The following is a 238,593-nucleotide window of genomic DNA, read 5'->3' on the forward strand; positions in this document are numbered from 1 at the left end:
CCGCTCTGCAGAAGTTCAGATTAATGTACTGAAAAGAAACTATTTTCAAGATCTTACCTTGAAAGCATCATAGTATGTTACATACCTTTCCCATTGATGAAGGTCTCATAGATTCATAGAATGGTTACTGCACAGGCACTAGTTATTCAAACTACCAATGCTGCTACTCTGCTCAGCGTAACTCATCCTAATCTCCTGCCTTTTCCCTGTAACTCGGTTACTCTCTTCAGATAATTATCCAATTGCCTTTTGAAATCCATGATTGAATCTCATCACACAAAGACATGAGCAACTTTGTAAGTCATCATTCCTCCACAATGGCATACCCAGCCCTGTCAGCACAGCAAAGTCCTGCTAACTAACAGCTGGAGTCTTGAGTCCAAATACAGAGAGCTGTCCACAGACTGGCCAAGAACTACCTGACATAGACATTCTCACAAAATCATACCTTACAGACGATGTCCCTGATACTAGCACCACCATCCCTGGGTATGTCCTGTCCCACCAGCAAGACAGACCTACGCAAGGTAGCAACACAATGGTGTGTATTCGAGAGGGAGTAGTCGTGGGAATACTCAAAGTTGTCTCCAGGTCCCATGACATCTCATGACACTGGGTTAAACCTGGGTGAGGATGCTTCATGCTGGTTACCACCAACCGTCTGTGTGGAGTTTGCAAATTCTCTCCTGGGTTTCCTCTGGGTGCTCCAGTTTCCTCCCACATTCCAAAGATGTGCGGGTTAGGGGGGTTGGACATATTAAATTGCCTCTAAGTGTCCCAAGATGTGTCGGTTAGGTGGATTATCCATAGTAAATGTGTGAAGTTACTAGAGAGAGAGTCGGTGCAGATCCGATGGGCCAAATGGCCTCTTCTGCACTGGAAGGATTCTGTGATTCTATGATTCAAATGCCTCCAACCTCTCAGCTGATCAATCAGTACTCCTCCATGTTGAATACCACTTGAAGGAAGCACTGAGAGTAACAAGGACACAGGACGTACTCCAGAGGGAAAATTCAATGTCCATCCCAAGAGTGCCTGAGTAGCACTGCTGTGGATAGAGGTGGCCAAGTCAAAAAAGGGCAAGACTGCTAGACTGGATCTGCGGCAGGTGGTGAGGGAACCAACAAGAGGAAACTACCTACTCCACCCTATCCTCACCAACCTACCTGTTTTAGATACACGGCACAACAAGGTCCTGCTCACTAACAGCTGGGGTCCATGATGGCATTGGGAGGAGTGACCACTGCACAGTCCTTATAGAGACTAAGTCCTGTCTTCACACTGAAGATACTATCCATCCTATTTTGTGGCACTACCTCTATGCTGAATGGGATAGATTTTGAACAGATCTAGCAACTCAGAACTGGGAATCAAGGAAACACTGTGGGCCACCAGCAGAAGCAGAATAGTAAACAACCACAATTTGTAACCTCGCAGCCTCTTCCCCACTCTACTCTTACCATCATACCTGGGGATTAATCCTGATTCATTAAAGAGGGCACACCAGGAGCAGCATCAGGCACACCTAAAAATCAGCTGTCAATCCAGTGAAGCTACAACACAGGATTATTTATGTGTCAAACAATGCAAGCAACAATAGACAGAAGAAAGTGATCCCACAACCAACGGATCAGGTCTAAACTCTGCAATCTTACCACATCCAGTCTTGAATGCTGGTGGACAATTACACTAACTGGAGGAGCTGGCTCCACAAATATCCCCATCCTTAGTGTTGGGGAAGTCCACCACACCATGCGAAAGACAGACCTGAATCATTTACAACAATCTTCAGCCAGAAGTGCCAAGTGGATGATCTATCTTGGCCTCCTCCTGTGGTCCCCAGCATTTCAGATGCTAGTCTTCAGCCAATTCCATTCACGCCGTGTGATATCAAGAAATGGCTGAAGACACTGGATACTGAAAAAGCTATGGGCACTGGCCACATTGTGGCAATAATACTAAGGACTTCTGCTCCACAACTAGCTGTACACCTGGCCAAGCTGTTTCAGTCCAACTGCAACACTGGCATCCACCTAACCATGTGTAAAATTGCCCAGGTATGTTCTGTCTACATAAAGCAGGACAAATCCAAAGCCAGCCGATTGACTTTTGATCAAGAGTAAAGTGATGGAAGGGGTCATCAACAGTGCTACCAAGCAGCACTTACTCAGCAATAACCTGCTCAGTGATGCCCAGTTTGGGTTTCTCCGGGGCACTCAGCTCCTGACCTCATTATAACATTAGTCCAAACATGCACTAAAGAGTTGAACTCAAGAGGTGAGGAGGGAGTGACTGCCCTTGACAACAAGGTAGCATTTGATCAAGTGTGTCATCAAGGAGCCCAGCAAAACTGAGGTCAGTGGGAATCGGGGACTGGGGGGGAACTCTCCATACCTATTACAAAGGGAGGTGGATGTGGTTGTTGGAGATCAATCATTTCAGTCACAGGGCATCACTCCAGGAGTTCCTCAGTGTGAAGTCTCAACCATCTTCAGCTGCTCCATCAATCAGGTCAGAAATAGGGTTGTTCACTGATGATTGATCAATGTTCAGCACCATTCTCAAACCTCAGATACAGAAGCAGTTTGTGTCCCATTAGCAGCAAGTTATGGATTGGGCTGATAAGTGGCAAGTAGCACAAGTGCCACACAAGTGCCAGGCAATGACCATCTCAACAAGAGAGAATCCAAAAATCTCCCCTTGACATTCAGTGGCATTGCCATCACTGAATCCCCCGCTATCAACATCCTGGGCATTACCATCGACCAGAAACTGAACTGCACCAGCCACTGCAGCTACCAGAGCAGCTGGGAATTTTGCAGCAAGTAACTCACCTCCTGAAGAAGCTGCTCTAGAGTCAGTTGGCACATAACCTCAGAATTTGATATTTTTTTCCCGACGGAAGAAGGTGGAAGAGAGAACGTCCGGGGTGCATGGGGTCCTTAATTATATTGGCTGTTTTGCCGAGGTAGCGGGAAGTGTAGACAGAGTCAATGGATGGGAGGCTGGTTTGTGTGATGGATTGGGCTACATTCACAATCTTCTGTAGTACCTTGCGGTCTTGGACACAGCAGGAGCCAAACCAAGCTGTGATACAACCAGAAAGAATGCTTTCTATGGTGCATCTGTAAAAGTTGGTGAGAGTCGTAGCTGACATGCCAAATTTCCTTAGTTTTCTGAGAAAGGAGAGGCATTGGTGGGTTTTTTTAACTGTAGTGTCAGCGTAGGGGGGAACCAGGACAGGTTGTTGGTGATCCGGACACCTAAAAACTTGAAGCTTTTGACCATTTCTCCAACAACAATCAAGACACTTTGTCCTGACATCCAGGACAAATCCACTTGCTTGGCTCGCCATCCATCAATTTCAAAATTCACTCCCTCCATCACCCACAAATAATGGAAAAAGTGATTACAATCTGCAAGATGCACTGCAGCAACTTACCAAGGCTCCTTTGACAGCACCTTCCAAGCCTGCGACCTCTACTATCTAGAAGGACAGGGCAGCAGATGCTTGGGAAACCACCACCCATGAGTTTTCTCCATGTCAGAAACCATCCTGACTTGGGACTCTCTCACTGTTCTTTTGCTGTCACTGGGTCTAAATCCTGGAACTCCCTTGCTAATGACACTGTGGATGTAGCTACACTACATGAACTGCAGCAACTCAAGAAGGCAGCTCACCACCATCTTCTCAAGGGCAATTAGGGATGGGCAATAAATGCTGGCCTAACCGGTAATACCTGCATGAAAGAATAAAAGGAAGACATGACTTGCCATTGCTAGCATCAGCCATGGCTCAGTAATCAGCAGTCTTGGCTGTGAGTCATGGATTCAAGACCCACTCCAAATCTAGAGCACAGAAATCAAGGCTGAAACTCGAGTGCAGCAATGTGACAGTACAGTACCATCAGAGCTGCGGTTTGGATAAGATGATAAACTGAGGCAATGTGAAAGATCCCATGGCACTATTTTGATTAAGGATAATGGAGTTTTTGCCGGTGCCCTGTCCGACATTTATCCCACATTCAACACGGCCATTATTATGCTGTTGTTTGTGGGATCATGCTGTGCACAATAAATTGCCTGCTGCATTTCCCACTTCGTAGCACTTCAAACCATTCCATAGCTGTGCGGGTTAGGCGGATTGGCCTTGCTAAATTACCCCTTATTGTCTGGGGGACTAGCAGGTAAATATGCGGGGTTACAGGGATAGGGCCCGGATGGGATTGTTGTCAATGCAAGCTCAATGGGCCAAATGGCCCCCTTCTGCACTGTAGGGATTCTATGAATCTCTCTACATGAGTCACTACAGTGCGAAAGGATGCCATTTGGTACATTGGATCTGCACCAACTCTCCAGCTGAGCATCTTACCCCATCACACCCCAACCCCCTGCTCCTTCCCATCCCTGTAAAGACACATATTTACCCAGTTTCTGAAAGACATGATGGTTAAGTGCATTGGCCATGCTAAGTTCTCCCTCGGTATACTCAACAGGCGCCAGACTGTGGTGATTAGGGGATTTTTCACAATAACTTCATTGCACTGTTAACGTAGACACTAATGTGACACTAATAAATAAGCTGTAAACTTAATCCCCCAAACTTACACATCTTGGGACCCTAAGGGGCAATTGAGTCTGGCCAATTAGCCTAACCCACACATTTTTGGACTGTGGGGCTAAACCGGAGCACCCGGAGGAAACCCACGCAGACACAGGGAGAACGTACAAACTCTGCACACAGGCAGTGACTCAAGCAGGGAATCGAACCCGGATCCCTGGCACTATGAGGCAGCAGTGCTAACCACTGTGCTACTTCATCGTCTGAATTTGGGGCACCCAATGGTGGCGCTATATAAATGCCAGCCTTTCTTCTTCGCTGTTGAGAATTTAAGTTGAGAATTTAAGTTGCGCAGTGGAATATATCGCTGAGGGGACAGACACGCTTTAAGGGGCGTGTCCCGGGTCTGGTTTGATTGACGGGTGACGCGGCGGGGCCGCAGCAGCGGGCGGAGCGGCGGCGGCGGCGGGAGAGGCGCTTTGCTGCCGGGTTAGTGCCGGCCTCAGGCCTGACTGAGTCCCCGGGAGGGAGTCCGGCCTCAGCGGGGCCTCCAAACCACCTGCTCCCGGTGTAAACCCCTTCCCCAGCGGGGCTGAACCCAGCCCAGTGTCCCCACCCCCTCCCGGCGGGGTGCCGGCCGGCTGCAGGCCTGCAATGGGGAGGGCGGCGGGGGTCAATGATGATGCACCCTGTGGCCGAATAGCCCGCCGCATCCAGGGCCTACCATCATCACCTGTGGGGTACCGTAGGGCGTCCAGTTGTGCCAACTCGCTGCCCTGTGACTCCGGCAGTCTCGATGGTGATGCACTCTGTGGCCGAATTGCCGGCAACGTCCAGGGTCTCCCATCAGTGCTGTGGGGTGCTATGATGACAATGTGTTCCCCCTCCTAGCTGCCCAACTCGCTGTCCTGTGACTCCTTCAGGTTTGCACGGGGCGGGGGAGAGAACAAAAGGCTCAATGGTGATGCACTCCACAGCCAAACAGCCCATGACATGGTGGCACAGTGGTTAGCATTGCTTGGGTCACTGTCTGGAGTTTGCATGTTCTCCCCATGTACGTGTGGGTTTTCTGCCAGGTGCTCTGGTTTCCTCAGTCCAAAATATATATGGTTTAGTGGGATTGGCCATGCTAAATTGCCCCTTGGTGTTGGAGGGCTAGCAGGGTAAATGCATGGAGTTACGGGGATAGGCTCTGGGTGGGATTGTTGTCGTGCAGACTTGATGAGCCGAATGGCCTCCTGCACTGTAGCGAGTCTATGATTCTGTGACTCCTGCAGGCTCAGTGGTGACACACTCAGTGGCCGAATAGCCAGCAAGGTACACGACCTCCCATCACTGCTATAGGTACCATGATGCTGCCAGTGCGCCCCTCCTAGCTGCCCAACTAGCAGTGGGGGACGGAGGGGGGGAACAGAAGGCTCAATGATCATGCACCCCACGGTCAAATAGCCTGTGACACCCACAGCTTCCCATCATTTCCCTGGGTACCGCAAGGTGCCCAGTGTGTTTGCCTCCCAGTGCCCTATGGCTCCTGCAGGTTTGCAAAGGGGGCGAATAATGGTGACACACTCCATGGACAAATAGCTCGTGACATTCCAAGGCCTGCCATCAACCTTATTGCGTACCATAATACCTATATCTATACCTAGTGATCCCAGGGCTTAAATGGTGCTGAGCTATTTGGCCTTTGTGTGCAGCACATTATACAGAAAAGTTTGAAAACTCTTGAGATGTTCTTGGAACAAAAACAATGAGAAACTTAATTAACTTGCATAATAACTGCCAAATTAGTGATTATAATTTTGTTAATTCTCAGGTTGCTGACTTGCATATTTTGCTTTGAAAAATACCATTGGAAATATTCCTGTTCCACAGCTGTTTTATTGCGGGTATCTTTGGGAGTTAGTGATGGTGAGGGTATTGTAATAAAGCAGGTTATTGAAGACTGTTCACTTGAGTGGCACAGTAGTTAGCACTGTTGCCTCACAGCGCCAGGGTCCCAGGTTCAATTCTGGCCTTGGGTCACTGTCTGGAGTTTGCACGTTCTCTCTGTGTCTGCATGGGTTTCCTCCGGGTGCGCCAGTTTCCTCCCACAATCCAAAGATGTGTGGGTTAGATTGATTGGCCATGTTAAATTGACCCTAGTGTCAGGGGGATTTGCAGGGTAAATATGTGGCGTTGTGGGAATAGGGCCTGGGATTGTGGTCAGTATAAACTTGATGGGCCAAATGGCCTCCATCTGTACTGTAGGGATTCTATGACAAAAATGTGCTAGAGTAGCTGACTCATGGCTGTTTGTGTATTTTTATGGAAGATTCACAGATACGGAGGTGCTATGACATCAAAAAACAAGAAACGTGTCATTCTGCCCACTCGACCCGAGCCTCCCACTATCGAACAGATCCTGGAAGATGTCAGAAATGCCAGACAGTCTGATCCAGTTTTTGCTTCATTAGCCGAGGGCTGCGAGGGTATTGTAGTTTATTGTTGAAAATTATAAATTACTTTTTTTCCTGATTGTGTATTACTTTTTAATCATCAGCCATGTTGTATTAACATGTTTCATCCAGAACTTGTGTCAACAATAAATTTTTAAAAATGAAAATTTGATTTATTTTTGTCGCCTGTGTTGTTTCTTGCGCACTTTACAGACAAAACATACAGTTCATATTCTCACTTCCACCTTCTTCCTTAGGGAAAAAGGTACAAAGTTTTGAGGTCACATACCAATCGACTCAGGTTCTTCCCCACTGCTGTCAGAGTTTTGAATGGATTTACCTTGCATTAAGTTGATATTTCTCTACATCCTAGCTATGACTGTAGAACTACATTTTGCACTGTCTTGTTTCCTTCTCTATGAACGGTATATTTTGTCTGTATAGCACAGAAGAAACAATACTTTTCATTATATGTTAATACATGTGACAATAATAAATCAAATAAAAAATAACATACATAAGGGAAAAGGATAGGGTGCAGAATATAGGGTGGGATTTCACAGCCTCACCTGCCCCAAAACCATAAAATTGCCCAAAGTCAACGGACTTTTCCATGTTCCTCCCCTCACACACTCTGATTCCCATGGTGGGTGCGGCAGTAAAATTCCAGCCATAGTGTTGCAGTTACAGATAGGGTTCAAATTACTACAAAAAGTGCAATTGTTTCTGTAAAGATGTCATTCCAGGAAGCTACACTGCTGTTATGTGTGAATATCAGCCTGAGGTAAGATTACAACCATTGTATCCTGAAATTTCCCCGCGATTACTGGGTTAACTGGATTAACCAATTAATACAGAGTTCAAAGATCCCAGGCTCAAATCCCAGATTACAATATTTAGGCTGACACGCCAGTGTAAAATTGAAGGAATGCTTCAGTTGGACGACTGAAGGAGTGCTGCACTGTCAGAGTTGCCATCTTTCGGATCAGACATTAAAGCAAGGCTCCACTTGGGTGACAGTAGAAAATCCAGTGGCACTATCTTAAAGAACAAAATGGGAATTCTGTACAGGCATCCTGGCCAATATTAATTCTAGTTGGACAGTGACCTGTGAGGCACTGCTGCATCACAGCTCCAGGGAGCTGGATTCAATTCCAGCCTTGGGTGACTGCATGGAGTCTGCATGTTCTCCCCATGTCTGCGTGGCTTTCCTCCGGGTGTTCCAGTTTCCTCTCTGAGTGGGATAAGTGGATTAGCCATGTTAAATTTCCCCTTAGTGTCCGAAGATGTGTAGTTTAGGAGGATTAGCTGGGTAAATATGTGGGAATTATGGGAATAGGGCTTGGATGCTTTTTCAGAGAGTTGGTGCAAAGTAGATGGGCCAAATGGCCGCCTCCTGCACTGTAGGGACTCTATGAATCATCAAAAATAGGGTAATTTGTTATAAATATTGTTACTTGTGAGAACTTGCTGTGTGCAAATTGGTTGTTGTGTTTACATGTATTTTAATAATGACTATATCTAAAGTACTTCTTCAGCTGTAAAGTGCTTTGGAAATTCTAAGGTTGTGACCTATATTGCATATAAATCAAAATTCTTTCGTGTCAGGAAAAATGCAGGTAGGAGCTTCCTCCCAAAATTTAAAAGATTGAAAACTCCAGTGGACTACCTGGCACAGTTAAGACTGCACTTCTTCCTGAGCTATAACTTAGCATTTGCTGAAGTGGCTGCATATTATTCATCAGTAGAGCACTGGAGAGTCTGGTCACTTGTTTTAACTTGTAGATTGTCTATTTGTTTTAGGTCTACACAGTTGACATCAAGTTGTATTTGACAATATAACTGCTTCCCCCCACATCCCCAAGTAAATCAGCAGAGTTTAGAAAGCTGTTTCTGTTGGTGTTCATTAGACATCAGCACTCAACATTCCCTCTAACATTTTTTTTGGATTGCATGGGTGATTTATTTAAGTACGCAGCCACACGCATTTCCCATTTCAGAGGGGCTGACTTGTGTGCAGCCTGGGTGGGGACTTGCGGATTGCTGCACAGCTTAGAAGGACCACCAGTTTATATAAATGCATTCATCTGTCGTAATTCACCTTCTGCCTTGTTACATTGTGCAGAAAAATTATTTCCCTTTTTAAATGTAAAACGTGAAACTGCAAATTCCCCGATAGCTTGGTGTGTGAATGCACAGACTTCTGATTTCAAGGAAAAGTAATGTAATTTCCACTTTGGTTTCTGGCCTCACCCACTTTGATTTATGAAAGTGTAACGCAAAACCCAATGATAAAAAATCTGTACATTCACACCTATGGCCGGGATGGGAGTCAACAACATTGTGCAATTAATAGGAAGGATGTTTTCTGTGGAAGTCAAGTGAATCAGGAAGATATCTCCCAAGTTGTTAAAATATAGCGTGAAATTACTTGATTTTTGTTCTTTAATGTTTAATTTAATTTATTGTCACATGTTAGTATACAGTGAAAAGTATTGTTTCTTGCGTGCTGTATGGACAAAGAATACCTTTCATAGAGAAGGAAAGGAGAGAGTGCAGAATGTAGTGTTACAGTCATACATAAGGTGTAGAGAAAGATCAACTTAATGCAAGGTAAGTCCTTTCAAAAATCAAATGGCAACAGGGAAGAAGCTGTTCTTGAGTCAGTTGGTACATGTCTTCAGACTTTTGTATCTTTTTTTCTGATGGAAAAAGGTGCTTTGGGTCCTTGATTATGCTTTTCTGAGGCAGTGGGAAATATAGACAGTGTCAATGGATGGGAGGCTGGTTTGAGTGATGGACTGGGCTGCGTTCATGACCCTTTGTAATTTCTTGCAATCTTGGATAGAGCAGGAATCATACCAAGCTGTGATACAACCAGAAAGATTGCTTTCTGTGGTGCACCTGTAAAAGTTGGTGAGTGTGTCGTAGCGGACACGCCAAATTAGCCTCCTGAGGAAGCAGCAGCATTGGTGAACTTCCTTAACTATAGCGTCAGCATGGAAGGACAAGGGCAGATTGTTGGTCCTCTGGACATCTAGAAACTTGAAGCTGTCAACCATTGCCACTTCATCCCTGTTGATGTAGACAGAGTCATGTTGTCCGCTACCCTTCCTGAATTCCTTTTATTGATGCCAATGCTTGTATGTCCCTTTTTGTAGCATGGCAGTTAGAACTGTGCACAGTCAAGTGTGTTCAAGTATGATGAGGTTAATGCATTGTGGAGCCTTAACATCATATTAGAGGTTCTAGCTATATTATCTGACATTTTAAAAGAGCCTCACCATGTTGCGACTTATTGGTGACCTTCACAGTTATTCTTGGGTCTTTCCCATATAGCTTGTGCTAATGCTTCATTAGGCTTAAATTGCACAATATTTCATTCATGTAATAGCTTTCTCAGTCTAACTTCATCTCCCCATCTAAATAATTAATCCAAATCCTCCTGCTAGTCTTTGGTTGTTTTTGATTTTTCCTGTTCTCCCCATTTTATGACCATCTGCAAATTTTTAACATTTTTAAAAACACTTTCTGAACTGTGTGGCTTACTCAGTCATTTCAGTGCAATCTTAAGACTCAACCATATTTCTGTGGGTCTGGAGTCACATGTAGGCCAGACCGTGTAAGGATGGCAGATTTTCTTCCCTAAAGCACATTAGTGAATCAGTTGGATTTTTACAACAATCTGCAATAGATCCACAGCCATTAGACTTTTAATTCTAGATTTTTATTGAACTCAAGTTTCAGCATCTGTGTGATGGGTTTAAAAATTGAATCCCCAGAGCATTACCCCAAGTCTCTGGATTACTAGTCCAGTGACAGTACCATCACACCACTGCCTAAAGGAGACTAGCTCTTGCTGCCCCAAAATTGAAACATTTATAGGGTTAATTTCTTTAGTTTGTAGATTATCCAGATTTGACTCAACTTCCTGTTCATTTCAAAGTCCTGTAGTGTGATTTTGTGGTCTTGATACAATTCACTGCTAACTAAGTAGGAAAACCACCAAAGTCGACTCTCACTTCTCTGTTAAACAGTCTTCCTACACATGACCTTTTCCATCAGAGAAAAATGTTCTTGTAATTTCAGGTCTTCCTGTAAAAAGCCACCTGTGACCAAGTGTGATCCTCCTCATCCATTTGTCAATCTAAGTTTTTCATTGTATCTTTGTGAGGAGAGAGTCAGAAAGATCAAAAAACAGGAGTGGGCCATTTGCCCCTTGAGCCTGTTCAACCGAAATCATGGCCGATGTGTCTGTTAGCTCCATATATGGAGTTAGCAGACACATATATCTACGTACGGGTCTTGGCACCGTAATCTCTTGATGCCTTTGGTTAATAAAACTATAAATCTCAGGTTTAAAATGTTAATTTGATACAGCATCAATTGCCATTTGCAGAAGGGAGATCTAAATTTGTACCACGCTTTGTGTCTTGAAGTAGTTCCTAATTTTAATCCTGAAAGATTTGGCTCTAAATTCTAGACTCCAGAACCCGTAGTAATAGTTTCTCTCCACCTACCCTGTTACCTTTAATATCTTAACTTAGTTCAAATCATCCCCTAATCTTATAAATTCCAAGGGGTACAACTCTGCTTTGAGTGACTTGAACCGTGGAGATGAGGTGTCCTTCTCGAAAAACTACTGTATACGCCACCCAAGGTCAATATATCCTTCTTGAGCTGCAGTACACAACATTGCTCACAATACTCGAGGTATGGCCAGCCAGGGCCTTAAATAGCTTCTATGTTTTCTCCTTATGGTTTTCTTAGACTCCTAGATGTAGGTAGCCTTTTGATTATTTTCTGCACTTGTTCATGACGTATTAATGCTTTATGTATCTGAATCCACAAGTCTCTTTGGATCTCCACTGCTTCTGAACTTTTACCAAGTAATTCATCTGTTCCTTTTAGGTCTAAAGTCAAAAACTTCACATTTATCCTTGTTGACAACCAGTTGCCACAATTTTGCCCATTCAATTTATGTCATTATCTCTTTGTAATTTTATGCTTTCATCAACAGTGCTTCCAAACTTGCCTATTTCTGTGTTATCAGCAAATAGAATATATTGCTTTATATCCCATCAGCTAAGTTGTTAATAAGTACAATGAATATTTCAGGACCTGACATCAGATCCTTGTGGAATATCACTAGTCGCACCCTGCTAATTAGAGTATGTTGCCATTATCTCCCTCCTCTCTGTCTCATGCCATTTGATCAATTTCCTAACCAGGTAAACAGTTGGCCTTGAATTCTGTAAACTTTAAATTCAACTAACAGCCTCTTATGTGGAACTTTTATCAAATGCCTTCTGGAAGTCCATGTAAATAGCATCCACAGATATTTTCCTGTCCACTACTTCAGTCAAGTTTATCGGCCATGACTTGTCCTTTACAAATCCATGCAGCTTCTTTCTGATCAAGAGAAAAATTTTAAGGTGCTCAGTTCATTCCATTATAGACACCAGCAATTTCCCAACAACAAAAGTGAGACTAACTGATCTGTAATTCTCTGGTTTTCCCCTGTAGCAGAGTGATGTGGACAATTTTCTGTTCTAGCCAATGGAACCACAAACTTCTGATAATCTAGCTGTGATTGGAAACCTGGTTTATGAGTAATTCCGGGTGGAAAGTCATAATCTCCCACAAGCCTTTGGAGGTCAGAATAATTGAGCAAATTTTTCTTAGGTTCAGATCACCAACAACCTGTCCTGGTTTCCCCCCGCCCCACCCCCCCTCCCCCGCCCCCATGCTGACACTTGGGGGGGTTACCAGCATGTTAGCTACAACTCTCACCAACTTTTACAGATGTACCATAAGAAAACACTCTCTCTGGTTGTATCACAGCTTGGTATGGCTCCTGCTCTGCCCAAGACCACAAGGAACTACAAAAGGTCGTGAATGTAGCCCAATCCATTACGCAAACCAGCCTCCCATCTATTGACTCTGTCTACACTTCCGGCTGCCTTAGCAAGGCAGCCAGCATAATTAAGGACCCCATGCAACCCGGGCATACGCTCTTCAACCCTCTTCCGTCGTGAAAATGATATAAAAGTCTGAGGTTCTGAGGTCACGTACCAACCGACTGAAGAACAGCTTCTTCCCTGCTGCCATTGGACTTTTGAAGGACCTACCTTGCATTAAGTTGATCTTTCTCTACACCCTAGCTGTGACTGTAACACTACATTCTGCACTCTCTCATTTCCTTCTCTATGAATGGTATGCTTTGTAAAGCACGCAAGAAAGAATATTTTTCACTGTATGCTAATACATGTGACAATAACAAATCAAATCAAAAGAAATGAGACAAATAAGTTAGATCAGTTGTTCATTTTGACCATGACAAAATAACATTTTTTTTTAAAAGTAAACATTTTTTCAGAGTTCCTGGCCCCAGTAAGAGTGGAAGTGTCACTGCCAGATGTGGAGACTCAATATCAGCAAAGCAAAGCTTACGTTGAACTGAACCAACGTTTACAAGAAGAACTTAGTGACTTGGCATTACAATCTGAGGAGTTGAAGAAAGCAGAGGAACAGCTTGATCTAAGTATTTCTGAAATTAAAGATAAGAATTTTCAAAACTCAGCAAATTCTAAAGAATAATTATACTCCAAGGTAACCTTCTCACTGATGGAAGTTACGGGAGTTGCCGGATCGATGGGACTGCGTTCAAAGTTTGAGTATGACTTTTCCCTTTGGTTTTGTGAAACAGATGAAGAGGTAGCCTTACAAATTTCGAACATGTTGGATCAGTGTGGTTACAAGGGATTTGTGGAGCACCAGGACAAAGTGCCTGGAGGACTGATTGTAAAAGAAGTAACAAATGTTATCCAGCAAAGTAAGATCACCATCATTATCTTGTCGCAAAGTTCTCTGGGCAGCACCTGGTGTCGCAGAGTCTCTGAGTGGAACTTGCGGCATTATATCGAGAAGGGAAGCAAGGTTCTCCCAGTTTGTGTTAACATAGAGCGAGAACAAATTCCACCAGTTTTAAAGCACATTTCTGAGCTTAATTACAGCTCCAAATTCTTTAATAAAAGATTGTTGGATAGCTTCAAACCAAGAAAGAAATCAGTCTGTAAACATGAGTTACGCAAGTGAATGATCATGTGGAGTAAGGTAAATAAATACTATCTGTGTCAAGTGTTACTTGTGATTTTCATCTATGATTAATAGATGACATTGTTTGAAATTTATGCTGATATCTTAAATTGCACTGCATGACTGAGTGATCAACAGGGAAAAAAAACAAAGTTACTAACAACAAGTTTGGACCTGTACTAAATGTCCTCTCAAAGCATAATTGATCTTTCCCTTAAGCAAATCTCATATTCCTTTAAATCGAAATTTATCTTTACTACCCAATTTCTAGCAGTATGATGTAGCATAACCTGGAGGCTAAAGCAATGGATCAAATAGGAAATAGAAGCAGGAGTAGGCCATTCAGCCCCTTGAGCTTGTTGCTGATATATCAACTGGATACTGTAGTCCGACATTACCACACCTACACCTCCGATGCTTGAAAAGGCACATTGATCAATAATGAGGTTTGGCCAAATATAAATGAGCAAGCATTTTATCTTGCAATAAAAACAACTTGCATTTACATGGCGCCTTTAAAGTAGACAGTGCCCCAGATGATTCACAGAGGAATAAGGAAAAATAAGTGGTCGTTATCTAAGAAGTTGGGATATTGGACAATCAAATGTTTACTTAAACAAATGGGATTTAAATAGGATGTTAAAGGAGGAGAGGAAGGAATATTCCATCCCTCCATTATTCACATTTGCCTTGTTGTAGATGGTGAAACGATGTAGAAAAGATTCACAAGGTAGTTCCATTGTTGAGGAACTTCAGTTATGTGGAGAAGTTGAACCTGTTCTCCTTGAAGAAGGGAAGGCTGTGAGGAGGTTTGATTAAGTTGCTCAAAATTATGAGGCACCTGGACGAAGTAGATGGTGGAAGAATCAAGAACACCAGGACATTGATAATAGCAACATGAGGAAGGACGTGCATTCAATCAGTAGGATCTGAAATGCAGTGCCTGAGAGTGTGGTGGAGGCAGACTTGATCATGATTTTCAAATGAGACTTGTATTATTATCTGAAGAAGAAACATCTTCAGGGAAAAGACAAGGAAGTGGCACTAAGTAGATTGATCTTGCAGAGAGCAGGCACAGATATGAGAAGCTGAATGGCCTTCCCATGCTATGATTCAATTCATTGACTTTCCAGATTGAGTATTTTGATCTGAATTCAGTATCATTCAGACATCAACAGTCTATCTTGTTCCTCTACACTGGTTGTCTATCTCGACAAACGCATTAAATATAAAACCCTCCTTTTAAATCCCCCCACTGCCTACTCTAATCTCTGCAGCCTCTGTCAGTGTTTCCTCACTTGTCTCATTAGGACCTCTGCTTCTGGCCATTCATGCTATTCCTCACACTCATCCCATCCTTGATAATTGAGCCTTCAGCCATCCGGCCTGTATTTTATCAGAATTCCCATATCTGAATACCCTCTCTTTCCCTCGCCCCCATCTTTAAAAGAAATATCAAAACCAATATTTTTGACATTGCTTTCAGTTCTGTCTTCCTGCATTGAAAAATATGATCCTGTCCTATGCTACTACTTGTCTCTTTCCCAGTCTGATCAAGTACTTCACAAAATTTATTGCATTACAAAAGTGACTAAATATGAACAAAGTTTAGATGGGGCCAAATGGTACAAGTAATTGTTCAAAGATCAGTTTTGCTTTCTTTTAATAGGAAAAAAATACACTATAATTCAACATTACGTTTTCTCAGTGTAGTGAGGCAAGAGTTACAACATGTATCAAGACTTTAGCAGGGAATGCACATTATTTACACCAATTTTCCCTTCAGTTCTCTTCAGCTTCTTTTTCTTAATGCAGAACCTTCCAGAATGATAATTTAAAAGAATTTATAATTCAGCACTGTACAAAGGTTTCTATGAAACACCAACTCTCGTACAGGCATTTGAAGGAACTGTCTATTACAGAATGTTAATGATTTCTTTCCATGATTGAAGCCACACACTATAAACGTTGCAGTAAATGGGGATATTATACACTGCTTTCATAATCTAATTGTTCCATCGACCAAATGATCAACGTTTAATTAAACCTTATTCCAAGATTTAAGATCTTACAATTTTAGTCAGAGCCTAGCTGTTTTCTTGGCAGATCTGGATGGGAAATTTAAATTATATGTTGTCCTTCAAAACATAAATGATATGTTTTAATATATTAGTTTTGGGGAAAGGAAATATCTTAGTAGGTTAGAGAAGATTTTAAACCATTAGGCATTTAAGACACTGACAGAACTAACAGCATTGAGTTAAATGACTCTAAATCAGATTTGTAAATTAACAAGAGAATAGTTTACACACACTTGAATGCAGTTAGAAATTTGAAACAAGTGATTATGATTTAAACACATTTCGATATTTTAAGCGTATTAACTGCACTTCTATAGAGTGATTGTGCATTTTAGCCAAGAGCAAGTTACCGCAAGGCTTGATGGTACAGGGATTTTCACATACTTAGGAAACAATGAAACCTCACAGTGCTCAAGTTCTTATCAACGGGAATTGCTAGCAGCAAGGTTCTCAGGGCTGCTAATGGAGAGGGTGCAGAGAAGTTATTCACTGTTCAAAAAAGATAATGCTAGTCTGATGTGGCCGGTGAAGTGGAAGAAAGTGGTGGAAATATTGGTTAGCACTGCTGCCTCATAGCACAAGGAACCCATGTTCAATTCCTGGCTTGGATCACTGTGTGGAGTTTGCACATTCTCCCTGTGTCTGCATGGGTTTCCCCCAGGTGCTCCAGTTTCCTCCCACAGTCCAAAGATGTGCAGGTTAGATGGATTGGGCATGCTAAATTACCTCTTAGTGTCTGGGGCACTAGCTAGAATAAATGCATAGATTTATGGGGATAGGACCTGGGTGAGCTTGGGGTCGGTGCAGACTCAATGGGCCAAATGGCCTCCTTCTGCAAGGTAGGATTCAATGATAATATTAACTTTGACCTTTGCGTTTTGGGTTGCCAAACAATTGAGGAAGTTGAGTCAGCAATAGCGGGGAGGAAGCATCCGCATTTCACGGACTGGTGAAATCCCAACATATCAGAGGGTAAAATGCAATAACAGATGTTATTACTGATTTAAGTATATTGAAGATGATTGATTCAAAGCTAATGAAAGGTGGGAGAGTTTGATATGGAAAATGTAGAATTGATCTAAGCTGTATGTGTCAGAGCTTATCGTAGATGTCAAGCTGCTCTCTGTCTGGAGGGGTCTAGGACTCTTCGATAATCTCTCCCTGCAACTCATGGATTCATAGAAATAGCTTGATTTTTAAGGTCTAAATCTGTGACATTTTTATGTTTGTATTTACAAGTCATTGCGCAGTCAGAGACATTAGGACCTCCCCTATGCTGCTTGTTTGTCATGTTATTGAGGAATCAATATCGGGGAGTTTGAATATTTTTTTCAGAATTTGTACATCCGCGGCAGTAATTGATATATTAATTGCAATAGATGCAATTTCAGCGAGGATTGATTCACATGATAGTGCCTTTCATCTGTTGTCCTAGCTATTATAGAAACGTAGAAGAAAGGAGCAGGCCATTCAGCCCTTTGAGCCTGCTCTGCCATTCATCACGATCATGGCTGATCGTCCAACTCAATAGCCTAATCCTGCTTTCTCCCCATAAACTTTGATCCCGTTCGCCCCAAGTGCTATATCCAGCCGCCTCTTAAATACATTCATTCAATTTCAAATTGAATTTCTATTCAGTATAGAAGCAGGTGGAGACCATTTGGCCTTCAAACCTGCTCCACCATTCATAGCGATCATGTCTGATCATCCAGCCCAACAACCTAATGCTACCTTCCCCCGTATCCTTTGATCCCTTTGCCCCGGGAGTTATATCTAACTGCTTCTTGAAAGCCTTCAATGTTTTGGTGTCAACTGCTATCCACAGACTGACCTCTCTCTGGGTGAAGAAATTTCTTCTCACCTCTGTCCTAATTGTCTACCCTCTACCTTCGGATTATGACCCCTGGTTCTGGACACCCCAAACATCGGGAACTTCTTTCTTGCATCTACCCTGTCTCGACTTGTTAGAATTTTATATGTTTCAATGAGATCCGCACCTCATTCTGCTGAACTCCAGCAAATAGAATCCTAATCAACTCAATCTCTCCTCATACATCAGTCCTGCCATCCCAAGAATCTGGTAAACCTTCTCCACACTCCTTCCAGAGCAAGAACTTCCTTCCTCAGATAAGGAGACCAAAACTGCACACTTTATTCCAGGAGTAGCCCTGTATAATTCTACCAAGACATCCCTGCTCCTGTACTCAAATCCTCTCACTATGAAGACACACATACCATTTGCCTTTTTACTGCCTGCTGCACCTGCACGCTTACCTTCACTGTCTGGTGTATGAGAACATCAAGGCCTTGTTGCAGATTATGAAGTCCATGTTACTAATTTACACTTTTAGCATAGAATTTAGCATAAGAGGAGTGCTGGTCAGAAATTTGTATGCAGGGGTCTGTGTGCAGTGAAATTTTTACACATTATTACAGTGTAGACACACCTTTGTAAGTAAATTCCTGACTCAAGCTCTCGTCATGTGAGATTTGGGCAGGGCACATTAATTTGTCAAGTCCACTGACCTAATAAAAGGTGGAAAAATGAACTTGCATTTATACTGTGGTTCCCACAGCCTCTGGTTCTCCCAGAGAACTTTACACTTTAATTACTTTGAAAATGCACTCCACGATCTTACCAACCATTCAAGCCATTGTCCCATTGCAGCGAGATTGGAAAATGTGGCGCCTAGCCAAATCTCTGTTCATTGCAGCGGGATGGGAAAATCCTACCAGTGTGAACGGTCATAACATTCCAGCTATAGTTACTGTCATTAGGTAGGGAGCACAGTAGTCAATTTGCAAATAGCAAGCTCCCATAACAAATATTAACTAGACAATCTGTTGACAGATGTTGATTGAGCGATTAATAAAGCAGCAGGGGGTACTCCTGCATTTTTAAAAACTGGTGTCATCGTGTGAAATGTTTTAAATGAGAGGACAGAAGAGGGCGCATCTGGAGACTAAGGGCATCAAGAGGTATGGTGGAGAGAGTGGTAGTATGGCGTTGAGATAGAAGAACAACCATTATCATGCTGAATGGCAGAGAAAGCTTGAGGGGCCAAATTGCCCACTATGGCTTCTACTTTCTCCATTTTAACATCACATCCAAAAGATGGCACCTCCAACAGTGCAGTGATCCCTCAGTAGTGCATTGGAGTCTCAGCCTAGATTTCGTGCTCAAGTTCCTGGAGAGTGCTACCAAATTATACATAAATGATACCTAATAAAACCCGTGGTTTACTTGCAGTTTTCCCTTGACGAATATATGTGGAAATGAGAATACAGTGCACAGTGAAACGTTTGTATGGCTGAGACAAAAAAGAGAAATTACTTAATATTATAATTATTATTGAAACATATAATATAAAACATATAAGATGATTAGAGGTTTAGATAGGGTGGACAGTGATAGCCTTTTTCCTCGGATGGAGAAAGCTAGCACGAGGGGGCATAGCTTTAAATTAAGGGGTGGTAGTTATAGGACGGATGTCAGGGGTAGGTTCTTTACCCGGAGGGTGGTGAGGGATTGGAATGCCCTGCCTGCTGCAGTTGTAAATGCGCCTAGTTTGGGGGTGTTTAAGAGATCCGTGGATAGGTTTATGGATGGAAAGGGTTTGGTTTAGGTTAGAGGGTCATTGTTTTTTAACTGGTCGGCGCAACATCGTGGGCCAAAGGGCCTGTTCTGCGCTGTACTGTTCTATGTTCTATGTTCTATATGTAAGGTTGCTGAGTAAATGTTATGCAAATAACCATAATTGTTGCATAAGTCAAGAGTTAGTGACAATCGGTCAGAGTTCCAGACTGAACTGAGTGCGTTCACTCCTGTGAATAGCTTTAATTTCCCAAATCTGTATAACTTGGGTATTCCACAGATCAAAGGTGCATGACGTGCAGATTGTAACCCTATAGTTTTTTTTCAATATATTGTTGTGTCCAATAGAGGCATGTCCTATCCATAACTTTTATAACAGGAACTGCAATCAGTTTGGAATCTTCTGGAACTAAAGTTTCTTTATTAAATGGACGCTGAAGGGCTGTAAAAGACAGACACTGGCTCGGGGGGTGGGGGTCTCACCTGACTGTCTTAGGATTCCAAAACATTGCCACACTGTTGTAGTACGAATGGGCCTTCCTGACTAAAGTAGTGTCAATGGCCATATCCTGAGACCATCCAAACTACATTCCTGACTAGAATGGGTCATTCTGAAACCAAGATAATGATTGTCTCTATACTCCCACAGTGGATGTCTGCAGACTCAAAGACTCAGGTTGCAACTAATTAACTTACGTCCAATACATATTTTAGGAGAGAGCTGTGAAGAACAACAAGATAAGGCAGCCATGTTAGTCTCCCTTTGTTAAAAAAAAAGTCTGAAAGCACTGTCAACATCCATGCCTTGAGACTGGGAGACAGTAAATAAGGTCTCCAAGCCTGTCCCTTTGCCAATCCACAATACAGAAAACTGACCATCTGATACCAAGGTTACAAATAACTAACTTAGTGATCTACAGGAATAGAATGTACTTCAGCCAAATTTGAAATTACATTAAAATAGCAAATTGCAATAAGGAAATAAGAAATTTACAAATGAATGTGGATAGGTTAGGAGAAATTAGGCAGATGATGTTTACCATGGATAAGAGTGAGATCCATTTTGGTCAGAGGAATAAAAAGACAACTTATTTAAATGGAGAGAGACTTCAAAATGCTTTGGTGCAGAGGAATCTGGGTGTCCTCATGCACAAATCGCAGGAAGTTAGTATGCAGGCGCAGCAGGTAATAAGGGAGACAAAAGGAATTTTGGCATTCATTGCTAATGGAATAGAGTATAAAAGTTGGGAAATGTTGCAACTATATAGGACATTGGTGAGACTGTAGCTGGAGTACAGCACACTGCCTTACTCGAGGAACGATGTAAATGCATTGGAGGCGATTCAGAGAAGGTTCACTAAATTGATTTCTGCAATGAAGGATTTGTCTTTCGAAGAGAGATTGAGCAGTTTAGGCCTGTACTTGCTGGAATTTAGAAGAATGACAGGTGGTCTAATTGAGGTTACATGATGATAAAGGGGATTGACAGGGTAGATATAGAGCAGATGTTTCCCATTGCTAGACATTCTAAAATGAGAGGCCATAGTTTTAAGCCAAGAGGTGGCAGATTTAAACCAGAAATTAGGAGGAATTACTTCACTCAAAGGATCGTGAATCTGTGGAATTCTCTACCGCAGAGTGCAGTGGGTGTCTGAACACTAAACAAATTTAAGAAGGAGATAGGTTGGTTTTTAATTAGTAAAAGGATGAAGGTTTATGGGGAGCAGGCAGGAAGGTGAAGATGAGGCTGAGGTGAGATCAGCCATGATCGTACTGAATGGTAGAGCCGTCTGTTAGGGCTGAATTGCTCACTCCTGTTCCTAGTTCTTATGTTAGAATCATTGAATCTCTACAGTGCAGGAGGAGGTCATTCGGCCCATCAAGTCTGCACCAACAACAATTCCACCCAGGCCCTATCCCTGTAACCCCATGTATTTACCCTGCTAATCCCCCGGACACTAAGGGACAATTTAACATGGCCAAATCAATCAAACCATCTTTCAGACTTTGGGAGGAAACCAGAGCACCCAGAGGATACCCATGCAGACATGGGGAGACTGTGCAAACTCCACACAGGCAGTGACCCGAGGCTGGAATCGAACCTGGGTGCCTGGTATTGTGCGGCAGCAGTGCTAACCACTGTGCCACCCGATGTTCTTATATCTGCAAGTGAATCATGCAACATTTTTGATCCACGACTCCAGCTATTGATCCACCGAGACAACACTTCAGGAGTGAATACGTCATCCTCGCCAGTCCTGCAACACACTTCCTTTCAAGACAAGCCAACTGTATGAATTACGAACTATTGTTTGTAACTTGTAAAAGTATATTATTGTCTCTAACTGTATTTTCCTTGTGTCTGAGTGTGAGTGGCATAGCATTAGACTTTCAGAGTGAATACCTGATTAAATAACCCTCTTTGTTTAAACCCTGAAAAGCTGGTTGCTAGTTATTCAAATTGACCATACACTCAGGGATTAGGAAACACACACACACCTTCCTTTTCAAAAACACACTGATTAAGGAAAGAAAATAGGAGTTTCAGTTCTCTCTCATTCCTGTACATAACTATTTTGATTTTTTTTATATATATATTATGTGTATGGCACATATGTGTTATATATAAACATTTTTAATCTTCCACAGGATGTGGGAATCAGTGACTTGGCCAGCACTTATTTATTACTTCTTAAAATTAAAAGGAAGTGTAAAAGAATGAGCTTCCTTAATGAGTAGATACCATCACTGACCGTACAGAACCATTCAGCCATTCAGACAGGAAAGATTCAGGTTCAATCCCTGGTGTGTACCAGATCATAGAATCATACAATGCAAAAGGAGGCCATTTGACCCATCAAGTCTGACCAACCACAATCCCACCAAGGCCCTATCCCCATTACCCATACATTTACCCTAGCTGGTTCCCCCTGACACTAAGGGCAATTTAGCATGGCCAAATCCCCTAACCCACTGGTGGGAGGAAACCCAAGCACCTGGAGGAAATCCAGGCAAACACAGGGAGAACGTACAAACTCCACACAGTGACCCGAGCCGCAAATAATCAAACTGTGCCACCGGGCTGAGCCAGCTGATCTCAGCTGTAATCTGGGAATTGGGGGTTACAATGGGTCTCGAGATCTTTGGGTTCGGGACACTTGTCGGCTGATGGATACAGCCATGGTTCTTCCTGAGTGAACTCTGTTGGAAAATGTGTCCATTTGGCAGTTGGAGTGAGAAGTTGATTGTAATGCCCTAAGTGATTGAGTAGCCGATCCTAGCCTATATGATGATTGCTTGAACGATGTTGAATGTTACCCTAACATTGACTTAGGGGAGCAGAGAAGGAGAAAAAACGCATGAGTAGTGTGAAGTGTTAAGTAACAAAATAATTATTTAGTTAATAACAAAAATGCAGCCTTTTTTAATAGCCACTTAGCATATTGTCTAGTTTTTAAAAAAGTTTTATTTATTAGTGTCATAATTAGGCTTTAATTAATACTGCAATTGCGGGCAGCACAGTGGTTAGCAATGCTGCCAGGACCTAGTTTCGATTCCCGGCTTGGGTCACTGTTTGTGTGGAGTTTGCACATTCTCCCCGTGTCTGCATGGGTTTCCTCTGCGTACTCTGGTTTCCTCCCACAGTCTGAAAGATGTGCTAGTTAGGTGCATTGACCTGAACAAGCACCAAAGTGTGACGGCTAGGGGACTTTCACAGCACCTTAATTGCAGTGTTAATGTAAACCTTACTTGTGACTAATAAATAAGCTTTAAACTTTTCAATGAAGTTACTATGAAAATCTCCTAGTTGCCACACTCCGACACCTGTGGAGAATTTAGCATGGCTAATGCATCTAACCAACACGTCTTATGGACAGTGGGAGGAAACCAGAGCACCCAGAGGAAACCCATGTAGACTGGGGGAGAACATACAAACTTCGCATAGACTGTGACCAAAGCCAAGAATCAAACCCGGATCTCTGGCGCTGTGAGGCAGCAGTGCTAATCACTGATCTTGCAATCTGCTGAAGTTGTAGAAGTTTATTTCCACTCTGAGGTTCAATTCAATCGTGACTGATCACTTATTTTCTTGCGTGACTATCCGAGCGGAGTGAATAACCATAAAATCTCCATTACAATATGACTGATGAGTACATCGTATTTGAGGTGCAAGGTGTTGAACCTGCATTGAAATTGAGAATAATAGTGCACGCTATTACTATGCTGCTGCCTAATCACTCCAGCATCACACAAACAAATCTAACAAGGGATATGTTGAATAAATTGACCAGCCAATTGATGAATCAACAGCACAAATCATCCCGATTGGAACGGGCAGGACAGAAGACATTGCAAATCGTGAAACATTTCATCTTTCAGGTGTAACGTTTAGTAATGTGTGCAGTCTCGTTAAAGCAAGGGCAAAGTAAAGGACAGACCTCTATGACTCAACCCACCCACAGTAGGACAATTATATTAGACCTTTAGGGAATATAATACAATACTATTTCTACATCAGTTCAAAGACATGAGACTCAAATTACTTTCCCTTTAGTTTGATGGTGCCTTCCTTTAAGCAATGTCCTTTCATTCTGTACGTTTCACACAGTTATCAGAAGGTTAATTGGGGTCAGTTTCAACAGAGAATATACATTTTTGCAGAGGCTCCTGTGAAAAAAATTAATTGAATGCTAACAAGTTTTGCATCTTTCTATAGGAGGGATTTGAAGATTGAAAGCAAGGAATTTAAACTTGATTCACTAAGGGTTGGAAGTTTGGTCTTTGCTCTTGAATAAGTAGGATCCGTTATTGTGGATAGACAGCGTGCATACTGCAAAGCCAAAATGAATGTTGTTATTTGTCCATTCAATCCTGGTGTTCTTACATAACCAATAATAATCCAACTTGTGCAATAAAACAGATTTTTCTACAAATCTCTAGGCACTAATAAAGTTTAAAGTTTATTTATTAGTGTTACAAGTCAGCTTACATTAACACTGCAATGAAGTTATTATGAAAATCCCCTAGTCACCACACTCTGGTGTCTGTTTGGGTGCAGTGAGGGAGAATTTAGCATGGCCAATGCACCGAACCAGCGCATCTTTTGGACTGTGGGAGGAAACCATAGTACCCAGAGGAAACCCACGTAGTCGTGGAAACATAGAAGATAGGAGCAGGAGGAAGGCAGCTGGTCTTGTGAGCCTGTTCTGCCATTTATTACCATCATGGGTGATTGTCCAACTCATTAGCCTCATCCTGCTTTCTCCCCATAACCTTTGATCCCATTCATCCCAAGTGCGATATCCAGCGCCTCGTAAATAGATTCAGTGTTTTGGCATCAACTACTTCCCATGGTAATGAATTCCACAGGCTCTTTGGGTGAAGAAGTGTCACCTCATCCCCATCCTAATTGGTCTACCCTGAATCCTCAGACTGTGACCCTTGGTTCTGGACTCCCCCACCATTGGGAACATCCTCCCTGCATTTACCCTGTCTAGTCCTGTTTTATAAGTCTCTATGAGATTTCCCCCCCCCTCATTTGCCTGAACTCCAGCAAAAACAATCCTAACCTCCTTATAAATTAGCCTCACAATTCCTGGAATTAGCCTGGTAAAACTAGTCATGGGGAGAATGTATAGGCTCTACACAATGACCCGAGCTAGGGATCAAACCTGGGTCTCTGGCACTGTGAGACAGCAGTGCTAACCACGATGCCATCACGTTTGGCTAGAGTTGGAGTGATAAGTTCACAGAGTGTTATGTGATTCTGCATGAGTTAAATGCTATGTAAGCTGTAGTTTACGAGCCAACAGTGAGGGCACTGGAAAGGTTTAGTCTTGGAACAACAAAGGCATAGATGACCATCTCAGCACCAGTGGCTAAGGAACCCTGGAAAAACTGAACGGAGATGATTATTAAGGAAAATAGATTGTAGTTTATATACTTTCTCCATAGCAATCATGAATGGGCCAGCTCAGTGCCAATGTTTAAGAATGAATTGAGCAAGTCATTGGAGATTGGACATCATGGGTCATGTCTGATTTCCCCATGGTAACCATTGATTGTGTCCAAATAGTACAAATGAATGTTCTTTCAGCAAGACAGCGCACATACTCATCCATTATCATCAGTAAAGAAAGTGGGTACTGTGCTTTATAGGGAAATAAAGTCCTTAAATTGTCTGAAAGATTAGATCCAGCTCTGTGTCTAAATGCCTACTACCACAACAGAGTTACTATGGAATGTAATATGCAATTCTTCCCCTTCACACAATCCTTGATTATAGGAAATATTTGCAAGAGGAAAATTCCTTCTGAAATATTCTTCAGGACAAGTGTAAGAGCCATTGTGACCTATTTTCTTGGAAATACATTTTCTCTGTGTATGAAAGAGTTTTGGAAGTGACAAAGATTAAGAAATACTAAGTACAGCTTGCTCCTGCCTGGATGACATTAGTATTTGCAGACACATTAACCCACTGTGTTCTTATAGAATCCTTACAGTGCAAAAAGAGGCCATCCGGCCTGGTGGGTCTCCTTGGATTACTAAAAGGGCATATCACCCGGGCCCTCCACTCTGCCCTGTTCCTACACATTTACAACAGCTAATCTACCTAACCTGCACATTTTGGAATGCAAAGGTGCAAGTGAGCATGGCCAATCCACCTAATCTGAACATCTTTCAACATTAAGGGGCAATTAAACACCCAACCTCCACATCCTTGGACTATGGGAGGAGTCTTGATTGATTCTTGCTGAATCCAGTGTCTTGCAGGAAGTAGTTTGATTTAATTAGCGGTTGCTGAGAAAGTGTTTAATGTTCTTTTTTAAATGACAAGGACTACATTTACAATTTTTCAGTTTTCAGTCAAATGAGAAGATACACTGTGTCGGTGTATTTCACTCATCCTCTTTTTCAGTTGCAGTTAAAGTAAATCCACCTTTCTTCAGATGTTGTGCAGGATAATTGGAGTGTTTTGAAATTATACCTTAAAACTTGATATCAAAAACTGCACATTGTCCCAAAACACAAAGGGATGCAAAACAGCAACAACAGTCAAATGGTTTGCCCATATAACGAAACATCTGGGAATATATTTAATTATCATAGAATCTCTACAGTGCAGAAAGAGCTATGTAGCCCATCAAGTCTGCACTGATAATCCCACCCAAGCCATAACTCCAAAGCCTCATGTATTTACTCTGGTAATATTCTTGACACGAAGGGGCAATTGAGCAAGAACAATCAACCTAACCTACACATCTTTGAAGGGCGCAGACACAGAGGAGAATATGCAAATTCCACACAGTTACCCGAGGCTGGAACTGAACCTGAGTTCCAGGCGCTGTGAGGCAGCAGCACTAACCACTGTGCCACTACCGTGCCTCCTATAATTAGTGTTCATAACTCTAGTTGGGTAGTGGTAATAGGTTACAAATAATTTCCAGTTAGGATGAGCAAAATTGTCCAGTAGTCCCAACTAATAACCTAGAGTGCTTTCTAGTATTGTACATCTGTCAATATTGGGCACAGACAAGGTTATTCTCAGCAAATAATGTCCCATAACAATAACCAGCTTACTATAAAAAATGGCCACTTGGACTAAGTAATGGAGTGAAACTGTTCCCAAGTGTCAAGAACTAGAGGACATTGGTTCAAAATAATTGGCAGAAGGAGTAAAAGTGACGTGAGGAAAATGATTTTCACCCATAGGAAGATTGGAGTCTATAATGGACTTTGTGAGAGAGTAGTGGAGGTCAGTACGATTGAGATATTCAAAAGGGAATTGGATTGCTATCTGAAAAAAGAGAATATGACAAATCAAAGGATTGGGACTAGGTAGTATGGAATTTGAGAGACTTAGTGCAGACTCAATGGGCAGAATGGCCTCCTGTTCTAACCTTTCAGTGACAAAAACAACTATTTTCATTTATACAGCACCTTAAATGTAGTAAAACTTTCCAAGGCATTTCACAGGAGCATTATCAAAAGAATTTGACTGAGACACATAAGCAGGTGAGGTGGTTTTGTGGTGCAATGGGTAGCAACCCTGCCACTGAGCCAGGAGCTCCAGGTTTGAGTCCCACTCCAGGATTTGATGGCCAAGGAAGTTGCATTTATAATGCGGTCAGACAAGTTGGGTGTCAACCTGCAAATCCTTCCAGGACGCCAATGGCTGGGGGGTAAGAGCAGGAAAGAATCCTGTCAGCCACGACTGATGTGGAGTGGTGCCCCTCAAAATATAATCTCCTGGCGACAGACTAGGGCACCATGGTAGCACAGTGGTTAGCACTGTCCAGGGACTCAGGTTCAGTTACGGCTTTGGGTGACTATCCATCTGGATTTTGCACATTCTCCCAGTGACTGCATGGGTTTCTTCCAGGTGCTCCAGTTTCTTCCCACATTCCAAAAATGTATGTGTTTGATGGATTGGCTATTCTAAATTGCCCATTAGTGTCCCAATATTTGTTAATAGATTAGCCATGGTAAATGCACGGGGTTACGAGGTTGGGGGTGGGGTTGGGGTGTGGTGGAGTGAGCCTGGGTAAGATGGTCATTCAGAGTCAGTGTATACTCAATGGGCTGAATGGTCTCCTTCTGTACCGTAGGGATTCTATGAACTGTCCCAGGAATTACTAGCTATGGAAGTAGACAGAAGTCTGGCTTAGTGCACCACAAGGTGTGAGAGAATTTGAATTGGAACAGAAAGAGGTATAATAGGGCAGGTGACCAGATCCTGATTAAAGAGGTCATCTTCAAGAAGCATCTTTAAGGAGAGAGACAATCATAGATTCATACAGCAAAGAAGGCCATTTGGCCCATCAAGTCTGCACTGACCACAATCCCACCCAGGTCCTATCCCCATAATCCAATGCATTCACCCTAGCTAACCCCCCTGACACTAAGGGGCAACTTAACATGGCCAATCCACCTGACCCTCACATTTTTGGACTGTGGGAGGAAACCCACACGGACACAGGAGAATGTGCAAACTCTGCACAGACTGTGACCCAAGCCGGGGATCGAACCCTGGACCCTGGCACTGGGAAGCATCAGTGCTAATCACTGTGCCACTGTAAACAGGTGGAGAGGTTTAGGGAGGGAATTCCAGAGCTTAGTACCTTGGCAGCTGAAGATGTCAATGGCGTGGAGCAATAAAAATAGGCATTCGCAAGAGGCCGGAATTGGAGGATTGAAGAGATTAAGGAATCAACGACGCCTTCGAGAAAGCTGGCTGGAGAGAAGAAAAAGTAATGACCAAGCCTAGGGGACAGCACGGTAGCACTGCTGCCTCATAACGCCAGGAACCCAGGTCCAATTCCTGGCTTGAGTCACTGTCTGTGTGGTGCCTGCACATTCTCCCCGTGTCTGCATGGGTTTCCTCTGGGGTGCTCCGGTTTCCTCCCACAGTCTGAAAGACGAGCTGGTTAGTCGCCACACGCCGGCACCGAACAGGAACCAGACTGTGGCGACTTGGGGGATTTCACAGTAATTTCATTGCAGTGTTAATGAAAGCCTTACTTGTGACACTAATAAACAAACTTTACTGTTGCTGCGTAAAAGGTGTTGAATTATATATTTGTGATTGAAGTTTGTTTTTTTTTAACTTAAAGCTAAAACTGGCAACCAAACTGGCACAATCTATCAGGAAGAAATGTTGGAAGTCCATTAACAATCTGAGTTGAAGTATTTTTTAATGAGACAAACATTTAAAATACATGACTGTGTTATAAATATATACACCACATTTTTCTGATATGCAAAAGTGCCGATTTGCACATTTGTCCAGTGAAACATAAAAACCTTTTGATGAGGCAGTGATAAGGTGGCATTGTGCGTTGGCCTGGGGTTTCATTAGCGCTCTCTGCCCCTTATGCCGCGTTCATTAGCCAACAACTACCTGCCTTCATTCTGTTTGCACCACAGTTAAATATATTTTCCGCCAAACTCCAGCACTCCTTGCCAAAGAAAAGAAACACATACTACTTAAACAGCACATAATTACAGACGTGTCAGTCATGCCTATATTGAATACGAGATTCTGATCTGCAAATTGAGATGTTTCTCCTTGAAGGTTAAAAATAACCAACAGTCAATACATTTAAGGAATTCAGTTCCATTGCCATGGAAACCAACCTCAGAAGCAAGACAGGCCGGGAGTTTCCATGATATGCAAAGAGGCCATGTTTTAAATGGTCTTGAAGGCTTAATTTAAGCAATAGCAGTCAAAGATCAAGCATACCTGAATATGCTGTTATTGGTTTTGACTTTTAAAAAATGTATTGTTCGACAAACCTTTGACATCCAGCCTATTTTTTTGCACCAGAAAGCAGAAATACAAGCTTCACAACTGTGGTTATTTAAACTTCTACTTGACCTCCTGTAGCAGCACAGAGACACAGCGGTTAGCACAACTGCCTCACACTGCCAGGACCTGGGTTCAGTTCCCGCTCGGGTCACTCTCTGTGCGGAGCCTGCACACTCTCCCTGTGTCTGTGTGTGGGTTTCCTCTGGGTGCTCCGGTTTCTTCCCACAGTCTGAAACATGTGCTGGTTAGGTCCACTGGCCATGCTACATTCTCCCTCAATGTAGCTGAACAGGCGACTAGGGGATTTTCACAGTAACTTCATTGCGGTTTTAATGTGAGACTACTTGTGACACTAATAAATAAATATTAAACTTATTGAGGGTGTTAAGGCCAAGTGCAATATTCAGGTGAAATAGGGTTAGGGAGCAGTGGATAATTAAACCATGTGCCACAGACATATTTCAGTGGATACTTTAAAGTCATCCTGTCCTTATATTTATATAACAAGTGAACAATTTAATTTATAATTCAATAGACATTTAGGAACAGAGAAGCAGAATAAATTTGGGTGGAAAAAAAGGAGTTTATCTGCAGTACAGGGGAAGGCAGGAGAGGGAGAATTAATGTGGTATAGCCCCACCAGTGGTAGGAGGATGTAAATACAGTGTGACAAGTTTACATAGGCAATTTCCATTATAAAAGTGGGCATATAAATGTATAATGGATAAAACTGACACACGTGTGACAAAAATGTAACAACAGGAGTACAGTTTTGTAAACAGGGAGTGCACACAGATGTAGTTAAGTATTTAACACACTACAGATAGCAGATAAGAGGAAATCTTCCTCGATTCCTAACCTTCATCTTATAAATATGTTGGACTCCACAGTGATACCTTTCAGATGGAATGTCCATCGACACTTACTGCCCATGTTCACACAGGATGAGTGATCACTTAAGCAAGGATTGATGTTGACATTATAGAATCATTGTCCAGCAGAAATCAGTGGAAAATATCAGGAGAAATAATATTGACACCAAATATCCTCTCGATCAGCACATCTTACTGTAACAGGGTCATTTCTACAGGGAGATAGCACACTTACATAACAGAATTGGCTTAATTGCTCCTTTCTTGCAAACAGCCCATCTCCCTTTCTTGTCTTATATCTTCCGCAATCCCACCCTTTTCCACAAGATTATAAAATAGCTCTTGATAAAGAAGCTCCTTTTGTTCATTTGGCACCTTTGTTCCAGAATAAGGGCCACACTGATCTTCCCAATGCGCCTCCAACTATTTCTTAAATGAATCTCCAAGCACAAGTAGCAGTCCCTTGAATTAACTTAAAGAGTTTGCTTTGTGAAATGCCTTCACTTTGTTTGTTTGGAACAATGAGGACTAAAAGTTACTCTCAAGTACAATACGGACTAAGAACACAGCCAAAGATTTCGGTTTTCAGTGACATGCTGTGAAATTAGCAACCGATCCAAGCTTATTTATAGTTCAGTATTCCAGTAAATTAAACTTGACTGGTACTCAAAGGTTTGGTCATTGTGCTAATACGCCATTCTGCCCCTTCCATTAATTTAAATTTAGTAAAAGTAAATTAATTACATTGCCCACTGATGAACATAATTAATCATTTTATGTACATGTAGCTAACATAATTTTGCTTTCCCACACCGGACACCACCAATAAACCTTTACTTTAAAGGGATAGCATCACTCTGGGTCCTGCTGTACAAACTTATACATGATCAAGATACAAGACTAAAACCTTCAAATGACCTTGTGCAAAGATTAGTATACAAACTCAATCTGGGTGTAATTTTAGCCTGACATGTATTGAGCACTTGGGATTGGGTGGAATGCTGAGTTTCCAATCTACTCGATAATCCTCTCCAATAGTAGAGATCAAAGCAGAGTAAAATCCTGCAAGGAGAGGGAGAGTGTAGGACCGATATCGTACTCAGTCTCATCACTTCCCTGATCAATTTAACCTGACTGGTTTAAATTACACTGAGTGTTTCTGTTAAAATGCTCAAGGAAGCAAAATAAAAATAATACTTGTGTAACACCTTACTATAATCTCTCAAAACAGAAAAAAACAGCAAATTTCTTTGAAGTGCAGTGATTCCTGAATGGGAAATTACAGCAGCTATTTTGCATTAAGTGAGAATGAATGTTCAGCTAACCTTTAGTTTGGTGGCATTGAAGGAGGGCCGTTTGCTCTGCTTCAAGTAGTGCCAAGTAGTGTCCTTTTAGGGAAGGAAATCTGCCATCCTTACCTGCTCTGGCCTACACATGACTTCAGAGCCACAGCTAGAAGGTTGACTCTCAACTGCCCTCTGAAATGACCGAGCAAACCTCTCAGTTGTGTCAGTGTTTCAAGAGGGCAGCTCACCCCCACCTCCTCAAGGGCAACTAGAGATGGGCAATAAATATGCAGACCAGCCAGCGACGGCCCTGTCCCACAAATGAATAAAAAAAAAATGGGGTGCCAATTGTCCCCGGATGCAGCAGACAGAGACTGCAAGCAACTGATCGACATCTCTGCTTGATAAAGAAATTATTAACAACTTCATGTGCTTATCTGTTCACAGTGTCATTTGTGGACCCAAGTCTCTTACAATCAAAGGTCATTACATTATATTACATTTTACTTTTCTGAAATAAAACATTGACTTACTTTTATTACTTACTTTTCAGTCAATATCATTCTAAAACCATAACATATCGTTGATATTTCTCAGTCACTGTTCTGTTCTGCTGTTGCGTCTCTTGTCAGAGCTTAATTATTTATCTTTGAAACATTTGGTATCATCTGTTGGATTTTTGTATGCACCAAAATGTGGAATGTGGAATCGAGACATGTTTTGGCACCAGGCATTAGCACGGAATGATTCCAGGTCAAGTTTCAGACAGATTAAATATAGAGCGCCCAATTTTAACCCAAAACTCAGCAGAGTGCTCATCAGTCTGGTATTTACAATACCCGTCCAGGTGATCCTCTTGGCCTCTTCAATGTCCCCTTTTGTGCCATTTATACTAAAATGCATGTATATACGCTGTAAAGCCCCTTCATCTGTCAGAGAAAGAGGAAACCTGTATCCCTTCTGACTGAATTGGATTAAACTCTAAATCCCAGAGGTGAAAGGACAACGCAAAGCACTCATTTTCAAGTACAGTTCACGAGTTGCCACCATGCGTTTCCTTCTAAACTCCATGGAGTTATTAAGTGCATTTTTAGATTGTAGCCATTCTAAAGGTTAAAACTTCACGTGTTTACCCCTTCTACGTTAAGTATGTGTATAATCACTGCAAAAAATAATGCAGTCAGCAGCATTGCCAGCACGATGTCTAAATGGGAAATTAATCCATATAGAACTTCTTAGAAATGTTAAAAATTATTTGTAACGTTAAACAAAGGAAAGCAAAACTTTAATTAGAACATTTTGAAATATCGATTGTGAAGATGCAACTTTCCTGAAGAAATTGAAGCAAGTTTGATTAGAAAGTGACACTCCCCGTTCCAAACATTTTTTTTAGTTTGTTTTGCTTTTGCTTGTAAGCTACCATCTAACGTAGTGTATTCCCACTTCTCAGTTGAAAATTTATATCTATTTTAATGTTTGTTGCTAGCAAAGTAGGAATGTATTATTAGCATAGCGTTTCCGCTACTCCTTCCCAACTGCCTGCCTGCTTTTGACCTTCGTTCGTATGTTGGACATTCAGAGAGTGCTGCTTTGTAAAACGATAGGCCTGCATTTGGTCTTGGTCGAGAAGATGGCACATTGTCCCCGCCTGTCCTTCCTTCCACTTACACTGCCAAGTTGTGGATACTCATCAAACACACTGGTGGGCAGGATGGAGAACATCAGAAAGTTAACCATTAACTCCAGTAACCATAGTACAGACATAATTGATTTTCATTACAAGGGCTAACTTCATTATTAATTTGTCTAAACTGAGTAACTGGCCCATGATTGTTACAGAAGGTACCGCAATAATTGTCTTCATAAATTGAGATAGTCATTGAAATGGCAATCATTATTGAACTATTAAGAATATTATTCGCTTTATAATTATTAAAAATGATTTTCCTCCACACGACCTCAACTCATCTCAGCATCTCTGATTAACCAAATGCGTTAACCTGCTACCTATTCCTCATTCAACCAATATTTGTAAATCTAACAATTGACCAATTGGAAACCAATCTGAGTTGAAACTGATCAAAGTTTGAGTGTTAGCATCGGTCACTAAGCCTTACCATTGGAACATTGTGTTCACACTTGCAGCAGTGTGTCACCATTTGTTGCAGTCAACTCATAAATATAAACAAGTGGTACACCAACATAGTTGTTAATGTCTTTGTAGGAGGTACCTCGCCTGATTATGTCTTAATTAAATGATAGTCTCATAATCAGATGGATAGAACTAAATTAGATGATGCATGCATTTTGTACCCCAATTAAGGCTGTGCTTGAGGCACATTCATGAATGAGCACATCGTTCCCGGGTTGTATCACCGCAAAGTGAAAACTGCAAAGTAACAAAGTACTTAAGCGCAAGTAGTCTACTGTTCAATTTGGCTTTCAGCTTTGCACTTTCCCCACTGTTTTTTCATTAATAATAGGTGCTCGTATCTGAGACGGTTGGAGGGATCCACTGTCTGATCTTATTGTCTTGGGGCTAGGAATATAGTTGAAAGGGGTCACTCGAGCAGCTCTGCTTGGGGAACCATGTCTACTTGAGTTGAAGTGCATGTGTCCTGGGACATTGGTATAGTTTTCAGTCTCAGCTGAAGTGGTCATATTCCTCATCAACATTAATGTGTCAACTTCCTGTTCATTGTCTGAATAGACACTGTACGGGGTCTCTGTATTTTTCCCTATCAACGATCGGCTCATGGTATTTCTGGGAATAGCCTGTGCAATGTGAGGGATTAGGTCCAAGGTTGGCGATGTACTCGAATTTATTTTTGTGATGGGGATGTCGTCAGTTTGCACAAAGGCATCACTGGTTTTAGTTTCCACGGTTCCCACTTTGTTCAAATGTTGCTCGGACTCTGATTTATTCACCAGCGCCATGGCTGAAGGTGGAAGGGAGTTGCTGAGAAAATACGGAATGTCTTCATCCTTGATTCTTCTCCACGTCCCTTTCAAGCTTGGCTGAATCTTCTTCACCGGCTGCTCTTTCTGGCTCGCAAACTTTTGGCTACTCCGAGGCTCTTCTTCACTTTTTGTCTTGTCGCTAGATTCTGACGAGGCTGACCGAATGGAGGATGGGCTCCCTGCCCTCTGCAATACATTGATGTGAGGGGAAGAGGAGTAGCGTTTGAAGTTATCATGTCGCCAGGTGGCAGTGTTCTTCACGGGGAGCCTGGAGGGACTCTCCGAGCTGGGTCTTCTCGACAGCTTCTCAATTCGGAGTCCATCCTCACCGCAGGTGGCCTTCCTTTGACTCAGGTTCAGGTTAGATGCTGGTTTAGCCACTCTAAGCTCTTGACTTTGCGAGGGGCGTGTGAAAGCCTTCTGAAAATCCGACTTGCTCCTTCTCGGTGACACAGACTGAGACAGCGAGGAGACGGATTCAGAGGAGGAAGCCTCGGACCTCTGCCTCATCAGCAGGCTTGAGGATTCTTTGATGAAAGTCAGCTGCCGCACAAAGTTGGACTTGTCAGATTCGCTGCCGCTTGACTTGGCCGATGACATTCTCACCAGGTCCAGCCTATTGGGTGGCATTACCTTCTTGGAGCCTTGGTTCTTAGTTGGTCCGTGAGGCTCGTTCCTTGGGAACGAGGGCACCTTCTTTGCTGGAGTTACCGTTTTAGTTGGTGCCTGAATATTTGGTGGATGGACTGGAGATTTGCGGGACAGTTTCCCTGACACTGGAGACTTGATACCTGGAGTGGAAGGTGTAGAACTCACCTGAGCTCTGGGTTTCTGATCAAGCTTGCTGATGTTGGTTTTTGTTGCATTTGGCGTTCCTTGCCTGGTAGGCTGCACACTCGCCGTTACGTTCTTTGGGGGTTGCCTGGATGGTGTTGAATTCCTGGATGACCCTCTCGAAGGCCCTTTCAGTATTCTCGCTGGTGGAGTCACACTTCTTTTTGGTAAAGTACTCTCGACCTTTACTGCTGTTTCTCCAGGCCTGTGCAAGCTCCTCGACCTGAATGTCTGGTTGGGGGTTTTGGGAGCCACATTACTTCTAGGCGCTGCTTTCTTTGAGGCAGGGCTGGCATTTGCGGACTTCTTCCACATGTCAGGCATGTAGATCACGGTTCTTCCTCGGAAGACCACAGGCAAGCTCACTGCCCGAGAGGGCGGCTTGGGGGCGTTGGGAACCTTCTCACCAATAGAAGATTTCCCTGCCTTATTTTCATTTGGCTTGCTCCCTTCTTTCGAAGTGGTCTCCGCGCCCTCCACGTTCCGCGTTTGCTCTTTGGGAGTCCTTTTTTTGTCCTTCCGCTCAAGGGTAAAGTGCAGCGTCGATCCAATGGACAGTCCGGACACAAAAGATAGAATCGAATCCGATTCCGAGGACGGTTCCCTGGAAAGACAGGCTGCAGCCTGGTGCAAGCTGGTGACTATTGAGTTGGCACCTTCTTGGATGGCTTTCCACTCAATGCTTTCCAGATCTGGCGAGGTTAAGTCTGACAGCGAGCTGTAAACATCTTGGTTTGTGTCCTTCCTGCGCTCCAGGTCATAAACCGCGTTGTCCCTGCCGCTGCTGCCCTGAGTGTTGCCTTTCAGATTCTGCTTTGTGGACCTCTCCGACTTTCTCTTCGAGGAAGGCCTCCTCTTCTTCGGCATCGCTGAGCTGATGCACTTCTGCAAGAGGTCATCTTCCGAATCGCAGCTCAGGGAGCTGGGGGAACTGTCCCTCCTGGCCGACAAGGATGAGTACCCGTTGGTAAACGATTTCGAAGAAGTGGAGGCCTGAGACTTCTTCCTCGATTTCACAAACGCTTTGCGAGTTTTCGCCTGAGTGTCATCCGACTCCACGTCGCTGAGTGAACTCAACGAAGAGCTAAGGGAAAAGCAGAGAGGGCTTTCGTCTGTTATCAGATTCCGTTCAGTTTTGCTCATCACCCCGGTGCTTCGGAACTTTGAGCTGGATTTTTGATGGTGGGTTGCTTCGTTTCTCCCGCTGTGGTTGACAGATTTTTCCTCATAGTCGATTTTGCCTTCGGTTTTCGGCTTGCCCGGATCTGCTGGGACACCAAGCATGTCCAAAGAGTCATAAAAGCAGTACACCGCCTCTTCGGTGGGTGTGGTGTGGCGCATGGATTGGAAAGCATAGCTCCCGTGAATATATTCGCCACAGGAAATATCCATTCTTTGCTGCCCTTCCTCTGAACTCCTGCAATCACTTTTCTTTGTCCCCAGTTCCAGCTTGTGCCTTGACGCAGCTTGGTCCTTCCTGAAACTGTTGGCAATCGACCCTGGTTGGAAAACATGAAGGTTCTGGCTTTGGCAAGACTGCGACGCGAGGGAGTTCTGATTCCTCTTCAGAACCTCTCTCTGGCTGAAATTAAATGAATGCGATTGGGCCACCGGCATGGAACTATTTACATTCAGGTTGTATTTGCTCCCTTGTTCGAGACTCCTGTCGTGCATCTTTATAGCAATGGGCACCTCCAAGTCATCAGCGTTTTGTCCTTCTGCGGGAAGCAGCTCTCTCCTCTCAATCACTTCGGCTTTACCGGTTGTTAATTTGGGCGACTCCTTATGGGGGTACTCCAAGGTCTCATCACTGAGGGAGGCTGAACTGGAGAAGTTAACTGGAGTCCCTTCCACCGAATCCGAGTAGGAGGAATCTTCTCGGAATGTGTCGTTTTTTGAGGTGCCTGGGCCAGACGGTTCTAACTGGGAGTGAGCCGGCAGTAACATGTAAACAGGCAGCTGAAGCGACTTCTTGGATTGCAGCACCTGGGTGGGCAAACCAGAAGCCGCCGTGGTTTTCACTTTTCTGAATTTGGTGGGCATGGCGGAATTGATGCATTCCTTCAGGATCTCGATGTCGTCGTCAGAGTTTTCCAGGATGCTATCCAGCTTGTCGACCTTTTCCATCCCATCGCCGTTCCGCTCCTCCCTGAGGTCCTCCCCTTGCGCACGACAGTTAAAACAGCTTTTCTCCTGAAGGAGAGGCATCAACTTTAGTTCAATATCCTTCTGTATGTACGGTTCGTGGAGAGTGAGGGCACTGAGGCTGGAGGCACACGAGAAGTTCTCATTAGGCTTCTCCAAGGTGAAATAGAGCATTGTATCAATATCTGGAGGGAGCTGAAATCGTTCTTTGAAATCATTGATGTCCATGTGTTTTTTCAGATCTCCATCCCATTGGGTATTGCCTTGATTGGCATCTTTCTCCAGTTGGTCAAGCAAGGGGGTTTTACTTCTGCTAGGGGGCATGGTTTGCCCAGGGCTGTCTGGCAAATCACTGGGGCTGATTGTCCCGCTGATCATTTCACTGCACGGGTCGCTTTGAATGGAGCTGACGATGGACGGGCTTTCAAAGCTTCCAAGTGAACTGACTGAGCTGCATCTGCTTAGGACCAACGGGGTTTCTTGCAAATAATTTTCGGATGGGCTGGAAGGACTGGAATCCATATTTCTGGAAGATGCTTTCTTCCTCAGCGAGAACTTTTCATGCTTGGGGCAAGGTATTTCGATTGGTTGAGATGAGCTGCTGAATGAGTGATCGCTGGACTTGTTCCGCATTTCGTCAGAGGAAAAGGACTCAGCAGGCTGTGGCGATCCTTTATCCACGCCAATGATTTCCAGAGAGGAGTCACTATCCACATCATTTTCGCTGCCAATTTGAACGTCCAAGGCGTTTTCAGCAGATGACAGGGATGAGAGTGAGCTGCACCTTGAGAAGCAGATTGGAGTGTCTTCCACACAGTACGTCTGTAAAGTTTCCTGGTCGTTGGACAGAGGTGTGGAAGAAGATGTGCTAGAAAGACCTTGGTTCACGCTTCTACCGCTTTGCGAATACCCGGAATGAATCCACGCCTGCTTTCTACCACCCAGGCTCTGAGGAGTCAGAGAATTTCCTGGGCTCGGGCTTTGACTGCTTCCCATTGCGACTGAAGCCACCGGGATCTTTTCATAAAAAGATGAGAATCGTTTCTTACTTACTTCGTCGGGTTTTCTTATTCCCCAACCTTCATTAAATGTAGTTGTAGATTCTCTAGAACTCAGCTGTCCATCAGAATCCTTTCGATCTAGCTGATCATTCTCCCCACTCTTTAGGTCTAAGTTGGTTGGCCTTCTCTGATACGTAGGAAGCTCATCCTTTTGATCCGTAACCGAGGATTCCTTAGCTGAAAGAATGCGACTTTTAACGTCACATTCGCCAGTGCTGTTAGCACAATCCAGGCTATCGTTTGATAAGTTGGCGTAGTCTGTTCTTGCACCCAAGATTGCGTGCGCTTTGCTACGATTTTCACGTTTGCTTGAGTGAGCAGCATCAGCAGGGTGACAGGGCGATGACGACTTTGTCCTGGGCTCGTTCAAGTCATCTAACGCACACTGCCAGTCAATGCATTGATCTTCAGAGCTCAGACTGAAACTGTCCTCTGAGGATGTGTGCATGTTAGACATATCCTCCACTATTTTGTCAATTCTAGCTACAGTTGTGGATATTTGGTTCACCAACCTCTCTGCTGCAACAGACACGTTATCAGTGGCAGGGTTGAACTTTGGAAGAGCTCCGTCAAGATCTCTTTCCGATTCTGAACATCTTCCACTGCTGCGACATCTGGACAAGCCTTGTCCTTGAAGAAAGGAAGAATTCAGGTACATGGACAGCACGCTTAAGCCACCAGTTTCTAATCCAGTTGATATATTGGGGCCCTCATCGTCGTCAAAACATCCAGAGTCTGAAGCATAATCCTTGGCCAGGCTTTCGATATGCCTGAGGGGCTTGTTGATGTTGGGATGCTTAGGACTAAGTTTTTCAATACCATCAAATGTCTCTGTTAAATGTTTAGCATCCAGTTCAGCCTCCAGAGCTTTCTGCTTCCTCATGTATAGAGAAGGCATGCAAGAGCCCGGGGATACCATTGTGGTATCTTTGTATTTGGCTGGCCGGTTGGTCAAAAGATTCCTCAGGGCCGCTGCGCTCCCCATTGCGATCATCTTGTGTTTGGAGTGAATGAGATTCCTCAACATGCTGATGGCTCCCAGGTCCCACAGGAGCTCCTGGTCCTTTGAACTGCGAGCTGAGAGATTCCATAAGGTTCCACACGCATTGCTGACAATGGTCAAACTGTGAGACTTCAGATGTTGCAACAAGGTTTGCAGGCAGTTGTAGTCACGGAGGATTTGCCTAAAAGACAAACAAGGCCATTAAGCAAAATGGGCAGTGATATTTTTATAATAAAGTAGCTAGACAAGGAAAATAATCCAAACATGAGTATATTTTTAAAATTGCCATGATAATATTTGCAAGTATTTAGATAATGGAGCAATCTTACCAAAAACATTCTAAGTGTTGAACGAGCATAAAAGCGGAAGAGAATCACTCCTGTTTTTGGGCCACTTAAAAATCGACTCTTACCTCACTTTGAGGAAAAACGAAGCAAGATCTGCTTCCTGCCAGCAGGGGGAGGGGACAGGGCCTAAGCTTGCAGAAAGCTGGCAGCTTGCAGCAGAGGATGCCATTGCGCATGTGCAGATCTCTGTTCTATGCTGCTCTTGCTGCCTCCATGATAGCGTCCCAGTCTCACTTGTAATTTTTAATAGAACATAGAACACTACAGCACAAACTGGCCCTTCGGCCCACAAGTTGCGCCGATCATATCCATTCCTAGTTCTACTTTACACAGGATTCAAATGTTACAATCAGCCTTGTGGCTGAGGCTGATCTTCCCCGATATCCAGTGCCGGTAAGATCGGGAGAGGCAAGAAACCGTGCCATCCTACCGGCTCTCCCCACTCATTGACTGGTGGGGCAAGATGGTAAGATGCACCTCAATTGTATGTGTATTCATTTAACATTTTTGATGTACAGTACTGTGTAAACAAAAGATGGGGGAGTAGTAATGTCATTGGACTATTCCAGGAGTTCAGACTAAAGATCTGGGGACATGGGTTCAAATCCCACCATCAGGCATAATGTGGCTGTCCCTATTGAAATATGAATTCCACCAATGCAGCAACAACTAACTCTTTATGCAGCCATCAGTACGTCTTTCATAACTTGAGGATTTCCGAAAGTACTTTGCAGCCAATAAAATAATTCTGAAATGGAGTCTTTGTTGTGATGTAGGAAATGCAACAATTCAACAATATGCACAGCAAGTTCCATGTATATATACATAATATATAGAAAATATATGTTATATGTAACATAGATAGTACATAATATATATACATTAGATATATATTCATAGAACCATAAAACCATAGAACATTACAGCACAGAAACAGGCCTTTTGGCCCTCCTTGGCTGGGCCAAACCATTTTTCTGCCTAATCCCACTGACCTGCACCTGGACCATATCCCTCCACACCCCTCTCTTCCACGTTCCTGTCCAAGTTTTTCTCAAATGTTAAAAGTGAGCCCACTTTCACCACTTCATCTGGCAGCTCATTCCACACTCCCACCACTCCCTGTGTGAAGAAGCTCCCCCCTAATATTCCCTTTAATCTTTTCCCCCTTCACCCTTAACCCATGTCTTCTAGTTCTTTCTCTCCCCTAGCCTCAGTGGAAAAAGCCTGCTTACATTCACTCTATCGATAGCCATCAAAATCTTATACACCTTTATCAAATCTCCCCTCATTCTTTAACGCTCCAGGGAATAAAGTCCTAACCTATTCAATCTCTCTCTGTAACTCAGCCTCTCCAGTTCCAGAAACATCCTTGTAAACCTTCTCTGCACTATTTCAACCTTATTAATATCCTTCCTGTAATTAAGTGAAATACTCTAAATTCAGCCTCACCAATGACTTATACAATTTCACCAATATATTAGAATATCTGATATGTTCCAGAAATATTAGAATGATCAGTTTTTTTGTTGTAAGATGTTGAGGACTAAATATTGGTCACGTCATCATGGAGGATTTCCCTGTGCTTTTACAGAGCCTTAGAATCATTCACCTCCACTTGAGAGGAAGAAGGAACCTCAGCTTAACACCCCATTTGAAAAAGAGCACTTCTGATGGTGTTGCGCTCCCTCAGCACTGCACAGGAACATCAGTGGACGTTTTGTACTCCAGCTCTCAGAGTTAGTCTTGAGTCACCTTTATAGTGAGAGGATGTTTTGCTGTAATTGTATATGCATTGGTGAGGCCACACCTGGAATACTGTGTACAGTTTTGGTCTCATTATCTGAGAAAAGATGTCCTTGTTACAAAGGGAGTGCAATGAAGATTTACCAAGCTAAATCCTGGGATGGCAGGTCCGTCGTATGAGGAGACACCAAGTTGATTAGGATTATATTCACTGGAATTTAGAAGAGTGAGAGGGGATCTCTAGAAACTTAGAAAATTCTAACAGGATTAGACAGGGTAGATTCAGAAAGAATGTCCCTGGTGGTGAGGGAGTCCAGAACATGGAGTCATAATTTAAGGATAAGGGGTAAACCTTTTAGGACTAAGCTGAGGAGCGATTTCTTCACCCAGATGGTGGTGAATCTGTGGCATTCACTGCCACAGAATGTAGTTGAGGCCAAAACATTGTGCGATTTCAAGAAGAAATTAGATATAGCTCTTGGGACTAAAGGGATCAAGGGATATGGGAGGAAGAGAGGATCAGGATATTGAATTTGATGATCAGACGTGATCATAATGAATGGCGGAGCAGGCTCAAAGGGCCAAATGGCCAATGCCTGGTTCTATTTCTATGTTTCTATGGCTGTCTGATTCAGAGGTGACAGGGTTACTTACATATTTAGGCAATGTTAGTAAATCAGGCACAGCAACATGTTTTTAAAATAAATCATTAACCGCTATACCTGTATTCCTCATTTGTGGCAATGAGACTGGAAACATTTCGCAGAATGCCTCCTCCGCTCTCTATGATGGCCAGCGAATTGCTCTGACACTTGTAGGTCAGAGTACCTACAAGGAAAACCAGCGCCCCTTCAACAGAACAGATGGCCACCTTGTTCTCTGTGCTGTGAGCTGACAGGTTCCAAAGGGCACTCAGTAAGCTTTTCAACGTTGACTCCTTGAGAGGAACAGGAAAATGTAAAACTCAGAACACCAATTCACGAGATCACAGGATAGCTCTGGGTGAGAGCCACCATTCAATCCTCTTTAGGCTTAGAACTTCCATGTGAAACAAAAAACTATTACAATCCACTCATTGCATCACACAATAATAAACACTTAGATAACTCTAAGCTTCTTCGCTTCTTCCTGGAATTTTATTTCACATGTTGACTGCTCTATTTGAGAGAAATTATTCTTTATTTCTGTGCACTCTTCGACAATGGTGTAGTGGTATTGTCACTGGACTAGTAACCTAGAAACCCAGGGTGATGCCCTGGGGACCTGGATTCAAATCCCATCAGGGCAGATAGTGGAACTTGAATTCAATAAAAATCTGGAATTAGAAGTCTAATGAGGACCATGAAACCACAGTCGATTGTAAAAACCCATCTGATTCACTCATGTCCTTTAGGGAAGGAAATCTCTCACCCTTACCTGATCTGGACCACGTGTGACTCCAAATCCACTGCAATATGGTTGACTCTTAATATCCTCAGGGATGGGCAATAAATGCTGGGCCAGCCAACAACGCCCACATCCCATGAATGAATAAAAAAAGACATAATAAACTATCCCAAGGTGCTTCTCAGGAGCATTATTAAGCAAAATTTGCCACTGGGCCATATAAGTTGGGTTGATTGGTCATGTTAAATTGCCCCTTGGTGTCCCAAGATGTGTCGGTTAGGGGGTAAATACACAGGCTAAGGGGATAGGGTCTGGGTGGGACGCTCTGTTCGAGAGTTGGTGCAGACTCGATGGGTCAAAACGCCTTTTTCTGCACTGTAGGGATTCTATGGTTCTATGATAGGATGATAATGGCCACAAACTTGATCAAAGTGGTAGATTCTTAGGAGCAACTTAAAGGAGGACAGTGGGGTAGAAGGGCATAGAGACTTGGTGGCGGGTGGGGAGGGGATATTCAGAATTTAGGCTGGAAAGTTGAGGCACGGCCACCAATGGTGGCCTGATTAAAATCTAACATGCTTAAGAGGCTAGAATGAGAGTGACAATATTTTTGAGGGCTGTGAGGTTGGAGGATGGAGATGGGTGGGGCGGGGGGTGTGGTTTGCTGGGTGGAGGCAGGCGGTGGTCGTGGTGGTTTGGAGAATGAGACCAGAGAGGAATTTTAAAAACAAGCATGAGTATTTTAAAACTGACATTGAGCCAGTGTAGGCCAGTGAGCACAGGAGTGAGGAGGATTGGAGCCTCGTGCAAGTGAGGGCCAGCACAGCAGAGTTTCGGATGACCTCAAGTTAATGGATTTTATACAGAGGTATGGTCAAAATGCTTGATATGAAAAAGCAGATGAATTTACAACTGCATGTCCAGGTCCAGTAAGCAGCTGAGAAGTGTAGCACAAGGAATTGTCAAGTACAGCAATCGGACAGAAATGGCCCACGTTTATGCTCCATGTAAACCTTAGAATCATAGGATTCCTACAGTACAGAAGGAAGCCATTCAGCCCATCATGGCCTGCACCAACAACAATCCCAATATCTGTAACCTCATGTGTTTACCCTGCCAGTCCCACTGACACTAAGGGGCAATTTTAGCATGACCAATCCCCTAACCTACATATCTTTGGACTGTGGGAGGAAACTGGAGCACCCGGAGGAAACCCTCACAGGTATGGCAAGAACATACACGGACAGTGACCCAAGGCAGGAATTGAACCCGGGTCCCTGGCGCTGTGAAGCCGCAGTGCTAACCACTGTGCCACCATGTCACCCCCGTGCCCACCTGCATCTGTCATTTTATTTCATCTCATCCTATCAATATTTCAGGAGAGAATGGGGGCTGAGTCATTGAGTCAGAGACACAAGGATGACAAAAAAAAGTGCATAGGACACTAAAGTAAAATTTGTTTGTGTCTATAAACTATTGAAGCAATGTTATTCTTTATGGATTGTCAATCAGTTCCATTCTTTCTGCTTCCCTCATCGTGGCTGCATTTTTCCATTACTGCTCTTCGCTAGAATCTTAGGTTAACCATGAAATGTGAGTTTGTTAATTAAGAACGCACCTTTTTAGCCTTCAGAGCACATTGCATCAATGCGCTTACACTTCTGACTTCCCGTAGAATCCTCTTGCTGTTGACATCAGCTCTCCATGAAAGATTTCTCAGAATGCTGGCAACAACCTGGAATAATACACACATGTTAAGGGCAGAACACAAGTGTGCAGACCTATCACTGACTACACTGTCAGCTGTTTGTTCCGGACTGTGGCAGATTGAGGTTCCAATTAGGCCTCAGCCTAAACTCCCAATCCAAAACCAGTCCAGTTCTCCAAATCATTCCCCTCCAGAGCAACAATGATTTCCCCACTGCCAACTACAACAGGATACACGCACACAATTACTTTATACACACATTCATACACGCTCATTTGGGCATTCATTAAATGATATGTTCCACTGTTGATAAAAGCTAAAGTAACTGTGACATTCATAATGTCGACATGAAGATTTCCTCCCACATATATATGAAAAACCCTTTCAATTAATCACAGGATTTTGAACACATCCTGAGTAGATTTGATTTATTATTGTCATATGTTGGGATACAGTGAAACGTATTGGGTGGGATTCTCCCAAAAAGATTCATGTAAAAACTGGAGATTGTTTTTCCAGCAGGATTTTCAAAATGAATCTCCCCCACTCTGTGCATCACAGAGTGCCGTAGCGTGAGTCATGCTAAAGATCTGTGGACGGGGCCTATTCCCAGTGGAGGGGGTGGCAGCATTGAGCAGGCCACTGCACACGCGCTCATCCATCAGCACCAAGATCGGTGCACGCGCTGTATCCCTACACTGCCAGCCTCCCGATTGCTGGCCAGCTCAAACTCTGGCCAGTCTCGTGACTCCACATCACTGGCCATGGGATCCCTCCACCCCCTGATTGCTGGCCTTCTGTGGACCAGCCAGACCAACCCTAGCCTGTCCTGGGCCTCCTCCAACTTCCCTTCCCACCCTCGACTACAGCCCTGACCACCCCCCGCAGGTGGACAACTCCCCCCCAACCCGACAGGCAGCCCCAGTCACTGGCCTCCCTTCCTCTGTCACCGCTGAGTGCAGAGTAGCAGCAAGACCCTCTGCCCCCACCCCCGTGATCTCCCCCCTCATAGGCTCTGCCCCCTGTAGACCCCAGCCCCTTGGCGCTGCCCAGTGCCCAGTAGGCAATACTGAGGCAGCAGTGCTAACCACTGTGCCAAATACAAATACAAGCAGCTCAAACTCCGAGCTCCCTGATTTTAGCGACCTGTAGAAATCAGGGTAGATCTGGGTCAGAGGATCACTAATACCACGGCTGATATTTGACATTATTTTATGGTATTTTACTGAAGGGGACTGCAGCTGGCGCCCTTTGAATCCAAGCTCTGCAGTTAATGGAATAGCCACAGGTTTTTCATCTTGGTTTCAAGGACAGAATGGAGATCAGTGACAGGAGAGATCGAATGATGGATCCATAGATCCAACCACTGTACGCACATCTTTGAATTCCTCGATTCTTTTTTGCCCCATTTCCATCCCCTTTGCCACTGTGAGACCAGCTCATTTGGGGCAGCACCATGGCACAGTGATTAGCATTGGTGCCTCACAGTGCCAGGGACCTGAGTTCAATTCCGGCCTTGGGTCACTCTCTGTGTGGAGTATGCACATTCTCCTCGTGTCTGTGTGGGTTTCCTCCAGATGCTCTGGTTTCCTCCCACAGTCCAAAGATGTGCAGGTTAGGTGGATTGGCCATGCTAAATTGTCCCTTACTGTCCAAGTATATGCAGATTAAGATAATTGGCCATGGCTGATGTGAGGGATTACAGGGGGTACGTAGGGTGCTCTTTTGGAAGGTCAATGCAGATTCAATGGATTGAATGGCCTCCTACTGTACTGTAGGGATTCTATGGATCCATCATTCAATCTCTCCTATCATCCACCCTGTTATGGACATCCATTTTGTCCTTGCTCCACCCAACCTTCGCTCAAAATCTACTCGATCTCTTAACTTTTCTCGGTTCTGCTAAAAGGCCTGTGACCTGAAACATTAACCCTTTCCTACTCTCAACAGATGTTGGCTGTTTCCAGTCCCTTTCTGCTTTTGGCTTCAGATTTCCAGTATCTGCAGTGTTCTGGAGCAGTTTTGTGTGAAAGTTAACGCACTCACTTTAGTTCTAAGATGGCAGCTCTGATGGGGAAGCCAAAGAATAACGTTTTTTTTAAGTTGAAAATTATTTTACATCCTGTACAAAGAGGAATTCGTTTTAGATCAATATGTAAGTTTAGGAATGTTGTAGCTTGTTACCTTGGAGTATCCCTTTAAACTTTGACAATATCAGAACAAACTGCTTCATAAGTGACCAACCTGATGTATGTCCTCACTATCAGACTCTAACTGGGCCACGATACTTTGCATGCATCCCTTTCTGGAGCACAGTGTAGCCTGCAAGAGGAAAACAAGCACAGAAAGTTTAACGAGTGAGCACACCTCATTTACCAAACCTTTTGATTCCCTCTCCTCAAGATATTTCAGACCAAGGCAAGGGTTCAACCCCTGTGATTGGCTGTTTAGTGGGACATCGTGGTCCCACTGGGAAGATGAGAAAATGGTTCATTCTGGCAACATCTTAAATCAGCCTACTTTTAAATGGGCCGGGTTTGTGACTGGACTTCAGTTTGACCCTTTGTGCTGAATTTGGCTGACCTGAGTTAAATATGAAGGTATTGTAGGTAGATCACAGGCCCAGTGCGAGGAAGTGAAGAAAAAAGCGGGGTTACGTGGATAGGGCGGGGGAGAGGACCTTGGGTAAGATGCTCTGTCAGAGAATCGGTGGAGATTCGATGGGCTGAATGGCCTCCTTCTGCACCATGGGGATTCTATGATTCTATAAAAAGATATTCATGCAGGATTCCAAAGGCTGGTGATATCCACTGGACCCCATGGAAGACTGCATTGACTGATATCTTTAAAGGTTGGAAAACTTACTGAAACTAATTTCAATTCCCATGAAAAGAACGATAATATTGAGGTTCTAGATGGAATGATATCTTAACCTGGATTAAACTTCATAAGAAAGGTTGAGGGAAGGAATAACGTAGAAAATAGAAGCAGGAGTAGGCCACTTGGCACTTCGAGTCTGCTCTGCTATTCATTCTGGAGAGTCATTCCTTTTTCTTTTTCATTAGTTGTGGGTGTCATTGTCTAAGTGAGCATTCATTTCTCATTCCTTGATTGCCATTTCATAGGGCATTTTTTTTAAAGAGTCAATCACATTGCTGTGGATCTGAAGTCACATGTAGGCCAAACCAGGCAAGGACAGCAAATTTTCTTCCCTGAAATGACAATGGTTTCCTGGTTATCATTAGACTTCTATTTAAACTCAGATTTTTTATTGAACTCAAATTTGCCTTGGTGGGATGTGAACCCAAGCCCCAGAGCATTAGCCTGGGCCTCTGGGTTACTAGTCCAGTGACAGTACCATTATGCCACCACCTCCCTGTTAAGGATAGCTATTGCCTATCACCAGTTTGAATGTTTCTTGTGATCAATAACTGTTTTGGAAAAGATTAAATAATCTACCTCTGACCTACAGGAAAATAGCACTGAGGAGCAAGAGTAGGCCATTTGGCCCCTCGGACGTGGTCCACCATTTGATAAAATAATGGTTGAGATGGTTGTGGGCTCAACACCACTTTCCAGTCTGCATGCTCCTCCCCCTCCACCAACCCCCACCACCATCATAACCCTTGACTCCGTCAAAATTCTATCTAAGTCAGTCTTGAATAGATTCAATGTCCCAGCCTGCCCTGCCTTTCGGGGAAGAGAATTTCTTATTGCAACTCTTGGGGATTAACCAGATGAAGCCTGGTGAATACTCAATCTCCTAAGCTGTTATTACTTGCTAGCAAGGAGAACAGACACAGTGAATTTCACTATGAGGTTCTGTTGATCCACACAGATAATTAGCAGTTATAGTTAATTACAACAACTGAGAAACCAGCAGCTTTCTAATCCTTTATTTGCATACATAGTCCACCAATCATAGGAAAGCTTTTTGCCCTTTCTTATCCAAAAGAAAACCGTCTCATCCTTTAGCATAATATGTCACCATATCTTGTTTTTTTAAATTTGTCATGGTAACTTGTCTTTGTTTCATCCTGTGCCAAGGCTGGGAATGCAGTGTTTATGAAACTGATACAAAGTTAGATTAGTCTCTTTCCTGAATACCTCAGATGAGGCCTTGTTTGATAATAAGTTATTTTCCCATTCTCGCTGACACAGTTGCTTTGTTGTTGTTGTAACTTAATTTCCACAGCGACCCTCCCAGGGAAAATAATTCTCCTCATCTCAGAGATAAAAGGCAGTCTTCTCATCCTGGTAGATCAGGTGTTTCAATAATGGATGAGTTGCAGAGCGGGTTAGCAGGTTATTTATTATTTAATAAACTCAAAAGATTGCTTAATGTGTCTTGACAATATGTAAACGAATGTCGTCTACTCTTCATCGACTCACTAATAAACAGATTTGAATTTTTTTATGACAATCTGACTGACCTCTACATCTGTTGGCACCAGCTTCTGATTAGCATTTTTTCTCTCACATTAATCTTGTTTTGATGTGAACATTGCAATTAGGCAAAAAATTTACTGAAAGATTGGGAATTCCCACTAGGCCAATGCTGAGTGAGTGATCACTTTGCCCGTTGTGTATTAATTCCTGGAGTTCAATAGATATTATCATTGATATACGCAAGTTATATCATTGTATTGACTTTCAGTAAGAGCGATCCTTCTACTTTCGCAGAAACAGATGGAGTACAATGAATATCCATACAGGCGAGGTTAGGCGATATGGACTGAATTTGTACTGTTTACAATACAGAAGAAACTTAGCACTTGGAGAACCACTGATCGCACGTTAATAGCGGAGATGATGGCCTAGTGGCATGTTAGTATCTCAGTGGATCTGAACTGGCAGTTATCCAATTGAATCATTCTGTCTCCTCTTTTGAGTCGATGGATTTAATTCTTCCACTTGAAAAAGCCAGATAGTGGTATAGTGAATTTAAACATTAAAAATACGGAGGAGGTTTTCACCAGGTGCTGAATTTCATTGGAATTCTTAACTTTGTGGTAGGAATGTTCCATTTGAACATCACTCAGCTAAAATGTTACTAACTAAATCTTGCTAGGGGAGGTCTAGTGGTATTATCGCGAGGCTATTAATGTAGAAACTTGGCGAATGTTCTGGGGACCCAGGTTCGAATCCTGTGGCATTTGAATTCAATAAAAACAAATTTGGAATGAAGAGTCTACTGGTGACCATGAAATCATTGTCGATTGTCAAAAAGACCTCTCTGGTTCACTAACATCCTTTAGGGAAGGAAATCTGCAGTTCTTACCTGATCTGGTCTACATGTGACTCCAGAGCCACAGCAATGTGACTCTCAACTGCCCTCAGGCAACTAGGGATGGGCAATAAATGCACTCTGGTGAATGAATAAAAAATAATAATTTGTTCGGCAGGGGTAGAGGGCATTACTTTGAAATCTGCTTTAATCCTTCCCAGAACATGGAAAGAATAGTAAATAGCAAGGAAATAGTAATAGACTTTTAAGACAGGCTGGTGCAAAGGTGCACAAATGGCAGATGAAATTCAATTCATTGAGAAGCAAGGTATAGATTTTGTAAGAAGAATAAGGAGACAGTACAAATTACTTTAAAAGTGGGTGTAAGAGAGAGGTGCTTGGGGATTTTTGTACACAAAATTTTGAAGGTGGCAAGACTGGTTAACAAGTCAGTTAATAAAAATATCAGATCCTGGGCCTTATAACGAGAGATGTATCTTAGCAAAGAGGGGATGTTATGCAAAACCCATATAAAATTCTACCTCTGCTCCAGAAGGAGGATGTATCTAATTTGGGATTTCAACGTTAGAAAAAAAATGAAGGCTTTGGAAAAGATATCAAAGTGATTTACTTAATGATGAAGGGTGGTGCGGTGGCACAATGGGTAGCACTGCAGCCTCACAGCACAAGGGACCTGGGTTCAGTTCTAGCCTTGGGTCACTGTCTGTGTGGAGTGCGCACATTCTCCCCATGTCTGCGTGGGTTTCCTCCAGGTGTTCCAATTTCCATCCACATTCCTAAGATGCGCGGGTTAGGTTGATTAGCCATGCTAAATTGCCCCTTAGTGTCAGGGGCACTAGCAGGTGGGGTTACGGGGATAGGGCTTGGATGGAATTGTCGATGGACCAAATGGTCTCCTTCTGCAGTATTGGAATAGAACGAGTTTAGACAGAGCAAATGAAGAGAAATGTTACCAACAGCTGAAGCACTGATAACCAGCGAACATAGATTTAAGATGATTGACGAAAGAACCAAAGACACAAGGGAAAAAGTCCTATAGGTGGTTGGGGGCTTGGAATGCCTGACACGGTGTTGATTACAAATTCAACTGGAGTCTTGGAAAGGAAACTGGACAAATAGCTGATGGGGAAAAAAAAGTGCATGGATAGGGGAAGAGAGCTGGGATTCATGGCACGAACTGGATGGGAAGACAATGATGCAATGGAATGTCAATGGACTGAACCTCAGGCTCTGGGAACATGGATTCAAATCCCACCATCGCCACACTAGTTGGTGCAATTTAAACTAAACTAATAAATCTGGAATCCTAAAATTGATGGTGACCATGACAACTATCATTGATTGAAAACCCATCTGATTCATTAATGCCCCTTTAGCGAAGGAAATCTGCCACCCTTATCCAGTCTGGCCTACATGTGACTCCAGAGCCACAGTGATGTGGTTGACTCTCAAATGCCCTCTGAAATGGCCTAGCAAACCACTCAGTCCAAGAGTAACTGGGGACGGGCAACAATTACTGGCTTTGTGGGCGACACCCACATCCCATGAAAGAATTTGATAAATTGCTCTTTATAAAGCAATACAGTTTGACAGCCTTTTTGGCCTCCTTCTGTGCTGCATTGTTCTATCATTGAGAGCAGGCCAATTGCCATCCTCCCCCTTCAATGAGACTGCGCACAATGTCCCATTCTTGCATCAACAGCATGACATTGGGAAGGGGATAGCCTAGGGGTATTATCGCTAGACTATTCATCCAGGAAATTCACTGAACGTTCTGGTGACCTGCGTAGATAGTAGAATTTGAATTCAATAAAAAAATCTGGAATTAAGAACTACTGATGACCATGAAACCATTGTCAATTGTCGGAAAAACCCACTTGGTTCACTAATGTCCTTTAGGGAAAGGAATCTGCCATCCTTACCCGGTCTGGCCTACATGTGACTCCAGAGCAATATGATTGACTCTCAACTGCCTTCGGGCAACTAGGGATGGGCAATAAATGCTGGCCCAGCCAGTGACGGGCCATGTCCCACAAGTGAGTTAAAAAGCAGAAGCATCATAATCGCCACAGCCGGGGTGGTGAGAATCCTCAGCAATCTTGTACTAACAACAAAGGCAAGTCTTTCTTTTTTTCTCAGTCAGTATTTTAAGGACAGGGTGTGAGACGGTATGGTTACTCACTTTATTAACCACATCCCCAAAGGTGAGGTTAGTCAGGGCCATTCCTGCATACCGACGCAGGGCGGAGTTCAGAGGATCATTGGTAGGCCCGTACATATCACAATCGACCTGAAGAAGTTCAGCAACGGCCTGCAAACCTCCTGTATTGGAAGCCGGGGGAGGGCAGAGGGAGAAAGTAACAACTATAAGACTCAGATAGAAATAAAAACAGAAGAGGCTTGAAATGCTCAACAGGTCAGGCAACAGCTATGGAGAGAGAAGCCAATAGGTCAATAGTCTTTCATCAGAGCTGGAAAAAAGTTACAGATGGAATCAGTGATACCTTGCAGAGGTGGTTGGTTCCAAACTTGCTCTAAACTTGTTTTATTTTTCCAACTAGTTATGAATGAAAATGCTTCAATACTAGAACCTGGGACCTCTGTCAGTCAGTAGAAATGAAGACACTCTATTAAGTTGAAGCTGAAATTTACATTCAGATCTCTGAATCTCAATTACACAGGCAAACCTCCTCATCAAACTCCTCTTGTGGAACCAATGTAAGTGCAGTTAGCACCACTGATAACATCTGGCCCTGGCTGGAACTCTAGATCACTGATAAAACTCCAGTGGGGATAATTTTGTTCCCGTGTCCTGCACTGTGATTTGTGTGACACAGATGAATGAGCTCCAATTAGTATGGCAATCTTAGGCTTTATCCTCAGATTCTCCAATTTTCATCTTCTGTTCTGAAGTGCTTGTCCTTTTGAAATTCTCCATAAAATCCAATCTCAAAACCAAATTCTCACCTGCAAGTTACCACCAATTAAAATGGAGAGTTGACAGGAACACCTAGAGAACAGCCAATAAAGAGTTAGGTAACAATTTTTGCAACTTGCCAAGTTCATTCATGGCGCGGCGATACTCTTCATCGAAAGACAGTTTCATGATTGCGCACATGGCCTGGCAGATCTGGGGCTCAATGGGTAGTGGCACTGCGAGGGAAAAGAAGAAAAGGACACTTAGATTCAAAATTCAGCAACATCCAGTTACAGCTTTTGTCCTGACTGTCCCCTTCACATCCTTCTCTTGGCTTCTTATGGCATATAGCTCCACAAGTTTTGAATCAGTAAGAGGATCAAGGTTTATGGGGACAAAATGGGAAAGAAGGAGTTGAGGATTACATCAGATTAGTCATGATTGGATGGCAGAGCAGACTCAATGGGTCGAATGGCCTACTTCTGCTCAAATGCCTTGTGGTTTTGTGGTCTAAGTGATATTAATCCTCCCCTAGCTCATCCAATTGGCCCAGCTATTTGAGGCTATGACCCACCACTGAAATCAGTTAGATTTATATTTGATAATGGAGGCGAGGCAAAGAGGAGAGATGCTATGATGAGGAAGACCAATAAGTACATGAGGGAGGAGGAATGTTGATAGAGTAAGATGATGTATGTTGGGAAGAGATGTGTGTGGAGTTTCAACACTGACCTTGGGCCAGTTGGGCCAAAGCTTTAAATTTTGTGTAAGATGGAATTTTCTTGCTGTTATAACCCAACGTTACATTAGAAGTTCCTTTGTCTATTAGATAAGTGGTGGGCGTGCTTACAGCTTTTACAGAGTACTCCTTCAGAAATGTTTCAACCTGATTGTGGGAAAGTTATTTTTATTTATCGCTGGGATGTGGGCAACACTGCCATGGTTGCATTTGTTGTCAATTATTTGTTGCATTAGGAAGGAGGTGGTAGGTGATTGTGGTTTACGACTGAAGAGCTTGCAAGGCCACACCAGAGGCCATGAAGAATCAACCAGGTAGTGTTGAAGGCACAAGCACATAAATAAAAGGAAGGGATTGACAGACTACGACTTTCTTCTCTTCAAAGATGAAGGCTGAGGGTTTACCTAATAGAGATCTTTAAAATAATGAAAGGTTTCAGTAGGGTGATACAGAACAGGGAGTGTTTGAAGCAAATAGTATAGATACATTTGAGGAGGCATTAGATAAGAACCTGAGGGAATAGAGAGTTACAATGGTAGATTTGGATAAAGAAAAATGGGACCCAGTTCAGATAGAGTACAAAAGCTGCGTGGATTAATTAGATTTAAATGGCACTCTACCTATGAACATGATGGCATAGTGGTTAGCACTGCTGCCTCACAACGCCGGGTACCCAGGTTCAATTCCCGGTTTAGGTTGTGTGGCGTTCGCATGTCCTCCCCATGTCTGCGTGGGTTTCTTTCAGGTGCTCTAGTTTCCTCTCACAGTGCGGATTAGGTGGATTGGCCCTGCAAAATTGCTCCTTGGTGTCAGGGGATTAGCTAGTATAATTCATGGGGTTATGGGGATTGGGCCTGGGTGGAATTGTGGTTGGTGCAGACTCGATGGGCTGAATGGCCTCCTTCTGCACTGTAGGATTCTCTGATTCTATGATCTGTGCCGTAAATCCTACATAATCCCATGTAACATATCATACGAACGGTAGAAGCGGCAGATTATTTGATGAATCAGTTTCACATTCAGTGAATCAATTAGGTTCTTAATGACAATTGTCATAGTCACGCACTGAGCTTTAACGCATTATCACTGCGGCTTAAAGTGTCTTTCTGAAATCCAATCTGGATATAGAGGTTTGCAAAGATAGTGAGCAGTTTCCTCCTCTCTTCAAATGTGAGGCCAAACACTACCTTTTTATTCAAGGACTTCTTTTAGTAATTCTTGGGAAATGGGCGTTGTAGGATGGCCAGCATTTATTGCCCATCAACAGTTATCCAAAGGCAGTTTGGCATCAACCACATTGCCATGGGTCTGGAGTTATATGTAGATAAGGCTAGGTAAGGACAGCAGATTACTTTCCCTAAAAGACAGAGTGGAGTGGAGTTGTGGATCTAACCTCTCCTCACCCAACAATAAACACACATAAAACTTCCAGTTGAAATAGATGAACATGCGGGAACCAAACCAGCCAAGGTTAGGCTAATAAAACTGACAGTTTATTTACTTACTGTTGTTGGATTCTGGACCATTGCCTTGCCTGTTAGTATCCAGCCATTCCCAGCACGTCTCGCAGTACGAGCGCACCTGCTCCAGCACATGCAGAACACGCATTTCCCGTTTGGCTTGCCCTTCGTCGGGCTGGGAGTATATGATGTTGTGGAGCGCTGCGCTGGCGCGGGCTCGGGCCTCCTTGCTGTTGCTGGAATTCCTGCTGGGTCCCGAATCCCTCTCGCTGTCGTGCAGGAGCTGAATGAGCAGAGGGAGGCAGCCAGACTTGCGCATGGCGATGCAGCTATCCTGCGAGCTGGACATGGCGAGCAATGTCTTTGACATGTCATCCTTGTCACGGGTGGCCAGCATGGAAAGCAGCCAGAACACCATCTCCACCTGCAGAGTGAAAGGAGTTATTTCCCATTTTCATTAACATTTCATTTTTGTCCCATCCCAATTTTACAAGTACCAATTCTTGCGATAACCCCTTCCATCAGCTTTTCTCCTCCCTCGTTCTGTTGAAGGCTTTCATTTAAATTAGAGTGTTGATAAACAAGGGTCAGCACTCTGCCCAAATGAAAGCAGAAAATGCTGGAAACACTCAGCAGGTCAGGCAGGAGGGAAACCTTTAGGTCAATGACACTTCATGTGCCTAATTGAATGAACACTGCAACGGTGGGCAACTGATGGTCCCTGGAGGACATGTGCAGCCCATCAGGGTTGTGAGTGTGGCCTACAAGACATTTTGTTGACTGTTGCCCATGCGCAGAGTTTCACTGGGCTCCATCCGCAGAGCTCTTTTCCTATTGCCAGGAGTGAAGTGATGCTCACCTAAAACAAGGACAAGTGAAGTGAGGTGTATGCTGATTTCACACAACATTGACTGTGTGAGCCACACACTTCCTCTGCGTCCAATCAAGTGTAAATATTTATTTCACTTTTACACTTGACATTGATGACAGTTCTATTAATATATGAGTGGTTAACCATTTTCTATAACTCGTTATGAAATATTTGGCGTGTATTATATGCATTTAATCTTATTCATGGGGTCATGGTTACTGAACAAGCTCAGTTTTAATCTTGCAGCTCACTGAGAAGGAGGACGGTCACTCACGCAGCCCATTTACTAGTCTAGGTTTCCCATCACTGGTATACAGGGATATCTAACAATAGGTCCATTAGAGTGTCAGTATGGTTTAATGTGTGTGAACTGAAGCTTTTTACTCCACATTTTATTGTTGTTTTGTTAAATTATTACAAGCACTTACCTTACTGCCCAAGTTGTTCAATCCTTGAGGTAAATTATTCATCGTGCTCTCTGCACCTTGATCATTCGATTTCCCATGGCCCTGCACACAAATGATTGACTTTTTAGAAGGAATTGTGACCGAGACATTCTTTTATGTGGATCCATTAAGTGTAATTGATTTAATTCTACTCACTTATCCTTTGGTGAGCTTTGTGCCCACCAAAGAGTAAATGTTCGTGTTACCAACATTTTGATTTAAAGTTTATCTGTTAGTCACGAGTAAGGCTCACATTAACACTGTAATGAAGTTACTGTGAAATTCCCCTAGTCGCCTGTTCAGGTCAATGCGCCCAACCAGCACATCCTCCAGACCGCGGGAGGAAACCAGAGCACCCGGAGGAAACCCACGCAGACATGGCGAGAATGTGCAAACTCCACACAGGCAGTGACCCAAGCCGGGAATTGAACCCAGGTTCCTGGCACTGTGAGGCAGCAATACTGTGCCATCGTGCCACCCACATTTGTGCCACTGGCAGTTCATTTCCTTAAATAGCCAAGTTTTCTACAGGAATTTGAATCTTTTTAACAGTATGCTGTAATTTCCACAATATCAGCGGTTTCCCTTAATTGCAGTGCAATGTGCCAAAGATTATATCGGGTGCCCGCTATGTCCATAAAGGTGACAATTGCCACCTTGCATCAGCTATTGAGTGTCAGCTTTGTCTCAGTTGGTGGTACTCCTGCCTCATGAGGTTGCTGGTTCAAGTCCCACTCCAGTGCTGGAGCACAAACATCAAGACTGACACAAATTTGAGGCGGAGCTGCGCTTATAGTTTAACAACTCATCCAAAAGATAGCAGGCATGATCTTACCACCTGTTCACACCACACTCCCACTGCAGCGAGAATGGAGAATTTAGTGACAAGCCAAATCTCCGTCCACTGCAGTGGGATGGGAAAATCCCACTGGTTTGAGCAGTCGGAAAATTCGGCCAGCATCTTTGAGTTTCTGTCTGCCTACTCGAGTGTGTAAAAGATCCTATGATATTATTTTGGAGAAGAGAAGACTGTTTATCTTTGGTATTCTGTCCAATATTTATTCTTCAATTGACAGGCGGAAAGGCAGGTTAATAGGGTGGTGAAAAAGGCACATGGCGCACTCGCCTTTATCAATCGGGGTATAGATTACCGCCGCACTTACGCAAGGATATTTTGGCCTTGGAGGGAGTGCAGAGGAGGTTTACTCGGCTGATACCGGAGTTGAGGGGGTTGAGCTATGAGGAGAGGCTGAATAAACTGGGCTTGTACTCGTTAGAGTTTAGAAGAATGAGGGGACATCTCATTGAGACGTATAAGATGATGAATGGGATGGATAGGATAGAGGTGGAGAGACTCTTCCCGCTCAAAAAAGACAGTAGGACTAGGGGGCACAGCCTCAAGATAAAAGGGGGGGCAGTTTAGAACGGAGTTGAGGAGGAACTTCTTCACTCAAAGGGTGGTGAATCTCTGGAATTCTCTGCCCGTTGAGGTGGTGGAGGCTGCCTCGCTAAATATTTTTAAGGCGCGGGTTGATGGGTTTTTGATAAGCGAGGGGATTAAGGGTTATGGTGAGAGGGCGGGAATGTGGAACTGAGACACGACAGATCAGCCATGATCTTATTGAATGGCGGGGCAGGCTTGAAGGGCTAGATGGCCGACTCCTGCTCCTATTTCTTATGTTCTTACGTTATGCTCTTATGATGGAGTTGTATAGAACTTTGGTGAGGCCACAGCTGGAGCACTGTGTGCAGTCCTGGTCACCATATTATAGGAAGGACGTGAACACGCTGGAGGGGATGGAGAGGAGATTCACCAGGGTGCTGTCTAGGATGGAACGTTTAAGTTATGAAGGGAGGTTGGATAGACTTGGATTGTTTTCTCTGGAGCAGAGAAGACTGAGGGCCGACCTGATTGGGGTGTACAATATTGAGGGGTATGGACAGGATGAATAGGGAGCAGCTGTTCCCCTTAGTTGAAGGGTCAGTTACAAAGGGACACAGCTAAAAGTGAGGGATGGGAGGTTTAGGAGGCAGTTGCAGAAAAACCTTTTTACCCAGAGGGTGGCGATGGTCTGGAATGCATTGCCTGGGAGGGGGTGGTGGAGGCGGGATGCCTCAAATCCTTTAGAAAGTATCTAGATGAGTACTTGGCATGCTATAACATTCCAGGCTATGGGCCAAGTGCTGGCAAGCGAGATTAGGTGGACAGGTCAGGGCCTTTCCACATTGGTGCAGACTCGATGGGCTGAAGGGCCTCTTCTGTACTGTGTTATTCTGTGATTCTATGACATCATTAAAACAGATGATCCGATTATTATTGAGTTCTTGTTTGTGGGAGTTTGTTTTGCGCAAATTGACTGCACATTTCCGTCATTACAACGGTGACTAAAATTCTAAAGAACTTCACTGCTTAGGACTGAAAAGCCTGCCTTCCATAAGTAAATAAATAAAAAGCCAATTATTAACAAACCAATTGCTTTGGATTAATATCCTGCCCATGTCAAAACACATTTAGTGTGGACAGTCGGATGGACAGATTATATTTTGAAAAAAACCCTCGTAAGGGTGGGTAGAAAGTGGGTGTACTATCTTTAAAGGGGGGTGCCCTTTGCACAGTGAGGAGCAGCCCCCCCAATATATTATCAGACCTTTATTCCTACCTGCCTGCTCCAGAAACACCACCATACTCCCCACCGCCCACTCTGTAAGCTGCCCAAACTTTCCCTGCCCAAGATCTGGGATTTAACTCACTCTGAGATAAGGTTCGTTCACCCTCCTCCCCCCAGCCCCCTCCACTGACAAGCTTCGCATTTTGGCTTCTGTATTGCACAGAACGCTGCAAATTCCCATTACTGACCTTGCTGAAAAAATTGGCAATGTTCGACACTTGGAATTATTTATGAGAAAATTTTGTCCACTGGCTGGAATTTTACTGCCACGCCTGCCCCAGAATTGGGGTGGGCGAGGCTCACAGAATGGCATTCTACGTTGGTCTCAGGTCGGACCTTATGAGCCTTGGGTGGGCGAGGCAGTAAAATTCTGGCAATTTAGCCTTCCTCTCGGGCCTGTTTGCAGTCCCAGCAGTGCCCGCTCTGGGCCCTTTGGGACAGCAGCAGCTGCCAGCTGATCAGGCAATCTATTTAGCATGTCCTGCCGTGCGTTACGGTGCAGGACGGGCTGGTGTGTGATAATTCAGCTCCGATGTGGATGTGCCGGCGTCGGACTGGGGTAAACACAGTAAAACCCTGGTGTTGTCAGACTTTTTACTATAATTCAGCTCCACACTGACTTTATTCCCGGGTGAGGAGGAGGAGATGGTAACTCATCCGTCTCCTAACCAGATATCACCCCCCCAGATAACTATAGCCTAAGGTTTTCTATCCCCTTGTCTTCATGGGATGCAATGAATAGTTGAGGGTTTGGCCCAGAGCCTTACAAACTCCCATTCTCCACATCTCCCAAATGGAGTACTTGCCCATTATTCCTACTCTCTGTCTTCTTCTGCTAGAGTCAATAACAGAGCAATAATTTTCTTTCAATTCCATGGGTGCTCAGCTTTAGAACATAGAACATAGAACATTACAGCACAGAACAGGCCCTTCAGCCCACGATGTTGCGCCGACCAGTTAAAAAAAAAACAACAACAACAATGACCCACTAACCTAAACCAATCCCTTTTCGTCCATAAACCTATCCACGGATCTCTTAAACGCCCCCAAACTAGGCGCATTTACAACTGCAGCAGGCAGGGCATTCCAATCCCTCACCACCCTCTGGGTAAAGAACCTACCCCTGACATCTGTCCTATAACTACCCCCCCTTAGTTTAAAGCCATGCCCCCTCGTGCTAGATTTTTCCATCAGAGGAAAAAGGCTATCACTATCCACCCTATCTAAACCTCTAATCATCTTATATGTTTCAATAAGATCCCCTCTTAGCCGCCTTCTTTCCAGCGAAAACAACCCCAAATCCCTCAGCCTCTCCTCATAGGATCTCCCCTCCATACCAGGCAACATCCTGGTAAACCTCCTCTGCACCCTCTCCAAAGCCTCCACATCCTTCCTGTAATGTGGGGACCAGAACTGCACACAATACTCCAAGTGCGGCCGCACCAGAGTTGTGTACAGTTGCAACATAACGCTACGACTCTTAAATTCAATCCCCCTACCAATAAACGCCAAGACACTGTATGCCTTCTTAACGACCCTATCTACTTGATTCCCAACTTTCAGGGATCTATGTACACATACACCTAGATCCCTCTGCTCCTCCACACTATTCAAAGTCTTCCTGTTAGCCCTATACTCAACACATCTGTTATTCCTACCAAAGTGAATTACCTCATATTTCTCTGCATTAAACTCCATCCGCCACCTCTCGGCCCAGCTCTGCAACCTAAGTCTTCCTGCAAACTATGACACCCTTCCTCACTATCTACCACACCTCCGACTTTGGTGTCATCAGCAAATTTACTGATAACAATCTCTCATGAGGGGCTTTATTACGTGCTTTCCGGAAATCCATACAAATATCATTAATGGACATTTCTATGTGCATTACTTTAATCATCTTTTCAAAAACTTCAATCAGATTCATTGAGCGCGACCTACTCTTTCCAAATCTAAGCTGCCACTGTCCGATAAGGTGAAAATTTTCCAGGTTTTTTTTGTGTTCATTTCTGGACATGGGCATCACTGGTTGGCCAGCATTTATTGCCCATCCCTCGTTGCCCCAGGGCAGTTGAGAGTCAACCACATTGCTGTGGTTCTGGAGTCACATGCAGTCCAGACCAGGTAAGGATGGCAGATTTCAATCCCTAAAGGGCATTAATGAATCAGATGGGTTTTTTCGACAATCGACAATGCTTTCGTGGACATCAGTAGATTTTTAATTCTAGATTTTTTAAATATTGGATTCAAATTCTACCGTCTGCCGTGGTGGGATTTGAACCTGGGTCACCGGAACATTAATTGAGTTTCTGGATTAGTTTCTGGATTCAGTCAGAAGCAGATAGTGAATCCTACTTTTGAGTGAAGGTTTAACAATAAACCCTACGCAGACAAGAGTAGAATTTATTCATAGAATCCCTACAGTGCAGAAGGAGGCTATTCAGCCCACCGAGTCTGTACTGACCACAATCCCACCCAGACCTTGTTCCCGTAACCCCACATATTTACTCTGCTAATCCCCCAGTACTAGGGTCAATTTAACCTGACCAATCAATCTAACCTGTATATCTTTGGACTGTGGGAAGAAACTGGAGCACCCAGAAAAAACCCACACAGACATGGGGAGAATGTGCAGACTCCACACACAGTCACTCAAGGCCAGCATTGAATCTGTGTCCCTGGCGCTGTGAGGCAGCAATGCTAACCACTGTGCCACTCATTTAAAACAATGTGTACTGACTAACTACAACCACATATCTGTGACTTAGGAGAGTGCTGTTTTAAAGTGTTCTCCCTCTGAGGGCTGTACCAGGGCTGAGTGCTGCACTAGAAGAGAGTGCTGCCTTGGTGGTAACTGTGGTTAGTTTGTAAAAGTCCTCCACAACAATGATGAAAGATGAGCTTGTTAATGGTGGAAAAGAAAAGGAAAACAGGAATGCAGGAGAGACCCAAGGTTGGAGGGTTGCAGAATTGTCGGAAGGAATTTCCATTTACTTCTAATGTTACATAGAAAGTCAGTGCAAGCGCAGGTTTAGGAATTACATAAATTGTGAAGCTTTGAGATTCAGTTTAGAAGAATGAGGGGAGATCTCATTGAGACGTATAAGATGATGAATGGGATGGATAGGATAGAGGTGGAGAGACTCTTCCCGCTCAGAAAGGACAGCAGGACTAGGGGGCACAGCCTCAAGATAAAGGGGGAGCGGTTTAGAACAGAGTTGAGGAGGAACTTCTTCACTCAAAGGGTGGTGAATCTCTGGAATTCTCTGCCTGTTGACGTGGTGGAGGCTGCCTCGCTAAATATTTTTAAGAAGCGGGTTGATGGGTTTTTGATAAGAGAGGGGATTAAGGGTTATGGGGAGAGGGCGGGAATGTGGAACTGAGCCACGACAGATCAGCCATGATCTTATTGAATGGCGGGGCAGGCTCGAAGGGCTAGATGGCCTACTCCTGCTCCTATTTCTTGTGTTCTTATGTTCTTATGTTCTTATGTTCAGACTCACCCAGAATGGTAGTTGAGCTTCAGTTAACACGTCTCAGCTGGTCATTTAAGAGAAGAATGCCAATAAGTGGAAACTTATTGTTTCTTCACAAGAATATTGTGATTTCAAGCCCCTCTTACACATCTATAGGCCATCAGTTATAAAAGAAGAGTGCTGAGGAACAAGCCTGTCCTTAGGTTAATGAATCAAGTGTTCGTCTATTGATTGAGTTCTATTCACCAGAGAGCAATGTGAACTAATGCTAGTTATAACCTACAGGCAATAACCTCTTGAAGTGTTTGCTTGACAGTACTCACACAGACCAATTTTTAAAATATATTGTCAAATTAGATATATTCTTCCATAGAGAAATTTAAGAATGAGAAAAACTGCTACTTAGGTCCAGCATATATCTCTTGACAGATAAAATATAGTCCCGTTCCTGGGATACTTGAACTGCAAGGTCCTATTGGTCTGAGAGGTTCATTCCCAGTCTCGGAGAAGCCCAAACGTTTTAAAAAGATCAAGATGAACTCTGGGACAGACAATCTAGACAATAATTCAATGTACAGATTCAGATGAAGAGCAGTTGTACACACAACTGTTTCCCTTGCTAATCATTCACTTCCACATAAACTTAATTGTTATTCAGTAGCTCACTATATTCTTTGAAATACATAAGTTAATTAATGATTATGGAAAGTGCCACTTAAACCATGAGCATTAATACATGCCCAATTTTGATTAACTCTATGCCATCAAATTTCATCCTGTGGGGACATTTTACGTGTAAAATTATTCACTGCAATTAATTATTGCCAAAGCATCACGATCTAGATTGGAACATTGGAATGTACAAGGCTAGACATGTAAAATCAGATCAGATCCGAAGGAGACTGTTCGGCCCATCAGTTCCTATGGTGGCTCTCTGCAAGAGCAATTCAGCTACTCCTACCCACATACCTTTTATCTGTATCCCTGCAAATTATCCGTTTTCCTTTTGGTTTTGAGTGAATTTGCCCCCTCCACACTCTTAGACAGTGCATTCCATGGTCTTGATCACTCTCTATGTTAAAAAGCCTTTTCTGATACCGCATTTTTTTTTTACAATCATTTTAATTGTTTTTAACTCATTCGTGGGACATGGGCGTCGCTGGCTGGCCAGCATTTATTGCCCATCCCTAGTTGCCCTTGGAGTGCAGTTGTGAGTCAACTACATCGCTGTGGCTCCGGAGTCACATGTAGGCCAGACCAGGGAAGTAAGAAGTCTCACAACAACAGGTTATGGTCCAACAGGTTTATTTGGAATCACAAGCTTTTGGAACGCTGCTCCTTCATCACGTGAGGGGAAGTAGGTTTACAAACACGGCATTTATAGGCAAATACACAATTGCAAGATAATTATAGATTGGAATGTGACGAATGGTTGGAATGCGAGTCTTTGCAGGCAATCAAGTCTCAGACCAGGTAAGATTGGCAGATTTCCTTCCCTAAAGGAGATTAGTGAAACTCTCGTTGTTCCCATCAATGGGAACAGTTACACCCTATCTAATCTGTCCAGACCTTTCGTGATTTTAAACACATCTACCTCCTCTGAATTTTCTCTTCTCCAAGGAGAATAACTCCACCTTCTCCAATCCACCCACATTAACGAAGGTTTTAAAAATTCATTTATGGGATGTGGGCTGGGCCAGCGTTCATCGCTCGTCCCTAACTTCTCTCCAATTCGGGGGCATTAAAGAGTCACTTGTAGACCAGACCAGGTAAAGATGGCAGATATCCTTCCTTTAGCTACAGTGAACCAGGTGGGTTTTTACGATAATCAACAATAGTTTATTTATTAATCACAAGTGAGGCTTACATTAACACTGCAATGAAGTTACTGTGAAATTCTCCTAGTTACCACAGTCCGGCGCCTGTTTGGGTCAATGCATCTAATCAGCATATCTTTCAGAATGTGGGAGGAAACTGGAGTACCCAAAGGAAATCCACGCAGACACGGGAAGAATGTGCAAACTCTACATACAAAGCAGTGACCCAAGCTGGGAATCGAACTTAGTCCCCTGGCGCTGTGAGGCAGCAGTGCTAACCATTGTGCCACTGTGCCTTGCTCCCTGCCTCCATGCATAAATTCCCTTTTTGGTCCCTAATTTGCCCCACTCCTCATTTAAGACCCTTTCTTTATTTATATACCAATAGAAGATGTTTGGATCCCCTTTTATATTAGCTGCCAGGTTCTTCTTATACTCTCTCTTTGCTTCTCTTCTTTTTCCCCTGCACCAAATGTTGTCAGACTGGTTGTCAATGGTGCTAATCACCTGGTATCTATCATAAATAGCTTTTTTTCTGTTTTATCTTGCTATCACCCTTGCCATTCAGAGAAAACTAGATTCGTTTGTCCTACTCTTCCCCCTTGTTGTAAGGACTTCCACAATATCCAAGCGATCTCCTCTTTCAAGGCAGACCCTTGCGCTGTCACAGTTTTCCCTTCCAATCTTTGATTCTCCAGGCTCAGAGCTGTGATGTTGGCTCACCCAAATTAATTATGTTTTCATGCTGGGATACACCTTGTTCTTTTCTATTGTTATTTCTCTTTCCAAATCTACTGGTGCAGAAGGCAGATTTTCCTTAAGTTCCCATAGCAAAGCTTTTCCTGGAACAGGTCACTAGCCTGTTCTCCATTCTTTTCTACAGTTAGCCCTAAATACTGTTCCCGATGTCACTGTCCTGACCACATGAAGCACTCTATTCCCCAGAACCAGATGGAGCAGTGCCTCCTTCCTTGTTGGACCAAAAACGCACTGATCCAAAAAATTCCCCTGAATGCATTTCATAAATTCTCCTTCCTCTCTGTCCCTTCCACAATTACATCTGAGTTTTTCAAAGAACAAAGAGCAGCACAGGAATAGGGCCTTCAGTTATCAAGCCTGTGCTGATATATGAACCTTTCTAAACTAAAGACCTTTTGCCTCTCCGGGGGTCCGTATCCCTCTATTCCCTGCCTAATCATGTATCTGTCAAGATCCCTCTTAAACATTGCTATTGTATCTGCTTCTACTGCACCCTCTGGCAGTGCATACCAGGTGCTTATCCCCTTCTGTGTAAGAAAGCTGCCTCTAACATCTCCATTAAACTTTCCCCCTTTTAATTAAGCCTATGTCCCCTAGTAATTGCCATGTCTGTTCTGGACTCCGACTATCCATTCTGTCGATGCCTCTCATAATTTTCTAAACTTCTATCAGGTCACCCCTCAGCCTCTGACATTGAAGTAAAAACAAACCAAGTTTGTCCAATCTCTCCTCATTGCTAATACCCTCCAAACCAGCCAACGTCTCGGTAAATCTCTACCCCACCTCCAAAACCTCCTAGTCATGGGGCGACCAGAATTGTACGCAGTATTCCAAATGTGGCCTAACCAGAGTTCTATACAGTTGTTAGACTTGCCAATTCTTATACTCTAACCACTACAATTCAATTAACCTCTACAGCCTGCATCACCAATTTCCAAAGTTTGAGAAATATTATGCATTGGAACATCTATTGCACCTCTCAAATAATATTTCTACCTACTGTCTAACCTTCCTAAACCATTGGAGTCATTTCAGTCTTTGTCTCAATTCTCAATAATTTAGAATTTATTCACTGCCATATTATAGATACCTATTAACACAATATTAAGATTTCAATCACTTCCACTTACTGAATCATTTACCAAATAACACCATCAGCAACTACAGCCCCACGTTATTAATGGATAGAGAATCCAACCCTATTATTTTTCTACCGTTCAGGCAAAGGGAGCACTGAAGATGAAAGTTTATTTATTAGAATCCATAGAATCCTACAGTGCAGAAGGAGGCAATTCAGCCCATCGAGTCTGCACCGATCACAATCCCACCCAGGCCCTATCTCCAGTACCCAATGCATTTACCCTAGCTAGTTCCCCTGACGCTAAGGGGCAATTTAGCATGGCCACCTAACCCGCACATCTTTGGACTGTGGGAGGAAACCAGAGCTCTCGCAGGAAACCCAGTAGAATGTGCAAACTCCACACAGACAGCAACCCAAGCCAGGAATTGAACCCGAGTCCCTGGTGCTGTGAGGCAGCAGCGCTAACCACTGTGCCACCGTGTCACGCTAGTCGCAACAGCCTTACTGCAGTGAAGTTACTGTGAAAAGCCTTGAGTCACTGTACTCCAATGCCTGTTCAGGTATACTGAGGGAGAATTTAGCATGGCCAATGCACCTACCAGCATGTCTTTTGGACTGCGGGAGGAAACCAGAGTATCGAGACACCCAAAGGAAATCCAGGCATTAGGAGAATGTGGAGACTCCGCATGGACTGTGACCCAAGCTGACAATGGAACCCAGGTCCCTGGTGCTGTGAGGCAGCAGTGCTAACCACTGTGCCACCCAGGACTAGGACTTGAAGAAAATAGCATTGCGATTACAAAGCAAAAGAAAATTAGGTATCATTCACTACATGGAACTTAGTGTAACATTATTACTTTTCTTTTCAATGACGCCTCTGTTAAATTGCTATCAACGGGCATATTTAGAATATTGGTTGGGGAGTCGGTGATGAGAAGTCAGTAATATAAAATTATAGCGATGTGCAGCTCTGTTCAGTGAGTTGATGAAGTATGAAATGTTTTGCCACAGGGTGTGATTGAAGCAGCAATCATTGAACCTTTATAAGAGAAAATTGGATAAATAATGTGTCCTGCTTCACAATAGCACTAGATTTCTCTAGAGATTTTGGTAAACATGCTTATTGCATTTACTTATTGCAATTCCTGTCTCTACTGCATTATATATTAAAAGTTATGTTATCTCAATCAAATCTTGCCTTTATTTCAAATGGATTGCAACTATGTTCTATTGTAAAAAGAGCATGTGTATAAATAAATGAGTTTTGCTTCTTGTTTTTAATTTATGGGAGATGGGCATCACTGGCAAAGCTAGAATTATTGCCCATTGAGAAGGTGGTAATTAGTTGCCCCATGGTGTAGGTACACTCAGTAACAAGTCTCACAACACCAGATTAAAGTCCAATGGGTTTATCTGGTAGCACAAGCTACTAGCTCTCGAAGCACTGCTCCTTCATCGGGTGAGTGGGAGTTCTGTTCATAAACAGGGCATATAAAGACACAAACTCAATTTACAAAATAATGGTTGAAATGCGAGACTTTACAGGTAATCAAGTCTTAAAGGTACAGACAATGTGAGTGGAGAGAGGGTTAAGCACAGGTTAAAGAGATGTGTATTGTCTCCAGCCAGGGTGTTAGTGAGATTTTGCAAGTTCAGGCAAGTCGTGGGGATTACAGATAGTGTGACATGAACCCAAGATCCCGGTTGAGGCCATCTTCATGTGTGTGGAAATTGGCTGTCAGTCTCTACTCAGCGACTCTGCACTGTTGTGTGTTGTGAAGACCGCCTTGGCGAACACTTACCCGAAGATCAGAATCCAAATACCCATGATCACTGAAGTGTTCCCCAACAGGAAGAGAACACTCTTGCCTGGTGATTGTCGAGCGGTGTTCATTCATCTGTTGTCGTAACTTCTGCAATGGTCTCCCCAGTGTACCATGTAGAGTACCATGTAGGTACACTCATGGTGCTATTTGGAAGGGAATTCCAGAATTTTAACTTGTGCCTCAGGTCCAGCCAATGGGAACTGTCAGGATATTGGTGGTGGGGAATTCAGCAATGTTAATGCCAGTGAGAGCGTAGGGAGGTGGTTAGATTCTCTCTTGACATTGATGGCTGCTACCAGATAGTTGCGAGGTACATTTGTAACTTGCTATTCGAAGGCCCAAATCTAAATGTTGTTTTCTTAGGCTTACATAATATATATGTCCAAAGACATGCAGGTTAGGTGGATTGCCCCTTCTTGTCAGGGGACTAGCTAGGGTAATTGTATGGGGTAATGGGGATAGGGCCTGGATGGGATTGTGGTCAGTGCAGACTCGATGGGCTGAATGCCTCGTTCTGCACTGTAGGATTCTACACTGCACTGAGTCAGGCTATTCAGCCCAGCCAGTCCAGCTGCTTATTGTTCAAGACTTCTCCCATCTTTCCACATCTAAATCTATGTAAACCCTTATTCCCCCCTCATAAATTGTCAAATTTCCCCCTGAATGCATCTTAAGGTATTCACTTCAACCATTCGCTGTAGTAGCACGTTCCACATAGAATCCCTACAGTGCAGAAGGAGGCCATTCGGCCCATCGAGTCTGCACTGACCACAATCCCACCCAGTCCTCATTCCCGTAACCCCACATATTTACCATACTAATCCACTGACACTGGGGTCAACTTAGCATGGCCAATCAACCTAACCCACACATCTTTGGACTGTGAGATGAAATCGGAGCACCCGGAGGAAACCCACGCAGACACGGGGTGAACATGCAAACTCCACACAGACAGTGACCCAAGCCAGGAATTGAACCCTGATTCCTGGTGTTGTGAGGCAGCAGTGCTAACCACTGTGCCACCGTGCTGCCCCACTCTTTGGCTGAAGGAATATCTTCTGAATTTCCTATTGGGTTTCTTGGTAGCTAGCATGCTACATGCAATCATGGACTGTTTCATTATTAGAGGAGTTGTGTAAAGAACTTGAATACTATCCCCACTTCTAAACATAAAGGAAGGGTATTCATGAAGCAGCTGGAAATTGCTGGCCCGGAATACTGCCCTGAGGAACTCCTGCAGCAACGTCCTGAAGCTTAGATGATTGGACTCCAACAGCCACTATCATCTTTCTGTTAGATATGACTCCAATCAGAGCAGATTCCCCTTTGTTCCCATTAACTTCAATTCTACTCAGGCCTCTTGATGCCACCCTCACTCAGCAGCTGCTTTGATGTCAAAGGCAGTCACAGTTACTCTCCTGATAGTTCAATGTTCTTCTTATGTTCAACTTCTCTTTCATTCAAGAAAATCCAATATTTTAATAATTCAAGAACAGGTACCTTAACGTTTAAGACAAATTCACCAGCCTGAGACAGAGTACAGGAAAGAGGTATAGAATCTGGTGAAATGGTGCAACAAAAATAACTTCTCCCTAAATGTCAGTAAATGGGGCAGCACGGTAGCACAGTGGTTAGCACTGTTGCTTCACAGCTCCAGGGTCCTGGGTTCGATTCCTGGCTCGGGTCACTGTCTGTGTGGAGTTTGCACATTCTCCTCGTGTCTGTGTGGGTTTCCTCCAGGTGCTCCGGTTTCCTCCCACAGTCCAAAGATGTGTGGGTTGGGTTGATTGGCCATGCTAAGAAATTGCCCCTTAGTGTTCAGGGTAGCAGAGGTTAGAGGGATTAGTGGGTAAAATATGTAGGGTTATAGGGGTACGGCCTGGGTGGGATTGTGGTCGGTGCAGACTCGATGGGCCAAAGGGCCTCTCCCTGCACTGTAGGGTTCTATAGGAAAGTGAAAGAGATAGTCATCGACTTCAGGAAGCCTAGTGGATGATATGCCCCTGTCTACATTAATGGGGATGAAGTGGAAATGAGCAAGAGCTTCAAGTTCTAGATGTCCAGATCACCAACGACCTGTCTTTGTCCCTCCACACTGACGCTACAGTTAAGAAAGCCCACTGATGCCTCTACTTTCTCAGGAGGCTAAGGAAATTCAGCATGCCCACTATGACTCTCACCAATTTTTACTGGTGCACCATAAAAACATCCTTTCCGGATATATCACAGCTTAGTATGGCTCCTGCTCTGACCAAGACCACAAGAAACAAAGGGTTGTGAATGTAGCCCAGACCATCACGCAGACCAGGCTCCCATCCATTGATTCCATCTACACTTTGGGTTGTCTTGGAAAAGCAGCCAGCGTAATCAAAGACCCATGAACCCTGGACATACTCTCTTCCACTTTCTTCTGTTGGGAAAAAGGTACAAAAGTCTGAGATTACATATCATCCAACTCAAGAACAACCTCTTCTCTGCTGTCATCAGACTTTTGAATGGACCTACCATATATTAAGTTGATCTTTCTCTATAACCTAGCTATGACGAACACTATATTCTGCATCTTCTCCTTTCCTTCTCCTCTATGTACTCCATGAATGGTATGTTTTATCTGTATAGCACAGGAAACAATACTTTTTACAGTATCCCGTATGTGACAATAATAAATCAGATCAAATCGAACAGCAGCAATTGAATGGCTACCCCTGCTTTGCAAATTCCTGACTCATGTGCTTCAGGTCTAGTCAGTTCCGACACTAGCAGCTCACTGACAAGTGTTAAAAGAGCATCTATAAATTCTCAAACTCGAACATAACATTATAGGATATAAACAACCTCTATTCACAGTCCTCAATAAATGGAGAAGCATCCTTTGTTCTGCCAGCAATGAAATCTATCCGTGACTTTGCCACAAGCCACGACTTTCATTGTATTCTTCTTGAGAGAAGATATTTTCCAATGTACCGAATCACAGGAATGGATCTCACGTCACGACAGAAGCCTCCAGTTTTACTGTTCAATCAAACGTAGAAACTAGAAGCAGAGTAGGCCATTCGGCCCTTCGTGCCTGCTCCACCGTTCATGGCTGATCGTCAAATTCAATTACTGCAATTTTACCGGTACACCCACCCCAAGGATCGGGGCGAACGAGGCTCACAGAATGGAATTCTCCAATGGCCTCAGGCGAGATTTCACAAGTGTCACCCAAGCGAGGTCACAAAATCCCAGCCAATATCCTGATACCCTCCTCCCCCCATATCCCTCAATCCCTTTAGCCCCAAGAGCTATATCTAATTTCTTCTTGAAATCACACAATGTTTATACCTGAGCCACATTTTGTGGTAGTGAATTCCACACATTCGCCACTCTCTGGGTAAAGAAATTTCTCCTCACCTCAGCCCGAAAAGCTGCCCCTTACTCTCAAACTCTGACCCTTAGTTCTGGACTTCCCCATCATTGGGAACATTCCTTCTGAATCTACCCTGTCTAATCCTGTTAGAATTTTATATGTTTCCATCAGATCCTCTCTCACTCTTCTAAACTCCAGTGGATATAACCCTAACTGACTTAGATTTTCCTTAATCTCTTAGCTTCTCCTCCAACTGGGGAAAATTATTCAGTATCAGTACAAAAACATGTGGAAATATTTTTGGGTTAAGAAGGGATGCAGTCAGGTATCAGCTACACGGTTCTATTTCATTGTGGACATTACTTTGCATTCAACAAAATAAAATCAATGTGGCTTTTTAGATGCCCATAGTTCCTCCAAATCATTAACAAGGAACAAAGACACATCACAACTCCACAAATAAAGTGGATTGTCTTCCAATAATGCATCAGGGGCAAAATTTGATTCAATATACATCAAAGCAAAACTAAATTCTCACATTAGCTAACCAAAGTGTAACACAAACAAACTCCTAATTCCAGTATATAGGCACCAACAATAGAATCCCATCAATTCCTTACATCGGAACAATGAAACACACAGCCATTGAATGATATTTTTATTTATTATTTAGATTTTTTTTAATCAATCGACCTCATTACATGGACTCATTACTCTCAAAAGGGCTGTACGTTTTTTCTAAATCAGTTTGCTTAATAAGTATAGTCTCTTGGGTTTGCATTTTGGTGTGAAAATAGCCTTAGGTTTTTCTTCAGCAATGAAAGGCATTTCTTTCTTGCCATCGTTCCCCCCTCCGGCTTCCGATCCCCCCCACCCCGTTCCCCCTCTGGTGCTGGACAAACATGGATGCAAATTGCCCAATTACTGTTTACCCAGCAGCACAGAACAGTCCACTGTTAATTATGCTGGGTTTAATTGCTGCTACCTTGTTAATGTGAGTCTTTCTCTGATCATGGGTGAAGTAGCTGTCACTTTCTGCCAGGCTGGAGGACGGTTAACATTAGAAATGTGAAGATTGAGCACGATGGCACAGTGGTTAGCATTGCTACCTCACAGCGTCAGGGACCTGGGTTCGATTCCCGACTTGGCTCACTGTCTGTGTGGAGTTTGCACGTTCTCCCCGTGTCTGCGTGGGTTTCCTCCAGACGCTCCGGTTTCTTCTCACAGTCCAAAAGATCATAGAACCTCTACAGAGCAGAGGAAGCCATTCGGCCCATCAAGTCTGCAACGATAGCAATCCCATGTAAGCCCTATCCCACATATATTTAGCCCGCTGATTCCTCAAACCTATGCATCCTGGGATTCTAAGGAGCAATTTAGTATGGCCAATCCACCCAACCCACTCATGCACGGGGAGTGTGGGACCAATGCCCACAGTTCCTCCGATATTATTAACAAGGAACAAAGACACATCACAACTCCACAAATAAAGTAGATTGCCATCCAATAGCGCGTTATATTTCCACATGTTTTTGTGCTGATGCTGAATAATTTTCCCCAATTGGAAGAGAAACTAAGAGACTAAGGAAAATCTAAGTCAGTTAGGATTATATTCATTGGAGTTTAGAAGAGTAAGAGAGAATCTGATGGAAATATATGAAATTTTAAGAGGGTTAGACAGGGTAGACTCAGAAAGAATGTTCCCAATGGTGGGAGAGAACTAGGGGTCAGAGTTTGAGGGTAAGGGCTTTTAGGGCTGAGATGAGGAGAAATTGGACTGTGGGAGGAAACTGGAGCACCCGGAGGAAACCCACACATGCACAGGGCGAACGTGCAAACTCTACACAGTGACACAAGCCGGGGATCAAACTCAGGTCCCTGGAGCGGCAAGGCAGCAGTGCTAATCATTGTGTCACTGTGCTGCCCCTAAAAATGTGCTGGTTAGGTGCATTGGCCAAGCTAAATTCTCCCTCAGTGTACCTGAACAAGCACTGTGGCGACTGGGGGATTTTCACAGTAACTTCATTGCAGTGTTAATGTAAGCCTACTTGTGACACTAATAAATAAACTTTATGAATTACCACATGGTATTGGCAATATGTTTCTCATGGCTTTTCAGAAGATCTTCAGTAATAAGGGGTTATACTCTTTTGTACAATATCTCCTTGAGCCCTACAAGGATACAAAGTGACTCTGACACACTGATATAAGCTTTAACAATATTAAACCATATTGGGGCCTGATTGGATAAGTGTGATGTAATACATTGCAATAGAAAGGAGGTCAAATATGCTCTTTGGAAATTAAATGGGCGGGATTTACTGCCTCCCATCACCACCACCACCATGCTGTTTTTCCCAGCAATGTAAGTTATATATATTCATTTTATGTTGGAAATGGGGTGCGGATAGATTAAGTGACTCCTGAGACATCACAGAGGTGGGTCACCATTGGCTATGAGTGGGATCTTCCAGTCCCGCCAATGTCCGTGGTGTTTTGCATTGCTTACCCATCCCAGCACTTGGGAACCCGCAGATGAGGGGGTCACTATTGGCAGGACTGGAAGATCCTGCTGGCAGGAGGGGCCAGGAAATCCTACCCAGTGCCTAAATGGGGTAGAGAGAGAGAGACAGAGGGATCTGAGATAGATACACAGATCAGCAAATTGCTTGCATGAGGCCAGAAACAGGGGCCATAAATATCAGATAGTCACTAACAAATCCATAAAGAATTCAAGAGAAACATCATTCCCCGGAGCAGTTAGAATGTAGAACTCACTATGACAGGGAATAGTTGAGGTGATGAACACAGATGTATTTATGGGGAAGCTGGATAAAGAAATGGGGCAGGAAGGTATTGAAGGATATTTTAGTGGGGGTTAGATAAAGTAGGGTGGAAGGGGACATGTGTGAAACACCAACACCAGCATGAAGCTGTGGGCCAAAAGGCCACTTTCAGTGCTAAAAGTACTTTGTAACTTAAAAGTGAGCCCGCATTTACCACTTTATCCAGTAGCTCATTCCACACTCGCACCACTCTCTGTGTGAAGAAGCCTCCCCCAATATTCCCTTTAAACTTTTCCCCCTTCACCCTTAACCCATGTCCTCTAGTTTTTTTTCTCCCCTAGCCTCAGTGGAAAAAGCCTGCTTGCATTCACTCTATCTAAACCCATCATAATTTTAACAAAGAACAACACAGCCTGGGAAACAGGCCCTTCGGCCTAACGAGCCCGCGCCACCATTTCAACATTGTGAATCCCCTCTTCCACCCATGACCCTTGTCTACGCCAATGGCACTCCACATTGGAAACCAGATTGAGGGGAGACTAATTTAGGGACAATTTGTTACACCAATTAGCCTAAGAGCACATCTGTGGGGTGTGGGAGGAAACCTGAGTGCCTGGAGGAAACCCACGCAGATATGGGGAGAAGGTGCAAACTCCACACAGACAGTGGCCCAAGCTGGGAATTGAATCCAGGTCCCTGGCTCTGTGAGGCAGCAGTGCTAACCACTGTACCACCAAGCCATCCTTTCAATTCCCTTCGCTCTTCAGCTCCTGGATCAACAACGAAAGTGAGCTGAATGTGTTTGTTTTTATTTGGATTACAAATGGGAACAAGATTTCTGTAGTTCCTTTTCAGTTCTGTAAATTCATCTATGCAGCTCATCGCAAATAATCCATGTGGTAGCAAGTTCCACACCATAACCACCAGCAGAGGCTGGTAAGCAACGTCATCAAGATCAACTAGGTATGAGTCTGTTCTTGTGGCTCAGAATGCAGTCTGCATCAAGTCTGAACGTTTGTTTTGACCGCAGTGCCAGTTTCGGGAAAATGCCACTGACACAATTCTTTCTCACTCACATTTCACCCCATGATCATTCTCCAAACCGCTGAATTTGCCTGTAAAACTGAAGGGTAGGTCTGCGATGCCACTGGGAAGTCCACACTTCCACCAATGGCGAGTGAACTGAGTATTTGCGTTCGAACGCGGTTTTTAAACCATAGAAGTATCTACAGCCACTTTTAAAGGAACTTGTTTGCCAAATGAATGAAATTAACATCAGTCAGGGTTAGATTTCTCCATAGGGACATTAAAGAACATCTGTGGGCACAGCTCTCAGGCAGAGTGTTCCCTTTCCCTTCAATTTCCGATTTCTGCATTTGGAATTACCGTAAGTAGATTTGTTGCATTCAAAATAACCCAGTTACACTTAATCAATGTAAACATTTTGCCTTGCAAAAGGAAAATACATGTTGTCACACGTCAAACATTGTGCTCCAATTCTGGACCTTTTCAAAGGATACCACCTTAAAAATACAGACAATTCATACTTCTACTGCCCGGCGCACAGAGTAAACACCAAACTTGAGGACACAGTCAATCAATATTAATGTGCTTGAATAAATCTAAATGTTGGCCCAATTCTGGATTTGTCCCTTCAATAGGGTCCACTTTCCACTCAGCTGATGTTGGTTGCAATTAATGCACAGGTAGTAAAATTGTTTATTTAACAACTTTTTAAATATTGTTTTACATTGTTGAAAATACACAGGCCTGAATTTTTTGCCCGTTAGGTGTGCACATTTGCACCGTTTGTATCACACAAATGCCAGGCAATGACCATCGCCAATAGGAGACACTCTAACCACTGTCTCTTGACATTCAATACCTGTATTGACTTCAATCAGGCCACTGAGGTTGACCTATTGGAGTATGAGCTCCCTGATTAAGAATCCAATTAATGGGCCAGTCAGGGAGTCTTTTCCTTGTACTTAACCGGGAGTGTCAGTTCCTCTGACACCCCCGGAGATAGACTGCTGACTGCGAGCACTCTGTGTGCTGCTGTTAGAGTTTGTAAATAAAGGGATTTTGGTGAAGGAACTTCTGCCTCCATAGACTTACTACACTACCATCACTGAATCCCCCACTATCAACATCCTTGGGGTTACCATTGACCAGAAACTCAACTGGACTCACCACATAACACAGTGGCTACAAGAGTAGGTCAGAGGCTAGAAATACTGCGCTGAGTAACTCACCTCCTGACTCCCCAAAGCCTGATCACCATCTACAAAGTACTCGTTAGGAGTGTGTTGGAATACTCCCCACTTGCCTGGATGAATACAGCTCCAACAACACTCTAGAGACTTGACACCAAGCAGCACAAAGCAGCCCTGCTTGATTGTCACCATATCTACAAACATTCACTACCTCCACCACTGACGCTCAGTAGCAGCAGTTGTGTACTATCTACAAGATGCACTGCAGCAATTCACCAAAGACAGCGCCTTCTAAACCTATGACTACTTCCATCTAGAAGGACAAGGGCAGCAGATACATGGGAAGACCACCACTTGCAAGTTCCCCTCCAAGCTATTCACCATCCTGCTTTGGAAATACATCACTGTTCCTTCACAGTCGCTGGGTCAAAATTCTGAATTCCTTCCCTAATGGTATTGTGGGTCAACCCACAGCACGTGGACTGCAGCGATTCAAGAAGACAGCTCACCACCACCTTCTCACGGGCAACTAGGGATGGGCAATAAATGTTGGCGTCACCAGCAACGCCCATGTCCCACAGATGAATTAAATAAAATTCAGCAGGCCCAAAAGTGAGCACAAATAGCACTCACGGCCAGGATTAGCCCTGGAACACGATGTCATAGAATCATTGAATTCTACAGTGCAGAAGGCGGCCATTTGGCCCATCAAGTCTGCACCTATCACAATCCCACTCAGGCCTTATCCCCATAACCCCATGCATTTACCCTAGCTAGTCTCCCTGACACTAGGGGGTAAATTAGCCTGGCCAATCCACCTAACCCGCACATTTTTGTACTGTGGGGGGAAACTGGAGCACCCAGAGGAAACTCACACAGACATGGGGCAAACATGCAAACTGCACACAGTCACCCAAAGCCAGGAATCGAACCCAGGTCCCTGGCGCTGTGAGGCAGCAGTGCCAGTATGCTGCACTGGAGCAGAAAGGCTCAGCACTGCTGCGGGGGAGAGGTGTGGGCTGGAAGAGGGCAGGTGTTGAGAAAAGGGAGGGTGTGGCTGGCATTTATATTGGTTCCTTCAAGGGGACAGCCACTGTGGAGCTGTGTCTGTGAGCTGGAGACCTGTACAAAATAATTCCTGAAGGAAACGGTGCCTGGGCAGCACATTCAAACACAAATGTCAGTCCCCCGACATCCTTATTTCATCCTGGACATTTCACCCTATCCTGGATCGAGGTTGCAGCTCAGACGTCTAAAGGCTGCCTGGCCAATCAACCCGTCCGCTAACTGTAAAAGTAGATGGGCCATGTCAAATCGCTTTCAATTGCCCCTTTTATGGGCTGAATTGCTTGCGTGATTTTCAATGAGCAGGCCTCCAATTCTTGCACGTGTCTATCGAAATATCACGCGAGCGCGCAAGGACATCGGGATGCACGCCTGGCACCTTCTCCCGTAATTTCACGAGCTTCCCAGGATCAGGAATGTGCCTGTCCAAGCAAGGCAAAATTCTAGTCATATTCTTTTCTCATCTGTTTATGCATTCTTCAGCCATAGGCCAATATTTGTAGCCGTTCACTAAGTGGATAGCTGCTTCTGAGGCCGCCATATTGGTGTGGGATTGGATAGATGTCACACTGGATAAAGACTACACGTTTCCTCCATTAATGGACCAGTTAGCATTCCAACAGCTCCGTGATTATTTTAATCACCATAGCGGGAATTGAATTCCTGTCCTCTGGATTTACTAGTCCAGGAACATAAACACCACCCCAATCCATCTGCTGCTGCAATCTCCAGTTATCCACTGCACGAGGGAATGATTTATCTATTGTTTTATTCATTCGTGGGACATGGGCATCGCTGGCTATTGCCCATCCCTAGTTGCCCTTGAGAAGATGGTGGTGAGTTGCCCTTTTGAACCCCACAGTAAGTAGTCTCACAACACCAGGTTAAAGTCCAACGGGTTTTCTGTGCACTGCTCCTTCATCGGGTGACTGACCTGATGAAGGAGCTGAGCTCCGAAAACTCGTGCTACCAAATAAACCTGTTGGACTTTAACCTGGTGTTGTGAGACCTCTTACTGTGCCCACCCCAGTCCAACACTGCCACATTATACCTCCTGAATCGCTGCAGTCCACGTGCTGTGGGTTGACCCACAATGCCGTTAGAGAGGAAATTATCTACTCAACTTAAATGATATGATTTTCTACTGGAGGGGAAAAATTGAATTTAAATTTAAATTCAGGTGAAGACGTCAGAGAGATTGCAGAAAATTGTTGAAAGAATGATTCTGTGGGTGAGCGAATTCTCCATAGGAAAGGGAAGGCTGATCTGAAAGATACGTTCAAAATCACGAGGGGTCTGCGTGGAGTAGATAGAGAAATTGTTCCCCTTGGCAGCAGAGGGCACAGGTTTAAGGCGATTGGTAAAAGAACCAAAGGCAACATGAGGAAAGATTTGTTACTCTGAGAGTGATGTTCCTGTCAGCAGCACCGGCTGGAGAATTCCAGCCCATGGTGGGTTCTCTAACTTTCTCCGTGCCCTTCCTGCTGCAAGACAAAATGGGGAACTTGGCGTTCCAGCCAAAATTCCATTCATTTTCAGCGGCATCGGAGAATCCCAGCCAGGATGAAGGTTTAAATTTAAATTCACTAGGGTGATACTGGAGATGAGGGGGTTGGACTATGAAGAGAGGCTGAATAGACTGGGTTTGTACTCGTTGGAGTTTAGAAGGATGAGGGGGGATCTTATAGAGACGTATAAAATGTTGAATGGGATGGATAGGATAGAGGTGGAGAGGTTCTTCCCGCTCAGAAAGGACAGTAGGACTAGGGGACACAGCCTCAAGATGAAGGGGGGGCGGTTTAGAACGGAGTTGAGGAGGAACTTCTTCACTCAAAGGGTGGTGAATCTCTGGAATTCTCTGCCCGTTGAAGTGGTGGAGGCTGCCTCGCTAAATATATTTAAGACACGGGTAGATAGGTTTTTGATAGGCAAGGGGATTAAGGGTTATGGGGAGAGGGCGGGAATGTGGAACTGAGACACGACAGATCAGCCATGATCTTATTGAATGGCGGGGCAGGCTCGAAGGGCTAGATGGCCTACTCCTGCTCCTATTTCTTATGTTCTTATGTTTCTGGCCTTTGAAAGCAACATGTGATTTTTGAAGAAAATAGGTGACGCTTAAAATTGGTCAGCTGGCGATGGGTGAGACTTTCAGAAACATGCCTGTGGATAATGAACACCCGAATCCTGAGCAGAACAACCAGACTGACACCAGAAGCCCCTTCATGACAGGACAGGAGAAATTTTGACTTTTGCTGCAAGAGTCTAAAGCCACATTGGGAAGGCTACCGAGGCGGCACGGTGGCACAGTGGTTAGCAGTGCGGCCTCACAGCGCCAGGGACGTGGGTTCAATTCTCAGCCTGGGTCACTGTCTATGTGGAGTTTGCACATTCTTCCCATATCTGTGTGGGTTTTTTCCGGGTGCTCCGGTTTCCTCCCACATTCTGAAAGGCGTGCTGGTTAGGAACAGGCGCCGGAGTGTGGCGACTAGGGGAATTTCACAGTAACTTCATTGCAGTGTTAATGTAAGCCTTACTTTTGACTAATGAATAAACTTTTAAAACTTTAAGGTTAACTCCCAAAGATGAGTAGGGTGGGATTATCTCAGAGTTTAAAACACAAATAATCTCTAGCAGAAACGCACCCTGGCTCGAATCCATCACTTCCAGTTTTAACAGAGACCAGACAAAGGGCAGGGCATCAATGCGCTGGCAGGAATCTATTTGCTCAATTAATTCATAAATATATAAAATATGGCAGCACAGTGGTTAGCACTGTTTCCTCACAGGGATCTGTTCGATTCCTGGCTCAGGTCACTGTCTATGTGGAGTCTGCATGTTCTCCCCATGTCTGCGTGGGTTTCCTCCGCATACTCCAGTTCCCTCCCACAGTCTGAAAGATGTGCTGGTTCGGTGCATTGGCCATGCTAAATCCTCCCTCAGTGTACCCAAACAGGCACCGGAGTGTGGCGACTAGGGGACTTTCACAGTAACTTCATTGCGGTGTTAATGTAAGCCTACTTGTGACACTAATAAATAAACTTTAAAAAAACTATTGTGTAAATATAATGGTTGGGATAAATATGGTGGTTGCACTGTCTTAGAGGGTGGAGGCAGTTTCAACTGAGGAGCTGAAGAGGGAATTGGATTGTTAGCTGAAAAGGAAGAACGAGCAGGATTATGGGGAGAAGGCAGGGAATGGCATCCGGTAATTTGCTCCAACAGAGGGCCAGCACAGACATGAGGAGCCAAATGGCCTCCTTCCTTCCTGTAACAATTCTGTAGAAAAAATTCTCCCAAACGACTGCTAAGCGTTGGCCCCAGCGAGAAAAGCGTTGAGATTCCCACCAGATGGATTGGTGTGATCCAGATCGCAATCCCCCCTCACTCAGGCCACGATTCTCCGATCTCGTTCACCCCGCCACAGCTGCTGGCAAGGATGGAGAACTTGACGCTTGGCCAAAGCTCCACTCACTGCGGAGAAGCCCAGCCATGGCTGTGGTCAGAGAACTCTGCCCTTAGTCATTTTAGTCATCACCCTACTATGCGTTTCGAAGGCCATCCCCTCTCAGGACCCCACCCTCCCCTAGCTATTTCAGGCACCCCTTTCAGGCCTGCCCCTTGGCATTGCCTGGGTGTCAAGGCACTGCCCAGCCATAACCCTGACCAACCAGGGACCGCAATGGCCTCCGAGTCACCCGGCCTGGTCATCAAGTCTAGTCTCTGTTTTTGAAGAACAGTAGAGAGTCTTGCTAGCGTCGTGTTACACCATTGGGTGGCTAAATCCCAGGAGGCGGGAGAATCCGTCTTAAAGCGGACCCTGCATATTTAAATAGTGATTTAGTTATCTGGTCAATGCCCTCTCTGGAGCGAATCCCAAAAGGGGTTCTCCTCATCGCAAATCATGGCCTCTGTTGTGAGATTCTCTGGTCCTAACGCAATTTCTCTTCTCAACATAAAGGTTTTTTGATATTCATTTGTGGGACACAGGCATCCCTGGCTGGCCAGCATTTATTGCCCATCCCTCGTTGCCCTTGAGAAGGTGGTGGTGAGCTGCCTTCTTGAATCGCTGCAGTCCATGCTCTGTGGGTTGCTGTTAGGGAAGGAATTCCAGGATTTGACCCAGCGACTGCGAAGGAACGGCTATACATTTCTAAGTCAGGACGGTGCGTGGCTTGGAGGGGAACCTGTGATTGTAATGAGGCTCCCATCTTCAAAATACTGCCATGGGATCTTTGGTATCCACCCATACAGGCAGATAGGACCTCAGTTTAATGTCACCCCTGAAATACTGCCCAGCTCTCCCTCAGCACTGCGCTGACTTGTCAACCTTGATCTTTGTTCTGGAGTGAGATTTGAATCTCAAAGCTTATGACTCGTATGTGACCATGCGGGCGGCACAGTGGTTAGCACTGATGCCTCACGTGCCAGGGACTCGGGTTCAATTCCAGCCTCAAGTTCATTGTCTGTGTGGAGTTTGCACATCCTCCCCATGTCTGCGTGGGTTTCCTCCAGGTGCTCTGGTTTCCTCCCACACTCCAAAGATGTGCAGATTAGGTTGACTGGCCATGCTAAATTGACCCTCGTGTCAGAGGGATTAGCAGAGTAAATGTGTGGGGTTACGGGAATTGAGCGTGGGTGGGATTGTGGCTGGTACAGGCTTGATGGGCCGAATGGCCTCCTTCTGTACTGTAGGAATTCTATGCTGCCAAACGACACACAAACTGGATCCATGAGGGAAGTGCTTTTAAAGCCCAGCTTGCGGACCAAGGGTTGCAGGAGTGTTTCCTCCAGGCTCGGCAAGCTACTTAACAAGCAAACCCCCACCTCCCTGACAACAGCAGCCTATCTGTTCCCCTCCCACCCCCAATCGGGTGGTGTAATGTGCCCACACGCTGATAAAAGGAGGTTCAAATAGTGCAGAGTTGGTGCTATATTGAATCATACCAATCACAAAGGTTTCAGGTTCACTTTCCAGTCTGTGATGAGACATCTAACCATGGGTTATGGCAGTTTCCCCCAGGATTGAAACAGGGGGAAAGAAGATAAGCCTGAAGTCCTTGATCACAGGAGTGGAGGTTGGGTGAGAAAGGGATTAAGTTTGTCCATGATGCTTTCATGATTAAATAGCCTACTGACACTCAGCACCACATCTCTCAAGAACAGCCCTTTGTGTAAAGTATTGAGGTGGCACGGTGGTTAGCACTGCTGCCTCACAGCGCCAGGGACTGGGGTTCAACTCTGGCGTTGGGTGACTGTCTGTGCGGAGTCTACAAGTTCTCCCCATGTCTGCATGGGTTTCTTCCAGGTGTTCCGGTTGCCTCTCACAGTCCAAAGATGTGCAGGTTAGGTGGATTGGCCATGCTAAATGGTCTCTTAGTGTCAGGGGGACTAGTTAGGGTCAATGCATAGGGTTATGAGGACAGGGCCTGAGTGGGACTGGTGTCAATGGGCCAAATGGTCTCCTCATAAACTGTAGGGATTTTATGACTCTGTGAACCTTAGCAGCCTTGGAACAGGTAAAGAAAAGAAAGCAAAGTGATTGAGAACAGTTCTCCATACAGTGACCACCTTCCCCCCCCGCACCCAGTCTCTGCCTCCTGTTCTGGGAGTTACTGTTTGCCTCGAAGACAATTCACACAGGATGGTGAGTACATCCTCATCACCAGACACACCTGTCAGTGGCAGGTTCGGGCTCTGTGTGGGTAGCAGCCTGAGGTTTATTTTCCCTCCCTCCTGTCCACAAGCAGTGCAGGGGCAAGCAGAGAAAAAATAGCTTCAATCATGAGGTAGGGAGGCAGAACAGATAGTTTTTTTTTGAAGAGGACATTTTTTTGTTTTTCAATGGCATTTAAAAATAAGACATTTAAAACGGCATTTGAAAGTGGGCATTTAAAAATGATAAAAGGTCATTTGAAAGAGGGGGGGGGAATTAAAGAAATCTGGCATTGGATCAGGTCTAGATCAATTATTGCAGAGGGCAAGTCCCTCATTATGTATGAGAATGTGTCAGGCAGGAACACTGCAAAATACACTGCTCCTTCTTCAAGACGATGTTAATGAACAAGAGCGTGCTGTAGTCGCTGGGTTTGCCAGACAATAGACTAGAGAGAGAAGGCACAGCAAGAAGGGAATGGGGAAAATGGGCAGAATTATGCAGCAAAGCTAATGTCTGCATCATGCATTCGATTTAATGAGGACAAACAGAGTTTGATCTGGCACACTGATTTGAGTCCACACACAAGCCAAGTGTGTGTGTGTGTGTGTGTGTCCGTGCTCCTCTGCTATCGAGCTTCACCACCAATCCTACTGTCAAACCGAAAAGGGAAGAACAGAAGACAGGCAGGGACAAAAAAAATGTGATTAAATGCAACATTATTAAATACTAGCGACAGAGGGACTGGCCATCCATCATTTCCTAAATCCTTTGCATTTGACAAGACCTTAGTGAAGAATAACATTATGCAGACAGTGTTTCCTCAGGGTTATGCTAATATTGCAGGGGGTGCCTAGGTTCAGAGGCAAATAATCGCAATAATGTTAATTGTTGACAAGCATGATATTTAGACGGAAGATTGACCAGAAACATGTGAGACATTCACGAGAATTGATCTGGATGAAACGTTTGTTGATGTTTAACAAAGGACTAGGGTTAAAATCAAAAGACAGACACCAAGAAAGAGGACAGCTATCGGCCCCAGCCAGCCACAGCTGATTAGTATGCTGCAGCAGCTACATGTTTGGTACACCCTAGGGGTCTGTACAATTTGAAATTCCTACCTGACTCCCCTCACGGGAGCACGGGATGGATTCCGACATCCCCTGTCCCAGTTTTCAGCACCATGTGACCCAGCTCCCGGTCCTCCGAGCTGTTGGGGCGAACATCTCCCCTTCAAAATCCGTCTGCCGACTCAAAAAAGCACACTCACCCCAGACACCAGGCTGGTCTTCCAACAATAAAGGATTTTTTTCTTTTAAAAAAAAACACAACGCACCGGGTCCTCTCAAGAATTAAAATGGCTGCGTCCTCCTCAGTCTGACTGGGGGATGAGTGGTGGGAGGGAGTGGGGCGAGTGACAGGGGGGGGGTGGCAAGTGGTAGACGCGCTGAACCCACGCGCCAACGGAACACACGACGGAGAGACCGGGTAGAACTGTCCACTGAGACCCCGATTTTGTCTGCTTCAATGCAAATCCCTCAGCTTCCACACAATTCTGGCACAACGCTGAAGATGACAGCTGAAGAGTAGAGAGGGGGAGCGAGAGAGAGAGAGAGAGAGAGAACGGCCACTGCCTGATTGCTACATCCCTGATGTCATCTCCCACACCCAATCACAAAGCAAGCAGTTAATCTTTTCACAACTACCTTTTCTTTTCACCCTAGCAACACGGGGTGGAAAAAAAACCCAAGGTCTATAAAATGTAGTGACTTCAAAGGTGCTCTTCTTCAATATTTTTAGCATCCCTTTTCGTCTGCATTTCCCAGTAGCGGTGTCTCTTTCGAGACTTTTAAGCAAATGTGCAATTTCCCACCCTGGAGTCACATCCAGCAACCGTTCTGCCATCCCGCTGGGTAAAATATTCAGTGTTTGAAATTTGCATTGAGGGGAACCAGAGCTATTTATTCTCTGGTTGAGGAACGAAGGGACATGAAACTGCTGTCAGAACAAAACATTAGATTTGGCAACAATTCTGGAGGCTTACAGATGTTGGACATTTCATTGTGTCTTGTTCTCTAAAGAAAAGCTGATTTTTTTTTTCCCCTATTGTGTTACGCCTGTGAAAAATAATCTGTTGCTGATTCATACAGTGGGTTCCTAATGGAGGAGGAGGACCAGGGAAAATAGACAGATTACTCCCATCAGTAGCAATAAATATGCTGAATTATTTCTTCCCTTGCGATTGTCCCCATTGGTTTTGGAGTTATGGTCCATGGAGAACAGTTACACAACATTATGATAACCATGTGGCCAATCTTCATCAGTCAGCTATGATGGGAAGTAGCAGCAGACTATTCGAGCATGTGGGGGCGACACGGTGGCACAGTGGTTAGCACTGCTGCCTCACAGTGCCAGGGTCCCGTGTTCGATTCCCGGCTTGAGTCACTGTATGTGTGGAGTTTGTACGTTCTCGCTGTGTTTGCACGGGCTTCCTCCGGGTGCTCCGGTTTCCTCCCGCAGTCCAACATATGCGGGTTAGGTGAATTGGCCGTGCTAAATTGTCCCTTAGTGTTAGGGGGACTAGCTAGGGTAAATGCATGGGGTTATGGGGGTACGGCCTGGGTGGGATTGTGGTCAGCACAAACCAGAGAGGCCGAATGGCCTCCTTCTTCACTGTAGGGATTCTATAATTCACAAGAGGCCTCATAGCCAATGAAAATAGTATTCTCAGACACCGACTTTCCAGGGCCCGACTGCTGTGAGAAGTCTGGAAGTGTAGTAGAGGCAGGTTCAATCGAGGCATTCAGGAGGACATTACTTGAATAGAAACAACATGGAGTGTTGCGGGTAAATAGCAACAAGTCATCATGATAATTTGGAGAGCCGCCTCGGACGCGATGGGCCGAATGGCCTCCTCCTGTGCTGTAACAATTCTGTGATTTTTCTTCTCTCTGGCAAACGAGGCCAGAGAAGCAAAACATGCGCAGAGCGAGAAATCAGTATCATAGCCCACCTGGCCTAATCCCAACCTCTGGTGACAATTCAGAGCAAATGTTCATGACATTTGATGTCCAAGAGATGCACCAAAGGTGTGCGGGTTAGGTAGATTGACCGTGCTAAATTGCCCCTTAGTGTCAGGGAACTGGAATGGTAAATATCTGAGGTTATGGGGAAAAGGTCTGGGTGGGATTGTTGTCGGTGCAGACTCGATGGGCTGAATGGCCTCCTTCTGCACTGGAGGGATTCTATGACTCTTGATCCCTTGGACCCACCAATTTCTCTGGGCACCAGTGCCAGGAGAAATGGGACATAGGCCCGTTTGGCTGGGTCTCTGATCCTCATACATTACCCTGGGAGCTCAAGGTGTGTTAAGAAGTGACTGGAAGCAAAGCTGGGATTCTCCCTGCTGTACGTGTGGCCCTGAAGTGGGACAGGAGCCTTCCTTACCTCCCCTGGAGAAATGCTGACAACTTCACATCAACGAGTCTGCAAGACTCCAAGGATGTAAGCTGAAGGAGGCAAGCTGAATAAGGCCCCCTCCCCCACCAGCACCACTCCCACCTGAAATTTAGAGGCTTCAGGGACTGCCAAAAAGATCTGATCTCATCAGCCTGATCCTCAACTGTAGAGTGCAGCAGAGAGCGAGCCTGCCGTAGGACAGGAATTATTAGATGTCCTGTGTCCAGATAGGAGCAACAGACATCCTGAGGAAAGGGAATTCTGTCCGAATCTATCCCATGATAGATATCCTGCAGCAACCCGAAATAAAGAATTGCATTTATGTAGCACCTTTCCTGGGTTTTGGACGTTGTAAGTAGTTTAAACATGTGCTCACTGCTGGAATGTACAAAGTCCAGGCCTGACAATTTGCAAAGATCAAGCTTTCTCAATACAGCAATATCATAATCATAGAACCCTTCAGTACAGAAGGAGGCCATTCAGCCCATCAAGACTGTACTGACTCTCTGACAGAGCATCTTATCCAGGTCTCGTCCCTTGCCCTATCCCCATAACCATGCATAATCACTACGGTTACACAGTAACTTCATTGCAGTGTTAATGTAAGTCTGCTTGTGACACTAAGTTTAAGTTTTTAAGTTTACTTATTTGTCACAAGTAGACTTACATTAACACTGCAATGAAGCTACTATGAAAATCCTCTGGTCACCGTACTCCAGCACCTGTTTGGGTTCACTGAGGGAGAATTTAGCATGGCCAATGGACCTAACCGACTAATAATAACCTAACATATAAACAAACTTAAACTTAACCTATCTAACCTACACAGCTTGGGACAATAAGGGGCAATTTAGCATGGCCAGTCCACCTAACCTGTACATGTTTGGACTATGGGGGGAAACTGGAGCACCCATAGGAAACCCATGCAGAAACGGGAAGAACATGCAAACTCCACGCAGTTACCCAAGGCCAGAATTGAACCTGGGTCCCTGGTGCTGTGAGGCAGCAATGATAATCACTGTGTGACCATGCTGCTCTTCAGTGACCAACTAATCTCTTTTGGGCAACAGGATTAAGGGATCAAAATCCACCAGCATACCAAGAAAAACTCTTACTCTCCTTCAAAACTGGATCTTTTACATCCAACTGAGAGGGCAGAGGGGATTTTAGTTTGCCATCTCACCTGAAAGCTTTAGAAACACCTCCAATCCCTGGTGTACCAATCCCTCAATGCTGTGTTAGATGGTCAGCCTAGATTTTGTGTTCACGCCAGATAGGGACTAGAACTCACAAGTGGTTGAATCAGAGGCACAAATGTCACTATTAAATTGCAGATGACATGTACTGGAGTGCCAGATAGGAGTTTAAAGTTTAAAAATGTATTTATTTATTAGTGTCACAAGTAGACTTACATTAACACTGCAATGAAGTTACTGTGAAATTCCCCTAGTCACCACGCTCTTGTGCCTGTTCAGGTACACTGAGGGAGAATTTAAGATGGCCAATGCACCTAACTAGCACGTCATTCGGAGGAAACCCGTACAGACATGGGGAGAATGTACAGACTCTGCACAGACAGTGACCCAAGCTAGGAATCGAACCCGGGTCCCTGGCGCTGTGAGGCAGCAGTGCTAACCATTGTGCCACCATGACAATAGGACCATCCAACTCAGCAGAGATCAGGGCTGGAACTTGAGATCTTTATGATCTATAGCATACACTTCAATCCACTAAACTCGAGGAGGCTGACAAATAGCCTCTGTTAATGGAGGCCACATAGAGGTTTTGAACAGGAAGGTGGGAAGAAACCCGGTAAATGGGTCAATATAAATATAAACCAATTGGCAAAGGGAAAAAAGCAGGAAGAAGGAGAAATTATTTCACACAGTGTGATTACGAATACAACGCCTGAAGGAGCGATGGAGTCAGATTCCATTGGAAATTTCAAAAAACAATTTGACATCTGAAGATCACAAATTGATGGCGAGAAAGATGAGGGCTGGGTCCATATTTGGGTTGGCATAGGTACAATGGGCCAAACGGCATCTCCTTCTGCTCTGATTCTTTGATTCAAAGCCAGAAAATAATCTAGAATGAATGACAACTTTGAATCCAAGTAAGTGGCCAAGCCCACAGACTAATTAAATTTTTATGATTTGGGATTTAATCTGGCATTTTGAGATCATGTTCAGCTATTTAGATTTGTCTTTTTTCTGGGAAGACTGAAACCTAATGGCCTCCCGTATGCAGAGTGTCAGTAAGTATTTTCCTAGAGCAGGAGCTCATCCTTTAGTCCCTGTTAACACTGTTCATGTAGAACCCTAGAGAACAAAGCAATTCAGGGATTGCTTAAAACCCCCAGTAGGGCTGAAGACCCCATAAACTGCTGACTCACGGCAAGTGTGACACCAAATGGACCGTAACGACACAATCAAATGCTTCACAAACTGTCTCTTTGTCTTTCCTCTGAATTGAGCTACATGCTTTTTCCTTGTTTGTTCATGGGATGTGGGATTTGTTGGCTGGACCAGCATTTATTGCCCATCCCTAATTGCCGTTGAGGTGACAGTTAACAATCACGGTGGCACAATGGTTATCTCTGCTGCCTCACAGCGGCAGGGACCCAGGTTTGATTCCCGGCTTGGGTCACTGTCTGTGTGGAGTTTGCATGTTCTCCCCATGGGTTAACTCTGGGTGCTCCGCTTTCCTCCCACAGTCCGAAAGACATGTTGATTATGTGCATTGGCCATGCTAAATTCTCAGACACCGGAATGTGGAGACTAGGGGATTTTCATAGTAACCTCATTGCAGTGTTAATGTAAACACACTTGTGACAAATAAATAAACTAAATATTGGATCTGGAGTCCCATGTAGGCCAGATCAGGGAAAGTTGGCAGATTTCCTTCCTTAAAGGGAAGGAGAAGGATACTAATGAACCAGTTGGGTTTTTATAATGACCGATAATAGTTCCACAGTCATTGTTGCATTTTTAATTCCAGATTTTTATTCAATTCAAATTTCACCATCTGCAGTGACAGGATTCAAACTTGGATGCTCAGGGCATTACCCTGAGTCTCTGGATTACGAGTCCAGGGACAGTACGACGTTGCTGCCATCTCCCCAATTTTGCAGGGACACAACTGGCGCAATGACCATTCTCCGATTCTGTGAAGGTATCACAAGTTGGGCATTAGCAGTACTGAGTCACGTCTGGGTTCAAGCCAATTATCCAAACATTCAACACAAAATTGCTTTTAAAAAACACAGACGCGGGGTGAACTAATTTGTTCCAAGATTCCATAGGCCTACATTTTTTGTGGACATGTGGCTAAGGAACAATACTCAGTCACTGTTTTACCATTTACCACTCTGACAGCTGCCCACAGGCTTTTCATGGATTTTTTTAAGTGCAACTCCCTGTTACGGGGGGGTCAGGAGGAGGTCACTTACGCCTGCTCCGCCATTCACCGAGATTGTGGGCTGATCTGTATCCTAACTCCACCCACCTGCCTTGGCTCCAGGTTTCTTGGTACTTCTGGATACCAATAACCTATTAGGGATGGGCGACTAATGTTGGATTTAATGTGTTCCCCCACCAGCACCCCCTGGCTGGTGGATGAGTGTTAAATCCAGTTCAGGATGTTGTGAGCGAGAGTCTGATTGTGAGAATGGTTCACCGGACACCAGCATTTTCTGTCCATCCCTAACTGCCCCTGAGAAGATAAATACAACTGAATGGTTTGTCAGGCTGTTTTGGAGGACAGTCAAGAGTCAACCACATTACTGTAGTGCTGGAGTCACATATAGGACCTCCCTAAAGTAAGGGGAGGCAATGGCCTAGAGCTATTTTCGCTCGACTGAAACTTAAATAATGTTCTGGGGACCAAGTTCGAATCATAGGATTATCTGGAATATCTCGAATGAAGAACCTACTGATGGCCATGAAACCATTGTCAATTGTCATAAAAACCCAACTGGTTCACCAATGTCCTTTAGGGAAATTAATCTGCCATTCTTACCTGGTCTGGCCTACACGTGACTCCAGAGCCACAGCAATGTGGTTGACTCTCAACTGCCGTCTGAACAATAGCAACTCGGGATGGGCAATAAATGCTGGCCAGCCACTGACGCTCATGTCTCACAAATAAATTTTAAAAAGGTGGGTTTTCACAACACTCCAATAATTTCATGGTTATATTGATACCAGAAGTTCTGTTCCAGATTTTATTCAATCAATTGAATTAAAATTATCTCACTGCCCATGATGGGATTTGAATTCATGTCACTGATATAGTTCAGGGCTTCTGGGAGGCACAGTGGCACATGGTTAGCACTGCTACCTCACAGTGCCAGGGACCTGGGTTCAATATCCAGCTTGGGTAACTGTCTGTGCAGAGTTTGCATGTTCTCCCCATATCTGCGTGGATTTCCTCTGGGTTCTCCAGCTTCCATCCACAGTCTGCAAAGATTTGCTGGTTAGTTCGATACATTGGCCAGGCTAAATTCTTTCTCAGTGTACCCAAGCAGGTTCCGGAGTGTGGCAATTAGGGGATTTTCACAGGTAACTTCATTGCATTGTTAACGTAAGCTGGCTTGTGACATTAATAAACTTTGCGTGTTCTCCTCATGTCTGTGTGGGTTTCCTCCGGGTGCTCCGGTTTCCTCCCACAGTCCAAAGATGTGTGAGTTGGTTTGACTGGCCATGCTAAAATTGCCCCGTAGTGTACTAGGATGTTTAGTTTGGAGGGATTAGTGGGTAAAATATGTAGGGATATGCAGGTGGGGCCTGGATGGGATGGTGGTCAGTGCAGACTCGATGGGCCGAAGGGCCTCTTTCTGCACTGTAGGGTTCTATGGTCTAAACTTTAATTAATCTCAGACCAATCAAGTGACTGTAACATAGTCCCAGTACCACAAACCCAGTACCATAACCACTATAACACCCAGTTGAGATATACAGAGTTGAGCAATGCTATGTGAATTAGTTGTGTGTAGTACAGTTCCAAATGGGAATACACACAGACCTTATTTACCAATGCAGATATTTAATGGACCAATCAGTAGCTGATAATCCACATGTAGCAATCACATCTGTGTACATATTCAAAGCCAATAAAATCATTTCATTTAAATACTAAATTTCTCTGTTTGTCTCTGACCTGTTGTTTGTGTTTTTTTTTAATCTTTGTTAGTCACACTTAAACAAGGACAAGTTATTTCTGTAGTGGTGGAATAGGATGCCACAGCTACTTCAGGAAGTGGGCTGGCTGTAAAGACTCTTCAAGTTGTGATCACGCTTCTTTGAAAAATAAACTAATCACTCCCATTCATAGTTTCAATATGCAAATGACTCAGAGGCAATTTCTGTTTAATTTGAGGTGGCATGGTGGTTAGCATTGCTGCCTCACAGCGCCAGGGACCTGTGTTTGATTCCTGGCTTGGGTCACTGTCTGTGTAGAGTTTGCACATTCTCCCTGTGTCTGCATGGGTTTCCTCCCAGAGTCCAAAGACATGCTGGTTAAGTGCATTGGCCATGCTAAATTCTCCCTCAGTGTACCCAAATAGGCGTCAGATTGTGGTAATAAGGGGATTTTCACAGTAACTTCATTGCAGTGTGAATGTAAGGCTACTTGTGACTAATAAATACATTTTAATCTGGACAAATGTGAAGTATTACATTTTGGAAGATCTAATAAAGATTGGAACTATACAGTAAATGGCAGAAACCTTTAGAGTATTGATAGGCAAAGGGATCTGCGTGTACAGATATACAGGTCACTGAAAGTGGCAATGCAGATGGAGAAGATAGTCAAGAAGGCATACGGCATGCTTGCCTTCATCGGCTGGGACACTGAGTTTAAAAATTGACAAGTCATGTTGCAGCTTTATAGAACCTTAGTTAGACCACATTTGGAATATAGTATTCAATTCTGGTCGCCACACTACCAGAAGGGTATGAAGGCTTTGGAGAGAGTACAGAAAAGATTTACCAGGATGTTGCCTGGCATGGAGGGCATTAACAATGAGGAGAGATCGGAGAAACTTTGTTCTCCAACCTCTGGAGAACTGATAAAAGTCTACAAGATTATGAGGAGCATGGACAGAGTGGATAGTCAGAAGCTTTTTCCCAGGGTGGAAGAGTCAATTACTAGAGGGCACAGGTTTAAGATGCGAGGGGCAGGGTTTAAAGGAGATGTAGGAGGCAAGATTTTTATACAGAAGGCGGTGGGTACCCGGAACTCGCTGTCGGGGCGGTGGTGGAAGCAGATATGGTAGTGAGTTTTAAGGGGCATCTGGATAAATACATGAATAAGATGGAATAGAGGGATACGGTCCCCGGAAGGGTGGGGGGTTTTTTAGTTCATTTGGACAGCATGGTCAGTGCTGGCTTACAGGGCCTGCTCCTGTGCTGTAATTTTCTTTATTCTTTACTTTATCCCATCGCATTTTCTGTACATTAGCCCCCGGCATCTCATCTTTATGCATCATTCCCAAATACAAATGGCAGACTGGAGACAAATTTATAGAATCATAGAATCCCTACAGTGCAGAAGGAGGCCATTTGGCCCATTGAGTCTGCACCAACCACAATCCCACCCAGGCCCTATTCCTGTAACCCCACACATTTACCCTGCCAATCCCCCTGACACGAGGGTCAATTTAGCATGGCCAATCCACTTGACCCACACATCGCATTCCCGGAATTTTGGGCATCCCTTGATTCCCTTAACCTCATGACTGGCAACCATACCTACAGCTGTCACAGCCCCAACTTCCAGGATTTCCCCCCTAAAGCTCTCCACCTCTATTTAACTCACTCCTTAGAACGGCACTTCCCTAAACTGTGTGTTATGGCCCCCATTGGGAGTCAAAGAAACAGCTGACGAGGTGGTGACCTCCCCCTCCTCTGAGACTGCCGCTTGATTTGATTTGATTCATTATTATGCTGGCTGCTTTTCCGAAGCAGCGGGAAGTGTAGACAATGTCAATGGATGGGAGGTTGGTTTGAGTGAATGGCTGGGCTTTGTTCACAACCCTTTGTCATTTCTTGCAGTCTTGGACAGAGCAGGAGCCATACCGAGCTATGACACAACCAGAAAGAATGCTCCCTATGGTGCATCTGCAAAGGTTGGTGAGAGTCATAGCTGACATGCCAGATTTCCTTAGGCTCCTGAGAAAGTAGAGGTGTTGTTGGGCTTTCTTAACTATAGTGTCAGCATGGGGGGGAACCAGGATAGATTGTTGGTGGTGAAATCTCCCAGACCTGCTGCATCAGCAGGTTTTTGATTTGATTTGATTTGATTTATTATTGTCACATGTATTAATATACAGTTTCTTGCGCGCTATACAAAGCATACCATTTATAGAGGAGGAAATGAGACAGTGTAGAATGTAGTCATAGTTAGGGTGTAGAGAAAGATCAACTTAACGCACCTAAAAGCTTGAAGCTCTTGACCATTTCTACTTTGTCCCTCCCCTTTCTAAGTTTATTTTGCATCGATAACAAAGAGTCACTTCGGAAATATAATGAATGTGCATTTGACACCAGGAACTTCTATCAAGTCTCCAAAGATGCTGATGCAAGAACAATGACCTTAAATGTTGGCTAAATTCTCCAATCTCGTTCGCCCCATTACCACTACCAGTGAGAATGGAGAATTGGGTGCTTAGCCAAAACTCCATTCTTTTTTAAGGTTTATTTATTAGTCATAAGTAAGGCTTACATTAATACTGCAATGAAGTTACTGTGAAATTCTCCTGGTTGCAACACTCCAGCACCTGTTTGGGTCAATGCACCTAACCAGTACGTCTTTCAGGCTGTGGGAGGAAAGCGGAGAACCCAGAGGAAACCCACAGAGACATGGAGAGAGTGCAAATTCCCACACAGACAGTGATCCAAGCCAGGAATCAAACCCAGGTTCGAAGCAGCAGTGCTAACCATGGTGCTACCATGTGGCCTCTTCACGGGACTGGAGAATCCCCACCAGGGGTGAGGTCAGAGAATTCCAGCCATTAACTCTGCTCTCTTTGGAGGTACTGCCTGACCTGCTGAATATTTCCAGCATTTTCCTATTTTTGTTTCAGTTCTCCGAAGGTGAGACTCACAGTGAGTCAGAGGATCAGTCGCTGTAACAATTTCAGGGTGTTATTCCATGCAATGCCCAATTAATTATAGGGAGGAATTTGGCAACGAGTTCATACAAGATCTCCCTGGAAGGACGGGGTAACAATTTTTGACTGATTTTTGTATATGAAATAGAACAATTTGGTGGGATCCCCACCACTGGCTGATGGTGGAATCTCCCAGACCTGCTGCATCAGCAGGTTTTTGATTTGATTTGATTTATTACAGTCACATGTATTAACAGTGAAAAGTAATTTTTTTTGCGCTCTATACGGACAGAACATACCATTCATAGAGAAGGAAAGGAGAGGGTGCAGAATATAGCGTTACAGTCAAAGCTAGGATGTAGAGAATGATCAACTTAACATGAGGTAGGTCCAATCAAAAGTCTGATGGCAGCAGGAAGAAGCTGTTCCTGAGTCGGTTGGTACATGTCCTCAGACTTTTGTATCTTTTTCCTTCGGAAGAAGGTGGAAGAGAGAATGTCCGGGACGTGTGGGGTCCTTGATTGTGCTGGCTGTTTTTCCGAGGCAGTGAGAAGTGTAGACAGAGTCAATGGATGGGAGGCTGGTTTACGTGATGGATTGGGCTACATTCATGACCTTTTGTAGCTTCTTGCGATCTTGGGCAGAGCAGGAACAGGATTTCTGTTGTTTACACCCTCTGTTGCAGGGGGGAACCCACAGTCAGGAGTTCACCATTGTTGTGACCAGAAAATCTTGTTGGCGGGATTAGCTGGAAAATCCCACCCATAAAGCTCACATAAGTTCATACTGAGGCTGGGAAACTATGCTGATGAGAAGTCTGTTGATACGTAAGCCTTGATTTTAAAATTCTCATCCTTATTTTGAAATCCTTCCATGGATTCAGCACCCCCTCCAAATCCATGTCCTACAACTTTCTGAGATCTCAGTGCATCATTCCAATTCTGGTCTCTTGAGCATCGTTAATTTAACTGCTCCACCATTGATAGCTGTGCCTTCATGGGTGGCACAGTGGTTAGTACTGCTGCCTCACAGCTCCAGGACCTGGATTCAGGGATTTTCGGTTTTGGAATGAACATGGCCAGAAAATCCTACCCATCGAGTTTTACAGAAAGAGGCCCTTCGGCCCACTGAATCTGTGCTGGCCATTAAGCACCTTTCTACTCAAATCTCCTTTTTCAGCACTTGGTCCATAGCCTTTCATGCAATGACATTTCAAGTGCTCATGTAAATACCTCTTAAACATTTAGTTGATTTGTCCTTGTGTAACATAATCAGGTAGTTACAAATTTGGTTGTCATTTGTGACTTGCAATGTTTTTGAACAGTGATTTGTTATTGTGTTATGGATGTGAAATACATCACAAATTTGCATTAGACAGTGTGAAAAATAGCAGGCAAGAAATGCACATGTTATCAAAACTTTTCTAAACTACTGCATGAGAATAGAGTGCTGATTGCAGTGTCCTGCATTATGTTTCATGCAGTATAAATTGTAGTCTCCCTGTTACAGTTTGCTAATTTCTTGCAAGCTATTCTGATGAGTGCAAGGCAAAAAACTTCAGCCTGTCTCTTTTTTCAGCAACACTCAAGTTTTGTACCATTGACCAACTAAGTGCACGTGCAGAAATATCTATGTTCCTGGTAGAAATAGGGCAGTAAATGCAATTGTAAAAACACTTTGCAGCATTGAAAATTATCCAACACAAACTCAGTCATATGTGTCACAGGGAACAAATATAATATACTTCAAATCCCATCTTATCGAACTCTTCATCACGTATCATTTAAAAGTAACAACGCAACTAAAGATATGATGCCATTTGGTGGGAAAATGTTTTTACAACTCTCACAAAGTATAATCTGATGAATAATGCATTCAGTGAGTTGAATATTGCAATCCAGTCTCCAGGTTCAGCCCCTGAGATGTAAACCAAATCCAGCTTTGTACCCAAGGTCAGGTAGACTTTTGATTGAAATAAACAGCCTTGCTTTTTATGGGTATCTTCTAGTTTCTAGTTATTACTTCATAACCGGCTTTACAAAAATATGGCAATGTCTTTGAATCTGACCTCTGCCTCTGCTTGACGTCCCTTCTGCTGGAGCTGAAGAATTTCCTTTTCAATCTGTTGGATCCGGTTCATTCGCGCCTGTCAGGAAAAGAAGTAACATAAAGCAATGGGTTTTTCTTCAAAGTGCCAAGTGTTCGACTAGAAAATTTGAGCTCCAATTTCTAGCCCATCCTGTGTTATTTGGTCTTAGCTGGGGTAACAATATGATTTATTAGTCTCAACTGCGGAGGGAAGTAATAACCAGAGTTCATGTTCTTAGTTGTTATGGTGATCCAAGTGTCTGAATATCCAATCACCACAAAACTGCACTGATAAGTGCTAGCCCCACAATAAAATCATCAACGGTAGAGTAGCTATTCAAATAGAGTGGCTCCAGGAGCAGGTCAGAGGCTAGGAATTCTGTGGCAGGTAACTCACCTCCTGGCTCCCCAAAGCCTGTCCACCATCTAAAAGGCACAAGTCAGGAATATAATGGAATCCTCTCCACTCGCCAGCTCCAATAACGCTCAAGTCAACACCATCTTGAAAAGAACATGACCAATTTTCGGGGAGTTTGTGAAGGGCCTTACTGGGGGGAGGTGTGCTGGGCAGGGTGGGGGATATAAGGGAAGGCTTTGACTTTCCTTGTGGAAAGGACATTAGAACGGACATTATTTTCCTGAAGGACCTCTTTATCCTTCTGACCATCTGCCAATTTGCTTCAGCCATTCATGAATAATGACTTATACGCAAATGGTGGCCAGTGTTAGTAATTGGATAACTGAAGTTGCCCTTAACAAGCTAAATTAATCATAAATAGCACCTTGGTAGGACAGAACTTGAACATAGCTGAAGATTTTCATCTTGCATGCATAGAATCATAGAATCCCTACAGTACAGAAGGAGGCCATTCAGCCTATTGAGTCTGTACTGACCACAATCCCACCCAGTCCCCATCACACTCTTACCTTGCCAATCCTCTTGACACTTGGGTCAATTTAGCATTGCCAATCCATCTAACCTGCACATCTTTGGACTGTGGGAGGAAGCCAGAGCACCTGGAGGAAACCCACGCAGATATGGGGAGAATGTGCAAACTCCATACAGACAGTGACCCAAGGCCGGAATTGAACCCAGGTTCCTGGCGCTGTGAGGCAGCAGTGCTAACCACCGTGCCATTGTGCTGCCCAATCATCGTCATCAGAATTATGGCTCAGAATTGTCATCAAGTCAATTCAGAAGAATACCAAATTATGAAGCCAACAACAATTTATACTGCGTGAGCAGAGAGGTGTTCTGAGAGCTGAGTGGTATTTGCTGTAATAGGATGCTGCCATTAAGTCAAAGATATTTACGTGTGTCGCCCAAAGTATGAATAATGTAGTATAAGAATTTCAGTGCCAGTGTGATGCTAGTTGAATAGGTTGTACGCTCTGAAGACCGCTGGATCTTTTCAGTCTGTTCCTTTGGCTGTTTGTAACAAAGTGACTGTACCCAACCAGTAAAACTCAAAACAAAGTTTCCAACATTAGATCCATTCTATGATTGGATAATATTTGTTAAACAATCCTGGATGTGCTAAGAATTGTGCTGACAACCAAGTTAAGATTATCAGTCAGGCCTCACAGTGTGATGCACTTATGTATGTTAGGAGCTACATATATTAACACACAGAGCCAGTCCCTTGCCAACAGGAAGAACATGTATGTGCCTTACTCAATTAAACAAAGTAGGTGGCAGTTATTCCCTAGCTCATGTCTTGACCAGAGTCAACCTGCCTGGTTTGAATGTAAACAAAGCTTGGCAGTTAACTGTCATTTATAAGTAAACTGGTGCACTCTCCATGCCAACATCTCTACAAATCATCATTCTCTTCTCATGTAGTATGAATTGTTCCACCTTTCATAATTTGGTATTCTTGCAAAGCTTCGACAATGTGTGTCTTTTTTCAAGAATACTAAATGAAATATCCAAGTTTTTTCTGGGGGGGGCATGTTTGAAGTTATAATCATTGAAGAAGGCTGAGGAATCAGTTGTCATATTCTGGATCTGAACAGCATAGGGTGGCACAGTAGCACAGTGGTTACCACAGTTCCAGGGACCTGGGTTCAATTCTAGCCTTAGGTGATTGTCTGTACAGAGTTTGCACTTTCTTCCCGTGTCTTTGTGGGTTTGCTCCGGGTGCTCCGGTTTCCTCCCACAGTCCAAAGATACGCGGATTAAGTTGATAGGCCATGCTAAATTGCCCCTTAGTGTCAGGGGGACTAGCAGGGTAAATATGTGCGGCTATGGGGATGTGGCTTTGGTGGGATTTTGTGCAGCCAGAACTGATGGACCTCCTTCTGCACTGTATGGATTCTATGACTCTATGAGATGCACCAAAGCTTTAGGAATCTGTAAAATACAATGAGGAGTTTCATGCAGGTGGACATTACAAGAGTTTATAAATGATTCGTTCCTGAAGACTGATCCACCTTATGCGGGATGGCTCCTGTGTGAAACGGAGAACCAATGGATACTGACCGTTCCATCTATTTGAATAATGGATGGGATTTCCTACATTGATGGCCCGTGACTTCCCAGCCAACAAATCCTGAGAGCTCTGCTCCTCACCAGGAACGCTGGATTAGGGACTACCTTTAGTTTCCAATGTCATATTGGCAGACATGGAAACATAGCTCAGTTTTTTATTCATTCATGGAACATGGACATTGTGGTTGGGCAGTATTTACTGCCCATCCCTAATTGTCCCTTGAACTGAGTGACCTGCTAGGCCATTTTAGAGGGCAGTTGAGAGTCAGCCACTCTCTGGTGTGGTTCTGGAGTGACACATAAACCAGGCACCAAGAAAGGATGGCAGATTTCCTTCCCTAAAGATCATTAGTGAACCAGATTGGCTTTTACGACAATCAAAAATAGTTTTATGGTAATCAGTAGATTCTTCATTCCAGGTATTTTTATTGAATTCAAATTACACCATCTGCTATCTCAGGATTTGAACCCAGATCCCGCGACATTAACTGAGTTTCTAGATTAATAATCTCATAATACCACTAGGCCAAAGGCTCCCCTAGCAAGGATTAGTTAGTAACATTTTAGCTGAGTAATGTTCAAATGGAACTTTCCTATCACAAAGTTAAGAATTCCAATGAAATTCAGCACCTGGTGAAAACTTCCTTCTTTGTATTTTTAATGTTTAGATTCGCTATACTGTTATCCGGCTTTTTCAAGTGGAAGAACTAAGTCCATCGACTCAGAAGAGGAAACAGAGTGATTCAATTGGATAACTGCCAGTTCAGATACACAGTGATATTAACATGGAACTAAAGCTCTATCATTGCACACTCGAGAAATTACCCTGACTAGACTTTTATATAAGCTGAATCCCCGGCTGTCTGCTTCGCTCACACTCTTGACTGATGCAGCGGCTCCATTAGATATTTTAATTGTACTACAGTTACACTATAGTAATCCAGGGACCCATGGTAATGCTCTGGGGACCCAGGTTCGAATCCCACTACAGCAGATGATGGAATCTGAATTCAATGAAAAAAGCTGGAATTAAAAGTCTACTAATGACCATGAAACTATTGTCAATTGTCATAAAAAATCCATCTGGTTCACTGATGTCCTTTAGGGAAGGAAGGAGGTGTGGCCAAATTCCCCTCCAATTCGATTTTCAAGTTTGCTGACAACATCACCGTAGCGGATCGGATCTCAAACAATGATGAGACACAGTACAGGTATCAGATAGAAAATCTGGTGAACTGATGTGGCAACAACGATCTCTCACTCAATGTCAACAAACGAAGGAGATTGTCATTGACTTCAGGAAGTGTAAAGGAGAACATGCCCCTGTCTGGGGACAAAGTAGAAAGGATTGAGAGCTTCAAGGTTTTATGTGTCCGGATCACCAACAACCTGTCCTGGTCCCCCCATGCCGACACTGTAGTTAAAAAAGCCCACTCACTTCTACTTTCTCAGAAGAAAAAGGAAATTTGGCATATCAGCACCAACTGTTGCAGATGCACCACAGAAAGCATTCTTTCTGGTTGTATCACAGCTTGGTATGGGCTCCTGCTCTGCCCAAGACTGCAAGAAACTACAAAAGGTTGTGAATGTAGACCAATCCATTGCGTAAACCATCCATTGACTCTGGCTACACTTTCGATGCGTCGGCAAAGCAGCCAGCATAATCGAAGCCCCCACATATCTTAGACGTTCTCTCGTCCATCTTCTTCCGTCAAGAAAAAGATACAAAAGTCTGAGGTCACATACCAACTGATTCAAGAACGGCTTCTTCCCTGCTGCTATCAGACTTTTGAATGGACTTACCTTGCATTAGGTTGATCTTTCTCTACACCCTAGCTATGACTGTAACACTACACTCTGCACTCTCTCATTTCCTTCTCTTGTTTTGTCTGTATAGCGCGAAAAAAATAATACTTTTCACCGTATATTAATATGTGATATTAATAAACCAAATCAAATCTGCCGTCCTTATCAAGTCTGGCCTATATGTGACTCCAGTTCCACAGCAATGTGGTTGACTCTTAACTGCCCTCGGGGATGGGCAATAAATGTTGGCCCAGCCAGTGGCGTGCCACATCCCATGAAAGAATAAAAAAACCATTGACGAGAATTTTCTCATTTTTTTCCAGAGTGCCAGCTTGGGCTGGAAAAGCTGAGTGTAGCCCACAGGCTGTGCTGCTGACCTTCCCTGCTATCTTTTTGGACACTGAAAAGAGAAGTGGTGGATCCCACGACATTCAGGATTTACTACATTTTCACTCACAAGTTCTTTTTCCCAACTATTTAGTATAAAGCTCTCTCTACTGCCCTAGTTGGATACCTCACCAGAACACTCATTCCAGCACAGATCAGGTGAAATCCATCGCAATGGAATAGCTGTCCGTTTCCCTAGGACAGCTGCCAGTGTCCATGAATCAAACCTGTTTCTCCCACAAAAATCTCTGAAACCATGTGTCCATCTCTCTAACCCTATTTGCCCTGCAAAAAATTGCTCAGATAACAATCCAAAGTTTATTACCTTTGAGGTACTGCTTTTTAATTTAGCCTCCAGATGCTCATAATCCCTAAACAGAACACATTTCCTTTTTTTTTATTTATTCATATGTGGGACATGGGCATCGCTGGCTGGCCAGCATTTATTGCCCATCCCTAGTTGCCTCTGATCTGAATAGATGCTAGGCCATTTCAAAAAGCAGTTGAGAGTCAACCATGTTGCTGTGGCTCTGGAGTAACATGTAGGCCAGACAAGGTAAGGACAGCAGATTTCCTTCCCTAAAGGATGTTAGTGAACCAGGTGGGTTTTTCCAGCAATTGACAATGATTTCATGGTCATTAGTAGATACTTAATTCCAGATATTTTTTTATTGAATACAAATTTTACCATTTGCCATGGGGGGACTTGAACTCAGGTCATCAGCTGAGTTTTTGGATTAATAGTCTAGCGATAATACCACTAGGCCATCACCTCCCCCCATCTATTTACGTGGATGATACCAACATGGACCATGACAACTGGATCCTCCCCCTCCCACTTCAAATTCCTCTCCAACCCCGACCAAGCAGATGTTCCGAACTCTGCTGGACAGGCAACACAGCCATCTGGACTCACCCGCTCAACTGCAGAGGATGATGCGTATCCCTCAACTATCCTGCCCTTACTATCAATACATTCCTATTTATCCCCCCCACCCTCGGTGAGTGGCTTCCTGTATCATGGTGACATGGTCAGTTCACTTATCTACCCAGCAGCACCTGCTTTCATCCCCGCAAGGAGCAAGAATTTTGAACACATTGGACATTTGTGATGGCCGAGGCTCCTTCACATCCATCTCGAAGGATAAGGGCAGCAGGTACATGGGGACGCCACCACCTGCAAGTTCCCCTCCACGCCACTCACTGCCCTGACCTGGAAATCTATCGCCATTCAGTCACAGTCACTGGGTTAAAATCCTGGAATTCCCTCCCTAACAACATTGACTCAATCTGCGTGGACTGCAGCAATTCAAGAAGACAGCTCACCATACCTTCTCAAGGGCAGCTAGGGACAGGCAAGAAATGCTGGCCAGCCAGTGACGCCCATGTCCCACGAATAAATAAAAAACTTCCACCTTCTCGATCCCCTTATCTTGCAGGCTGACTTTCCTGTCCCTGACCACAGGCCCTAACCTAAGGGTTACCTGGAACAATTACCCAGGTAACTTGCACCCTCCATGGTGCATCACAGTGTCTGCACTCTGTCTCTAGCTCAATGGTTCTGACCCACTAACATTTATGAGAGGTGTGCTTGCCCTGGATCACACTGGTGTGCACGTGCTCCCACATTCTGCTGCCCTGACATCTTTACTATGTTTTAATTCATTTATTATTTCCTTAATTAATTTATAATTAATAAACCCTACTACTCTCAATGAAGTTTATTCATGCTAGTACTAATACGAATAAAACTTCACAATTATTAATAAATTACCTGACATTTGGAAGATAAATGAGTAAAATATGCACCCAATCACTTTCCTGCTCCTCTTCTCCCCCCAAATTCCCTTACTCACCAAATTCTCAACTTCACACTCTATGAATTTGCGCATCCTGACTTATTTTCCTCCACAACAGACTTTCTTGGATGGTCATGAACTGATCTAAGCTGCCATTATAGCATAGAAAGCAGTGGCATAGTGATATTGTCACTGCGCTAGGAATACGGAGGACCCCAGGGAATGCTCCAGAGATCCGAGTTCGAATCCCCCTACGACTGTTGGTGAAAAATTCAATAAAAATCTGGAATCAAAAGTCTAATGAAGGTGGTGAAACTGTTGCCGATTGTTGTAAAAACCTATCTGTTTCACTAATGTCCCTTACGGAAGGGAAATCTGTTGTCTGTACCTGGTCTGGTCTCTATGTGACTTCAGACCCACAGCAATGAGGGTGACTCCTAAGTGCCCTCAGGGACAGGCAATAAATGTTGGCCCAGTCAGTGACAGCTACATCCCACGAATGAAAAAAAGGAAACAGAGATTTACAGAATGCAAGGAGGCAATTCAGTCCTTCATGTCATCCAGCCCAATCTCACTTCCCATCTCTCAGTTTGTAGACTTGTAGGTTGTGACACTTAAAAGGGCATATCCAAGAAATTCTTAAATGTTATAAAGTTTTCTCCATCTGCCACCCTTGCAGAAGTTACAGGTCCCCACTGGATGAAAGATTCCCCTCAAACTGTCTCTAAGCCTCCTACCTCATTCCTAAATCTGTGTCCCCGTTGCAGCAACATTAATGCATGTGGGCATATGCCTTGGGAGAACTCAAGCCCATTGTGACAATATAGTGAGATGTGAGCAGGATGCAGAGACGCTTCAGCATGATTTGGACAGGCTGAGTGTGTGAGCATATGCACGGGAGACGCAGCATAATGTGGATAAATGCCACTTCAGTAGCAAAAATAGGAAGGCAGGTTATTATTTGAATGGGCATAAATTGAGAGATGTGGATACTCAGTGAGACTTTGGTGTCCTCATGCAGCTGTCACTGAAAGCGCGCAGGTACAGCAAGCAGTAAAGAAGGCAAATGGCATATTGGCCATCATTGCGAGAGGATTTGAGTATAGGGGTGGGGATGTTTTGCTGTAATTGTATAAGGCATTGGTGAGGCCTCACCTGGAGCATTGTGCACAGTTTTGGTGTCCTTATCTGAGGAAGGATGTTCTTGCTCTAGAGGCAATGCAGTGAAGCCTTGCCAGGCTGATTCCTGGGATGGCAGGACTGTCATATGAGGTTAGACTAAATCAGTTAGGGTTACATTTACTGGAGTTTAGAAGGGTGAGAGGGGATCTCAAAAAAATTGTAAAATTCTAACAAATGTTCCCGGTGGTGGGGGGGGTTCCAGAACTAGGGGTCATAGTTTGAGGATAAGAGGTAAACCTTTTAGGACTGAGGTGAGGAGAAATTTCTTCACTCAGAGTGGTGAATGTTTGGAATTCACTACCATAGGAAGTAGTTGAAGCCAAAACGTTGTGTGATTTGAAGAAGCAATTCAATATAGCTCTTGGTGCTAAATGGATATGAGGGAAAGAGGAATCAGGATATTGAATTCGATGATCAGCCTTGATCATAATGAGTGGCAGAGAAAACTTGAAGGGCCGAATGGCCTACTCCTGCCTCTATTTTTCAATGTATATTTCTACGTACTTAAATGAATATCTTAAATTAGCATAAGCATAAACAATGCTAAATATCTCCTGGCATCCTGTCCGAGTTTAATGTTTCTTGAATGAAGGTCTATTATGGCAGGTTATTGGTGGCATTGCGGCCCAAGAATATGTATGCATCATCATGGAGATTATAATGAGCTACTTAGAACATTTTCAGGTCGGGAGTTTGATCTCTCCCTGGTCCCCATCTAGTTGTGCGTGAGAGTCATAAAACAAGGTAAATCCAAAAATTTAGAAAGGATCTGACCAATGAATAAATGATGCGTGGTAACTTAACAAGAAAAATTATACACTTGATTGAATTTTTCTTTTGCGCCCATGCTTCATCAGTCTGGGACACAGAGGACTTGCCAACCTCTCTAAGGTCATACAGAGCCTCCAGCACAGGCACTGTCAAATGCTATCAGTTTGTACAAGTGAGCATACAGTGAGTGCACAGACTTAAAACACTGAAGATGGAAACATGAGCACCCATAAGGCCCCATACCTCAGGTTTCTTCATCTCCACTGACTTCAATCAGATTTTAACCATTCCAGAAACAGCTATTTTCTGTCTTTGTTTCGTATGACGTCAACCCAGCCATTGTCAAATGAAAGTTATTCACTTCTCTCCAACTTAAAAAAAGATGGACACTATTTGCATTTCTTTTTCATTCATTTGTGGGACATGGACATCGCTGGCTGGACCAGCATTTATTGCCCATCCCTAGTTGCCCTTGGAACTGAGTGGCTTGCAAGGCCATTTCAGAGGGCAGTTGAGAGTCATAGAATCCCTACAGTGCAGAAGGAGGCCACCCAGCCCATCGTGTCTGCACCGGACACAATCCCACCCAACCCCTATCCCCATTGCCCCATGTATTGACTCTGCCACTAAGTGACAATTTAGCATAGCTAATCAACCTAACCTGCACAGCTTTGGATTGTGGGAGTCAACCACACGTGACTCCTGTCCTTACCTGGTCAGTGGCTCTGGAGTCACGTGTAGGCCAGACCATGTAAGGACAGTAGATTTCCTTCCCTAATGGACAGTAGTGAACCAGATGAGCTTTTCCAACAATTGACAATGGTTTTATGGTCATCAGTAGATTCTTAATTCCAGAACTTTTTTGTTGAATTCAAATTCTATCATCTGCTGTGGTGGGATTCGAACCTGGATCCCCAGAACATTAGCTGAGTTTCGGGATTAATAGTCTAGCATTGATACCACAAAGCCATTGTGTTCCTCATGTGTGAGTGAGGAACACATACAAATACGCTCAATTATAAGGCTGCACAGATACAGATGAGGCTTTTGTGGTTCTGCAGAAATCGTCAACAATTTGCAGGCAGTTGTTTTCTCTGATTGCTGAGACATAAGAAATAAATCTCACCCTATAGCTTTCTGATATCTCTGCACTCCTCCAATTCTAGACTCTTGTGCTTTCCAATTTTCATCGCTTCAACTCTGACACCTGTGCCTATGCCCAAGGCCATAGAATTCCCCTGGTCAACCTTTCCAGCTTTCTACCATTCTCTCTGCCCTTAAGACGCTCCTTAAAACCCACCCTTTTAACCAAACTTGTCTTAATATCTCCCTAAGTGATTCGAAGCCAAATATTCATAGAATCCCTACAGTACAGAGGGAGGCCATTTGGCCCATTGAGTCTGTACCAACCAGAATTCCACCCAGGTCCTGTTCCCACACATTTACCCTAGATAATCCCCTTGACACGAGGCTCAATTTCGCATGGCCAATCAACCTAACCAGCACATCTTTGGACTGTGGGAGGGAACTGAAGCACCCAGAGGAAACCCATGCAGACACAGGGAGAATGTGCAAACTCCGTGCAGACAGTGACCCGAGGCCGGAATTGAACCTGGATCCCTGGTGCCGTGAGGCAGCAGTGCTAACCACCGAGTCACCGTGCCTCCTTTTTTGCTAATGTACCTGTGAAGCACCCTGGAACATTTTATGGCATTAAGGCATCATGTGAATATAGTTTGTGCTGGTCTTTTAACTGAAAGAATAAGATGCAGAAAGAAGGGCAAGCAAGATTGGTCAATAGTTTAGGAAGAAAGATGGCCTGAACTTTCTGGCTGTTCATGGCAGCAGAATCTTCCAGTTCTGCAAAGGGTGCAGCGCTCCATCGGTTTCCCAGTGGTGAGGGTGCAATCAGCAGGAATTCCCATTGACAACAGCGAGACCAGAAGATCCTGACAGGCCACCTCTGCCACCGCAAAACATGGAAAATTCCACCCATCTATTCTTAGTCTTTCTTAACTGTCATTGAAGGGTAAATGGTCTGATCTGCAAAAATTGTGTACTGCAGATATTACCTGGACTCGTTTTGTTACGCTGTCACTTGTCCCGTACCTCTCCTCAATAATGGCTTTGATCTGATGGGCTTCATATTGTAGCTGCTGCCGGATCAGGTCCATGTGTTTTGAAACCTAAGGAGAGACAAATACAGACAATTGAACATTAGAACCACTGATAATCCTACAGTCCAAAAGCGTAGCTCCAAAAAAGTGTACTTCCATGGGCAGAATGTTACATTGCTCAGGTGGGCACTCACCCAACCCAGAAGCGCGTGAAATCATGAGAGAAGATGCTAGGCATCATTACACGCTTGTGTGATGTTTCAGTTGGCAGGCACACGTGGAAGTCAGAAGTGGGCCCACTGATGATCAAGCGGGCAATTTAGCCCATGAAGGGGCCAGGTGGGCGCTGCCATTGTTCCAGGTGATACTGATAGGCATTGCCCCTGCACCCTGGCAGTGCCAAAGGGGGTAGAACTTAAGAGGGTTGGGGCTGAGGAGGGCGTATGAAGGAGGCATGAAGAAGGGATGGAGCATGAAGGGAGCCATGAACGGAGGGGGTATGAAGCGGGTATAGCCAATCACATCGCAATTTTGTAAGAACAATGCAAAAACATTTTAGAATGTGAAAAGGCCATTAGACTCAAACAGAGCATTACTTCTTTCAAATATCAAGTAATTCGTCAGCTGAAATGATATTTGTGCTTTAGTTTGATTTACTGACCCTACCCAAACAGGAGGGAGCCATGTTTGAAAGGATTCGGAAAGTTAGTGTTGCGGTTTTGTGGTCCCAGCTTAGAACTGTACACACTTCAGGCACAGGATCGATTAACTTAACATTTAATATTGGGCAGAATTATCCCAAAAAATGACTCATTTTGGGTGAGAAAGCTGGTGTGATTCATGCTGGCATGTGCGGCCTCACAGCGCCAGGGACCCAGGTTCAATTCCGGCCTTGGGTCACTGCCTTTGTGAAGTTTGCACATTCTCCCCATGTCTGTGTGGGTTTTCCTCCAGGTGCTCCAGTTTCCTCCCACAGTCCAAAGATGTGCGGATTAGGCTGATTGGCTAAATTGACCCTTAGTGCAGGATAAATGTGTGGGGTTACACGTGGAGAATGAAGGAGTCCATGAGCGGAGGGGGAATGAAGAGGGGTGGCCATTAACGAGGACCCCAGTGCCCCATTACTGGTGACCTATGTTGGGGAGAGGCTGGAAAAACATATCTTCAATGAGAGAGGGTCCAAACATCCGGTGGAGTTGCGGAGGAGGGAGGTCTTCAATTTCCTTTGACTTCAGGGCACGTTTAATAAACAGCATCTGATCTCTGAGAAGCCAGGCTTGTAGGCGTGTTTAGACCCTTCTCTCGCAAAACCAGTGCAAAAATTGCCCCTCTCTCAAAAAATGACTATGTGTGGAAAAATCGCGATGTGATTGGTGCCAGACATGCCAGCACAAATCACGACGGTCTTCTTGTCCAAAATGACAAGCCATTCTTTGCGAAAATCCCATTCCAGATTAAATTTGAGTTCATCAATCCTACACCTGAAGTGTGTACAGTTCTAAGCTGGAACCACAAAACCGCAACACCGATCTTCCGAATTCTTTCAAACATGGCTCCTTCCTGTATGGACAGGGTCAATAAATCAAACTAAAGCGAAAATATCATTTCAGCGTATGACATTTGAAAGTAATAATGCCTTGTTTCAGCCTAATGGTCTTTCCACGTTCCAAAACATGCTTGCGTTGTTCTTACAATATGCACATTTGGAACAGGTTTGAACCAAGGCTCTAAAACTATGCTCCCAGTTCCACTGATACTCACACTCCTGATTTGCGATAGCTCGTCAGCCCGCCTGCCAAGGTTCTGGATCTGAGCACAATAAAAGGCCTTTTCTTTCTCTTCCTTCTCAATCTCAGAAAGGAGCAGTGCCCTGCGCAACAAGAGATATCTCAGTCAACAATAAATCAGCCATTTTGTACAAGAGGCCAAAACATATTGCTGCAAAGGGAGACATTTTGCTGAAGTTTTTTGTCTTGGACTCACCAGGGCAAATTTTAAACAATCACAACAATTTATACTACAAGAGAAAATCATTTGATTCTTGCATTTGTCCTGAGAAGTGCAAGAGGAACAAAGCTTCTCTTTACAGTAACACTTAAGGTCAAAGAACTTCTGCTGCCAGTTTTTAGCTTAGCTCAGCACGGAAGTTCCCAGCGCACTGAGACGTTTTCCTCAGCTGGCAATAGCAGTGTGTTTTGCTCAGTTATTTTGTTGCCTTCCTGCCCATCTTGGTAATCTTTGCAAACGTTTTTGATTCGGAAACACTCCCAGTAGATTGGAAGTTGGCAAACGTTCCACCACGTTTCAAGAAAGGAGGGAGAGAAAAAAAAACAATAAATCACAGGCCAGCTCACGTAACATGAGCTGTTGGGAAAATGCTGGAATCTTTTTCTTAATTCATTCATGGCACAAGGATGTCACTGGCCAGCATTTATTGTCCCCTCCCTAGCTGCCCTTGAACTGAGTGGTTTGCCAGGCCATTTCTGTAACGATTTCAATCAGGCCACTGAGATTGGCCTATTTGAGCTCCCTGATTAAGGATCCAGTTGATGGGCCAAACAGGGAGTCTTTGCTTTGTACCCAACTGGGAGTGTCAGTTCCTCTGACGCTCCCCCAAAGGCAGACTGCTCACAAATAGCACACTGTGAACTGCTGCTGGAGCTGTATATAAAGGGATTCTGGTGAAGGGACTTCAGTCTCCACAGACTTATTACAATTTCAGAGGGCAGTTGAGAGACAATCGCATTACTGTGGAGTCACATGTGTACCCGAACAGGTGCCTGAGTGTAACAACAGGAGATTTTCACAGTAACTTCATTGAATTGTTAATGTAAGCCTACTTGTGACACTAATAAATAAACTTAAACATGTAGGCCAGACCAAATAAAGACAACAGATTTCCTTCCTTAAAGGACATTCGGAAAAACCTGTCTGGTTCCCTACAATGCTTTCATGCTTGTCAGTAGATTCTTAATTCCAGATTTCTTTTATTGAATTCAAATTCCACCATCTACTGTGGCAGGATTCAAGCCCAAGTCCTCAGAACATTATCTGAGCTCCTGGATTAACTGTTTAGCAATAATACCACTACGCCATTGCCTACCTGTTATTAAGGAAGTCTTAACATTGCACTTAGAAAAACATATTATGATTAGAACAAGTCAACATGGTTTTTACTAAAGAGAAATCGTGCTTGACAAATTAATCAGTTTTTTGAGGATGTAAATAGTATGGCAGATAAAGGGAAACCCGTAGATATATGTACCTGAATTTCATAAAGGCATTTGATGAGGTATCATTAAAAATGTTCATTGGCAAGATAAGGGTTCATGGAGTTGTGTTGATATTTTAGCGTGGATAGAGCATTGGTTAATGAATAGAAAGTGGAGAATGGGCATAAACGTGGCTTTTACAAGGTGGCAGATGATGAACAGTGGAGCGCTGCAAGGATCTGTGCTAAGGCCTCAGCTAGTTACTATCTATATTAAGGACTTGGATGACAAAATAGGGAATAACGTATCAAAAGTTTGCCAATGATACCAAGCTAGGTGAGAAGGTAAACTGTGGACACAGAGGGTGGAATCTTCCCATCCCACCCACCACAGGAATTGGGGGCAAAGGTCCATTGACCTCAGGGGGGGGTTTTCTGGTCTTGGGGCAAGCATGGCCAGAAAATCCCACCCAGAGAGGCTACAAAGAGATATAGATGGGTTACGTGAGTGGGCAACAAATGGCAGATGGACTATAGTGTGGGGAAGTGTGAAGTTATTCACTTTGGTTTTATAAGTAGAAAAGCAGAACATTTTTGAAAAGCTGTGAAACTTGTACGTGTTTAAACTTAAAGAAACTTGGATGTGCTTGTCCAAGGAACACAGAAACTTAACATGGAAGTGTGAAGGCATAAGGCACGATTACTGTAATTGCAAGGGGATTGGAGTACAATAATAAAGAAATCTCGCTGCAATTGTACAGGGCTTTGGGGTAGTGCGCACAGTTTTGGTCTCCACATTTAGACCATAAAACATAGAACATTACAGCGCAGTACAGGCCCTTCGGCCCTTGATGTTGCGCCGGTCTGTGAAAACCAATCTAAAACCCATCTACACTATTCCAATATTTAGAAAAGGATATACTTTGCATTGGAGATGTACAGTGAAAGTTCACTAAACTGGCCCCTGCGACGATGGATTTTACCGATGATGAGAAGCTGAGTTTTAGAAGCCTAGCCTATTCAATCTTTCCTCATTAGACAGCCCACCCAGTCCAGGCAATAGCCTAATGCACTTACGCTGAGCTGTTTTCAATGTATTTACATACTTTCTTAAATACATTGACCAAAACCGGACACAATACTCCAAATCTAGTCTCATTAGTGTTTGTGTAGCTGAAGCATAACCTTTCAACTTTTGTAATTATTTCCCCTCACATTAAATGATAACATTCTATTATCTTTCCTAACTAATTGCTGTATCTGCATACTAGCCTTTTGCGATGCATGCACTATGACACCCAGATCCCTCTGCATCTCAGAGCTCTGCAATCGCTTCTCTTTTATTCTTCTTCCAAAATGGACAATTTCACATTTTCCCACTTTATACTCCATTTGCTAGATTTTTGTCCATTCAGTTAAGCTATCTATCTGTTTTTGTTGTCTCCTTACGTCCCCTTCACAATTTACTTTTCTCTCTATCTTTCTGTCATTAGCAAATTTGGCAACCATCCAATCCAACCCTTCACCCAAGTAATTTTGTTTTATTCATTCATGGGATTTGGGTGTCACCAGCTGGGCCCACATTTGTCGCCCATTCATGAGGGCATTTAAGAGTCAGTCACGTGTAGGCCAGACCAGGTAAGCACAGCAGATTTCCTTCCCCAAAGGACATTGGTGAACCAGATGAGTTTTTACAGCAATCAGCAGTGGTTTTATAGTCACCATTAGACTTTAAGTTATAGATTTTTTTTTAAATTCAAGTCAGACCATCTGGTATGATGGAATTTGAACACAGTTTGTTCTGGGTCTCTGGATTACTAGTCCAACAACAATAACACTTCACCACTGCCTCTCCTGATTTACATAAACTGAAAACAGTTGGGTTCCCAGCACCAATCCTGGTGGTGCATCATTTGTGATGCCAACCAAAAAAAATCATTTATACCTACTCTCTGCTTCCTGGTAGCTACCATAAGAAGTCTCACAACACCAGGTTAAAGTCCAACAGGTTCATTTGGCAGTAAACACCACTAGCTTTCGGGATTTGCCCCTTCAATAGGTGAGTGGGAGTTCTGATCACAAACAGAGCATGTAAAGGCACACAGTTTACAGAATCCTGAGTAGAATGCAAGTCTTTACAGTCAATCAAGTCTTAAAGGTGCAGACAATGTGAGTGGAGATAGCATTAAGCATAGGTTAAAGAGATGTGTATTGTCTCCAGACAGGACATACACACATGAGGACGGCCTCAACCGGGATCTTGGGTTCATGTCACACTATTTGTAACCCCCATGATTTGCCTGGGCTTGCAACATCTCACTTACTGTCCTGTCTGGAGACAATACACATCTCTTTAACCTGTGCTTAATGCTATCTCCACTCACATTGTCTGCACCTTTAAGGCTTGATTAGTTGTAAAGACTCGCATTCTAATCAGTATTCTGTAAACTGCGTGTGCCTTTATATGCTCTGTTTATGATCAGAACTTCCAGTCACCTGACGAAGGGGCAAATCCAGAAAGCTAGTGGCGTTTACTACCAAATAAACCTGTTGGACTTTAACCTGTTGTGAGACTTCTTAGTGTGTTTACCCCAGTCCAACGCAGGCATCTCCACATCCTGGTAGCTAGCCAATCTCCTATCCATGTCAATATGTTACCCCCTATACCATGAGCTTTTATTTTCTGCAATAACCTTTGATGGGGCACTTTATCAAACGCCCTCTGGAAATCAACGTACAGTACATGTCATTTCCTCAAAAGAACTCCAATAAGTTGGTTAAACATGATTTCCCTTTCACAAAACCATGTTGACTCTGCCTGATTATCTTGAACTTACCCACGTGCCCTGCTATAGTTTCTTTAATTATAACTTCTAACATTTTTCCTACGACTGATGTTAAGCTAACTGGCCCGTCGTTTCTTGCCTTCTGTCTCCCTCCCTTTTTAAATAATGGAGTTACAATTGCTACCTTCCAATCTAGTGAGGCCCTCCCCGAACTTGGGCATTTTGCAAATTTAAAATCAACGCATCAGCTGTCTCAGTGGACACTTCTTTTAAGACCCGAGATGACATCCATTCGAATCCAAGCTTTTGCCAGCCCATAGCTCCAGCAATTTACTCAGAACTATATTCCTGGTGATAGTAATTTTCTTCAGTTCTCCGTCTCTTTCATTTCCTGATTTATAGCTGCTTCTGGGATGGTTCTTGTATCCTCTATACTGAAGACTGATGCAAAATACTTATTCAATTCAGCTACCATTACTTTGTTTCCGATGATCAATTCTCCAGATTCATTTTAAACAAAGATCGCTCACTCTGTTAACACATTTCTTTTTTAAATATTTATAGATGCTCTCACTATCTTTTTGTATATTTCTGGCTAGTTCCTTTCCTGCTCTATTTTCCTCTTCTTATTAATCTTTTGGACATCCTTCGCTGATCTGTATATTCTGTCCCCTCTTCTAACCTTCCATTGTTGTTTGCGGAATTATATGCTTTCTCTTTGGGTGTGATCTTACCAGCCCATTCACGCCACATTCCTGCTGCAGCGAGGTTGGAGAATTTGGCGGCCGGCCAAATCTCTGTTCACTGCGGTGGGATGGGAAATCCCGCTGGCATGAGCGCTGGTAAGATTCAGGGCTTTATGTTTGATACCATCTTTAACCTTTCTAAAGTCAGCCCAGTAGCCAATCTTCTATCCATGCCAACATACCCCTTATACCATGAGCTTTTATTTTCTGCAATAACATTTGATGGGCCACTTTATCAAATATCCCCTGGAAATCTATGTACAGTACATGCCATTTCCTCAAAGGACTCCAATAAGCTGGTTAAACATGATCTCCCTTTCACAAAACCATGTTGACTCTGCCTGATTACCTTTCTTCATTAAGTTCCTCCAGGTGCTGCATGCTTCCACACACCACTGGCAAAGAATCTTGCTCCCATACAACCACTCGAGAGTGCGTTTGGTTTCTCTCGGCTGTCTGCTCTGGGACCACCTCGTCCTGTCCCGAGCACACCACATTCGTGTGTAACTTTATGTCGCATAGTTTGGCGACATCTGTGTTCAACTCTAGAAGAAAGCAGAAAGAGTATTTCACTATGAATGCTGTATTATTGATATAACATTTGCAAATTACAAATGCGCCATTCAAATCAACAAGTTAGTTTGTTTCACAATCAACCCTACTTTGCTAAATCCTCTCTCTCTCTCCAATATCCCACTCTGATAATCTTCTGAAATATGACTAATCTCACAAATCTATTACTTCTTGGTTGAAAAATTCCACCAGCCTTCCTTCTGTGCTCTCATTCTTTCAACGTTCACGAGTCTTTTTTTACTTATGGGCGGCATGGTGGCACAATGGTTAGTGCTGCTGCCTCACAGCGTCAGGGACCCAGGTTCGATTCCTGGCTTGGGTCACTGTCTGTGTGGAGACCACCTGTTCTCCCCGTTTCTGTGTGGGTTTCCTCCGGGCGCTCTGGTCTCCCCTCACAGTCTGAAAAAAGTGCATTGGCCATGCTAAATTCTTCCTCAGTGTACCTGAACAGACGCCAGAGTGTGGCGACTAGGGGATTTTCACAGTCACTTCACTGAGTTGTTAATGTAAGCCTACTTGTGACACTAATAAATAAATAAACTTAAACGTGTCATTCACAGCCAAGAGCTTACACGGATCAGGTTTGACAGGTCCTTTCATCATTAATTATGTACAGTCAACATCTCCCACTATTACGGCTTCTTTCCATAGAAACATAATATCTCTGATCTGTATTTTGGATTTAATAGACATGTCTGTATCACAAACAGTTCCTCAGCCAGGAGGGTTGTGTGAATCACTGTTTGCTTTCCCTTTGTTCTATTTGGGAAGAGGGTATATCTCACTTGGCGTTTGTGTGATGTCCTGATCTGCACTGTGCCTGGGAAGATATTTCCTTGCTTAATGTCTGATGCATAGCCTGCCTTACCGTAGAATCGCTACAGTGTGAAGAGAAGCCATTCAGCCCATCAAGTCTGCACCGCCACTCCATAAGAGCATCCCACCCAGGCCCACCCCTCCGCCCTATCCCTGTAACCCCATGCATTTACCATAGCTAACCCACCTAACCTAAACATTTGGGACACTAAGGAGCACTTTAGCATGGCCAATCCACCTAACCTGCACATCTTTGGACTGTGGAAACCGGAGCACCTGGAGGGACCCCACACAGACACAAACTCCACACAGACAATCACCCAAGACTGGAATCAAACCTAGGTCCCTGGTGCTGTGAGGCAGCAGTGCTAACCACTGTTGCACCCTTAAATTTGGTCACAGAGTCCACACCTTAACGACAATGGAAGACTTGCTGCACACATTGTGACACCCATTGTCTTATTGTGCTCGCAGCCCCCAATGGCCATCTTGGTGTTTCCCTCCGGAGCACCGTTAGTCTCGGTTACTTTCCTCCTTATCTATTAAACAGCCTCACAATGTGACATTGGTCAGCTCTCCTGGGCATAGATCTCTTTCAAACCCTCTCCTGCTCAGTCTACCTCTCTCTTAAACCCTCCACCCTTCTGCCTCTCTTTCCTCAGTCCTCTACAGTTTGGGTTCTCCAGCATGGGAGACAGATGAGCTTGCAAAATACCGTCATGCCTGAGGCCCCATCGCCATTGGAGAACGTGATCTCTGGTGTGAATGCTATTACATAATGACAGTGTTTTGTGAGATAGAGATCCACTAGACAAACTGTAAATGTTTATATGTAACCCATCAAAGACTCTGGATTATTGTAAGCTATTTATTAAATATTGTGACTATATATTTTAGTTGAGCCATGAAGAAATAAACTTTTAATGCTTTCGTCAGCAAATGTACATTTTGAATTCTATATATGTTACTAAAATTACGTTATGAATAGCTGGTAAACTGTAATGGGAAAGTGGCCTGATTAAATGAGCTGCCCATGTTCTGTATGTGAAAGTATTACTTTGTGTCAATAAACGCGTGAGACGAAAAGCACTTTGATTAATAAAACATGACCTACAATAAGAATATGTACTTTTCAGGTTTCTTTTGCTCGTACAGTTACTGCCAATGAGGCTGGGTTTTTAAAAATGTATTTATTGGCCACAAGTAGGCTTACATTAACACTGCAATGAAGTTACTGTGAAAATCCCCTAGTTGCCACACTCTGGCACCTGTTCAGGCCAATGCACCTAACCAGCATGTCTTTCAGACTGTGGAACAAAACCAGAACACCCAGAGGAAACCCATGCAGACACAGGGAGAACATGCAGACTCCGCACAGTCACCCAAGACCAGGAATTGAACCCGGGTCCCTGGCGCTGTGAGGCAACAGTGCTAAGCACTGTGCCACTGTGCCACCAAGGGAAAACAGTGTGATGTTTTCTGCCACAGAATATGAAGAGTGCCCTTCTTTGGAGTCACTGTAACCTTTACTGCATCAGATTACCATTAAATTGGCAGGGAATCTCTAATGATTCAGAATACATTTGTTGCTAATCTACCAAAATAAAGTGCAACCGCTGGCACACAATTGAATTTTGTGGATGATCGAGTACCCAAGGAACTTTGAAATTAACTTTGGTCATATGTTAAATGGTGCTTTTAAAAAAATGAACCAGCAAATCTCACATGGCTTTGCTCCTGGCAAATCAGATAAAGCCAGGAATTCTCTGATGTCACATGCCCACCCCCCACTGCCAGTGAGAACGGAGAATTAGCCAAATCCCCATTCACTGCAGCGAGACTGGAGAATCCCAGCCATGGGCAAGACCAGAGAATGCTGACTAATGTGTGTTGTACAAGGACAGGCGTGTTATACAGTGTGTTGTGCAATGTATAGTTCTGAGGCCAAGTTTAAATGTGTATTTAGTCGGCTTGGCTTTTTAAGGTCCCAAATTTAAGGTGCTGTAACCAGGGACATCCTGAGGTCAATTAAAGACTTGATGCTATCTGTAATGACTCTAATCAGGCATCTGAGTTTGGCCTTTTGGAATATGAACTCCCTAATTAAGGAGTCCATTGATGGGCCAATCAGGGAGTATTTTCCTTGTATTGAACCAGGAGTGTCAGTTCCTCTAGCACTCCTGAAGATAGACTGCTGACTGATAGAACTCTGTGCACTGCTTTTGGAATTGTGAATAAAGAGATTTTGGCAAAAGGACTTCTGCCTCCGAAGATTTATTACATTACCTATGAGGAAAGTTAGCAGATTGACAACTGCTTGTAAATCCCTGGTCTTAGAGTCATAGTCATAGAGCAATACAGCACGAAAATAGGCCCTTCAACCCAACCGGTCCATGTCGACCATGGTGCCCTCCCAGCTAGTCCCAGTTCCCCGCGTTTGGCCCTTATCCCTCTAATCCTTTCCCAACCATGTATTTCTCCAAATGCTTTTTAACTGTTGCTATTGTACCTGCCTCAACCACCTTCTCTGGCAGCTCATTCCATATACTCACCACCCACTGTGTGAGGAAGTTGCCCCTCGGGTCCCTTCTAAATCGAGTTTTCAATTCCCCTTCCCTGGGAAAAAGTCTCTGGGTGAGATTTTACCGCCTCGCTTGTCCCGAAACTGGAATATCCCGCCCGAGGTCGATGGACCTTTCCATTGTCCGCCACATGCCCACTTCGATTCCCATGGCGGGCAGGGCTGGTAAAATTCCTGCCTATGTGCGTTCATCCCATCTATGCCCCTCGTGATTTTATACACCTCAAAAGGTAAGAGATCAGAAGGAACATTGAAACTGTTTTTCCTTTCCTTTTACTGTATAAATACCATGTTCATTTGGCACCGAGTGAAATTTAGCGGTAATTGGGATATTGGGTCAGGTGTCAGTGGGTTGACAGTCTCAATAAACCTTTATCTCAATAAAAACTCCCATTTCCTATTGATCCCATACCTACAGCCCAAACTATTGAGACAGCACTGTATTGTCAACACATCAATCATGGTTACATGCACCACAGATGTTGCAGGGTCAAAACTCCCCTGTACAGTTAACGAGATTGGTTTAACCACTTATCAACTAGAAAAACACATCAACATATCAGCATTGATGTAACATCTCTGTGCATTATGTACCCACATAATCTAATCTCTGTAGATAAGGTTACATGACCAGATGTGGAGCTCCTGTAATGGGAGTATGTATAAACAGCTTTAAGCTGTCACATAGAGGGATCAAGTTTCAATGTGGAGGTTTGCATAATTCTCTCGATTAAAAGCCATCAAGGTTTTTAAAAGTGTTAGTCCCATCCCAGCCAGCTGATCCCAGTCGGAGCTGTTACATGGGTGCCAGAATTGACTTCAACGTGTCTGATTTAAGGAAGAAAGAATTCCCTCAACACATCCACCGACAGTCAGATGTTTGCTGCCTAGGCTGACTTCAACCACACCACATTGACTATAAAGTGCTTTGGGATGTCCTGAGGTTATGCAAGGTGCTCTATAAAGACAACTCTGAGTTTGGATCAGACTGTTTACAACCTTGGTGTTGTACATGACCCGAGACGAACTTCACCATGACTACCTATTTCCTCCCCCATAACTTTGCCCGACTCCATCCCGGCCTCAGCTCATTAGCTACTGAAACCCTCATCCACACCTTTTTTTCATCTCCAGTCTTGACCACTCCAACACACTCCTGGCCAGTCTCCCACCCTAAAACCTGTGTCATCCAAAAAAATATGCTAACTCGCACCAAGCCCCATTCACATCTCACCTCTTCACTCTCTGACCTAGTCCATTAAACAAAGCCTCAACTTACAAATTGTTGTCCTTGTTTTCAAATCCATCCATGGCCTCAGCCCTCCCCCATCTTTGAATCTCCTCCAGCTCCACAAACCTAAAATCGGCATTCTCCTGAGGTTGGCTTCTTGAGCAGTTCTAGACTTTAATGGTCCCACCATCAGGGACCTTTACCGACACTGGCTGAGGCCTAACCTCTGATATTCCCTCCGTGTGTCTCCCCATCTACCTACCTCACTTTCCTTTCCCTTAAACTGCTCCTTAAAACCTAATTCTATGGCCACATTCTTGGTCATCTGACTGGAATTTTACCATCCTGCCTGCCACAGGAATTGGAGCAGGTGAGGGGCGGACCACCATTAACCTGGGGCAGAAATTTAGAGTCTGGGGAGTGAGGTCATTAACTCCCGCCCATTAAACCACTAACTCCTTTAGTGGTTTAATGACACACTTGGTGGAATTTACCCCCAAAAATTCTGAGTGTCACAAAAGTCTGAAAACTGGAGAGTTTCACTCTGGTTTTTTCAGTGAGCCATCCCACGCAATTTTCCCGCATTCTTACAATTTTTTTGGCATTAGGGAGGTTCACACCAGTGGGAGGGGGTGAGGAGGGGGTGGTGGCAGAGCCTAATCTTGCCGGGGAAACCGGCAGACTGCTCGGCACGTGCCCTGATCTCCCACATAGTGTAGAGATGCCGGCATTGGATTGAGGTGGGCACAATAAGAAGTCTCACAACACCAGGTTAAAGTCCAACAGGTTTATTTGGTATCACAAGCTTTCGGAGCACTGCCCCTTCCTCAGGTGAACCACCTGATGAAGGAGCAGTGCTCCGAAAGCTTGTGATACCAAATAAACCTGTTGGACTTTAACCTGGTGTTGAGAGACTTCTTACTGCTCTCATATATTGTGTACAAGTCTGCACAGTAAGTGGGAGATCTGTCAACTCACCCCCCCCATCCCTGTAACAAAAAATGGGCCAGGAAGATCAGTACCAGCTAGACGCTGGGTAAGAATTAGATTTTTTTGTCTGCCACTTAAATTTCCTGCCCTGCTACACTATTTGACCAGCGGGGTGGGAAAACCACACCCACCATGTTTTACAATGTGCGTGGGGCATTTTGTTACATTATAAAAGGTGTTACATCAACACCAGCTGTTGTTGTAGCTGAATCTTTTCTTTATACCAACTCCACGTAGAACTCCGCAATCTATTGGAAAATAATCAGCTCCAAAGAACAACCCCCGGCAAAAATGGGAGCAAAATGTGTTCACCGACTGATGAGATTATTATTCTCAACAAGCACACTGTTGCAATTGGAGGGTCTTTTGCAGTAAAAGCGTCGGGAGGTATCCCCTGTCACCAAGAAATCAATCGCTGTTACATTCCTCAGAGGGGAAATAATTGCTCAAAGCTTGTTTAATTAGAGCAAACGCTGCATTGATCACAGCATCCCTGGGGGGGTGGAGGAAGGACTAGGACAGTCATTACAAAACGCAAGAGCAGGGATCGATATGAGAAAGGATGGATCTGTGGTGAGGGAGTAAAATCGAAAAACAACAAGAAAACAAGATTTGGAAAATGCCACAGAACAGGCACGACGAGATTACTTTCGAAATCGGAATCCAGGTTTGCACGCTGGTTATATTTAGGGCAATAACTATAATACTGTTTTCAGGGTCATTGCCAGTTAAAGCAGAGTTGTAAACTCAGCACACTTAGCGGAATTGCTGTTAAATGAATTAAAAGAAGCAGCTGGCATTTTCCACTTGAATACAGCACTGATGTGTGTCCTGCCCAGGTAAAGGCCTGTCACCACATTGTGGACGAGAGATTGTAACTCGAGTGGTTCCAGGTCGTTGCTTGAAGTTGAGAAAGGGTCGGACCAAATATTAGCTGCAATTGTCTGCCCATTCATCCCAGCGGGATTCTCTTGTCCCGCTGCAGTGAACGGGAGATTTGGCTGAGCTCCAAATTCTCCATCCTCGCTGGCAGTGACAGTGGGGCGTAAACAAAGAACAAAGAAAAGTACAGCACAGGAACAGGCCCTTCGTCTGTGCCAATCATGATGCCCTAACTAAACCAAAAAAAACCTTCTGCCCTTACTCAGTCCGCAGTCCATATCCTTCTATTCCCTCTCTATTATTTAACCCATCCAGAAGCCTCTTAAAATGTGCCTGCTTCCTCCACCTCCTCTGGCAGCGCGTTCCAGGCACCTACCACTCTCTGCATGAGAAACTTCCCCCGCATATCTCCCTTAAACTTTCCTGTCAAACCTTGAACCTGTGCCCCCGTGTAATTGATATTTCCCGCTTTGGAAAAAGCCTCTGGCGATCCACCCTCCCATAATTTTGTAGATTTCTATCAGGTCTCCTGCCCAATAAACAGCTAGTGCCTTTTTCATGTTTCGTGACACATTCTGTAAATCTTCAGGCAATAGACAGAGATAGTGACGTGATGGCAATGCCACTAGACAAGTAACCCGGTAGACCCAGGTTAGTTAAAGGCAAAGTTTTGTAGTTGCTGGAATCTAAAACAAAAATAGAAGATGGTGGAAGAACTCAGCAAGTCTGACAGCATCTGCGGAGAGGGAATAGAGCCAACACTTCAAGCCAGGACATACAGACTTAAAACATTGGCTCTACTCCCTCTCCACAGATACTGTCAGACCCACTGAGAGGTTTCTAGCATTTTCCGTTTTAGGCACGGGTTAGTGCTCTGAGATAATGTGTTTACATCCTGCCATAATTTATATTCCATCGATTGAAAGCTAGTCTCAGTAATGGAACCCATCTGATTCATTCACGCCCCTTAGGGAAGGAGATAGGCCATCCTTATCCCATCTGGCCTACATGTAATTCCAGATCCATTGTAACGGGTCCCTATAATGGATCCATTACAAGCTGTTCGGCTCAAGGGGAATTAGGAGTGGGCAATAAATATTAGCCTGGTCAGTAAGGCCCATCAAAGCAGAAAAAAATCTTTACACTTCTATGCCTGAAATAAGAAAGACTGACTTGCATTTATATAGCACCTTTCATGACCTCAGTACATCAGCAAGGTGCTAACCAGCCTTTTGAAGTGCAGTAATTGCTGTGCGTTTCCTACATTACAACGAAGTCCAATAAGCAGCAATTTGGTAATGATGAAGGTTTAGGAGGTGTGGGTTGAGGGAAAATTTTGATCCTGGTACCAGGGAGAACTCCCCGATCTTCAAAATAGTGCCACGGTATCTTTTACATACAACTGAGAGGATAAATGGGGCAGCCAGTTAACCTCTCACCTGAAAGACAGCGCCGCCAACAGTGCAGCACTCCTTCTGCACCACACTGGAACATCTGTCTAGATCTTATACTCAAGTCTCTAAGCAGAGCTTGAAGCCCTTCTGGATCTGAGCCAACTGTGATACCAACCCAGCCACAGCTGATGCCAAATGGTCCCTTTGGGGTGGAGTTTCACTGAATCAGAAACTAATTTCTTTAGCTGTTTTGGAAGGGATGTTGTGATGGGTGGGGAGAAGGTTTGACTGGCCAGCATTTATTGCCCATCCCTGGTTCCCCTTGGAGGGCAGTTGAGAGTCAACCACATTGCTCTGGCTTTGGAGTCACATGTAGGCCAGACCAGATAGGTAAGAAGTCTCACAACACCAGGTTAAAGTCCAACAGGTTTATTTAGAATCACGAGATTTTGGAGCACCGCTCCTTCAGCAGGTGTGTGGAGAGGTAGGTTCAGAAACACGGCATATATAGACAGAGACACAATTGCAAGATAATTACAGATTGGAATGTAAAGAATGATTGGAATGCGAGTCTTCTACAGGTAATCAAGTTTTTACAGGTACGAACAGCGTGCACGGAGAGAGGGATAATCACAGGTTAAAAGAGTGTGAATTGTCTCAAGCCAGGACAGCTATTAGGATTTCGCAAACTCTACTTGGCAGACCAGATAAGGATGGCAGAAGTTTTGTTCCTCTCAAATGGATAAACTGGTAAAGATTTTATCAGACAGATTTCTGATCAGTGCATTGCAAATAAGGAAATATGTCCTACCTTTCAGCTGGTCCAGAATTTCGATTCTTCCACTGGAGGCTAAGTTGCAAGCTTCCTGCTCCAGCTTGGTCTGAAGCTGCTTTAACATTTCCTGCAGTAGGTAATTGAGGGTAATCAGTACACCTATCATCCTGCTGCAACAAGCGTGACACACACAAGAAAAATGGACAGTCAGAAGAACCTGTCTTCAAGAAGCCCTGTGGTACCGAGTGCGCTCCAGGGACTGACTTTTAATTTTGTCTTCCGACAAATTTGCAAATATCAAGGGCTCCTTTCATTGTATCTGTTTGTAGCTTCCGACACTGGAACACAGATATTAATTAGAGGATATGTAAATGCTACAGTCGGCTGCAAGATAAACCTGGTTTGGTCTTCTCATCTTCTTTGCTGGTGAAAGATCTGCCTGGTGGATGCCTGCTTCAGGTGACTTTTATTACCTGTAATATCATGCCCACAGTGTTTCAGTAGCGAGTCACTGCAATAAAGGATGTAATTGTAAAGGACCTCCCATTGATCCTGTGATCTGTTTTTTCCTTCAGTCCCATCTAAATAGGCCATACACCATTATTACTGCAACGAATCAATACTAAACCCATCCTTTTCCACAGAGGCACTGCACGGTGCTGTGAGAACGCTTGTTACCTGCCAAGCTGAAATAATGGAACAGGCCCTTGCTGTTAAAGCTGCGTACAAAAGGAAGTGGATGTGCTTAGTTCCTGTTGTAATAACACTGCTGCATGGCATATGGAGGGATCATCATTACACGGCCTTTTACCTTCAAATGCCCTGTGTTCTTAACTCTAAAGATTAAGCCCAAATGACATTTCAGGCAGTGATTGATTCCAAAATTGTCAAGCAGAAAATTAAAAGACAGCATCGAAGTGCCCACAGACTGGGTTCCAGCACATTGTGATGCTCCAGCTAGTCACAGAATCCAGTTAGTTACTAAAAAGCCGCGACGGCATCTAACTCCTCCACCTGTGAATCCCACTGATCACTCCGAAAGCACTGTCTGCATTCAAGATATCCAGGACGCAATGAGTAGCCTAACTCCACAGCCACTGTACATCCAATATCCACACCCAGTAGCAACTACTCTGCAAAGGTTAGGCTCATGACATCAACTTCCAGCAGTGTTTGCAGCGGCTGCATCCTGCCCCTTTTAGATTTTAATTTTAAAAGGGAAGTCTCTTCAAAGCACAGCTGAATGTGGAGTCACCAGGTCTCTCCACACTTGGCTTCAGCCGTTGCTCTGCAGATGGCCCCTGTTCTGCGTGATTAATTCAGAGATTCGGGCCGCTTTAGGCTTTGCCATATCAGAACAAGATACAGCTGCACTCAGCCCCACGTCTTGCTCCGTTCCAAGCACTACATCAAAGGCAGCCGGAGAGTGGGGAATCAGCATCTCCCGAAAGCACACGCACAGGAAAGATTTAAAATGCAATTTCGGAAAGTCTAATGCAGCACATCAATAAAACACCAGAGCTGCTGAATCATGCTGTCATCACCTGACAGGGAAACCATAGCTCGAACTGCAATGCCAGCATAAAGTCAAAGGAGGCAACAGCACAGAAGCAGGCCATTCGATCCATCAAGGCCATGCCAGCTCTTTGCAAGAACAGTTTAGCTAGTCTCATTCCCTGCTTTTAGCCTAGCAAACTGTTTCCATAAAGGTGCGTATCCAATTCCCTTTTGAAATCCATGACTGAATCTGCCTCTGCTACACCCTCAGGCAGGACATTCCGGAGGTTGAGGGGTAATCTTGAGGTCTACAAGATTATAAGGTACATAGACAGAGTCAGAAGCTTTTTCCCAGAGTGGAAGAGTCAGTTACCAAGGGGTATAGGTTTAAGGTGCGAGGGGCAAGGTTTAAAGGAGATGTATGAAGCTGGTCTTTCACAAAGACGATGGTGGGTGCCTGGAACTCACTGCCAGGGGAGGTAGTGGAAGCAGATACCATAGTGACTTTTAAGGGTCACCTTGACAAACACATGACTAGGACGGGAATAGAGGGATCTGGTCCCTGGGAGGGTAGGGGGATTTAGTTAGGTCAGGCAGCATGGTCAGTGCAGGCTTGGAGGGCTGAAGGGCCTGTTCCAATGCTGTAATTTTCTTTGTTCTTTATTCTTTGTTTTCCAGATCCTGGTCATTTATTATGTGAACTGTTTCTCCTCGCGTTGCCTATGGTTCTCTTGCTGGTCACCTTCAATCAGAGTCCTCTGGTTCTTGGCCTTTTGGCAATGGGAAAAGTGCCCCTCAATCTCCTCAAGCTAGACCCCTCACACAGCTCTATCAAATCTCATACCGAAGCAGAGACAGCGTCCCAGTGAAGGTTCAGGCATCCCTTTCTGTTTGTCCTTCGGATCATTTTAATATAATTTGCTAGGCAGGAAACAGGTGAGATCGGGTGGAAGGTTGGGTTTTAAACTACACTCAATAAGACTGTCTGTTGAAGGAGAGCAGAGTATAGGAAGGATGTGACTGCATTAGAAAGAGTGCAGGGGAGATTGACCAGGATGCTGCCTGAGCAGGAGGGTTTCAGCTATGGAGAGAGGCCAGATAGTCTGGGGTTGTTTTCCTTAGAGCAGAGAAGGCTGAGGGTGTCATGATTGAGGTGCACAAAATTAAGAAGGATATAAATAGGGTAGATAGGAAGAAACCTTTCCCCTTAGTAGAGGGGTCAATAACCAAGGGGTATAGACTGAAGAACAGGGTGGCATGGTGGTTAGCACTGCTGCCTCACAGCGCCAGGGACTTGGGTTTGATTCCCGGCTTGGGTCACCGTCTGTGTGGAGTTTGTACATTCTCCCCATGTCTGTGTGGGTTTCCTTCGGGTGCTCTGGTTTCTTCCCAGAGTCCAAAGATGTGCAAGTTAAGTGGATTGACCATGCTAAAATTGCCCCCAAGTGTCAGGGGGACTAGCTAAGGTAAATGCATGGGATTATGGGAATAAGGTCTGGGTGGGATTGTGGTTGGTGCAGACTCAATGGGCCAAATGGCCTCCTTCTTCACTGTCAGATTCCATGATTTAAAATGGATTTTCACCCAGAGGGTGGTGAGAATCTGCAACTCACTGCCTGAAAGAGTGGTAGAGGTAGGAATCCTCACAAAATTTAAGAAGCATTTAGATGAGCACTTGAAACACTATAGCATAGACCAGGTGCTGGAAAATGGGATGAGAATAGATAAGTGCTTGATAGCCAGCACATATACAATAGGCCAAAGGGCCTCTTTCTGTGCTGTAAAGCTTAATGACTCTATGAACATAGGAGAGATTTTCTAGCCTTTGCGCTGCATGTTTCTCAAGGGGAGGCAGCATTCACTGGCAGCGGATGTTCTGGCCCCATCACTATCAATGGGATTTGCCATTGAATCCATTGATCGTCATCAGGAAGTCTGCAGCTGTCAATGGGACTGGAATATCCCAATGGCGTGAGCAGCCATAAAGTTCCTGCCAAAGATCCTAGAGCCACCCATTGCCCCAGAATACCCCCAGATTTCTACATCCTCCAGTATCTAGCTCACCTTTCATTCTCCAGGGAATATAGACCTGGTCTCCCCAACCTCTCCACAACAGATAAGTCACTGACTTCAGGCGTCGGTTTTGCAAACTTAGTTGCATTCCCTCCAATGGTATCATATTCTCAGAATCATAGATTCCTATAGTGCAGAAGGAGGCCATTCAGCCCATCGAGTCTGTACTGACCACAATCCCACCCAGGCCCAATTCCTGTCACCCAATGCATTTAACCTAGCCTCCCTGACACCAAGAGGCAATTTAGCATGGCCAATCCACCTAACCCCCACACCTTTGGACTGTGGGTGGAAACTGCAGCACCCAGAGCAAACCCACGCAGACATGAGGAGAACGTGCAAACTCCATACAGACAGTAAAGTTTATTTATTAGTCACAAGGGCTCAGTGCTGGGTTATTTGTCATTTATATTAATGATTTAGATGAGAATATAGGAGGTATAGTTAGTAAGTTTTGCAGATGATGCCAAGATTGATGGTATAGTGGACAGTGAAGAAAGTTATCTCCGATTGCAACAGGTATTTGATCAATTGGGCCAATGGGCTGATGAATGGCAGATGGAGTTTAGAACATAAGAAATAGGAGCAGGAGTAGGCCATCTAGCCCTTCGAGCCTGCCCCGCCATTCAATAAGATCATGGCTGATCTGTCGTGGCTCAGTTCCACATTCCCTCCGTCTCCCCATAACCCTTAATCCCCTCGCTTATCAAAAACCCATCAACCCACGTCTTAAATATATTTAGCGAGGCAGCCTCCACCACTTCAACGGGCAGAGAATTCCAGAGATTCACCACCCTTTAAGTGAAGGAGTTCCTCCTCAACTCCGTTCTAAACCGCCCCCCCTTTATCTTGAGGCTGTGCCCCCTAGTCCTACTGTCCTTTCTGAGTGGGAAAAGTCTCTCCACCTCTATCCTATCCATCCCATTCATCATCTTATATGTCTCAATGAGATCTCCCCTCATTGTTCTAAACGCTTAACGAGTACAAGCCTAGTTTATTCAGCCTCTCCTCATAGCTCAACCCCCTCAACTCCAGTATCAGCCTAGTAAACCTCCTCTGCACTCCCTCCAAGGCCAAAATATCCTTGCGTAAGTGCGGCGCCCAAAACTGCACAGTACTCCAGCTGCGGCCTCGCCAATGCCCTATACAGCCGCAGCAAGACCTCCCTACTTTTAATTTAGATAAATATGAGGTGATGTATTTTGGTAGATTGAAGAGGGCAGGACTTACTCAGTTAATGGTAGGGCATTTGGGAGAGTTACAGAACAAAGAGATCTAGGGGTACAAGTTAATAGCTCCTTGAAAGTGGAGTCACAGGTGGACAGAGTGGTGAAGAAGGCATGCTTGGCTTCATTAGTCAGAACATTGAATACAGGAGTTGGGATGTCTTGTTGAAGTTGTACAGGACATTGGTAAGGCCACACTTGGAATACTGTGTACAGTTTTGGTCACCCTATTATAGAAAGGATATTATTAAACTAGAAAGAGCGCAGAAAAGATTTACTAGGATTTACTAAGATCTACCAGGACTTGATGGTTTCTGTTATAAGGAGGCGCTGGATAGACTGGAACTTTTTTCTCTGGAGCGTAAAAGGCTGAGAGATGATATTATAGACGTCTACAAAATAATGAGGGGCATATTTCAGCTAGGTAGTCAATATCACTTCGCAAAGGTAGTGGAGTCTAAACCTAAAGGGCATAGGCATAAGATGAGAAGGGAGAGATACAAAAGTATCCAGTCTTTTCACACAGAGGGTGGTGAGTGTCTGGAACAAGCTGCCAGAGGTAGTATTAGAGGTGGGTACAACATTGTCTTTTAAAAAGCATTTAGACAGTTACATGGGTAAGATGGGTATAGAGGGATATGGGCCAAATGTGTGTAATTGGGATTAACTTAGGGGTTTGAAAGAAAAAGGGTGACATGGACAAGTTGGGCCGAAGGGCCTGTTTCCATGCTGTATACCTCTATGACAGATAACACTGCAATGAAATTACTGTGAAAATCCCCTAGTCATCACACTCTGGTGCCTATTCAGGTACATTGAGGGAGAATTTAACATGGCCAATGCACCTAACCAGCACCTCTTTGGACTGTGGGAGGAAACTGGAGCACCCGGACGAAATCTATGCAGACACAGGGAAAATGTGCAAACTCCACATAGTCAGTCACCCAGGCCGGGATCAAACACAGGACCCTGGTGCTGTGAGATAGCTATGCTAACCACTGTGCCACCGTGCTGCCTCCTTAAGTAAGCAGCCCAAAGCTGGACTGTATGAGTGTATTTAGTAACTGGCTAGTCTTTTTAAGTCTACATTTCTAGGTTTTTACGCAACCCAGCTGCTTCTGAATCATTATTAGTACACAGCAACACTGTGCTCCCAGAACAGAGTTTTACAGAATGGGAGAGCAAGACTGGAGCAGCGTAGTCCTGATTCTCCAACTCATCAACCTCGTGAGCAAAGTTCCACCCTATATATCTGCTTTAAATGAGGCCTTGCAGCTAAAAAAGTCACGGAAATATATTTTCTAACAGCAGAATCCATGCTTCCAGCAATTTCATAAATCACATTTGTCAAGACCTAATATTATGGGAACATGGTCCCATTAGCCAGCAGGTCAATTTTACATATATATTTCCCCAACCAGCCATCCTAGTGTAACGTGCCAATTTAGCGCTGGCTAACATTGAGTTATTACACTTTCATACTGATGGCTTGTGTCCGCTAAGAACTCCCTGAGGTTGTTGAAGTTCACTTCACACAGTATCCTCACAAGCAGCAGAAGCTATTTTTTATATGTTGGAGAATTTGTACATGGATTATAAGGGTTGTTATAGACAGGAGAGAGAATCTGAACTTCTCTACACTCTTTCCATCTAACCATAAGCACAGGTGTTCTTGAATTATACTTAAAGGAGACTGTAAGGTGTTTCCCCAAACACGCTGCTTATGTAATCCAAGTTACTGATAACCCACAGCAAACTCATGTTATGATTAATTCAGAAGGTTAGTTTATTCACATTGAAACCTAGGAAGGATGTGTTCACAGCCTTACACGTATGCACACACACATACACACACACACACACACACAGACATACACACATCCATACACACACACACATATGCACACATACATGCATACACATACATACACACACATATATGCATACATACATGTGCACACACATACACAATACATACACACACATACATACATATAAATATGCATATACATACACATCACAAATACACACACATTACACACACACTACAAACATATACACATACATACACAAAATGCACACTACACACATATAATGACACTACACATACACATATACACACAGCACACATACACACTACACTTGCACACACATAAACACACACTACATACAGACCCACACATACATAAAAACATACACACGCATACAATAGATGAGGAAAATTTACAACTATGGGCAACAACAAAAAAGGAACCACAGAAATGAATATTCATGTCACTTCCAAAGTCCAACAATTCAATATCCAAAGGTTATTTCATTTGAGATGAAGTTCAGTGCAGACAGGTTTCTGGTTGGAGACAATAGCATGAAAGTCCATCACTGAAAGATGATGTGGCTTGATGGATCTCTTGGCAGGGAATGAGCAGAGACTTTTAAATTCAAACAAACTTTGAGGCATTGAGAGTCAGTGGCCAGTTGCTTGGTTAGCCAAGCTGCTGGCATTTTTTTGGGTTAGCTTTAAACAGCAGTCTGAGAGTTTCTCACTCCTCAAAAGAATATCATAGAATCCCTACAGTGCAAAAGGAGGTCATTCAGCCCATTGGGTCTGCACCAACTCTCTGAAAGATCATCTAACCCTGCGCATTTACCATGGTTAATCCATCTATCCTACGCATCCTGGGACATTAAGGGGCTATTTTAGCATGGCCAATCCGCCTAACTTGCACATCTTTGGACTGTGGGAGGAAACCGGAGCACCCAGAGGAAATCTGCACAGACGGGGAGAACATGCAAACTCCACACAGACAGTGACCCAAGCCGAGAATTGAACCTGGGTCCCTGGTGCTGTGAGGCAGCAGTTCTAACCACTGTGCCACCCCAGTGTGAGATTTGACAATGGTGAGAGGAGGATTCTTTTGTTCTTGTAACTCCTGCTGATAGCTTCCAGAACAAAGGGCCGATTCTGTGGTCATGTGACTTGTAGCAGCCATCCATTTGGTCCCAAAGACAGTCCATTTTAAAAGTAGCAAAAAAGGATATCAAGTTTTGATACATAGTTATTTTGAGCTTTTCTTCATGTTTTATGGATAATAGAGAGTGAAAAGGTGAAGTGAACCTCTGAAAATCCCTGCTGTATTTCTTAAGTGGAAAGAAGTACAAGTTCTTTTTTTCCATTTACCTGATGTTCATTATTAATATCGGCTGCTCTGCAATGAGAGATAATTGCTGCAGCTAACATTAGTGTGTACAGCATGTCTGTGGAAATTCCAGTGGCACTGGGAAGCTTGGACCCGGCTGTCTTTCATAAAACCATTTTTACAGTTTATTTGTTACCATTACAAGTAGACTTACATTAACACTGCAATGAAGTTACTTTGAAAATCCTCTAATCGCCACACTTTGGCTCCTGTTCGGGTACACTGAGGGAGAATTTAGTGTGGACAATGCACCTAACCAGCACATTTTTTGGACTGTGGATGGAAGTTGGAGCATTTGGAGGAAACCCACACAGACATGGGGAGAATGTACAGACTCTGCACTGACAGTGACCCAAGCTGGGAATCGAACCCAGATCCCTGGCACTACAAGGCAGTAGTGCTAACCACTGTGCCAACATGCCACTCTCTACTTTGCAGTCAGTTGCCATTCTAAAAACGCCTTCAAATGCAAGCTATTGCACTATGCTGCTTCTCTCAGTGCCCTGGACAAAGGCCAGCATAACAAATGCTGTTTGGTAAATGTCCAAATTACTTCAGTTTGGCCCAAAGCGAAGGACCATTTCTGCTTCCTATGAATACTACAACATTTATTAAAGTGATGCACTGTGCTATCAGAAGCATTATTTCTTCTGATTCATGTTGCACTACTGCAATCTAAGGCTGTTAGCAGCATTGCCCAACCCACTGCAGCGCAATAAATTCAATTTTGCTCTTGTTTTGTTTTCTCTTTTAGTCTGCTCTCGCCTTCAACGTACGTATTGGCTAATGTACTCCAGTAATTTTCATACTCAGTGTGTGTGGTTAAGGGAATGGGACAGGGGGTGGGCCTGGGTAAGATGCTCTGCCCGAGAGTCGGTGCAGACTCGATGGACTGAATGGCCTCTCCTGCAGTGTAGGGATTCTGTGATTCTAAATGCAAGGCTTCCAAACATTATTTTGTGCCGACTCCCTCCTTCAAAGATTCAAATATCCTACCCATTGTCAACTTTTGAAGAATGAGTGTTAGAACAAGCGGATCTTATTTTCTTGATGAATGTTACATATTGCTTAAGACTTTGATGAAAATAAAATCAGACACAATATAAAATGAACATCGATTTTCTATGAGCTTGTTTCATGCTACGAGTAAGACCAATGTCACTCCCGCGTAGACACAGCTGCATCCTGTTAGATCGAGGGTGAGATTTTCCAGACACGCTCGCCCCACAGCTGGAAAAGTCCCACCCCAGGTCAACGGATCTTTGTCTGGTCCGTGTCTCACCTGCTACAATTCCTGTGGTGGGCGGGACGATAGAATTCAGCCCCAGGAGGAGGATGAGCATATCAGTAAAGAATTTAATTTGCATGTGAATTACATGGGAAGGGAGCTGCACCAATAGAACTGTTGATTCTGCATCATAAAACTACACAACAGTAAAGCAGAAAAGGAGGCTATTCAGCCCATTGTGTTTGTGTCAGCTCTTTGATAGAGCAATACAATTAGTCCAGCCCTCTACTCTCTCCCCATAACCCTGCAAACCTTTCCTTTCAGGGTATGTATTTAATCTCCTTTTGAAGCTATTACTGAACTTGCCTCCACCGATATATCAGAGAGTGAATTCCCGGTTGTAACAACTCACCGCGTTTAAAACAAAAATTCTTTGCAACTGTCGCCTTGTTCTTTTTTCAATTATCCTAAATCTCTGTCCTCTGATTACTGACCCTGCAGCGAGCGAAAGCAATCCCTCCTTATTCACTCTATCAAAAAGCTTCATAATCTTGAACACAAATACGTAATAATTCCAAGTGTGACACTTTGAGGTCAGAGAATCATAGAAAGCGTTCAGACAGTTACATGGGTAAAATGGATACAGAGGGATATGGGCCAAACGCGGGCAATTGGGACTAGCTTAGTGGTTATAAAAAAGGTGGCATGGACAAATTGGGCCAAAGGGCTTGTTTCCATGCTGTAAACCTCTGTGACTCTATAACCCTACAGTGCAGAAGGAGGCCATCTGGCTTATTGAGTCTGCACCAACCACAATCCCACCCAGATCCTATTCCTGTAAACCCGCATATTTACCCTAGCTAATCCCTCTGACAGTAAGAGGCAATTTAGCACGGCCAATCAACCTAACCCACACGTCTTTGGACTGTGGGAGGAAATTGGAGCACCCGGAGGAAACCCACACAGACACGGGGAGAACGTGCAAACTCCAAACAGGCAGTGATCCAAGCTGGGAATTGAACCCAGGTCCCTGATCCCTGGCGCCGTGAGACAGCAGTGCTAACCACTGTGCCATTGTGCCGCCCCATCTGATGAATTCTAGGAGCGTGCCATTTGGACATTGGGAAAGGCCAGTTTTTTTGGATGGAAGAAGATATTATGCTGGTTAAGTTGCAAGATCTCAGTAACGAGGAGGACTGGAGGGAGGCCGTATTCTGAGTGCGATTTTATTGGCTATTTGAGTTGTGTTTTCAATTTTTTTTTCCCAGCAGGGAAGTGCTGAATTGCACTGACTTCATTCACATGAGTGCTGCAAGGTTAGCAAAAGGTCAATGGTTGCATAGTAAGAGGGGAAAATCACTGGGGCAGACTCGTGCACGCAGGCCCCCTGAAGGCACACAGTGCAACACAAATAACAATAATCATTGACATTGGCTGCCTGTGTCCTTCAAACCATCTCTTAGAGATATTAAATTCACATTAAATTGTGCTACTTTATTCAGAGCAGATACCATGTCGGAAAAAAAAATCTCACAAAGCATTATGTTTTAGAAATGCCTTCACTTATTGACATGAAAATGATTAATAAATTTCACTGTTCTACTATCCCCGTTTCACTCAGACTGGAAGCAAGGTCAATCATCGTGAGAAGTCACCCAGTATCTGATCCATCCCTTTCAGCGGACGGGTTAGCCTAATGCTTTCAATGATAATTAATGGTGAAATGTCGGGCTAATCTTTCCATCCCAATTCAACTATTTTTTATTCATTTAACAGATGTGTCTGGTTGGCCAGCATTTATTGCCCACCCCTAAGGGCATTTAAGACACAACCACATTGCTGTGGATCTGGAATCACACGCAGGCCAGAAGATTTCCTTCCCTAAAGGGCATTAGTGAACCAAATGGGTTTTTACAACAATTGACAACGGTTTCATGGTCACCATTAGAATGTTAATTCCAGATTTCAAATTAAAATTTCACCTTCTGCCACACTGGGATTTGATCCCGAGACCCTAGATCTTGTCCTGAATCACTAGATTACTAGTCCAGTGACAATATCGCTACACCACTGCCTCACCACAAAGTTCAGCACCCGTGAATCTATTTTGCACCCTCTTTTATGTCTTCACAAGTGTGGTGCCGAGAACTGGACGCAGGGCTCCTGAGGCTAATCCAGTGTTTTATATATGTTTATCAGAACTTGATTACTAGTCCAGTGACAATACCACCGTGACACAGCCTCCCCAGACCGAGTGAATGAGAGCACAGGTCAGTAATGCAGAGATACAGTATTGTAGCCACATCTCTATCCCACATTCTTTTCAAACACAGCTGGTAGCACAGGAATCATCCTTTACGTTTATCAATTAAAAGTAGCAAATGAACATTGAGAACAAAATACTGATCCCTTCACGCCTCTGCCTAACCAGTAGTGTTCCTGAAAGCACTGGGATGGAAATTCAGGTGCACCCAGTTTTGGACATGCAGGGCCACAAGATGTGACCCCTTGTCCCTGAAAGATGAGGTCCAAATCACCCCCCCCCCCCCCCAAACCCCCCATATTGGACCTCATTTCAAATGGAGATGGAATTTAATTTAGATAAATGCAAGGTGATGCATTTTGATAGATTGAACCAGGGCAGGACTAACTCAGTTAACGATCGGGCGTTTGGGAGAGTTACAGAACAAAGAGATCTAGGGCTACATGTTCATAGCTCCTTGAAAGTGGAGTCACAGGTGGACAGAGTGGTGAAGAAGGCATTCAGCGTGCTTGGTTTCATCGGTCAGAACATTGAATACAGGAATTGGGATGTCTTGTTGAAGTTGTACAAGACATGGGTAAGGCCACACTTGGAATACTGTGTGCAGTTCTGGTCACCTTATTATAAGAAGGATATTATTAAACTAGAAAGAGTGCAGAAAAGATTTACTGGGATGCTATCAGGACTTGATGGTTTGAGTTATAAGGAGAGGCTGAATCGGCTGGGACTTTTTTTTCTGGAGGGTAGGAGGCTGAGGGCTAACCTTATAGAGGAATATAAAATAATATGAGTTATAGACAAGGTAGATAGTCAATATCTTTTCCCAAAGGTAGGGGAGTCTAAAACTAGATGGCATAGGTTTAAGGTGAGAGGGGAGAGATACAAAAGTGTCCAGAGGGGCAATTTTTTCACACAAAGTGTGGTGAGTGTCTGGAACAAGCTGCCAGATGTAGTAGTAGAGGCAGGTACAACTTTGTCTTTTAAAAAGCATTTAGATAGTTTCATGGATAAATTGGGTATAGAGGGATATGGGCCAAATGCAAGCAATTGGGATTAGCTTAGGGGTTTAAAAAGAAGGCAGCATGAACAAGTTGGGCCAAAGGGCCTGTTTCCATACTGTAAACCTCTATGACTCTGTGAGTCAGTGAGCAACCAGGGAATCAGCAGTGAAGATCATCAGGCCATTGTGGTCATCACAAAAGCCCACAGATAATTCTGAAAATGGAAGTTAATCTCAGTAATGATGGCACGAAACAGTCATTGAATGTTGTAAAAACCTATCTGATTCACTAATATCCTTTAGGGGAGGAAATCTGCTGCCGTTACCTGGTCTGGCCTACATGTGTGACTCCAGAGCCAAGGCAATGTGATCAACTCTTCACTGCCCTCTCCTTAAGGGCAATTAGAGATGGATAACAAATGCTGGCCTTTCCCATGCAAGAATAAAGAAAAATAGAGTAATTGAGTCAGAGAGATCAACAGCACAGAAAGAGGCCATTTGGCCCACTGTGTCTACATTGGACATCAAACACCAATCTACAGCATCGTGGTGGCACAGTGGTCAGCACTGCTGTCTTACAGCACCAGGGTCATGGGTTTGAATCCAGCCTTGGCTGACTGTCTGGAGTTTGTATGTTCTGCCCGTGTCTGCGTGGGTTTCCTTCTGGTGCTCTGGTTTTCTCCCACACATCAAAGATGTGCGTGTTAGGTAGATTACATAAGAACATAAGAAATAGGAGCAGGAGTAGGCCATCTAGCCCTTCGAGTCTGCCCCGCCATTCAATAAGATCATGGCTGATCTGTCGCGGCTCAGTTCCACATTCCCGCCCTCTCCCCATAACCCTTAATCCCCTCTCTTATCAAAAACCCATCAACCCGCGTCTTAAAAATATTTAGCGAGGCAGCCTCCACCACTTCAACGGGCAGAGAATTCCAGAGATTCACCACCCTTTGAGTGAAGAAGTTCCTCCTCAACTCCGTTCTAAACCGCCCCCCCTTTATTTTGAGGCTGTGCCCCCTAGTCCTACTGTCTTTTTTGAGCGGGAAGAGTCTCTCCACCTCTATCCTATCCATCCCATTCATCATCTTATACGTCTCAATGAGATCTCCCCTCATTCTTCTAAACTCTAACGAGTACAAGCCTAGTTTATTCAGCCTCTCCTCATAGCTCAACCCCCTCAACTCCGGTATCAGCCTAGTAAACCTCCTCTGCACTCCCTCCAAGGCCAAAATATCTTTGCGCAGGTGCGGCGACCAAAACTGCACACAGTACTCCAGCTGCGGCCTCACCAATGCCCTATACAGCTGCAGCAAGACCTCCCTACTTTTATATTCAATCCCCCTCGCTATGAAGGCCAGCATCCCATTAGCCTTCCTGACCACCTGCTGCACCTGCAAGCGACTCATGCACAAGGACCCCGAGGTCCCTCTGCACCGTCGCCTGCTGCAGTTTTTCACCCCGTAAGTAATAGTCCTTCCTACCATTATTCCTACCAAAGTGGACCACCTCACACTTGCCAACATTAAATTCCATTTGCCATTTCCTGGCCCATTCGCCCAGCCTATCTAGATCCTTCTGCAGACTCTCCACACCCTCCGCACAATTTGCCGTTCCCCATGGGACATGGACATCACTGGCTGGTCAGCATTTACTGCCCCTCCCTAGTTGTCCTTGAGAAAGTGCCCATTGGTCTGAATTGCCCATTAGTGTCCATGATGTGGAGATGCTGGCGTTGGACTGGGGTGGGCACAGTAAGAAGTCTCACAACACCAGGTTAAAATCCAACAGGTTTATCTGGTATCATGAGCTTTTGGAGCACTGCTCCTTCATCAAGTGCGTCAGTCACATAATGTGCTTTATATGCTCTGTCCGAGGCCAGAACTCTCCATTCACCTGACGAAGAGGGAAACCTCGAAAGCTTGTGAGTTTACTATCAAATAAATTGGTTGGACTAAAACCTGGTGTTGTCAGACTTTTTACTTGGTTTCCAGGGCCCACCCAGAATTAATCTCACAGCCTTATTGAATCGTAGTATTTGATCCACAAACGTTTAATTTTGTGAATTGGAAAGAGTACAGGGATCCATGGCAACGGCTGGGCATTACAAAGCCTGAGTTAATAAACTGATCTACAGTGTCCTGAAACCAAAAAGAGAAATTCCCACATAAATAAGCTAAGCCACGACTGAACTGACAGAATGGAATGACAGTAAACTTCATACTGGGGACTACTGGCCTTCTGTTGCTTCGGTGATAGAAATCCGTTAAATCCATAATGTGCCTTACTGTTCCTCTACTCTTAAAGCTTATTTATTAATGCCGCAAGTAGGCCTACATTAACACTGCAATGAATTTACTGGGAAAATCCCCTAGTTGCCACACTCCAGTGCCTGTTTGGGGACACTGAGGGAGAATTTAGCATGGCCAATGCACCTAACCAGCATGTCTCTTGGACTGAGGGAGGAAACCAGAGCACCCAGAGGAAACCCACGCAGACACGGAGAGAATGTGCAGACTCCACACAGACAGTGACCCAAGCCGGGAATCGAACCCAGGTCCCTGGTGCTGTGAGGCAGCAGTGCTAACCATGCTATTATGTTACACTATCAGACTGATTATCCTAACATCCAGTACTGGATAAGCAGAGATTTCCTCTGATTAAATATTCGGAAGATCAATCCCATTGTTTTTGGTTCCCAGCTCCTGACCCCATTCCTGTCCCTGAGATTAAACCAGTCTGCTTGCAAACCTGGCATCCTATTTGACCCTAACTTGAGCTGCCAACCATGAGCAGCACCATCATCAAGGAATACATTTCCTTCACAAATTAGCAATGGTGGCACAGTGGTTAGCACTGCTGTCTCACAGCACCAGGGACCTGGGTCCAATTCCCAGCTTGGGTCACAGTCTGTGTGGAGTCTGCACATTCTCCCTGTCTCTGCCTGGGTTTCCTCTGGGTGCTCCGGTTTCCTTCTACATTTTGAAAGACGTGCTGGTTAGGTGCATTGACCCGAAAAAGTGCCAGAGTGTGGTGACTAGGAGAATTTCACAGTAACTTCATTGCAGTGTTAATGTAAGCCTTACTCGTGACTAATAAACTTTTACTTTCAACAACAACATCCTGCATTTACCTATCACCTGCAACATTATAAAATCTCCCTTGGTATTTCGCGAACATCATTAGATAAAACTGACACCAAGCCAAGTGTGGTGATATTGGGACATGAGACCAAAAGTGACTTGATTGAAGATGTAGGTTTTGTTTTTATTCATTCATGTGGGTGTCGCTGGCTAGACCAGTGTTTAGCTCCCTTCACTGAGGGCATTTAAGAGTCAACACATTGATGTGCGTTTGGAGTCACATGTAGGCCAGACCAGGTAAGGACGGCAGATTTCCTTCCCTAAAGGACACTAATGAACCAGATGAGTTTTTACAACAATCGACAATTTTTTGAAGTTTATTTATTTGTACCACAAGTATGGCTGACATTAACACTGCAGTGTGGTTACTGTGAAAATCCCCGAGTCACCACACTTCAGTGCCTGTTTGAGTACACTGAGGGAGAATTTACCATGGCCAACGCACCTAACTTGCACATTTTTGGAGTGTGGGAGGAAACCAGAGCACCCAGAGGAAACCCACACAGACATGGGGAGAACGTGCAGACTCCGCACAGACTGTGAACCAAGCCAAGAATTGAACACGGGTCTCTGATGCTATGAGGCAGCAGTGATAACCACTGTGCCTTATGGTTGTCAGATTTTTAATTCCAGATGTTTATAGGACTTGTGTTGGGATTTAAACCTGGTTTCCCCAAAGTATTACCCTGGGTGTCAGGATTATTAGTCCGGTGATAATATCACAATGCCACTGTGTTAAAGCAGGATAGACGTAAAAAGGTTTGGAGAGAGACGTGGTCATCAAATGCTTTAGCATTTCCAGATTTAATTAAATTTCATTTTGAAAACATATGAGGAGCATCAATTTTGAAGGCAATTTTTAAATGTTTAGATAATTATAAGTGAGCTTCATACTAATTAAAGTAATTTCACTGACGGTCAAAGACTTAGCTAAAGCTCATTTATCCTGTAATGAACAATCTGCTGGAAGGTACCAAAAATCCGACATAACATACTGGAAGAAATCTCCAGCAAAGTTTGATTCTGAGGGCAGGATTTTCTGCTGCCCTCCCACTCCGTCCCGCAGTGCGGTTTGCAATGGTGGAAGTGGCCTGCTATTGGCCGGAGGCAGGATCTTTCGGATTACTCCAATGTAAACAGGATCTCCTGATGCTCGCATCCTCCCCCCACAGGGAGCACGTGGCAGGCTGTCACCATCGGTAAGACCGGAAGATCTTGCCCATGGGAATGGCTTGAACATTAGGACGTAATGAAGGCTAGCAAGAGGAGGTTCTTGTGGAGCATAAACACCACCAGGATCAGATATCATAAAATCAGGCAGTCATCGATAGAATGGTTAGCACATGGAAGAAGGCCATTTGGCCCATTCTGTCCATGTCACCTCTCTGCAAGAACAACTCAGCCAATCCCATTCCACGGTCTTTTCCCCAGAGCACTGCAAATCACTTCTCAACAGCTAATTATCCAATTCCCTTTTGAAATCAATAATTGAGTCCAGTTCCACCACAATCTCGGGCAGTGCATTCCAGATCTTAACCACTCACTACATAAAGAAGCTTTTCCTCATCTGGCCTTTGGTTCTTTTGCCAATCATCTCGACTTGATGCTGTCTGCTCCTCACTCCCTCTGTCAATTGGAACAGTTTCTCCCTATCTGCTCTGTCCAGAATCCCCCCTAAGTCCAGTTGTGCTGGATGACCAGAGCAATATATTCTATGAAATCCTATCCAAAGATATGCAGGTTAGGTGGATTGGCTGTGCTAAATTGCTCCTTAGTGTCAGGGGGATTAGAAGGGTAAATATAAGGTTAAAGTTAAAGTTTATTTATTAGTCACAAGTCAGACCTACATTAACACTGTAATGAAGTTATTGTGAAATTCCCTTACTCGCCACAGTCCGATGCCTGTTCAGGTCAATGCACCTAACCAGGGGTTACAGGGACAGGACCTGGGTAGGATTGTGGTCAGTGAAGGCTCGATGTGCCAAATGGCTTCTTCTGCACTGTAGATTCCACGATTCTATGATACTACACAATGTTCTAATTACTTCTTTCCTAATTTTCGTTTTGCATATTGAGGTAAGAGTTTTTTTGGTAGAGGAATGGACCATTGTTCAACTTCATTCAGCCTTTGCAATACAGGCAGCACAGTGGCACAATGGTTAGCACTGCTGCCTCACAGCATCAGAGACCCAGGTTCAGATCAGCCATGATCTTATTGAATGGCGGGGCAGGCTCGAAGGGCCAGATGGCCTACTCCTGCTCCTATTTCTTATGTTCTTATTTCTTATGTTCAATTCCATCTTGAGTGGCTGTGGAGTTTGCACATTCTCTCCGTGTCTGCGTGGGTTTCCTCCGGCTGCTCAAGTGTCCTCCCACAGTCGAAAGATGTGCAGATTAGGTGGATTGGCCATACTAAATTTCCCCTCAGTTTTCAAAGATGTGTAGATAAGGGGGATTAGTGGGATAAATATATGGAGTTACGGGAATAGGGCAAAGGGGAGAGTCTGGCTGGGATGTTCTTTCAGCGAGTTGATGCAGACATGATGGGCTGGATGGTCTCTTTTTGGGAATTCTGTGGTTAATCAAACCATCCCAAGATCAGGTAGAATACTAGTAAAGGCAGAATAAAGTTCTGGGATTGTGTGACAGACTGGGAACTGGTGAGGCACCAGTTTCAGTTCCGTGGCGAAAGTTTGAGTAAATGAAGTGCCCGGCAGGCAATTAAATGGCCACCATCAGACCTTCCCTGGATTTAAGGCCCCTTGTGGTGGAAATCCCACCCACTGAGAACTACCAGCCAATCAGCAACTACTGTGATGGCTGGTGTCACTGCAACCACCCAAGGCCCAGGATCATCACAAAGCCTCGATCAAAGGTGAATGATAAAAGGTTCACAGATGCAGGAAGAGAGAGGTCAGAGTGAATGTAGGCCCCTTAGAAAATGAATCTAGGCAGATAGTTGTGCGGAACAAGGAAAAAACTAAAAAAACTAAAAGCGGAGGAATTTAGAGTAGCTAAGAGCAGTGGGCGAGAAGAGGATTGGGAGAGGTTTAAATGTCAACAAAGATTGACAAAGAAGTTGATAAGGAAGGGTAGGAGAAACTATGAAGCTGGGCTAGCGCTTAATATAAAAAAGGATAGCAAGAGTTTTTATAAATATATAAAAAGGAAGAGGCTGGCTAGGGTGAATGTTTGTCCTTTAGAGGATGAGAAAGGGGACCTAGTGGTAGGGGATGGGGATATGGCTAAGGTATTGAATAACTTTTTTGTTTCTGTCTTCACGGAGGAGGACGTGAATAATTTGCCGGGTGTTAGCGATGAAAAGGTGGTAAGACTGGAGGGTCTTAATGACATTACTGTTACTAGAAAGGCGGTGCTCGACAGACTGGAGGGGCTGATTGTGGACAAGTCCCCAGGACCGGATGGAATGCATCCGAGGGTTCTGAAAGAAATGGCGGAGGTGATAGTGGATGCCTTGGTGGTTATTTTCCAAACGTCGCTGGATTCCAGGGAAGTGCCGGATGATTGGAAAACGGCTAATGTTACGCCGTTGTTTAAGAAGGGTGCCAGGCAAATGGCGGGGAATTATAGGCCGGTTAGTTTAACGTCTGTGGTAGGTAAAATGTTAGAATCTGTCATTAAGGAGGAAATTGCGAGGCATCTTGAAGGGAATTGCTTGATAGAGCAGACGCAGCACGGTTTCATTAAAGGGAAGTCGTGTCTGACAAATTTACTGGAGTTCTATGAGGATGTGTCTAGGGCGGTGGATAGAGGAGAGCCGGTGGATGTGGTCTTTCTAGATTTTCAGAAGGCGTTTGACAAAGTGCCTCACAAGAGGTTATTGCAGAAGGTCGAGGGACATGGAGAACGGAGTTGAGGAGGAACTTCTTCACTCAAAGGGTGGTGAATCTCTGGAATTCTCTGCCCGTTGAAGTGGTGGAGGCTGCCTCACTAAATATTTTTAAGACGCGGGTTGATGGGTTTTTGATAGGAGAGGGGATTAAGGGTTATGGGGAGAGGGCGGGAAAGTGGAACTGAGCAGCGACAGATCAGCCATGATCTTATTGAATGGCGGGGCAGGCTCGAAGGGCTGGATGGCCTACTCCTGCTCCTATTTCTTATGTTCTTATGTTCTTATGAAATGGCAGGGGACTTAGACAGATATTTTGCATCTGTCTTTATGGTAGAACCTTCCATTAATACTAAAGAACACGGGGAGGAATTAAGGACCATCACTAGAGAAGTAATATTAGACAAACTAGTGGGGCTAAAGGCAGTTAAGTCTCCTGGTCCTGATGGCTTGCATCCTCGGATTCTAAAAGAAGTAGCTACAGAGATAGTGGATGCATTTGCTGTAATTTTCCAAGAATCCTTGGATTCTGGAGAGGTACCAGAGGATTGGAAAACTGCCAATGTGACACACCCATTCAAAAAGGGAGGGAGACCAAAAGCAGATAACTATAGGCCAATTAGCCTAACACTTGTTGTTGGAAAATGTTGAAATCAATAATTAAGGATTAAGAAACAATCATCATCTAACCAAGCAGAGTCAGCATGGTTTCATGAAAGGGAAATCGTATCTGACTAACTTAGAGACTTTCAAGGAACTCTCAACCAAAGTAGATAAAGGGGAATCAGTAGATGGCTTGTATTTGGATTTCCAGAAAGCGTTTGACAAGGTACCTCACAAAAGGTTAAGTCATAAGATAACAGCCCTTGGTGTTGGAGGTAGTATGTTGTCAAGGGTTGAGAATTGGGTAATGGCAGGAAACAGTGAATGGGGATAAGTGGTTTCATTTTCATGTTGGCGAACTGAAACCAGTAAGGTTCGACAGTATTGGGGCTGCAACTGTTCACAATATATGTTAATGACTTGGAGGAAAGAAGCAAATGTACTGTAGCCAAATTTACAGACAACACAACAATAGGTGGAAAGGCAACTTGCAAGAGGGATGTAAACATTTACAAATAGATATTGATAGGTAAGGTAATTGGGCAAAAGGTTGGCAAATAGAGTCTAATGTGGGAAAATGTGAAGTTGTTCATTTTGTAAAGGAGAACAAAAGAACAGGTTATTATTTAAGTAGAAAAAAGCTGCAACACAAAGAGACTGAGGGGGTGCACAAAACACAGAAAGCTAGCACGTAGGTAAGCAGAAAGGCTAATGAAATATTGGTCCTTATTTCAAGGGGGTTGGAGTGTAAGAATAGGGAAGTCTTGCTTCGAATGTACAAGATGCTGGTGAGATAAAAACAAATTACTGCGGATGCTGGAATCTGAAACCAAAAGAGAAAATGCTGGAAAACCTCAGCAGGTCTGGCAGCATCTGTAAGGAGAGGAAAGAGCTGATGGTTCGAGTCCAGATAACCCTTGGTCAAAGGGAATCAGAGCAGACAAGGGGCGGACCATGGAAAGGTCCGTTGACCTCAGGCGGGATTTTCCGGTTTCAGAGCGAGCACAGCCAGAAAATCCCGCCCAACGTGTATATTTCAGGCTGAGATGAATAGACTTTTGATCAGGAAGGAAATCAAGGCTTATGGGGAAAGGGCAGGAAAGTGAATGTGAGGATTGTTAGATCAGCCACAATCCTATTGAGCAGCAGAGCAGGGGGCCAAATGGCCTACTTTAGTTCCTGTTTCTTATGGTCTTATGGGTGTCAGCGGTGGGGGTAACATGTGAAAGGGTGTTACTGAAGGTGCGGTGAGGATCAGAGAGGGCTATGCTGAAAGTAGGACAATATTTAAGGGAGGGGTCTACATGGAGAAACTTGAAACCAGCCCCAAGGTTCTCTTCAGGCAGATTGGTATGTCAAACATTCAAATAAACACCAGTCATTCCTACAGCGGATAAGATTTGAAGATCTAGGAAGGAATGTGGCTCCATTAGTGCTTCACGCTAGATTCTCTCCCTTTGACCTTTCAACTCACTCACAATCTGTAGACCTGGCAAAGGAAAAATTTATGCCTTAGCATCAGAAGCCACTTAGTGTTATTGTAAGATAATGGAATTGTTCAACCATTGTGGCCACTCTCAAAAGATGGAGAATGTGAAAGTAATGGTTTAATTATGTACCACTCCTGCTAGCAGTGCCGTCCATCTCAGTAACTATACAATAACATAAATCAGAAATTGCTATTTCAGAGACCCGCATTACAAGTTAGCCCTCCTGAAGGTATCACTGATACTACCAGAAGATCTAAATACACTTCCTTCTCATTTTTTCTATCCATTCAGCACCCCTCTCTCCCATAACCGGGAGACAGTTAAAGTTAAAGTTTATTTATTAGTGTCACAAGTAGACTTACATTAACACTGCAATGATGTTACTGTGAAATTCCCCTAGTCACCACAGTCCGGCACTTGTTCGGGTCAATGTACCTAACCAGTACGTCTTTCAGACTGTGGGAGGAAACCAGAGCAGACATGGGGAAAATGTGCAAACTCCACACAGACAGTGACCCAAGCCAGGAATTGAACCCGGGTCCCTAGCACTGTGAGGCAGCAGTGCTAACCACTGTGCTACTGTACCGCGATGTTGGACTGGGATAAACACAGTAAGAAATCTCACAACACCAGGTTAAAGTCCAACAGGCTACTGTACCACCCCAGCATAATCACCATAAGGGAAAACCAGAAGTTAGAGCCATCCAGATGGCTCAGATTTAGCAGCCAGAAACTTGTCTACACTGACGGGTGTGGTGGTGGGACAGCTTCCAAGTACGTCAAGTCCTCCTTCCTTATTGTCAAAATTTCCAGTCCATCTGGGAATTGGTATACGTGAAAAGGAAACTACATCGTGTCATTCCCACGTTTGTTCCCACAGACTCTGGTCCCAAGGGATATCTGGACATCTTTGATCTCCTTCATTGTCAAGGACATTAGAGACATGTTTAAAGGACATGTTTTACCTAATGGATTGTATTTGGTTTGATTTTTTAAAATTCATTCATGGGCGTCGCAGTTTGGCCAGCATTTATTGCCTATCCCTAGCTGCCTGAGGGCAAAGGACAAAAAGAATTACCGCAGAGGAACAGGCCCTTCAGCCCCTCTAAGCCTGCACCAACCACGCTGCCCAAACTAAAACCCCCTACCCTTCCAGGGCCCATATCCCTCTATCCCCATGCTGTTCATGTACCCAGACACCCCTTAAAACTCACTATTGTATCTGCCTCCATTACCTCCTCCAGCAGCTAGTTCCAGGCACCCACCACCCTCTGGGTAAAAAACTTGCCTCGTACATCTCCTTTAAACCTTGCCCCTTGAACCTTAAACCTGTGCCCCCCAATAATTGACTCTTCCACCCTGGGAAACACAACACCAGGTTAAAGTCCAACAGGTTTATTTGGTAACAAACGCCACTAGCTTTCGGAGTGCTGCTCCTTTGTCAGGTGAATGGGGAGTTCTGATCATAAACAGAGCGTATAAAGGCACACAGAATACTGACTGGAATGCGAGTCTTCACAGCTAGTCAAGTCTTAAAGGTGCAGACAATGGGAGTTCCACATTGAGCTGTAGCCAGTGACAATACAAAGAATTCTCTCTTGGCCCCAGCAATTTCCTCCCTTGCCTCTCTCAGTATTCTGGGGTATATCTCATCAGGCCCTGGAGAGTTGTCTGCTTAATGCTTCTCAAGAACCCCAATACTTCCTCCTTTTTGATCTCAACATGATTCAAACTATCTACATACACACCTTTTCCCAGATTCATCATCCATCAAGTTCTTCTCTTTGGTGAAGTTGAGAGTCAGTCACATTGCTGTGGCTCTGGAGTCACAAGTAGGCCAGAACAGGTAAGGACAGCAGATTTCCTTCCCTCAAGGACAATTCTGGGTGACAATTCTGATGACAATGACTGTGTGGCACAGTGGTTAGCACTGCTACCTGACAGTGTCAGAGATCTAGGTTCAATCCCAGCCTTGGGTCACTGTCTGTGTGGAGTTTGTACATTCTCCCAGCATCTGGGTGGATTTCTTCTGAGTGTTCCAGTTTCCTCCCATAGTCCAAAGATGTGCAGGTTAGGTTGATTGGTCATGCTAAATTGACCCTAGTGTCAGGAGATTAGCAGGATAAATATGTGGGACTACAGGGATAGGGCCTGGGTAGGATTGTGTTTGATATAGACTTGATGGGTCAAATGGCCTCCTTCTGTACTGTAGGGAACCTATCATTCTATTAGTGCAACATGAAAAGTCTCACTTGCCTTTTTTATTTATTCATTTATGGGACATGGGTGTCACTGGCTGGCCAACATTTACTGCCCATCCCTAGTTGCCCTTGGAGGGTAGTTGAGAGTCAACCACATTGCTGTGGCTCTGGAGTCACATGTAGGCCATACCGGGTAAGGACAGCAGATTTCCTTCCCTAAAGGACATTAGTGAACAAGATAGATTTTTACAACAATTGACAATGGTTTCATGGTCATCAGTGGATTCTTAATTCCAGATTTTTTTTATTGAATTCAAATTCCACCGTCAGCCATGACGGGATTCGAACCTGGGTCCCCAGAATATTAGCTGAGTTCTGGATTAATAGTCTGGCAAAAATACCACTAGGCCATTACCTCCTCTTGGTTCTCACCGCACTAGAGTTGGCTTCTCAAGAACGAGGACTATTTTTTGTTCTTCATGTTTGTTCAATCCAGCATCATTATGCTGTTGTTGGATCCCACTACAAGCTGTTAGGCAGGCAGCCAAATCACACCATTAATGATGTGGAGGCCCAACCAATTCACGGCAAATGCCCCTGACCGTGGAATGTGGGGTCGAATGACAGATAGAGCATGCGGATCAAAGATGTTCCACCCCCACCCCCCTGTCTCTGAGCCTTAGAAATCACCCACATCGATCCTGAATGAACCGGATATTCAGCTTATCCGTGTGAAACACCTTCAAGGAAATGAGGGGAGAAAACCGGAGAGAAAGAGTAGCCTAAGTAAATCAAAAGTTATACATGTCATATACAGGGCAGCAAGGTGGCACAGTGGTTAGCTCTGCTGTCTCACAGCACCAGGGATCCAGATCGGGTGATTGTCAGTGTGGAGTTTGAACGTTCTCCCACTGTCTGTGTGGGTTTTTTCTGGATGCTCTGATATTTTCCCATTGTCCAAAAATGTGCAGGTTAGATTGATTGACCATGCTAAATTGTCCCTTAGTGTTCCAAAAGGTTAGGGGAAATTAGCAGGTGAATATGGGATAGGGCCTGGGTGGGATACTCTGTTGGCAAGTCAATGCAGACTCAATGGGCCGAATGGCCTCCTTCTGCACTGTAAGAATACTATGATTCTATATACAGTCAATTATCTAATGGGACCAATATTATGGATACAACATGCATCCTCACACCTTCCGCCATACATGCACTGATTAAATACACTTTGCCACCAATACAATAACTTAATATAAATGCTTTCTCGAATTCTCAGGACAGTGACAAAGCAAACGACAATAACAATCTTTATAGAGAATGAAACTGCTTCTCAACTTCAGTTTGTGATAAGACTCCCCCCTGAGAGCGACGATCTGACTTCCTCTGAATAACCTATCAATAGAACCACAACCTGGACAATTTAAGCTACCTGAGCAAGCTGTTCCCTCACTTCTTCCGTTTTTCTTTATTCATTCATGGAACATGGGTGTCACTGGCCATCCAGCATTTATTGCCCATCCCTAGTTGCCCTTGGAGGGCAGTTGAGAGTCAACCACATTGCTGTGGCTCTGGAGTCACATGTAAGCCAGACCAGGCAAGGACAGCAGATTCCCTTCTCTAACCAACATTAATGAGCCAGATGGGTTTTTCCAACAATCGGCAATGGTTTCACGATCTTAATTCCAGATTTTATTCATTGAATTCAAATTCCACCATCTGCCATGGCGGGATTCGAACCCGAGTCCCCAGAACATTAGCTGAGTTTCTAATTAACAGTTTAGTGATAATACCACTAGACCATCATCGCCCCACTGCTTTTAGACTCAAGTCCAATTTTAAACTTGTGGCTGTGTTCAACTTTGAGCAAAAACCTTCTGCTCATCACAGGACCAAGTAACAAAACCCTTACCTTCATGTCCAAGGTCTCTGTCTCCAGCTTGGACAGATGACAGGAATTGTCCTCCAACTCTCGCCTGAGATGAGAGTTCTCTTTCCTCAGTGCCTCAACCTGTTTCACCAGATGATCGTAAGAAGATGTAGACCCAGACATCCTGAGATCTTCCAACACCTGCACAAGAAAATCATTTGAATATTAATTTTGAAACATGGGGTTTGGCTGAAAGAAAGTCTGAGTGTTTGGGGGGATTGCAAGAACACAAGGTGTTAGGGACAAAGGCTGACATTTAACTCATATGTCATCCTATAGTTTAAGATCATGATTTCATAGAATCCCTACAATGCAGAAGGAGACCATTCAGCCCATCAAGTCTGCACTGACCATAATTCCAGGCCCTATTCCTGTAACCTCACATATTTACTCTGCCAATCCCCTAACACTAGGGTCAATTTAAAAGTTTATTTATTAGTCACAAGTGAGGCTTACATTAACACTGCCATGAAGTTACCGTGAAATTCCCCTGGTTGCAACACTCCAATGCCTGTTTGGGTCGATACACCTAACCAGCACCTCTTTCAGAGTGTGAGAGGAAACCGGAGCACCCGGAGGAAACCCAGGTAGACACGGGGAAAAACGTGCAGACTCCACATAGACAGCGACCCAAGCCAGGAATCGAACCCAGATCCCTGGCGCTGTGAGGCAGTGTTAACCACTGGGCTGCCACTAGATAAGCAGCTTTACATAAAACTCTTAGTATTCTTACAGTGTAGAAAGAGGCCATTCAGTCCATCAAGTCTGCACCAACTCTCCAACAGAGCATCCCATCCAGACCCTATCCCTACAATCTCACACATATTAACCCCACACTAATTTCCCTTAACCTATACATCTTGGGACACAAAGGGCCAATTTAGCATGGCCAATCAACTTGATCTGCACATCTTTGGAGTTAAAGGCTTGACTGCAGTGTGTTTTGTTTGAGGTCCTTTGGGTCAAACAAGTGTTGTTCCCTCTCTTATTTGAAAGTATTAACTCATGTGACAGTGCAATTCAATAAGCTTTCTACTGTACAAACAAACATACAAAATAGAAGCAGAAATTGTTCCTTTAGTCCTTCAAGTCTGTTCTGGCATTCAATAAGGTCATAGCTGATCTGTTTGTGTTGAGTTCCACGCTCCCAGCTACCTCTGATATCTTTTGGTTCCCTTGCCTAACAAGAAGCTATCTACTTTAAAACTTTTCAATGACCTCTCTTCCATTGCCTTCTGGGGCTAAAAGTTCCAACGTCACAAGACCCCTGAGAGAAAAAAGTTTTTCTGATTGCTGTCCTAAAAGGCAACCCCTAATTTTAAAACCATGCCCCTAGTTCTGGACTCAGTCATAAGAGGAAGCATTCTTTCCACATCCCCTTGTCAACACCGTACAGAATCTTATATACTTCAATCAAGTCACCCCTCACTCTTCGAAACTCCAGGGAAAACAAGCCCAGTCTGTCCAGTCTTTCCTGATAAGACAAACCATTCATTCCAGGAATCAATCTGGTAAACCTTCTCCAAACTGCTTCCAATGTATTTACATTCTTCCTTAAATAAGGAGACCAAGCCTGCAGACTATATTTGGGATGTGGGGTGAGATTTAGAGAGACCATTCACCAGGGAAGTAAATCCTGTTTTGGCAACTGAATCTTACAAGAGCGTCATTACAGGATTTGCGCCGATGAGATGTAGGTTTAAGACTTTCCCTGTGCCCCGCATCACTGGTGTAATCAGGTTCAGACCTAGAAATGCGTGAACCTAGTCTTCATGAATTTAAATCAATTTAAGTATTATTAAAAGGCTCAAAGGTGTATTGCTCAGCCCTGTGGAATGCTGCCCCACACTCCTCACCCCCTCCAAGCAGCATGGTGTCACATCAGTGTGATCCTATACTGGTTTTCAAAAACAAAAACCAGTTAAGAAACCATACTGGGGGTGCAGAGGTGTCTGGAAGCTCCAAGGATTAAGGGCCAAGGCTGAACACTGTCCCTTGGCAGGCTGCCACCCTCCTTCATGGAGGGAAGGGGATGGGGGCAGGGGTTCCTAATATATGTGGCGGAGGAAGAGGGGTGCATGCTGAGGACAATGCAGACGGAGTGGAGGTAGAGGGAGCCTGCCACTCTCCCTACCCCTCCTCCACTACCTCCACTGTGGGCGGAGAGATTGCCCCAAAGCTTGGAGGAGGAGAGGGTCCTCCAGGGCTGTGTACTGTACAGATTCTATCGTTCTGTGTGAGCAAATTACTTTGACAGTGTTAGGGCCAGATACACATGAAGGACAGAATCACAGAATCCCTACAGTGCAGAAGGAGGCCATGCAGTCCACTGCGTCTGCACCAATCACAGTCCCACCCAGTTCCCATCCCCACAACGCAGTGAATTTACCCTAGCTAGTTCACCTGACACCAAAGGGTAATTTAGCATGGCCAGTCTAACCTGCACGTCTTTGGACTGCTGTGTCCCTCACGGTTATAGAAAGCTGCAAATTGCTATCATCAGCACATTTACAATTCTCATGGAAATCCTCTATCAATCAGTAAATAAATTCCCCTGAGAGAGGTACAGCACTGAGGTGCATCAGATGCTATTGTCAGTAATCTCAGAGACACCCGGCAGTGTGCAGGCAGATGCTGCTGTACACAGATTTCTTTTTTATTATGCTTTCTCATGTTTTGGCATCACTGACAAGACCAGTATTTATTGTCCATTTCTAGAATCAAAGACTAGATAGGATAGAATCCCTATAGTGCAGGAGGAGGCCATTCAGGCACCCAACTCCCTGACAGAGAGTCTTACCCAGGCCCTACCCTGTAACTACACACATTTACCATTCTGCTTCTTACTGTTGAAAGATCAGGTTCTCTGTTACACTGGTCTGGAGTGTTAAGTCACGGATCTATAAGTAATTCTAGGCTCATTTTCCCCAAGAATAATAGTGTCTGTTATCATTTACCAACACACAAGTGGAATAGAACTCTCGCTATTTTTATTGCCATGTAGTCCAGACTTAAGCAAAGATGAGAAACCAGATATGATTTCAATATTGACACATAAAACACAAACGCAGCTTTTATGAAGGAGAACAAATCCTTCGCTCAGCCCAGATTTCCCTCAGGCCCAATGAATCACAATGGTCAAGGTGACTACTTGACCCCCAGTAGGCCAGACACCTCTGGTGTGCACCCATCACCATAGCAACCTCTAATAGGAAATGAAACATAATTCACCCGTCAAGAAAAAATAATATTCATAAGTGAAAGTTGAAAGACCATACATTGTGGCTATATATATATATATATATATATGGGACATTTGCATATTAATCAGATAGTGTCCTAAAGCAACCTTGTTTGTACATAATAGGAGATGTAAACTTTGAGTGCGCAGTTCATCATTAGGAAATGAGTTAGGAGTCCCTCATACTCACATTGAGCTAAGCTCCCTGGGTTTGTACATTGCTTTCACGATGCAGCACTCTTTGTAAGCCCTGCTTGATATAGGAACATGATGTTCCAATGTATATGGTTGGAACATCCAACTCTTCCTACTCATTACCTCCCTCAGTACCATGGCTACATCCATGGTATCAGATTGTGCGTCTGATAGTAAGTGATCTTAACCAAAGCTTTATCCAATACCAGACAAAGTAAAGATTAATTTTTAGTCCCTGTCAAAATCTCATCTCCCTTGGTAACCATTCCAAGATTTTTGGTCATCAAGATTTTTTATTCATTCCTGGGATATGGGCATTGCTGGCTGACCAGGATTTATTGCCCATCCCTAGTTGCCCAAGGACAGATGAGAGTTAACCACATTGCTGTAGCTTTGGGGTCACATGTTGATCAGACCAGGTAAGGGCAACAGATTTCATTCCATAAAGGAAATTAGTGAACCAGATGTTTTTTTGCCTCCGACAATGGTTTCATGGTCATCAGTAGATTCTTAATTCCAGATTTTTGTGTTAAATTCAAATTCCCCCAACTGCCGTGGTGGGATTCAAACCCGGGTCCCCAGAACATTAGCTGAGTTTCTAGATTAATAGTCTAGTGCTAATACCACTAGGCTATCATCTCCCTCCAAAGTTCACGAGAAAGAGGATAGAAACGTGATGTGCTGTGGAAGTATGATGAAGGGGCAGGAAGAGATGCTATTGCTGGGGATAGATTGGATTGAAGAATGTAACAATAGTCCTATAGAATGTAGAGTTGAGGGGAGAGGTTGTGGGGGGGCATGGTGAAGCTGTTGACTGCTACTAGAGAGTTTGAGGGAAACAAGGCTGGATGACCCACCATGGATGTGATGTAAGAGGATGTGATTTTGGCAGGATTGTTTCAGTGTTGTGAGCAGGAATGGAGCCAGACCTGGATGATTCAAATGAAATCTTGAGCAAGAGGAACACAGGGTGGAGAGACAATAACGTGTTCAAGAAGTTCAGAGAGAGGAGGGCAGGATAGAGATGCCCGCTTGACTGGCATCCCTGTCCCGAATATTCAATCCCTCCACCAGCAACAAACAAGAGTGGCACAGTGGTTAGCAGTGCTGTTTTACAGCACCAGAAACCTGGGTTCGATTCCCGGTTTGGGTCACTGTCTGTGCGGACTCTGCACATTCTCCCCATGTCAGCGTGGGTTTCCTCCAGTGCTCCGTTTTTCTCCCACTGTCCAAAAGATGTGCTGGTTAGGCGCATTGGCCATGCTAAAATTCACCCTTAGTGTACCCGAACAGGTGCCGGAGTGTGGTAAGTAGGGAATTTTCACAGTAACTTCATTGCAGTATTAAATGTAAGCCTACTTGTGACACTTATAAATAAATATTAAACAGTGGCAGCCAAATTTTCTTCTACACTGCAGGAACTCACCAAGGTCCCTTAGGCAGCACCTTCCAAACTCACAACCACAACCACAACCATCTAGAAGGACAAGAGCAGCAGATGTCTGATAGTGCCACCACCTGGAAGTTGCCTTTCAAGGCACTCACCATCCTGACTTGAAAATGTATCACCATTCCTTCACTGTCACTGGGTCAAAATCCTGGAATCCCCTCTCTAACAGCACTGTGGATGTACTTACACCTCAGGGAGTGCAGCAGTTCAAAAAGGCAACTCACCACCACCTTCTCAAGGGCAGTGGGGAGGCAATGGCCTAGCAGTATTATCGCTAGACTATTAATCCAGAAAACTCAGCTAATGTTCTGTTGTCTAGGTTTGAATCCTGTCACGGCAGATGGTGGAATCTGTCTCAGGCCAGAACTCTCCATTCACCTGACGACAGGACAAACCCCAAAAGCTTGTGAGTTTACCATCAAATAAATTGGTTGGACTTAAACCTGGTGTTGTCAGACTTTTTACTGTGTAACCTAGAAGGTCAGAGAGAGCATTGGGTAGGAAGCGTTGAAGAAAGAAATATTCTGCTGAAGCTTCACTAATGTTCTCTATAACATGGTTTGGGCAATTACTGTCATGGGCAGTTTTGCTTCAGTGATTCTAATTCACCTTCTGGATGATTCCTTGTAGTTTTCCTTTGTGTGTAAAAGCTCTGCTGACAAAGTGAATACTGTAGAGGGAGAGACTATTAACCATGGGTGTTATTCAGGAAGAATAGAGGACAAACCAAAAGAAGGAGTGAGGAAATATAACCAGGAAAGCATAAACAGGATAGAGTCGGGATGAAATCACTGATTTGGAGCATAAGGAAGAGGAAAAGGAACAGGGGATTTATTTTGACTTTGGGCAATAGCAACTCAACCATTTATTCTCCATCTCTCCCGATTTTATTTCCCATATCAATGCAGATTTTGGTTTTGGTTTACCAAGTCTATCTGAGCTTCTGATTGGTTTATTCCCCCCCCCCCAGCAGCAGTTAGCTCATTACATACGGTTAGGTAGAAAGGTAAAACTTCTGTTTTAGTCACCCTGTTGGAACGTGCCTGTGTGTAAGTATCGAAGAAAAATAAGATTGATCTCAGTCATGATGCCTTCCTTGGTTGATAAGCTGTGATGATCCATTACCACTTGGGTGAGGTCATTGAGGTTTATAGCATGGAACTGGCTCTTTGGCCCAACCTGTCCATGCCGTCCTTTTCTTTTAAACCCCCAGGCTAATCCCAATTGCCTGCATTTGACCCATATCCCTCTATACCCATCTTACCCATGTAACTGTCTAAATGCTTTTTAAAAGGCAAAATTGTACCCACCTCTACATAAATTGCAGCATTCTGCTGTGCAGAGGAACCTGGGTGTCCTTGTGCAGGAATTACAAGGAGTTGGTTTGTAGGTGCAGCAGGTAATTAAGAAAGCAAATGGAATTTTGTCTTTCATTGCTAGAGGGATGGAGTTTAAAAACAGTGAGATTATGTTGCAGCTGTATAAGGTGCTGGTGAGGCCACACCTGGAGTACTGTGTACAGTTTTGGTCTCCTTACTTGAGAAAGGATATACTGGCACTGGAGGGAATGCAGAGGAGATTCACTGGGCTGATTCCAGAGTTGAGAGGGTTGGCTTATGAGGAGAGACTGAGTAGACTGGGGCTATACTCACTGGAATTCAGAAGAATGAGGGGAGATCTTATAGAAACATGTAAGATTATGAAGGGAACAGATAAGATAGGAGCAGGGAAGTTGTTTCCACTGGCGGGTGAAACTAGAACTGGGGGGGGATGGCCTCAAAATAAGGGGAAGCAGATTTAGAACTGAGTTGAGGAAGGAACTTCTTCACACAAAGGGTTGTGAATCTGTGGTATTCCTTGTCCAGTGAACAGGAGGCTGCCTCATTGAATGTTTTTAAGGCAAGGATAGATAAATTTTTAAACAGTAAAGGAATTAAGGGTTATGGTGAGCGGACAGGTTAAGTAGAGCTGAGTCCACAAAAAGATCAGCCATGATCTTATTGAATGGCAGAGCAGGCTCGAGGGACCAGATGGCCTACTCCTGCTCCTAGTTCTTATGTTCTACTACTATCTCTGGCAGCTTGTTCCAGACACTCACACTCTGTGTGAAAAAATTGCCCCTCTGGACACTTTTGTATCTCTCTCCTCTCACCTTAAAACTATGCCCTCTAGTTTTAGATTCCTCTACCTTTGGGAAAAGATGTGGACTATCTAGCTAATCTGTGCCACACATCATTTTATAGACCTCTATAAGATCACCCCTTAGCCTTCTAAGCTCCAAAGAAAAAAGACCCAGTCTATCCAGCCTCTCCTTATAACTCAAACAGGAAGGCTGCCTCTGCCGAGGGGGAAACTGTACTATAGGTAAAAGATAGAGCCGCCATTGTCCCAGGTGACCATAGGCTGATCTCCCCTTTGAGAGGGAGAGCTGACTGGTGGTGATTTAACCTGAGGATCACCACACCTCAGGCAAAGGAGGCAAGACTGAGAAGGCAGGGCCTTCATGAATAACCTCAGCCGATACGGGATTTGAACCCACGCTGTTGGCATTGCTCTGCATCATGAACCAGCTGCCATCCAACTGAACTAAACCCATCCCCAAAATAAACCTTGGCAAAACCTGGAATCAGACCAGGGACCTTTAACATTCTCCTGGCTGAGTTATTTCAACTATACTATAGTGTAACCCAGAGGCCTGAACTAATACTCCGAAAACACAACTTCAAATCGCACAGGGCAGCTGTTGATATTTAAATTCAATAAATCAGGAATAAAAATTCAATACTGACTGAATTATTGGAATGTTGTTTCACGCATATCCCATATGGACGAAAATCTATTCATCTTACCTGGTTTGGCCTAAATGTGACTCCATACATTGTGGTTGACTCTTAACTGACCTCTGAAATGGCCTGATAAGCAATTCATTGAGATATACAGCACGGAAACAGGCCCTTCGGCCCAACTCCTCCTCAAACTGCTAGGAAGGAAACCAAATGGACCACCTGGCATTGACCTGGGCACCAGAAATGACAAAAGTGGACCTTAGGCCTTGGGTACACCTGAAGTTCAAGATGGCAGCTCATCACCATCTTCCCAAGGGCAATTGTTGGACAGCCTACAATGTTGGCCTTGCCACTGATCTTCACATCCCAGAATCAGTACCTTCAACATGTGAGGAGATAAAACATTCCAGCTAATTATTCCCAATTATCCCACTAATTAACAAAGTAATTAGTTTCTGTGTGAACTAATTTCATTCCATCCTTCATTTCTTTTCCTATTAGACTTTAACACATTAGTCACATTCAATGGTTATCAGTGTTTTCAGGGTTAAATTTTTTATATATAATATTCACTTAACGTTCCATTTGGGAATGTGACTCATTAATCAGTCTAAGTATACAGAGACTGATACTGGATTCATACAATTTTTATGGGACCAGTGAGATAAACCCAAGGAAATGGATCATGTAAGCTTTAAGGATTGAAAACTTCCGTTAATTATAATCATTATCATTTTATAGGAATATATAAATTTATGAAAGCCTTCTGTGTTATTATGTGCAAATCCCTGCTTTGTCAGCGTCCTAATTTTTCTGTCTTAGATGAAAATTAACAGTACTTAGCCATACTCTAATGTTACGCATTGCAATCTCTGTCCCTCTCGAGTATATACCTTCCAAAGTTTCCCTTTCTCAGACAAGCATTGTCACTTGTAACCATTCTGAACAAGCAGACATGTGCTTCTAAGGGTGTGTTCTGAGGGCCCAATTTTAACTGTAAGGTTTTGCGAGAGTTAAAGTTGGGCCTCAGTTGGAACTGGGGCAGGGCTTCTTTATTTATTGTCACAAGTAGACTTACATTAACACTGCAATGAAGTTACTGTGAAAACTCCTGAATCGCTACACTCTGATGCCTGTTCGGGTACACTGAGGGAGAATTTAGCACGGCCAATGCATTGGACTCACTCAAACCATATATCTTACAGCTAACACAATCTATAAAGTAAACATTGGGCTGGATAATATAGGGTGGGGTAAACAGATTGCCCCCCGACCATTCCTTGGAAGGAAAGTTGGCGTGAGCCGATACGCTCCACACTGGCATGCCCCGGGGCCATAACATGCTGCGGGCAAGCTTAACAATGGCACCAGTGTGACGTCCATCTCTACTGGGGAGGAAGTTCTCTGGAGCTGCCAGCCAATCTGATTGCTGGGGGTGTTGAGGGTGTAAGGCTGTAGGGAGTTAGGGAGAGACAGGAGGTTTCATCTTATTGGGGTCACACACAATCTGCAAAGGACAGCCCCCAAAGATCAAACCCCCACTTCCTTCTCAACTTTCAGGCTTCCCTCTTCCACCCAATTACCCACGACAAAAGTCTAATGGCGTGGGCAGCGTATTGTCAGGGTCAATTGTCTTGTCAAGCCTAATTTATCCTTGATTACCTATCTGAATATGGCACACAGGTGCTGAAAGCAGCATGTTTTGGGAGTGAGTTTGGGGTTGGGTGAGAAGGTGGAAGAGTTGGTACCCGCCCTATTTCATGTTCCTCCCACCATCCCGGATACATACCCGGCAGGAACATGTAAATGTAGCCCAGTGTCTGCTTAAACAACACATTACATCAAACAGTCTACAGAGTCTACTTCAATAGAATTTCATTGAAATACAGCAGACAGAACTCATGACTGAAACAGTCACATCTTCTCCCAGTAAAAGCTGGGGTATTTGTTTTATTCCTTCATGAGAGGTGAGTATTGTTGTCAAGGCCAGTATTTGTTGTCCATCCCTAATTTCCCTTGAGAAGGCGCTGGTAGGCTGCCTCTTCAACTGCTGCAGTCCATCTGGTGTAGTTACGCCTACTGTGCTATGAAAGGGGTTCAAGGAATTCGATCACCAACACTGACAGAATGGTAATATAGTTCCAAGTCAGGATAATGTGGATTGGGAGGGGGGAGGGGGAGGTTTGATGGTATTCCCATGATACCCTTGTCCTTTGAGGTGGTAAAGCTCATGGATTTGGAAGGTGCTGTCGAAAGAGGCTTGTTGCAATGCATCTTGTAGATGGGACATATTGCTGCATCGATTGTGTCAGAGCATCCTAGAAGAACACAGCATAAAGGCTCTTGAGCCCATCGCGTCTGCACCGGTTTCAAAGACCAAGCACCCAACTGTTCCAATCTCATTTTCCAGCACTTGGTCCATGACCTGGTACACCCTGGCATCACAAGTGCACAACTAAATACTTCTTAAATGTTGTGAGGGTCTCTGTCTCCACCATCCTTTCAGGCAGTGAGTTCCAGAAATCCACCCACCCTCTGGGTTAAAAGGTTTTTCCTCACATCTATTTACCATTTATATAGATGATCTGGAGGAGGGAACCGAGTGCAGGGTGTCGAAATTTGCTGATGACACCAAGATTGGGGGAAAGGCAAATTGTGCGGAGGGTGTGGAGAGTCTGCAGAAGGATCTAGATAGGCTGGGCGAATGGGCCAGGAAATGGCAAATGGAATTTAATGTTGGCAAGTGTGAGGTGGTCCACTTTGGTAGGAAGGACTATTACTTACGTGGCGAAAAACTGCAGCAGGCGACGGTGCAGAGGGACCTCGGGGTCCTTGTGCATGAGTCGCAAAAACCCAGCCTGCAGGTGCAGCAGGTGGTCAGGAAGGCGAATGGGATGCTGGCCTTCATAGCGAGGGGGATTGAATATAAAAGTAGGGAGGTCTTGCTGCAGCTGTATAGGGCATTGGTGAGGCCACAGCTGGAGTACTGTGTGCAGTTTTGGGCGCCGCACCTGCGCAAGGATATTTTGGCCCTGGAGGGAGTGCAGAGGAGGTTTACTAGGCTGATACCGGAGTTGAGGGGATTGAGCTATGAGGAGAGGCTGAATAAACTCGGCTTGTACTCGTTAGAGTTTAGAAGAATGAGGGGAGATCTCATTGAGACGTATAAGATGATGAATGGGATGGATAGGATAGAGGTGGAGAGACTCTTCCCGCTCAAAAAAGACAGTAGGACTAGGGGGCACAGCCTCAAGATAAAGGGGAGGCGGTTTAGAACGGAGTTGAGGAGGAACTTCTTCACTCAAAGGGTGGTGAATCTCTGGAATTCTCTGCCCGTTGAAGTGGTGGAGGCTGCCTCGCTAAATATTTTTAAGAAGCGGGTTGATGGGTTCTTGATAAGAGAGGGGATTAAGGGTTATGGGGAGAGGGCGGGAAAGTGGAACTGAGCCACAACAGATCAGCCATGATCTTATTGAATGGCGGGGCAGGCTCGAAGGGCTAGATGGCCTACTCCTGCTCCTATTTCTTATGTTCTTATGTTCTTATCTCCTCCACTATTTAAAGTGATGGGATGGGGTGCCAATCAAGTGGGTGACTTTGTTCTGGGTGATGTTGAGTATCTTGTGCGTTTTTGGAGCTACACTTATTCAGGCAAGTGGAGAGTACTCCATCACACTCCTGGCCAGTGCCTTGTAGATGATAGATAGGCTTCGGGAAGACATGGCTATTTCCTCGGAGATGTGTAGCGAATGGAGGGCAGTTAAATACAAATGCAAGTGCATAAAAATCATTCTGAACCTCTTAGAGTCTGTAGGTGTGATTGACAGGGGAGTTATCCAATTATTTGCATTCTTGCCCTATGATGTCCTCCCATGCAGCTGAGAAAATAGCTTTCTAAAAAGACCATTAGTCCCCGATCTCATTACCAGATATTTTGATTTATAGCACCTAGAACCAAGAAAATGGTGAAACAAGCATATGTGTGCTGAGATAATTGGCTGTGACAGTGTGACTACCACTGTTCCTGTGCTCTCCGATTAGCAATAAAAACTTCAAGGACAGCAGAGAGCTGCCCTGTGCGATTTGTATGGAATGTAGCAAGCTGAAATTAGCTGCTGGGTATTGCAGTGAAGCTGAAGGAATAACTGCACACTTAATATCAATACAGTAACCTGAGGGGGACATTTTCCACCGCAATCACTGGCAGTGAGGTTTATTATCCCCTGTAGCTACATTCGTGCAGTAAACTATAATAGAACATACAGATTCTCAGCAACAAAGGACTCTTGCAACCTACAAAAATCCTGAAAGGCCCAGATCTTGGGGAGGGGACCGGGGGCTGGGGGGATTGGATTTTCAATGGCACAGGGAAGAGTTCTGGTATCCAGGTACTGTGGATTTTAAGTCTTGTTTTTCAAAGGTGATGAAGTGGAAATAGCCATGAGCTTCAAGTTTCTAGGTATCCTGATCACCAACAATCTGTCCTGGTCCCCTCCCCCCCCATCCCGCACTATAGCTAAGAAAGACCACCAACACCTCTACTTTCTCAGGAGGTTAAGGAAATTTGGCACGTCCGTTACAATTCACATGCATTTTTACAGATGCACCAAAGAAAGCATCCTTTTCAGATGTATCACAGCTTGGTATAGCTCCTCCTCTGACCAAGACTGCAAGAAACAACAAATGTAGCCCAGTCCATCACTCAAACCAGCCTCCCATCCATTGACTCAGTCCACACTTCCCACTGCGTAGGAAAAACAGCCAACATAATCAAGGATCCCCCTAGACATACTGTCTTCCACCTTCTTCTGTTGGGAATTTTTGCTATCCTAAGTTATCAAGAGATATAAGGGAAACGTGGGCATTTGGAATTGAATTGCAGAATGACCACAATGTAATTGAATAGTGGGAAGTCTCACAACACCAGGTTAAGGTCCAACAGGTTTATTTGGTAGCGCAAGCCACTAGCTTTCAGAGTGCTGCCCCTTCATCAGGTGAGTAGGAGTTCTGTTCACAAACAGGGCATATATAGACACTGACTCAATTTGCAAAATAATGTATTATTTAATACATTATTAAATAATAATGGCGTTGTGAGACTTCTTATTGCATTTACCCCAATCCAACGCCAGCATCTCCATACCATTGAATAATGGTTCAGGCTCGAGGGGTTATATGGTGTAATCCTGTTTCCATGTTCCTTTATATCTTGCAGCTGTGGTAAGAGTGGGTGGACAGGGTTAGGTTATCATCTCACTGCTGTTTGTGGGAGCTTGATGGCTACAAATTCACTATTTTATAGAAGTGCGTACACCTGAAAAGTATTTCTTTGGCTGTAAAACAGTTTGGAACACACCGAGGTTTCAAAATGTTCTTTCCTCTTCGATATTATTTATATGTACAGACATGTGGGTGGGAGATAGACATAGACATAGAAAGACATAGAACACGACAGCACAAACAGGCCCTTCGGCCCACGAGTTGCGCCGATCACATCAACACCTATCTATAACCCCCAATCTCATTAAACCCCATATACTCATCCAGAAGTCTTTTAAAAGACCCCAGCGAGTTCGCCTCCACCACCACTGACAGCAGCCGATTCCATTCACTCACCACCCTCTGAGTGAAAAACTTACCCCTAACATCACTTCTGTACTTTCCTCCCCACACCTTAAACCTGTGTCCTCTCATAGCGACCATTTCAACCCAGGGAAATAGCCTCTGAGAATCCACCCTATCTATTCCTCTCAACATTTTATAAACCTCTATCAGGTCGCCTCTCAACCTACGTCTCTCCAGGGAAAAGAGACCCAGTTCCCTCAACCTAACTTCATAAGGCATGCCTCCCAGTCCAGGCAACATCCTTGTAAATCTCCTCTGTACCCTTTCAATAGCTTCTACGTCTTTCCTATAGTGAGGCGACCAGAACTGCGCACAGTACTCCAAATGAGGCCTGACAAGGGTCTTATAAAGTTGCAGCATTACCTCCCGACTCCTAAACTCAATCCCTCAATTTATGAAGGCCAGTACACCATACGCCTTCTTGACCACCTCTTCCACCTGCGAGGCCGATTTAAGAGTCCTGTGGACCCGGACCCCAAGATCCTTCTGCTCCTCAACACTACCAAGACTCCTGCCCTTGATAGTGTACTCGTTCATCCCATTGGTTCTGCCAAAATGGACGACTACGCATTTATCTGCGTTGAAGTCCATCTGCCACTTCTCCGCCCAGTCCTGCATCCTATTTATGTCCTGCTGCAACTTTTGCCATCCTTCCAGACCATCCACAACACCACCGACCTTCGAGTCATCAGCGAACTTACTTACCCATATATAAAGATATAAAGAATATTTGCAACATACATCAGATTTCACAAATTAAATATCAAAAGTGTAAGAAAAACAACTAGTTAATCATTTTCTTGTTGGTTTCACCGACCTTGAAAATTTGGCGTTCCTCCAGGGTCTGGAACCAGAGATTTACAGGAGGCTGCCAAGCTTCAGAAACTTCCCTCTACAATTAGCCTCTTCTTGCCCTCAAGCTGTGTTAATATATGCCACTTCCCCACAGAGAGTACCCGAATAATGGCCATGAAAGGGTCAGGCCACTTTAAGCACAGCTGTGTATAAACATCAAACCCACACTCCCAAAGTGTGCTGGTAGACACCTCAGCATTCGAGTATGTCCAAAGTGATGTCCTTGTCACTCATCAGGCCTCTGACTACTGAAGAGTCTAATGTAGGATTAACAAAGAACAAAGAACAAAAACAGCCCGGGAAACAGGCCCTTTGGCCCAACGAGCCCGCGCCGCCATCCCAACACCACCAGTCCCCCCCTCCACCCATGACCCTTGTCTAATGTTTTATGGCCATCCACATTGAGGGAAACTGATTGAGGGACAATTTATTCCAGCCAATCAGCCTAACAGCACATCTTTGGGGTGTGGGAGGAAACCGGAGCACCTGGAGAAAACCCACGCAAGCATGGGGAGAATGTGCAAACTCCCACAGACACCGGCCCAAATCCATGTGTCTGCACAGCAATCAGTGATAGTCACTGAGCTGTCGTCTTGCCCAGTATCTGGTCCAGTTTAGGCACACACTAACGACATGAAACATTAGGCCAATCTCGAACAACCAAGAGCAGCCCAAGTACGACCCATCGCGTGTATGCCCCTCGTTGGGCACAAGGCGGACCGACTTAACACAGAGATCCACAGAACGGTAGCACAGTGGTTAGCACTGCTGCCTCCCAGCGCTCAGGACCCAGGTCCAATTCACAGATTGGGTCACTGTCTGTGCAGAGCCTGCATGTTCTCCCTGTGTCTGCGTGGGTTTCCTCCAGGTGCTCTGATTTCCTCCTACGTTCTGAAAGAGGTGCTGGTTAGGTGCATTGAGCCAAACAGGCGCCAGAGTGCGGTGACTAGGGGATCTGTTTTTTTTTTGAAACAGGTCTGCCTGGGGCCAGCCTGCCACACTCTCCCATTCCTCAGCACTCGGCCTCTTCCCGCCCTGGTTAGTTCAGCCTTCCACAGAACACATGCCACCCTGGATGGTTGTTAATTGGCCGGCATGAAGTTACGCTCCAGGACAGATCATGACATGATGGGTGTTTCACACTTGCTCTCTGGGCTGCCAAGTGTGCATGCCTAACAGACAAAATATTCAGGCCTATGTAGAATCATAGAATCCCTGCTGTGCAGAAAGAGGCCATTCGGCCCATTGAGCCTGCACTGACAACAATCCCACCCAGACCCTAGCCCTGTTACTCTACACATTTATCTTATTAATCTCCCTAAGGGGCAATTTAGCATGGCCAATCAACTTAGCCCGCACATCTTTAGACTATGGGAGGAATCCAGAGCACCCAGAGAAAACCCACACCGATAAAGGGAGAACATGCAAACTCCACACAGTCACCCAAGGCAGGAATTGAACCCAGGTCCCTGGAGCTTTGAGGCAGCCATGCTAACCACTGTGCCATTCATGATGTGTTACGTTAAAACTTACGATATCACTGGTCAGTCTCCAGCTGTCGTTCTATATCTAAATTCTGGATACCAGACTTGGACAGAGTGAAGGGCGCACTTGAGATGAGAGACTTTGATTATGTGCAGAGAATAGAGGAGCTGCATTTGCTTTTGCTCAGACAAGAAGGGAGAATGAATAACAATGTTAAAAATCATTAAGACTTTTGATAGAGTAAAAAAAAAGTTGTTACAGGTGGAAGGATCAGTAACCTAGGACCAGCCTGTTTCCCTGCATCAGAGGCGGCTTGCCACTGGTTGGCAACTGAATCTTCAAGTCCCATCAATGTTAATGCCGTTTTGCATTGTTCGCGTCACTGGGGAACCTGCCCCAGGGGAGGTGGGGACGGGCTGAGGATCACAGGACCAGAAGATCCCACCAGCGGGAAGGGCTGGAAAATTCAGCCTGTTAAATCTGTTTCTCTCTCCACCAAAACACTCTCTCCACAAAGGCCAGCAAAAATGTGGAAACGTACAGACCGTAAATGAGGTTCAACAAAGGCTGGAGGGTGAATTATGTTAGCGGTGTCAAAGAAAGGTCACAGCTTAGCCCACTGCCTTCAGCATAATCCCACAATTTCCTCTTTGAAACTAAGCCGATCCGTCACTTTCTGCTTCAAATTTCCAGCACCCGCTGTTTTCTGCTTTACATGAGGGCATTGTGCTTGTACATGTAAGGTCTGGCACTTTGAGGACACACCCTGTGCCAGGACTTACTGTCATACAGCTGTGTTTGGGAGTACGGTGGTTATAATGCTGGCACTACATGAACGAAATGGAAAAGTGCTCCGTTACCCAACACTGAATCCTTGCCTTCATGAGTGCAAAACTCCATGCGTTAAATAGATATCTCCACAAGTGACAGTCCCTTTCACAAAAAGCACTGCCCTAACTGCTTCAGAAAGGCCAGCAAAAATGTGGAAACGTACAGACCGTAAATGAGGTTCAACAAAGGCTGGAGGGTGAATTATGTTAGCGGTGTCAAAGAAAGGTCACAGCTTAGCCCACTGCCTTCAGCATAATCCCACAATTTCCTCTTTGAAACTAAGCCGATCCGTCACTTTCTGCAGATTTATTGTCTCCGATTAGAAGTAACAACATCACAATATTTTTCCTTGCAGCAAAGTCCATATAAGATTCCTGGATCCTCCAACCTCAGTAGGAGATATCGAAAGGCAGCCATGTAGTGGTGTGTAAGGTACGGGGGAGGGAGGGAGGGGTGTTTCTGCTCAGAGGTTTACCTGATGTTCCTCAAAACCTCATTGGGACATGTATGGAAAACATCTGAAGAATCAGCATAAACAGCATTGGAACTGTTCATCGGTATCAATTATTTTCTGTGACATAATTCTCCTGGATGTAGATATCCAGGGCGGGATATCTCCCTGTGGAGTTCTGAACCCTTCCATCAAGTGGGGTTCGGAAGCCTGCATTGTGTGGGGGATGATGGTAGCCATGAGGTGGAGATGCCAGCATTGGACTGGGGTGGGCTCAGTGAGAAGTCTCACAACACCCAGATAAAGTCCAACAGATTTATTTGGAATCATAAGCCTTCAGAATGTTCAGTAAGAAGTCTCACAACACCAGATTAAAGTCTGACAGGTTTATTTGTTATCACGAGCTTTTGGAGTGCCGCTCCTTCATCCTTCACTCACTTGATGAAGGAATTGCGCAGCGAAAGCTCGTGATTCCAAATAAACCTGTTGGACTTTAACCTGACATTGTGAGACTTCTTACTGTGCGGGGGAAACAGTCTCTCAATGAGATGTTCCCCACAGTAGGCTATTAACAACAATGCCGCTTTTCAAGTGATGTTCAGGAGTTACGTGGTTAATAAGGGGATCAGGGGTTATGGGGAAAAGGCAGGAGAACGGGGATGAGAAAAATATCAGCCATGATTGAATGGAGGAGCAGACTCAATGGGCTGAGTGGCCTAATTCTGCTCCTAATGTCTTATGGTCATATGGAGTTACACGGCCAACTGACCCCATCCACTGCGGCCACATTTAGGAGTGTATTGCTCACTAACCTGCAGCATGGGCCTCAGGAAAGGGATTGGATCAGTAACATTCCACTTTTATTTTTTGAAAAACACTGGGTGGAATTTTGCCATTTTTTTGGCCAAAGTGTCAACTTGAACAGGAAAAGCAGAGAGGAGCTTGTCGTCTGCATTGCTGGCTTTTCTCGCCATATTTCTGACATTTTGTCAAAAGGAGGGACAGGTCCCCTGCTGTCATGGGACTCCCTTCACCCCTTCGCAACATGGAATCACCACCCCACCCCCCCCCCAGCTCTGCCCCCAAGCATTTCCCCCACTAAGTACCAGGGGGCAGTGCCAGGGTACTGCCCAGTTAGGATCCTCACCCCCTGGGGTCTTAACTTACCTCCGGCAGGTTCTGTTTGTTGGACACACATCACGGGGGACCGTGATTCACATCAGCACGAGGGACAGTCCAAAGTTGGGGGCAATCAGATGTAAACACATTAAAACAATTGTAAATGGGGTATCCCACTTTTAAAGTCATGATCCTCACTACACATTTGGTGGTGGGGTGTTGGGGGGGGGGGTAACTGTGGAGGGGGTTATCCGCCAGCATTAAAGACATTTTGGGTCTCCTGCTCGATTCCCCATCCCCTCTGCTGTTCCCACCCCTTCAGAAATAGGGCCAGAAAATTCCCCCACCCCATTACTGTGCAGTTTGACTAAACTGGTGTCAGTACCAAGCTATTTAAAAAGTAGATGGCTATTTTTGCCCTTATTATTTGTGATGGGGACAATAGGGCTCTTACTGTCTTGATGTGATATGAAGCAAGACTGACCTCTTGTGACGAGACTGGCATTCGCTCCATTGAATCATGGCTGGTTTTACAATTCTGGACATTGTTGTTCCTCACCAGTAAATATAATAACACAACACCGGACTAGCACCCCAGCACATCCCCTGACACAGTCTACACCCTCAGTACATTGAAAGTAATGAAGACTTCCCGGGAATAATTTCACTTCCCCATCCCACGGTCCCCAACAAGGTTTGACCGCGGTTTCATGGGTTCAAATCCCACCCCAGGGACTTGAGCACAAAATCCAGGCTCACATTCCAGTGCCCTCAGTCTCATCTTTCAAATGAGTCCGTTAAACATTTCAGTTTGATAATAATAGATCCCTCGGCACAATTTGAAGATGAACAGGGGAGGTCTCCCCGGTGCCGTGGCCAATATTTATCCCTCAACCAATATCACTAAAAGCAGATTATTATCACGTTGCTATTTGTCGTGCATAAATTAGCTTTTTGTCCTTCCCATGTTAAAACAGGATTTGAACCTGAATCTCAGCGATCAAAGGCCAGTGCGCACAATAATTTTCACAGTGGCTGCTCCATTCACAGCTTGAAGTACACAACAAATTGGGTCATTTAGTGGAAGCAATTCATTCACACCGCAGTGTAAATTGGGTTTACATTGGATTAGAATTCACCCCTTCAGTCATTCGAAGCCTGTACAGTGCCCCACTTGTACTACTGCTGCCACCTTGGCAACCTACAGCTTCAACTAGGTTTTTAATATCACACTGAATGATAATCAGATTACACACATACACATGCTCCTCTCTGCCCTGTTATCACAATGTACGCAATCAGTGCCCAGATCAGAGTAAGTGGCAATTAGCTCGGTGAAATTACTCCTTCTGATTTTGCTGTTGTTTGAAGGATGGTAGCTAACCATCTGTAGAGAGATCATCACTAAACCTGGGTACCTGTGCTGTGCCACAGGAAGAGAGAAATCTCTGACAGATCAGGCCACAGCAAGTCCATGAATCCCAATTTACACAGAAGCGACAATTCAGCTTCAGAAACATAGCATTTTTACTGAGTGTTAAAACAGAAGAAAATCCAGCGAATAGAAATGGGAAGTGATTAGCAAACATAGATTCATAGAAACCCAGAATGAGGCCATTTGGCCCATCGAGTCTGCATGGTCAACAATCCCACCCAGGCCCTATCCCCGTCACCCCACATATCTACCCCGCTAATCCCTCTAACCTACACATCCCGGTACACCAAGGGGCAATTTACTATGGTCACTCAACCTAACCTGAACATTTTTGGACTGTGGGAGAAAACCGGAGCACCCGGAGGAAACGCAAGCAAGCTTGAAGAGAATGTGCGAACTCCCACACAGACAGTGACCCAAGCCAGGGAATCAAACTCAGGTCTCTGGAGCTATGAGGTAGCAATGCTAACCATTGCGCCACTGTGTCACCCCAAACATTCATAGAAATTGCAAATGGTGCCATTTTTCCAAAACTTGGAAAGCCTGGATGATTGAGTAAATTAGAAAATTATTTTGTAATTTACCAGAACTGTAGGTGAGGTGATGGCCTAGTGGTATTATCACTAGACTATTAATCCAGAAACTCAGCTAATGTTCTGGGGACCCTGCTCGAATCCCACCACCGTAGATGATGGAATTTGAATTCAAATTTTAAAAATCTGGAATTAAGAATTACTGATGACTTTGAAGCCATTGCTAATTGTTGGAGAAACCCATCTGGTTCACTAATGTCCTTTTGGGAAGGAAATCTGCTGCCCTTACCTGGTCTGGCCTACATGTGACAGCAGAGCCACAGCAATGTGGTTGACTCTCAACTGCACCCAGGCAACTAAGGATGGGCAATAAATATTGGCCAGCTAGTGATGCCCTTGTTGAATGATTAAAAAATAATAATTTCCTCTGCACTTCCTGACTGGCACAATGGCCTGAATTAAAATTAATTTGAGAAGCGCATTAAAATGGGTGAAGGGGGTGTAAAACAGGTAGATTTGTATCTGTCACCTGTGCACCTCATCCAGTAACTAGCTCCCACAATGTAACTGGTCCCAACCACTTTGTCAAAAATGAAATTGACACCCAAGCTCTTCACAGCCCAGGTTTCAACCCCATGGCCCAGATATGATGGAAGAACCTTTACCTGCTTGGACATACAGGCCCTTACTGGAAACAGAACTAAGAAGAGATGGATTCCTGAGTAGCTGGGCCAGCTAACCTGCCAGGAATCTTACTTGTGAAAGTAGCACAGGCACTAATTGCCAACTCTTTCACCCCTCATATCGCAAATAATTGGTGCAATAAGTTCAATGATCTCACCAGGACAGGCCACAGAGCAGACATTCACTCTAGCTCTGACAAAGAGTCATCCTGACTCAAAATGTTGGCTCAATTCTCTCCTTACAGATGCTGTCAGATCTGCTGAGATTTTTCAGCATTTTCTTGGAAAAGGAAATCTGCCGTCCTTACCTGTTCTGACCTACACGTGACTCCAGATCCACAGCAATGTGCTTGATTCTCAACTACCCTCTGAAATGGCCTAACAAGCCACTCAAAGGCATCTAGGGAGGGACAATAAGTGCTGGCCCAGCCTGCGATGCCCATGTCCCCGCGAATGAATAGAAAATGACTAATATCTGATAACGCATCCTTCCTAAAATGTTGCATGATTCTGGTGCTGTTGCTGGTCATCCTCATGATAATGGTATACAACCCATCAAGAATACCTTCCAGCACTTGGGAAACTCTGAAGTGGCAGCAAGATGGGAGACCAGTGGTTTGACCTTGTCAGAAGTAGGGGAAGCTGGTCCTGGAATGTGCAGAAAACAGTCAGAACCAGGTGAAAGACTTGGTTCTTTCCAGGAAGAAAGACAACAAAAGAAATTGCCACAAAAAAAATAGTCCCCAGCTACTGATGCCAAACACTCCAGGCTGCTCAGAGTCAAGAACGCCTCACTTCTGTCCATCACAGCAGATCATTCTCAATCTCTTGAAGCGCTATACTTCAGGTGGCACAGTGTTTAGCACTGCTACATCACAACTCCAGGGACCTGTGTTTGATTCCCAGCTTGGGCCACTGTCTGTGTGGAGTTTGCATGTTCTCCCCATGTCTGCAGGGGTTTCCTCCAGGTGCTCAGGTTTCTTCCCACAGTCCAAAAGGTGTGCGGGTTAGGTTGATTGGTCATGCTAAATTGCCCCTAGTGTCCTGGGATGTGTAGGTTAGAGGGAATAGCAGGGTAAATGTGTGGGGTTGTGGGGATGGAGCCTGGGTGGGATTGTAGTCAGTGCAGATTTGATGAACCGAATGGCCTCCTTCTGCACTGTAAGGATTCTATGATTCTATGAGACGTTAAACTGAGGCCAAGTCTGTCCTCTCAGGCGGCATTATTTCCCAGCTAATATTTATTCTTCAAGTAACATCAGAAAACAGATTGTCTGGCTAATTCATTGACTTGCTTGTTTGTGGGAGCTTGCTGTGGGCAAATTGGCTCATCTCTTTCCCCACACTGCAATAATGATTGTATTTCAAAAGTACTTCATTGGTTGTAAAGCACTTTAGGATATCCTGAGGATGTGTAAAATTATTCTTGATGTTTCTCCTATTGGCCTCGCTCTAAATTATGAAATAGTTTCGCTGTATTTATCATTTTAAACACCTTAATTAGATCATTCCCTAGCTGTTTGAGCTCAAAGGAACACAAGCCCAAGTTAATGCAAATTGGCCTCACTATTCAACCAATAATCTGCAGTATTAGGGGTGAAAGCGTTGGCATTAAGTGCCTGTGTCACTTCCAACTAGGTGATGGGATAAATACGAATTCTTTCAAGCTACAGAGGCAGTGGCTTTCACTAGCATAGGGGGAGGCAATGGCTAGTGGTATTATCGCTAGACTATTAACCCAGAAACTCAGCTAATGTTTTGGGCATCAGGGTTCGAATCTCGCCACTGCAGATGTTGGCATTTAAATTCAATAACAAGATCTGAAATTAAGATCTACTGATGACCACAAAACCATTGTCAATTGTCAGAAAAACCCGTCTGGTTCACTAATGTCCTTTAGGGAAGGAAATCTGCCATCCTTACCTGATCTGGCCTACCTGTGACTCCAGAGCCACAGAAATGTGGTTGACTCTGAACTGTCCTTCAGGGGCAACTAGGGATGGGTAATAAATGCTGGCCAGCCAGCGATGCCCACGCCCCACCAATGAATAAAAATAAATTTAGATAAAAGATTCCAGGGGAATGTTACAGGAATGAACAAAACATATGCAGCAATTCAGGAAGTGATTCCATGGCAGAGAATTGGAAAGACCTGCATCTGCCTAATTTTTCAACCACAAGAATACACTCGCGACAATTAAGGACCTGAAATTTGCTGAAAGTATTGTGGAAGTTCAGCCCCATCTCCCATCATGTGTTGTGACTGAAGGAAAACAAAACTACCAAATTTAGGCTAGAGAAATGTCCCTCATTTCATCAATGTATTAAGTGTTGGTGGCACGGTAGCACAGCGGTTAGCATGCTGCCTTACGGTACCAGGGACCTGGGTTTGATTCCCAGTTTGGTTCACTGTCTGTACAGAGTCTGCACATCCTCCCCATGTCTGCATGGGTCTCCTCCGGGTGCTCTGGCTTCCTCCCACACTCCGAAAGGCATGCTGGCTAGATGCATTGGCCATGCTAAATTCTCCCTCAGTGTACCTGGAGTGTGACGGCGAGGGAATTTTAACAGTATCTTATTTACAGTGTAAATGTAAGCCTATTCGTGACACTAATAAATAAACTTAAACTCCTGAACTTTTTGCAGCTATGTTTCTGGTTAATATGGAGAAAAACAGTTCACTATACATTAACTCTCCTCTTCACTGGAATTGGAGTCTCCATAAAATTGGAAATGCAGCTTAGACAAATGTGGTTGGGACAAAATCTAATGCAAACTTTAACTAAAGTTATTTGGATGAATGACAGTTTAATACACTGAAATTGATAGCCTATGAATATATTTGAATATTTTAAGAAGAGGCCGTTTTATGTGAAATATTGTGAGCATTCGCCAGGTTAGAATCACAGAATCCCTACAGTGCAGAAGGAGGCCATTGGGCCCATCAAGTCTGCACCATCCACCAACCCACCCAGGCCCTACACCCATAACCCCGTACATTTACCCTAGCTAGTCCACCTGACGCTAAGGGGCAACTTAGCATGACCAATTCACCTAATCCACACATCTCTGGAGTGTGGCAGGAAACTGGAGGGAACCCACGCAGACATGGGGAGAATGTGCAAACTCCACATAGACAATGACCCAAACTTGGATTTGAACCCAGGACCCTGGCGCTGTGAGTCAGCAGTGCTAACCACTGTGTCACTGTGCCAGTGTCACTTGCCTTCAGTCTGTTTTCCAAACATTATCCACATTTCCCTTCACCTCTTAGAATCACAGAATCCCTACAGTGCATAAGGAGGCCATTTGACCCATCGAGTCTGCACCGATCACAATCCCACCCAGGCTCTATTCCCGTAACCTCACGTATTAACCCTACTAATCCCACTGACACTAGGATCTATTTAGCATGGCCAATGCATCTAACCATGATGTCTTTCAGACTGCAGGAGGAAACTGGAGCACCTGAAGGAAACCCACGCAGACACAGGGGGAATGTGCAGACTCCGCATAGATAGTGACCCAAGCCAAGAATCGAACCTGGGCTCCCTGGCACTGTGAAACAACAATGCTAACCACTCTGCCGTCAGAATAATCAATCAGACAAAGCAATCAATAAATCCTGTCTCCTAGGAATAATTCAAAATCCATACAACAGCAATAATTAAGAAACATTGTTAGAATCTGTAATGTCCTAACTACATTAGGGGTTGTGAGTTGTAAACAAAAAGAAAAATACTTAAGTCGCAAACTAACACACAGTAGATTTATTGAAAGAGATGTTCTCTGCTTAGAACAGAAAGTAAAACTAAGGCAGGAGCCTGGGAAATGTCCCAATGACCATCTGATCAAGTCATGTGACATGTTCTCAAAGCAATCGTGCAACCACTTAAACACATAACAGGATCGAATTATTGCATTCTGCTATGTGGTGCGTTTAAGAAATTACCAACTGCAACTTGAAGGTGTCACACCTATTTCAGAATAAGAAAGATGCCTATTTATACTAGGTGTTAATTGTACATTGTGTCCTCTTGCTATGATCAAGTGTAGGATCAGGCATGAAATCGGGTGTAAAGCCTGTTCTTGTCAGCTTGAATCTAATATGTGGGGACCATGAATAGGGGTCAATTTGAATTGGTTGTTGGAGCAAGCAAGGATATGGATTGGGGCTTGCGTCGGCTTTGTAAATTTGAGAAAGAAATTTTTTTTTTAAATGATGCACGTGGAGGTTATTATTGAGATTTCATTTAAGAGTCTGTAAAGGGCAGGATTTTCCACCGAGCATCATTGCAGGTAGGATGGGGAAATTTGGAGAGCCCGAAAATCGTGGCCATAGAGACACTTTCTGAACCTGTGTGGTGGGAGAGTTAGATGGTGTAGGCTTGTAATGTTTAACGTTGTAAATAAACGTAAGACCTGAGTACATAGTGGCTCTAGCAGCATCCTTCAAGGACAGTCGGCGAGATCTTGAGCCCGCGTTCACCGTCCATGTGATTGGAGATGGAGGGACAATATCCTGCGGAAGCCAGAAATCACAAATCTCATCGGCAAGATCACAACTTCCAATTTTTGCCAACCCCTCACTGGCAACGTGGTGGGCATGATCTTGATTTAAATACATTTTAATATATTTGAATCTGATTAACCCACCCACAGCCTCTCATTTCCCCTCCCCACCCCCCATGTATTGACACTGCGCCAATGTGACCTCACGTCAGAGCGGTTTACAACAGGTTCACCCAGACATGAACATGTTGTGGGTGTTTCCGGGGAGTGCAGAGGTAAGTATAGCCACCAGGGAAGAGGGGCATGGCCAGGCAGTGTCCCTTGGCACAGCCAGGTGGGCACCATGCCCATTTGTGGACCTGGAGTGGATGGAGGAGTTAGGGCTGCCAGTGATGGGTGTTGGGGGGAGGGGGGTGAATCCGACTGTAGTGGGGAGAATGAAGGGGCAATGTTGGGAAGAGGGGAACGATGGTCAGGGGGACAGTGGAAGGTGATGATGATCATGGGGGAGGAAGGGAAGAGCCAACTCCAATCAGAGGTGGGGACGGGAGGCACTGAGACCTCAATGGTCGACTGCGGGGTTGGGCGTGGGGGGGTGCAGATCATACATGTTCTAATTAGGGCGCCCATTAAAGAAGGCATCCCGATCTTTATGTAGCCGGGGGTTTACTGGCAAGCTGAGACCCCGCATATCTGCACGGCAACTTGAAACACGCCCGTTGATTTTTTTTGACAGAGTGTAGTTGAATCTGCAGAAAAAAGAAAATCGATCGGTTTCAGTGGAGAGAAACACACCGATTTTCTCGCCAGTAACAACACTCTGCCATTTTTTTGGTGAGTTTCTCCCCTGAGTTTTCAGAATAGAACACTGGGTAAATACATGTCCTGCTTTGTAATGTCACAAACACCAAGGTTTGTCTCCTGATCTATCCCGAATTTACTGAATTCAGCCTGGCATTCGTCAGATAGGAACGTCATGCTCAATGACAGCCTTCTTAACCACAACCACTACTGAGCCTGCGAGCATGTCCCACTGTCTCCCCACGTGGCTCAGTGTCAGATTCCGCTGAAAAATGCTTCTGTCGGTTGCCTTTATGATTTACAAAATTAAAGTCGCTAGACAAAGGCAGGGGTTGTTGTTATGGGAGGACGAGACAGTGATGCCTTCACTGGGTCAATAGGGGAAGCGATGGCCTCGTGCTATTATAGAATCACAGAACCCTACAGTGCAGAAAGGGGCCCTTCAGCCCATCGAGTCTGCACCAAACACAAGCCCTACCCCCATATCCCTACATATTATACCCACTAATCCCTCTAACCTATGCATCCCTAAACAGTTAGGGGCAATTTTTTAGCATGGCCAATCAACCTAACCCGCACATCTTTGGATATTATTGGGAGACTATTAATCCCAAAACTCAGCTAATATCTTGGGGACCCAGGTTCGAATCCCGCCACGGCAGTTGCTGGAATTTAAATTCAATAAAAAGTATCTGGAATTAAGAATCGACTGATGACCTTGAAACCATTATCGATTGCCGGCAAACCCCATCTGGTTCACTAGTGTCGTTTAGGGAAGGAAATCTGCCATCCTTACCTGGTCTGGCTTACATGTGACTCCAGAACCACAGCAATGTGACTGACTCTTAACGGCCCTCTGAAATAGTCTAGTAAGCCATTCAGTCCAGGGGCAACTAGGGATGGATAATAAATGCTGGCCAGCCAGCGACGCCCATGTCCCATGACTGAATAAAAAAAAAAATTGATTCCTGACACTCATTCCTTTGACACAAGCGTGAAAAGATTAATTGAGTCACACGTCAGCCTATCCCCCTAGCACCAACACCCCCTACTCTCCATCCCACCCCCACAACACAGCAGAAGTAAGAGGTTTCTGGAAAAGAGGACAACACCTCAACAGCAGTTAATGAAACATTTTGGGTACAATAAACCTACTTTGATGAGCGGAGTTACCACATTTAAGTAATTGGAATTAAATGGAGGGGCTTCTGATGGTAGCTGCATCAAGCAGTTTCTACTTAAGTACAACATCCAGACACCAGTGTAATTTAAACCCTCACTGTGCCGGTAAATGATATGATGATCATTGCTTTTCTCAGGTGATTTGCTGCTGTATTAAGCTTGGTGCAGACAATATAGATCAGGATTGAGCCCCGTCTCACCGAGTCCGCTGAACCAGAAGGTTGTGAGTTCAAGTCCTATTCTCAGCACCCACTCCAAAAATGTCAAGGCGGGCATTCCAAGGTGGGACTGAATGCAGGCAGCACGGTGGCACAGTGGTTAGCCCTGCTGCCTTACAGTGCCAGGGTCCCGCGTTCGATTCCCGGCTTGGGTCACTGTCTATGTGGAGTCTGCACGTTCTCCTCATGTCTGCTTGGGTTTCCTCCAGGTGTTCTGGTTTCCTCCCACATTCTGAAAGAGGTGCTGGTTAGGTGCATTGACCCGAACAGATGCCGGACTAGGGGAATTTCACAGTAACTTCATTGGAGTTTTAATGTAAGCCTTACTTTGACTAATAAATAAATAAACTTTACTTGAGTGTTATACCTTAGGAAATGCCATCTTTCAGCAAAGCCGTTAAACCCAGATCCCATCAGTAATAACCTCAACCAGGCCCATGAAGTTGGCCTCTTGGAGTATGAGCTCCCTGATTGGGCAGGCAATCATTACCTCAATCTGAAGGTCTCACGTGCATATATATTGAGGAGTGTCAGGACTGGCACTCCAGATTCTAACTTTCTACCTGAAGCGCTCTTAGGAGTTGAATTGAATTTGTAAATAAAAGGAATCTGGTGAAGTGACTCCGGCCTCTGAGGAGTTGTTTCACCATCTCCCCCCTCTGCTGTATACGGAAGCCCCCATGGCACTGTTCTAAATAGGAGCAGGGGAGTTACGTCCTGACCAATTTTTATCCCTCGATCAGTGTGAAGAAACATAGATTATCTCATCATTGTCCCATTGCTGTTTGTGGGAGCTTGCTGTGTGTAAATCAGCTGTCCCATTTCCTACATTATAACAGTGACAACACTTCAAAATTACTTCAGAAAATACTTGATGAATTGAGCATCTAGGCTGACGTATAGACCAGAATCCTCTGGCTGTTCACTCCAGTAGGATCTTCTGGTCCTGCTGAAGATGTACTCCTGCCAAGGGTTTCCTGGCATTATAGGCTGCAGTCAATGGGAAATCCAGACGATCTTGTCACCAGTGAAGGGTGTGCCACCTCCCGCCAAGAGGATAACATTACAGGGAGGCCAGAGAATCCTCTCCATAGTCTAGTGCAGTGCCAAGGGAGTGCTGCTCGGTTGCTGATAACATCTTTCAGAGGACATGTTAAGTAAAGGTCCCGTCTGCCTACTTAGGTGGCTCTGGCAGGTATTAATGACTTTGTGACACACATGGAGTACTTTATTAGTGGTAAAGGTTGGGGCAACTGGATGGCATTTTCCCATCCTGCCCGCCATGGGAATCGTCGCAGGTGGGACGTTAACCAGTGACAACATTGTATTGGATGCAATGTGACCAATGGGATCACGATGTAAGGGTCAGCTGACCCAGTAAAACATGGAACCAATTACAGAGTGATGTAATAGTCAGCTGACCAGCTGACTCACTATAAATAAGGAACTCTGTAGAATTGTGGAGAGCTTGGAGCAGCCCAGGGCAAGGCCCCAGGTTTGGAGTAATAATGTTTCTTTATGAAACCCTTTCTTTGATTTATAAGTTGGAGTAAGTTTTGTTGTATTTTTGTCAGTTGTATTTTGAAGAGTTCCTTCTGAAGAAACATGGGAGGGTACCACGCAAAGGTCTGTTGACCTCGGGTGGGATTTTCCAGTCTTGGAGTGAGTGCAGGCAGAAATTCCCCCCCCACCCCCCCATGCTTGCAAAAGGCACAATAGGAATGCAAGTCTTTCCCTTTTTTGTGCCTTCTCTTAGTTTTGAGTGTGAATCAGATAATCAAGGTGAGGGGTGGCGGTGTTAGAACATTTTCTCTTGGGAAGCATGCACCATGATACAACATATAACATTGGGGCAATACAAATTATCTCTATACTCTCCTTGCAGTATACCATGTAATTAAATCACAGGAGTAAGTCACTATTCCATCTGTGTACTACTCTCATTATCTACAATCACTTTCCATCACCACCTTCTTAACCGTGGTGAGGGTCGTTAATAAGCACTGGTTTTCCTGGTGATGTCCATATCCCGAGAATGAATATAAAAGAACCCAATCCACCCTGACGTAGCCACACTTTCAGCTGACGTTATCCTATAGCAATCTGGAGCTGAGGCCCAGCTGAGCTTTTATTTGTCTCCAGCCCAACAACACTGAGGCCAATTGTGAGTCCCACAGCTGCTGGCCCAGCTGACACCAGTTAAAGGAGAACCAACTGGGTGCTGAATCTGTCATTCCGGTGTAACACACATCCACACCAACCCACTGCGATTTGGATAGACAATGTGCAATACGGAGCCATTTTTAAACTAATTCATTGAATAATGTAGTTTGTGACATCCTCTCCAAATGAAACAGCAGTGGAATTGGGACCAACTGGCTACTTTTTGAAGACAGAAAAATGTCAGACAACACCAGGTTTAAGTCCAACCAATTTATTTGATAGTAAACCCACAAACTTTCGAGGTTAAATGCTTCTTCAGGTGAATGGAGAGTTCTGGCCTCAGACAGAGCATATAAAGCACAGACAGTTTACAGATTACTGATTAGAATGTGAATCTTTACACCTAACCTGCTGTTCAAGTCCTAAAGTGGCCGACAATGTGTGTGGAAGGAGCACTGATCACAGATTAAAGAGATGTGTATTGTCTCCAGACAGCACAGTAAGTGAGGCTTTGCAAACCCAGGGAAGTCACGGGGGTTACAGATAGTGTGACATGAACCCAAGATCCCTGTTGAGACAGCACAGAGTCACTGAGCAGAGACTGATAGCCAAGTTCCGCACACATGAGGACGGTCTCAACAGGGATCTTGGGTTCATGTCGCACTATCTGTAACCCCCGTGACTTGCCTGGGTTTGCAAAACCTCACTGACTGTACTGTCTAGAGACAATACGCACCTCTTTAACCTATGATCAGTGCTCCTTCCACTCACATTGTCGGCCACTTTAGGACTTGAGATTCGCATTCTCATCAGTAATCTGTAAACTGTCTGTGCTTTATATGCTCTGTCTAAGGCCAGAACTCTCCATTCACCTGAAGAAGAGGGAAACCCCTTGAAAGCTAGTGAGTTTACTATCAAATAAATCGGTTGGACTGAAACCTGGTGTTGTCAGACTTTTTACTGTGTTTACCCCTGTCCAACGCCGGCATATCCACATCATGACTACTTTTTGAAGAACCAGCACAGGCATGATGGACAGAGTGGTCTCATTAGGCACTGCATCATTCAATAATCCTGTAGCAAGGTGGGAAAAAGCTTCAAGTGCAAAGGATTCTTGCGCTCTGCCGAATGCAATGCTGGAAATGAAAACTGCTCGCCAGCACAACTAGAATTCTAATAGGATCTTTCACCTTTGCAGGAAGATTTAATAGCCCCATTTGTTAGTTTTGTTTGTACTAGTGGGGTCTTGGACACAGACTACCATCAGATATCAGTTTCATGTTCCACAGTCGAATTAAATGTCCAGCGTAATAGAAGATCCTGCAGCTGAATCCAGCACCAAGAGCAAAGGAGATTAATTATGATGTTGTAGCCCTTGATGGAATAATCAGATGTCACTTTAAGTGTAGAATATCTAGTCTGAAAAGCAAAGAGCCATTAGGTCTGCTAGAGATGCTGATTCAGGACGTATTGTCTATCCAAGGTTATTGACTCTGGGTCATTGTTAAATATTAACCCTTTCATTTATAGACATTTGTATGGATGAACTATTGTTCTGGGGCGACACAGTGGCATAGTGGTTTGCATTGCTGCCTCATAGTGCCAGGGACCCGGGTTTGATTCCCAGCTTGGGTCACTGTCTGCGCAGAGTCAGCAAGTTCTCCCCATGTCTGCGTGGGTTTCCTCCTGGTGCTCTGGTTTCCTCCCATAGTCCAAAGATGCGTAGGTTAGCTGGATTGGCCATGCTAAATTTCCCCTTAGTGGCAGGGGGACTAACTAGGGTGAATGCATGGAGTTATGAGAATAGGGCCTGGGTGGGATTGTGGTCAGTATAGACTCAATGGGCTGAATGGCCTTCTTCTGCAGTGCATGATTCTATGATTGTCAGTAAAAGGTGAACACATAATGTGCTCCACTAGCATTCCTCTGCTGGAATCCAGGATACAAATATCCACCCGAAAAGCTGGCCTAACAAGAGTAGTATGATAGGAATAGATTGCAAATTGTACAGGACTTGCACTTACAAAAGAACAGCATTTTTCACGAGCTAGGAACATCTCAAATGGCCTCACAGCAAAGCACCTTTTGAAGTGTAGTCACCATCATAATGCAGCAATTGCATCTGTCAATGTGCACAAAGCAATCCCCCAAAAATAGAGGCAGCACAGTGCCACAGTTGTTAGCACTGCTGCCTTACGGCACCAGGGACTGGGTTCAATTCGGGCCTCTTGTTTTTGTGTGGTTTGCACATTCTCCCCGTGTCTGCATGGGTTTCCTCCGGGAGCTCCGGTTTCCTCCGGGAGCTCCAGTTTCCTCCCACAGTCCAAAGATGTACAGGTTAGTTGGGCTAGCAGGGTAAATGCATGGAGTTATAGGGATGGTGTTAGGGGGCAGGTCTGGATAAGATGCTCTGGGTCGAATGGCCTCCTTCCACACTGTAGGATTCTATGCTTCGATGAACAGCAATGTGCAAATGGCCAGATAATGGCCGGAGCTTCCCAGGATCTCCTGATCCTGCTGGGTTTCACAGAGGCAAGGGGTATATTCAATAGGAAACACCATTAAAAACTGCAGGACCAGAAGATCCTGCCACCTCCGACTGCACAAAACACGCGGTGGATTGCATGATAATTCCCAACCAGTATATGAATTGAAGGATAAATTTTGGTAGATCACCAGAAATGTCCTAGTCTTCTTCAAAAAATAGTGCCTTGGGACCTTTTACATTCACTTGCAAACACCGATGAGGATCTCTATCTAATTTCTCAGGAAAGGACATTGCCGCCAATGTTCCAGCATTCCCTTGGTGAAGAATTCACTCAGATTTAGTGTCAACATATCGAGAGAGAAACTTAAACTAGGTGAGAGGCAAAACTGCTGCCCACTGACTCACACCTGACTACATGGCCATTGACACTCTAGCCAGGCCTATCCTGGCATTTAGCATTGTTCAAGTTTTTCAGGGAGAGATTTGAATTTCAAGTGGCCAGTTTAATTGATGCAATTAATTGTTTAATGTAATGAGGACCCGGTTTTCAAGTGTATTTTCTTAAATGTTGGCCCAAACGAGAGGCCCTTTAACAATGAAGATCTTGGCCACTGAGACAACTCACTAACCTCAGGCAAACATCAGAATGGCACCATTCATAACCCTTGCCCAAGTTCTAATCATGATAATTACCCAAAAAGAGAAATAGACCAGGGTACAGGTCACAGCTGGCCTGTAGCTTAGAGCTACTGACTACGGTTCATTACAATCAAGTTTACATAAGAACATAAGAAATAGGAGCAGGAGTAGGCCATCTAGTCCTTCGAGCCTGCCCCGCCTTTCAATAAGATCATGGCTGATCTGAAGTGGATCAGTTCCACTTTCCCGCTTTCTCCCCATAACCCTTAATTCCCCTGCCTACCAAAAACCTATCTACCCATGACTTAAATATATTTAGCAAGGTAGCCTCCACCACATCAATGGGCAGAGAATTCCAGAGATTCACCACCCTTTGAGTGAAGAAGTTCCTCCTCAACTCCATTCTAAACTGCACCCCCCCCGCCGTTATCTTGAGGCTGTGCCCTCTAGTCCTACTGTCCTTTCTGAGCGGGAAGAATCTCTCTACATCTACCCTATCCATCCCCTTCATTATCTTATACGTCTCTATAAGATCCCCCCTCATCCTTCTAAACTCCAACGATTACAGACCCAGTCTATTTAGTCTCTCTTCATAGTCCAACCCCCTCATCTCCGGTATCAGCCTTTTTCTAGGTGTCTAGGTGTCCAGATCACCAACAACCTTTCCTGGTACGCCCTGCTGAGTTAATGCTATAGTTAAGAAAGCCCACCGACACCTCTATTTTCTCAGAAGACTAAGGAAATTTGGCATGTCTACTATGACTGTCACTAACTTTTACAGGTGCACCATAGAAAGCATTCTTTCTAGTTGTATCACAGCTTGGTATGACTCCTGCTCTGCCCAACATTGCAAAAGCCTACAAAGGGTTGAATACGATGCCCAGTTCATCACGCAAACCAGCCTCCCATCCATTGATTCTGTCTACACTTCCCACTGCCTTGGAAAAGCAGCCAGCTTAATTAAGGACACCACGCACCCCAGACATTCTCTCTTCCATTTTCTTCCATCAGGAAAAGGATACAGAAGTCTGAGGTCACATACCAACTGACTCAAGAACAGCATCTTCTCTGCTGTCATCAGACTTTTGAATGGATCTAACTTGCACTAAGTTGATCTTTTTCTATGCCCAGCTGTAACTGTAACGCTAAAGTCTGCACTCTCTCCTTTCCTTCTCTATAAACAGTATGCTTTGGCTGTATAGCATACAAGAAACAATACTTTTCATTGTATACTAATACATGTGACAAAAATAAATCAAATCAAATCAATCCTTCCCATCTCCAACTACCCTGCCAGAGTAAAACAGTCTCCACCCCAATCTCCAATAATTTTATAACTAATAAGTGAAAGAAGTTGAAAAGAAACTCTAATGTTTAGAATGCATCTATGATTTATTTCCCCTATGTTTCATGCATCAATGACCAGGAGATTATCCTTTATTCTCTAGTGATTCCAAGGTAACCCTGGAGATTCAGCTGCTACAGCAGTAAGCCCCACCCTTCTGGATCTTTCCAGCCAAGAGGTGGAATTAAGGGAAATTGATGAGTTCAATTTTATGGGGACACCTGAGGTCCTCGCCACCAGTGCTGAAAAGTCATCAGCACCCAAGGGAGACGTGTTCTTGGTGGTGGCCAGGACTCCTGCCCTATTAAAGATGGCAGCACACCCCCAAGAACTGTCATCCTAATCAGACGCACATAGCCTGACAACCGCAGTAGCGCCACCATTAGTGGTGGCCATTATCGAGGCTGCAGCTGCAGGGAGAGGGTGTCTCATAGCCAAGTGCCTTTGAGGAGGGGCAAGTGAGGTGATGGACGACAGGGCCAGGCAGACAGCTCCAAGCCATGAGACAATGCTACTGATGTAAGAGTGGCCATTTCTATATCATAGAATACTAGAATCCCTACAGAAGGGATCAAGCTCACACCAACCACAATCCCACCCCTTTCCCATAACCCCGCATATTTATCCTGCTAATCTCCTGACACTAGGGTCAATTTATCATGGCTAATCAATCTAACCCACTCATCTTTGACTGTGGGAGAAAACTGGAGCGCCCGGAGGAAACCCACGCTGACACTGGGAGAGCGTGCAAACTCCACACAGACAGTGACCCGAGGCCAGAATTGAACATGGGTCCCTGGTGCTGTAAGGCAACAGTGTTAACCACTGTCCCACCATACAGCCAGCACAAGAGTCTGACACATATAAGGTTAACGTGGGACTGAGTGTAGTGCCACCAGTGATGTAAGAGAACATATGACCCTAGCTTTGGACCGAGCTGTGTGTACCAGCCAGCATGGAGACAGCTCCTAGTCTGTACCCTTTACATCCTGTATATTTATCAATAGCTCAAGAGTCGATGAAGCTTACAGTTATTTTTTATTCATTCATGAAACACGGGCGTTCCTGACTGGCCAGCATTTATTGCACACACCTAGTTGCACTTGAGAAAGTGGTGGTGAGCTGCCTCCTTGAAATGCTTATCCAACTAAGTGCACCGCCCCACCCCCTGTTTTGCTAACCTATGTATGACTACAAAAGCTTCTTTAGACCTACCAAATAATATTCAATATCCTCCAACAACTGCCATTGGGAGTTTCCAAAAGGAGGAACCCCCACAATATGGATAAAATAATTGCAGAACCCTTAATTGACAGCTTAAATGGTCTCTTGGCAAGTGGCTGATCTGCCAACCCTCTAGCCACTGGAAAAGTGGCGTGGTGGCAGAAAGCTGTTGGGCATGCTCCTCGAAGCTTTCCCAGGCCATTTTGCCAGCCTATCACCAAAATTCCAGCCCTGACTCTTGATTCTGGAATGCAGTTGCATTGCAAACTGCAACAGTTCTTTGTATAACATGTCCTAAACTGTACAATAGAGAATATATCAATGTTGGGCCCCAAACAGGTGGTCTGTACAGCCGAGGAGGGGTTTCCAGGGTGAGCAGAGTAAAGATTTGGAGTGGAAATTGGTTGGAAGTTCCCCGCCTTTTTTTTTTCTGAATTTCTATGAGAATCATAGAATCTTACATTGCAGAAGGAGGCCATTCAGCCCATCAGGTCTGCAGTGACCACAATCCTGCCTAGGCTCCATCCCCATGACCCTAGCGAGTCACCCTAACATTAAGGGGCAATTTGCCAAGACCAATCCACCCAACCAGCACATTTTTGGACTGTTCGAGGGAACCGGAACACCCAGAGGAAATCGACGCAGACAAAGGAAGAACATGAAAACTCCACACAGATTGTAACTCAAGCCAGGCATTGAACCCGTGAGGCAGCAGTGCTAACCACTGTGCCACCATAAGCAGGGGAAGCAGGGGTGATTAGGGGTGCCCACAATCTGGATGTGTGTGAGGAATGGATACTTGGATCTGATGTTGGGAGGTGGGTAATATGACATCTGGCTCTGTAACATCAAAGAGGGTGAGGAGGGAAATCAGAAGAATAGACCAAATGGAGTACAGGAGCCAGAAGTTGGCACTATGTTGAGAATATTCAAAGTGGCAGCTTGGATGCCGTAACAATTTCCAGGGCTCATTATGTCCGGATTAGTGCAATGGAATGTTAATGAGTTGATGCTTCTAATACCAGTGAAACATTAGCAAACTGATCAAACTTAATAATATCCAGAAAATGTTGAGAATGAATGAAACATTCTGTGCTTTGAATGAGCACAAGTGGATTGATGTTGACTTAGTGCAGAACTGTAAAATGGTTCAATATTATTAATTGGTCATTGTTGTTTGTGGGAACTTTCTGTGTGTCATTTGGTTGGCTTGTAGTCTATGTTACAAAAAAGACCACACCAAAAGGCTGTGAGGTGTTTTGTGATGTCATGGGATTGTAAAAAGTGCTATATAAATGCAAGTCTTTCTCCCATTCTGCCTTTTAATTTCAGTGGTGCAGGGGGTGAATGTTGAAAGTGGTGGTCGGGACCTCAGTGAAGTAGGCTGCCTTGCCCTGAATGGTGTCGAGCATCTCCAGTGCCATTAAACGACAGGAAGCTATGTTTAAGAGAGCGCAGAAACAGAGATCCTCCATCTACATCTCCAAGAAAGAGGATGAACATGAAAAAGGGCAAGGAGAGTTGAAAAGCATAGGTGCCGATGTGTGAGAAAGCCTTCCCTCTCAAAGAATGATTGGCAATTCCCTGGGGCGAGAATATAATTCTGACAGTCTATCTACCATTTCACTTGCAACAACAGACATTTTGTTTGAAGCTTGCCTCAAACTATCTTGTGACGCTAATATGACATGATTTTTTTTCCCTTTTCATGCCTTGGAATTATTTCAACAGCAATTTAAATAGCAGCCTCCCCTCCCCCATATCACATCAATTATGTATGCAGGCTGGATGAAGATTATCATCTCTTTGTAGGCACATGAGCCAGGCTCATTGAGCAAATACCAATTTCTGTTGTTAGGAGTTATTCTTTTGGTTAAGATTTGATGATTCGCTTTCCCTTCATTTTGAACCAATTTTTCATCTATCTCCGAATAAAGCTGCCAGGATCTCTTCGGGTTGGCTTAGGACCATGTGGAACTGAGTGACTTTTAATGATCTAGCTCCACGGACTCAAAACACAAACCTTTCAAGCTTCAGCAAATGTCAATTATTCTGTCAGAGAGAATTACAGCCAAGAGTTCTACAACCTTCACTCACTGCCATGGGATTTTCATCACCATGGCAACAAGAGTGACATGTTTAATCTCAGCAGGCCTCTGAAGCATCTGCACTCCCCTTGCTTACATAAATCAAGCAGTTTACAATCACAATTACATTGCAGTGCTATTAAATATTAATGATCACTTAGCTTATTGCTTAAATATTTTGAAAGTTCTACCCTTTGGTTTTTAATGTATAAAATCAATAATCCCCCATTTGGTTAAGAAAAAGAGCAAAATGCAACATCTGTAGGTTTTGTGATCTGGGGCGGCTCGATGGCACAGTGCTTAGCACTGCTCCCTCACAGCACCAGGGACCCGAGTTCGATTCCTGGCTGGGGTCACTGTCTGTGTGGAGTCTGCAGGTTCTCCCCATGTCTGCGTGGGTCCCCACCAGGTGCTCCAGTTTCTTCCCACAGTCCTGAAAGACATACTGGTTAGGGTGTATTGACTGTGCTAAATTTTCCCTCAGTGTGTCTGAACAGGTGCTGGAGTGTGGCAACTAGGGGATTTTCACAGTGACTTCATTGCAGTGTTAATGTACAGTAAAAGTCGTCTCACAACACCAGGTTAAAGTCCAACAGGTTTATTTGGTATCACGAGCTTTTGGAGCGCTGTTGGACTTTAACCTGGTGTTGTGGGACTTCTTGCTGTGCCCACCCCAGTCCAATGCCAGTATCTCTCCACATCAGTATTAATTTAAGCCCACTTGTGACACCACTAAATAAACTCTTCATGAACATTACTGATTTCCATTCTTTGAGGCTGCTGGGATGAGATTTTAACCCAGTTCGTATACAAGGTGGAATGGTGCTAGTGAGGGCTTTGGGTGGGGTGGTTGTTTAAGATGGCAGGAGTGGGTATGGCTACATTTCCACCTCCATAACTTGTCTGATAACAGAGCTGGGTCAGGGGCTCTATGGGCAGACAGGGGGTCTTATTTTACTCCACTAAAATCATTATCCAGAGGTTCCTGCTGGGCGCTGGGAAAGTGGACGATTGCTCTTGGCAATAACAGCATTTTTCTTCCACTCCAGACTTCAGTAAGATGACTAAATCCCCACGGTGAACCCTACTGTCTGCCTTTCCACTTTAATAAGCCCCGCTTCGCGTGGACTGCACTCACAACACATGCTCTAAGTGAGGTCTAACAGCGTGGGGTCCATCGCTTACAGCTGCTGCCTGGTGAAAAATTCTGAAGACAAATGCCAAAGGCTCAATTAGATTTCTGAACCCCCAACCCCATTATCCACCTCCAAAGCTGGTTTGTCCGGAAATGTTTTTTGGCACCTGATGGGAACGAACGCAAGATGACTTGATGCATTTGACCGTCTGTTTGCAGTGCTTGGCTACGTTTGCGGCAGTATTTTTTGATACAACATGAGTTATATAAACAGGAAACGTGTGAGCAAGGCTGGATTTTATAGGTCTGTTCCAGAACAGCAGAGATTTCGATCAAATCTAATGTACAAACATTATAATTTCATTCTCCAATGATTTGCATGTTCCACTTATTTTCTTATAGATTTGATTCCATTACTGAACTGAAAACCACAATGATTTTAGTGACTTGTATTAATGGTTTAATGGTGACTGATTCCAGACCCTGGCTAGAATCTGACTTCAACATGTTTGTAACTAATGGGCCTTATCCAGGATTTTCCCATCTCTTCTGAAGGCACAGATTCTTATTCATAGAATTACTACAGTGCAGAAGGAGGCCATTCAGCCCATTGAGCCTGCACTGACAGCAATCCCACCCAGGCCTTATGCCCGCAATCTCATGTATTTGCCCTGTTTATCCCCCAACACTAATTTAGCACAGCCAATCAACGTAGTCCGCACATCTTTGGAGTGTGGGAAGAAACCAGAGAACCCAGAAGAAACCAATACAGACACGGGGAGAATGTGCAAACTTCACACAGGCAGTCATCCGAGGCCAGAATTGAACCAGAGCCCCTGGCGCTATGAGGCAGCAGTGTGCCATCGTGCTACCCCCATCAACCAGCTTAAAGGATCTTATCCAATTGGTCATTCTTTATCTGGGAGCTTAGAAAATAAAAGGCTGAATGTGGGGAAGGTGGGGCGACTGCGACAGCACATCTGCCAACATCCCTAGACAAACATTGTTATTGCAAATGCTTCTACACCAAAGTTCAATGTCTTGAATTGCCAATGAACTATGCAACTGATTAAGATCGAAACCAAGTCCTCATTCCAAGTCACACTTTCCAACCCAGATTGCTAAACAAATAGCGCTCAGAGTTCTCCCACAGGTTCCCCACATCCCAGAATCACATATTGCATTATAGATGTCCCACAGAATTCCTGGAGCTTTCTCAGGATGCATCCTGAACAACAATCAGTCTGGTTGATGTATTTGCCCCAACCCGCCCTGACCACTTTACTTTCTTTACTTTTACTCTACTTTCTCAGGATACTAAGGAAATTTGGCATGTCTGCTACGATTCTCACCAACTTCTACAGATGCAACATAGAAAGCATTCTTTCTGGTTGTTTTACAGTTTGGAATGGCCCCCGCTCTGCCCAAGACCGCAAGACACTACAAAGGGTTTGCAAATGAAGTCCAGTCCATCAATTAAAGCAGCCTCTCATCCATTGACTTTGTCTACACTTCCTGCTGCTTTGGAAAAGCAGCCAGCATAATCAAGGACTCAATGCACCCCAGACATCTCTTCCACCTTCTTCCTTTGGGAAAAAGATACAGTTTCTTCCCTGCTGCCATCAAATTTTTGGATGGACCTACTTCGCATTAAGTTGATCTTTCTCTACCCTGGCTAGAGTTCTCTTCCTATTGGAGAACATTTTAGCGGTCACGAGCATTCAGCCTCTGAGCTTCAGGTAAGCGTTCTCCAAGACAGCCTTTACAACACATGACAACGCAGAATCGCCAAGCAAAAACTGATAGCCAAGTTCTGCACACACGAGGACGGCCTCAACAGGGATCTTGGGTTCATGTCACACTATCTGTAACCCCCTGGTGGTTGCAAAATCTCATGAACTGTCCTGGCTGGAGACAACACACATCTCTTTAACCTGTGCTTAACGCTCTCTCCACTCACATTGTCTGTACCTGTAAAGATTTGATTACCTGTAAAGACTCATATTCCAACCATTATCTTGTAAATGGAGTCTGTGTCTACGTATGCCCTGTTTGTGGACAGAACTCTTCACTCACCTGAAGAAGGAGGAACACTCCGAAAGCTTGTGCGACCAAATAAACCTGGTGCTGAGAGACTACTTACTCTACAGATGCTATCAGACTTGCAGAGATTTTCCAGCATTTTTGATTTTTGTTCCCTCACCACCACATTGGCCAGGTGAGAAAGTCAGAGAACCAAATTCATCTGAATCCAGGAATGCAGAGAAAATCTGAGGGAATGGTTGTGGAAGTTGTCTCAGAAACCTGAAGCATTGGACGCTAAAGTTCCTCATAAACAGAAAGCAGGATGCACAATGAAACATGTTCTTTCCGTTTCTGAGAGTCAGTTGCTGTATAAATGATGAGGTGATGTTTTCCACAATCAGTCTGTTACTGAGGCATTCCTGAAGCTTTCAGTTGCGAAATGTCCTGCATGGGAAGTGATTCTGGGATGTGGTGAGTCTGGGCACCAGCATCAGGACTGAAGCAATCAGGGTTCCGAAAATCCCGCAAAAGCCCCCAATTCTAACTCAAGGTGGGAACTGTGGGGGGAGGGAGTTTCCCTGGAGATGAAGGGAAACTCCCACACAGCGTCTTGTGTAAGGCCCAATTAAGGCCATGATTCTCCCAGGCCCCACTCGATGTCAGGGTGCTGACTCCAGCCTACGCATGAACATAGGAGCATTATTTGTTCTCCCCTTTCCTGCCTAGGCTAGTGACACTGAGGCAAACTTTACTGCTCTGACAGCTGAGAGCAGCATGGACCAAGAGTTAAACTAGAAAGTTCTCGGTAAAAAGAAATAAGAAGAAAGGGTTGCATTTATGTGGCATCTTTTGGGGCCACAGAACATCCCAACGCGCTTGACACCCAACTGAACACTTTTTGAGGCATAATCGCCCTTGGAAACACAGCACAAACAAGATCGTGCAAACAGCAATGAGATAAATCACCACAATTCTCTGTTTTAGTGATGTTGTTTGAAGGATAGATATTGGCCAGGATACTAAGGAAAACTCCCTTGCTGTTCTTCAAAACAGGCGTCTATTAGATTCGGAAAAGGTTCAGGTTTAAAGTTACAACAACAATATCACAGCACCCCCTTAATATGGCACTGGAATGTCAGCCTAGATTTTTTTTATATTCATTAGTGTCATGGGCGTCATTAGCTGGCCAGCATTTATTGCCCAACCCTAGTTGCCCTTGAGGGTGGCACAGTGGTTAGCACTGCTGCCTCACAGCGCCAGGGCCCTGGGTTCAATTCCCAGCTTGGGCCACTGTCTGTGAGGAGTCAGTACTTTCTCACCATGACTGCGTGAGTTTTCTCTGAGTGGACCAGCTTCCTCCCACAGTCCAAAAGGCCTGCTGGTTAGGTCCAATGGCCATGCTAATTTCTCCCTCATTGTACCTAAACAGGCACTAGAGTGTGGCAACTAGGGGATTTTCACAGTAACTTCATTGCAGTGTTAACATAAGCCTACTTGTGACACTAATAAATAAAACTTAACTTAGAGGGTGGCAGAGAGTAAACCACATTGCTTTGGCTCTAGTGTCACATGTAGGCCAGGCCATGTAAGAACAGCAGATTTCCTTCCCCAAAAGGACATTAATGAACCAGATGGTTTTTCCAACAATGGTTTCATGGTCATCAGTTAACTCTTAATTCCGGATTTTTTTGTATTGAATTAAAATTCCACTGTCTGCTGTGGCAGGATTTGAATCCAGGTCCCCAAGAGATTAGCTTAGCTTCTGGATTAATAGTCTATAGATAATACACTAGGCCATTGCCTCCCCATGTCTGAAATGGAACTTGAACCCAAGATTTAGGACCAAGCAGGAAGATTCCATCCACTGTTAAGCATGACTCAATATCACAACCTGCAATAATAATATCACAATCTCTTACCCAATAAAGTTCAAAGCCTGACCTAGATACTGCACTGATTAAAGAGATCACACGGAAATAATGACTGTTACATTTCCACTGGATTAATCAGAGTTGAAGTACTCACGCTATTACAATACAATTAGCACAGATGCTGATGTTTTTCCAATCTACACTTTGTCTGTTTAAGTATACCAATCATTAAAAATGTAAAGCACTCCACAGGGTAGTGCAGTGTGTTATACAATTACCTGCTTTCAATATCATTACTGGGCACAAATTTCTGACATAGAATGAACTTGATTTGATTTATTACAGTCACATATACTGGGATACAGTGAAAAGTATTGTTTCTTGCGTGCCATACAGACAAAGAGTACTGCTCAGAGAGTACATAGGGTCTTGAACAAAGCCCAGTCCATCGCACAAACCAGCCCCCCATCCATTGACTCTGCCCAAACTTCCCGCTGCCTCAGAAAAGCAGCCTGGACATTCTCTCTTCCACCTTCTTCCCTCAGGAAAGATATATAAAAATCTGAGGTCACATACCAATCGACTCAAGAACAGCTTCTTCTCTGCTGGTGTCAGACTTTTGAATGGACCTGCCTTATATTAAGTTGATCTTTTTCTACACCCTAGCTATGACTGTAATACTACATTCTGTATCCTTTCCTTTCCTTCACTATGAACAGTATGCTTTGTCTGTATAGTGCACAAGAAACAATACTTTTCATCGTACACTATTACGTGACAATAAAAAAATCAAATCAAACCAAATCATTAGCCTGAGCCTCTGACTTACTATCCAGTGACATTACGACTGAGTTACAGAGAGCAATTGTTTAAGTAGACTCTGTTTGTTGTTTGCTGAGTAAATAAACTCTTTGTTGTAAGCCAACTCATTAACTGACTCAGTGGACTGGATGTTGCCCCCAAAGCAGGAAACAGAGTTTGGGACTGTTTCCAGGAACCCGTCCACAAGGCAACCTGTTGGTGCTTCTGCATCCAGGTGGGCGAGAATGGACCCCGGGCCCACAGGCTTGCCACTAAGTGTCCACCTTCAGACACCTAAACTGGCCCCTACTGCTGTGGGAACCTAGAGACCAACTGGAAGATTCCAGTCAGCCTACCTAAATTGGCCTCTCAGAGAGACTGATTAGTTAGGGATCATTGTTTGAGAATAAGGGGTAAAACTTTTAGGACTGAGGTGAGAAGACATTTCTTCACCGCAGGGAGAACTTGATATGATTTATTATTGTCACGTGTATTGGTATACAGTGATACAATGTTTGAAAAGTATTGAGTGGTGAATGTGTGGAATTCACTATCACAAAAAATAGTTCAGGCCAAAACATTGTTTGATTTCAAGAAGAAATTAGATATAGGTCTTGAGGCTAAAAGGATCAAGGGTTACGGGGGGAAGTTGGAATCAGGATATTGAATTTGATGATCAGCATGATCAAAATGAATGGCAAAGCAGACTCGAAGGGCCAAATGGCCTATTCCTGCTTCTAGTTTCTATGTTTGTGTGTTTCTATGATACTTGAGGGCAGATATCCTGATCAATTCCCCAACTCGTCCCTCCAACAAATGACCAGTGGACCTGATGGAATCAGGGACCAGTATGTAGGGCGATAGATCCCAGCTCTGAATCCCCAGTGGCGGCATTTTGTTGATTATGCAATGGCCTAAAGGGCTTAACACATTCAGTGAGATTCCCTTTACAACAAGTCAACCTGTTCAAAAATGAATGGATTAAAAACTGCACAATCGGAGCAGAAAGGAATTTCAGACGATACCACGTGCATCCTAGAATACTTTGACCTTACTGCAGTGAGATTGTGGCATAATAGTATTGTCACTAGTCTAATAACCCAGAGACCCTGGGTAATGTCCTTAAGGTTCAAATCCCAGCACGGCAGATGGTGAAATTTGAATTCAGTAAAAATCTAAAATTCACAAGTCTAATGATGACCATGAAACCACTGCTGGTTGTCAGGAAAACCCATCTGGTTCACTAATGTCCCTTTAGGGAAGGAAATCTGCTGTCCTTACCTGGTCTGGCCTACATGTGACTCCAGAGCCACAGCAATGTGGTTGACTCTTAATTGCTCCACAGGGATAGGCAATAAATGCCAGTCCAGCTAGCGATGCCAACGTACCTTGTATGAAGCAAACAAAAAGTATTACAAATGAAGGAACCTTTTGTTTTGTATAACTGGATCCTCTTTAATCCTTTGGCCTGCGGGATGAAAGAAAAATCACATAACTGGTGATATTTGCCTCTCGTAACTATTTGTTCATTCACAGGGATGGGACCATCCCAAGTGAAGTTGGTATTGTTCACTCGTAGCGGCTCTGAAAAGCTGGTGATGGTCCTTTTTCCATGTTATATAATATACAAATGCTTGAAAGAAGCAGAGAAGATTCCACTTCCTAATGATTAAACATTTTATTGCGTCTTTCATGTTTTTAACAGCTAGTATGAGACCTGCACTAACCCAGATCTCATATAATTTAAAATCTGCAGATGCACCTTCCCAACATCAGAAAGCAAAGGTTTAATTGATTTTTTTTAAATTGTCTGTAAGTATTCAGAATATTTTTACCAAGGGATCTATAACATCAACATCAGTATGAACCTTTTTCAGAAGGAAGGGACCAAAATAACATCTGGTGGCATTTTTCTGGTTATTAATTTTGCAAATTATTCATACAAACCTGCCTCATTATTCCAGGGCTATCTCCCCGTAGTTCAAAGTCATCCTTTGTCAGTGCGATGCTAAGCTCTGTGTTGGCAGTGGTGAAAATGTGGAAACAGAGGCCAAAGTCAAAGAGACCACATTATAGACCCAGTTCTCTAACTTGTGTATCCTGTGAGCACAGCTTCCCACAGGCACAAGTGCACTTGTGATTAGCAACTCTCACTGGATTGCCCATTCATTTTTTTTATTCATTCGTGGGACATGGGCATCACTGGCTGACCAGCATTTATTGCCCATCCAGCGGCACAGTGGTTAGCACTACTGCCTCACAGAGCCAGGGGCCCAGGCTTGATTCCCGGCTTGGGTCTGTGTGGAGTTTGCACATTCTCCCTGTGTCTGCGTGGGTTTCCTCCGGGTGTTCCCTCCCACAGTCCAAATATGTGTGGATTAGGTGGATTTGCCATTCATTGTCAGAAGGACTACCTAGGGTGAATGCATGGGCTACAGGGATAGGGTCTGGGTGGGATTGTGGTCAGTGCAAACTCAATGGGCCAAATGGCCTCCTCCTGTACTGTAGGATTCTATGATCCCTAGTTATCCGAAGGCAGTTGAGAGTCAACCACATTGCTGTGGCTCTGGAGTCACATGTAGGCCAGACCAGGTATGGACAGCAAATTTCCTTCCTTAAAGGACATCAGTGAGCCAGATGGGTTTACTGATAATCGACAATGGTTTCAGGGTCATCGGTAGATTCTCAATTCCAGATATTTTTTATTGAATTCAAATTCCACCATCTGCAGTGGCGGGATTCGAACCTGGGTCCCTCAAACATTAGTTGAGTTTCTGGATTAATAGTCTAGCGATAATACTACTAGGCCATTGCCTTCCCATCAACAAATGCTGCAAACATGACCAAGAAAAAGAAAACCATACAGGTATAAAAAATTTTATATTTTTGATTTTTATTATCAAAAATATTGGCGGTCGGTGACTGGATGTCATGGGGTAAAATCCACAGGTACACCCAGAGTTGGGAATCCTATGTAAATGAATCATACAGTGAGGTCCTTCAGCCCCTCGAGTCTGCAGCAACATGAGAGAAACACCTGACCTCCCACCTAATCCCATTTACCAGCACTTGGCCCCATAGCCCTGAATGTTATGATGTGCCAAGTGCTCACCCAGGTTATTTTTAAAGGGTGTGAGGCAACCCTCCCAGACCCTCACCACTCTCTGGGTAAAACATTTTTCTTCACATCCCCATCAGACCTCCTGCCCCTCACCTTTAACCTATGACCCCTTATGACTGACCCTTTAAGGGAAACTCTCCCTGAATGAAAGGGCAGCAGAGGCAGAGGGTGGCATGGTAGCACAGTAGTTAATACTGCAGTGCAGGGACCCGGGTTCAATTCCAGCCATGGGTCACTGTCTGTGTGGAGTTTGCACGTTCTCCCTGTGTCTATCGTGTGTTTCCTCCGGGTGCTCCAGTTTCCTCCTGCAGTCCAAAGATGTACGGGTTAGGGTGATTGGCTGTGCTAAATTGCCCCTTAGTATCAGGGGTTAGTAGGGTAAATACGTAGGGTTAGGGAAATAGGGCCTAGGTGTGATTGTGGTTGGTGCAGATTCGATGGACCAAATGGCCTCCTCCTGCACTGTAGGGATTCTATGATTCTAAATTCCTAACTGGGTGAATCGGACAACTGGGTGAATCTGCTCAACAATCCTCCAGCCACCAAAATATGGCTTTAAATTAAGGGGGGTTAGTTATAGGACGGATGTCAGGGGTAGGTTCTTTACCCAGAGGGTGGTGAGGGACTGGAATGCCCTGCCTGCTGCAGTTGTAAATGCGCCTAGTTTGGGGGCGTTTAAGAGATCCGTGGATAGGTTTATGGACGAAAAGGGATTGGTTTAGGTTAGTGGGTCATTGTTTTGTAACTGGTCGGCGCAACATCGTGGGCCAAAGGGCCTGTTCTGCGCTGTAATGTTCTATGTTCTATGTTCTATTTTCTAAAATACAAGATGATTAACTATTGGCTTATCTCTCTGCCATCTGTGGGATCTTGCTGTGTGTGACTGTCATGTTTAGGAAGTTATGCAATCTCCAAGGTCTGAAGCTCTTTGAGGTGTTGCTGATGTCCACAATATGTTTTTTTTATATCAATGTACATCTTTCTCTTCTCTATTTATGTTTATTTATTAGCGTCACAAGTGGGTTTGCGTTAACACTGCAATGAAGTTACTGTCAAAATCCCCCAGTCACCACATTCCAGTGACTGTTCGGGTACACTGAGGGAGAATTTAGCATGGTCAATGCACCCAACCAGCACATCTTTTAGACTGAAGGAGGAAACCGGAGCATCCGGAGGAAACCCACGCAGACACAGGGTGAACGTGCAGTCTCCACACAGACAGTGGGCTAAGCCAGGAATCGTGAGGCAGCAATGCTAACTACTGTACCACCCATATCAACTGATGTTACACACAATCTGAAACATTAGGAATCCTCTGTAGTCAGCTGGTCTCAGCAGGCCAAGGGTTATATGCTAAGAGATACCATGGCAACAGAAACCATGTGGTTTATCATATGTAATTCTTACTCAACAAAGGGGGGTGGGAAATCTGTTACTCAGGAATCTGATTCGCAAACTGAAATTATCCTCAGAAACATTTTTCTGCTCTGCAATTCCTTCCAAAAAATCTTCAAAAAATTCTGTTTGCATTTCCACTCCTGAACCAACTGAACATTGTCACTGGAAGGTTAGAGGGTGAACGGGAGTTATAAATCACAATAAAAACACACACAGGGGATTCAGGGAATGTGCTTCATGCAGTCACATTGTGCCTGAAGACAGCTTTCACAGAAGTCTTGAAAAAAAGCAGCTGAGTAAAGCAGTTTTCCTCCCTCTCCTTCACTTCCAAAAGTTTTGACTAACTTGTCTTTCTGAAGGTCTTGGCTGTCCTCCATTATCACAATAACAGTGATCTGTAGCTATGCAGTGCCTGCAACATAAGGAACCATGCCAAGGTGCTTCACAGAAGTATTATCTCGCTCAAATAGCTGTAACAGGCAGCACAGTCTCACAGTGATTAGTGAATGTTGAAAGTAGTGGAGAGGATGCCAGTCAAACGGGGCTGCTTTGTCCTGGATGGTGCTGAGCTTCTTGAGTGTTGTTGGAGCTGCACCCATCCAAACAAGTGGAGAGTGTTCCATCACCTTCCTGACTGTAGACAGTGGATAGGCCTTGAGGGGGTCAAGTGTCAGAAATTTCTGACATTGCCCGTGTCTGGGATTCTCCGGTGCCGCTGCAATGAACGGAATTTTGGCGGAGCTGCAAATTCTCCATTCTTGCTGGCAATGGGGCGGGTACAAATGAGATCAGTAAATCCCACCCAGGAGGTAAGTTGGTCACTGCAAACTTCCCAGCCTCTTTCCTTTCTCAGCCACAGTATTTATGTGGCTGGACCAATTAATTTTCTGGTCAATGGGCGGCACATTGGCACAGTGGTTAGCACTGCTGCCTCAACTCCAGGGACCCGGGTTCGACTCTGGCCTCAGGTGGAGTTTGCATGTTCTCCCCATGTCTGTGTGGGTTTCGTCCATGTGCTCTAGTTTCCTCCCACAGTCAAAGATGAATGGGTTAGGCTGATTGGCCATGCTATGTTTACCCTTTGTGTCAAGGGGACTAGCAGGGTAAATATGTGGGGTTATGTGGATAGGGTTTAAGTGGGATTGGTGCAGGTTTGACGGGCTGAATAGCTTCTTTCTGCACTGTAGCGATTCTATGAATGGTAACACCATGGTCTGCCTCCTTCTCTCTTGCCAAGGGATAGTGAGGCCAATGATATCAATATCCCCAGTCTGCCTGGGTCTTGTTTTTTGTTAATTTGTGGGATTTAGACATCGCTGGCTGGCCAGCATCTATTGTCCACCCAAAGTTGCCCTTGGATGACACTTAAGGTTCAATCAAACTGCCTTGGCTCTGGAGTTAAGGCCAGAACAGATAAGAACGGCAGATTTCCTTCCCTCAAGGGTATTCGTGAACCAGATGAGTTTTTCCAACAATTGACAATGGTTTCATTGTCATCAGTAGATTCTTAATTCCAGATTTTTTAAAATGATTTTAAATTCCACCACTTGCTATGGTGGGATTTGAACCCGGGTCCCCGGAACATTAGCTGAGTTTCTGGATTAATGGTCTACCAATAACACCACCTCCCTGGTAGCACAGTCCTGAGATTGAGCCTGAGGACATTCCTGGCTTGTACTGTTTGGGCAATTAGGAAAAGCCAAGCTGTTGATTTTAAGCTTCCAGTTGTTCTTTTAAAACATCCAGCCTTTTGCCTACCCTAAATCTTCAAAATTCTTCCCACATCTGATTCGGTTTCCCTCTCATGCCAACATACTTATCAGAAGCAGCGCCAATCTCTGCAGAAGGGGATTTTTCCTCGGCTGTTTCTGGGAGATGAACGCAAGGCACAAGACATCAAACCTCTCTGACAGCAGAAGAAAGGATTACAGATTAAAAATGTCTTTCAAGAGTTGATGCTGAAAGGTTATCAGCTAAATTAAATTTTCCTTCACACTAATACCAAATCAGAAGAAATGAGTTGAAGCAATGACAGCACAGCTGTCACAGATAACCATATCAGTAATATACTTAAATAATAATATTCACCCTTCCATTGAGGAGGGCATTGAACACAAGAACCAAGATGCAGTGTCGTCAAAGTTTATTAGTCACAAATAAGGCTTACATTAACACTGCAATGAAGTTACTGTGAAATTGCCCTAGTCGCCACAATCATTGTCTCACGGTGCCTATTCAGGTCAGTACACCTAACCAGCATGTCTTTCAGACTGTGGGAGGAAGCGGGGAGAAAGTGCAAACTCCACACAGACAGTGACCCTAGCTGGGAATCGAACCTGGGTCCCTGGCACTGTGAAGTAGCAGTGCTAACCTCTGTGCCACCCCATTGTTTGGGCATCCTGGACCAAAGTATTTACCTCATGAGCAGAGCTGGACTCGGCTCTTGCTCAGCTCAGGATGTCTTCAGTTCCGCCCACCCCTCCTCCGGCCCTGACACCCCCCCCACCACCACCTCCATGGCTGCCAAGCAAAGGTAAGTTATCAAGCATCAAACATCTTATCCGTGAGCTAGGAAAAGCTGAGTTGCTCCCCAAACACTTCCTCTTTTGATGTTGCAAACGGTTTTCTCTGGATGTACCAGAGGGTCATTGCCAGTGGAGCCTGAAATTGGTTTCCCGGTGTGTGTGTGTGTGTGTGTGTGTGTGTGTGTGTGTGTGTGTGTGTGTGTGTGTGTGTGTGTGTGTGTGTGTGTGTGTGTGTGTCGGGGGGGGGGGGGGGGGGGGGGTAGTGTTGGGCAGACGAGATACCCGTGAAGGTGAGACAGGTGCTACAAACTGTCCCTGAGAATGCAGGCAAAGTCCAAAGGTCCAATTTCCATTAATCCTCAGGCTGGTTTCAAGAAGGGAATAGATATATTTCTGATATTAAAAAATGGGTTAAAGGGATATGGGGAACAGGCGGGGAGGTGGGTTTGAGACCAGGGAGAGATCAGCCATGCTCTGATTGAATGGCGCAGCAGGGGCAAAGGACTGAATTGCCCCCTTCTGCTCTTAATTCCTATATGACTATGTTCTCGCTTTGTCTCCGAGTCTCTCCCAGAATCCAACAGGTTTACATTAACAGTTCCCATTGTCAAAGTAAACACAGGGGTTATAAAGGAAAATGTTTGGGAGGTTTGAATGAGGAAAGTGTGCAGAGATGTAAGATTTTTAATATATATATTAGAATGGAAGCAGCTTGTAAAAAAACTGTAGAAACATTCTTTTTGTGCATTCCTGGAATGGCATGTTCCACAACCTATTACAAGAACAATGAAACAAAACTAAAATCATGATGGATTTTTGGGTGGATGTACTACTCTGTAATAAACTGAGTCATACAGACCAATAAAGTCCTAAATTTGATCCCCAGTTTGCAATTAGTTAGCTAACTTTAAGCAGGAGAATGACAAAAATTGCCCTCAGCAGCCCAGGCTCAGAAATGGCAAAAGCATTTGAGTTCCTGGTTAAACCTCACTGGACGATGCCTTTGATGATTGAAACTTCTCTTCAAATGTTGGCATAGTTCATTCAAGGTGATTGATCGCACACCATTATATCCAGATCCAATAAGTCTTTTGCTACAAAAGGACTGTGTATGTGGAGCTGGCATGGTGGCACAGCGGTTAGTACTGCTACCTCCCAGCAGCAGGGACCTGGATTCAGTTCTGGTCTTTGGTGACTATCTGTGTGGAGTTTGCACGTTCTCCCCGTGGGTTTTCTTTGGATGCTCCAGTTTCCTCCCACAGTCCAATGTGACGTCAATGTATCGTTAAGAAATTTTTTTTTAAATCATGTTCTCTGCAGCTCTGAGCCTCAGCTTATATCACTGTTGCTGAGTTGGCTGGTAAAGTCCTTTTATTGCTCCTTTAGTGGGTAACTGAAATTCATTTATTTTTACTTTGGGATCTTGAATTTTGACTCTGAATTTTGAGGAGAAAAAATGATTGGCAGGTCATGCATTCTGGACAGTTTTTTTTCCCTTCCTAGTGAATTTAAGGTTTCATTTTCTGTCTTGGTTGGCTGCAGTTTTCATTTTAGAAGGAACATCTCTCTTTCTCTCTCCTTGTTTGGTTTGGAACTTCTATTGGTTAGCTGAAAACAAGGCTTCTGGCCTTCAAGGAGTAGTAAGTCTACTATTGGTGGCTTGACCAGAGTCTCTCCCTGGTGTTCTGGGAAGCTGTTCTGACTATAAACTGTCCTGAGTGTATTCAGAGGGTTGCTAGAAGTTACAAGGCTGCGAGGTCAGGGTTTCAATTCTCCAGTTCCAGTATCACGTGAGCATTAGTTTTGCTGAATTAAACCTGTGGAAAAGGTTTTTTTGTCTATGGGAAGTTTTTGTTTGATTGGAACATTTTAGATATATTTGTTAAGGGTTATACATTACTGCGGTTCTTTTGTTTGTGATTGTAATTGATAAAAGTTATTGTTAATTCTCTTTCCACACACGTTAACTATATTCTTAAATAAACTTTGTTTGATAAAAGCTCCCTAGTGGGTCACTTGAATCATACCTGAGGTGAAACATAACATGCTTATCCTAGCCAAATTCAAAGTGCAAAATTTATGATCCAGGCGGGTTCCATAAAAAACTTTTGAGTTTCTGACCTGGATTGTAACACCAAAGATGTGCGTGCTAGGTGGTTTGGCCATGGTAAATTTCTCCTTAGTATCCTAAGATGTGTAGGTTAGCAGGGTAAATGGAGTTACGGGGATGGGGCAGTGGAAAGGGCCTGGGTGGAGAAACTCGTTCAAACCTTTTGGGCCAAGTGGCCTCTTTCTGCTCTGTAGGAATTTTATGATTATTTGATTTGATTTATTATTGTCGCATGTATTAGTATACAGTATTGTATACTAATCCATACAGTGTTGTTTCTTGCACACTATATAGACAAAGCATACCATTCATAGAGAAGGAAAGGAGAGGGTACAGAATGTAGTGTTACAGTCATAGCTAGGATGTAGAGAAAGATCAACTTCGTGCAAGTTAAGTTTATTTATTTATTAGTCACAAGTAAGGCTTATATTAACACTGCAATGAAGTTACTGTGAAATTCCTTTAGTTGCCACAGTCCGGCGCCAGCTCGGGTCAGTATTCCTAACCAGCACGTCTTTCAGAATGTGGGAGGAAACCGGAGCATCCAGAGGAAGCCCACACAGACACAGGGAGAACGTGCAAACTCCACACAGACAGGAATCGAACCCAGATCCCTGGTGCAATGAAGCAGCAATGCCAACCACTGTGCTACTGTGCCCCCCACAGTAGGCCCATGGTGTGTAGGTCCATTCAAAAGTCTGATGACAGCAGGGAAGAAGCTGTTCTTGAGTCGGTTGGTACGTGACCTCAGACTTTTGTATCTTTTTTCCAAGGGAAGAAGGTGGAAGAGAGAAAGTCCGGGGTAGATGAAGCCCTGTAATTGTGATTATTTGGGATATCGATGTAAAATTGTTGAATAAATCTTTTCACATTTAGCGTGGGAAATGTAAACTATTGTAAATATGTTCAGGCTTTTATAATTCACCAAAGCTGGGATAGTTTCTGTGTCTTAACCATTAAAACAATCCAAAGAATGAATTGCTTCCTTGAAACAGAGAAACAAGTGGATCCGAGGGGATTTAACCCAGGATCCAGAACATTAACCGGAATTAAAGGAGAGTTGGAAATCTCTGGTGTGCCTTCGAAGCAAAATGGTGGGAATTGTTTCCTGATGTCCATTGTGCATTAACAGGAAAGACAAACCAATGGAAAATTGAAACAGAAACTGAAAGCGCTGAAACTGAAACCTGCTCAGTAAATCCATTACTATCCACCATTTCCAACATGTCTCCTCTGTGACACCTCCTTACTTGAGGAAGGACATGCTGGCTTTGGAGGGGGCGCAGAGGAGATTCACTAGGTTGATTCTGGAGTTGAGAGGGTTGGCTTATGAGGAGAGCATGAGGCTATACTCTGAAGTTCAGAAGAATGAGGGGAGATCTTATAGAAACATAAGATTATGAAGGGAATAGATAAGATAGAAGCAGGGAAGTGGTTTCCACTGGCGGGTGAAACTAGAACGAGGGGGGCATGGCTTCAAAATAAGGGGGAGCAGATTCAAGACTAAGGAGGAACTTCTTCACCCAAAGGGTTGTGAATCTGTGGAATTCCCTGCCCAGTGAAGCAGTTGAGGCTATCTCATTGAATGTTTCTAAGGCAAGGATAGATACATTTTTGAACAGTAAAGGAATTAAGGGTTATGGTGAGCGGGCGGGTAAGTGAAGCTAAGTCCACAAAAAGATCAGCCATGATCTTATTGAATGGCGGAGCAGGCTCAGGGGCCAGATGGCCTACTCCTGCCCCTAGTTCTTATGTTCTTATGATATCTGATGAAGAATCTGTGGCCTTAACCTAAACACATTTTTTCCCTTCACTGATGCTGAAGGACAAATGCACATCCAACATTTTCTTGTATTAATGGAAAAATTTGCATGATCCACAAAAGCGATATACGTGATAGATTTAGACATGCAACCAGTCCTATCCATTCCCTTAACCCTACGTCACTGAACTACCTTAGTTTAACACGACTGCAGGGACTCCTTACCAAAAGCAGATGGACTCATCATACATCAGAACAGGAGTAGGGCCATTCAGCCCCTTGAGTCCTGCTTTGCCATTCAGTTAGATAAATTGTCTTGGCTCATAGCAAGTTCCATTTGCCAATCACCCCAGTGCTTGCTGACCTACACCGGCCACTGGTCAAACATCATCTTGGGCGGGATTTTTCTCCCCCTCCTCGGTATGTTTCTTGGTAACCGGTGATGGTGCATCACCTGCTGGCAGCGGGACCTTATGGAGCTACCGTTATCAATGGGGTTTCCCATTGGAAGCACCCCTTGCTGCTGGGAAATCTATGGTGGAATTGAGCTGTTGGGGGGACCATAAGACCTGCTGGCGTGGATAGCAGCGAGACATTTTTCAAATTGTGGGGGAAAATGTGCAGACTCCGCACAGACATTGACCCAAGCCTGGAATCGAACCTGGGTCCCTGGCGCTGTGAGGCTGCAGCGCTAACCACTGTGCCACCGTGCTTGCTGCCCCTAAAGGCCGCTCCATCAGAGGAAGCGGATTCCCCGATCAGGATTCCTCAATGTCGGAAGTCCCATCACCACTGCCAGCAAGAAAGAAGAATTTGGCACGCGGCAAAATCTCTATTCACCGCAGCGGGACTGGAGAATGGTGCACCGCTCGCTGGCAGCGGGACTGGAGAATGGTGCGGTTCCTCACTTCTCCTTATTTGCGGAATATTCGGACTCGCAGCAAGTGGCTGCTTTGAATCTTGGATCTTTGACCATCTCGTTGCTTTGCCACCGAGCTGCTCCGCATTCGGGACAAAATCAACCTGAAAACAAACCGCACCCTCCAAGCGTGGAGAGGGCTTTATCTAGGGCGAGACTTACGAGGAATTACATGACAGCAAGATAATAACAACGTAAATCAGCTCACCGTAAAACTCTAAAAGCTCAAACAATTCCCATCCATCCTGATGTCGTGTCAGCCTTGCCTCAGTGATAGTATCCTTGCTGCTTCATCAGAGGTTGTTGGGTTCGAGCTCCACTTGAGCACATAACCTAACCTGACACTTTAATGCTGCACTGTTAGAACTACTGTCCTTCAGATGGAACACCAAACAGAGTTCCTGTCTTTGCAGCACTATTTGAAGGTGAGATGCCTGAACGAGATGCCCAGGACCATAAGACACAGGAGTAGAATTAGGCCACTCGGCCCATCGAGTCTGCTTCGCCATTCAATCATGGCTGATTTTTTTCTCATTCCCCATTCTCTTCTTATCTTTTCCCCATAACCCATGATCCCCTTATTAATCAAGAACCTATCAATCTCGGTCTTAAAGACACTCAATGACCCAGCCTCCACAGCCTCCTGCGGTAAAGAGTTCCACAGGTTCACCACTCTCTGGCTGAAAAAATTCCTCTTCATCCCTGTTTTGAAGAATTGTCTCTTTAGCCTGAGGTTGTGCCCTCTGGTTCTAGTTTCTCCTACTAGTGGAAACATCCTCTCTATGTCCACTCTATCCAGGCCTCGCAGTACCCTGTAAATTTCAATAAGACCCCTCCTCATCCTTCTAAACTCCAACAAGTTCTTCATTCCAGGGATCATTCTTGTGAACCTCCTCTGGACCCTTTCCAAGGCCAGCACATCCTTCCTTAGATACGGACACAACCAGGCTTCAACTTCAAGAAGAAATTAGGCATAACTCTTGGGGCTAAAGGTATTAAGGGGTATGGGGGAAAAGGGGGAGAATCAGGGTATTGAATCTGATGAGCTGCCATGATAAATAGCAGAGCAGGCTCGAAAGGCCAAAAGGCCTACCCCTGCTTCTATTTTCTGGTATGTTTCTATGTAAATAAATTGCTCCCATTGCTGGTTGTGAGGCTGCTTGAAAACTGGTTGCTATTTTTCCTGCATTACGTTACATTTGGGGCAACACGGTGGCCAGCACTGCCGTCTCATAGTGCCAGGGACCCGGGTTCAATTCCAGCATAGGGTGATTGTCTGTGTGGAGTTTGCACGTTGACTGCGTGGGTTTCCTCCAGCTGCCCTGGTTTCATCCCTTAACCCAAAGGTTGTGCAGGTTAGGTGGATTGTCCATGCTAAATTGCCCTCTGAGTGTCCTAAGGTGTGTAGGCTAAGAAGATTAGAGGGAAAAACATGTGGGGTAGCAGGGATAGGGCCTGGGTGGGATGTTCTATCAGAGGGTTGGTTCAGATTCAATGGGCTGAATGCCCTCCTTCTACACTGTAGGGATTCTATGAATGTCAGGAACAGGTCAAAACCTGGGATAAGACTGCAGACAGTTCGGGGTGGGGAGGTGGGGGTGGTAAGAACGTTGCCAATCGATCTGGTTTTCACTGGGTGCATGAATTTAAAATCACTCCCTACCTACTCACCCCAGCCAACCAGGAATTATCACAGCAGAGTGGAACCCTGACCTGACAATCAACCGTGTCTGACTTTCCATCAGTTATCTGTGGGGAGTTATCGGCTCGGCTGCTAACAGTGCACAGAGCTAGGCTGGAAAGCAGAAATATCCTTTGGCTCTCAGTTTGTCAATTTATTCACTTTGTAGGGACTTTATGGTGGAAAATCAATACCAACACAAAGAAATGAAGCGATTATCTTTTGTGTATTATAGTTTGAGGAACACATATATATTAATTTATGTTGCAGACTGAACAGTGTGGTGTGAATTTGGGGCGTGTCACACAGCGGTATATGCCATTTCCCAAGTTGATTCTACACACCCCATGGAAGAGATGTGCCCTCCTTACATAAATTAACTAATCTTTCTCCACTGAAGGACTGCAATTCAAAAGTAATGCCTGCAAAAAGGGTGGCATGGTAGCACAGTGGTTAGCACTGCTGCCTCACAGTGCTGGGGACGCAGGTTCGATTCCTGGCTTGGGTCTCTGTCTGTGTAGAATTTACACATTCTCCCCATGTTTGGGTGGGTTTCCTCTGGGTGCTCCTGTTTCCTCCCGCAGTCCAAAGTTGTGCAGGTTAGATGTATTGACCATGCCAAATTGCCCCTTAGTGTCCCAAGGTGTGTAGGTTAAGTAGATCAGCGGGGTAAATTCACGGGGTTATGGGAATCGGGCTTGGAGAGGGTAGGCCTGAGTGAGATGCTCAGTCGGAGAGTCAGTGCTGACTCGATGGGCCAAATGGCCTCCTTCTGCACTATTGGGATTCTAGGAATGAACGCAAGTTAACTTCAATCTTCCAATCTTGTGCATTTCTGTCCATCTGGAATGGTGTAAATCAAAACACTCGCAATAATGTCAAACTGCAGCTTCGATGGTGATTGAGTCAGTTACATTATCACCAATTAAGGCAGCTGTGTTGTTCTACATCAACGGTATTTGACAATAATCTATCCGAGATTTAACTGCTACAGCTTGACACATGAAAACACAACAAAGATCATCCTGGTTGTAATTCTTATAGTAATTTTCAAGAGGGAACTGGATAAATAACTGAAGGAAAAGCATGTTTAGGGATAAGTGGACTGGGACCAACTGGAGTGCTGTAAGTTTAAATTTGGGTTTGTTTATTAGTGTCACAAGTAGCCTTACATTAACACTGCAATGAAATTACTGCAAAAATCCCCTAATCACCACACGCCGGCACCTGTTTGGGTACACCGAGAGAGAACTTAGCATGGCCAAATCACCTAACCAGCACGTCTTTCAGACTATGAAAGAGTTGGAGCAGACCTGATGGGCCAAATGGCCTCGTACTGTACTGTACAGGATAGAATGAAATGAAATTCAAGTTCACTTCTAATCATACTTCCTATCTAGGTTGTCGTTACATTTTACAACCGGAGTGAGATTGAATGGTGCAGAATGAAAGTTGCAGCTGAGAAAACTCAAATCTTATTTCCAGACTGCAAAATACCATCTAGTCACCAGGAGAAAGCCATGGTCCACCTTTAGTTTTTAATATTAGTTCATGGGCATTGCTGGTTGGGCCAGCATTTATTGCCCATCCCTGAGGAGATTTGAGAGTCAAACACATCGCTGTGGATCTGGAGTCACATGTAGGCCAGACTAGGTAAGGGTGGCAGATTTCCTTCCCCTAAAGGGACATTAGTGAACCAGATGGGTTTTTATGACAATTGGCAAAGGTTTCATGCTCATCATTAGACTTTTTGTAATTCCATATTTTTATTGAATTCAAATTTCACCATCCGCCATGGTGGGATTCAAACCCAGGTCCCCAGAACATTACCCTGATTCTCTGAATTGCTAGTCCAGCGACAATACCACTACACCACTGCCTCCCCACAGGCGGACAGCTCTAATTCCTGAACAGAATTTCTTTTTTGAGATACTCTTAGAATTTCTGATAAGGCCCACTCAAATTTAGGAATCCTAGGAGGAGGCTGGGGCCATTTTTCAAACAAGACTCTAGACTGGAGTCACTCCCCATGCAGTGTCAAGGGATCCCTGAGAGAACTCTCGTACCTGCTGTACCTCAGATTTACATCAATAATTGTTGGTGTGAGATATTGACAGTATAACTGGCTTCTAAAAATCGCCTTGGCTGTTTCCACACGAAGTAGGATAGTCACACATCAAATTAAAATATATTGTAAGAACTTGCATGTATATGGAGTCCTTTCTGATTACTGTTTGAAACCATGATTCAATGTTGTAATCATTGAATCCTTACAGTGCAGAAGAGGCCATTCAGCCCATTGAGTCTGCACCAACTCTCTGACAGAGTATTTTACCCTCCCTCAACTGTATCCCCATAATCCCACACATTTCCCAATGGCCAATCTCTCTAAACTACACATCTTGGGACATCAAGCGGCAATTTAGCCTGGCCAATCCGCCTAACCTGCACATCTTTGGACTGTGGGAGGAAACCAGAAAACCTGGGCATCGTGGTGGCACAGTGGTTAGCACTGCTGCCTCACAATGCCAGGTTCCAGGTTCAACTTTGGCCTTGGGTCACTGTCTGTGTGAAGTTTGCACTTTCTCCCCTTGTTTGCATGGGTTTTCTCCGGGTGCTCCAGTTTCCTCCCCCAGGTTGATTGGCAATGCTAAATTGACCCTAATGTCAGGGGAATTAGCAGGGTGCATGGGATTACAGGAATAGGGTCTGGGTGGGATTGTGGTCAGTACAGACTCAAGGGGCCAAATGGCCTCCTTCTGTACCGTAGGGATTCTATAAACCTGGAGGAAACCCATGCAGACACAGGGAGAACGTGCAAACCCCATGCAGTTAGTTACCTGAGGCTGGAATTAAGGGGATGAGCAGATTAAATATATGGGGTTACAGGAATAGGGCCTGGGTGGGATTGTGGTTGGTGCAGACTCAATGGGCCGAATGGCCTCCTTCTGCACTGTAGGGATTCTATGATTACCAAGACAAGCTTCCAAATTCCAGATTTCTTCATTGAATTTAAATTCCACCAGCTGCTGTGGTGGGATTTGATCCCTGTCCCCAAATTATTAGGCTGGACCTCAGGATTACCAGTCCAGTAACATTACCTCAATGCCGCTGTTTTATTCACATCTCCTCTTTGCTTGCGTGTTTGCCCCAATGTCTTTTCCCTTCCCACCATCATCACTCCCACTCTGGACACAATCTCTGTCTCTTCTCTATTGTTCGTTCCCAACCATCCCTCCACCCCCCCACCATCCGCCGCTTAAAAAGGAAACCATTCATTTCTGACAATCTTCCTGTCCCAGTGAAAATTCATCAGTCTGGAACGTTGACCCGTGTCGAGAATTAACCAGATGATGTATGATGAGTACTCAAAAACTACGCTTTTCTTTCTTATATACAAGGAGGACAAACACAGCGGGTCTCACAATGCTTCTCTCACCAGATTCCGTAAAACACTTTGAATTATAGCATTTTGCAGCCAACACACACACAAGTTAAAATACCAATAGCATTACAGTTTGATGTGCACTTTCAGCCAATACACTTCAGCATCTTTTCAATCCTTAGTTTGCATATTTATCGCTATACACCCAGATATACAGAATCCTTGATAGTTTAGCGCACAATGTTCAGTGAACATCTTTATCCTCCCTCACCACAAACTGTGCCCAGAAGTGGGTCTCAACACTTACTTGTTCTTGATCAACCAGACCCAAGCTTTCCACTTGCTAACGGCTGACTCCAACTCCCGGAACCAGCTGAGCACTTTCTCAGCATTTTCAGCTTTCATCGAAGAAAAGGTTTTAGACGTTACTCCTGCTAACCATTCCTCATTACAACAATGACAGCAGATACATGCACCTCGTTGGCTGGAAAGTGCTGTGGGCTGTCCTGATAGGGGCGATATATAGGCAAGTTCATTCTTTCCAACCACTTCACACGGTGGCGTAGTGGTTAGTGCTGCTGCCCCACAGCGCCAGGGATCTGGGTTCAATTCCAGCCTCGGGTGGCTGTGTGGAGTTTGCATCTTCTCCCCGTGTCTGCATGGATTTCATTCAAGTGGTCTGGTTTCCTCCCACTATCCAAAGTTAGGAGGATTGGCCATGCTAAGTTGCCCTTTAGTGTCCCAAGGTGTGCAGGTTAGGTGGATTGGTTATGCTAAATTGCCTCTTAATGTCCCAAGATGTGCAGATTAGGGGGATCAGCTCTGCTAAATTATCCTTTGTAAGCAATCTGACAACACCAGGTTGCCAGACTTCTTACTGTGTTTACCCCAGTCCAACACCAACATCTCCACATCATGAAAATTATCCTTCAGCATCCCATGATGTGTAGGTTCGGAGGATAAGCAGGGTAAATGTGTAGGGGTGCAGTGATAAGGCAAAGATGTTCATTCAATATGTTTGTGCAGACCCGATGGGCCAAATGGCCTCCTTCTGCACTGTAGGGATTCTATGATTCAGCAGTTGGTGTCACCACACACACACACACACCAAGCTTGGTATCGGACACTTTATCATTTTGCCACTGTTGTCAGCTTGCAGGCACAGCTCCCCACCTTGTCAATGGGAGTTTACCAACAGTAAATCCACTGTTCCAAACACATTCAATGGAAATAGAAGCTGACTTTTCCCTGATTAACAGAGGCTAACCCTACTTCCAGTCAACAACTTGGAGGGAAGAAAATGTGGAACTTTCATAGGAATTCCATTCCAATACATTAACTCATTTATTATTTACATTGTACAGTATGATTGCAGTCCATTAGATATTTCATATTTAATGCAGGTAGCTTTCTGATATTCCATTAGAGAGAAGTGCTTTGCGCATTGCTCTGCTACTGGAGCCAACCAGAGAGTGCTCTGTGCCTAATCAGCACTTCCAGGCAAAGGAATACAAGTATCACACGGGGGGGGTGTGTGTATGATGGTGTGTGTGTGTGTGTGAGGGTGTGTGTGTGTGTGTGTGAGGGTGTGTGTGGTGTGTATGTATGTGTGTGTGAGGGTGTGTGTGAGGGAGGATGTGTGTGTGTGTGTGTGTGTAAGGGTGTGTGCATGAGGGTGTGTGTATGTATGTGTGTATAAGTGTGTGTATGTGTGAAGGTGTGGGCGGGTGTGTGTGCGTGTACGTACGTATGTGTGTATGATTGTGTGAGGGACGGTGTATGTGTGTGTGTATGAAGGTGTGTGTGGTGTGTGCTGATGTGTGTATATGTATTACATGTGTGAGGGTGTGTGTGAGGTGTGTGTGTCTGTGTGATAGAGGGTGTGTGTGAGTGTAGGGGTGTGTGTATGAAAGTGTGCGTGTGTGTATGAGGGTGTGTGTGTGACTGTGTGCAGGTGTATGAGTGTGTGTGTCTGTGTGAAGTAGGGGCGTGTGTGTGAGGGTGTGTGTGCCTGTGTGTGTGAGGGTATGTGTGAGGGTGTGTGTGCCTGTGTGTGAGTGTACGAGAAGAGGAGGAACGGATGGCAAATGCAAATGAGTGATGTTCAGTGTAGTCAAATATCCTGGGTGGAGGAGGGGAAGGGGGCTGCCTGCATCTGAAGCCCAGAAGGAGTCAGTGTGTTTAGGGGAACAGGGAAGTAAATCAAGGGGCAGGGGGGGTTGTGGCAGTGATGGGGGGCAGGGGCTCAGGTGAAATACTGCAGTTCCTCTGCACCCCCCCAACCCCACCCACTTCCATCCCCAGTGGGTTTCAGCTCATCAGGAAACCGGTGTATCTGCAACACTTTCACCACCAACACACTGCTCTGTCCCAGACAGGCTGATTTCACACAAGGTGCCCCTGACTGCAGGCAATCAGGAGCCCGCTACACAATTTCCAGAACAGATTCTGCCAGTGCAAAACAAGAAGATTTTAAATAAGAACAGAAATAATTCTGGAACGACACTGCATGCGCTCCAACACTTCACAATTAAAAGAAAGACACACTAACCTTTCGGGTAGAAAGCCTTTTGTCAAGAACGCTTCCGAACCACTTAGCAACCTCTATATTTTTTTTCAGATGATGAACATTTCTGGGATTGTTAATTCTTGTCCTAAATGGCTAAAATGCTCAGTTTTCTTCATTTTTTACCTGGTCCAACCCCTCCCGTAAGGTACAGCTATCAATCCGTCTACAGATTTTGGTTTGGGGAATGGGGGAAGCGAGGAAAAAGGGGAATAAATAGAAAAAACCTTTGCTTCGGAAACATAAACACGATCCCACGCGTGAAATGTACTGGGTGACGTACAGACGCATAATTCCACCTTGCTGGTAGTAAACAGGAGCTGCCAGTAAATGGTTCACAATGTCTGACCCAGAAAAAGGGAAGCAATGAAAGGCACAGGAGATGGAGGGAGTCACAAAGCAGAAGGGGGACCTGGGCCATTATTGCTGCTATTTCAAGAGAAGGCGGAGGAGCCTGTCTTCAAATTAAAATTGGACAAGCCACAGCAGCAGCGGATCAACACCTCAGCCACCGCACACATCAGGGGAAAGACCCATCTTAGCAGATAACAGACACTCCATCCGGAGCTGGCTTACCTCATTTCCAAAAAGAGAAGAATGCAGAAATGAAAGCAGCCAAAGCAAACCCATGAAGGATTGTGTCTGGCTGGGGGGGTGGGGGGGGGGGTGGTGCTGCGTTCAGCAGCTGTGAGTGCTGCTGCTGCCTCACTCCTGTGGGTTTGGGTTGTCTCTGTGTGTGTGTGTGAGAGAGAGAGAGAGACTATCAACTGAATACAGTCTGCTCATTCCCACTAGATGGCAGGGTACCTGCCACATTGCCCACTGATACTGACAGATACACAAAAATAAAACGCATTTGTTTAAAATCTACCCGCAGCGTAGGAGGCTTAAGAGGTGATCTTATAGCGGTCTATAAAATAATGAGGGGCATAGATCAGCTAGATAGTCAATATCTTTTCCCAAAGGTAGGGGAGTCTAAAACTAGAGGGTATAGGTTTAAGGGGAGAGATACAAAAGGGTCCAGAGGGGCAATCTTTTCACACAGAGGGTGGTGAGTGTCTGGAACAAGCTGCCAGAGGCAGTAGTAGAGGCGGGTAGAATTTTATCTTTTAAAAAGCACTTAGACACTTACATGGGTAAGATGGGTATAGCAGGATATGGGCCAAATGCAGGCAATTGGGATTAACTTAGTGGTCAAACAAGGGCAGCATGGACAAGCTGGGCTGAAGGGCCTGTGCTGTAAGCCTCTGTGACTCTATGACACCAAAACAGCCAACAGCCAGTCGAACAGGCAAATTTGTAACTTAAATACTGCTTTCTGAGGGGCACAGCAAACAGAATAATCACATAATTGGGCTGCAAAATATTTGCAAATGCAGTACACAGTCAGTCAAAATTCAGGAAGGTGGCTGTTTTAAGATCACAATTATTGGACCTGTCCCACCCTTGTAAGCTGGTTGTCATTGTCTTCAATATCAGCAAACCTGGGAGTTATCAGGAAAACTGAACACTGTCACCATCCAGTGGTCAGAGCAGGTATTGGCACTGTTTGTTTGCCAAGGGTATACTTACCCTGACAATCTGTTTTGTTTATTGTTTCACTTCCCGCACCGTGTGGTGCACAAGGCAGATTTTCATCTGTTCCCCTCACAATTTATTTCCTGGAACAGTCTGTCGCCCAGGGAGTGATAGCTTGAGGTGGCACTATTCCACATCAAGCCTGGCTGGGGGTGGCACAGTGCCAAGGTGGTTAGCACTGCTACCTCACAGCTCCAGAGGCCTGTGTTCAATTCCAGCCTTGGGTCACTGTCTGTGTGGAGTTTGCACATTCTCCCCATGTCTGTGTGGGTTTGCTCCGGGTGCTCTGGTTTCCTCCCACAGCCCAAAGATGTGCGGGTTAGATTGATTGGCCGTGCTAAATTTCCCCTTAGTGTCCCAAGATGTTTATGTTAGAGAGATTAACAGGATGAATATGTGGAGTTTCGGGGATAGGGCCTGGGTGGCATTGCTGACAGTGCAGACTTGATGGACTGAATGGCCTCCTCCTGCACTGTGGGGTTTCTATGACTCTATGACCAGGAGACTCCCCCCTCTCACCGCCTGCTATTGGCATTTTGGGAAGGAATTTTGCAGGTTGGCCCTCAACCTGCCACATTATGAACCCACCTTCCTTGATCATCTGGCACAACAAATAGGTAATGAAATATCTCCCAGGCCACTGTCCCTTCACCAAATTCAGATTTAGTTACATAATCAGCAACACTTGGATAGGCACTTCCTTGTACAGGGTATAAACACGGTGGCACAGTGGTTAGCACTGCTGCCTCACTGCGCCAGGAGCCCAGGTTCCTGGCTTGGGTCACTGTCTGTGTGGAGTTCGCATGTTCTCTCCGTGTCTGCGTGGGTTTCCTCTGGGTGCTCCGGTTTCCTCCCACAGTCTGAAAGACATGCTGGTTAGGCGCATCGACCCGAACAGGCGCTGACTGTGGTGCCCAAGGGAATTTCAGGGTAGTTTCATTGCAGCGTTAATGTAAGCCTACTTGTGACTAATAAATAAACTTTAAACTTTACTTTAAGAGTGCCAGTAACCCTCACACTCCACATTGAGTACACATGCAGGGGTCCCTGATTGGACAAGACTGCCTTAATCCTGGAGCTCGTATTCTAAGAGGTCCACATCTCGAGTCTCTTTAAAGCAATTAAAGTTAAATGGCAAGACCACCATGTCTCTGCTCACATTCGAGCTCAGACCCATAATATTCTAAGCCAAAATTGGCCATATGTTGCTCAACAATATAAGGTTTATTAGGCTTCTTAGCAAGCCTCTTGAGCTGGATAATCCATTGCCACACACTGTGATACCATCGGCACAGACAGGAGTGAGCAAGCTGCTTTTTATGTCCCATATGAAAAATGGTGAGAAAGAAGGAGGGGCACTTAATTCGGGGGTGCTCTCTGTGCAGGGCCCCCACTAAGATGTCACCTCCTTTTCCTTCTGTGTAACTTATCCGAAAAAAAATGCTTACCCCCAGTCTCCATCGACCTCTCCCTCCAGCCCGGATTCAGGATCCTTTTCTGCCCTAAATGCTCAGGATTTGCCTTTCTGGGACAGCCACCCATCCTCCTTGTGTTCCTTCTTGCAATCCCAACAGCTCCCACTGCTGAACAGATTGGCTGGCGACTCTCGAGGGCAGGACTTCCTGCCACCAACTGGCAGAGGTGCCATCATCAACCACCTAAGTCCATCTGGTGTGTTCTGGTTGACTGTAAAGACTCACATTCTAATCAGTATTCTGTAAACTGTGTGTGTCTTTATATGCCCTTCTCTGATCAGAACCTTCCACACACCTGACGAAGGAACAGTGTTTCTGAAAGCTTGTGGAATTACTATCAAATAAACTGGTTGGACTTTAACCGGGTGTGGTGAGACTTCTTACTGTGTTTACCCCAGTCCAACGCCGGCATCTCTACATCATGCCGTTAGTCAGGGCAGGGCAATGGAGTGGGGCAGGTGGAGGGTGTGGTGGGGAGGGTTGGTCAAGGAGTCTGCCCCCACCCTGTAATTGCAATCCAATGTCCATGAAACTTTCATTAATATTAATTAAAAATATTGACAAAAATAAAAGCAAAAAACTGTGGATGTCTGAACTAAAAGCAGAACATTCTCACCAGGTCTGGCAGCATTTGTGGAGACAGAAAAAGAGTTAATGTTTCGAGTCTGCATGACTCTTCCTCAGAGCTCCCTCCAAACCTTTCAACCCTTCCTCCAGTCCCCCCAGCTTCTCCTCCCTCCCTCCAGTCTCAAGGGCATGGGGCCTCCCAAGCTCTGTTTTTAAGAATGAGAGGTGACCTTATTGGGATATACAGGATTCTCAGGGGGTTGACAGCGTAGATGGTGAGAGGTTGTTTCCCTTTGTGGGAGGGTCTACGACCAGAGGGCAGAATCTCAGAGCAAGGGCTCACCCATTTAAGACAGCGATGAGGAGGAATTTGGATAGCACGGTGGCACATTGATAGCAGTGCTGCCTCACATCGCCAGAGACCAGGGTTCAATTCCTGGCTTGGGCCACTGTCTGTGTGGAGTCTGCATGTTCTCCCTGTGACTGTGTGCATTTCCTCTGGGTGCTCTGGTTCCCTCCCACAGTCTGAAAGACGTGCTAGTTAGGTGCATTGGCCGTGCTAAATTCTCCCTCAGTGTACCCAAACAGGCGGTGAAGCGACTAGGGGATTTTCATGGTAACTTCATTGCAGTGTTAATGTAAGACTACTTGTGGCACTAATAAATAAACACGACTTTCTCTCAGAGGATAGTGAAGCTGCCTGCTTGGGTGGCTGTTATTGATCTCTTGGCGCTATTTTGAAGAAGAACTGGGGAGATCTCTGGCCAATAAATATCCCTCAATCAAAATCACAAGGAACAGATTATCTGGTCATTATCACACTGCTCTTTGTATCCCGTGCTCATGGGAAACATACGAATGTGTTTCTCCCTTTTCTAATAGTGAGAAGGTTGCTTGCTTATTTCGACTGAAACAAGTCCATATTTTGAAAAACAAATACTGAATGTTAAATTCATAAAGACATAGACATTCTCCAATAACCTTAATGAGGCCCATGGGTGGCATGGTAGCACAGTGGTTAGCCCTGCTGCCTCACAACGCCAGGAGCCTGGGTTCGATTCCCGGCTTGGGTTACTGTCTGTGTGGAGTTTGCACATTCTCCCCATGTCTGCGTGGGTTTCCTCCAGGTGTTCAGGTTTCCTCCCACAGTCCAAAGATGTGTGGCTTAGGTTGATTGACCATGCTAAATTGACCCTAGTTTTGGGGGAATTATTAGGGTAAGTGTGTGAGGTTACGGGAATAGGGTGGGATTGTTGTTGGTGCAGGCTCAATGGTCCGAATGGCCTCTTTCAGTACTCTAGGGATTCTACAAGGAGGGCTTCTTGGAGTATGAGATAATAATTGCCTGCCCAATTACTGAATCTCACCTGTGTATATGTTGTGGAGCGTCAGGTGTACCAGCACTCCAGATTCTGACTTTAAACCAGAAGCACTCTTAGGAGTGAAGATAAGTTTGTAAATAAAGGAAATTTGGTGAAAAGACTCCAGCCTTTGTATGCAGCTCTGATCACCACTCTACCAGAAGGCTGTGGAGGCAAAGAAGGTCCACCAGGATGTTGCCTGGTCTCGAGGGTGTTAGCTATGAAGAGAAGTTGAATTAACTAGGATTGTTTTTACTGGAGGCTGAGGAGAGACCTGATAGAGGTCTACAAAATTATGAGAGGCATTGACAGGGTGGATAGTCAGAGGCTTTTCCCAAGCTGGAAGTGCCAATTACAAGGGGGCACAGATTCAAGGTAAGAGGGGAATGTTTAAGGGAGATTTGCAGGGGACGTTTTTCACACAGAGGGTGGTGGGTGCCTGGAAGGTGCTACCAGAGGAGGTGGTGGAAGCAGGCACATCAGCAACACTTAAGAGGCAACTAGATGGGTACATGCATAGAGGGATACGGACTGGGTAAGGGCACCATGGTCAGCATGGGCTTGTAGGGCCAAAGGGCCTGTTCCTGTGCTGTTCTTGGAGTGATTATAGTGGATGATAGTACCTCCCGATCCCTTAATTGCTAAAATGATATTGAAGGAGCAAAAAACCAAATATTGAGAGGGAGAGATCAGTGAAAAAATATCCTGTTATATCTTTTGTTTCTTCGCAATGGCACAATGCCTCTTTGGAGCAAGTTAGTTACTTGCGTTAGGGGAATAATCACTGTTACACAAGTAAATGTAGTGATGAATTTGCACTAAGATTAATTAAGTGATAAATTAAATATTTTGGAGTGAGTTGAATGCTGTATGTTGACCAGTATCATGGAAGGATATTAAATAAAGGAGAATTTAAAGTTAAAGTTAAGTTTATTTATTAGTCATAAGTGAACTTACATTAATACTGCAACAAAGTTACCATGAAAACCCCCTAGTCATCACATTCCAGCACCTGTTCGGGTACACTGAGGGAGGATTTAGCATGGCCAATTCACCTAACCAGCTCATCTCTGGACTGTGGTAGGAAACCGCAGTACCCAGAGGAAACCCACACAGACATGGGGAGAACGTGCAAACTCCACACTGATGGGTGCCCAAGCCAGGAATCGAACCCGGGTCCCTGGCACTGTGAGGCAGCAGTGCCAACCCACTGTGCCACCGTGCCATTTAAAAAGCATGTAATCCAGTAAATGTGTGGAACAAATTAAATTCCACCCTCTCCCCCCCCCCCGCCTGAAATTATACTGTCAGAAAGTGCAAAGTTCAAAGGTTGTGGTGGTGGTGGAGAGGGAGTGTTGGGAATGAGGCTGGATCTGTTTCCAGGTCGTAAACAGTGCTGGGGGGGCGGTGGTGGGCAGGGTGAAACAGTCACATTTTGGCCAGGGCACCCCTTTGTTGTCATGGAAATGGGGTGCTAGGCGGGCTCTCAAAGCTGGAGGACCAATCAGAGGCCTACTGAATTCAGAGGAGTTCCAGCTGCAATGATTGAAAAATAACTGGAAGGGTGAATCAAACTGAGAAAGGACCTGGCATCATTATTGGCAGCTGGGGCAGGGTGGAGGAGGGGACCTTTTATGAGACAGCTTTCGACTGCACCCCCACCACGCAGGCAGGGAGGGGCCCCTAAGGCCTACCTAGGACACTAGACTCTCGACCAGACCCTCGATACTCTCCTCAGATGTGGAGATGCCAGCATTGGATTGGGGTAAACACAGTAAGCCATCAGTTCAAGGGCATCTTGAGTTGGGCAATAAATGCTGACCAAGCAGTGATGCCCATTCGCAACAAATGAATAATTTTTAAAACCTGCCCTGCGGAGAGCACAGTAAGAAATCTCACAATACCAGGTTAAAGTCCAACAGGTTTATTTGATAGTAAGTGGGAGAACTCCAAAAGCTAGTGGCTTATGCTAACAAATAAACCTGTTGGACTTTAACCTGGTATTGTGAGATTTCTTACTGTGTTCTCCTCAGGGCAGGTTTTAAAAATTATTCATTTGTTGGGAATGGGTGTCACTGCTTGGTCAGCATTTATTGCCCAACTCAAGTTACCCTTGAACTGATGGCTTGCGAGGCCATTTCAGAGCTCTGTTGAGGGTCACAAGTAGGCCAGACCAGGTAAGGACAGTAGATTTCCTTCCCTAAAGAACATTAATGAACCAAATGGGTTTTTCTGACAATTGACAATGGTTTCATGGTCATCAGTAGATTCTTAATTCCAGCTTTTTTTTATATTAAGTTCAAATTCCACCATCTGCTGTCATAAGATTCGAACCAAGGTCCCCAGAACATTAGCTGAGTCTCTGGATTAATAGTCTAGTGATAATACCTCCAGGCCATCGCCTCCTCAAAATTTAAGTTGATCTTCTCCTCATTACATTGGGGAAACCGGAAGTCAGCTGGAAAATCCTTTGTCAGCCTTCTAACATTATTCTTAGCAAGGTTCGTAAGGAGCCTAATTGGCTGCCTAGTGGGTTTTGGAAAGTAGCATGCCAGCCTGTTCAGTATTTGCAGTCAAATACCTGTTCCCTCCCAGATGTGGATCGAATTCCCTGACCCAAGTGTGTGAATGTGCAGTCGCTACTTTAATGCTGAGATGGATGATGCAATGTTTTGTTTTAATAAGGGGGACAGGTGCCCATCCAACCTTGAAATGTACTAAAACTAAGCAAATTCTGTTTGTATAGTGCTTCACATGACTGTGGGGTTTGGCATCATGTGGAGTATAACTCCGGTCTATTGTAGAACTGGGATTGGGCCTGGATGAGATTGTTGCTTATTTAGGCTTGATGGGCCAAATGGCCTCCTTCTGCACTGTAGTGATTCTATGATTCTGATGTAGAGACTGATAGATGTATTCCTAGTGTGTTGATGCTTGTATGAAGGTAATGAGAGTGGGTTTTGCCGTCTGACAGCTGTTACATCGCTAAACTCATCAGGATCGGATGTGAATCAGATTATTCTGAAAATCTTGAGCACTTTGAAAATAAAATACCAAGTTTCCAGTTTGAGAAAGAGCTTGGTGAGTCTCCCATTGGTGATTCAGATGACAGGATTCAAGTTATACTGCACTGCAAACATACAGACCACAAAATTCCAGGAATTGCAAAGAGGCTTATCTTTGTATGGCATCCTTCAGGTTACCCCTCTGCCATCGCCCGCTTCACCCAGAGAGATTTACAGCTCAATGAATTGTTTCTATTTAAATGTAGTAACTGTTATCACGTGGGAACCAATCTTATGGTCGGCAATCCTGATATTTTAACAAGAACAGAAAATGCTGGATAAACTCATTATCTCCCGACTCCTAAACTCAATTCCTCGATTGATGAAGGCCAATACACCAAACGCCTTCTTAACCACATCCTCTACCTGCAAAGCTGATTTGAGAGTTCTATGAACCCAGACCCCAAGATCCTTCTGATCTTCCACACTGCTAAGAGTCTTACCCTTAATATTATATTCCTTCGTCCCATTTGACCTGCCAAAATGAACCACTACACATTTATCCAGGTTGAAGTCCATCTGCCACTTCTCCGCCCAGCCTTGCATCCTATCTATGTCACACTGCAACTTCTGACATCCCTCCAAACTATCCACAACACCTCCAACCTTCGTGTCATCGGCAAACTTACCAGCCCATCCCTCCACTTCCTCATCCAGGTCATTTATAAAAATCACAAACAGCAAGGGCCCCAGAACCGATCCCTGGGGCACTCCACTGGTGACCAACTTCCATGCAGAAAAAGACCCACCTACAACCACTCTCTGCCTTCTGCGGGCAAGCCAGTTCTGGATCCAAAAAGCAACGTCCCCTTGGATCCCATGCCCCCTCACTTTCTCAATAAGCCTTGCATGGGGGACCTTATCGAATGCCTTGCTGAAGTCCATATAAACCACATCCACTGCTCTTCCTTTGTCACTGTGCTTAGTCACAAGATGTAGACCAAAAGCCAATGTTGAGGGTCGTGAGGTACTGAGGAAGGTACCAAGGTCACAGGAATGTACAGGCAGACAGGATGATGGGTTGAAGTGTAGCTACTTCAATGCAAGGAGCATCAGGAATAAGATAGGTGAACTTGGAGCGTGGATTGGCACTTGGGGCTATGATATTGTGTCCATTACGGAGACTTGGTTAAACAGGGACAAGAATGGTTTTGGCAGTTCCGGGGTATAGATGTTTCAGTAAGAGTAGGGAAGGCGGCAAGAAGTAGCATTGTTAATCAAGGATAGTTTTAACGGCTGCTGAAAGGCATTTCGAGGGCAATCTGCCTACTGAGGTAATATGGACTGAAGTTAGAAATAGGAAAGGATTGGTCACGCTGTTAGGAGTTTTCTATAGGCCCCAAATAGTAATAAAGATGTGGAGGCGGAAATGGCAAAGCAGATTATAGATAGGTGTGAGGGTCACAGGGTAGTTATCACGGGTGACTTTAACTTTCCAAAAATTGATTGGAACCTTTATAGGTCAAATAGTTCAGATGGGGCAGTTTTTGTACAGTGTGTGCAGGAGAGTTTCCTGACACAATATGTGGATAAGCCGACAAGAAGTGGGATCACTTTGGACTTGGTACTGGGTAGTGAAACGGGCCAAGTGTCAGATTTGTTTGTGGGAGAGCACTTTGGAGATATTGGCCACAATTCGGTATTCTGCATTATTGCAATGGAGAGGGATAAGGTCACACGACAGGGCAAGGAATATAATTGGGGCAGGGGTAATTATGGTACGATTCAGCAAGAATTAGGGAGCATAAGATGGGAACAGAAACTGCCAGGTATGGGCACAAATGAAAAGTGGATCTTTTTCAAGGAACAAATACTGCGTGTCCTTGATAGGCATGTCCCTGTCAGGCAGGGAGGAAATGGCCGAGTGAGGGAACCATGGTTCACAAAGAAGGTTATGTCTTGTTAAGAGGAAAAAGGAAGCGCATGTAAGAATGAAAAAGCAAGGTTCAGTCGGGTCACTTGAGGGTTACAAGGTAGCTAGGAATGAGTTAAAGAAAGGACTTAGGAGAGCTAGGAGGGGGCATGAGAAGTCCTTGGTGAGTCAGATAAAAGAAAACCCCAAGGCTTTTTACTCTTATGTGAGAAATAAAAGAATGACCAGGGTGAAGTTAGGGCCAGTCAAGGATAGTAGTGGGAACTTGTGCATGGAGTCAGGTGAGGCATTGAATGAATACTTTTCTTCAGTGTTCACTAAGGAAAGGGGCCATGGTTTTGAGGATGAGAGTGTGATACAGGCTGATAGGATGGAGGAGGTAGATGTTCTAAGGGAAGATGTATTAGCAATTTTGAAAAACCTGAGGGTGGATAAGTCCCCTGGGCCAAATGGGATACATCCTAGGATGCTTTGGGAGGCAAGGGATGAGATTGCAGAGTTTTTCGCTTTGATCTTTGGGTCCTCACTGTTCATGGGGATTGTGCCGGAGGACTGGAGAATGGCGAATGTTGTTCCTCTCTTCAAGAAAGGAAATAGGAATGACCCTGGTAATTATAGGCCAGTTAGTCTTACTTCAGTGGTCAGTAAGTTAATGGAAAGGGTCCTGAGAGATAGGATTTATAACCATTTAGAAAGATGCAGCTTAGTCCGGGATAGTCAGCATGGTTTTGTGAGGGATAAGTCCTGCCTCACAAATTTGATTGAATTCTTTGAGGAGGTAACTAAGTGTGTGGATGAGAGTAGAGCAGTTGATGTCATATACATGGATTTCAGTAAGGTATTTGATAAGGTTCTCCATGGTAGGCTTATGAAGAAGATGAGGATGGGTGGGATAGAAGGAAATTTTGCCGATTGGATAAGTAACTGGCTGTCTCATAGGAGACAGAGGGTGGTGGTGGATGGAAAATTTTCAGACTGGAGGCCAGTTACCAACGGTGTACCACAGGGTCAGTGCTGGGTCCTCTGCTATTTGTGATTTTTATCAATGACTTGGAAGAGGGGGCTGAAGGTTAGTTTTCGGTTAGTAAATTTGCTGATGACACCAAGATTGGTGGAGTAGTGGATGAGGTGGAGGGCTCTTGCAGGCTGCAAAGAGACATTGATAGGATGCAGAGCTGGGCTGAAAAGTGGCAGATGGAGTTTAACCCTGATAAGTGCGAGGTGATTCATTTTGGTCGGACAAACTTGAATGTGGATTACAGGGTCAACGGTATGGTTCTGAGGAATGTGGACGAACAGAGAGATTTTGGGGTTCATATCCACAGATCTCTGAAGGTTGCCACTGAAATGGATAGACCTGTGAAGAAGGCTAATAGTGTTTTAGCGTTTATTAACAGGGGGTTTGAGTTTAAGAGCCGTGGGGTTATGCTGCAACTATACCGGACGTTGGTGAGACCACATTTGGAATACTGTGTTCAGCTCTGGTCACCTCACTATAAGAAGGATATGGAAGCCTTGGAGAGAGTGCAGAGGAGATTTACCAGGATGCTGCCTGGTTTGAAGGATAGGTTATGAGGAAAGGTTGAGGGAGCTGGGGCTTTTCTCTTTAGAGCAGAGGAGGATGAGAGGCGACATAATAGAGGTTTATAAGATGATGAGGGGGATAGATAGAGTGGACGTGCAGAGACTATTTCCTCAGGTGGATGTAGCTGTTACTAGGGGCATAACTATAAGGTTCATATTGGGAGATATAGGAGGGATGACCGAGGTAGACTCTTCACTCAGAGAGTGATTGGAGTGGGGAATGGACTGCCTTCTGTGATAGTGGAGTCAGACACTTTAGGAACTTTCAAGCAGTTACTGGACAGGCACATGGAGCACACCAGAATGATAGGGAGTGGGATAGCTTGATCTTGAGATTGGACATAGCTCAGCACAACATTGAGGGCCAAAGGGCCTGTTCTGTGCTGTAATGTTCTATGTTCTATAACTGGCAAACATTAAAAATGGATTTGACCCTTTCTTCAATGATAACAGTTTCATTTAGTAGGAAAGTTCAGGGAGATTACTTGAAATGTTGGTGGTGTTGTGCAAGACATGGGGAATATGTGAGCAATATACAGGGATTTTCCAGCAGTTTTTGTTTCTGTTTCAGATTCCAGCATTTCCAGTCATTTGCTTTTATCTTTCATGGGAAATATACTTGGGTGTGATAAAGTAAACTGCCTGTTACACACATTTGGCACTTTGAATGCCAATACAAAAATGAAACCTTTTGTAATGTGTGTAATAACTTTTGGAAAGTTATGTCTTAAATGCAAGTCTTTTTATACATCAAGCTGCTCAGTTGCTCAAGATGCTACTGGGGACCAATTTGGCCAAAGTGCCAATAAAGTTGAGCCAGCCCAGGCAGCACGGTGGCACAGTGGTTAGCACTGCTGCCTCACAGTGCTAGGGACCCAGATTTGATTCCTGGCTGGGGTCACTGTCTGTGTGGAGTCTGCATGTTGTCCCCATGTCTGTGTGGGTTTCCTCCCACAGTTCAAAAGACATGCTGGTTAGGTACATTGACTGTGTTAAATTCTCCCTCAGTGTACCTGAACAGGTGGTGGAGTGTGGCGACTACGAGATTCTCATATAACTTCATTGCAGTGTTAATTTGATTTGATTTATTATTGTACATATATTATTATACAGTGATTAAGTGTTATTTCTTGCGCGCTATACAAAAAAAACATTCATAAAGAAGGAAACAAGAGAGTGCAGAATGTAGTGTTACAGTCATACCTTGGGTGTAGCAAAAGATCAGGTGGCACGGCAGCACAGTGGTTAGTGCTGCTGCTTCAGAGCCCCAGGGTTCTGGGTTCAATTCCCAGCTCAGATCACTGTCTGTGTGGAGTTTGTATGTTCTCCTTGTGTCTGTGTGGGTTTCCTATGGGTACTCTGGTTTCCTCCCACAGTCCAAATATGTGTGGGTTATGTTGATTGGCCATGCTAAGAAATTGCCCCCTTAGTGTCCAGGGATGTATGGATTAGTGGGTATCATATGTAGGGATATGGGGGTAGAGCCTGAGTGGGATTGTGTTTGGTGCAGACTCAATGGGCTGAAGGGCCTCTTTCTGCACTGTAGGATTCTATGATCAACTTAATGCAAGATAAGTCCATTCAAAAGTCTGACAGTAGCAGGGAAGAAACTGTTTTGGGGTTGGTTGGTACATGACCTCAGACTTTTGTATCTTTTTCCGGAAGGATAAAGGTGGAAGAGAGAACGTCCAGGGTGCATGGGGTCTGTGATTATGCTGGCTGCTTTGCCGAAACAGCGGGAAGTGCAGACAGAGTCAATGGATGGGAGGCTGGTTTGCATGTTGGATTGGGCTATAGCCACAACTTTTTTTAGTAATTTAATGTGACACTAATAATCTTGGACAAAAATACTACCTTTTGTAAAGCGTGTAATAATTTCTGTAAAATACCTTATTTCATTGAAAACTTTCCCCCATTGCATGCGCTGATGTGTAAACACATTAAACATTCTAAAACGGGTTGTTATATTACCTAGTTGGTTTGCTTTATGATGCCCTTAATCTCAGTTTATCTCAGTATATAAACAGGTGCTGGTTTCCCGTCAGTAACTTTACCCAATTCTGGGAAATCCAGTTCCTCCTCCTCCATCCTGGACTTTCACATGTACCTTGCAGGTTACTCTTAACATTGCAATGTGTAAGCACGTTCGCTAGCTCGAATATTTACCCGTAAACAAAGAAACCACACAGGATACACCGAGGAGTAAGGACTCTCCACACCGGAGTCGCCTCAAACAAGACCACAAAGGTATTTTGGAAATGTTTAGATCTGTGCTTAGAAAAGTTGGACCTTAGGCTCCAAATCCTGGGGGGAAAAAAACTGTTCTAGCTCCAGGTAACAAAATCAAATTCAGGTGAATTCTCTTCCCGGGGATACTCGCATTGAAGATGTTCTGCTCTCGATGAGGAATCATCTACCTGAAACCCAGCCGCTGCCTGGTGTGTTTTTAAGTTGCAGAGGGATTTTTATTGGAGTAAAGGTTATGTGTAGCTGTTTCTTTTACTGAAGGTCGCCGGCTTGCTGCATTTTCTGCTTTCCTTGAACTCTTCAAGTTCAGTCCCACTGTATTTCTTTTCTAGATTTGTCTATTTACAAAAGTCTAAGGTCATGTAGAACCAACCCAAAAACAGTTTCTTCCCTGCTGCTGTAAGACTTTTGAATGGACTTGCATTAAGTTAATCTTCCGCTACTCCCGAGCTATGACTGTAACACCACATCCTGCACTCTCCTGTTTCCTTCTTTATGAATGGTATGTTTTGTTTGTATAGTGTGCAAGAAATAATACTTATTCACTGTATACTAATACATGTACAATAATAAATCAAATCAAATTAACACTGCAATGAAGTTACTGGGAAAATCTCCTAGTCGCCACACTCCACCACCTGTTCAGGTACTCTGAGGGAGAATTTAGCACCGTCAATGTACCTAACCAGCATGTCTTTTGAACTGTGGGAGGAAACCCACACAGACATGGGGAGAACATGCAGACTCCGCATAGGCAGTGACAGTAAGTATTCTTGCCACCCATCCCCACCCCTCCCCCCCCTCCCCAGATGTACTGCTGCCTCTGGAGTTCCCCCAAGGGTCGATTTTTGGGGCCCCCTCCCAGTTCTGTTCACCTCCACCCAGCTCTGCATTAAAAATCCTTCAAGTCTCTCCAGGCCATCCCATCTGTCAGGCTGCTTTTCCCACATCCAGTTTTGGGTGAGCAGGAATTTCCTCCATACTGTGAAGACCTGGTCCACCCTCTTCTGCCTCTGCCACAGATTCCCTTCCCCCATCCCTTTCCTCTTCAGTTTGAATCAGGCTACTGGCAACCTCAGCTCTGACTTTGACCTTGAGCTGATGAAAATTTGTAACTCCCAGATGGAGTCCTGTACCCCCATCACTGAACAGCACTGCACCCACTAATCCTAGGATTTCAGATTCTCCTTGCAATCACACCACTCTGTGGTTAGCAATTCTACCTCACAGCGCCAGGGATCAGGGTTCAATTCTTGGCTTGGATCACTGTCTAGAAACATAGAACTATAATACAGCACAGTACAGGCCCTTTGGCCCTCGATGTTATGCCGAGCTATGTCCAAACCCAATCCAGGTTCACCGGTTTTCTCCCACACTCTGAAAGATGTACTGGTTAGATGCAAAATTCTCCTTTACTGTATCGTAACAGGTGCCAGAGAGTGGCAACTAGGGGATTTTCACAGTAACTTCATTGCAGTGTTAATGTAAGCCTACTTGTGATATTAATAAATAAACCTAAACTCTACCAACCTCTGCAACCGTAAGTCAGGACTCTGGTTCATCAACCTGAAACATTAACTCTGGTTCTCTCTCCTCATCCACTGCCTGACCTGTTGGGTATTTCCAATGTGTTGTTTTTATTTCAGTTTTCCGGCATCTGTAGTTTTTTTGTCACTAGAAAACAAATGTTTATTTCTGAGAGGAGATGGATAGAATTGACTTGAAGTCAATTGTGCGGATAATATTGCATTCTAAGACTTATGTGGCTGCAGTTATACAGGGTTTTGGTGAGACCGCATCTGTAGAAGGGTGTGCAGTTTTGGTCTCCATGTTTAAAGGTATACTTGCATTGGGGATGGTACAGCAAAGATACCTGTGGTAATGGGGTTGTCTTATGATGAGAGTTGAGTAAATTGAGCTTGTATTCTCTGGAGTTTATAAGAATGAGAGGCAATCTCCTTGAGCCTTATAAAACTCGGACAGGGTTTGACAAAATAGATGCTAAGAGATTGTTTCTGCTGGTCAGAGAATCTAAAACAGGGGGATACGGTCTTAGGAGGGGCACCCAGGTTCAGTCCCACCATGGCAGATGGTGAAATTTAACAAAAATTAAAAATCTAATGATGCCCACAAAACCAATGTCATAAAAACCCAACTGGTTCGCTGATGTCCTTTACAGAAGGAGATTTGACATCCTTATCTGGTTTGGCTTATATGTGGCTCCAGATCCACAGCTACATGTTTGACTTTTAAATGTCCTCAGGGATGGGCAATAAATGCTGGCCCAGCCAGTGATGCTCAGATCCCATCAACAAATAAAGGGAAAATAAATAAGGGGCCAATTTTTTTAGGTGGAAATGTGGATGTGGAAATTTGCTTCACTCAAAGGGTTCTCAATCTTTGGAATTCTCTGCCCGATGCTTGTGGATGCTTATCGTTGATTACAATTAAAGGCTGATTCTTGGTCTCAGGAATTAAAGCAGACATGAAAATTGAGTTGAAACCCATGATCTTATTTAATGCAAAGCTGGCTCAATGAATGGGCCATGTGGTCTTCTCTTGTTGCTATTTCAATGTTCTTACGTTACGTACTCTGGGCAAGTATCAACACTGTAGGTGCCAGTGTTAATGCCTGTGATTTTTTTTCTCCCCCAATCACTTTCTCTAAACAGGTGGGTTTGATCATGCAGCTGATCTTGGCACTTCTGAGTGGCACTGGATCCCATGTCTCCTCTTGTGCCAGAACCGGGCTGGCTTTACTCTTCACCGTACGACTCTTCAGCGTTATCATCGGTGCAAAAACCATTTGGGCAGACGACCTGCAAGACCTGAGCTGTAATTCCAGCCAGGTGGGCTGTCACTACCAATGTCACACCAAACTTTCACCTGTGTCGCCCTTCACTTTGTTCATGCTGCAAATCGTGTTCCTTTTCACCCTGTCGATGACAAACTCTATGTGCGAGCACAGCCTGAGACAGGCGGGAGCTAACACCCTTTGGAAAATCAGCTTCTTCAATATGCTTGCCAAAATACTAATTGAAGGAGCCTTCCTTTTTCCGCAGCACATGTTATACCCAGGCTTACTGAGGCAAAGTGTGTTTAAATGTGATATAACTCCCTGTGAGGAGACAGTGGTCTGTATTATGCTGAAGAGCCAGCAAAAAAATGCCTTTGTGCTTTTCATGTACACTTGTTCATTTGCATCTGCGTTGATAGGGGTGCGAGAGGCCTATTCTTTAATAGGAAACATTGTGCCTCCTAATGGTGTAAATGAAATATAGTGTGTGTTATTTTAAATTTATTTTCTGTAATTTGCCTGCTGTCTACTGATTTAATATCTGGATATAGACATAATTTATAGAAATGCTGCACATAAAGATCACTGAAAAATTTTTTTGAACAGCTTCACCTCTCATAAGGATCAAGTGAATTTGAGATAATGATTTAACTGAATTTCAATGAAGTCTGATAGCTAATAAGCCTGATTGGTTATGTCTTACCAGATAATAAATCAGGGCACTGTGTTTAGTTGGAGTTTAGTAAGAGTGCTAACCAATGTTGTGATCGTTAATTAGGTCTGAAAGATGGAGATTGCACCCTAATGCTCTACCCAATCTTGTATTTAAAAAGGTACCTGGTTGCAATGATTGGTGGCAACGAAAGCAAGGGATTGGTGGAATGATCAGCCAGTAGGATAGAAGCTAGAGCAACAATAAAAACAAAAGAAAGAATACAAAGTGACAGGGGGCTATTTATAGAAATGATGCACAACCTTCCTGTCTTATCACCATACTTCATATTATTCCTTTCAAATACCAGTCCCCTATTAAAGAACTCTCAATTTTCACTTGTAATAAATCTGTTGTTTTACTAAAAATGTGTAGTGCATTTAGTGCAGTAAAATGTCTCCATAAGCTTCACAAGAGCATTGTCAAACAAAATTTGGCACTTACACACAAAGTAAATATTAGGGCATGCTAACATCTGGGGGATTGTGTCATAATTGGGAGAGTCTCACGGCTTAGTCAAACAATAGCCTGACCGTCATCCTCACAGAATCATATCTGACAATGTTCCCGACACTGCCATCACCTTGGTGTGTGCTGTTCCACTGACAGGACAGACCCAGCAGAGGGGGCAGTACAGTGGTACACTATCACAAAGGATTTGCCTGGGAGTCAACAATGACTCCAGACCCCATGAAGGCAAGATGGTATCAGGTCAAATATGGGCAAGAAAAACGCCTGCTGGGTAACTAAGAAGGGCAGTGCAGTTGATGTTGCCTACATGGACTTTAGCAGGGCTTTTGACAAGGTACCACATGGTAAGTTGTTGCATAAGGTTAAATCTCACGGGATCCAGGGTGAGGTAGCTAAATGGATACAAAATTGGCTTGATGACAGAAACCAGAGGGTGGTTGTAGAGGGTTGTTTTTCAAACTGGAGGCCTGTGACAAGCGGTGTGCCTCAGGGACCGGTGCTGGATCCACTGTCATTTGTCATTTATATTAATGATTTCAATGAGAATATAGGAGGCATGGTTAATAAGTTTGCCGATGACACCAAGATTTGCGGCATAGTGGACAGTGAAGATTATCTCAGATTACAACAGGATCTTGATCAACTGGGCCAGTGGGCTTACAAATGGCAGATGGTGTTTAACTTGGATAAATGCGAGATGATGCATTTTGGTAGACTGAACTAGAGCAGGACCTACTCAGCTAATGATAGGGCAAAACAAAACAGATCTAGTGGTACAGATTTACAGCTCCTTGAAAGTGGACAGAGTGGTAATGAAGGCATTCAGCATTCTTGGTATCATTGGCCAAAACATAGAATACAGGAGTTGGGACCTTCTGTTGAAGTTGTACAAGACATTGGTAAGGCCACTCTTGGAATAATGTGTACCTTCTGGTTACCCTATTATAGAAAGGATATAATTAAACTAGAAAGAGTGCAGATTTACTAGGATGCTACTGGGACTTGATGGATTGAGTTATGAGAAGCTAGATAGACTGACTTTTTTCTCTGTAAGGCTGAGGGGTGATCTTATAGAGGTCTATAAAATAATGAGGGGTCAATGTCTTTTCCCAAAAGTAGGGGAGTCTAAAACTAGAGGGCATAGGTTTAAGCTGATAAGGGGGCAATACAAAAAAAGAGTCCAGAAGAGCAATTGTTTCACACAGAGGGTGGAGAGTGTCTGGAACGAGCTGCCAGAGGTAGTAGTAGAGGCAGGTACAATTTTGTCTTTTAAAAAGCATTTAGTTACATGAGTAAGATGAGTATAGAGAAATATGGGTCAAATGCAGGCAATTGGGCAGCATGGAGAGGTTGGGCCGAAGGGCCTGTTTCCATGCTGTAAACCTCTGACTCTAATGCCACATACCGCCCATCCTTCAGCTAGTAAATCTGTACTTTTCCATGTTGAACACATGGAGTAAGCACTGAGGATGGCATGGGCACAAAATATACTCTGGATGGGGGATCCATCACCGAGAATGGTTCAGTAATACTATCACGGGCCAAGCTGATTAAGTCCTAAAGGACATAGCTGCTATATTGGGTCCGGGCAAGTGGTGAGGGATCCAAGATGGAAAATGATACTAGACCTCACCCTCAAATGTTTACTTCAAATACATCTGTCCATGAATACAAAGAACAGTACAGCACAGCACAGCAACAGCCCCTTGGGCCCTCCAGGCCTGCGCCAATCATGATGCCTGTCTAAACTAAGACCGTACACGCTTATGGAGTCCGTATCTTTCCATTCCCATTCTGTTCACGTATTTGTCTACATGTCCCTTAAATGCCACTATCATAGCTGCACCCACCACCTCCCCAGGCAGCCAGACATTCATCACCCTGTAAAAAAAAAACTCGCCCCGCACATCTCGTCTAAACTTTTCCCCACGTGCATTGAGTCCTCTTGTACTTGACTTTTCTACCCCGGAAACAGCATCTGACTATCCACTCTGCCCATGCCAGTCAATCTTGTAAGCCTCTATCAGATCACCCCTCAACCTCCATCGTTGCAGTGAGAACGAACAGTTTATCCATCCTCTCCCCATAGCTAATACCCTTCAGACCAGGTACCATCCTGGTAAACCACGTTTGTACCCTCTCCAAAGCATCCACATCCTTCTGATAGTGTGGTGACCAGAATTGTGCACAATATTCCAAATATTTATGCTCAATGCCCCAACCGACGAAAGCAAGCATGCCACATGCCTTCTTGACTACCTTATCCTCCTGCATTGTCACTTTCAATGATCGGTGGACATGTACGCCCAGATCTCTCTGCATGTTAATACTGTGACGGGATCTCCCGTTTATTATATAACTCCTACATGCATTGGACCTTTGAAAATGCACCTTCACACTTGTCTGTATTAAACTCCATCTGCCATTCCTCTGCCCAGGTCCCCAACCAGTATATATCTTGCTGTAATCCTCTGACAATCCCCTTCACTATTTTCAACTCCACCAATTTTTATGTCATTTGAAAACCGGTACATAAGAACATAAGAACATAAGAAATAGGAGCAGGAGTAGGCCATCTGGCCCTTCGAGCCTGCCCCGCCATTCAATAAGATCATGGCTGATCTGTCGTGGCTCAGTTCCACTTTCCCGCCCTCTCCCCATAACCCTTAATCCCCTCTCTTATCAAAAACCCATCAACCCACTTCTTAAAAATATTTAGCGAGGCAGCCTCCACCACTTCAACGGGCAGAGAATTCCAGATATTCACCACCCTTTGAGTGAAGAAGTTCCTCCTCAACTCCGTTCTAAACCGCCCCCCCTTTATCTTGAGGCTGTGCCCCCTAGTCCTATTGTCTTTTTTGAGCGGGAAGAGTCTCTCCACCTCTATCCTATCCATCCCATTCATCATCTTATACGTCTCAATGAGATCTCCCCTCATTCTTCTAAACTCTAACGAGTACAAGCCTAGTTTATTCAGCCTCTCCTCATAGCTCAACCCCCTCAACTCCGGTATCAGCCTAGTAAACCTCCTCTGCACTCCCTCCAAGGCCAAAATATCCTTGCGCAGGTGCGGCGCCCAAAACTGCACACAGTACTCCAGCTGCGGCCTCACCAATGCCCTATACAGCTGCAGCAAGACCTCCCTACTTTTATATTCAATCCCCCTCGCTATGAATGGTACTAATCAGACCAAATACATTTTCCTTCAAATCATTTATATATACTGCAAAGGTCCCAGAACCGATCCCTGTCGAACACGGCTAGTCACAGCCCTCCATTCAGCAAAACATCTCTCAACTGCTACGCTGTCTTCTATGGCCAAGCCAGTTCTATATCTTCTGATCCTGAATGTATTAGGGCAGCATAGACAAGTGGGGCCAAAGGGCCTGTTTCCATGCTGTAAACTCTATGACTCTAGTAGGAGTGATTACCACACAGTCCTCGTACAGAAGAAACCTGTCTTCACATCGAGGATACCTCCAATGTGTTATACAGCACTACGATATGCTTAATACAATAGATTTTAAACAGATCTAGCAGCTCAAGGCTGGGCAACAATAGGTCATCAGCAGTAGCTTAAATGTACTCAACCACAACCTGTAACCTCATGGTCCAATATATCTCCCACTCTACCATTACCACTAAGGCAGGGGATCAATGAAGAGTACAGAAGGACAGTTTACGAACAGCGCCAGTTATACTTAAAAATAAGATGCCAACCTGGAGCTGTAACATGCGCCAAACTGCAAAAGCAGCAATAGTTAAGCAATCCCACAACTAAGGGCAAACTGCTGCCTCACAGCAGGTTCAATTCCGGCCTCAGGTGACTGTGGAGTTTGCACACTTTTCCATTACTGTACGGGTTTCCTCCCACACTCCAAAGACATGCAGGTTAGGTTGATGGGCAATTTAGCACAGCCACTTAGTGTCAGCGGGGATTAACAGTGTAAAGCCGTGGGGTTACGGAGAAAGGGCCTCATTGGGATTGTTACTGGTGCAGGCTCAATGGGCCAAATGGCCACCATCTGCAGTGTAGGAATTCTATTATTCTATTGGATCAGATAGAAATTTTGTACACCTGCCACATCTAGCCTTGAATGATGGTGGTCAACTCCTCACTAGAGGCTCCACAGATATCCCCATCCTCAATAAGGGAGGCCTCTTGTATTCTACACATTCTTCCTGTGTCTGTTTCCTCTATTGCTCCAGTTTCTCTATAATCTAAAGATGTGTAGGTTATGTGGATTAGCCATCCTAAATGTACACAGTTACAGAGATAAAGCAGAGGAAAGGGCCAAGGTGGGATGTTCTTTCAGAGTTGGTGTAGGCAGAGTTAATGGAACTGATGGTTGTTCTGCACTGTATTCTATGGTTCTGTGGGTGGATACTGCAAAGACCCCAACAATATTCCAGCACTAGTACTGGAGTCACACTCTGGAACTTGCTGCATCCCTAATTCCAGAGCACAGGTCTTCAGCACTAGAGAAAACACACACAAGCACAAGGAAAACGTGTAGAGTTTACACAGGCCGTCGCCCAAGGCCAGAATCGAACCCGGATTCCTGGCACAGTGAGGCAGCTGTATTAACCAACTTGTCCAGAGCCATTTCTTGGTATCATGTGGAATGCTTTAAATTGCCTCCAGATTGGCAGCTGAGATGCTGGGGACCTCCAGACAAGCTTATGGCTGAAGGTTGTTGCGAATTCTTCAGCATCATCTTTTGCCTATTAGAGTTAAGAAGAATGAGGTGATCTTGAGGGACTTGACAGTGTGCACGCTGAAAGGATCTTTCCTCTTGTGGGGAAGACTAGAACTTGGGGGACAGAGTTTAAAAATAAGAGGTCCCCCATTTAAGATGGGGATGAGGAGAATTTTTGAGTGTTGAAGTCAAATTTAGCAACCATCGAGACAGGATTGAATGTGTGACTGTTAAATTTGATCACTACATAGGTAGGAAAGTAAGCTGTGATGAGGACAAAAGGAATCTGTAAAAGGATAGATAGGTTAAATAAGTGGAAGTAGTTGCGAGGGCACTCGGGTCGCGTTTTTTTTTTCACCCGACTATAAATTAGACCGGAGGGGATTCCCGATACTCTACACGGGTAGAGTATCCCAGCCCTCCCCCCTCCCCTAACCTAAAAAAAAAGAGAGAGAGAGAGAGGGGCTCTGTCTGAGAGCTGGTAAGACTGCTTTTGTATTTGTGTGTGCTGTAAGTGCTTTGGCTCACAGGGCCAAAGAGATAAGGTAAGTTGTAAGTTTTTTTTTCCCTTTTTCCTTTGGGTTGCTATAAGGGGTAAATATGAGTGTGAGACCTGTATGTTGTTGCCAATGCAACATATGGGAGGTCTTGGAGGCTCCTGGCCTGCCAGACATCCACACCTGTGCTCGGTGTGTGGAGTTGCAGGCCCTACGAAACCAGGTTAAGGAGCTGCAAATGCAGCTCGAGGACCTTCGGCTAGTTAGGGAGAGTGAGGAGGTTATAGAAAGGAGCTACCAGCAGGTAGTCACACCAGGGCAACGGGATGAGGGCACTTGGGTTACCATTAGGAAGGGGAAAACACGGGTGATGGGGAGCACTCCGGTGGATGTCCCCCTTCAAAATAAGTACTCCGGCCTGAGTACTACTACGGGGGACAGCTCATCTGAGGGAGGAAGCGATGGCCAGCTCTCTGGAGCTGAGCCAGTGAGCCAAAAAATCAAAAAGGGAAGCAGAAAGGTAGTGTTAATAGGGGACTCCACAGTGAGGGGCGCGGACAGGCGTTTTTGTGGACGTAGAAGGGAGTCGCGGATGGTGGTTTGTCTCCCTGGGGCTGGGATCCAGGATGTCTCTGGGCAGGTCCCAGACATCCTGAAAGGGGAGGGTGAGGAACCGGAGGTAGTAGTACATATAGGTACTACTGATGTAGGTAAGAAGAGGGAGGCACTCGTGAAAAAGGACTATAGGGAACTGGGTAGGCAGCTGAGGAAGAGAAAAGCAAAGGTAGTAATCTCAGGATTGCTGCCTGTGCCAAGGGAGAATGAGGGAAGAAATGAAATGAGGTGGAGGGTGAATGTGTGGCTGAGGGACTGGTGTAGAGGGCAGGGATTTCGGTTCCTAGATCACTGGGACCTCTTTAGGGGTAGGTGGGACCTCTATAGTAGGGACGGGTGGCACTTAAATACCAGGGGGACTAGTATCTTGGCGGGAAGACTGGCTAAGGCTACCGGGGGGACTTTAAACTAGGAAGGATGGGGGGAGGGAACTGTGATGGGGAAACTGGGACGGAGGAGGTTCGCTCCCAGGTAGGGGAGGACCGCAGGCAGTATGGGAGGGAGGTTAGACAGGTGGTGGAGATGGGAAATGCCCAGACTGAGGGGCTGAAGTGTATATATTTTAATGCAAGGAGTATAGTGAATAAGGTAGATGAGCTTAGGGCGTGGATAGCTGTTTGGGATTGTGATGTGGTGGCCATTACGGAGACTTGGATGTCTCAGGGACAGGACTGGGTACTTCAGGTGCTTCAGGAAGGACAGGGAGGGTGGCAGAAGGGGTGGTGGCGTGGCACTGTTGATCAGGGACAGTGTCATGGCTACAGAGAAAGAGGATGTCGTGGAGGGATTGTCTACAGAATCTCTGTGGGTGGAAGTTAGGAACAGCAAAGGGTCAAAAACTTTGCTGGGTGTAATCTATAGGCCGCCCAATAGTGACAGGGAAGTTGAAGTGCAAATAGGGAAACAGATTCTGGAGAGATGTTTTAATAACAGAGTTGTCGTGATGGGAGACTTCAATTTCCCAAACATCGACTGGAATATCCCTAGGGTAAGGGGTATAGATGGGGAGGAGTTTGTTAGGTGTGTTCAGGAGGGTTTCCTGACGCAGTATGTGGACAAGCCTACGAGGGGAGAGGCTGTACTTGACCTGGTACTGGCGAATGAACCAGGGCAGGTGATGGATCTTTCGGTAGGAGAGCATCTTGGATATGGTGACCATAATTCTATCTCCTTCACAATTGCGTTGGAACGAGATAGGATCAGGCAGGCTAGGAAGGTGTTTGTCTGGGGTAAGGGGAGATACGAAGAAGTCAGGAAGTTACTTGGACAAATAAACTGGAAGGAGGCGTTCTTAGGGAAAAGTACCGAAGGAAGGTGGCAGATATTCAAGGAATGTGTGTCTGGAGCTCTGAATGACAACGTTCCGATGAGACGAGGGGGTTTTGGTGGGTCGAGGGAACCGTGGTGCACAAAGGATGTGTTGAACCTAGTCAGGAAGAAAAGGAAGGTGTACAAGAGGTTCAGGGAATTAGGAGATGTTAAAGATCTTGAGGAGTATAAGGACTGTAGGAGGGAACTTAAAAGGGAAATTAGGAGAGCCAGAAGGGGTCATGAGAAGACCTTGGCGGGTAAGATTAAGGAGAATCCCAAGGCCTTCTATAAATATGTGAAAGGTAAAAGGATAAGAAGAGAAGGGATAGGACCTATAAAAGGTGAGGGGGGAAAGGTTTGTGTGGAACCAGAAGAAATGGCAGAGGTGCTTAACGAGTACTTCGCCTCAGTATTCACGGTGGAAGCCGATCTGGGAGATTTTGTTATGGATTTGCAGCAGATGGAAAGGATTGAGTACGTGAATATTAAGGAGGAGGATGTGTTGGAACTTTTGAATTCTATCAAGGTAGATAAGTCGCCGGGACCAGATGGGATGTACCCCAGGATACTGTGGGAGGCGAGGGAAGAGATTGCAGAGCCCCTGGCGATGATCTTTGCGTCGTCAATGGAGACGGGAGAGGTTCCAGAGGATTGGAGGATTGCAGATGTAGTTCCTATTTTTAAGAAAGGGAACAGAGATAGCCCAGGAAATTACCGACCGGTGAGTCTGACCTCAGTAGTTGGTAAGCTGATGGAGAGGCTTCTGAGGGACAAGATTTACGAACATTTGGAGAGGTTTGACATGATCAGGAATAGTCAGCATGGATTTGTCAAGGGCAGGTCGTGCCTTACAAGCCTAGTTGAGTTCTTCGATAATGTGACTGAACACATTGACGAAGGAAGTGCCGTGGACGTAGTGTACATGGACTTCAGCAAGGCGTTTGATAAGGTCCCCCATGCAAGACTTCTTGAGAAGGTGAGAGGGCATGGGATCCAAGGGCCTTTGGCCTTGTGGATCCAGAACTGGCTTGCCTGCAGAAGGCAGAGAGTGGTTGTGGATGGGGCTTTTTCTGAATGGAGGTCAGTCACCAGCGGAGTGCCTCAAGGATCTGTTCTGGGACCCTTGTTGTTTGTCATTTTCATAAATGACCTGGATGAGGAAGTGGAGGGATGGGTAAGTAAGTTCGCTGATGACACGAAGGTCGGTGGTGTTGTGGATGATCTGGAAGGATGGCAAAGGTTGCAGCAGGACATAGATAGGATGCAGGACTGGGCGGAGAAGTGGCAGATGGACTTCAACGCGGATAAATGTGTAGTCGTCCATTTTGGCAGAACCAACGGGATGAACGAGTACACTATCAAGGGCAGAAGTCTGAGTAGTGTTGAGG

General features: G+C 44.5%; 3 protein-coding genes across 3 annotated transcripts; 2 read left to right on the forward strand and 1 right to left on the reverse strand.

Annotated features, from left to right (window-relative positions):
- The first annotated feature begins 5,001 nt into the window (after nt 1–5,001).
- c26h19orf25 (chromosome 26 C19orf25 homolog) lies at nt 5,002–14,139 on the forward strand. The gene is made up of 3 exons (XM_080213037.1): nt 5,002–5,050; nt 6,876–7,032; nt 13,379–14,139. Exons 2-3 carry the CDS (start codon nt 6,897–6,899, stop codon nt 13,597–13,599), a joined length of 357 nt encoding a protein of 118 aa, XP_080069163.1. The 5' UTR covers nt 5,002–5,050; nt 6,876–6,896; the 3' UTR covers nt 13,600–14,139.
- A 15,343-nt stretch (nt 14,140–29,482) lies between these two features.
- Nucleotides 29,483–212,984, reverse strand: apc2 (APC regulator of WNT signaling pathway 2). The gene is made up of 15 exons (XM_080213150.1): nt 212,929–212,984; nt 149,688–149,846; nt 124,047–124,137; nt 115,118–115,313; nt 109,787–109,895; nt 107,981–108,094; nt 97,453–97,530; nt 57,092–57,172; nt 55,838–56,216; nt 53,734–53,829; nt 52,859–52,998; nt 47,673–47,750; nt 45,339–45,455; nt 43,057–43,271; nt 29,483–40,425 (listed from the first exon to the last, which is right to left on the reverse strand). The coding sequence occupies exons 1-15, from the start codon at nt 212,980–212,982 to the stop codon at nt 34,683–34,685; spliced, it is 7,650 nt and encodes a 2,549-aa protein (XP_080069276.1). The 5' UTR covers nt 212,983–212,984; the 3' UTR covers nt 29,483–34,682.
- A 13,027-nt stretch (nt 212,985–226,011) lies between these two features.
- LOC145358825 (gap junction beta-1 protein-like) lies at nt 226,012–230,650 on the forward strand. Its single transcript, XM_080213149.1, has 2 exons — nt 226,012–226,102; nt 228,775–230,650. The coding sequence occupies exon 2, from the start codon at nt 228,787–228,789 to the stop codon at nt 229,381–229,383; it is 597 nt and encodes a 198-aa protein (XP_080069275.1). The 5' UTR covers nt 226,012–226,102; nt 228,775–228,786; the 3' UTR covers nt 229,384–230,650.
- Nucleotides 230,651–238,593: the final 7,943 nt, after the last annotated feature.

Source organism: Carcharhinus amblyrhynchos, chromosome 26, assembly GCF_965287045.1.
Source record: "Carcharhinus amblyrhynchos chromosome 26, sCarAmb.v2.hapA, whole genome shotgun sequence".
Lineage (NCBI taxonomy): Eukaryota > Metazoa > Chordata > Chondrichthyes > Carcharhiniformes > Carcharhinidae > Carcharhinus > Carcharhinus amblyrhynchos.

What these genes read in the sequence shown, in the direction of transcription:
- c26h19orf25 (XM_080213037.1), top strand. Translation starts at nt 6,897, where the DNA reads ATGACATCAAAAAACAAGAAACGTGTCATTCTGCCCACTCGACCCGAG. An exon ending in ATTAGCCGAGGGCTGCGAGG is followed by an intron (nt 7,033 to 13,378) that starts GTATTGTAGTTT and finishes ACATTTTTTCAG; the next exon opens with AGTTCCTGGCCCCAGTAAGA.
- apc2 (XM_080213150.1), bottom strand. Translation starts at nt 212,982, where the DNA reads ATGGGTTTGCTTTGGCTGCTTTCATTTCTGCATTCTTCTCTTTTTGGA. An exon ending in AGCTATCGCAAATCAGGAGT is followed by an intron (nt 108,095 to 109,786) that starts GTGAGTATCAGT and finishes GTCTCTCCTTAG; the next exon opens with GTTTCAAAACACATGGACCT. An exon ending in GCCACAAATGAGGAATACAG is followed by an intron (nt 40,426 to 43,056) that starts GTATAGCGGTTA and finishes TTTGTCTTTTAG; the next exon opens with GCAAATCCTCCGTGACTACA.
- LOC145358825 (XM_080213149.1), top strand. Translation starts at nt 228,787, where the DNA reads ATGCAGCTGATCTTGGCACTTCTGAGTGGCACTGGATCCCATGTCTCC.